Source organism: Aethalodelphis obliquidens, unplaced genomic scaffold (assembly GCF_003676395.1).
Source record: "Aethalodelphis obliquidens isolate GAN/ISIS:26980383/991018 unplaced genomic scaffold, ASM367639v1 scaffold131, whole genome shotgun sequence".
Lineage (NCBI taxonomy): Eukaryota > Metazoa > Chordata > Mammalia > Artiodactyla > Delphinidae > Aethalodelphis > Aethalodelphis obliquidens.
Genome location: NW_020838075.1, coordinates 418,480 through 652,828, shown reverse-complemented (window position 1 = coordinate 652,828; position 234,349 = coordinate 418,480). Strand labels below are relative to the sequence as shown.

The following is a 234,349-nucleotide window of genomic DNA, read 5'->3' as shown; positions in this document are numbered from 1 at the left end:
CTTGGTTTCCTCATCTAATAAAGAGGAATTGGACCAAATGAGCCCTAAATTTCCTTCCAGCTCAGACATAAAAGTGCTGCCCCTCTCCCATACACCCTCCTCTCTATCCTCGCCATTTAGTTGTCATGGGACTAGCAATCTCTCTCTGCACGCCTGTGAAGAGAAATTGGGGTTGGAGGGGTGGGAGAGGAGGGACTCAGTGAGATGCTGGCACAGGCTTTCCCGCCCCGCACCCCCATCTCCCAGCAGCCTTCCTGGGAAATCTAGCAGAGTTTCCCCTCGAGTTTGATCAAGATTTGTTTGATGAGTTTGGGAGGCCAGTTTTGATTTGGTTTTGGTGTTTGGGAACTTATAAGAACATACTTCAGGAAGTAAAATTTTGTGTGTGTGTGTGTGTGTTTGTGTGTGTGTGTGTGTGTGTGTGTGTGTGTGTGTGTGTGTGTGTGTACAAAGGCTAGAGAGGAAACGGAAATCCTAACCTACTCCTTCTTTTCATATTTTTCATATTCCCTCCTCAGTTGCTTTTCTCTAAATCACTGCTCTTGGACCTCAGCCTCCCAGAGAGAGGGAAACCAGATGATCCTTAAGGTCGCTTCCAGCTCTAAAATTCTAAAAAAAAAAGAAAGCAAAACCTGTCGGGACTTCCCTGGTTGTCCAATGGGTAAGACTCTGCGCTCCCAATGCAGGGGGCCTGGGTTCAAGCCCTGGTCGGGGAACTAGATCCCACATGCATGCCGCAACTAAAAAAAGAAAAAGAAACACAGTTCTAAAATTCTGAGCATACCTGCTGCCCTGCCCTTCTGCCACTTCTTCCAGAGGAAGGTGCCTACAGCTCCCACAGTGACCACTCCAGAGGCCAGGAGCCCAAAGAAGATCCAGACAGGGGTGGGTGTGTGTTGCTTAGAACCAGGAGGCTCTGAAAGGTGTGGGCATGTGAGGCACTGACAGACGAGCCTGGCTCCCCCATCCTTTCCCTGGGCTACCCTTTCTGCTCATCTGAGGTCCTGCAGAGACCCAGCATTGGACTGGGATGCCACCAGACAGGAAACCTCTGCTGTGTCAAAGGGCATCTCAGTGGACTGCTGGCTCTAAGCAGTCCCATCCCATTGGGATCAGATGGCTTGAGGTCCCAAAGACCCAGGCTTCAGGGACAGCTGGACACCAGAGGACAGAAGCCACGGGCCCTGCATGTTGGGATGGGCTCTCTTCTAGGGGGCTTTGTAGAGAGGCACACGCACTGAGAGGGCCAGTGGGACAGGGAGGAGTGGTGGCAAAGGAGACCTAGAGACTCCTAGACCAGGGGGGACTTGCCACCTCTGGTCTTGCCACACTGCCATGCATCCTCCATAACAGGGCCTGGGCAGCCACCCAGGCACCATTCACACTACATTCCATGGTGACTGTCGGTCCCGCCCCGCCCTGAGTACCCTGGGGTGCTAAGCCCTGGGCCAGAACTTGAACACCAAGTGGAGAATGGATTGACCAAATATGTGTGAGAGAAGGCAAGGCCAGTGGCTAGGCTGGTTAGCAACAGAACTGTGCTCATGTAGGACAAAGATAATGCATGGACTTCCCCGCTGGTACAGCGGTTAAGACTCCGCACTTCAAATGCAGGGGGCACGGGTTCGATCCCTGGTCTGGGAAGATCTTACATGCCACGTGGTGTGGCCAAACAAACAAACAAAAAACTGTGCTCACGAAGGACACATTTAATGCAATAGAGGTCTGCTCCCTCATCCCTCCCCGCCATGCCCTCAGCCCCTTCACCTTCCACACTGCTCAGTCCCCACCTATCATTCCTATCATAGGCTGCAGGCTGGGGCCCCACCCCAGCTTCCAGGTATTTCCTGAAATGGTGGAGGCAGCTCTTGGTCAAGAAGGATTTCTCTTTTCACTTCTCTCCATCTGTAGTTCTGTTTTTTCCTAGCTTGCTTTTGCTGGAATTGAAAGACTCAAGTGTACTGAGAAGGGAGTCCTGGCCATCAGAGTTGTATTTCCAGTGTCCCCAGGTGCTCTGATTCCCAAGCAAGTCGTGTGACTCTGAAATGCCGAAGTCCCAGAACTCCAAAGGAGAAGAAAACATTAGTTTTCTCTACCTCCACTCCCACCACTTCCCAAAATGCCTGGAATTCCCTTCCTCGGCTGATAAACCTTCACTCATTCTCCAAGACATATCTTCCCGGTCATGCACGTCCCCACCAAAGTCATGCTGCACCCCACCCTTCATGCCCTGCGGCAAGCGGCTCCCTCCTTTGCTCCCATCATGCCCTGCTCATGCCACAGTCATGGTACTGAGCACGCTGAGCCCTCCTGAATGCAGGGACCCATGCCCTGTGCCCAGCATCATGGGGTTTTGTTTGTTTGTTTTGGCCGCACCTTGCCCATGCAGGACTTCCCTGACCAGGGATAGAACCCGCGCAGTGGAAGCGCAGAGTCTTAACCGCTGGACCACCAGGGAAGCCTCACCAAGCTTTTTTAATTGAAGTTTAGTTCACATACAGTATTATATTAGTTTCAAGTGTACTACATGGTGATTTGACATTTGCGTACATTATGAAATGATCATCACGGAAAGTAGTATCCACATGTCTCCAAAAGTGTTACTACTGGGGATTTCCCTGCTGGTCCAATGAGTAAGATTCCGCGCTCCCAGTGCAGGGGGCCCAGGTTCGATCCCTGGTCGGGGAACTAGATCTCACATGCATGACACAACTAAGAGTTCACATGCCACAACTAAGAAGTCCACGTGCCACAGCTATGAATGAGCCCGCATGCCGCAACGAAGATTCCCCATGCCGTAACTAAGACCCAGCACAGCCTAAATAAATAAATAAATATTTTTTTTTAAATGTTACTACCGGGGCTTCCCTGGTGGCACAGTGGTTGAGAGTCCGCCTGCCGATGCAGGGGACACAGGTTCGTGACCTGGCCCAGGAAGATCCCACATGCCGCGGAACGGCTGGGCCCGTGAGCCATGGTCGCTGGGCCTGCACGTGCGGAGCCTGTGCTCTGCAACGGGAGAGGCCACAACAGTGAGAGGCCCGCGTACCACACACAAAAAAAAAAAACTATGCAAAAAAAATGTTACTACCATATTATTAACCATATTAACCGTATGCCTTACAGAGCAACATGTTTAAATCCCAGATCTAAATGCCACTATTAGATATATTGTCCATAGCAAATGTAACTGGACCTCTCTAAGCCTCAACTTCCTCATCTGGGAGTTGGAGATAACAATAGTGATCAAATGATATAATGCATGCCAGTGTTAATGTCATACCTGCCAATAAGAATTCAAGAAATTCAAGAACTAGTAGCTGCTATTTATTTTTTTAATATTTATTTACTTATTTGGCCACGCTGGGTCTTAGTTGTGGCACTCAGGATATTCTATCTTCATTGTGGCCTGCAGATCTTTTTTAGTTGTGGCATGCAGGGTCTTTTACTTGTGGCATGTGGGATCTAGCTCCCTGATGAGGGATCGAACCTGGGCCCCCTGCATTGGGAGCTCCGAAGCTTAGCCATTGGACCACCAGGGAAGTCCCAGTAGCTGCTATTGTAATGTTTATTATTGGTAAAGCACCATGAACAGCATTTACTAGACCCTCAGATATTGCTAGATGAAAAAAAAAAAATGTAGGTTAGAAATATACTTCTCTTGGGACCCTGACCTGGTTTCCAGGGTTCCTATAAATACTGGTGGAGATGGGGAGGTGGCTATGTCAGAAAGGCCATTTATTTCCCAGACCCTGGATTTGAAAAACTTGGATACAATTTTTTTTTTTTCACCTGAAGGGAAGTCCTGGGGTTCTTGAGACAACGGAGAACTCTCTAGCCCTGTTCCCTGACTGGAGAAATGTAGGAGTCTTATACTTAAGTCCTACCCTTTCCAATACCCAATACTCAATATCCAATCTTTTGGGCACCATCAGGTACACACTAGGGTCTGGAGTCAGGGATGAAACCCCCCAGGAGGAGGCAGCATCAGTGAAGGGTGCTGTATCCAGAGTGCTCAGCAGGGTGCCTGGCTTCGAGTTTAATAAATATTAGTTTAACGATAATGAATGAACAACTCCATATCTTTAGGACTGCTGTGAGCTCTTCCCTTCACTCCCCATCACCTTGGCTCTGATTCTTCTGCTCCACGATGCTTCTTAGTTGATAACAAGGTACTGGGCTTTGGCCTTCATTTTGAGAATCAGCTTTTCCCAAACCCCTAGGTCCCTGGCTTCAGACCAGGATGCCTGGAACTCTGCCCACCTGCCCTCCTTGCAGTACCATTAGAAAGATTGGTCATCCGAGAGCTTGAGAATTCGTAATGGGCTTGCTCAGGGCTAGGCTGGGAAGCAGTGATGAAGCTGTAGTGCAGAGAATAGGTTGCTGAGGGGAAAAGAAATGGTGGGAATGGGTTATCTCTAGTGGGCACTTTTTTGGGGAGATGATTCCACCTGTAAGAAGGTGAGGAGGTAGGACTATCATTAGGACAGCAAAAGAGTGAGTAAGGGGCATGGGGAGTGAACAATGGGAAGGGAAACTCTTGCTGCTCTGCAGGATCTCATCCAGGCTCATAGTTTTAGATAGTAATGACTCCACTGTCCAAATCCTTGCACTTCACATCAGTGTACCCAACCACCTATTGGCCGTCTTGACAGAATGTCCTACATCACCTTAAATTCAACATATCTAAACTAAGGATATCCTCTTAGCCCCCACCAGGGAATAATCTGGCCCTCATCCTACATTCCTGGTAGGTGGCATCACCATCCGACCTATCTGCTTGTTTAAGTCAGAACTGGGTTGTAGTGTGGGAAATTAACTTATGTCACAGTGGCCTCCTGGTACAGTACCGTGAAGCTATCCAGCGGTCGTGGAACAAAAAGGCTCACAGACCAAACTAAGATGCTTGAACCACGTGGTTTATTAAATAAAGGTAAAACACACCATGAGGAGCAAGGGAAAGTGATGAGGGGAGGTTAACACATTTAAGATCAGGTTCATATTGGGTGGAAGGCTCTTGCAGCCTGAATTCTGGGTTATGCATACTGATAGCCTCAGATGCCTCATATGTTTTAGGGCTCATGAGTATTTAGTGCCTACTTTGGTCCCTCCCTCCCTCCCTCCCTCCCTCCCTCCCTCCCTCCCACAGGCTCACTAGTGTGGTGCATGGGCTTAGTTGCTCTGTGGCATGTGGGATCTTCCTGGACCAGGACTTGAACCTGTGTCCCCTGCATTGGCAGGCGGATTCTTAACCACCGCACCACCAGGGAAGCCCTCTTTTTCTTTCTTTTTTTGGCCCCATGGCATGTGGGATCTTAGTTCCCCAGCGACTGAACCCACGGCCCCTGCACTGGAAGCACAGTCTTCACCACTAGGCCTCCAGGGAAGTCCCCCTCCCTCTCTTTCTACCTCAGTTCACACAAATACGTGTTCTATTGATACATACTTATGGACGTCTAACGTGTCTCACAGATTTCCAATGTGCTTACCTTTATAAATTCCATCTGTCCCATTTGTCTTCTTGTCTTCTATAGCAGAACTGGCTATTCCCAAACAATAGGCAGGTGTGCTTTACATGGGCACTTATACTGGACTGCTGCCTACCTCAACACCTTCCAGTTTCAAACCATTACCAAGCTCTGCCCATTTTTAACTTCCCATTCCTCAAATCTGGGCATTCCTCTCTATCCTCATCAAACCAACCCATAGCATTGCTTGTTTGGTTTATAGCCAGAGTCTTTCCAATTGGCCTCCTTCCCTCCCGTCTTAACCATTTAAAATCCATCTTCCTTGATATAATCAGGGTAATCAATCTGGAAATATGTGTCTGACTGCATAGCTCTCTGCTGCTCCTTCAAGGATTCCCTTTCATTCTCAGGATGACTTCCAAGCTCCTTAGCAGACTAAACAAGGCCCCTCAAAGGCTTACTTCACCCTCATCTCCCACCACTCCCTGCCTTCACTCTTGGACCAGGAATGTTCGAGCATCTCTCCTCCTGCTGCTGTTCCACGTCCCAGTGTCTTCCTGAGACTGTTCACTCTCAAGGGAAGACTCGCGACCCCTTCTGCTCCATACACCAGTGGCATTAAAGCCTTGCCCTGGCCTCAAACCGTCTGCACTCTACTGCACCCCTTTATTTCAGAGATGACCTCTGACTCTTACTCAGAGGTTGGTGGGCCAATCCACAATGCACACACACACCCTGCACACTCATCTATGGGCTGTGCTGCCCTAACGGGGCCATCCCTTTTCTTCTTCAAAGCTTCTTCCTTGGCCTCCCTTTGACCCCCTGGTTATTCCCTTCTATCTAGCAGGGGAACAGAGAGATAGGAGGTTTGAGGACAGTGCTCCTCAACTTGCCAGAGCCTAAGAATCACCTGGGCTGTTTGTTTCCTAGGCCTTTCCTCTCTAGAGCCTGACTCAGGAGGTTTGGGTGGGACCCAATAATCTATTTTTAACAAGCACCTCATTGATGATTCTTATGAGATATAATGCCTTGGTTTTAAGTCTCTGAGCTTTACTTTTCTCATGTATAAAATGAGGAAATAGTGCCTATCTTAGAGGACTAAAGGTAATACCTCTCCCCCTAAAAAAAAGAAAAGAAAAGAAAAGAAAACTGTAGATATTTTAAAACACATTGTTAGTTAGACATAACTCCTGTTATCATTGGCTCCTTTTCCAGAAATTTCTCCCTTTAGGCTCACTTCTTCTCTTCCCAAAATAGGCTCCGAGAATAAATTGTCCTTCTTTACTCCTTAGCCCCTCACTGTTTTCCTCTAATTTTTTTTATTGAAGTATATTTGACTTATAATATTATATTAGTTTCAGGTGTAAAACATAGTGATTCAATATTTTATAGAATATATTCCATTTAAAGTTGTTATAAAATATTGGCTATCTTCCCTGTGCTGTACAGTACATCCTTATATCCTCCTTTTTTTTAGCCCTTGCCGCATGGTACCTGGGATCTTAGTTCCCCCACCAGGGATCGAACTTCTGCCCCCTGCATAGGGAGCACGGAGTCTTAACCACTGGACCACCAGGGAAGTCCCTATATTATTTATTTTATACCTAGTCGTTTGTACCTCTTAATCCCGTGCCCCTATCTTGCCCCTCCCTCTACTCCTCTCCCCACTGGTAACCACTAGTTTGTTCTCTGTATCTATGAGTCTCTTTCTGTTTTCTGTTGTTATAGTCATTTGTTTGTTTTATTTTTCAGATTCCACATATAAGTAAAAACATACAGTATTTGTCTTTCTTTGTCTGGTTTATTTATTTATTTATTTAGTGGTTTGCGGGCCTCTCACTGTTGTGGCCTCTCCCGTTGCAGCGCACAGGCTCCGGACGCGCAGGCTCAATGGCCATGGCTCACAGGCCCAGCCACTCCGCGGCATGTGGGCTCTTCCCAGACCAGGGCACGAACCCGTGTCCCCTGCATCGGCAGGCGGACTCTCAACCACTGCGCCACCAGGGAAGCCCTGTCTGGTTTATTTCATTAAGGATAGTACCCTCCAGGTCCATCCATGTTGTTGCAAATGGCAAACTTCCATTCTTTTTATGGCTGAATAATATTCCATTGTATATATACATCACATCTTCTTTATCCGTTCATCTGTTGATGGATACCTAGATTACTTCCATATCTTGGTTATTATAAATAATGCTGCTATGAACATTGGGGCACATATATCTTTTCAAATTAGTGTTTTTGTTTTCTTCAGATATATACCCAGGAGTGGAATTGCTGGATCATATAGTTGTTCTATTTTTAGTTTCTTTAGGAACCTCTACACTGTTTTCCACAGTAGCTGTACCAATTTACATTCCTACCAACGGTGCACGAGGGTTGCCTTTTCTCCACATCCGCACCAATAAAATTTATTGTTTGTTGTCTTATTGATGATAGCCATTCTGACAGTGTGAGGTGATGTCTCATTGTGGTTTTGTTTGCATTTCCCTGATGATTAATGACATTGAGCATGTTCTCATGTGCCTGTTAGACATCTGTATGTCTTCTTTGGAAAAATGACTATTCGTGTCTTCTGTCCATTTTAAAAATCAGGATGTTTGATTTTTTGGATATTGAGTTACATGAGCTGTTTATATCTTTTGGATATCAACCCCTTATGAGACATATCATTTGCAAATATCTTCTCCCATCCAGGATGTTGTCTTTTTGTTTTGTTGATAATTTTCTTCGCCGTGCAAAAGCTTTTAAGTTTGATTACTTCTCATTTGTTTAGTTCTGCTTTTGTTTCCCTTGGCTAAGGAGACAGATCCAAAAGAATATTGCTAAGACTTATGTCAAAGTGTGTACTGCTTATATTTTCTCCTAGAATATTTATCGTTTCCAGTCTTACATTTAGGTCTTTAATCCATTTTAAGTTTATTTTTTTATAAGGTGTGAGAAAATGTTCTAATTTCATTCCTTTACATGTAGCTGTCCAGTTGTCCCAACGTCACTTACTGGAGAGACTGTCTTTTCCCCATTGTATATTTTTGCCTCCTTTGTCATAGATTAATTAACCGTATGTGCATGGGTTTATTTCAGGACTCTCTGTTCTGTTCCATTGATCTATATGTCTGTTTCTGTGCCAGTACCACACTGTTTTGATTACTGTAGCTTTGTAGTATAGTCTGAAGTTAGGGCCCATGGTACCTCTGGCTTTGTTCTTTTTTCTCAATATTGTTTTGGCTATTTGGGGTCATACAAATTTTAGGATTATTTGTTCCAGTTCTGTGAAAAATATCATGGATATTTTCATAGAGATTGCATTAAATCTGTAGATTGCTTCGGGTCATTTGGACATTTTAACAATATTAATTCTTCCAATCTATGAGTACAGGATATCTTTCCATTTACTTGTATTGTCTTCAATTTCGTTCATTAATGTCTTAGAGTTTTCAGAGTATAAGTCTTTCACCTCCTTGGTTAAGTTTATTCCTAATTATTTTATTCTTTTTTTTTTTTTTTTTTTTGCGGTATGTGGGCCTCTCATCGCTGCAGCCTCTCCTGTTGTGGAGCACAGGCTCCGGACGCGCAGGCTCAGCAGCCATGGCTCACGGGCCCAGCCACTCCGCAGCACATGGGATCCTCCCAGACCGGGGCACGAACCCGTGTCCCCTGCATCGGCAGGTGGACTCTCAACCACTGCGCCACCAGGGAAGCCCTATTTTATTCTTTTTGATGCAATTGTAAACGGGATTGTTTTCTTGCTTTCTCTTTCTGAGAGTTCATTCCCACTCACGTCTAATTAACAAAATATTTTACTTGATTGCTTTTTTCTGATAATAAAGTAATATCAACTATCTCAGAATAACACCACAAAGAAAGCAAAAGGCCCTCCAACACCTTTCCTCCCAACATAACCAGTGTCATCAGCTTGGTGAATGCTCTAAAAGGTTACTTTTCATGAACCTGCGTTTTTAAACAAAAAATTAGATTCTACTCTTATGTAACTTCTTTATTTTCTTTTTTTTCCCCAGCCAGTTTCTTTATTTTTCTTTTTTCTTTTTTTGATTTTAACATGTTCTTGCAACTTTACTGAAATCATGAATATCCCAGAGTCATTTAAAAAAATCAATTTAATGCTATCAAAAGGTGATATTCACATTAATCCTGTTTGCCTTCACACCACTGTCATGAGCCTTCATTCCAAGCGCCATAAACAAAGAGGGCCAGCACCACATGGGCGGCGACCACTGCAACAATAACAGCATAAAAATAGCTGTCCCTATTGGACATCCCAAAGGCACCTTCAAAAACATAATATTTATCATGAAATATAACCCAGCAGGTACAGTGATCTTTAAAGCTGTGAAGAACAGGAGCATCTCCAGAGTGAATGCTAATGAACTCTCCTTTCTGAAGCCGGGTGGCTGCAGTGTGTTCAGTGACGCTTTATCAAGGCGCTCCGTGCCCACAGCAGGTGCTCAGAAGCGGGCTGGCCTCAGTGGCTGTGCTCAGTCGGCTTGGGCGACAGGTCAGTCCAGGCGGGCTGCACTGGAAGTGCCTGTGAGCTCAGACTGACCAGCCTACTATCCACTTCCTAATTGCAAAATCCACCAACACTTTTCAGCCCTTATCTGATGTGCTCTCTCAGCCTCATGTCACTTCCTCCTGTCACTTTCCTGTTTGGGAGCTGACTCCTCTCCCCTGCCTCCCAGACTGGCTCCAGTACCCTAGCCATGACTATTGGGTTTTCCGAGTCACTTCTTCAAGCCCTACCCTGTGCTCATTCTCCAGGTGTTGCCTGGAAACACCCACTCACCTCTGGACTTCTCTCATTACCCTCCTAGCTCCCATCATACGTCCTCCACACAGCTGCTTTTTCAACACAAGTCTGATCATTTTACTGCCCTGCGTGAGATTCCTTCAATGAGACCTTCCCCAATGCCTTCAAAAATAGTCCATTTCTCCACCTGGCTCCTGTGAGAAACGAACCTGACCAGGATTTGGAATCAGAAAAATCTGGATTGGCATTTCTCACTCAACAACATATCAGCAGTGTAAATTTAGGGAAGCTGTGTAACTTCTAAGTCTCTCTCTCTCTCATCGGTAACACAGGAAAACAAGACTAAGGAATACGGCTGAGAGTCAAGAGTTTAATGTTAGTAAATACCCAGAATGCAAGGGCAGAGAGGAGCGCTTTAAAAATCGATATGCTCTGATTCAGCCTATGCTTTCCTACACTCAGTCAGATTTTCACATCTCCCTGTGATTCCCAGAAGCCCACTCTAGCTGCCCAGTTGCCTGGAGTGCCCTTTTCCCCCTCTGGTTTGTCTGCCCAAGACCTGCCTATCTTCCAACATTATTGAATTTCAGCCACTTCCTCTCAAGCCTTTCTGAACCTCTGAATGTAGAATTCACATCCTCCTTTGGGAAGTCCCTGACCCTACACATTCTGCTGTGATAGCATCTTTAATATTTTATTGCACTAATCTGCTCACTCAATCGTTTGTGTTTTTTTTTCTTTTTTCTTAAACCAAACTGATACCCTTTAGGATGAGATTTTATTCATCTTTTCAACCCTCGCACCAAGCACAAAATAGTTCATCAGTAGTGGGGGGGTTGCCAACACCAATTCGATATAAAACTCATTTCCCCCTCTGCTCAGTTCCTGCCATGATGTAGGACTAAGTGTAGGGATTAAGTTTCAGACTGAAGTGTGGTGGGAGAGGATTTGCGGTAATGTTACTTATGGCCTTATCTTCTCTCAGCTTTGGCAACCTTGTCTCCCCAGACCTCTGTTGCTGGGCTGCAGGAAGCGCTCACAAAGGGCTCACAGAAGCCACGGTTTGGGGGAGGGTGTGCTTGGGGTGAAGGGGAGAGGGTGGACACAATTGAGTGGCCCCAGAACTCAGCGCCCCCGTGATTGGGGCGGTGGGGGCGGGGCACCTGGCCTCGGTTTCCCCGGGGGGCAAGCCTCTAGCTGCAGGGTTGGGGATCGGGCATGGAGGGGGTATGTGCAGCAGCACAGCAGCAGCACAAGCAGGAACCCGCCAGGGCCCGGCATCTAGCCCCGAGGCAGGGCGAGCCCCACTGCCCGACCTGGCTCCCCGTGGCGAATCCCAGAGAGGCTCCCACTGGGCCATAGCTGCTTGAGAGACTGGACTTTTCCTTTTCCTTGAATCCCTTTGGATTAAATCTAGTCAGAGCCAGGCTTCTGCCCTACCCTGATGGACAGAGGTGCTTTGGTTCATCCTGACTGGATTAATGAATTTAAATTGTTCTTCCGGGGCTTCCCTGGTGGCGCAGTGGTTAAGCATCCGCCTGCTAATGCAGGGGACACGGGTTCCAGCCCTGGTCCGGGAAGATCCCACATGCCACGGAGCAACTAAGCCCGTGCACCACAGCTACTGAGCCCGTGTGACACAACTACTGAAGCCTGCATCCCTGGAGCCTGTGCTCCGCAACCCACCGCAATTAGAAGCCCCCCGCAACTAGAGAAAGCCCGCGCACAGCCACGGAAGACACAACGCAGCCAATAAATAAGTAAATAAAATCTATTTTTGGAAAAAAATTTTAAAAAAGAGATTGTTCTTCCTCGGTCACCATGGGATTATGACTGTTTTTATGCTCAGACTTCTCTTCACCAGTTAAATATTATGCTTTTAAAAATCTACTTTCGGGACTTCCCTGGTACTGCAGTGGTTAAGAATCCGCCTGCCAATGCAGGGGCCACAGTTTCGATCCCTGGTCTGGGAAGATCCCACCTGCCTCGGAGCAACTAAGCCCGTGCACCGCAACTACTGAGCCTGTGCTCTAGAGCCCGGGAGCAACGACTACTGAGCCCACACACCACAGCTACTGAAGCCCGGGCGCTCTAGGGCCCGTGCTCCACAACAAGAGAAGCCACCACAGTGAGAAGCCCGGCACTGCAACGAAGAGTAGCTCGCACTCGCCACAGCTAGAGAAAGTCCACAGGCAGCAACGAAGACCCAATGCAGCCAAAAAATAAACAAAAAATTTTTAAAAATTTTTTAAATCTACTTTCATGTCTGATTTCCTAAACTCTGACTAGCCCCAGCTTCCATTCTCAGTTACTGGAGCATTTGAAGATGCATCGGTGTTCTTCTGGTTTTGTTTCAAATTGTGGTAAAATACACACAACATAAAATATACCATTTTAACCATTTATAAGTGTACCATTCAGTGGCGTTAAGTACATCCACATTGCTGTGCAACCGTCGCAAAGAAACTTTTGTATGTGTTCAATATAAAATTTAAAGTATAAAAGTAATATGTGCTTCTTGTTATAGGTAAACGCTCCAAAAATTTATAAACGAAAAGTTAACAAATGTATTCTGTTTCCACCACCAAGAGGTATAACCACATTAACAGTCTGCCGTGTAACCCGTCCAGATGTTTCATTAATGACCATACAAGCAGATGTCCACATATTTGAGGGTTTTATTTTTTACTTTTACAGGGATGGGATAATGCTGTTCATAATAGTCTGCAACTCACAGACATCCCTCTGTACATATAGATTAAACGCCTTCTTTTTTTTTTTTTTTTTGAGGTACGCGGGCCACTCACTGTTGTGGCCTCTCCTGTTGCAGAGCATAGGCTCCGCATGTGCAGGCACAGCGGCCATGGCTCACGGGCCCAGCCGCTCCGCGGCATGTGGGATCTTCCCGGACCGGGGCACGAACCCGTGTCCCCTGCATCGGCAGGCGGACTCCCAACCACCGCGCCACCAGGGAAGCCCTAAACTCCTTCTTTTTAATAACTGCATAATAGTCCATGATATGGATGCATCACAATTTATCTAGTCTTTCACTGGATGGACATTTGAGTTGTTTCCAGTTCAGCACAACAAATAAAGCTACAATAAACATCCTTACATGTTCTTAAGCTGCTACCTCCATAGGAGATATTCCCCACCTTGGACTGCTGGGTCAGGGGGTGGCAGGTATTTTTCTTTACATTGTCAGATTATGTTCACAAACAATGGAAGCAGTTTCCAGTCCCCACAGTTTCCATTCTCAAGAATGCCCCTGTCCCTGTATCTTCATCAGCTGTAGATGTTATGGCTAATCAGTTGAGTGACCTTTCATGGCTTTGCAGACCATTTGGAATTGTAATTAAAGATTTTAATGAGGCTGAACTGCCAAGTTTATCTCTGCCTCAAAGAGACTTCAGCTTCCCTATTAATTCAGCCGGGATCAGTGCTGCTTGGTTTCTCAATAGTCAGGTTCTGAGGCTGGCTATGGCCGTGGTACCCATGCGGAACACCATGGAATGTAGTCAAGGGCTGTGAGAGGTTTGGAAGAAGGCTGGACCTAGGAGAAGTGTGGGTGGGCAGTGGTGACCAGTGGTACCCAAAGATCTTGGGCCTGTGTCCTTGGGGAGTGGTCTCTTCACCCCACCCGTCTGCCTTGTTCTGGAATGAGCTTGCTCATCTTTCAGGAAGACTGAAAGGAATTCAGTCAGAAAGACATTATTTACCTGTGTGCAGATATGAATTCCAGTAAAGAGAGTTCTGGAACCTGTCATACCCTATGTGTCAGCTGCATCCAGGTCACCTTCCCTGAAGTACCCCTGTCCTCCCTCCAAGGATGGGGATGACACCTAATTGTAACACAGAAGGAGATTATTACAATCTTCTCTAGTGCCTGCGTTCCCCCCAGACAGTAAACTCTTTGAGAGCAGGAGCTGTCTTACTCATTTTCTCATCCTCAGAGACAAGGACAGCTCTTGGCACTCAATAGGCACTCAGTTGTGAAGCGAATGGGCTGCTGTGGGAAAAGGGAAAAGGTGGAAAGGCAGAGACCCCAGGAGAAGAAGGGTCCATGAAGGGCAAAAGCAATTTCTTCTTCCTTCCTCCCCAACTCTAGCCGTTGTGGAGACAGGGAGAGGAAGGGGTGCTGGGTAAATCAGAGGGGATGATTTCAATTGTTTGAGGAAGGCATGGGGGAGGGGAGGGAGGGATGCTTCTCCACTGTTTTAGTGCAGATCCAGCTGATGCATTATCCCCAGTCTCACCACCCATTCAAATTCTTCCTCCTGCTTTGGGGTCCTGAGATGAGATAATGGAAACAGGGCAGGCTTGGAGGCTGGAGTCCTGGGTATCCATCCAGCTTTGCTCCCAGGTGATGTTGTAGACTGATTAGTTAAGCTCTGGACTCTCAGGTATAGATGTCTGAAATGGAAGGTTCCTCTTCACAGGAACATTGTGAAGATTAAAGGAGATTCTATCTAAAGTTCCTGGCAAAGAGTACCTATGCTACAAAGAAGCAAGCTATTCCCCCCTCCATCCAAGCCTCTGCCCCCCAAACCCTTAATGCTTCCTGTGGCCACACTGATCTCTCTTTCCTGAAATCATACGAGTCACAAAATGTTGGCTTGCAGGTATGTAGGATCTTATCTCATTATCCTGTGGTTGTGGTGTGTTTGTTTTACTCTCTTCTCTTTGACAAAGTGTGGAGGTGCCAGACCGCAGGGGTTTTGAGCTCTTTCTGTCCCTCTTCTCTCTGGCCTAGTTTGGGTGCTTGTCAGGTGTCTCATGTCATCAGTCATGAATCTGTCCTGAAAAGGCTGTTTGTGCAGCCTCCTCACTCTCTCTGGGGCTTCAGCCCCACGAGATGGTATTTGGTAGATTGAAACAGGGTGTGGGAGGGGTCCGAAGAGCAGGAGCTCTTAATGAGCTCAGGAGAGAATCGTTTGATTAGATTATTCATATCTTTATAGGGATAACAGGGCAGAATATTTGACGTTCAGACTGTTAAAACTTGAAGTGGTCCCTACCTTCAAAGAGTCTACAGTTGAAGGAAGGTAGACAAATGTTTTAAAAGATACACAATAATACCAAGTCACCTTCTGAAGAAGCTAAAGAAGACACAAAAATGGAGCATTCCATTGTATTTGTATTGAATTAACCAGCCCCCTACTGATGGATTTTTTGTGGTTTCCAGTTTTTACCTTTACAGTGCTGTGGTAGATGTCTTCATACATCTTGCCTTCAATTATCTTATTTTTATTATTAATATTAACAATTTTGGGGAATTCCCTGATGGTCCAGTGGTTAGGACTCCTCGTGTCCACTGCCAGGGGCCGGGTTTGATCCCTGGTGAGGGAAGTAAGATCCCGCATACCATGCAAAGGAAACAAAACAAAAACATTAACATTTTTTTTGTTAGAAACATTTTTAAATTGAGGTATGATGTACATATAGTGAAATGAACAGAACTTTAGTGAATCAATCGATGAAATTTAACAAAGATATGCAGCCATGTCACCCACACCCCTATCAAAATATAGAATGTTCCCTTCACCCTAGAACGTTCCCTTTACTCCCTTTCGTTTAGTCCCCCTTCCCCAACCAAAAGCATCCACTGATCTGGTGACTATCACCACAGAGTAGTTTTGCCTGTTTTAAAACTTGATACAGGGCTTCCCTGGTGGCGCAGTGGTTGAGAGTCCGCCTGCCGATGCAGGGGACATGGGTTCATGCCCCGGTCTGGGAAGATCCCACATGCTGCGGAGCGGCTGGGCCCGTGAGCCATGGCCGCTGAGCCTGCGCGTCCAGAGCCTGTGCCCCGCAACGGGAGAGGCCACAACAGTGAGAAGCCTGCGTACCGCAAAAAAAAAAAAAAAAAAAAAAAAACTTGATACAAATGCACTCACAGAGTATGGTCTTCTCTGTGTCTGGCTTTTTGCCTTTGGCATAATATCAATGTGATCCATCCATGTTGTTGTATGTATCAGTAGTTCTTCATTTTAATTGCTGAGCAGTATTCCATTGAAGATTGGGCCACAGTTTTTGGCTATTTGAGGGTATTCTCAGTTTTTGGCTACTACAAGTAAAGCAACTACTAACATTCTTGTACATGGTTTCTATAGACATATATCTTGATTTCTCTTTTTTTTAAAAAAAAATATATTTATTTATTTAATTTATTTATTTTTGGCTGCATTAGGTCTTCGTTGCTGTGCTCAGGCTTTCTCTAGTTGCGGCGAGCGGGGGCTACTCTTTGTTGAGGTGCACAGGCTTCTCATTGCGGTGGCTTCTCTTGTTGCGGAGCACAGGCTCTAGGTGCACAGGCTTCAGTAGCTGTGGCACGTGGGCTCTAGAGCACAGGCTCAGTAGTTGTGGCGCACGGGCTTAGTTGCTCCATGGCATACGGGATCTTCCTGGACCAGGGCTTGAACCCGTGTCCCCTGCATTGGCAGGCAGATTCTTAACCACTGCACCACCAGGGAAGCCCTATCTTGATTTCTCTTGAGTAAATACCAAGGAATGTACATGCTGGTCATAGATTTCTTGTTGTTTTACTTTATTTGAAGATCCAAAACTAATTTCCAAAGTAATTATTTTATATTCCTATAGGCAATGGATAAGAGTTTGGGTTGTTCCACATCCTTGCCAACATTTATGGTTATTAATCTTTTTACTGTTAGCTTTTCTGATGGGTGTAGTGATTTCTAGCTGTGGTTTCAAAGTTTTGACTTTGTATTTTCCCGACTGATGCTGAGAACTTTTTCATATATGTGTTGTCCATTCATGTATCTTCCCTTTGTAAAGTGCCTATTTAAGTCTTTTACTCAGTTTTGTTGTTGTTGTTGTTTGTCTTTTTATTATCAAGTCATAGCAGTTGTTTATATACTCTGGATACAAATCCTTTGTCGGATACATGTATTGCAAACATTCTAACAAAGGAGTTTCTTTTTAAAAGAAAAAAAAATTCTTCTGGAAAGCAAAATCTACTGATTTTTCACACATTATTGAGAATAATGGCCCAGATTGTGAGGTTCTAGCCCACAGGAACTTCATATTATTGTCTTTGTATTCAGAAAGTAGGCCAAAGTACTTAATTTCTCTGAGGGACCCAGGAGCTATTGGAGAATTCATTCTTCAGGTTGTGAAAGCTATTTCAGAAGATCCCTCTGAAGATTGTGGAAAGAGCTTCATAAATGTTAATTCGCTTTCCCTAAGCTTTGGATTCAAAGAATGCTCAGAATCCAACCCTGCCTCCCAGTCCACCTGTCACCCCCACCCCCCCCACCCCCCACCCCCACCCCCCCGCCAAGAGTTTGACACCCAAGACTTATTTGTGCCTGTGGTCCTTCCTTCATCCTTCTTTCTTGGTTCTATTCACTTCATTCTGGCTTCTGCTCACATTCTCAAGGAAGTCTCTTCTGGTCAAGGTCACTAACATAGTACTGTTAATCCTAATGGAGATGTCTATGTCCTCATCTTTCTTTACCTCTCAGCAGCTTTCCCCATACTTGACAACTCTTTCTTTTTATTTATTTTGCTCAGTTCTGGATTTACTTCACAAAGCTTTTACAAAGTAGTTCTAGTTGGAAGAAAAGAATAGAGAATTATAAGAAAGCCTTATGGAGGCACCGTGCAGGTTTGTCGATTTGTAACTTTTTAATATCATTTGCTATATGTGGTATACATAGTAAACAGTAGAAACATATGCAGACAGTCTTCATTTTGCGTGGTTTTGATAGGCATGTGTTTCAATTAACATTTTCCTGGCATGGCTTGGGGTGTGTGTGTGTGTGTGTGTGTGTGTGTGTCTTGAATTTGGTGCATGCTTTTCTTACTAAGGATTTTTAAAATCCTCTTGTTAGGTATGTTTTAAGACTGTATAAATTGTTTCTTGCTAAATGTATCATTCTGTAGCATACTTTTTCATTTAACATTGTATATGAGATGAATCCACGTTTATACAAATAGTTCATTTGTTTTCATTCCTGGATAGTAGCCATGGTACGAATATGCTACAATTTCTCTCTCTTTTTCCTCTTCATTGACTTTTAGTTTGTTTTTATCACAGACATGGCTGCCTGCAGTGAACATTTTTGGGTATCTCTCCTTGGTCCCTTGTGTGTCCCGCTAGGATATGTTTGTAGGAGTGGAATTATTGCACTTCTTTACTACGAGATGCCAAATTGTTCTCCGAAGTGATTGTATTAATATATATATATATGCTCTGCCCACCCACCCCCCATGCGCCCTGCGACACTCAGTTCTAGTTTTCTTCTTACCACCCCGGCTGCTCCTTCTCAATCTCCTTTGCCGCCTCCTTTTGCTGTAAATTTTGACATGTTTAAGAGCTTTAACTGGACTGCTTATTCTGTTCTTACCGCTTTCCCAATCGCTCTAGTTTCACCCAGTCACAGGATTTTAAATATCATCTATACACAGATGGCTCCCAAATATGTATCTCTACATATTTTCATAGTTTAAAAAATAATCGTGCCAAAATTGGTACTCAAATATATTGCAGATTGGATTGTAAATTGGTAATGTTTTTATGAAGGACAATATGGCAATCTCTGTGCAAATTTTTATTTTTTAATTAATTATTTTTTGATTAATTTATTTATTTGGCTGCGTTGGGTCTTCGATGCTGTGCAGGGGACATAGATACACTATTATGTATAAAATAACTAATAATAACATGCTGTATAAAAAAATAAATAAAATAAAATTCAAACATTCAAAAAAAAGAAAAGCATTGCATATCTATACAATAAAGTACCATAAGAATTAAAAAAAAAAAAAGGGACTTCCCTGGGGGTCCAGTGGTTAAGACTCTGAGCTCCCACTGTAGGGGGCAGGAATTTGATCCCTGGTCAGGGAACTAAGATCCCACATCCTCATGGTGAGGTTAAAAAAAAAAAAAAAAAAAAAAGAGACATAGAAAGTTTTTTTTTTTTTAATGAATTAATACTTGGTTGCGGTGGCTTCTCTTGTTGTGGAACACAGGCTCTAGGCACGCGGGCTTCAGTAGTTGTGGCGTGAGGGCTCAGTAGTTGTGGCTCGCAGCCTCTAGAGAGCAGGCTCAGTAGTTGTGGCCCACGGCCTTAGTTGCTCCGCGGCATGTGGGATCTTCCCGGACCAGGGATCAAACTCATCTCCCCTGCAGCTGCAGGCAGATTTGTAACCACTGCACCACCAGGGAAGTCCCTGCATTTACTTTCTTTACATATCTTTCAATCGTCAAAAGGTAAAATAAAGGCATGATTAGTTAACAAATGCAAGTTGTTTGGTCAAGAAACCGACTTTTTTATTATTGTTTTTTTGGCCACGTCGCATGGCTTGCAGGATCTTAGTTCCCTGACCAGGGATCGAAACTGGGCCCACAGCAGTGAAAGCGCCAAGTCTTAACCACTGGACCACCAGGGAATTCCCATTTTAAAATTTTATTTTATTATCATTATTATTACTGACCAGATCTTGATTTAAGCAGGAAAGCCCAATCTACAGGGCATTTTTTTGGTGGTTGGACACACTTGTAGTTTCGGCAATCTCAGGGCGCCCTCTAGTGTCCGTGTGGGCGCAAGGTCTCAATAATTAGAAGATCAATCACTTTGGAGTTTCACCTAGGACATCTGATTGAAGCCATTTACCAACACTTCAGGGCTCTCATTATTGGCCCATTCTGTTATCCTTCAAGTTTGCCCATGCCTGTCAGACTATGTCACCCTATCTTTGGATCAGAAAGTGTGATCAGAGCCCCTCTGTCATATCATAGGCCCAAACAGCCAAGGTATGGTGGAGGAAGGCCTGGAGGTCAACGTGCTGAGGGGTGAGGAAGGCCCTGAGGGTGTAGGAGCCAGTCTGGGGGGCTGCAGCAGCCCCAGGTGCTGACCATAGAGCACTGCCTCTGGATCACCCTCTCTGACCTCCACGTCTGGTCCCTACCTGTCTGTCTGCCATTCCTGTGACCCCAAGGCAATCAAACACTGGATCACCGCGGTGAGAGTGGGGTTCCAGGGTCAGTCAGGTGTGGTCTGGTTTATCCGATATGGTCTCTCATAGACATAGGGAATTGAAACAGGAAACTACAAGCCAAGAATGGCTGGGAGATTTTCCAAACCCTTTAGTTGGAACACAGAGCTCACTGAGGTTTGCTTTTGGAATCTTCTCATCTGTCTTCTCCTCTCACCAGGCATTTCCTTCCCCTCTCCAAAGCCCATCTAGTAGAACATTACCTTTCAGGACTGCTTTCCGGATCAGCCAAGCCCAAATCTCCAGATAACTTGTGTCTTGGATCCACACGCTCAATGGCAACCCTGAGGGTAAGTTCAGTGAAATTTAGATTATCCAGTTGGGATCAGTCACTTGGGGTTGTGGGGGGGAGAGCACTTGTTGGTCGTAACATTAGGGAAGTTATCTTTACATCTGTAAATAGAAGCCTGCTTGATGTGGGAAGAGGGGAGGGAAAACATCGTTTTAGCATGTGTAGGAGTCTTCAGGAGAAAAACTACAGACAGCTCCAGAAATGCTAGGACCCACACTCAGTGACAGAGTGACCCACTCATCTGTCACCCAGGTGGTGCCCAGGTGGGCTTCCCAGGAGGTCCAGTGTCATTTAAGTTTCAAGGCCAACATTTTTTGGAGAATCCAGGCCACACATTCAGTACATCAGGGACTCAGATTCTCAAGCTGTGAAGATGAAAGAATCCATGCTACTTTCTCAGGTGTGGTGAGATTAAAATTACATAACAATCAGTAACCTATAATTGATGGTATTCTTAGTGTTGCCTTTATTGCTCAGCCAACTCCCAAACCCAAGAATGGATCAAGGATTGTGGAGGAAGAGTTCATTTCTTCCCTCTGGAGGACCATCAGTAGGGATTTCTGCCCTGTGGAGTCCAAAGGAGAGATGTTGCTTCAAGCTGAGTTGGGAAAGGAGACTTGGACTTTTTCATTAAAATTTCATTTTGCACGTTTTAATACTTCATAATAAGTACTTTATCCTATTAAAAAAGTAAAGCTTGCTCAGTCACAGACAACATATAAAAATGTATAGGGCTTCCCTGGTGGCGCAGTGGTTGAGGGTCCGCCTGCCGATGCAGGGGACGCGGTTCATACCCCAGTCCGGGAAGATCCCACATGCCACGGAGCGGCTGGGCCCGTGAGCCATGGCCGCTGAGCCTGCGCGTCCGGAGCCTGTGCTCCGCAACAGGAGAGACTGCAGCGATGAGGGGCCTGCGTACCGCAAAAAAAAAAAAAAATGTATAGAAGCAGAAAGATGGGAAACCATCTGGTGTCTCCACTGGGAGGATCATGGTGAGCCCTTTGACAGGCCGTTAGTTCCCACCAGCTGTTTCCCATGTATTCATGTGTCTGTCCATACAGGACTGCATAGCTGTAGTTAGCTGTAGTCATACATTATGAATTATTTTGAATCTTGTTTTTGAAAACATTATTATTATCAGTAAGCAACTTTATATGTGATATTACAAACTCTCCTTAAACACTGCTTTTACCAGCTGTATACTATCTCCAAAAAAAAAAAAGATATACCTGCTCTTCTGTATCATTTTTTACCATTACAAATAAAATCTGATTAATATTCTTTTTATTTTAGGCCACGCTGTGAGGCTTGTAAGGTCTTAGTTCCCTGACTAGGGATCGTACTCAGGCCACAGCAGTGAAAGCACCTAGTCTTTATTTATTTATTTATTTATTTATGGCTGCGTTGGGTCTTTGTTGCTGAGCGCGGGCTTTCTCTAGTTGTGGCAAGCAGGGGCTACTCTTTGTTGCAGTGCGCAGGCTTCTTGTGGTGGCTTCTCTTGTTGCGGAGCACGGGCTCTGGTGCAAGGGCTTCAATAGTTGTGGCTCGTGGGCTCTAGAGCTCAGGCTCAGTAGTTGTGGTGCACAGGCTTAGCTGCTCCATGGCATGTGGGATCTTCCCGGACCAGGGATAGAACCCATGTCCCTTGCATTGGCAGGCAGATTCTTAACCACTGCGCCACCAAAGAAGTCCCTGATTCATATTCTTATGCTTAGGGAGTTCCCTAGTGGTCTGGTGGTTAGGATTTGGAGCTCTCACTGCAGAGGCCCAGGTTCAATCCCTGGTCAGGGAACCGTGATCCTGCAAGCCACCTGGCATGGCCAAAAATTTAAAAAAATAAAATTCTTACACCTAAATATCCTTCTATATTTTATTTTAAAATCATAGATTTGTTGAATAGAAATTACTGGGTCAAATGGTATGAAGTTTTTTGGTTTTTTTTTTTTTTTTGCGGTACACGGGCCTCTCACTATTGTGGCCTCCTGCTGCAGAGCACAGGCTCAGTGGCCATGGCCCACGGGCCCAGCCGCTCCGCGGGATGTGGGATCTTCCCGGACCGGGGCACGAACCCGTGTCCCCTGCATCGGCAGGCGGACTCTCAACCACTGCACCACTAGGGAAGCCCAGTATGAACATTTTTAAGGCTTGTCATACATGTTTTCAAATTGCTTTTCAAAACCACTATGCCAGCTTATATTCAACCCATATTTACTGAGTCCCTACTATGTACTGGGACTGTTCTATGTGCTAGAGATACAAGTGGTGACAAGTAGACAAGGTTCCTGTTTTAAAGAACATATATTTCAGTGATACAGATGACAAAAGCAATTATTCTGCTATCAGTGATAATTGCTCTGGAGAAAAATATGGCTGGGCTAGAAGATTGGTGGTGGCAATGGCAAGGCAAATATCTCAGAGAGTTTGTTGGACATGATGTTTCTGAGGACTTGACCTTGGGACACTGGACCTGAATGGAGGAGGGAGCACCCATGTGAGTCTCTGGGGAGGAGGTGCACTTGGGGAGTCACAGCAGGGACAGGAGCCCTGGGACAGGACTGGGCAGTGTCAGAGGCCCATATGAGTAGATGAGTGAGCCGGGCTGCCAGTGGTGGGCTGAGGCCAGGGTGGCCAGAGGGTCCCTGTCATAAGGGGCTTGTAGGCAGTGGTGAGGGACTGGGATTTCATTCTGCCTACGAAAGGAAGACGCTGCAGTGTTCTGTGGGATGTGGTGGTGAGGATGTGGTCTAACTCAGTTTAAAAATTCATGTCATCTGTTACGTGGGTAACAGACAGCAGGGCATGAGAGCCAGCAGGGAGCCCACCTGGAAGGCTAGCCTGTTTACTATTGTGGGGAGGACAGTTCTAGGATGGAAGCAGTAGAGCTGTGAGAAGTGACTGGATTTAATGTTGATACATTTTAAAGATGGCGTGAGCAGTAAGTCAATGAAGAACCACACATTTATTTACTTATCTTAATTCCACACTTGATTCCACGTGGCTTACTGCAACAAACTCAGTGTAATATACATGAATTATTTAAAAAGCAATATAAAAATATAAATTTTAAATGTTGAGACTGGGTTCAAGTTAGAACATTACTAGGCAAGCTGGAATATCTGAAACATTTGTTGAAATGGAGAGTTTACTGTTTACCTAGTCATGGATTTCACTGGCTCAAAATCTCTTATGATTATTGCCTAAAAGAGCCACGGGGTGGGGCCATAGCTCAGGGTCAGTCCCTTGTTTCCTGCTTCCGGTTCTATACTTAGAGTAAAGCAGATTAATTCCAAGATGTTCAAAGTTTAAATCAACATCTACAAAGTCATTGAGTAAATGTAAGAACCTCAGGAATTCAAGGAGATTTTACAGTTTTTCTCAGAAATGACCCCACTGTGTGCTGCTGAAGAGATAGTGTCCTTTCTGGGGGCCCCAAGATGTAGGGGCTGTTGAGCTATAGCCCTAAATAGAGTTGTTCTTTCTACCTAACGGGTCCCACAAAGCCTTAGAGCCAACTTCAGTGGTGTCATCTGAACTAGGATTTTGGTTTTCTGATGTTGGTTCTATTTGAGCATTTGTGTGGGCTTAAAAGTGTGACAAAGGTTTCCTTGCAATGGTATTTCTTTGAGGGAATTTGACATCCACCCTCAGTGGCTCTGACTTCCCTGACCAGTCCCTGGAGGGAATGGACTGTCCTGCACCGCTTTTCAGTATCCCTTTGTGTAGGAGTGACCTGTAGACTTGGAGTCACAGGGTCACCGCATCTCACCCTCCTCCCGAATGCAGAGTGCTTTAAGCCTTTTTTTGGGGGGGGGGTGTTTGCAGTCTGCTGATCTGATGAGTGCCATTGTCCCATATCCAGAAATAAAGGCACATGTGACCATAACACCAAAGTCTTGAATGTAGTGCCAAGGTGGGAAGGTTTCCTAAATTTTGACTCTCCATTTACACCAGTGGTTCCCAACTTGGGTACCCGAGATTTACACAGAGAGAGAGCTGGAGGGGGTGGTATGGGATGTCTAGAGGCGGAGCCACAGGTGCCCTTCAGGGTTTCTCTCAGTGGTCTTTGCCTCTCTTTTTTCCTGCGGTTCAGAGGAGCTTGTACTCCAGGAGAAGTCTTTTGAAAAGGGTGAGAGATATTCAGGGATGGTTCTGGGGAGGGAAAAGGATGAGGAGAGTAGAGACAAAGCCGAGTGCAGCTGGACGAGAGGCAGAGTCTGGCAGGAGAGGGGGCTGGCCTGAGGGCAGCAGGTCTGGAGCCCAGCAGTTCACTGTGTGGAGTCCTAAGGCAAGTGAGGAATGGGGAGAGCGCAGACCTTCTGTTGGCCAGAAAGATCAGCATTTGACTTTGTTTTGTTCTTGTGTTCCGTCAGGATGAATTGGTAAACCCATCAGAGTGGGAGATTAGGTGCCTACTTTTCTTTTATTGAATTTTTTTTCATTTATTTTTTATACTGCAGGTTCTTATTAGTTATCTATTTTATACATATTAGTGTATATATGTCAATCCCAATCTCCCAATTCATCCCACCACCACCCACCCCACTTTCCCCCCTTGGTGTCCATACGTTTGTTCTCTACATCTGTGTCTCTATTTCTGCCCTGCAAACCACTTTGTCAGTACCATTTTAGGAGCCTGCTTTTCAAAGGAAAAAAGTTACAGTCTCCTCCCAGTTTAAGCTCATCAGAAATTGCTAGGAGCAACCCAAGTGTCTGCTCCAGCTGTGCCTCCCAGGACTGCGTTGTCCCCTCCAACACCAACAGGAAGGGGAGCAGGGACGGGTGTGGAGGCTTTGGGTCCTCCCTACCACGCTTTCTTCCTCTCCAGTTATTGTCTGAGTTTCCTTGCCTCCCCGCCACCATCCTAACCCTCCCTCCCTCCCTCCCTCCCTCCCTCCCTTCCTTCCTTCCTTCCTTCCTTTCCTTCCTCCCTCCCTCCCTCCCTCCCTCCCTTCCTTCCTTCCTTCCATTTTTGGCCGCACCGCGCTTCTTGCAGGATCTTACTTCCCCCACCGGGATTGAACCCAGGCCCTCGGCAGTGAGAGGTTGTAGTCCTAACCACTGGACCGCCAGGGAATTCTCAGTTTCTCTGCGTCCTCTCCTTGAGCCACTGCAAACCCGAGAGCCAGAGCGAGCATCGCCCACATGGGTTGGATGCTCTGACGGAGACACTGCCATTGCCCAGCATTTTTGAAACTTTACATCAGAAAGTCAGTGTCAAAAAAAAAAAAAAAAGGAAGTCAGTGTCTTGTTCCTCAGACTCGCTCTGAAAGCCTTTATCTTTTCTCAAGGACAAATCGAGGCTCGAGGAATAAGGTTTGCCCCGACCTTTTCTCGGCTGGAGGACGCTATGGCACCGCGGGTTTGGAACGTGGGTTGAGGATAAATGTGACGGGATCCCTTGTGTCCCCACTGATTTGCGCTTCTTTTTATTAGAGTCCGAGCCTCTCATAAATGTTTGTTTATATTCCGTGTACTCCACTAAAAACATCCCTTTGCAAAGCACTTTGAAAGATTCAGGGCTATGAAAGTGTGCAGGATTATCCCAAAATACAGTTTCTGGTGTTGGATTTAAGTTAACATTTTGGTGTTTAAAAATCTGCAACTTATTGACTTTGGGGCTTAGTGTCATGATATTTTTAAGTGGAAATATTCACTCCCTGACCCCCTACACAATATAAATCCAAATTTACACTAAAAGAAGATTCCAACATTTCAGATAAATTTTAAGCCACGAATTATCTCACTCCCTGGAGATACCACTGTCAGAACTTCGGTGAGCAATCTTCCAGGGTTTCATCTATTTAAAATATATATTTTGGGGACTTCCCTGGTGGTCCAGTGGGTAAGACTCCGAACTCCCAATGCAGGAGGCCCGAGTTCCATCCCTGGTCAGGGAACCAGATTCAACATGTCACAACTAAGAGTTCGCATGCTGCAACTAAGATCGGGTGCAACCAAGTAAATAAAAATAAATTTTAAAATAAATAAGATATATATTTTGTAAGTGGTGTTAGTGGCATTATAATTCAGTACGTTCTCTAGCTTTTAGAGAAGCTTAAAAGTGTGTTGGGCACATCTTTTCATAGCAATACAGTAAAATCTATCTTACTCCTTATATTGGCTGCATGGAATTATGTCGCAAGGCTTTTCTTTGGGGACAGTGGAAATGTTCTACATCTTTACTGTGGTAATGGTGACATGGGGGCGTAAATTGCCAAAGCTCAAACCAGCTGTGCATTTCAAATAGATGCATTAAATTGTATATAAAGTATGTCCCTTCAAAGTTGATTTTCAAAATATTATCCTCTTTGGAACCTGTACTTTGGCTAGGTAAGCAAAACAAACAAAACACCTTGTTCTTGTTGCTAAGAGCTACACGCTGCACATCTGGAGGTGAGGAGTCCTGCTGTGCGCAACTTACTCTCCAGTGGTTCGGCAATAACAGTAATAGCCGTCTATTTATGCATTCAGAGAGAGATCAAACAGCTATAGCAAACCTTGAATAAATGACAGAACTAGATAAAGAATAAAAATAAACGTTAGAAATCATAAAATTACATCGCTAAAAGTTTATTTCCCCGTAGCTTTTTTCTCCCTTTTTCTTCTCTTTTCCTTTCTTCAACCCTTTCCCCCTTCCCTTCCTCCCTGCTTTTTCCACTCTCTCCTTTAGGGCTTATCCCCTGCATATTCAAACACACGAACACACCTGACTCACCTCCACCGGTCTGGTACCGACGCCCAAGTCGATGCTCACCCGGGCGTTTTGTAAATGATGAAGCGTTGCCCAGCTCCACTGTTATCGTATCATTTCAGGCAGTCACCCCAGTCTTTGAAGGAAGTCACACTGGGTCTAAAGTAGTTTCCTCCCTGAACGTGGCAGAACCTCGGTGGTTTTTTGTTTTTGTTTTCTGGATCTCTGCTTTTCATTCGGGCAGGAAGGACCGGATTTAAAGGCCAGTTCCGCAGCGGGCGCTTTCCTTCCTGGGGGCGACGCGAGGCTGTAGAAGTGTACTTAGATCCTAGAATCTAACGGTGGGCCCCGCAGCGGGGTGGGCTGGAAGCAGCAGCTCCGAACTCAGGATCAATCCAGGGGCGGTTTAAAATAAATCGAATTCCACATCTCTCGTCAGACCTACCGACTCGGAATTTCCGCGGACCCAAGCAGGTCTGCATTTTCGCAGCCTGCAGATGTAATTGCCGAGCAGTGTGAGGACCAGAAGCCTGAATGCAGCTCACTCCTGTCCCAACCTGCCCATAAGAGCCTTTATTCTGCTTTTATATCCACGAACAACTTCTATTTCCTTTAAACCAGAGTTAGGGGTTGGTTGATCTTCTGAGGGTGCAGCGGGGCCGCGCCTCGGGTTAGGCAAGCATCCGCGCAGGCTGCTTTCGGTTTCCTTTCGGGACCCAGCAGCAGTGCGAGAGGTCTGCGCAGAGAAAGATGCCAGTGTGCCGGTGAGTCCAGGGGTACAAAAGGGAGAGTGGAGGGAGAACAGGTAGTTTATAGGGCAGAGCAGGGGAGGCTGGAGGCAGCGTGGCGTGCAGGGAAAATACTTTGTACAAGAGACTAGCTGCGACGCTTGATGGGGGAGGGACAGCCACGCCCAAATCCGGGAGAGCACCCCAAATCTGGAGTCGTACCTCTCACGAAGAGTAGTTGGCTTTATCTCTCATTGCAGTCATCTCTAAATGCTGTGAGACAAACCTAACATATTAGTATTAGTATTAAAAGTCTTTTTGGGGGGAGAGGGGTTGCGACTCGAATGAGACCGTTTGCTGGAGCTGCCACACCTATCAAGTCTTCGAAGGACGATGGTCTTGGAGGAAAGGGCTTGTCAGGAGAGCTGGGTTCCATCTGCCTCTATACTTTCACTACCCTTGTGACCTTTCGCAATGAAAAGAAGCTCTCTGAGATGGGACAGGACCCAATCCCTGACCTGCTAAATAAATTATGATGGTCAAAGTAATTAATTAATAAAAATGATGTGAAATCTAAGAAATTGTTAAAACTTCCCGAGGCATGACATTTCCATCCACAGGAAAAGTATTGGAAAAGGATCTTAGTGGAATGGTTACTAATGAGAGGCAGAGTACAACTTTAAAAAAAGCATTTGCAGGGAGACAAAGATGAAATGAACACAGTTCCTGATCCTAAAGTGGCTCATTTTCTAATGTGGGGAGTATAAAATGGTCAGATGTGGCTCAAGGCAGGGCACACTTGGTTCCATCCGGGAGGTTTCAAGCAGGGCTAGACCAGTGACTCTAAAGCTTGCCTACACATTTGGAATCGCTGAGGGGGCTTCAAAAGATATGAAGCCCTAGGTTCAACCCAAGGGATACTGATTCAGTTGGTTTTGGCCATGGCCTAGACATATGGATAGTAAAAACTCCCCAGGTGGTTCTATAAGCAATCAGGTTTAAGGACCATGGCGTAGGTATTCCAAAGACCAAGAGATGTGTGTTGGGGATAAGGCACAGCTTTCAGAAGGAGGCTTTCAGGATGGCATTAAATTGCAGGACACCACGCCAGCAGAGCATATATGTACCCAGAGGACAGGGAGGGTCTCCGTGTGCAGAGTCACGGCGGGGAGGCTCTAGGGGTCTGGGGGAGAGGAAGGGCCCTGGCCCAGGAGCAGTACCTGTTATCTCCCTGAAGCCTGTCCAGGATTCCAAATAGCCCCGCAGTCTTCCACAAAGCTCTCCCTGCATGTGGGCCTGGTAACACTTGCTTTGAAAGCCATCTGTGTCCCAGGACTTCTCCATTTCCATGGCCAAGTTCCGAGCCAAGGACTGGGGCGCTGTACATCCGTGGGTCTCTGGGTGACAGGAGAGGAGGAGCTCCCCATCATAGTAGCGAAACCTGAAGCCCCAGGCGTGGTTGTCTTCTCGGATTTCACAGCCCAGATCTCCTGGAGGGAATTCACACCTGCATCCCACCCCACCAGCAGTGACTCCTCCAGTCCCCGTGTCCCTCTGTCCTCACACCCAAGTGAGAAACTCCAGCCAGAGGGCCCCCTCCCTGCTCCCCTCATGTCTTCCCAGGGCTGCTGAGTCATGGCCACCCCCCTGCTGAACTCACAGACCCCTATCCTCTGGCCCCTGCCCCCAAATCCAGTGAAAGGCCTCCCAGCACTCTCGGACCCTCCCCACTCTCACCTCCTTTCTCCTCCTGCAGGGCAAGGATTTCTGCTAGAAGCTCTCTGAGGTCCTTCCACGTCTCTGTCAAGTCCTTGGACTCTGTGTCCCACGTCTCAGCTCCCAGCTCTTCTGCCCACAGCCCCCAGGGTTCTACCTGCCTGTCTCACGGTCATAGTGCAGGAAGGCCTGGCCATCCAAGTGTCCCCCAGCGAAAAAGCTGGACTGCACAGATCCATCCCGGGACAGCGCCGTGAGGTTGTAATGAAGACTGTGTGATCCTGGGGAAGGGGGAACCGCAGATGAAAGAGCTTTCCGGAAACAAGTGCACATCAAATATTTACCAGACAAGTTCTGCTGTCCTGACCTGCTCCAGGACTGAGGATGCAGAACATGCACATGTACAAGGGACCACAATGAGAATTTTTCCAACACAGGGGAAAGAAGAAAAAGAGAAGGGAAGGAGAGGGGAATTGAGGAGTGGAGGGAGGGGTGGAGATGGGCAAACAAGCAGGACAAGTGCCAGGACAGGGAGGCACCGGCTCCCTAAGGGTCCAGGCAGGAGGCCAAGGGGAGAGGCTGGCCTGCAGGGGGCAAGGGAGAGGCAGGAAGACCAGGGTGAGGGGAGGTGGAGTCAGAGGGGAGGGAGGGGCAGTGTCAGGCCCAGGATCAGAGGCATCCCTGGTCAGAGGCGGGTCAGGTGAGATGGAGAGCGAGGGCTGCTGCCCGTGGGGCAGGCTCATCATGGACAAGGTGGGCTCAAGGGAGGGTGAGGCACGAGGCAGAGGGGCCTGAGGGGCTGGGCTGTGGCCCTAAGAGAGTGGAAGGTGGGCCAGTACCCCTGGTGGAGGTAAAGCAGTGGGTCTGGGCCCAGAGTGCAAGAGGCATGGTGAGGCCCCAGGTGGGGAGGTGGCTGGACCTGCCAGTGTCCCCTGGGAGAGGTGGGTGTTGGGGGCCTGAGTCAGTGCCATGTGCCCAAGGGTCATGGAGAATTAGGAGGGTTGGCAAGAGAAAATAGAACTGAAAAGCCAAGGTGCACGTTGGGAGGGACCTGCATGGTGGGAGTGGTTGGGGGCAGGTCACACCTCCACAGAGGGTGTGGGTCAGGCAGGCAGCACAGGAGGGCGGGCCTGGGGGAAGACCCCCTGTAGGGAAAGGCCAACTGACCAAGTGGCATCAACAAGGATTTTGGATACATGGTTGAGGTAGTGAGAGCCCACTGGGGTCAGTGAACCCAAGAGAGGGTGATGAAGGCCAAGGAGGTGGGCAGTTGGACCAAGGGTAGTATTCCTATTGGGGAGGGAGGAAGGGCAAGGGGCTGCAGAGGAGACAGTGGTGAGGGTGGATTGGGGGGCAGGGGATGAGCATGCCTCAGGGGTCACTCTGGGGGACCTTGGGTTAGGGTGAAGACAGGAGAGGAGGGGTGCTCTGGTTGAGGGTGAGGATGGGGTAGTGATTCCTGGGAGGAGGCTTGTGATTGATGAGAACGTGGCGATGGCCCCAGGCACTCAGGCAAGGAGTGGAAGCTGGGCAACGTGCCATGAGGGTAGGTGCAGAGGGACCAGGGCAAGTGGAGTCCAGCACCTGAGGCCTAGAGAGTGGAGGTCTCAAGAGGGTGAGGTTTAGGATGCAGGAGTGGGGAAGGGGCAGTGCTGGGGGAAAGGCCCACTCTGAACGAGGGCCAAGAGCAGGTGCCTGCACTGGGGTGGAGGTAGGAGGATGGGTGCCAAGACCAGGGGACAGGTCATCCCACAGGGGCTGTGCACTGTGCTCAAGGCCCAGTTATCATTAGCAGCAGAGCTCCCCCTGGTGATGAAAATAGGGTAGTGATGAGGGAGGGAAGTCCCCCTGGGCAAAAGTCATCCCCAGAAATGTAAGGTTAGTGAAAGCTGGGGGGTGGTAGGAGCCATGCGGGTGTCTGGTCCTTGCAGGTCAAGACCCATGAGGGGAAGAGAGGGACCTGTGGTGGGAATGGGGATGAGGGTGAGGACGCCCTAGGAAGGGATCAGAGAACTGTAGAGAGGAGGGGACAGCAGGAAGGGGCAGGACAAATCCTGAGGGGGCGCAAGAGATGGCAGGGGAGGAGGCAAGGAGAGAATCAGGGGTGGGTACGTGGGCACAGCAGAAAATTAGAGTGAACATGAGTGGGGGAGGGGGGAAGTAAGGGAGGAGGGAGGGAGTAGAGACCATAGAAACCACAGGAAGAATCTAGGCCCCAAAGCCATCAGATTCACTCTGTCAATGAAATTAATCAATAAACAATCTATAATAAGAATAGAAAAGAGTTTTATTTGAGCCAAACTAAGGACTAGCCCTGAACCAGCAGGGTTTTCAGCACAGCACAGGCTTTTATATCTTGTCAGAACAAAGAACATTAAACAAGTCAGGGCTGCAGCACATACACGTGCAGCACATACAGTGTGGCCTTGGCGCCTGGGAAAGGAGTCTTATCATCAAAGGTGAACTAGCGTTGGAGTCCCAAGAAGAGGGGCATTGAATCTTTATTTTTAACATGGAGATTCTTTACTTCTGGTCAATGTGCCGTTTCCTTTAATAATTAAAGCAGATGTACAATGTATGTCTGACAGGCCACAAAGAGGCAAGTTACTTAGTGCAAAATTCAACTTAGTTCATGTATAAGACAGGATAACTTACCTGTATCTGAATATGGGAAAACATTTTTTGTCGCTTCCCTCAGTGAAAGCCAGGATCGGCCACGGTGCCCACAGCAGTAGGAAGTGTGGTTCAGGGCCCTTGGGCCCTTCCTAGAGCTCCAGTCACTAGAAAGAGACCCTCAACTCCAAGGCCTGAGGCCCTTGAGCGCTGCCTGCCTGGAAGCCCCCTGATTCCCGAGGCCAGAAACGGGAAGAGGGCAGAGCTGAGAACAGGAGGAGAGGACAGCGCTCAGGGGCCTAAGAGGGCGTCCCGCACACCGGTGGGAAGTGGCCGCCTGAGCGTCGGACCTCCAAGAGCCCTTGATCGCCTCTGACGGGAGCAACCCGGGCTTGGGGGCAGCCTTCCCACCCAGGGCAGTCAGAGGACGCGGATGTGTGAGGAAGAGGAAAGCAGGGAGGGCGGGTGCAGCAGGGGCAGCAGAGGGTGGGAGTCGGAAAGAGACTGAAAAGCCGGAACGTTATTTGGTGGCCACAGGCCGCGAGCCGCTCCCGGCCCCTCCCCGGCCTCACCCCGCCCCCGACTCCCCCCACTCCCCCGCCCCCACTCCCCACCCCGCTGCACCGCAAGTGAGACAGTCCCCGCGACGCTCACCGAATCCCACCCGGACCCTGAAACCGCCCCAGGCTCCCGGCTGAGGACCTCAATGAACGCCACTCACCAGCGGCGGTAGCCGGGAGCACAGAAAGGGCAGCACTGGCTAGAAACGGCAGGACAAGGAGTAGCGCCATGGCCCAGACCTTGTCAACCTCCCAGAGGCCCCGGGACAGCAGGCGAGCGGGCGGCACTGAGCTGGGCAGCGGCGGCGCACTGGCAGCGGAGACGGCCCGCACGGAGCTTTAAAAACTTGGCCCCGCCCCCGCCCCGTCCCCGTCCCAGTCCTCCCTCCTCCGAGCGGGGACCGCCATCCGGCCGCTTCCGCTGCCTAGAAAAGCCTGGAGGCCAGAAAAGCCTTAGGATCCCCAGGAAGGTGAGACGGAGGGTAAGTGCAGACAAATGCCGAAGGGACAGGCTCTGAGCAGCAGAGAGTTAGGGCGCCCCCCCCACCAGAAGCGCCCAGATCACCGCCTCCCTCCTCTGCAAAAAGACTCCCCGCCCGCGACAGGGAAGGTCTCACAAGGCTGCTTCAGAGACACCCCACGTTTCCGGCCTTTCAGGGCTTCTTCCTTCAGGCACAACTTCTCTACCATAACCCCCTCCCTCCACCTTGCACAGCAGAGGTACTGGCAACAGTCCGCTGAGACCAGATTTGCAGATTTCAGCAGCTCTGCCTCTCAGAAGCCACTTGCCCAGATGAAGGACTCTTCCCCAGAGTTCAAACTCTTCTAGATGTTTCCACCATTATAATCTTCTCCTCCCACTGACTCCAAGACGGAGCCATGTGTCTTTTCCTGTGGCCTCTGCCTATAGGTGTCCACACTCTCCCAAGGCAGCCTCTTGATTCAGGCCCAATGAGGTGGCTCCCCACGATCGACCCCAACACCAACCTCTCCCAACTCCCTTTCCAACCTGCCTCAGGACAACTGTGCCTCTGGGCCCATCTGCCCCTCAAACCCAACAGATGTACAGGCAAACTCTAGCCCTCTCCCTGCACACCAGCCTCTCTCCCCCAAGTTCTCTTTAAGCATCACCAGCTTGGTCCCTTCTGATCCCCTTTCCCCTGCCTCTCATGGGCTCACAGTCAGCTCCTCCAACCCCTTTTCAGTCCCACTGCAGCTACCTTAGTCCAGGCTTTCATCTACCTCAGCCTAGAGAACTGCAAAGGCTTCCTAAACACCTGCCTGTCGCCAGTTATAACCATAAGGCCCCAGCCATCCACAGCTGCCCCATCTGCAGAATTAACACATAAGGTCTCTACTCCACCATCAAAGCCTGCAGTTGCCACAACCAGCTGTCTGGCATCATCTTCCACTTCTCTGGTGACATCTCCCCTGGGTTGCAGTAAAAGTGGGCTCCCCCCATTTCCTTACCCTGTCCTATCAGGATGCCACTGCTTACACATTCCCCTCTTATGGATTACTCTCCTCTGCCTTCCAGCCCATCAGAACTGCACATCCTAAAAGATCTCTTTTACATAGTGGGATTGGTGGCACAACCTCTGGATTATACTAAACACCACTTAACTGTAACTTTAAAAGGGTGAATTATGTGATATATGAATTATACTTCAATAATACTGTAATAACAATAATGCCGTCCTGAAGGCCTCCTTCTACTGAAAGCTGTGACTTATCCCCAGCACTCCTCTCTTAGTCTCTGGAATACCTACACCATGGTCCTCAAACTCAGCTGCTTATTAAAACCAGCTGGAGAGTTTTCACTGTCTGTATGTTCAGGCAGTGGCCCAAACCAATTGAATTAGTATCCCTGGGGTTGGACTTAGACCTTCATATCTTTTAAAGCTCCCTTGGTGATTCCAATGTATTGGCAAATTTTAGAACCACTGGTCTAGGCCATGGTTTGAACCTCCCTGATGGTACCAGGTGTGCCCTCCCTTGAACCCTATCTTACCATCTTACACTCCTCCCGTTAGACAATGAGCCACTCCAGTAGCAGGAACTGTGTTCATTTCATCTTTGTCTCCCCTGCAAATGCTTTCTCACATTGAACTCCGCCTGTCACTACTAGCCATTCCACTAAGACCCCTACCCTACACTTTTTCTGTGGCTGGAAATCTCATGCATCACAAAGTTTTAACCATTTCTTAGATTTCACATCCATTTTTATTAATTACTTTGAGCATCATAATTTATTTAGCCATTCAGGGATTGGGTCCTGCTCATTCTCAGAGAGAATCTTTTCACTTCTAAAGATAGCAAGAATAGTGAGATGCAGAGAGGCAGGCGGAACCCAGCTCTCCTGACAGCTGGGCCCAAGCCCTTTCCTCCATGATGTCAACTCCTTAGAGGACTTCTTAGGTGTGCAAATCCAGCAAACCGTCTCATTCAGCTCACCCCCACCCTCCCAAAAGACTTTTAATACTTTAACGCTAATATGCTAGGTTTGTTGCACAGCATTTGGAGATGATTGTAACTAGAGATAAAGCCAATCCTACTCATTCTGGGGGTGGAAGAGGCCCTGATGGTATAGGGCTCAGGGTCAGGGTTGCTCCCTGGATCTAGATTTGGCTGCCTCGCCCCCCAACACACCGGCCCCCCGCCCAAGCTTCCCAGGTTGTCTTTTGTACAAAGTGTGTTCCCTCCACCCCACCCTGCTTCCAGCCCCCTCTGCTCTGCCCCATGAAAGACGTTTTCTCCCTCTACTCTCACCTTTGTACCCCTGGACTCACCCGCACAGCGGCATCTTTCTCTCTGCAGACCTCTGGCGCCACTGCTGGGTCCGGAAAAGGAACCTAAACCACCCAGCGCGGATGCTCGCAGAACCCAAGGCGGGGCTCGCAGGAGGGCCCTAAAGTTTTCTCTGCTGGGCCAGAGTTTACAGTGAGGACTGGAAATCACCCGTCCCCCAAACCCTGGGCTGAAGGAAATAAAAGTCGTCCACGGATTTAAAAGCAGAATAAAGGAACTTATGTGCAGGCTGGGAGGGGAGAGAGCTGCATTTAGGTTTCTGGTTCTCAAACTGCCGCTTGAGAAAATGAAGACCTATGTGGTCCTCGGAAATTCCGAGTTGGTAGATCCGGAGGGGGATCTGGAATCCGACTTATTTTAAACAAGGTCTTGGTTGATTCTGAGGCGTGTGAATAGGGAAATGCTTCTTCCAGCCCCGCCCCGCCCCGCCCTGGGCCCCCCGCTGTTAGATTCTAAGAACCAAAAACCAGGAAGCAGACGGCCCCCTAAGGATCTAGGAAATACCCACCGAGAATGTTCCTTCTTCTGTGGGGAACATAATTTAGAGCCGGTGTGACTTCCTTCAAAGACTGGAGTGACTTCACTAAAGGACACAGTAACAGCGGGTCCAGGCACAGCTTACAAACTGCTCAGGCGAGCACCCACTCCCCTGTCCGCCCGCATCTGGCCTGAGGTGGACAGAGTCACCTGTGTTCACCGTGGGGCTCGAATGTGCAGGGGACAAGATGCAAAGAAGAGACCGGGAAAAGGAGGGCAGGAAGGGAGAAAGGGTTGAAGAAAGGAAGAGAGAAGATGAAAAAGGGTGGGAAAATCTACAGGGGAAATAAATTTTAAAATATATTTTTATTATTTCTAACTTATATTTAGTTCTGTCATTTATTAAAATTTTACCATAACTGTTTGATCTCTCTCTGAATACATAAAAGATGGCTATCATCGTTATTGCTGCACTACCTGAGAGCAAGTTGCAAACCTTAGGATTCCTCACCTCCAGATGTGCAGCGTGTAGCTCTTAGCAACAAGAACAAGGTGTTTTGTTTGTTTTGTTTACCTAACCAAAGTGCAGGTTCCAAAGAGGATAATAGTTTTAAAACCAACTTGGTTGGGGCATACTTTACATACAACCTATATTTCTTTTTCCTCTTGAATATTTTATATAGATCATTAGGTTTCCTTGAAGGTTTGGTAGGACTTAATCTCTAAAACATTCTGGATAAGGTTGAAGGGAAACAATTTTTATAACTGCTTTAACTTATTGACTTGTACTAAGTCTTTTCCATTGACATAAATTTCTTCAGTTTTAAGATTGTTTAAATCTCTCCTTTGTCTGCAGTGACATATCTCAGACAACTATGTTTTGTTCTTAATTTTGCCTATTTTCTCTTTTTAAAATAACTATTTCAATTCAGTATTTTACTTGGTTTTCTTCTTATAAATCCTCAACTGATACTATTTATTTATTTACTTATTTTTGGCTGCGTTGGGTCTTTGTTGCTGCACGCGAGCTTTCTCTAGTTGCTGAGAGCGGGGGCTACTCTTCCTTGAGGTGCGCGGGCTTCTCGTGGTGGCTTCTCTTGTTGTGGAGCATGGGCTCTAGGGGCGCGGGCTCAGTAGTTGTGGCGCACGGGTTTAGTTGCTCCGCGGCATGTGGGATCCCCCCAGACCGGGACACGAACCCGTGTCCGCCGCATCGGCAGGTGGACTCCCAACCACTGCGCCACCAGGGAAGCCCCAAAGTGATGCTTTTAAAGGTGAAGTCCAATGGAATATACTCAGCCATAAAAAAGAGTAAAGTAATGTCATTTTCAGCAGCATGGATGGCCCTAGAGATTATCATACTAAGTGAAGTAAGTGAGACAGAGAAAGACAAATATCATATGATATCACTAATATGTGGAATCTAATTTTAAAAAAAGATACAAATGAACTTATTTACAAAAGAGAAACAGACTTACAGATATCAAAACAAACTTACAGGGCTTCCCTGGTGGTGCAGTGGTTGAGAATCTGCCTGCTAATGCAGGGGACACAGGTTTGAGCCCTGATCTGGGAGGATCCCACATGCTGCGGAGCAACTAGGCCCGTGAGCCACAACTACTAAGCCTGCATGTGTGGAGCCTGTGCTCCGCAACAAGAGAGGCTGCGATAGTGATAGGCCCGCGCACCGCGATGAAGAGTGGCCCCCACTTGCCACAACTAGAGAAAGCCCTCGCACAGAAACGAAGACCCAACACAGCAAAAATTAATTAATTAATTAATAAACTCCTACCCCCAACATCTTCTTTAAAAAAAAAAAACAAAAAACAAACTTACAGTTACCAAAAGGGAAACGTGGGGGAGAGGGATAAATCAGGAGCTTGGGATGAACACACACACACTACTATGTATGAGATAGATAACCAACAAGGACCTACTGTATAGCACAGGGAACTCTGTTCAATATTCTGTGATAACCTATAAGAGAAAAGAATCTAAAAAAGAAAGAATATATGTACATGTATAACTGAATCACTTTGCTGTACACTTGAAACTAACACAATACTGTAAATCAACTATACTCCAATAAAATAAAAATATTAAAAAAAAAATCAAGAAGTCATACCATCTCCCTCTTCTGCTCAAAACTATCTTCTAACTCCCATCTCCCTCAGAGCAAACGTCAAAACCCTTCCAGCATCCTCCAGGCCTTACATGGTCTGGCTGTACCTCTGATCTCATCTCAATTAATCTCTGCTCCTGCCATACTGGCCTCCTCACTTTAACTGGGACACACAGACATGCTCCTCCCCTGGTGCATTTGCCTGGAGGTTCCCTCTGCCTGGAAAGAACCTCCTCCAGACATCCTCAGGGATAATTCCTCATGTCCTTCAAATCTTTCCTCCAAGGTCACCTTCCCAGTGAGGACCTCCCTGACCACCCTAGTAAAACACCCATTTTCCCTGTCCCCGTACTCACACTCTGGATCACCTTCTCCACTGCATCTTTTCCACTGTACGTATCCCCTTGTAACAGAACACTTTCCTTATTTACTATGCTGATGGCACATAGTCTGTCTCTTCCCACTAGAATACATGCTCCACAAGGCCAGCAATTTTTCTGTTTTTACTTCAATGTTTCCCAGATGCAAAATACTGTGTCATATATCTGGCACACAACTGTATCAGTTGAGTGAATGTTCAATGTAAAGCACCTCCCTATTCTAGAGACAGTATCTTTACTAATGTGACCTCAGGCCAAATGCTGTTTTGTGGCAGCTACAGAACAACATCTACTCACATTGACGTCAGTGCTGCCGGTGTTTTTCTCACAAGTGCTGTTCTCCCCTTCCCACCAACCAACCCTCCTCCGCACTGCCTCACACAAGTATATTTTTCTTTTCAGAAAACAATGACCCTTGACTTATGGGTCCTATTTTCCAACCAAATATAAACCTAAATTAGACTCTGCTTTACTTTTTTTTTTTTTCTTCTTTTTTTTGGCCACACAGGGTGTGGAACTTCCCTGACCAGGGATCAAACCCAAGCCCCCTGCAGTGGAAGAGCAGCATCTTAACTAACGGACCACCAGGGAAGTCCTAGACTCTGCTTTATAAATCCATGAGTTTGTACTGGAGCCAGCACTGGGATTACTAGAGCTAAGGGCAGGGAGAGTGGGTAGGCGAGCAGAGCAGAATTCCGACAGGAACTTACCTAAGACGAGACATTATGGTTTCCCGCCTTTCTGCTAATTCCAGAATCTGGATCCTTTGAGAAGGTTGGGGGAAATATGGAAAGAACAATCAAACCCTAGACAAAGGGCAAGAGCTGGATGAATCTGAAAATCCACCTCTGGACACCACAGACTCTCCTGTGTGCAGGGGCAGCCTTGGGCCTTGTGGGGACCACGACAGGCCAAACGACTCCTCCAGCTGTCAGAGGTGGGGGACACCCAGAGGAGAATAAAACACAAACTCAGGCAAGAACCTCTAAAGAAACAAAGAAACAACAAATAACACCCAAAAGATAGGGGCTGAGGACTGGACACAGGCCTGAGCCGAGGCTCACCTGGTGACTTCTTCTGAGATCACAGCTGCTGGTGGGACAAAGTTCTGAAGAGACAAGGACAAAAGAGCTGAGAAGATGTGACCAGGAGTGACCACCTCAAAGCCCAAGATGCAGTGAGCACGGAATGGGCACAGGCCGCGTCCACGCTCAGCTCCTCACAGCCTCCTCCTGTCCCACCTGCAGCAGACAGAGCACAGCAAGCACACGGATTCTGGAAGGGTCTCAGTGCTTCCATTTATTTCCTCTCTCAAACTTCAGGAATCCTCTCCTTATTATCCCATCAACCCCTCATGGCAGGAATTAGAAAAAACAAAATTCATATACAGATTTTATTCCCAACAGGCAAGTTAAGACATTGTTATTCAGTGCACCACGAAGTTAAGACAGGGATGGAGGTGGCCCAGCCCTGCCTCTGCTGGAACAGGAACACAGGTCAGGGTGGGGAGGAGTCGTGGTGGGCAGGGGTGGGCCAGTCTCCCCACTTCCTCACATTATGCTACCAGGAACACAGACACATTCAGATGCAGCTGCAGAAAGAGGAGTCACAGGATCTGAAGCCACATAGTGGAACCGTGCATCACTCAGTCCCCACGAGGCTGCTGCCTCACACTGTGAAAGAAAATAATCATGAACAAATTCAGGTCAGTCATGTAAGTGCTGACCTTCCCAACAGCCCCTCACATGCTCAAATGTCCCATTCAAAGCTCCCCACCACCCGGGGCATTTCCTCCGCCCCAACACCTCTCCCAGTCAGGCCCTCCAGAGTCTCACCTTTAGGATCCGTGAAAGACACATCAGAGCCCTGGGCACTGTCGCTGCCTGGGGGAGAACAAAACCAGGACGTGGTCAGAACCCACAGAAGAGAAACTAGAGAAGGAACTTTAGGAGGGTGAGCCCCCCACCATGGCCTCTTGTCTGCACCCTCACAAGGGTCTCAGGAATCACAGCCCCTCCACACTTACTTGCAGCCTGAGCGTAGCTCCCTCCTTTTTCACCTGTAAGAAGAAAACCTCACGTGAGAGGCCAGGGAGAAGACTGAGCTGAGATCCTAGAGGAACCCCCTTGTCCTGGACTGCAGAGAATTTTCCGGAACTGTAACCAAAAATCCAGGACAGGATCAGGAACATGAAGAAAGGAGATATGGGGGGAGTGGACCAGCTGCCCTCCTGGGAGTCTGCCCTTAGCGGGACCTTCCCCCTCTGACCTTCAAGTGCTGAGAAACAGGCCCTCAACTGGAATTATGAAGGTGAAAAATCTGTCTTTCATTTTCATATGTACTTTACGAAAGGGTAAGTGTTAGCACTCAGCTCCATATTCCACATGTGTGTGTAGGGTACTTTCCAGTAATGAAGCAGGCAAACATCTACCTGGGCTTGAACCCCCCAGTGAGACAAGAAACCTCAGATCCCTCCCTCCCTTCCCTACCTGAGTGCTTCTTCCTCCAGATCACAGCTCCAGCCACCACGGCTCCAGTGACCACCAAGAGAACCAGGCCAACAATGAGGGCCATGATGGGGACGGTGGACTGAGGAGGTTCTGTGGAGGAAAGGGAAGGGGCCCTGACCTCAGGCCTGAATCCCGACCTTGCCGAACGTGTCCAGAAAGGCTCCTGCTTTATCTGAGAGGAAGCTCCACCCCACGTGTCCCTCCTTACCCCATCTCAGGGTGAGGGGCTCCTGGAGCCCCTCGTGCTGCACATGGCACGTGTATCTCTGCTCCTCTCCAGAAGGCACCACCAGGGCCACCCACTTCTGGAAGGTTCCGTCCCCTGAAGGCCTGGTCTCCACAAGCTCCATGTCCTGGGTCTGATCCTCCCCATCACGCTGCCAGGTCAGTGAGATCTCCTTAGGGTAGAAGCCCAGGGCCCAGCACCTCAGGGTGACCTCACGGTCAGAGATGGGGTGGTGGGTCACGTGTGTCTTTGGAGGGTCTGAGGAGGAAGAATCAGAAAACTCACACTTAGTGTTACCTTCATGGGCCACTGAAGCAGCATCATGTGACCATCCTGAGAATGAACAGCACAACAGGTTTGAAAAGAAGCAGCAAAAACACCAGACACCAGCCTGGACTCCGGGGTATGGGAAAATCTCCCAGTCTTTGTCAAGTTCTATGATAAGGATGAAAGCCAAGGTAGGAGGCTCCATGTAAAGGGGAGAATACAGAGCAATGGTCCTGACTTTGGTGGAGGCTGAATGACTCAGAAAAGCTAGAGTCAGGCCTCCTAAGATGTTCTCAGGCTGAGAACAGGCCTTGAGAGAGAAAGTCATGGTTCACAAGATGGGGGTCAGGGTCAAAGGGCGCCGCTGGTCAGTTATTTCAGGGCTGGTTTCCTGTTTCTTCCCCAAAGAGACTGGATTCCTTCACTGTCTTTCAGAGAAGTGAGGCCACCGGCGAGTCACTGTCTTGTACAGAATACGAAAACCTGGGCGGATTCCTCCCTCTCCCGACAAGAAGTTGGGGCAGTGTTCCCACAGGGACCCCATTTCCTCCCCTTGTGGGAAGCCAGCTCCAGCCCGAGGGGAGACCAGGGAGGCTCCATGGCCCCTCGTACCTGCGCGCTGCAGCGTGTCCTTCCCGGTCTCCAGGTATCTGAGGAGCGCCTCTACGCATGCCCCATCCAGGTAGGCTCTGTGGCGCTCCGCAGCACCGGCTTTCTCAAACTTGCGCTTGGAGATCTGAGCCGCCGCGTCGGCCGCGGTCCAGGAGCTCAGGTCCTCGTTCAGGGCGATGTAATCGGCGCCGTCGTAGGCTAACTGTCTGTACCCGCGGAGAAAGCGACCGTCCGGCCCCACGTCGCAGCCGTACACCTCCTGGAGGGTGTGAGACCCTGACCCCGCCCCGACCAGCCGCAGCGATTAAACCCAAACTGAAAATGAAACCGTGTAAAGTCCCGCCGTTTCCTCCCGAGTCGCGGGGCCGGGCGGGTCCCGCAATGTTGGGGTGACCCTCGGACCCGGAGACTCGGGGCGACGCCGGCCCGTCCCTGGGGATGAGGGTCGTGACCTGGACCCGGGCCCGCGTCGCTCACCGGCATCGCTCTGGTTGTAGTAGCGGCGCAGGTTGTTCAGGTTCCCTCGGTAAATCTGTGCGGCCTCCTTGGAGATCCGCGTCTCCTCTTCCCAGTACTCCGGCCCCTCCTGCTCCACCCACGGCGCCCGCGGCTCCTTTCTCGGATTCGGGGCGTCGCTGTCGAACCACACGAACTGCGTGTCGTCCACGTAGCCGACGGCGATGAAGCGGGGCTCCCCGCGGCCGGGCCGGGACACCCCGGTGTGGAAATACCTCAGGGAGTGGGAGCCTGGGGGCGGGGAGGGGCGAGATCCTGTCCGACCCTCCTCCCGGTGCGGGTCCCTGGGTCCGGGAGGCGGGAGGCGGAGAGGGGCTCGTGAAACGGAAAAGGTGTGGAGGTCGGAGAAGGGCCGGCACCGGGGGTGGGGAGAGAAAAGGGGGCGGGAAGCAAGGGAGGGACAGGCGGGGACCGGGGTGAGGGGGCGGGTCTGGACCGGGGGTGGGGGGGCGGAGGCGTAGCTCCTTCCCTGGGAGTCCTGACCCCCGACCCCCGGGGTCTCCTCGCTCCTCCCCGCAGAGGCCGTTCCCTCCCGACCCCGCACTCACCCGCCCAGGTCTCGGTCAGAGCCAGGGCCCCCGTGAGGAGCAGGAGGAGGGTTCGCGGTGCCATGACCCACCACCTCGGCGTCTGAGGCGAAACTGCGTGCGGCGGGTCGGTGGAGACTTCATAACCGGGAACCGGGGGGACGCTGATTGGGTTCTAGAAACCGGACACGCAATGGGAGTGAGGACTGGGGCGTCGTCATGAGTATCCAGGCAGGAGGGTTCGACACAGGCTGTGAGTGAGAAAGTGAAACTCAGGGGAGTTGAAGAATCCCCAACACTGAGCGTCCCCGCCCCAGACACCGCCCTGAGAGAGACCCAGTGAGCCACACTCGAGTTCTGGCCCTGAGTTCTTGTCCTGAGTTCTTGCCCTGATCCCGCTCCTCCTGCAGCGAATGCTCTTCGTCACATTGTCTCTCTGAGTCCTGGCCCAGGGGCTGTCTGAGGAAACCAAGAAGCCATGCCCAGATTGGGCTCAGCCAGTTTTTCCTCCAGTGTTCTTTCGAAACCATCGTGGCTGAACAGGACCATCTGCCTCTCACCCCTTATCTCTCACCCCTTGGACTCTTCTAGAAGAAAACTCAGCCGCCAGGGACCTTGATGCCAGAGAGTGAGGTCTCTCTGGGAATGGAGGTGGAGGAACAGGGGTTTTGTGCTTTAAACCTGGAGCAGTTGTCCCTGAAAACACCAGATAGAGATTCCCATATGGATCGGATAGTTTCCTTTGTGTTTGTTAACTATAGCGGGGAGCACAATCTTTATGATCCGCAAACATCAGGAATCTAATCTGTAAAACTGATTTTGGCCCTTACCAATACAGAAATGTGCCTAAATAGCACTGCCAATCATACTCACAAAGCTCCTAAATTTTACTTTCCCAAACCATGTGTCAGTGTCTCCTGTGTTGCTGTGTTTTAAAATTGTCTTCATTCCATATCCCTGAGTTTGTGTGAGTTGAAGAGGAGCAGAAAAATACCACCCCAAAATATACCATTCTGGCATACTGATTATTTTGAACTGAAGTTATGATGAAATAAAATTTATATTTTGGGGGCTTCCCTGGTGGCACAGTGGTTGAGAGTCCTCCTGCTGATGCAGGGGACATGGGTTCGTGCCCCGGTCCGGGAAGATCTCACATGCTGCGGAGCGGCTGTGCCCGTGAGCCATGGCCGCTGAGCCTGCGCGTCCGGAGCCTGTGCTCCGCGATGGGAGGGGCCACAGCAGTGAGAGGCCCGTGTACCGCAAAAAAAAAAAAAAAAAAAAATTTAAATATTCTTTCAGGATTTTAAAAATCAAATACTGGAGTATGGTATATACACTTTAGCCATACTAGATAATGCTATTTTGAGTTCCAAAGTGCTAGTACCCAACAAAACATTGTAAATCAACTATACTTCAGTAAAACCATAAATTTTTTAAAAAGTGCTAGTACCAACTTAAGCTTTTACCAGAAATGTGTAAGAGTTCATGGAGCTGATCTGTTTACTCTGAAAATGAAACTCAGCTTGGGACTTCCCTGGTGGTCCAGTGGTTAAGCATCCACCTTCCAATGCAGGGGACGCCCGTTCAATCCCTGGCTGAGAACTAGGATCCCACGTGCCACAGGGCAACTGAGCGTGCTACAACTACTGAGCCTGCGCCACAACTAGAGAGCCCACACACTGCAACTACTGAGCCCTCACGCTCTGGAGCCCACGTGCCACAACTAGTGAGAAGGTTGCGTGCCACAACAAAGAGCCCGCATGCCACAACTAAGACACGACGCAGCCAGATAAATAAATAAATATTTTTTTAAAAGAAACAAACAAACTCAGCTTAAGGAAAGGAAATAGCAGTTGAAAGTCACTTACTTGTTTGCAGAATCACCCAGGCATTTTCTTTTCTTCCTTTATTTTACTTTTATTCCATATACCTTGGCATTATAATTTTAGCATATACAGATAATGCTTCCTTTCAGTTTTCAGTATAACCACATAGTATTATTTTATATGTTTGAAACATCCGATAATAAGAATAAAGGAAGGAGAGGAGAGAAGGAAGAAAGCAAGGGGGAAGGAGAAAAGACAAAAGAAAACAAAAGTAAAGGAATGAAGAGGGAAAAAAAGAGGAAGAGAGGAATTGGAAGTGAGGATAAATAACATTTTCAAGGTGAAAGGAGATAAAACAGATTTAGGCAATAACTATAGAGTAATAGAGACTTAAGAGAGCTTTGTTAGTTATCTACTGTTGTGTATCAAACTACTTCTAAACCTTAGCAGCTTAAAACAACAAACATCTATAGTTAGTCAGACAGAGAAAGACAAATATCATATGATATCACTTATATGTGGAATCTTAAGAAAATGATACAAATGAGCTTATTTACAAAACAGAAATAGACTCATGACATAGAAAACAAACTTCCGGTTATCAAAGGCAAAAGTGGGTGGGGGGAGATATAAATTAGGAGTTTGGGATTAACATATACACACTACTATATATAAAATAGGTAAACAATGATCTAATAGCACAAGGAATTATATTCAATATCTTGTAATAACCTGTAATAGAAAAGAATCTGAAAATATATATCAATATATATGTATTTACTGAATCACTTTGCTGTACACTTGAAACTAACACAGCATTATAACTTAACTACACTTCAATTTTTAGAAAACCAAACATCTATCACCTCAAAGAGATAATACGAAACAAGCGAAATGGAACAGATGCTGGTAGAAGTTGGATAAAGAGAAGGATTTTACAAGATGGAATAAGTAAATAGGTTGTTGGTATACAGATGGAAATTATTTTGTTAGTCCCAGTCCTCCAAGAAACAAATGCCAAAATAGGATTAAACTCAGCAGAATTTTATTAAACATCTGTCAGAGAATATGGAGAGGGAACCAGAAAAGATGAGAGAGCCAGCAGACCGAGATGCAACTCTGATCGCAAGTGATGAACAGAAGGAGAGCTTTCCTGGACTCTCCAAGACCATCAAAAACAATCTAAGCGAAGTTAAGCAAGGCCAGAGGGAGTCCTCAAGTCACAGTTGGTCATCAGAGGAGTCCCATGTCTCCCAGGAATGAGCCTCCCATAGTGTCCCTGCTGTGACCAGTTACTGTCTGGGAACAGCCCACGGGAAGCAGGGCCTCTGCACAAACGCTGTCATAGATTTCAGAGCACAGGAGCGTGGGTCCTGTGCCTTACCTGGGAGTGTGACCCAAACCTTCACACCTGATGGGTCTGGGCCTCTGGAAATCAAACACTTCTGTTACTGGACTTAATTACATCCCTCCCAACCAAATTCTTATGTTGAAGACCTAAAGACCAATGAGACTCTATTTGAAGATGGAGCCTTTAAGGAGGTAATTAAGACTAAACAAGATCATAAGGATGGAGCCCTAATATGATAGAACTGGTGTCTTTATAAGAAGATCAAGAGGGCTTCCCTGGTGGCGCGATGGTTGAGAATCCGCCTGCCAGTGCAGGGCACATGGGTTCGAGCCCTGGTCCAGGAGGATCCCACGTGCCGCGGAGCAGCTGGGCCCGTGCGCCACAACTGCTGAGCCTGCGCTCTGGAGCCCATGAGCCACAACTACTGAGCCCACACGCTACAATTACTGAGGCCCACTTGCCTAGAGCCCGTGCTCTGCAGCAAGAGAGGCCACTGCGATGAGAAGCCCGCACACTGCAATGAGGAGTAGCCCCTGCATGCTGCAACTAGAGAAAGCCCGCGTGCAGCAACAAAGACCCAACGCAGCCAAAAATAAATAAATTAATTTAAAGAAAAAAAAGAAGAGCAAGAGACACCAGAGATAGCCTTTTTGTTTTTTCTTTTCTTCTTTTTTTTTTTTTGGTGGGGGTGGTGGTTTGGCCATGCCGAGTGGCTTGTGGGATCTTAGTTCCCCGACCAGGGATCAAACCCGGGCCCTCGGCAGTGAAAGTATGGAGTCCTAATCACTGGACCACCAGGGAATTCCGTCTCTCCCTTTTTCAATTCCCCTGTGCTCACAGAGGAAAGGCTGTGAGGTCACTGTCTGCAAGCCAGGAAGAAAGGCCCCACCAGACACTAACCCTGCTGGCATCTTGATCTTGGACTTCCAGTCTCCAGAACTGTGAGCAAATTAATTTCTGTTTTTAAGTATCCCAGCCGATGGTATTCTGTCATGGCAGCTTGAGCAGCCTTTCTCAGGCTGGGTTGCTGCATTTGTCTGTTCAAATTACAGGGAACGTGAGAGAACCAGGAAGCGCCCAGTCTACCACCACTTCTGAATGGATTCCTCCTGCCCTCATTGTGTGGTAGTAGCTCCACCCCTTTCTGCAGATTAGGGTAAATTACTCCTTCCTCGAGAAGAGGGAACTCCTCTTCTTACCTGCTGGTCTCTGGGCACATGGAGTCCAAACTTCTCTGGAGGCAACAGTAATGTGTAGAGGTATAGTTCCATGGTATCCTTGTGGTACACCTTATAAAAGTGCCCCTTTGGAGAACCAGGACCCCCAACCCTGTGGAGACGTGAAGGCAGGAAGTGTAAAATCCCCCCCGTGGGTGATTGAAAGTAATGGTAAATGGGGTGACACCTGTTTCCAAACCTTGGTCCTGGACCCACCTTATTTTCCTATTGAGAACATGGCACTATATAAAAGTCTCTGATTTAATAATACACTGTGTCCAGAAAGATGTATCCTCATCCCTTCTAGATGTTTCCTCAAAGATGGAGCTTTAGTTGCATCTTCAGAAGGCCTGTCCAGCATTCTGTGTGGCTGGCAGCCCCTGGGTGGTGCAAACTGTGATATGACCAGTGGATCTCATGGTCATGGCCCAGCCTGCACCTCCTTCACCGTGAAGTTGGCCCCTGGTCAGATACTCTGCTAAGAGCAATTCCAAGTCTGTGCATCAGGAATTTCAATGGCCACCACGTAGCGGTGCTGGCTAAAGTTCTGAGGACCGGAAAAGAAGATCCGTACACGGAATAGGTGTCTGTCCCAGTGAAGATGAACCTCTGGCCCTCCAAGGATGGAGGGGACAGAAAGCAAGTCAATTTGTCAATTAGCAGCTAGTTGGTCACTCAAGAGACAGTGCTATATCAGGGCCCGGTATTGGTCTCTAATGCTGACAAGTTGAACATTCAGGGGCAGGTGTCTGAATTCGAAAGTCAATGTTCACCCGCTCGATGTCCATGCCTCGGCCACAAGAATTCACTGTTGAAAATCTTTAAACTGTTGATACTAAGAAAGCCTTTGTGAGAAAGGAAAGCAGAAAAATGCTGAAAGTCCCTTCTTTTAATGGCCTCTTTTCCTCGCAAGGACACAAAACATCTTCCTCATCTCTGACTCACCTCTCCTCCTGGAGCATCCCACAGAGGATGGCAATGGCTGGGAAGTTTTGCTCCACTAGGAGGCGGGCCAGGGCAATGCAACGCTGCACAGACCTCAAAAGGATCGTTACGTGTTGGGGGAGGGGTGTGGCGGTGAGAATGAGGGGATGTGGGCTCCCAGGCAGGCTGCCTTAAACTCCTTGAGCTCAAAGCCACCCTCAGACATGGCCCTGTCCACCAAAGGGCCCAGGAGCCAGCCCCACACACAAGTGCACAGGCACTAGACTTAAGATTCCCAGGGCCCTGGACCCAGCTTCCCGAAACCCCTGGACCCAGCTCCACCCATCACTGGGCAGGCATCAGCCCCAGGACACTCTGGGCCCCAGCACTATCCACCAGCAAGTCGATACCAGCCTCAGAACCAGCCTCACATACCAATCAGCAGGCTCCAACACCAGAACCCACTAAACCTCAACTCCCCCCACCAGTGAACGGATACCACCCCCAGGACCACCACAGCCCCGAGGCTGACAGGGCAGGACCCAGCCCACCTACCAGCAGGGCGATGCCAGCCCCAGGTCCTGCTGGGCCTCAGTGTCGTCCACCAGCAATACAACACCAGTTCTGGGATACCTGGGCCCAGCAGCCAGAGAACCCAGGTCCTGGCTCTGCCTGCCAGTGGGCCAGCACTAGCCCCAGGGCCCAGTTTCACCCACTGGTGAGTGGGCACCAGCCCTGGGATCATCTGGACCCCAACCCCACCCACCAACAGGTGGACACTGGCCCAGGGACCAACATAGCCCCGCAGCCTGCATTGTCAGGACCCAACCAACACACCAGCAGGCTGGCACCAGTCCCGGGACTTCCTAAGCCCCAGCACTGCCCACCAGCAGGTCAACTCCTGCTCTGGGACATCTTGGGCCCATCAGCCTGCTGCCCTGAGATCCAGCCTCATCCACCAGCAAGCTGACACCAGCTTTGGGACCCCCAGGGTCCCACAATCAGAGACCCCAGGACCCAGCTCCACCTCCAGTGAGTGGGCACAAGTCCTGGGATCCCCCATGCCCCGGCACGACCCACCAGCAGGCCAACACCAGCTTTGGGATACCTTAGACTCCTCAGCCAGCCACCCCAAGATTCAGCCCCACTCACCAGCAGACCAACACTAGATCCGGGAACCCGAACCCACAACCATACCCCCCCGAACCTGGATCTGCCCACCAGTGAGCCAGCTTTAGCCCCAGGACCCCCTGGGATCCCACACAAGCTACCTCATGACCCAGCCCTGCCAAACAGCAGCCATCAGCTTCTGCACAAGGCAAGGCCTGGCAATCAACCAGACCAGGGGCCAGCCATGCCTACTAGATGGTCCACAGTAGTAAGCCCACCACAACAGAAGGACTCACACAGCCCACATAGGGGGCACCCCTAGAGCATATAGCTCTGGTGACCAGAGAGGAGTGTACAGCTGGGATGCATAATGTCTCCTACAAAAGGCCACTTTTCCAAGATCAGGAAATGTAACCAATCTATCAGATACACAGAAACAAAAACAGCAAGTTAGCCAAAATGAGGCAACAAAGGAGACTAGAAATCAACTACAAGAAAAAATCTACAAGAAACACAAACACATGGAAGCTAAACAACATGCTAATGGATCACTGAAGAAATCAAAGGAGAAATTTAAAAATACCTAGAGACTACTGAAACAAAAACACAATGATCCAAAATCTATGGGACACACAGAACTGGAACAAATAATCCTAAAATTTATATGGACCACAAAAGACCCAAAACTGCCAAAGCAATCTTGAGAAAAAAGATCAAAGCTGGAAGTATCATGCTCCCTCATTTCAGATTATTCTGCAAAGCTACAGTAATCAAAACAGCATAGTACTGGCACAAAAACAGACACATAATAAACTCACACATCTAGTCAGTTAATCTACAACTAAGGAGGCAAGACTATACAATGGAAAAAAGACAGTCTCTTCAACAAGTGGTGATGGGAAAACTGACAGCTACATGTAAAAGAATGAGATTAGAAAATTTCCTCATACCATATATAAAAATAAACTCAAAATGGATTTAAGACCTAAATGTAAGACCTGAAACTATAAAAATCCTAGAAGAGAAGACAGGCAGAACACCCTCTGACATAAATAGCAGCAATATTTTTTCAGATCTGTCTCCTAAGGCAAAGGAAACAAAACAAAAGCAAAAGTAACCATGTGGGACCTAACTAAACTCTCATAAGCTCTTTTGTTTTTTTTTTTTTGGTCACGCTGATTGGTGGCAGTGAAAGCAACGAGTCCTAACCACTGGACTGCCAGGGAATTCCCAAAACTCATAAGCTTTTTTTTTTTTTTTTTAATATTTATTTATCTATTTAGCTGCGCCATGTCTTAGTTGCGGCACGCCAGATCTTCAGTCTTCATTGTGGCATGCGGGATCTTTAGTTGAAGCATGCGGGATCTTTAGCTGCAGCATGCGAACACTTAGTTGCAGCATGTGGGATCTAGTTCCCCGACCAGGGATCGAACTCAGGCCCCCTGCATTGGGAACACAGAGTCTTAGCCACTGGACCACCAGAGAAGTCCCAAAACTCATAAGCTTTTATTAAAAATATTTACTTATTTATTTTTGGCTGCATTGGGTCTTCATTGCTATGTGAGGGCATTCTCTAGTTGTGGCGAGGGGGGGCTACTCTTCGTTGTGGTGCACGGGCTTCTCTTTGAGGTGGCTTCTCTTGTTGTGGAGCACGGACTCTAGGTGTGTGGGCTTCAGTAGTTGTGGTACATAGGCTCAGTAGTTGTAGTTCACGGGCTCTAGAGCCCAGGCTCAGTAGTAGTGGCACATGGGCTTAATTCCTCTGCAGCATGTGGGATCTTCCCAGACCAGGGCTCGAACCCATGTCCCCTGCATTGGCAGGCAGATTCTTAACCACTGCGGCACCAGGGAAGTCCAAAATTCATACGCTTTTGCAGAGGAAATGAAACCATCAACAAAATAAAAAGACAAACTAACGAATGGGAGAAAATATTGATATGACCGATAAGGGGTTAATATATAAAACATAAACAGCTCATACAACTCAACATCAAAAAAACAAACAACCTAATTAAAAAATGGTCAGAAGACCTGAATAGACATTTTTCTAAAGAAGACATACAGATGGCCAACAGGCACATGAAAAGATGTTCAACACTGCTAATCATAAGAGAAATGCAAATCAAAACCATCATGAGCTATCACCTCATACCTGTCAAAATAACTATTATCAAAAAGTCAAGGGGGGCCTTCCCTGGTGGCGCAGTGGTTGAGAGTCCGCCTCAACATGGGTTCGTGCCCCGGTCCGGGAAGATCCCACATGCCGCAGAGGGGCTGTGCCTGTGAGCCATGGCCGCTGAGCCTCCGCGTCCGGAGCCTGTGCTCCGCAACGGGAGAGGCCACAACGGTGAGAGGCCCGCGTACCGCAAAAAAAAAAAAAAAAAAAAAAAGTCAAGGTCTTCCCTGGTGGCGCAGTGGTTAAGAATCTGTCTGCCAATGTAGGGGATATGTGTTCGAGCCCTGGTCTGGGAAAATCCCACATGCCGCGGAGCAACTAGGCCCGTGAGCCACAACTACTGAGCCTGCGCGTTTGGAGCCTGTGCTCCGCAACAAGAGAGGCCACGATAATGAGAGGCCCGCGCACTACGATGAAGAGTGACCCCGCTTGCCACAACTGGAGAAAGCCCTTGCACAGAAACGAAGACCCAACATAGCCAAAAATAAATAATTAAATAAATAAATAATTTTTAAAAAAAGTCAACAGGGCTTCCCTGGTGGCGCAGGGGCTAAGAATCTGCCTGCCAATGCAGGAGACACAGGTTCGTGCCCTGGTCAGGGAAGATTCCACATGCCGTGGAGCAACAAAGCCCATGCGCCACAACTACTGAGCCTGTGCTCTATAGCCTGTGCTCCGCAACAAGAGAAGCCACTGCAATGAGAAGCCCGCGCGCTGCAATGAAGAGTAGCCCCCCGCTCACCACAACCAGAGAAAGCCCGCACGCAGCAACGAAGACCCAACGCAACCAAAAGTAAATAAACAAATAAATAAATGTTTTTTAAAAAGTCAATACCTAATGTTAGTGAGGATGTGGAGAGAAGGGAACACTTGTATGCTGTTGATCGGAATGTAACTTGGTACAGCCACTGTGGAAAAGAGTATGGAGTTTCCTGAAAAAGCTAAAAATAGAACTACCATGTGGGGACTTTCCTGGTGGCACAGTGGATAAGACTCCGAGCTCCCAATGCAGGGGGTCCGGGTTTGATCCCTGGTCAGGGAACTAGATCCCACATGCATGCCACAACTAAGAGTTTGCATGCCACAACTGGGGAGCCCGTGTGCCACAACTAAGGAGCCCGTGAGCCAAAACTAAGGAGCCTGCCTGCCGCAACTAAGACCCAGCGCAACCAAATTAATTATGTTTTTTAAAAAAGAAGATGAAAACACTCAATGCCCTGTGGTGACCTAAATGGGAAGGAAATCCAAGGAATAGGGGATATATATATACATGTGGCTGATTCACTTTGCTGTACAGCAGAAACTAACACAACATTGTAAAGCAACTATACTCCAATTTAAAAAAAAAAGAAAATGAAAACACTAATTCAAAAGGATACATGCACCCCAATGTTCATAGCATCACTATTTACAATTGCCAAGATATGGAAGCAAGCTAAGTGTTCATCAACAGATTAATGGAATACTATTCAGCCATTAAAAAGAATGAAAATTCGCCATTTACAACAATATGGATGACCCTGGAGGGTATTATGTTTAGTGAAATAAGTTAGAGAAAGACAAATACTGTATGTTATCACTTATATGTAGAATTAAAAAAATTAAACGAATGAATATAGCAAAACAGAAACAGCAGGTATAGAAACAAACTAGTGGGTACCAATGCAGAGAGGGAAACGGGGAGGGGCAAGATAGGGGTAAGGGAATAAGAGGTACAAACTACTATATATAAAATAAATAAGCTACGAGGATGTATTATACAGCAAAGGAAAAATAGCCGCTACTTTGTAAAAACTTTAAATTGAGTATAATCTATAAAAATTATGGATCACTATGTTGTACACCTGAAACTAACATAATATTGTAAATCAACTATACCTCAATAAAATTTTTTTTATTTAAAATAAATGCAGGGCTTCCCTGGTGGTGCAGATGTTAAGAATCCTCCTGCCAATGCAGGCGACACAGTTTCAAGCCCTGGTCCGGGAAGATCCCATATGCCACAGAGCAACTAAGCCCATGCACTGCAACTACTGAGCCTGCGCTCTAGAGCCCAAGAGCCACAACTACTGAGCCCACGTGCCGCAACTACTGAAGCCCACGCGCCTAGAGCCCATGCTCCGCAAAAGAGAAACCATTGCAATGAGAAGCCCACACACAGCAACAAAGAGTAGCCCCTGCTCGCTGCAACTAGAAAAAAGCCCACGCACAGCAACGAAGACTCAATGCAGCCAAAAATAAATAAATAAAAATAATTTTAAAAGTACTACTAGACATAAATCTTATTATATAAAGAAAGACTATTAGATACAGGAATAACAAAAATAAATACACACAGTAACAATCCAGGTTTACATTTATCTATCTTCATCCCTTCATTTCCATGACTATGAGATCCACAGCTCATCCAATAGATTTGAACTGATCCAAATACCAGCTTTTTCTTTAGTTCTCACAGACGAACAAAGCCAAATCCACACTCTATTATAATTCACGACTTAGGACTGCACACTGCAAGTTATTGGATGTTAGTCCATTTTGGAGTTCATAACCTGAAACAGAAACTCAGATGGTTGGGACCTCCCTGGTGGTCCAGTGGTTAAGACTCCATGCTCCCAATGCAAGGGGCCCAGGTTCAATCCCTGGTTGGGGAACTAGATCCTGCATGCCGCAACTAAGATCCCACATGCCTCAAGTAAGACCCAGCACAGCCAAATGAATAAATTAAAAAATAAATAAAAAATTAAAAAAACACCTCAGATGGTTGAAATGTCTAATTTTCAGGAAGGATACTTCATTATTTTTGCATCATTTAGATTGTCTTACACAAGTTTTCTTAACAGCTGCTAATCTTGCTTTTAATTTATAAATGTGGTTAGTTTCACTTCAATGTTGAATGTTGTGGGCTGTTTAATCGTATACTAGTTTCCCTTAACTGTAACAACAGTAGTTTGGGCCTCTTATATCCCAATAAGTAGGACTTTAGCCTGTGCATACATTGCAGTTCAAAAATGAACCATGTATAACCCTATCACCAAGAGACAAGAAGGAAAGCTGCTCTCCTCCAAAATTTTAGAGGGATTCTCTTTTTCTACTGAAAAATGGGAACCTGCCAGCTAATGGGGAACGTGAGGTCTCTGACCTCATCTAAAGGTGCTTCAGCCCTTCAAGTTCAAAAACGATTGACCTGCAGGAAGGTCTTCCTCTCTGGTTCCTGGACCCCCACACCATGGAAGAGGCCATCTTCCCTCCGAATTCAGTGTGATGTCCTCCATGGTTTGATGGGAGGGCTCACCAGTTCAACAAAGCTTGAAACCGGTACCAGTGTATAGCGCCCAGACTTACCAGAGAAGGCAAACACTGAAGATGTGCAATGTACAGCAGGGACAAGGAAAAAGGTCCCTCTGGGCCAGCAAGAAGAGGAAAGAGAAACAGAGGGAGAAGCAATACTTGAGCAATACTTGAGGTCAATGGGTATGAGCTTTCAAGTCAGGTAGACCTGGGGGTGAATCTTCCTGGCTTTTCCACCAACCAGCTGTGGAGCCTTGAGCACATCCGGCCCAGAGCAGGCCCCAGCCCATACTTACTGAATTGAGTGCTGAACGAAATTCTCTGACCATTTCCTCATCTGCCAACCAGTAATGCAATTCCTACCTTGCAGATTTGAGAGGAGTGAGAAAACACACAGTGCTAAGAAAAACAGACACAAGACATGCAGTAGGCTGGGGACCAGGGTTCTAAAGCAAGTTCTGCCTAACCCGGCAGGAGCATTCTCACACCAGGGAACATGAGTTCCTGGGCTCTGTCTGGGGCCAGGTTAGGAGGCGGGCAGGTGCAGCAGAGCAGGGCAGGGGCAGGGCCAGGCAATGAAGCGAGGCCACAGCGCGGAGGGAGCCAGTTCCTGGTGGCTGTTGGGTGGCTCAGACAGCTCCTTGCCTCCCCAGCCATGGTTCTCCCTTTGCCCTGGCTCTCCCGAAGTTGCTGCCGTCGCCTCCTCCTGCCACCCTGGCCCCCAGCACTCCAGGGCTCCTGGAGGTGCTGCTCCCAGGGTCCCAAGGCAAGCACAGAAAAGACTAGCTCCACAGGCGCTGGGCAGATGTCACCTTCCAGGGTAAGTGGCACCAAGAGTGAGGGTGGAGGGCAAATGTGTACTGGGGGCAGGGAATCCCCTCCCACCTCACCCTGTACCACAGGCCAGCTGAGTGCAGACACTACCCCCACCCCTAGAGCATGCTGCCTAGTTCCTCAATTCCCCGGCACCCTCCCTGCCCCCACCCCCTCCAGACCTCAGGGCACCCTCTACCTACACCCCTCCCTCCCTGCACAGTCCACGAAGTCCTTGAACAGGAATTTCCCCTCATCCAACAGTTAATTATTTCTCAGGGCGGGTTGGGACAGCCAGTTCTCCCCTTCCCATACGTCACACAGAAGTCCAGTTATAGCCCCTGGGCTGTGATCTCTAACTTTCCCCCTCCCCCCAGGCCTATGCCTAAGACAGGAAGCAATACAGATGTACTGCTGTTAAGATCACGTGTACTGCAGGCATCGCAATACACATGACCTTAAACTAATGGTGCTGAAAAACAGGAAGGAGGCAGTGAACCTCAGCCCCCTGCCCTGGCTGATGCTCTTTCCTAACACCCCCCTCTCCCAGGACCCCTGGCCCCGCCCCACAGCTGAGCTGGCCCAAGCTGAGGAGCTGCTGGAGCAGCAGTTGGAGCTGTACCAGGCCCTGCTCGAAGGGCAAGAGGGGGCCTGGGAAGCCCAGGCCCTGGTGCTCAAGATCCAGAAGCTGAAGGAACAGATGAGGAGACACAGAGAGAGCCTGGGAGAAGACACCTAAGCTTCCCACCAGTTGCCACTTCACCCTCCTACACTGGAAATACTGCACACTACCCTCCCTCCCCAGCCCTTTGATCAGAAACATCTCAGCCTCTCCCAGGCCAGTAAGGAAACGGAAGAAACCACCACAAAGGGCCAGAAATTGCAAAGTAGTGAGAAGCCACTACCTCTGCAGTCTTTTCAGTAACATCCCCCAGTCTGACACCTCCTACTGACCTCCGCCCCACAGCAGTGTACACAGTCCCCACGGGAATTTACTCCGGATTATGCCCTAAAATAGCCTCACCCCAAAACCAATAAAGGGACGGAGCGCTTACAGACACCACAGACTCATGTGTTTTTTAGTTTTGTTAAAAAAAAATTCTGACAAATCAGGGAAATGGGGGTTTAGGAGTGGTGGCGATGCAAAAGAAGGAAGCCATGGGGTGGGGTACGGGGTCGTCAAGGGTAGGCGGCAGCAGTGTCTCCTTCACCCCCACGCCTGGCATCATCTCCTGAAGAGGAGCAGACTGTCACACTCCAGAATGGGTGGGGAGTTCTCTACCGCGTCTGTTCAACTGAAGAAAAACATGGCAGTTAGAATAAGGTATGGAAAAGAAAAAGCTAGGTTGGTAGAAAAGGCCCCCCACCCCCGAAACACATGCAGATGTTTGTGCAGTGTGTAGGTCAGAGGATACATTTGGGGGTAAAGAAAGAAATACTTCGATGAGAAGAGACCCCATAAAGAGGTCAACTAAACATCCCAACAGGGCATCAAGACGGGGGTGCAGGGGAAAAAACAGATGACAAATTTGTCAAGTGCCCACTATGCACCAGGGGCTTTAAGAAAAAACCCTCTAAGGAACAAGGAGAACCTAAAGGACTGGAGAAGCCAGTTTCATGAGATCATTACTCACTGTAGGAGGAGATGTCTATCTCATCAGGCAGCTCACTAATATTGACTTCAAAGCGATCCTGCACATCATTGAGAATCTTGGCATCATTCTCATCTGACACAAACGTGATGGCCAAGCCCTTGGTGCCAAACCGGCCTGCTCTGGCCACCTGGAAGGAGACAGATGATAGAATTGGTAGACCCCAAAGAAGGAAGACACCCAAGAGGAGGGGTGAAGATGTATGGTATGAAAAGATAAAGAAACTAAGGGGGTGGGAGAGGACACTAGGATACCTTCCGGGTGTGGGGCTTACCCGATGCAGGTATGTGTCAGAATCCTCAGGCATGTCGTAGTTAAAGGCGATGTTCACCCGCTCGATGTCCATGCCTCGGCCAAACAGGTTGGTAGCCACAAGAATTCGTCGTTGAAAATCTTTAAACTGCTGATACCGAGAAAGCCTTTGTGAGAAAGGAAAGCAGAAAAATGTTGAGATTCCTTGCTCTCAAGGGTCTCTTCCTCGCAAGGACACAAAGCACCTTCCCCATCTCTGACTCACCTCTCCTCCTGAGGCATCCCACGGTGGATGGCAATAGCTGGGAAGTTCTGCTCCACCAGGAGCTGGGCCAGGGCAATGCAACGCTGCACAGACTTCACAAATATCACCACCTGTGTGTGTGTGTGTGTACATATAAGATTGGAGGGGATGTGCGTCCATGTGGGTGTGTGTGAGAGAGATTACGTGCAAGAGTTTTCAGTAATTACACTCTTCTAAAAGAACTCCTCTTAGTCCCCATCACGTATTTCCTCTTCTGCTCTAAATATTACTTAGCCTTTCCCTCTTGGCTCTGATTTTTCCTGAGCAGACAGACATGCTGCAGAGAAGGTATGGAAAACAGTAACTAAAATTACCAGACATATTAGGAGACAAGGATGAAGCCACCTCACGAGTGGTAAAAATCTGAACTAAAGTCTGGAAAGACCACGACCGATATTCCGACTCACCAAAACGTCAAATCTAAGAACTTACCCTAATTCTAGAAAGTAGTTTTTAGTGCAAGCAAATCACACCACAGGTAAAGTGATGGAACACTTCTCCCTCAGTTAAGTAGTACAAGAAACAAAACTTAAGAATCGAACAGGCCTAATGTATTTCTGGACTTTCACCACCTTATTAAAACTCTTCAAGGATTTTATAATTTGAGCTTTATTTTGTTGAATATCTATGCCAGCCATGGAACAGAAAACCAGTTCCCACCTTGCTCACGCTCAGTGCCACCAAAAGACATTTTTCTCTCATTTAATAGAATTTTCATTTAAGAGAATTTCTCCACCATTCTCTTTCACATGACACACATGGTTTCCTCAATAAAAGGATATATTATAGAGGTTCCTGCAACAGTTGGAGACGTGCTCATTCTCTCTACTGGACCTTGAACAACTGACCTGGTTGAATTCAAGGACATCCAGAAGGTCAAAGAGCTTCCGGTTCTTCTCGTTGTCCTTCAGTTTCACGTAGTACTGCTGCAACCCATGCAGCGTCAGCTTCGTCTCATCATCCACGAAGATCTCCATTGGCTGGGGGGGAGGGGGGAGGGAAGGGGTGGGGAACGGGAGGAGGGCAGAGTGGGGGGGTTAAACCTGGGGGGGTGGAGGAAGTTGATCTCCAATACACCCCATGGCGGGATGGGGAGAAGAGAGGAGATTGGAAACCCAACCCCACCCCCAAAAATACCCACATATTAATGTGGTCTTTTCCACAGTTGATCTAATGTCCTTCCTATCAGTTGAGTTTTAAGATTTTCCAACTGAAAATTTTCACGGGAAAGAAACTTTGCAGGGAGGAAAAGACACAGTACAACCACCCAATGGCAAGATGCCATTACCTCAAATGGAGGTGGTGGAGGAAAGAAAACAATGGGAGGTGATTCTCCAAGAGAGAACATGATCCAAACACCTGGGAAATGATGGGAAACAGTGACTCGAGGTCAGAATAACTCCATCAGAGCTGGTTTAATATCGGGGAGAGGAGAAGGACTACTCCATTTTATGCTCTCAACTACGAGAATCATATCCCCATTATGAAGGTGGATGTCTTCCATATCCCCATTAGGACGGTGGAAGATCAGAATGCTTCAGTGGACATAAGTCAAAATGCCATGAAAAGGGAAGCAAAAATTACTCAAAATGAGCAACAACTTGCCCTCGGACCACAAGGAAACAGTTTTAAATAAGTCTGGTCTCAACTAAAAATCAAACCACCTAAACTGTTACGTGGAAAGTATCAATAAGTAGTGCTAAGAAGCAGATTCAGAGCAGCAGTTATTCACTCATCTTTAAAAACAAAACAAATCATATACACACACAACCCTTGAAGGGAAGGAAGGCAGCATTAAAAAAAAAAAAAGGCAGAAATTGACACAAGACTCAACTCCAAAGCCCAACTTTCCTAGCACTCTTCACTAACTTGAAGACATAGTTAACATAAAACCCCAGGGTCCAAGATTTCGGGAAAGGATGTGTGTGTCATGGGAGAAAACCAGAAGCCCAATCTCAGAAGTCAGACTAGCAAAGGTAGGCTTTCCAAAGAGAAGTTCCATGGCTTCTTTCAGATCTAATCTGAGCCCCAAGTACAGCTGAAGAGTTTTGGTCCCATGGGAAGGAGCAGAGCAGGGAGGGGAAGAACACACTCCACTGCTTATACAATAGCCCCGCCTAGCCCCAGACCCTAGCACCCACCTGGTTACATCCAAGTGGAGCTCCTCACTTTACCTTTCCCATATCCCTCTAAGTATTAAAAAAAAAAAAGTGTTTAAAAAATGAAAAAAAATCTACCACCCCATTCAGAACACCCCTCCCCACCAACACAAATGGAGGGAAACAGGGAACACGGCACGCCTTGGGTTCAGGAAAAAAACCGGGAACGGAAAAAGAGGCTGGTTTGGTCCTCGGCTTCCTGGTCAGGTTCCCCGCGGCCTCCGCTGCCGCCATCCACCGCCGGGTGCCGTCCGCATTCCCCCGCCGCGCCACGGTGCTTCTCTGCTGCCGGCTCACATCAACCGAGGTTCCGGATGGGTGCGAGGAGGTACGGGTGGGAAGGAGTATGGACTCGGGGATTGAGGTGCCAAAGGCCCCCACCCCTGGAGGTGGGGAGGAAGCGGATTCATCTGTGCTGTTTGCTCTTCTTTTGGACATGCCCTGCCATCTGTCTGTCCCTCTCTTGCTCTCCTGCCACCGGGACATTATGAGTTTGGGGAGCAGAAGGCTCCGGTTGTATGCTCGATGCCACCTTGAGGGTGCGTGGCTGTAGGGAGTATGTAGGAGACGATGGGTGGGTGGTAGGGCAGAAAATCCTGCCCTCCCCCAAAAGGGAGAAGAGGTTCAAAAATGCTGTGATTAAAAAAAAAAAGTCGAACACTTCCCGCTCTCACGTTAACCCGACCAAGTCTTCCGGAGTTTCCCTGGCGCCCGCGCAGACCCTAACACTAACTGTCTCTGCCTCTGTGTGTCTCTTCAAGGAGTCATCACTCCCAAATGGGCATGTGCCCCCTTCTTGGCGCTTGAAGGACAAGGGAGTCTGGAGGAAGAGGGCGCGGAGGGGGAGGAGGCAGCGGGCGGGGAGTGGAGGGAGAGAAGGTAGAAGGGTATTTACGTCTTGCATGAACTTGCGGCAGACTGGGCGAATCTCTTTGCTCAAGGTAGCACTGAACATCATGACCTGCTTCTCATGGGGGGTCATGCGAAAAATTTCCTGGACATCCCGACGCATGTCTACAAGAAAAAGGAACTGTAGTAGAAGAGAAGCATATATCGTAAACAAAGGCCAGAAACAGGCGTACCAATGAGGTAAAGACTGTTGGTAAGCGAGAGTCTCGGTTCAGGGGAAGATTTGCCTCAGGCCTCTCTCTACTCTATTTTCTCCAACCACCACATAATCATATCCATAGTAATGACACAGTGGAAAGAACAATGGATTTGGGACCAGGTTCCAGCTGTGTATTTTAACCACACAAGAAATTAGATGAAACCCCAAAGCCCACAACTAAAACATGGGGATAAAGCCCACTGCAGAGGCTCACAAAGATTAAGTCCTCTGAAAAATGCTTTACAAGGAAGGCCCTTCTCCCTAATCCTCTCTCCCCAAGCTCCAACTGTCTACAAATATCGCGCACCTATTACATTCCAGCTGTCAGAGTCCATTCCATGCTTCCTCTGGATCACACTGTCCTATCCAGTCAGGCAAATATGACATCTCTACTTGGAGCCCACCTTATAGCTCGCCATCTAGAATAGCCAAAGATCATTTGGAATGACTTATCCCTGGGGCTATGTCGATCCCTACTCTCTCATTCACCAAATTTGAGTTCTTACAAAACATTTTCCTTACTTAACCCCACTTAGCACACCAGAATACCACACCACACAAACTCCCACAAACACCCTCCACATTAATTCCAGAACTTAAGTCTAGAGATCTATTCAGCTATAAATTCTGACAATATATGCTGAGCTGAGGATGCCAAAAGAGTAGACTGTCTCCTCGTCCAGCTCAAGTTTCTCCCCTATGACACCCACTATAGGGTTTTACAAAGGAGAATGGTGGTGTGACTAATATCCAACATCAGCAAAGTCCCTTCTCTCAAAGATAAACATCACCAAAAGAAAGAACGTAACACCCTCCTCCTTGATCACTAAGGATGCTTAAAAAGCCTAACGAAGACTGACCAGGGAAGCCAGAGCCATCAGTCATGGGTGATAGATTAAGAGTCGTCCTGGCACTAAAGTGCTCCAGTATCAAATAAACATCATTTGGCTCCAAAAGGCAACTCCCAGATCACTAGCCCAGTCCCAGCACTGCTACTCACCGAGCTGTTCAAGCATCTTATCGCATTCATCCAAGATAAAGTGTTTAATGTGTTTGAGATTGAGGCTCTTATTTCGAGCCAGGGCTAGGATGCGGCCAGGGGTCCCCACGACGATATGCGGGCAGTTCTTCTTCAGCACCTCTTCATCTTTCTTGATAGACAGACCACCAAAAAACACTGCGACCTGCCAATCCAGGAGAAAAGAGTATCTCACGAGGAAGGAAAGAATTCAACCTCCCCAAGGTTCCCATCCTTTCAGTTTACTCTAAACCAAGTCTTAAAACACTTCAGAGCTAAAAGGAACATAGGAGATCACCTAATCTAAAATTATTATATACCCCAAACATTAAAGCTAAGAAACAAAAGTGACCTGCCCTAAATTACATGGCTGATCGAGGCACTGAGGACCAGCATTTAGTTCTTCTGACTTAATCTAACCATCTTCCTTCCCCAAGGCCAGGCTTCACTGTAAAAATGAGGACAGCAAGAAATCACCAGTGTCAAGTACCAAAAAAAGCTCATGGACATCAAGTTTTCCTAAATGACCCCAGATTTTTAAACTCCTTTGCATAAACCCTATGAAATTACTGACTCAGGCTAAATATACTACTCCATGTTAAAACCATTAGGGGAATGGTTGTTGAGGATCTGGGCCTTAATACCCTCTCAAATAGCACCAAAACTGCTTTTTAGTTTCAGGGGGGAAAGATCAGACTGACAGGACCCTAATTCTAGGGTAAATCTAAAACCATTAACTGTGGGACAGGCAGGTTTGCAACAAAACAGGAGATACATAGCATCATCTATGAAGAATTCTTGCCAAAAATGTTCAACTTGAACCAGTTAAGCTTTCAAATATAAATTTCAGTTTAGGGACTTCCCTGGCAGTCCAGTGGTCAAGAAGCCACGCTTCCTATGCAGGGGGCGCAGGTTCGATCCCTATCAGGGAACTCAGCTCCCACATGCCGGAGTGGCACGGCAAAGGGAGGAAGGAAGGGGGAGAGGGAGAGAGAGAAAGAGAGAAAGCAAGCAAGAAAGCTCAGTTTATAGGAAACACTGGGAGGGAAAAACAAGTTAAAACAACACAAGGGAGTAACCAGACAAACTGAGAGATAAAACATTCTGTAGAACTAGCCCAACGTCTTGAACAAATCACTGAAGCATAATTTTGAGCAAAAGAAAGAAAAGTAAGACTATATCAGGACAATTTATATTTGATCTTGACACCAAGACCATCCTCTTTTGAGTCCACAAGGTGATGAGTCAGACCTATAGAGGAAGAAGTGCAATCCTAGCTCTCTACTGAGCTCAATGACAAATGTTTCTACAGTCATTAACAATGGAAACGGTTTCCTGGTTTTCAACTTATAGAATCAACCTACCAACAAGACTGCTTGCTAAAAGGACAGAAAGTACACCGCAATGAAACTGACAATATAAGAATACAAACATACATAACACACACACCAGCTTTCAGACTATGTTTAGATAATTTAAATTAATACAGTTTTCAAATTCTAGGAGAAAAAGTGTAAACAAGCTAAATAATCTTTCACGAAAAAGTCAAAAAGGCCTTTAAGTTGACAAACTGAGAAAATAGCACCGAATACTTGGTTTCACAGAACATCAGAACTTAAAAAAAAAGTTAACTAGTGGTATTCTGTGAAGTACGATTAGCAGGCTCCCAAATGACACTGAAACCACAGGTCTGGGAACCACACCCTGAATATCAATGCACAAGCATATTTATAAAACATGTTAAAAACCAAGGCAAACTATAAAGCTTCTCCAAAATCAAAATACAGCAGACATCTCTGAAAGTATAATGCATACCAAAATGAGCCCTAGAATATAAACCTCTTATACACCTAAGTTGCAGAAACTTACTACGTACTACATGCAACTGAGATTTGTGTATAGGTATTTAACACCTGTGGGATGTGAAGACTGCTGATCTAACAAGTCTCCAATGCCTCCAACTCCCCACACCCTCACTCCCCCAGATCTCCTTACCCTAGCTTACCTTGACGTTGGGCATGTATTTAGAGAAGCGTTCATATTCCTTGCTGATCTGAAAAGCCAACTCCCGAGTGTGACACATCACCAGTACAGACACCTGGGGGGAAGTAGACGGAGACACACATACAGTATATCCCTTCACCAGGCATGTCACAAAAGCACACCCAGCAGATCACAGGTGACTACAATTCTGGATCTAAATCATTAACCCCGTGATTACTACAGAATATTCTCATGCCTATCTGTCAAGGATGATAAAGGTCATCTTAACAACAAGCACTCCTGGCTCTGAATGCATCATGTAGCAGAGACGAAAATACCCTTCCTGAACATTACCAGCCAAAATGCCTTCCCCAGCACGCTCCCCAAGTGTACCTGCCCAGTAACTGGCTCCAGCTGTTGCAGTGTAGCCAGCACAAACACCGCCGTCTTTCCCATGCCTGACTTGGCCTGGCATAGGACATCCATTCCCAGGATGGCCTGAGGGATGCATTCATGCTGGACTAGAAGTAGGGAAAAAAAAAGATAAATTAGTTTCCAAAGAACTCCACCACCTTTTTCACCAGGCCAAACCCATTTCTCACCACTCAATTCTTAAGTTGTTCTTGTCAATTTCCAGACCCTTTCTACCTCTCTGCCCCCTCAATCAAAGTGATTCCCAAATCAGACCTTCCCAGTTCCTTCTAACATAGCCTTCCAGCTATGGGCCCAAAGTCCTGCTAACAACCCTCTTGCATCTACCAATTGGACGCCTTAGGTGCTTCTGATTCTGTCTGAATGTTCCTTCATCTGTAGCAATCCATGAATTTTGAGTGCCTGCCACAAGCCATTTCTCATACTTAGATTATCATGCTTTGGGGCACTTAACCCTGCAACAACCTTGAACAAAATGAAGAACTTGGTACATGACCCAAAAGCCAGCCATAAAGGTTTCCAGAGACCAGAGTTGGCCTGGCCCAAGGGTCCAACCAGCTCCTCTCTGGAAATTTTAAACTAAAAGTCAGAGAGACAAAATTTAAAACAGGCAAGAAAAAAAGCCCCTCTAAGTTGCTTTTAGATCACTAGCACTTACATGCTATCATGCATGAAAAACCCACTTATGTAAACCTCTTCTATTGCTAAAATGGTTTTTAGTACTTATTTCCTGGTCTATCCTGAATATAAATCTGTATCACCTGAGGGACCATGACCATACTGTTTCCTGTATCCTTAAAGAGCCTAATGAATACTCCATGCCCAACAGAAAATTTACCTTCTGATGGATGCTCAAAGCCACAGTCAACAATGGCCCGGAGCAACTCTGGCTTGAGCAGGAAGTCACGAAAGCCAGAGCTGTGAATGGAGACGTAGGAGCCCTTGACATCCTTCTTGGCAGGGGCCTCAGCCCCATCTCCCCCAGCTGCTGTCTCCACCTCATCATCTTCATAATCCAAGAGCTCATTGTCCACATCGTTCTCTGCCATAACTGGGCCGGCAGGGGGAGAAGGGGAGGGGTCTCTGGATGAGTTCACGCAGAATAAGGGAAGACAGAGGAGGAAAGTGGGGGCTTGAGGAACAGTAGAGGAAAAGAAACACAATAGTTTCTGACAGAAGAGCTGGGGGAAAAAAGAGAAAACTCATCAGTCATGAGCAGAGCCTTCACCATCTTTTCCATCCCCACACTCTTTCCACTTTCCCTAAGCTAGGAAACATTTACCTGGAAAAAAAATAATAATAAAGAAGCACAAGACATAAAAGCGAAAGGCAAACATAATACTGGGAATGGGAAAAGTGGGCCCAGGGGAAGTGGTTAGGACGTTAAGTCCCCAAAAAGATAGGATCGGAGAAGGAGAAACCGGAAAGTTGGAAGGGCAAAACCGACTTATAAACTCCTGGTCTGTGACAATAACAAGGAAAAAAAAATACACGTCTGAAAAACAGAATACTATTAATAACTTAAAATGGAAAATGAAGATGGAAGTGACAAAACGAAAAGTCCTCAACGGAAGACCTTGTGCTTTCCCTATAATCTCAAGGTGTCGACAGCAGCCATCAGTCAAGGGTGATAGATTACGGTCGTCATTACGCAAAGCGCTCACTTTTCAAAATGAAAACATCATGTGGCTGCCAACCACCTCTCGCAGCATTCCAGCCTCCCACTCCTCAATAACCTTCTGGAGCTTAAGAAATCCTTGTGTAATTAATGACGGAGAAAGAGGCCTAGAGAAATGGCTCGGCCGGGAAAAAACACACTCCTCCATCATACGATGAATAAAATAGAACACAATAATTAAGAAAGATGTATCCTCGTTCCGGCTAACAGAAGCTTTACCAAGTGACCTTCCATCACCATTATGTTACTCCTAGATGTAGCTCATTTCCGAAAACACACAACGACACCACTGGTAAACATTTGGAAAACACTCCAGATAATAATGGGCAGTCCGTGGTGAGAAAAGTCCAACTAGGCCCACAAGTCGGGACTCCTTCCATTCCCACCGCGGACCGAGATAAGCGGGAAAGTGAGAAGAGCCCCGCCCTCTGCAAATGCCCAGGACCAGAAGACGCCTAGCGCCGCCTCTCACTGTCGCTGGGTTCTGAGGTAACTGAGGGTCCCACCGAAAGAGCGAGGAGCAAAGGAAGCACAATGGCGCCGGGGCCACCATCTTGGATTGGGCCCCTCTGGCTTCCCTACCTTCCCCCGAAGTTTCTTGATCTCGAGGGATGCAAGTGATGGAAGTAACAACCCAATCAGACGCCAGCGACCAGACCATAGCCTGTACAAGGGTTATCAGGAGGCTGTGCGACACGATGGCCACAGAGAAACGCAGATGGAGGCGGATGGTGCCGAAGGCCAAAGCTTACCTGAGCAAGGCGAAGGCGTATGGCGGCGGTAACAGCGACGAAGGAAGCAATCTGCCTTCACTTCCGGTTCCCGGCTTCCCTCTACCCCGGCCTCCCGCCTTACGACCGCGCAGACGTAAAGAACCGGAAGAAGGACCTTCCATGGTTCTATAGTTCCGCGCGCTCCAGGGTTGCCTTTAGAAAATGCCTGTGTGGAAAACAAAAATTTTTTTAAGCCACTTCTAACTCCTCCGCTACTACCAGTAACAAAAGGCATAAAGGAAACTAGCATCCTCCCCATTGTTATCTTTTTTCTCTTGTCCTGCTCTTTTCCACGCCTCTCTCTTCATTTACGTTCTTGCCGCACAGGCCTTCTCTCTGGGCACCCCTCCGTGGGTGCAGGAGGACCCAAGGTGGCGGGATTTCGAGTTCCCACGGGGTCCTTGGTCCTTGGTCCAAGGTGACCTGGGGACGTTGGCGCTGGAGCTAGGGAACGACCGGCCCCAGGTGTGGGAAGTGAGTCGTGCTCATGAGTCCTAGCCCTACCCTTTCACCAGCCCTGGAGCCGGTGGACGGCATTTGCCTAATGTTGGCCGAGGTAGCTGATGCCTTAAGAGCCCTGAGGTTCGTGGGCGTGGGCTGGAATCAGGAGGGGGTTCTGAATCCACTGAGTGGGGTACAGGGTCTAGATTCTGCCCCAAATGTTAACGATAAACGCTAGGGCTTGAGAGTTAAATAACTTTTTATAAGTGTTGTTAATTCTACCGGAATGTGCTTAGCCCTGCCCCCAACAGACCCTTGGTTCAGCCTGGATTTTTTTTCCTGAATGAAACATTTGATATATCTCGCCCCGCTTTTGTATGCTACAGAAGTCAGATGTGACTTAACAAAACTGACAACAGACGTTTGGCCCTTTACCTGTTATCACAACCATTTAACACCAAGGTGTACCATTATTCCCATGCTATATCAAGCAAACAGATTCAGAGAAATAAAGCAACATGTCCAAACTAATACAGCTAGTAAAGTGACAGAGCCAGGATGTAAACACCTCTCTATTCTCTAGTGTATCCTGACTCCCTGCTTAAAGAGTCTGGTTAATAAATACACACTACAGATTACCTCACTGGTTCAAGTGCTTGGTGAAGTAGGCTCGTTTTCTGTGGCCAAAAGAAACAACAGTGATCCAAGGATGATGTTACAGAAGCGCAGTTTTTCAAACCCACAATATCAATCTTTTTCAACAGTATTTATCAACTGCCTGTCCTGTGCCAAATGCTATCCTGAGATCTGGGGACACAGCAGTGAACAGCCCTGTCCTCACAGAGTTCACATAACAGGGGAGACAACACATAAACATGTCAAGTATCGATAGGTGCTATGAAGGAAAATAAAGCAAGGTAAGGGGCAGAGTGCTTGTTCCTACACCCCAGCTGTTCTCTACAGTTACCATCTATAGTCCTCAGGTTCACAAAGGAGGAGCCACGTGTTTCTCACTTTAGAGAAAAAATAATGTACCATTTGCTTTTGTTTCTCAAAGCTCCAACACCTTTTGGGTGTTTGGGGAATACATAAACAAGGAACAAGAGTGACTTAAAATGAGAAATGATGAAGCAAAAGGAGGCTGATTCCACCCAGCAATTGATTTGCCCATAATTATTTTATTGACACTTTTATTGTTACAAAGGGAAAGTAAGGTGTTGAGGATGTAGAAAGGAAGGCCATGCACATGAGGGGACACAGCATCACTTTAGATCTCAGGAAGCAGTAATAAGCATCTGATGGGTCTTTGAGGAAACAGGAAAAGGGGGAAATCCAATAAAGAGAAAGACCAACTTAAGAGAGACAAAAAGAGAGGCTAAGAAATGCAAACATCTTCCTGGAACCACAGAAGAGAGGCTAAATGAGGCCATCATTTAATCTATCTTTTCAGGGATAATAAGGTCTCTGGGGAAAGAGAGGTGGGAAGAACCAATTTTTTAGAGAATTTCTAGGGTCACAGAATGAATGAGTAGAATTACAAAGCCACAGACAGGAGTGAGAAAACAGCTATGTTTAAGTTTTGGTAGGTGGGCAGAGAGTAGTAATAATATCACAGGTTTGCCATTTATTGAATCACAGCTACTACATGCTGGAAACCATGCTAAGCTCTTTATAGAATGAATCCTAACCAATGCAACACCCCTGCAAGGTAGGCATTATTATTATTATTCCAACTTTGCAAAGGACACTGGGGTTACAGTTTAAGTAGCTTGTTCTTGTTGCCCAGCCAGCAAGTAGCAGGGTCAGAAGAGGGACCCGAGCCTGCCAGGCTCTGAAGTCAGAGTGTTTTCACATCCCTACTTCTCCATGCTACAAATTTCACAGAGGGGCTGGATGAGGGTGACTTGGCAGTTTCCAAGCTCCCAGTGAAAGAACAATAAGAAGATTCAGGTCTGAGCAGGATATTTATAAATTTCACAGGAGAATTATTGGATCCTGCTTTCTAGAATTTCTAGGGAATGCAAGGGAGAGAAAGGATTATGGTGGGAGTTGATTTTGACTTGGCGATTTCTTTGCAGGAGGGAACTGGCAGGAGGAGTCAGGCCCCTAGGGTGGGTCCTAGGCAGCAATCCGGTAGTTGGGGTGGACCTGGGGCCTGACGTCACAGACCATGCCAAGAAGCTGGGCCAGGACACGTTCGCGGCTTCTCTGCTGGGAGCTCTGCATGCCCTGCACCTGGCGCCTTGTAGCCTGCTCCACCTCAGCTGACAGATTCCCTTGGGAGCCCATGGCCTGGGGGGTGGGAGAAAGGGTGGAAAAGAGAAACGAGAAAGCAGAAACAGAGAAAGAAGCATCCACGCATGTGGAGGGAAGGGTCCTGGAGCAAGACCAGAAAGAAAGGCCCTCTCCAAAACCACTCCCATCCGTGGAAATATCTAGACACTGAAGAGACCAACATAATGCCCTCTCCCCTAAGACCTGACATACAGCATCACCCTACAACAGACCGTACCATCCCCACCACCTCACCACCCATGCCCATAAAACTCGGCCCTCCACCCCAAATATCATCATACTCTACAGAGACTGTGGCAATCCCCCCCACTTCCACAAGCCGTACAAGTCCTTCAAAACTCCTAGACGCTCTTACATATCACAAAGCTTGACCAATATCATGGTCTTCATCAGGTCCCCTTCAGCCCTTTACTACCTTATTTTCTTGTGGAATCACCCTGTACACACCTCACCAGATATACCCACCAACTTGCACCCTGGGGTCCCATCCCAGCCTCCCCCACGACTCACTGCCTGCTGCTTGCTCTGGAATTCCTGCTCTCTCTCTCTGCGGTATTGCTCCACTTCCATCTGTGCCTCCTCCTTTGCCTGCTTCAGACGCCGGGCCTTCCCTGGAGGCAGGAGAAAGGACTGAAAGTGGGGGTAGACCCCACACACACAAAACGTGAGAGCAGGGGTCAGTCCCTCCCAAAAAGTTAGTGCCTTCTCTCAGCCAGCCAAGAACTAGATTCTGACACCCACCCATTTCTTCCCTCCTAATAAGCGCCCCCAGCCTCCCTCCCCCCGCCCCACCAGCCTTGGGTTATCCTAAGGACTCAAATGTTTGCTGTCCTTCCACCCCCAATTTTCTCTCCAGATTCCTAAGGGAGAAATGAGGAGACTCACTCTTTCTGGCATCTGCCACCTTCTCAGCCGCCCGCTTCTCGGCTTGCAGGAGCTGCTGGATACCCTGGGACTGACTGGCCATTTCTGTCGTTACGACCGATGCCGTTTCGGAAGCTACCAAGGTACCAGATGGCTCCCCCTTTTCCCCTCCCCCCACACCGCCTCCTCCTCCTCCTCCTCCAGCTGTTTGCTGCAGCCTTCCACTACCCCTGGGTCTTAGTGCTCCCCTTTTCGCTCAGCCTTCTGCACCGGGTGTCTCCCCCAAACTGATCCTCCCATTGATGGCTGGTCCTCCTCTCCCACCTCTCACTCTGGCAGTACCCAGAAGAACCGCCTGGGGGCAGCAAAGACCAGGTCCAAAGCTGCCTGCTAACTTCACGGCAGGTGCAGGGCTTTCCCAGTCGGAAGGTCTAGGAATGGGGGCAGGGGCCGAGAAGAGAGGAGTATTTGAGAGAGAAGGAGGCATAGAGGGATTGAGAATGGGGTGAGGAGGTAAGGAAATTATCATGCGTGGTGTGTTGGGAATAGAGTGTGCTGGGCTTCTCTGAATTCTTCCAACTTCTTTTCCTTTTTCTCCCTCCCATTTCCATCTCCTTTTTCTACACCTTTCCCAATTCCAAATTTCTCCATTCACTTCACGTGCGTTGTCCTGCGGTTGTTTTCCTTGTCTTTTGCTTCCTGTGTTTTTCTCTTTTATGATCTGTCCCTTTCTTGATCTCACTGTGGTTTTGATTTTTCATTTTCATTGTGATTTTTTTTTTTTTTTTTTTTGCGGTACGCGGGCCTCTCACCGCTGTGGCCTCTCCCGCTGCAGAGCAACAGGCTCCGGACGCGCAGCCTCAGCGGCCATGGCTCACGGGCATAGCCGCTCCGCGGCATGTGGGATCCTCCCGGACCGGGGCACGAACCCATGTCCCCTGCATCGGCAGGCGGACTCTCAACCACTGCGCCACCAGGGAAGCCCTTCATTGTGATTTTTATCCTGTCTTTATCTCCCCTGTTTTCTCTCTCTTCTCATTTTTTCGCCTATCACTGAACCATCTCCTCTCTCCTCCCAGTAGGGGGAAGCGGGGTTAAACCTCCAAAGAGCCCTTGCTCTTCCTTTTCCTCGCCTGTCGTCCAGTCTTCCGGTTTCAGACGGACCCTTTATCTTAAGTTCCCTAGTTTCCCCCCGGAGGCTAAGGCCAAGGAAACACCTCCCGTCCCCTCGGGGAGGAACGGCATCCGGTAACGCGCCTCGGTTCATTTCCGTCCTTTACCTGCGTCTCGGCTTGCGCCATTTCCGTCAGTCTAGAGTGTCTCCGCCCTTCCCGCCTCCCTTCCTCGGAGCGTCTTAAACACAGGCTTCGGGCCTACTGCTCCGGGGGTACTTAGGGGGCGGGGGGCAGGTCTGATGAGTAACCCCTCCCCCCAAGTCCCAGAGGGAGAAGCCTCTACATCTGTCTGTCGGGTACATTATATTCAATTTCTAGATCATTATTTGAAATTGTGACTTTTTAAAATTCAGGTTTCTATTGATAAAAATTTCCCCATCACTCTCTATTTGTCTTTATTATATAACAAAGTCCTTTATTAAAAATTTACCTGGACTAATGAGCCTTTAAGTAATCATTTATCCTTTTCTCAAATTTCACATTAAAAAAAAAATGTGACCCCAGCTCCCCTCAAAATTGTTTTCAAACCTATCACCTGGAAAAGGGATGAGGGTTAGGACTGGCCTCATCTCTTGCTGAAAATGTAAGAAGAAATGGGGAACCAAAGGGAGAAACAGAGGGAATATCAGAGATGGAGGGGGAGGGACCATCCAAGGCTGGGGTCTTGACTGCTGCCTGTTTATCCTTCTTCCTCAGCCCAAGAGTTCCATGGCCTCCACTTCCCGACGCCAACGCCGAGAGCGTCGCTTCCGTCGTTATTTGTCTGCAGGACGGCTGGTCCGGGCCCAAGCCCTCCTCCAGCGACACCCAGGCCTTGATGTAGATGCTGGGCAGCCTCCACCACTGCACCGGGCCTGCGCCCGCCACGATGCCCCTGCCCTGTGCCTGCTTCTTCGGCTTGGGGCTGACCCTGCCCACCAGGACCGCCACGGGGACACAGCGCTGCACGCTGCTGCCCGGCAGGGCCCTGATGGTGAGTCTGCTTCATGGGGAACAAGGTCATGAGCAACTGGTGGGGTGTGAGATGAAGGCCAATGGTTGAAAAATAAGCTAGTTATTTGGTCATGGGACTTAGGGAAATAGTTGACCAAGTTGGCTTGTGGCTGTCATTTGTGCCTTTACATTACTGAGCTACCATTGTCTGAAGAGCCCAGCATTCCCCAAACAGCAACTAGTATTTAAATTACACATCTCTCTAGATTAGTAGCTACTTTGTCTCTTGACTGGTTGTTTGCGTGTAGTGTGAAAAGCAGGATAGAGGGTACTCTCTGCAGTTACATTGCCTGGGTTCAAATCCCAGCTCCACACTTAATAGCTGTGTATTCTTGGCAAGTTTCTAAACTGGCCTGATGCTTCATTTGCCCATCTGCAAAATTATATTTCATTTCATTTTATTTTATTTCTTTTTGTGGTACGCGGGCCTCTCACCGTTGTGGCCTCTCCCGTTGCGGAGCACAGGCTCCGGACGCGCAGGCTCAGTGGCCATGGCTCACGGGCCCAGCCGCTCCGCGGCATGTGGGATCTTCCCAGACCAGGGCACGAACCCATGTCCCCTGCATCGGCAGGCAGACTCTCAACCACTGCGCCACCAGGGAAGCCCCCATCTGCAAAATTAAATAACAGCAACCATTGCTGTGCGCCAGACACTTCTCACAAAGCAACTCATTTAATCCTCACAACTACCCTATGAAGGTATAAGTACTAACATCATCCCCCATTTCTCAGATGAGGAAACAGCACAGAGAAGTTTAAGTACTTTGCCAAAGTCACACAGCTATTAAGAGCAAGGGTTGTATCCTAGGCAGCCTAACTAGACTGCCTATGCTCTAACCTGTGTGATCCTTTGTAGAATCATACAGTAATAATGCCTGTGTTCAAAGCACCCATGCTGTGACATATGTTTTGAGAATCAGCTGACACAGTACATAATTAGAGCACTTGGCACATGATAAACACTCTAGATACTGGCCATTGTTCCTGTGGTTATCAACAGACCCATACTCTTTCACCCACAGTTCTGAAACTCAGAAACACTCTGAGAACCAAACATTTTTCATCAGTCTGCCACCAAACTCATTTGGTAACAAAACCTAACATAAACTAAAGCTAGGCTATTTATGATGTTTTTATCCTACTGATGTCAGTATTCATATGTTTCACTGCAGAAACATTCACGTGTTTGGTTACTGGGGCTACCCAGTCTCTCCCGGGCTACATAATATACAGTGTACAGTTGTCCCTTGGTATCCGAGAGGGATTGGTTCAAGGATCCCCCTCCCAAGAGACCAAAATCCACAGATGCTCAAGTCCGTTTTATAAGATGACGTGGTATTTGCGTATAGCCTACAAACCATCTTCCTGTATACTCTAAGTCATCTCTAGATTACTTAAAATACCTAATACAATGTAAATGCTATGTAAATAGTTGCAGGCAAGCAGCAAATTTAAGTTTTGCTTTTTGGAACTTTCTGGAACTTTTTTTTCCTGAATGTTTTAGGTCTATGGTTGGTTGATTCTGCGGATGCGGAACCTGAGGATATGGAGGGCCAACTATATGTATACTTTCAGATCAACTCTATCAAATCCCCAAAATATCTGCATTCTGGAAAGCCTTTGATATTGAGGGTTTCAGATGGGGACTTGTTGATACATTAGTGGCAGCAGAGGCAGCTCTGCAGAGGTACAGCCCTCCTAGGAAAATAACAGGTGAAACCCCTTTCCCCTTTTAGAGATTTTCCTTCTATAGTAAGAACATTAGATGAAAACCTTTAGGTTGGGATGAACAACCTGAACTCAGTTTGATTGCTCTTATCATCCCCCAGCTCCCCACGAATATACAGGAACCTCACCCACATCCCCGAAACCTCCCCCATATAGTCAAAAATCCCCTTTTCTTTAATTCCCCTAACATAAGTGAGATAGGCTGCCCTGTTCAGATTTTTTTTTTTTTAAACTGAGAACAAAGAGAGGAGGTTTACAAAGCGCAGGCACCTAACTCGACAGTGGACATTGTACATGGCAACAGAGCAGAGTGCCCTGAGGCCAACTTCAGACCCCGTCCAAGCTCCAGCTCTGCCACTTACAGGCTGTGTGACAGGGACATGCAGCTTAGCCTCTATGAACCTAATTTGCTTCTCTAAAATGGAGGTTGTGGCGAGTAAGTGAGGCAAGCATTTGGCAGTTTTGGTCCTCACTGGATGATAAGTATTGTTATTTTTATTCTTGTATTATTCAATTAAGGCTTTTTAAGTAACAAATGTCTCTTACAGTATGGTAAGTGCTTCCTTCATTGTACTGAATTCTAAGAAGTATGTGAGAATGACATTATGGTTCCATTTACAGATGAGGAAAGCAGGGCCTAGAAGGTTCAGGACCTTGCTGAAATCTCACCTACACTGAGGTCACTCCCAAGCCCTCTCAGGCCTTCCTTCCTCCTGGTCCCCTGCCAGCCCTACCACCAGGTGGCCTTCTAACTCCTTGGTAGAAAGGCCTGTCTCTAGAGACCACTCTGCCTTAAAATGCAGATATTTCCTTTGAACAGATGAAATGACCCAGAGTCTCCTGGGGGAGGGTAGGTTCCCTTCAGTTTCCATGTTCAAGGGATGTGCCAGTTCACGCTGAATTGGCTGGGCTGGGTTGTCACACTTAGTGAGATGCCAGTGAATGGCCACTACCTTTGAGGCTTTTGGTAACACCTCATGGGGAGGTGGTCTTAGCTGTCAGAGACCCCTGTATAAACACACCTTAGTCCAACAATAGCCATTCTCTATATACAGCAAGAATGAGTGAACATTGAGAAACGGGGTCGTTTTCTCACAGTCTTTGCAAAAAGAATAAGTCCAAAGCCAGCTTGTGTGTTTGTTTTCTTTTTTTTTTTAATGTAACATTCACTGCACCTGTGCCGGCACAGTATTAGACATTTCCTATCCTTTACCCACTTTGATCTGCTCAGTAGAAGTAGGCTGTGGCCCTGCTTTGCAGATGACTGAGCTGTCCGGTTTATGTTCTCTTTGCTTTCCAACCTTACATCCCACAGCGAGCCCACAAACCCGAGACTCCTGCTTCGTGACTCTGTCTTCAGTGACCCCAAGCATGTTTTCAACAAACATGCTTGTTCTTTTATCTGCCTCTTGCCTGTCGCCTTCCTGTCCGCCCTACTAAGTTTTCCACCTTGCTAGATTATTCTCCCTTCACAGCCCAGTGTAAGTCCCCACCTCCTCCTGGAAGCCCTTTCCAACCACCCCGCCCACTGTTACCTTTTCTTCCTGTGTCTCAGTCGTCACTTAATATAAACTTCTGCTCTGGCATTTTAAAAAAGTGTTTTGTACCAATTAGTATGAACATCTCATTAATGTAGAAATCATGTCTCATTATGGGGAGGAGAAGAACAGTGCTTCCATCACTAAGAAGAAGTGCATTTTTACTCCACAAAGCTTTTTTTTTCACATTTATTTTTCCCAATATAAAAGTGCAACATGTTAATTAAAGAACATAAGGGAAAAGTTGATCTATACTGCTAAATTGGTGGTAAAGTTGGTGTTTCAAATCACTGGAGGGGGTGGTGGTGAACTATTTAATAAACGATACTGGACCATTTGTCTTCTCTGGAGAAAAATAGTCTTACCTTACACCTGACTTAAAAGTAAATTACAGCAGATTAAACACCTATATGTGACAGGAAATGCATGGGAGGGTTTTCCCTGGGGGGAATAAAACTTGGAAGACAGTATCAAAGAAAACTTTAGCTTTATCTATGATTTTTTTTTAAAGGATGTTGCAAAATGAAAATATATTAACATACCTTGTGGTAGGAATAGGGTTGCTTATCATACTATACTTTGTACTTTTTTCTTTTTTTTATATTTCTAGAAATATAGTAGGAAAACACACAAGGGCATAATCTTGGAGTGGAGAAAAACCTTCCTAAGAATGAAATAAAGTCAAAAACTGTAAAATGAAAATATTGATACAGATTTAACTACAGTACAATTTTGAAAAGACAGATGGGAAAAAATATCTACAATATATGTGACACAGACACAAAGGGTTGGTATCTATACTATATAAAGAGCTCTCATATCTACACATATAATTTCCAGGGGAAAGTAGACAAAGAATATGAATATGAAATTTTTCATTAATAAAGTCATTTTTTTAATCCATCAGATGGGCAAAATTTAAAGGGTTAGGGATATTCAGCTTTGGTAAAGGACAGCACAGGCACTCATATATTCTTTTTTTTTTTAACTTTGATAATTACCTAGTTCATTTCAAGAGTAATTGAATAATATTCTTTGTCGCATATAGAAAAGGATTCCTGAAAGTGATAAAGCTGTAACCTCATCAGGCGCTCGTATATTCTTGATGACACAAACTTTTTGAAAGCAGTTTGGCAAAATTGCACATGTCGTTTGACTCAGAAATTCCACTTCTGAGAATCTACCCCACAGAAGTACTGTAAGGAGTCCACAAAGACACATCCATAAGACTGATCATTTTTGGAAGCAAAGTCTTTCTGTTGGGGGTGTGAAGATTTGTTTCATGCACACAGTGGAACACTACACAGTCATAAAAAAGAATGAGGTAGACTGTGTATACTCCTGTGGAAAATATATAAATGAGGTGTTAAAATGAAAAAAGCAAGTTGCCAAACAATATATAGTAGGATGGTCGCATAACTGAAAAGAAATTGTGCGTTATGTGTTTATATAAACAAAGAGAAGACTAGAAGGGGCCACAGCAAACCGTTAGCAGTGATTAACTTTATTCTTTAGTCTTTAAAAAGAAAAGAAAATTTCACATTAATTATGTCCCTTTCACATTAAAATATCAGCTAAGGCTGAAGGAAAGCCACCCATAGTCTACCACCCAGAGACTAGAATGTTTACGTATTTCCATCCAGTCTACCTTTTTCAAGCATGGGGTTTGGTCTCTTTTTCACAGAGCTGTGATTGGATCCTATGTACAGTTTTGCAGCCAGCTTTTTCCACACACAAACATAATTTTTAGTGGCTATTTAATATTCTGTACCAGATTTTACTCATGATGTTTTATAGTTGGAGGCCTTACCCCTTAAAACCTGTGAATTTAAAAACCTTCCACCCTCACACCTGCTGTGAGCCCTGGTGGGATATAAGCCGTTGAAAGACAAGACCAGGTACTTGCTGGGAGGGACAAGTTGGGAGGGCTTGTGACAGGTCACGTCAGTACTAAAGAGAAGCACCCCCACCCCTCCTTTTGATGTGGTTTGGGTTGGGTGACGCTGAGGTGTGCCAGGAGATGGGTGGGGGCAGTGGACCTTGGCCAGCCAAGGCTGGACCCTTCTATCTTCTGCTTTCCTGGCAGTGACAGGACAACCCTTCCTCTCTCTCATCCTTTTGCCAGGTAGCCAGTATGTTCTAGCACCACTGAATAAAGATCTAAAGACTGCCGGCCCACTTCTTCCTGCCGTAGGGAGAGAAACTAGGTCCACAGGAAGGGAGGGTGCCTCACTCATCTTCCTCTGTCCTGAGAGTGCAGAGGTGGTTGGCGACCATGGCAGGTGGCAGGCTGGCCAGGCGTAGGGTGCCGGGTGGGCAGTGAGGAGAGCAGCATGGCACTCAGCTGATGCGTTGAGGTCAGGGCTCAGGAAGAGGGGAGCTCAGGAATGTCAGTCCCTCTCCTATTTTCCCCCAGCCTCCTGTCAGCCAGGCCCTGAGTGGAACCCTCTATCTCAGCCCCGTTCCCCTGCCCTAGGTCAGCAGTCATTTGGAAAGAGTTTGCTCTGCTGCTGGGAACATTTCTATGGCTCAAATTCATTACTGGGCTGGACTCTCTACCTCTCCGTCCCCCTCCCAGCATCCCCTGGCTAAGGCTGGCTGAGAGAAATGCCCCTGAAAATATTTATCTTATGCAGCTTATTGAAAAGTGATATAAAGAAAAGTATTAAGTATTTGTATATTTAGAATGGTACAAATCAGGGTGTGCAGGTATTTTCCCAGTCTGAGAACATAGTTTTGGGTGAGAAACACAATGAGAGGCATAAAGTGACAATATTTTCAAGCCAAAAATGGAATATATAGTCAAAGTGTTTTGACATTACCCTAGGTGGCTGGAGGCAGACCAGAAAATGTCATTGACATAGTAGAGCTCCCAGGACACTAAATTAGTTTGTGAAGACGCAGGTCGGTATATTTTAAACTACCACACTTACCACGCATGTGGTTAAGTATCAGTAAATATTTGTCAGTGATGGTGATTTCCTAGCACCCAGAAAGCATCTATGTGGGCAACCCTTCCATTGCTCTAAGACCAAGAGAGTGGGCTTCCCTGGTGGCGCAGTGGTTGAGAATCTGCCTGCCAATGCAGGGGACACGGGTTCGAGCCCTGGTCTGGGAAGATCCCACATGCCGTGGAGCAACTGGGCCTGTGAGCCACAGCTACTGAGCCTGCGCGTCTGGAGCCTGTGCTCTGCAACAAGAGAGGCCGCGATAGTGAGAGGCCTGTGCACCGCAATGAAGAGTGGCCCCCGCTTGCCACAACTAGAGAAAGCCCTCGCACAGAAATGAAGACCCAACCCAGCCAAAATTAAATAAATAAATAAATAAATAAATAAATAAATAAATAAATAAATAAGCCAAGCATTTGAAGCCCTTTAAAAAAAAATAAAAATAAAAAAATAAGACCAAGAGAGTAAGTAACCTGTAGGATTCAAGATGGCGGCCCTACCAAGGAGTGAGAGTTCCAGCTAACTTTTGCTCACTGCTCTCCCACAAACAGCCTACACGGATTTCTTCCTGCCACTGCTGAGTCGCTGTCCCTCTGCCATGGGAATAAAGAATAAGGATGGGGAGACCCCAGGGCAAATTCTGGGCTGGGGACCCCCCTGGGATTCTGCCGAGGAGGAGGAAGAAGATGAGGCCTCTAAGGAGCGGGAATGGAGCCAGAAGCTGCAGGGAGAGCTGGAGGACGAGTGGCAGGAGGTCATCGGGAGGTTTGAAGGTAAGAATCCATTTCCATCCACAGCCGCCCTTCTTCCTCACTGGCTGCTTTTCCTACACCCACTCCACGAATGCTCCCACTGGCTTCCTATGGTCCCTTCTTCTGTGCTGCCCCACCTCTCTTGCCTGTCACCTTCTCATGGCCTCCCTGCGACCACCACCTCCCACCCTCCCAAACAGATGATGCTTCCCATGAGACCCAGGAACCCGAGTCCTTCTCAGCCTGGTCAGATCGCATGGCCCGGGAACATGCCCAGAAGCGCCAGCAGCAGCGCGAGGCAGAGGGAGCCTGCCGACCCCCACGGGCTGAGGGCTCGGGTCAGAGCTGGCGGCAGCAGCAGGAGGAGCAGCGGCTCTTCCAAGAGCGAGCCCGGGCCAAGGAGGAAGAACTGCGTGAGAGCCGAGCCAGGAGGGCACCGGAGGCTCCCGGGGATCGAGTGCTGGAGCCAGCCAGGGCCGGGCCCAGGGCAGAGCACCCCAGAGGAGCGGGGAGGGGCAGACTCTGGCGCTTCGGTGATGTGCCCTGGCCCTGCCCTGGCGGAGGAGACCCAGAAGCCATGGCTGCAGCCCTGGTGGCCAGGGGCCCTCCCTTGGAGGAGCAGGGGGCCCTGAGGAGGTACTTGAGGGTCCAGCAGGTCCGCTGGCACCCTGACCGCTTCCTGCAACGATTCCGAAGCCAGATTGAGACCTGGGAGCTGGGCCGAGTGATGGGAGCTGTGACAGCCCTTTCTCAGGCCCTGAATCGCCATGCGGAGGCCCTCAAGTGACCCCAGGGAAAGAGCAAGAAACTGCAGGAAGTGCAGGGAAGTAAGAAGGGTAAGGTCAGGAGACCGGTGCTGAACGGCAGAGGATGTGGGGCGGGAGCAGAACTTGTAATGAGCAGGGGTGGGGGGATGCGGGCCACCACCACTGCTCCTTGACTCTGCCATTTCCTAATAAGACCTGGTTCCACATCTCACTCCCGGTGTCTCCTCTGCCTTTGTCCATCACTGTGGTTTTCATCACCCATAACATCTCCTTTCTCACTCCACCTGCCCAAACCCACAGCTCCTGCACACCTGCACCATGCACGCACACCCTAACTCGTGCCCTCAGCTGGAGACTAGGAGCCCCCTGCTTGCCTGCCCACCCGCCCACCAGGGCGGCCCTAAGAAGGCCCAGCTTGCCCTCCAGTCTCTCCACTCCCTACACTGGGCTCCTCTCCACTCTTCAGTCAGCGGTTGGAGAAATAGATGTGAACAGAGGCGAAAAGGGGAACAAAACCAGTTTCCCTCCCCTCCCCAGCCAGAACCACATCCTCCTCCCCACTTAACACCCCCTTCCCCCAACACAGGGCTTTCCCTCTGCTGAGTCACTGAATGATGTGAATTGGGGGCAGCTGGAGCTGGGGGACCATAAGGAGGCTGTGGGAGGTTGGGGGATAGAAGCAGAAAGGATGGAGGAAGAGCCTATGGGGCAGTGGAATTTCGGTTGCTAAAATTAGGAGCAGGGGAAGGAGGCGGAAAGGGCCAAATTATGTAACCTGGGTTGTCTGTTCTTGGGCAACCAGGGATCCACCCCTGAGGCCATCCCTCGCCTCTAGCTTCTCAGTCCCGTCTCTCGTCCTCTAGGGCCCCGATTCTCTGCTCCCTCCATCGAGCTTCTGCCCCCATCCCAAACCTGGGCTTCATCTCTGGGCAGCCCAGTCTTGGCCTTCCAGATAAACATCCCCTTTTCCTGAGGTTGAGGAAAGGGCCTGGAGGGTAGAGGGAGAGGGTCCAGGATTCGCAGGGCGTGGGGTGGAGGACACCCTCCCTTCCACTGTTCATACTCAGTCCCCACTTCAGCTCCCGGGAACTGGGGTAGGGAGTTTGCAGACAGCACCAGACCCCACGTCACCAGCAGGACACAGCAGGAACTCAGCAAAGAGAAAGGGCAGGACTAAGGAGAGTACAGGCATGCGCTGGCACGTGCACAGTCTGCATGTTGTCTGCATCAGAGAATCATGAATCAGAACTTATTTTTCAGGTTTGGAATGGAATGCCGGTCTACACAGGAGAATCCCAGGAGTGGAAGTGGAGGGCAAGAGGTGACAGGGAGGGGAAGCTTCTGGAAGCATGGAAACATGGGGCGGGTGTGAGACCCTTGAAGAAGACAGAGAGCCAAAAGGCCCCAGGTCTCCGAGGGACCAGGCGGATGTTCAGGGGGCAGGAGGAGGAAGGGCTGGTGAGAAAGATCCTGTGAGAGGAAGCTGCTGTGATTCAGAGAAGAGACTGCGAGCTGTGAGCAGCCCAGGCGTCCGGTTCCTCTCACAGGCCAGAGATTTCGGAAGTGGCATGCAAAGAGCTCAGGTTGGGAGTGGAGGCGGGGTTGGGGTTAGGACCCCTAAGCTGGGGGTTGAGAGGTAAGCAACAGAAAACTTTGGTGTCCAAATTTGTTCCTTCATCCAGCAGACTTTTGTCTGGTTTTTGAGCACATCATTTGCCCTTCTGCCAAGAGTCACATAAAACTAAAGCAAAACAAGCCCTGATACCTGGCCCCCCAGACCTCCCTCTTCTCAACGTCTCTCCCTGGTGTCTGGCCCCCAGCCCTGTTGGGGGTTCCCCTGAGATGAGGGCTGTTCACTTTCTCTGACCACACGGTTTCCGCTTCTGTGTCTCTAATTTCCTAGGCTGATAAAAATACTGAACCCTAGAGGCCCTGGCTTCCTCTGACCCCCTGGGGCCAGGCGGCAGGCATCCTGTCCTCCATGGTGGGGGTGGGGAGGAGGAACCAGGGATCCCCAAGGGGTGACTCAGTGCCTACCATGAAACACTGGGGAGGTAGGAGTGTGCATATCTCGCTCTCTAGACCTGGAAAGAGGAATCACTTCTCAGAGGAGGATGCGTTGGGGTTCAGTTAGAGAAATGGGATTGGGAATGAGACCGGTGAGATTGAAGAGGGTTAGTTGGGGGATCGGGTTGGGGCAGGTTTGGATTAAGTTAGGAGAAGGATCTGGGAGGGACTCTCTTCAGTGCAGTTCAGCTGAGCATCAAATAGCCCAAAGATAAATGCAAACTCTGTTTCAAGTTTGCCATCCGATAGGGGAGGCAGGCCCATACCTAATCAACTGATTCAAGGCATGCTGAGTAAAAACGAGTAAGGTACAGTGGATGTGCAAAAAGGGGAAGGGGAGGTGGATTCCGGCTGAAAGCACCCGGGGGTCTCTGAGGGAGGAGAAGGCATTTGACGAACGGGTAGGATTTCTGTGGGAGGGGGAGTGGAAGGGCCCCAGAGAGGAGTGAAACAGCTTGAGCAGAGGCCAGGAGTCAGAAAACAGGAAAGACAAGTGTCCTGAGGTAGAGGAAGCACAGGTGTGAGGGAGCATGTGCTGAAGAAAGGACACAGAATGTCCAGGTGAGGGATTTGGACCTTATCTGTGGGCAGTGGCACTGCGACAGCTGTGAAGAAGAGGGAGTACAGGGGAGTGCTGCAGGTGTACAGACAAGGAATAAAAGTAACTGCCATTCGGGGGGCCGCGTACTATGTGTTAACCGTGTCAAGCCCTTTTCCTAATGTCAGAATCCTGCCAGCAACTGTCCAAAGGGGAGGTGGTGGATCTCCATTATACAGATGAGGAAACTGAGGCTCACAAGTGTACCATAGCTTGCTTAAGGTCACACAGCTCAAAAGTAGTGGAATTAGCATCAAACGCATTTTACTCCAAAACTTGTGTACTTTCTACTTAGGTCCCAATAACTCCAAGTGGCGTTAAAGGAAGGAACAGATTTTATAAACTGACAGGGATAAGTCGTTAGGTCATGCCAACTGATTGGATGGTGGGAGTGAGGGAAGAGGAGTCTTAGATGACTCCCAGTTTTGAGCCAAGGGCATAGGAAAGGCGATGATACCCTAAACCAAGGAGGTGTGTGGCTAAGGGGAAAATGAGTTAATTTCAGACATACAATCAAATTTTTATTAAGCACCTGAAAGAAGCAGGGTGCTCTGCTAGGCAATGGATATAAATGATATAAAGTCACTGCCCTCATAGGGCTTGCAGTCTAACGAAACAACATACAGACAAGGACCAACTACACGTGATGACAGGAGGTGCACCTGCTTAGAGTAATAAAGTACTCAAGAAAGTCCTGCAGAGTTTGAGGTGTTAGCATGACACTCAGGTGGAGATTTCCAGTGAGCAGGTCTGGAGCCCGACAGAAAAGTTGGGGCTGCTGGAGGCATAGGTTTGGGCATCATTCCTTTTCCAGTAGAGGTGGAGCCTCTGAGTGGACAGGATCCCCAAAAGAGGGTGACCAGAAGAGGCTTGAGGATGATCAAAGGAAGAGGAACCAATAAAGGAGAGAGGTTGGGGGAGCAGTCAGAGAAGTAGGGCAAGGGAGAGGTATGCCAAGCAGAGACTGGGCGGCCACATCTGGTGCTTCAAAGAAGTCTAGTAGGTGAGAGTTCAAAAGATCCTTTGGGTTCAGGAGCTAGATGATTACAGATTTTGAGAAAACAGTTTCCACTTACCAGAGGCACAGAAATCGCTTTACGTAGGTTAAGGAATGAGTGGGAGGTGAGGAAAAGGAGGTGGTGAGTACAAAGGCATAGAATGGTGAATACTGAAGGTAACAGTATCATCTCTAGCTCAACCCACGAATTTTACAGTGAGGAAAATTTTACCAGTTCCCGAAAAAGTGGTTAGTTAGGGGGCTAGTCTCTTTTGAGACATCACACAGAAAAGGAGGGTGAGAGGTGGATGGACATTTAAGGGAGAAAGTCCAGGGAAGGCTTTTTATTTTCAAGAAATAAAGTTGAGTATGTAAAATGAAGGCGCATGAAAAGAGAAAGATACTGAAGACAAAAGAAAGGCGGGAGAGTATGGTAAACATGGGCAAGTGGGAAAGAGTACAAAGAATCAGCCTTGGACGGGAGAAAGAGTCCTCTGAATCAAGAAGAAAGGAAAAAGGAAACAAAGTGAAGGGAAAAGAAAGCAGTAAAGAGATCCACCTTGGATGGCCTTAAGTTCAATAAAAAGATGATAGCATCACCAACTGGGAGTAAAGAGGGGAGGAGGCGTGGAGATTTAGAACATCACCTGCAGGAGAAGAACAAGGGAATCAACAAAGATTAGGGATCACTGAGGGCTTTCTGAGGTTAGATGGTCAGGATTAGTCGTAGGCCTCTTATGAGGGCATGACTCTCCTGCAATGCTTGGCAGCCTAGGAGAAAGACCCAAGAATGAGACCATTGAGTTTACCCAAATCAAGTTTTTCAAGATTTTCTTGATAGAATATCAGGAAGGGAATGAGAGATGAAGAAAAACTTATCTAGATATACAAGTTGTTAAGCACATGGTAGAGATGTTGGTGGAGAAGATTGTGCTGTGAAGACCAGAAGAACGTGGAAAATGCAAAAGGCATGGACTTCGAGAGAGGAGGAGGTTATCAATGATGCAGAGGGGAGAGAGGAAAACAGTGGCCTCTCTTCTGCCCTCCCTGCTCCTAGTGATGGGTGTGGAAGAAACAGCAGCCTTCACCAAAGACAGAAGGAACTTTATTAGGGAAAAGCCAGGTTTCAAAGTACCAGAGGAACTTGCTTTCAAAAGTGAAATAGAGGATTTGAGGAGTTCCATAGAATACTGTGAAATGGATTGGTAGAAACATCCTTTGTTGGGTAGGGAATCGGATCCAGGGAGGTTAAATCCCAGTGAGAGTTCAGAAGGAAACTAAGTCTGGAGGATTTTGCTTCCGGAAGCAAGAGGCTGCTGCTTCTGGAATTTAGGATGGGAGCTACACTGCATTTATCCTGAGGGAAAACAAACACTTTGAAGGCATCTTAGGGGGATGCGTAAGGTAAGGTATCTCTTCCAATTCCATGGCTTTCTTCGTGCCAACAGTTCCCATTGTTGACTCTCTAGTTCTCACATTGCCTCTGAAATCTAGACTCATATATACGACTGCCAAGTGACATTTCTGGGCAAGGCTTGAATATTATCCAAGACTTGGATGTCTGTCCAATAGGTTTAAACTTAAATCCAAAATTGAACTTCTGGTTCTCCCATCCCATCAGAATCCTGCTTCTCTCCCAGTCTCCCCGTCTTCTACCCCACCACCATCCATCCAATCCATCATCTGGTCCTGTCAATTCTACCCATGAAATATATCCCAATATATCCCAAATTTGTCTACTTCTCTCCATCTTCATGGTGGCCACCATCTTCTCCCCAGGATTACTGCAGTTGCCTCCTAACTGGCGTCTCTGCTTGCAATGTTACCCACTACAGTCTAGCCTAAACACAGGAGCCACAATGATCTTTTAAAAATGTAAATCCGGGCTTCCCTGGTGGCGCAGTGGTTGAGAGTCCGCCTGCCGATGCAGGGGACACGGGTTCGTGCCCCGGTCCGGGAAGATCCCACATGCCGCGGAGCGGCTGCGCCTGTGAGCCATGGCCGCTGAGCCTGCGCGTCTGGAGCCTGTTGTTCCGCAATGGGAGAGGCCACAACAGTGAGAGGCCCACGTACGCAAAAAAAAAAAAAAGAAAAAATGTAAATCCAATCACCTCTACCTCAGACCTCCCTCCCTCCTCCCCCCACACCCACGCAACATGTGCACACCCTGACACCCTCCAGAGCTTCCCATGGTTGAGTAAAATTCAGGTGCTTTACTCGTCCTTGCAGGTCCCTGCATGATTGGGCCCCTGCCCCTGCTCCCTGACCTCATCTCCCACCTCTCTCCCACCCTCTCTGCTCCAGCCACACTGGCCTCCTTTCTGTTCCTCAACACCCCCAGCTCATTTCCACCTTCCGGCCTTCGCAGTAGCTGTTCCCTTTACGTGGAATGATTCTCCCCCAGACCTTCACTTGGCCACTCTTGTCATTTGGGTCTCAGCTTAAAATGCCATTTACTCAGAAAGGACTTTCCTGACCACTGTGTCTAAAGTAGTTCCCTGCCACTCTTACCACATGGCCCTGTCTTGTTTCCTCATAGCCCTACTAACTGCCGCCTTCTTCAGTGTGTTTCTTTTCTGCCTTGCCTCACTAGAGTGGAAGCTCCACAAGTGCAGGTACCTTGTCTGTCTATCCCTACTGCCTGGAACAGTGCCCAGCACATAGTAAGCTCCCAATAAAGACTTGTTACATGGAGGCATGGATGAATAATGGGGAAAAGCAGGATAAAGCTCAACTTTAGGTTTGTGGTTCAAGTTGAACTTACATTTAGAGTCAGGTTTAACTATAGGGTTAAGAATGGGGATGAGTTAGTTCCAAGATTAGCTCTAGAAACAGGGCTGGGTTAGTTTAGAGGATAAGTTTATTTGGGGGTTCATTTATTGAGATGTTTAGATTTGAGGTTAGGGTTGAGTTTGAGTTGTGATTTGGGTTGAGGTTAAATATGGGTTAGGATCAAAGTTGATATGTAATCCCACTTCAGGTTTTGAGGCTAGGTGCAAGTTTGAGACTATTGTCATTTCAGCCTTATCTGGAGGGCTCAGAGATTTCACTAGTTTCTCCACAGACACCACTGTAGAAACTGTATATCCCTCGGTTTGGAGCACAAGACTCCAGTCATCACCCCTCCCACTCAGGGAAAGCCCCAAACCAACTGCTGGCCTCCTCAAGAAAGAAACTGAATTTCACACAACCTCCAAAACTGAGACTGAAACCAAGATTGGCCCATCTCAAGGAGCATCCTTCAGCACATCGCAAATGCCTGTGACACAGAGCTTCGACCCAATTCTCACCCTTCATTCCTCTCTGTCTGTCATGTCCCCCCATCACTTGTCCTCACCTTCCCCTTTTTTTTCTTCAATACCCCAGTCTCTCTCTCTGACCGAAGTTTCTCCGTTTCTCTCTATTTCTCACCGTTAATTGCAGCACCATTTTACATTTTAATATAGCCGAGTTCTCCTAGTCCATGGGCTTCTACCATTGGAGAGGCAGAAAGAGACAGCAGGAAGAAAAAGGGACTCCAGAGAATGAGGGACACAGAGGAAAGGAAAGGAGCAGGGACCAAGAGGTAGGCCAACAGTGACACAAGACACAGTGAGGTTAAAAGAAACAAGATGAAGCCAAGATAGAGACCAAGGTATTTAAAAGAGGCATCTGTGGCTACCCTTCTTCCGCCATCACGTCTGGTCAGCCACCAAGACCTGTAGATTTTGCCTAGAAACTCTCTCCTCCTCTTCGTTCTCCTGCTACTGCCTCGATTTAAATGCAGGCTCTTGGGCTTCCCTGGTGGCGCAGTGGTTAAGAGTCCGCCTGCCGATGCAGGGGACACGTGTTCGTGCCCCGGTCCAGCGCGGAGCGGCTGGGCCCGTGAGCCATGGCCGCTGAGCCTGCGCGTCTGGAGCCTGTGCTCCGCAACGCGAGAGGCCACAACAGTGAGAGGCCCGCGTACAGCAAAAAAAAAAAAAAAAAAAAAGTTAAATGCGGGCTTTTTTCCCCCCCTTGCTGAGTTTTTGCAAACCCCCCCCCCCAACTGTTCTCCACACTTCTGGTTTCCCCTGCAGACCCCAGCTCCCATTTCTCAATTCATTCTTCATGTAGCATCCAGACTCATGTTTTAAATATACCAATCTGGGTGGGTCCCTCTCTCACTCAAAACTTTTGGTAGCTCCCCATCACAATTACAATGAAATCCAAACCTCTTTTCTTGGTTTTAAACCCCTCAGGATGTGGTCTCAGCTTACCTCCCAAGCCTCATCTCTGTTCCTTTTATGTGTACGCACTTGCACAGGTTAGTGCACTTCATACCCTCTTTTACCTCCAGTCTTTGCACCTTCTATTCCCTCTATCAGGAATGCCCTTCACCATCTTTGCCTTGATACTAATGCCTGAATCACCTCTCCCCAGGCCAAGTCTGATGGCTTTACTGTGGGCTGCCATAAGCCCACTGTCACGGAACCCACACTAGTCTTTGAGCTCCCAGAGGTCAGGACGCTCAGTAAATGTTTGTGAAATAGGAAGCTAAAGAGATGGAATGAAGGAATTCCCTGGTGGTCCAGTGGTTAGGACACCGCACTTTCATTGCCGTGGCCCGGGTTCAATCCCTGGTCAGGAAACTAAGATCCTGCAAGCCACGAGGCACAGCCAAAAAAACCCAAAGAGATGGAATGAAAAGAAGTAATAGGTTAGACTAGGAAGGCATGAAAGGCAAAGTTGCAGGGCCTCAAGTAGCGGGGAGGAAAACAGAACTAGCTGATGCACACCCTGAATATCACTTATGTGCCACAGGACACCAAGACACCTCAGGAACTTTCTGCCCAGTGCAACAGAGGGAGGGCTTTAGCTTCCATCACCACCATCCTCAGCCCCAGCCCCTCCGAAAACCTCCAAATGAAAGCATAACAAGCTAGTAAGAGGAATAATAATATTTGAGGGGCCAATTGTTATTTTCTCAATCTCATGAAATGTGACTAAAATCATCTTTAGAAACCTTGCTTTTTTTTTTTTTAACCTGCAACCTGCAAGCTAAGTGAAAACTCCCTCATGTTCAAGAACATTCATATCAACATTTTTCATACTAGCCAAAAACTAGAAACGAACCAAATGCCCATTAACAGAAAAATAGATAAGTAAATTAGAGTATATTCACACAACATCACATCACAATGAAATAAAAATCACTGATACACACAACAATATACATGAATCTCACAAACATAACGTCAAGAGAAAGAAGCCAAACACAGATGAGTAGAGTCTGTGTGATTTCATGTGTATGAGGCTCAAAAGCTGGAAGAACTAATCTATAGTTGTAGAGGTCAGAAAGTGGTTGGTTATCTTTGGAAGGTATGAACTGGGAGGGGGCACAAGAGAACCCTCTGGGGACCTAAAACTATGTTGAACTGGATGGTGGCTACATGGCTATAAACAGATGGAAGAGTTCATCAGGCTATCCACTTAGGAGAAGTGCGCCTCACTGTACCTGAGTTCTGCATCAATAGAAGGGGGAAATCCTTAATGATTTTACAACAGTGTATTGGCTTTACAAGTGCAGCTGCAAGACAAGTCCCTTTGCTGTCCCCACTCCGCCCTAGGTCACCACCCTTAAGCTCCACCTGTGTGGAATTCTGAAGCATCCCCTGTAGAGAACTTTAGCAATTGCCACATTCCTTGATCCTGGAATGTGTTTGTTTGGGGTTATATAAATCTGATCTGTGGAGCCCACCTGAGGTTGGGATGAGGTGGAGGGCATCCTTCAGCAGTGAGACAAGACCTCATCATACGTGAGTTCATGGCTCATCGTGAGCTGAATCTTCCAAACCAGAACACTTTTGAGAGTAAAAGGGGGTCCATGAATATTTCTACCAGGACAACAGGCATAACCCAGGATGTACCAGGCAGGAGGGAATATAATGGAACTTTTGATATGAAACCTTCCAGGCAAACTGGAAAATACACACACTGGGACAAGTGTGACTTGAGTCTCTGGGACAAGGACAGGGGCACAAGAGGAGGAAATGTGCACAGAGAGAAGCCTGTAACCAGCCAAGGGTGCAGAGGTGTTATACATAATCGCTCTTCAGGGAACCGGGCCTCCAGCCCACGCCCCAGCTGCTCCCCTTCTCCTCGTCCTCTGAATTTACTGTCCCTTCTCTGGAACTCCTAAGCCTGACCCCCGCTCCCTGGCCCTCCCAGCCCACGGTTCCCCTGACCCCACTCCCTTTCCCAGAACTCAGTCGTCTGAGCCCCCAGCCTGCGGTTCTCTCCTAGGCCTCAGCCTTTCCTGCCTTCGACTGAAACAGCAGCATCTTCTAAGCCCTGGGGGCTTCCCCGGGCCCCAGCCCCGGCCTAGAACCCGCCCGCCGCCTGCCACGCTGCCACTGCCGCTTCCTCTATAAAGGGACCCAGGCGTCCCGGCCAAGGGGCCCCGCACAGCAGGTGAGACTCTCCCACCCCATCTCCTTGGGCTTCCCCGGCGGTGGACTCCTTCCCCCGGGGCGTTCAGTCCCTGCGACTGGGCTTCAGCCCCTCCTGCGCCTCCTGCCTGGGCCTGGGCCTGGGCCTTGGTGGGTTTGGTTTTGGTGTGTTCCCCTCTCTCTGACTCTTTATCTGTCAATCTCTTTCTCTCTGTCTGTGTCACACAGTCTGATCCCTCTCTGTTCCCTTCTCATCTCTGTTTGTCTCTCTCTCTCTCCCCCTGCTCACCTGGGGTTTCCCTGACTGCATCTTGTCCCCTTCTCTGTCTGTCGCCCCGTCTCTCAGGGTGGCTGTCTCCACGGGCAGGAGGCCCGTCTTCCGCATCGTGCCCCGCCCCGCTCACTGTCTCTCTCCCTGCAGGTTCTCCCCATGACACCACCTGGACGTCTCTACCTCCTGAGGGTGTGCAGCACCCCCCTACTCCTCCTCCTTCTGGGACTGCTGCTGGCCCTGCCGCCCGAGGCCCAGGTGAGGCAGCAGGGCAATGGGGACTGTGTGGGCAGCCCAGCCTGACCTTGGCCCTGAGGACCTCTCTGACTCTGTCCTCCCCTAGGGGCTCTCTGGTGTTGGCCTCCCACCCTCAACTGCACAGCCTGCCCATCAGCACCCTCCGAATCACTTCACCCGAGGCACCTTCAAACCTGCTGCTCACCTTGTTGGTAAACATTCACCTGCCCTCCTAGACATGTAGCCCCCAGCCCTCCTCCCATCCCCCTTCAGGGACCCAAGCATCCCCTCCAGCTCACCCCCACTCCCACTCCCTTCTGTTCTCCCAACCATCCCCCAGGAACTCAGTCCAGCACCTGCTTCCTCAGGGATCGAGACCTCTGACCCCCAGGTCCTTGATCACCATCCCTCCTGGCTTTCCCTAGGAGACCCCAGCACCCAGGACTCACTGCGCTGGAGAGCGAACACGGATCGCGCCTTCCTCCGCCACGGCTTCTCTCTGAGCAACAATTCCCTCCTGGTCCCCACCAGTGGCCTCTACTTCGTCTACTCCCAGGTGGTCTTCTCTGGGGAAGGCTGCTTCCCCAAGGCCACCCCCACCCCTCTCTACCTGGCCCACGAGGTCCAGCTCTTCTCCTCCCAGTACCCATTCCACGTGCCTCTCCTCAGCGCTCAGAAGTCCGTGTGCCCAGGGCCACAGGGACCTTGGGTGCGCTCGGTGTACCAGGGGGCTGTGTTCCTGCTCACCCGGGGAGACCAGCTATCCACTCACACAGATGGCATCTCCCACCTGCTCCTCAGCCCCAGTAGCGTCTTCTTCGGAGCCTTCGCTCTATAGAAAAATCCAGAAAGAAAAAATTTGGTTTCAAGGCCTTCTCCCCATTTTGCCTCCATTCTGACCACTTCAGGGGTCACCACACCTCTCTTTCGACCATTCCATCAGTCTCAAGTCTTCCCCCGTTCTCGGCACCTGGAGCTTCCAAAGAAGGAACTCTAGGCACCCCAGGGGACCACACCTTCCTGAACCACCCCGGATGCTCGGCTGAGGACTTCAAGCCTGCCTGGAAATGCCCACCCAGAGCCCTTCGTCTGCCCTGCCCGTCTAGGGGGCCTTGCCCTGGACATGGAAGGGGAGCTGACACATGAGGGAGCTTGAGTGGATGACTGGGGGCAGGGAGGGGGGTTATTTATGAAGGGAAAAAATTTTAAATTATTTATTTATGGAGGATGGAGAGAAGGGGGACGGCAGAAGAAAGAGATAATACACCCAAGAGACGGAGAGTGAGAGGGCGTGGGCACAAGGATGACCTAGCAAGAGAGAAAAAGAGTGGGTCTGAGGGACCAAGGGGCTCTGGAAGGAAGTGAAAGGCTCCTAAGAGCCAGCCATTGCCTGACTGGACACCCCACGAGGAGACGTCTGACCCTTGATGGAGCCCAATAAACCTCTTTTCTCTGAAATGCTGTCTGCCTGTATCTGTCTGTCTGGGAGGGGAGAATTCCCCAGATGTCTCTAAGGAATGGAGGGAGGACAGGAATCAGAGGGACAGGAGCTGTGGGCGTACAGAGAGGCCTAAGGGGCTCTGGTGAAATGTGGTGGCCTCGCAGGGGTGGGAGGAGACCAGAGGATAAGCTGAGAAGACAAAGGAAAGATGCAGGTCCAAAGTCTGGAGGAGTGGAGGTCAGGGAACCCCTGAGGAATGGGGGTGACAGGAGGCTTCTGAGGAGCAGTGACCACACTGAAGGGTGTTTGTTTGGGACTGTGGAGGAGCAGCATGAGGCCCCCGGAAGGCGTGGCCATGCCAGGGCCCCGAGGAGTGGGAGAGCCTCCAAGGCTGGGGGACTGGAGAACACAGGGGACGTTTCGGGAGACGCGGTCACGTGCAGGGGCTCTGAGGGCCAGGGCTGTCTCCAGGAAACTGGAGGGAGCAGGGAGTTCTTTGCAGATACATGGCCACACACAGGGACTCTGAAGGGTGGGGTCTTCGTGCAAAAATTGGGGCATCACATGCCCTTGGAAGTCAAGACTGAAACCAGCACCAGGGTTTTGCTGAGTCCCGGGTCAGAGTGAAAGGAGAAGGCCTGGCGTGGTGGGGTTCGTGAATTCCCAGCGTCGCTTTCACTCCTCTGGGGCTGTCCCAGGCTTGTCCCTGCCATCCTGCCCCAGCCCTTGCAGAGCCTCAAGCTTCCCTTCCTCCAGCTCCTCTTGCCCTCAGGGACCGAAACACACATCTCGGGACCCAGCACAGCTTCCCCCAAGTTTTCTCTCCATTAAGGACTCAGCTTTCTGAAGCCCCTCCCATTTCTAGTTCTACCACTACCTGAGTCCGGTCTGGAAATCAGAAGGAAATAGGCCACAGAACTCATCCCCCAAAGAAATGGAAACAACGGGAACTGGGGGGCACGGGGAAATGGGGTCCAGCCTCCAGGGTCCTACATCTACAGCAGTAACTGGCCCAGGGAGCCCCCCTCAGAATCCGGGTGGGTAGGGTAGGAAGTATCCTTGATGCCTGGGTGTCCCCAACTTTCCAAACCCCCGCCCCCGTGATGGAGAAGAAACCGAGACAGAAGGTGTAGGACCCGCTACCGCTTCCTCCAGATGAGCTCATGGGTTTCTCCACCAAGGAAGTTTTCCGCTGGTTGAATGAGAGCCTTTCCCCGCCCTCCTCTCACCCCAGAGCGTATAAATGCAGCTGTTTGCACACCCAGCCAGCAGAAGCTCCCAGAGCGAGGACACCAGGGGACCAGCCAGGAGAGAGACAAGCAACTCCAGAGCCCCCTGGAAATAACCTCCCAGACCACACACCCCCACCCCGACAGGCAGCCAGACGACTTGCTCCCTCTAACACATCCTGCCACAGGGCTCTACCGTCTCCCAGCTGGACTTGAGCCCTTCAGAAGAAGACGCCATGAGCACTGAAAGCATGATCCGGGATGTGGAGCTGGCAGAGGAGGCGCTCTCCAAGACGGCAGGGGGCTCCCAGGGTTCCGGAAGGTGCTTGTGTCTCAGCCTCTTCTCCTTCTTCCTGGTCGCAGGAGGCACCACGCTCTTCTGCCTGCTGCACTTCGGGGTAATCGGCCCCCAGAGGGAAGAGGTGAGTCCCTGGCCAGCCTCGGCTCGTTCTCTCACCCAGAGAGAAATGGGGCGAGATGTGGGGTGGGGGAAAGAGGTGTGCTGATGGGGAGGCTTGGGGAGGAAAACAGTGGAGAAAGATGGGGAGGCAGAAGGAGACGTGGAGAGAGATGTGGGAAGAGAAGGAAGGATGGAGAAATAGGGTGCCTGGCACATGGGCGACGCTCTCTAAATATTTGTCGAATGAATGAATGAGTAAGCAGGGATTCAGATATAAAGAGAGATGTGTAGACAGATAAGGGGTATGGGTAGAAAGATGGGGAAGAAAACAAGTCATCTGGATAAAGATGAAGCAGATACAGCAGGTATGAAAGAGAGATAGGAAAGATGAAGCTAAGGGTGTCTGGCACACGGCAGGAACTCAATGAATGAGCTGTTAAATGGATTATGGATGAATGGGGAGAGAAAACGAGACGCATCAGTGCAGAGAGTACAAGCTAGAGAAGCAGCCGGCTGTTTCTCCTTCAGGGGTGACTTGCTTTGATACTAATCCTCCTTCTTCTCCCAACAGTTCCCAACTGGCTACTCCATCATCAGCCCTCTGGCTCAGACACTCAGTAAGTGTCTCCAAAACCTCTCTCCTAATTCTGGGCTTGGGTGGGCGTAGGGGTTGGTCCTGGGATGGAAGCAGTAGGGGAAATTTAGAGTTTGGGTTTGGGGGGAGGAGGAAAGGAGGTCAAAGTAGTGAGATATTTTCTGGGAAGCTTAAGGGTCTCTCACCTTCTTCTTTTCTCTTTCCTCTTCAGGATCATCTTCTAAAACCTCAAGTAACAAGCCCGTAGCCCATGTTGTAGGTAAGTGTTCTGAGGATGTGTCTGGGGGACGAAGAAGCAGATGGGATGGGGAGGGGTAGGATTTGGCTGCTGAAGCCAGGCTGAGGGTAGACAGACCTTGGAGACAGGGTGAGAAGGACTCACTGAGCTCAAGGGGAGGGTGGAGGATACTTAGAACTTGAAGGGGATACTCAGAGCCTCATGGCCAGATGGGATGTAGGAAGACAGACAGAGGGGACAGGAACCGGATGTGGGGGGTGGGGTGGGCAGAACTTGAGGGCCAGGATGTGGAGAGTGGAACTGACAGGGTCACAATGACTCACCCCTCCCTCTTTTTCTCCCTCCCTCCAGCCAACCTCAGTACTCAGGGGCAGCTCCGGTGGCTGAACACATATGCCAACACCCTCCTGGCCAACAGCGTGAAGCTGGAAGACAACCAGCTGGTGGTGCCGACGGACGGCCTGTACCTCATCTACTCCCAGGTCCTCTTCAGGGGCCAAGGCTGCCCTTCCACCCACTTGTTCCTCACCCACACCATCAGCCGCATCGCTGTCTCCTACCCGACCAAGGTCAACCTCCTCTCTGCCATCAAGAGCCCTTGCCAGAGGGAGACGCCAGAGGGGGCTGAGGCCAAGCCCTGGTATGAGCCCATCTACCAGGGAGGGGTCTTCCAGCTGGAGAAGGGTGATCGACTCAGTGCTGAGATCAACCTGCCCGACTATCTGGACTTTGCTGAGTCTGGGCAGGTCTACTTTGGGATCATTGCCCTGTGAGGGAGCAGGACATCCATCCTATCCCACCTCAATTACTTTATTATTTACTCCTTCAGACCCGCTCATCCCCTTCTGGTTTAGAAAGAGAATTAGGGACTCAGGGCTGGGCTCCAAGCTTAAAACTTTAAACAACAACAACACTTAGAAATCAGGGATGCAGGGAAGTATGGCCTGGACAATGGGGCACTGACCACCACCAAGAATTGGAACTGGGTCTTCTGGAACTCACTGGGGTCCTTGCGTTTGGATTCCTGGATGCAACCTGGGACACCCAGAATGTGGGGGCCAGGGGACCTTGGGTTCTGACTGGAACACTTCAGAACATTCCTTGAGAAGATCTCACCCAGAACTTGACATGAGTGGACTTCAGGCCTCCCTTTCTTCCAATGTTTCTAGACTTCCCTGAGATGGGGAGCCCAGCCACACCCCAACAGGGCCAGCTCCCTCTATTTATGTTTGCACTTGTGATTATTTATTATTTATTTATTATTTATTTATTTACTAATGAATGTATTTATTCAGGAGGTCAAGGTGTCCTGGGAGATCCAATGTAGGGGCTGCCTTGGCTCAGATGTGTTTTCTGTGAAAACGGAGCTGAACTGTAGGTCGTTCCCACCCTGCCTCCTGGTCTCTGTGCCTCCTTTTGCTTATGTTTTTAAAATATATTTATCTGATCAGGTTGCCTAAATAATGCTGATTTGGTGACTGACTTGTCGCTACATCACTGAACCTCTGCTCCCCAGGGGAGTCGTGTCTGTAACCGCCCTACTGGTCAGTGGCGAGAAATAAAGTGTGCTTAGAAAAGAAATATGGCCTCTTTCTGGGAATTAATTCTTCATTGGCCTCTCCTTGGGGGTGAGACGTGGCTCCCTGAAGTTCTTTCTCCACAGGGCTTATGATCCCTGCCCCTCACCCCTTGGACTGCTGGGGCTCAGGAGACCCTACATAAAACAAAGCCCCACTGAAAATGCCCCTCCCCCAAGAAAGGAACCTGAACTTAATTAGCTCTCCCTCAGGGCCCTGGAATTTCCAACTCTGGGAATTCCTATCCAAGTGGGGGAAATCCCGCAGCTCAGATGAGATTTCCGGCTGTTGCGGCCTGAGCGAAAGACCCCGGGGAGCGGCCAAATTCTCAGGTACCTGAATCACAGCCAAGGGACTTCCAGGCAGTCGGGCACCTGGGCTCCAAACCGCCTGATCCCGCCCCACGCTCCTCCCCCTGCCAGCCCAGTCCTAACTGTGCAAACTGAACCAGTCGCTGAACCTCGTCTATCAAAGAGAAGTAGGAACGCCCACCGCACACGGGGCCCCCTGAGAACAGAAGACCTAAACTCTTCACAGCAGAGCAGCCAGCGGAGCACTCGGTGAATTCTGGCTTTCTCCCTTTTCCCAGCCCCCGGTCTTCTACCCGCTTCCATCTCTCAGTGGATGGAATTGAAGAGGAAGAAGAAAATAAAAAACAAGGAATAAGATGTAGGTGAAGGACCCACCCCCCATGCCAGCTTGGTCTCCCTGATTTTCCTGGCGAATGATGAGGAGAGGGATGGGAGGTGGGTGAAGTGGAAAGAGAAATGCATTCCTCCCCTCCGGGAAGGCTCTTCTGGACACAGAGTCAAAGACAAATATGGAGTCAGAAATGAAGACTCAGAGAGTGGCAGCCCTCACTGGGCTCTGAAGTTGGGCTTTCCTTCCTGCTAGGGCTGCCAGGCAGGGGGAAAACTGTGCCGTGTGCCGCAGAGGTGGGGTGACCTGCTGGGGTAACCTAGATAGAGCCTTGGATCCTCCTCCAGCTCGGGGCTGAAAGTCGGTCACGGGGTGAAGAGGCTGCTGTTACTCACTCTGGGGCCGCGACACTTGCCCACTCATGGAAAGGGGACCTGAAGTGTGACTGCGGGGTGAGGACCTTCCATCCCACCCTGGACAGGGCCAGGTGACATCAGTTTTTCCTCCTCCCCCGGTTCTCCCTGGTGTCCTCGGGCACTATCCCCACCCCATCTCTCTTTCTCAACCACCCTCCCAACTCCTTCAGCCTCCTCCCTTCACGCCCGGTCCCCACCCCCACTGCCCCGCTCCCCAAGCTGTGGGTCTTCCCCTGGAGAAGAGTCGACTGAGGCTAACAGGGCCTTCAGGCAGCTAGCAGGGCAGAAACGCTGTCCCCTCAGTGCTTCATCATCAGCCCTCTTCGGGTTTACTCTGCTGGCTGGGCCTTTCTGAGTGGTACTTGCCTTCCCCGGTAATGACCCCTGTCACTACCGGGAGGGACCCAAGAGAGAAGAGTGCAGTGTTGAGTCTGCGGGGACCATGTGGCCTTGAGAATCAGGATGCTTGGAGATGCTTGGGGCTTTGTGGAGAGCCCTTTCCTTCTACCCTCTAAATGGGCTAGTGCTGGGCAAGGCCATTCAGAGGCAGGGGTGGGTGGGACCCACAGATCCCCATCCCAGGGAACAGAGGCCATGCCAGGTGTTATGAATAGTTTCAAGCCACCAGGAAAATACAGAGACTATTTAACCGACATTTGTGTACCCGACCTGAATGAAGACACGTCAGCATCTCAGCATCTGTACCGGCAGCACTAAAGCTTTACCTTCTTTATTTTCACCAGGCTCAAAATCAGCTTCCAAACAGTCTTCTCCATTTTCGCCACGGCCATGGGGTCCCTGGTGTCTGGGTCCCCAATATCTAGGCTGATTCGTTCACATACTCCCACCATGCAGTAGTCGTTTTAGGGACGCGGGTAGCCCTCACCCCACCATCACCGCCCCAAAGAAGGTCTTTCCTCTCCTGTAGTCCACCATATCGGGGTGACTGATATTGACGTACACCCTCTCGCCCCTCCGGAGCTGCACCAGGCCGCCGAACCCCACGCTCGTGTACCAGAGAGGCCCGTACTCGTGCCTCTGGGCGGGGTCCAAGACCGGGCTCACGGTCTCCGCGCCCTCGAGCAGTAGCTCGGGACTCCCCGATCCATAGGCGCCCCCCGCCCGGTACAGGCGACTGAGCAGCGTGACGGAGCGGTCCAGGGGGTCCCCGCCGGGAGGGGGCGCCCGGCCCCGGTAGCCGACGTGACAGTAGAGGTAATAGAGGCCATCCTGCGGGAGGGCCAGCCCCTCGGCGCCCGAGAACTGCGTCCCGCTCCTCAGAAACGCCTCTTCTTTCTTCGCCTCCCAGCCTAGCCCCTGCCCCGTGGTCCAAGCGCCTGCGGAGAAACGGGCCAGTTGGCTCTCGGAAATCCGATCCTGAAAGGAGCGATCCAGGCCTGGGACTTCTGGGAGGGTGGGCCTGAGGGACAGTTGGGGCTTTTAACCCACTGCAGGAGTCCAGCCGGGCTGGGGGAGCGGGGTCATGGCGCTCTCTCTGCAATGAGTACGAGTTGGGACTGAGGGCACCTGGGTGTGCGGTACAGAGCGCTGTGGTGGGGAGATCCAGGCCGGGTTTTGACTCCTCCGGCGGAGGGGGAAAGCGAGAAGCTAGAATGCTGGGCGAGCAGAAGAGTGCGTACTGTAGCAGCGGTGAAGCAGGTGGGCTACCCAGCAGGGCAGTAACAGAGCAAAGGGACTCTAACTGTGGGCGAGCAGAACTGGCACCCTTGGACTCTTCAGGTCTATGAGATCCTTACCAATGAGGTGGGCAGCCGGGAGCCTGGGGCTGAGATCTGTTTCTGCCTCCTCCTCCACCGGCAACTCCCGGGACTCTGGAAGGGGCGAAGAGTCCACGGTTGGGGGCAGGGCAGCCACCCACGTGTAGTCACCTTGAGAGGACAAGGCGCCAGGGCCCAGGGATGGGGCACCTGGATTCCTGGAGGAAGAGAGTATCTGGGGATGCTGATGGATGGGAGCTGGGAGTCCCTGAGGGGCAGAAGCAGGGGAGGGGGAGGTGGTCGGCTCTTACCAAATCGCTGATGGGCCTGTGCTTGGGCGCCTGGGTCAGCGGTCCCTGTTACCTGAGTGGGTGGGGTCACAGGGCCCAGAGTTCAGTCTTAGCTGATGCCAACCCCCCCCCATTCCCAACATAGATGCAAGCTCGACTTCGGGTTTCTCCCACCAGCCCCAGCCTCGAAACACACCTCCCTGGAATGGAGAACAAGTAAGGCATCTGTACTTGGGCAGAGAGGCAGAGGCCCAAGTACGTCTTGGGAAGAGGAGAAGAGCCATACAGACAACCAGAAAGGGGCTTGGTGACATCAGGGCACAGCAGCATCACAGGAACGTGGAAAGAGGACCAGCAAAGAGACAGAGGAGACATCCCCACTGGGGGACAGCCAAGCCAGCTGAGCAGGAAGAGGCAAGAGGCACAGCCAGAGGTGAGGCCCTTGGAGGATTTGTGGCAGCCACTCACCAGTCCGCCCTGCTCCTGGGGCACCAAGGCCAGCACAGCCAGAACAGTGATAGGCACAGCCAGCAGGAGGGTCACCAGGGAAGCGGCTCCTGCGACAGCCAGCAGGAGGCATCCCTTCCCCTGGGGCCGCCTACCCCGGCACTCCAGCCCCAGCGCCCCCATTGAGACTGAGCCAGGGCCAGGGCAGGGGGGCTTTCATACCTCAGGGGTGGGGCCACCCCCCCCCCCCCCCCCCCGTAGACCCACACACCTGGCTGGGACTTTCCGAACACCCCTGCTCCCCTCACCCTGCTTCCTGTTTACCCAGAGCTAGGGTGGGGCAGCTGGATGCCTGGGTTCTCTGAACTGGGGAGGGAGCTGGGGTGAAGAGACAGGCATTCACGGTAGAGCTGGAGGGGGCCTTAGAGATCTTCTGACTCAGTGGGAAGGGAAACTGAGGCCCAGAGAGGGAAGCTAGCTTGCAGAAAGTCAGGCAGCTGCAATGAGAACACAGAATTCCAGATTGCTAGTGTGGTCTGCATTCTTCTTTTTTTTTAAATTAATTAATTGATTGATTGATTGATTTTGGCTGTGCTGGGTCTTCTTTGCTGCGCAGGCTTTCTCTAGTTGCGGTGAGCAGGGGCTACTCTTCATTGTGGTGCGCGGGCTTCTCATTGCAGTGGCTTCTCTTGTTGCGGAGAGGATCTGGGCACGCGGGCTTCAGTAGTTGTGGCACACAGGCTCGCAGGTTCTAGAGCGCAGGCTCAGTAGTTGTGGCACACAGGCTTAGTTGCTCTGCAGCATGTGGGATCTTCCCGGACCAGGCATTGAACCCGTGTCCCCTGCATTGGCAGGTGGATTCTTAACCACTGTGCCACCAGGGAAGTCCCTGGTCTGCATTCTTCTGCACCCCAGAGGTGGGTGCTGGAGGGAGGGCTGCATCCATATCCCTGAGGTCAAGGGCTGGAATAGGAGGACCAGAACTGGAATCTCCTGGGATGGATGTCTAGGTTCCAAAGAAGAACCTGTCCCCACACTGGACTGACCTCCTCCTCCCATTCCCTTGCGCCCTCCAAGCCCCCAGAGCTAGGTGAGAAAGGCAGAGTTAAGCCAGTCCACGGTGATGGCAGCTGAAGGGGACCTCAGCCTCACCGCTGACTATTAACTCACTGAGGAGGGATGGAAATAGAGCATTACCTCCCTTGCTACACAGAGTGTAGACAGGAGAGCAATGAGGCATCCACCGCCAAAGAGCTTCACAGTCTAGAATGGCTCCATCCATTTAGTAGATGCTGACTAAGTGTTAAGTGAAGAAAGGAAAAAAGGATGAATGAGTAAGCAAAATAAAGCAGTAAGGACCAAATGAATGGTGTAGTCGGCAGAGCAGTAGGAGTTGAAGGGAGGAAAAACCAGGTCAAGAAAGTTGGAGGTGGTCCCAGATCATTTCCCCTTCTTGATATCTCTGTGTGTTCAGGTAATAATAATAACAACATAGCTAATATCCAGATAGCATTTGGTATGTGCCTACCACTAACCTACACACTTTATATATAATAATGCTCTTTCTTTCTTCCTTCCTTTTTCTTTCTTTCCTTCCTTCCTTCCTTCTTTCTTTCTTTCTTTCTTTCTTTTTCTTTCTTTCTTTTTCTTTCTTTCTCTCTTTCTTCTTTCTTTCTTCCTTCCTTCCTTCCTTCCTTTCTTTTTGGCCACACGGCGTGGCATGCGGGATCTTAGTTCCCCAACCAGGGATCAAACCCGTGCCCCCTGCAGTGGAAGCGTGGATTCTTAACCACTGGACCTCCAGGGAAGTCCTATAATAATGCTTTTAATCCTGATAAAAACTCTTAAGAGGGGAGCTTCCCTGATGACGCAGTGGTTAAGAATCACGGGCTCTGAGACAAGAGAAGCCACCGCATTGAGAAGCCGGTGCACCGCAATGAAGAGTAGCCCCCACTCGCCGCAACCAGAGAAAGCCTGTGCACAGCAAAGGAGACCCAACGCAGCCAAAAATAAATAAATAAAATAAATAAATTTATTTCAAAAAACCCAAAAAAACTCTAAGAGGAAACTGAGGCACAGAGAAGTTAAAGAACTTGTGGAAGGTCACACAGTAGTAGCAGAGACAGGATTTGAACCCAGGCAGTCTGGCTCCATACCGTTAACCACAAGACAGTTTAAAAACTGAGTACTGACTTCAGATTTGTCCATTTCAGGGTATGTAAATCTTACCTTCCTCACTCCCCCCAAAAAAGAATAGGGAAACAAATACTGAACTTGAGTCAATGATAAGCATGGTAAAGGGTTTAGAGGTAAAATGTACTGATGTTTGCAACTTTGAAAGGTATCAAAAAATGAGATGGATTGATAGATATGTGATAAAGCAAATATATAGAAGAATATTAATTGTAGAATCTAGGTGGTAGGGATAGGTTCACTGTACAATCCTTTCAATTTTTTTCTATGTTTGAATGTTTTAATAATAAAACATTTTGAAACAATATTTTCCTACTGTCCTGCATGGGAACACTGTGGATGGGAGAAGGGAAGGAAGTAGCAGAAAATTTCTGAATCTGGAGAAGGAAATGCAAATGCTTATGGGCCCAGGCACCAGATCTCCTCTTCAGTCCTTGCTTCCACATGAGCTCCCAAGTCTTCACCCTCCTCAAGGACTAGGTGTGCCATCCTCCAGCATTTATCTCCCTCTCCATCACAGTGCCACTATGAGGCCTTCATCTAGGTCCTTGGACTACCACCCTTACTTTTGTGCTCAATATCAGAATGTTGCTCGCTGCAGGAAGGCCACCTGGATTGCCCACACCTCTTTTCCCAGCACCAACTTGTCATCAACTTTCTGTCCTAGATCTATCAGCAGTGCTCATGTCGATCTAGTCTGGCTGTCTCTGACTCTCCTGTTTGTTAATCAGTCAGCCAAGTGCCCTGTTAGATACAGCCCCAGAATACCAGGAGAGTTACCCAAATCCACTGGAACTCCCAGTCTGCCTTGGGAGCTGGAGTGTGTGTCCACACATACCAGGATCATGAGCTCTCAGCGACACAGTGTAATTGGGAAAAGTGAATCAGGGAAGGCACCTAGAAGGGATATGATCACTGACGACTTGCGGGATCAATAGGATGGCTGGAGGGCTTTCCTGGTGGCGCAGTGGTTGAGAGTCCGCCTGCCGATGCAGGGGACACGGGTTCGTGCCCCGGTCCGGGAAGATCCCACATGCCGCGGAGCGGCTGGGCCTGTGAGCCATGGCCACTGACCCGCGCATCCGGAGCCTGTGCTCCGCAACGGGCGAGGCCACAACAGTGAGAGGCCCGCGTACCGCAAAAATAAATAAATAAATTTGAAAAAATAGGATGGCTGGAGCTGACAGGGATCACAGGCTGAATTATAGTCCTAGGAGCCTGAAAGGAAAAGATGTTGTAACCCTAACCCTCAAAGCCTAACCTCCTCTCCTAACAATGCTAGGGAGGCACCCAGGCTGGGGGAGAAGTTAAACCAGAGGAGGTGCAGGAATGTCTGAGGTGGCAACACTTTACCCAGGCAGCTCCGGTCAGTCAGGAGTCTGTCCAACCGCAGGCCACAGACTCTAGGTAAGCTGGGCGAGAGCAGGGAACCCTCATGAAGGAAACCCAGGGAGGGGACAGTCACCCCCAGAGTGAGGTGAGTCTAAGGTGAAGGAAGGGAGAATATGGCTTTGAGGTTCCCTGGGCCCTGGGGGGATCCTGTCTGGCCTCTGTCTCCGCTTCCCAAAGATCTGCAAACAATCCACTTCTGCCGCCACCCCCCCCTCACCGTGGCCACCGCAGGCCCTCCTCCACCTGTGCTTCTGCTCCCCACCTGCCACCCCCCCCATGTCCCAGCCTTCCTCCTGAACCCAGGATGGTCTCAGTTTCCACACCCTGGTCACTGCCTCTGGCTCTGGATGAAGTCAGCGGCCCCCTCTTCACCCTCAAACAGGAACCAGTGGTTGTAGGGCAGGAAGTGCCTGAGGGGAAGTTATGGGCCCCAGACGCTCCTCCATGCCCCCCTTCAGCCCCAGCAGTATCTGCCCAAGGGAAGCGGCTCTCCACACCAGCCAAGCGGGGGGCCCCCCTTTCCCAAGTTGCTCTGGGGCTGAGGGAGCGGCCGTAGGTGCCAGGTGGCGCTGGACACCACCTTCCCTATTTTCCCACCAGTCGCCACGCACCCTCCAGACCCCAGCTCCTGCCTCAGCCCCCTTACCAGAAACTAGAACTATCCAGTGCTGGAGAGGCCCCTATGAACCAGCTGGTCAGCCTAGGGTCGGAGAAACAGAGTGGGCTCTGGAGCTGGACAGAGCTGGCCTTGAACCCCAGCTCTGCCACTTCTGGGCTGGACGTCCTTGTCGGAGTCCAGCCTCGAGTCTCAGGTCCTTCACCAAGGAAATGGGCACAATACCCTACATTGTTATGGGGATTAGCAGTGAGGAATAGAAAGAGCCCAGTTCAGGGTTGGCACATAGCTAAGGCTCCTCAGCCTGGGAAACGATTGTAACAGGGGCCTCAGACTTTACAGATGAGGAACTTGGGGCACGTGACTCACCCCAGGCCATTTAGCCTGGAAGAGCAGCGCTAGGTTTCCCAACCTGCAGGCTAGTCTTCAGTCCCCAACCTAATGGAAGCTTGTGGGATAAAAGGTAAGGTAACCCTCCGCTCAGGGAACAGTGGATAAAAAGCGGTGTGTGCGCGGGTCGTGGGTAGGTGGCCAGGGTCTCTTGGGGCCAGCCAGTGCAGCAGACAAGGGGCTTCATGGGGAGGCCCAGAGGGGGCAGCAATGTGGTGGGAGGTTTCTGAGGGGCGAGTGGTCTCGGGGACGAGCGAGTTAACTGATGAGTCATGGCCACCTCTGGGAGGAGGTGAGGGAACACAGTCTGGGGTGAAGAACCTCTGAAAGGATGGTTTTCTGTCTCTAAAACTGTTGGAGAAAGAAGCTGAGATCCCCGACCAACAAGGAGGACGGGGTAAGCTGCAGAGAGAAATGGGCTCTCTGACACTCACCCCTTTTCCCTGCAGACATATGCCCTTACCTATATGGGGGCCTAGGGCTGGGGGTGCTTCTGTTCCTCGTCATGGTCATTCTGTCCGTCTGCCTGTGTCGGCTCCGTGGGAGAGGTGAACCCCACCCTCACCTCCCTCTTACCCCCTCACCCCTCACCCCCGGGCAACACCCTGGGCCGTCCCCCACACACCCTTTCCTCCTGTGCTCCCAGACGCCCCCATCAACCCTCACTGGCCCCTCCTGCCTGAGGAAGGGGGTAGAAGTTGGGGGGTGGAGAGGGGAGGGGAGAGTGTCCACAGAGAGGGACCTTGGCTTTTGGCTGTGGGAACCACAGGGAGGTTGGCAAGTGAGGAAACACCTGCTGGGGGTGGGGAGAGTGGGCGAGGAGGGCTGGAGGTGGCACAAGGGAGGCAAGGGCCAAGCCGAGCTTCTTCTTTTCTTCCAGTGAGGAGGCTGGAGAGGAGCTGGGTGAGTCTGGGGCAGGGAAGTGCGTGATGGGGCAACAAGTGGGGGCTGAGGTCGGGGGGCAGGAGAAGAGGGAGAAACGAGCCGGAGAGACAGAGAGACAGAGGAAGTAAGAGAGAAGCAGAAAGAGGGAAGTAAGGGCTGAGAAGAAGAGAGGAAAGGAAAGGGGTAGAGATGGAAAGAAGAAATAAGACAGAAAGGAGAGAGAGGAAGAAATGAGGGAGAGAGAGACAAAAGTGAGAGGCAAAAATCAGAGAGAGAATGAGAGAGACACAGGGAAAATGAGAGGAATCAAGAGAAAAAGTAAGAGAAGGAGATTAAGAGTGATAGAGGGGGAGAGTGAGAGAGTAAGAGAGACACAAAGGGAAAAGGACAAGAGAGGGAGACAGAAAGAGAGAGAGAGGGAGAGAGCGCGCAAATAGAGGCAATGAGGTAAGAAAGCGGGGCAGGGGAGCAGTGAGAACTCAGAGGGCAGCGTCAGGGGAGGGAGGCTCCTGGGGACCTCCTGTCAGCACCCTCTGTCCCGGCCCCAGGCCCAGCTCTCGCAACAGGAGCTCCACTATGCGTCCCTGCTGAGGCTGCCTGAACGGGAGGGACCTGACCTCGGCAACCAAGAAAGCGAAGGCAGCAAGGAGGACCCCAGCACGGACTACGCCTGCATTGCCAAGAACAAACCGGTCTGAGCACCCCCAGACGCCTCGTCCAACCCAGGCGGTTGGTCAGGGCCATGCTGTAAAGACCAGTAAACACCCAGTAAAGACCATGGTCTCGCCACCCTCTGTGTCTCAGGCTTCTCCATCTACCTCAAGCCCCAGCTCAACAGGGCCACCATCAAGACCTAAGCAACTTACCCTCCCACCCATTCTTACCCACCAGGGATCCACTGGGTGAAGAAGGGTGTTTAGGGACCCAGGCTCCCCTGAAGGCCAGAAAAGAGCATTTGTCTGTGGGCCACTGAGAAGTAGAGCTAATCATGTCTAATAGTCCACTTTTCTCAGGACAAAGGCCTTAGCCTCCTGGGGGGGAGAAGGAGGTGTGTTGAGTCTCAGGATGATGGTGGGAGGGGACTCTAGGCACAGTCCTGGGAAGCTCCCTCCTTGGACCTTTCCAGACCAGACTTGGTAGAAGGCAGAGTAAGAGTTGGGAGAACCTAGAACAGGGCACATTGGGTCATCTAGAGCAAGAAATACACAAAAGGAGTTAATGGTGGGGCAGAGAGGGATTTATTGGGGGGTATCTTGAAGAACTTGGAGTCACTGGGGTCTGAAATCACTCATCAGAGGCCATCCAAGGAGTGGCAGTGTGTTCCCATGTGACAGTGGCCTGGTGGAGAGGCCACAGGGGTAGCTCAGTAGCTGCCTGCTTCTCTCCGTGGTCTCTGTCTCCACCTGCTCCAGCCCTCTCAGTGCCCCTCCCACCTCTGCGCCCATTGTCCCGGCTCCACTACTCACATTTGCCCTGGTAATAGATGGTGCTGCCCATGGCCACTGAGAGAAAGCTGAAGGCATAGAACCCAGCCCGAAGGAGGAAGACTGTGCCGGCAGCTAGCTGAGGAGGTCCTGCATGTGGGTGGGGATGGCGAGGGGGAGAGGGGCTTAGGAAAGGAGGCCCTGGGAAGAAGCGTGCACAGGCTTAGGGAGGACAGTGGGCCTCAGGGAAGGACTCTTGACTCGACTACCAGGGAGAGTGGGGCCTCCGGCCAAGGAGGCACAGCTTCCCAGCACCTCACCTTTCTCCACCACCAGCAGAGTCCCGTTCCCTGTTCCGACACCCAGGCCCAGCACCTCCACCCTGCACACGTAGACTCCGGTGTCACGGGCTCGGGTGTCCCAGATGTGCAGCTCAGCCTGGTGGTCACAGAGGAAACGGGAAGACGGAAGAGGGGCCAGGCGGCCCCTGAACTCTGCGGTCTCATTCCTCACCTCCTTCCCTGGGGCCACTTTGTCCTGGTACCACGTGACAGAACCAATGGCCAATTTCCCTTGGCTGGCATTGAAGGAACAGGGCAGGAAGGCAGGGCTGCCCTCCTGGGTATGGATCTCAGGGGGCTGGGACACCCAGAGAGCACAGGATCCTGGGGGCAGAGAGAAGACCCAGAGAAACACCTCCCCAATTACTCCAAAGAAAAAAGACAAGAGAGCTTGCAGTAGACCATCCCTGCTGTACCCCACCCACAGAGGGCCCAGAGGGACGAGCACTTCAGATGTCTCATTAAGCCTTTCCTCTTTACCAATCTAATTTCTTAACATTGCTTATTAAATTGTTTTTCAAATTCTTTCCCATACCAACTCTCACCCTCACCCTCTCCCATCATTCTCCAGTTCCATTCACTAGTAACATTTTGCTGAAATTTAACTTGTCACAGTGAAAGTGAAGCTCATTCATGAATGTGGCTGCCTAGTTAACTAATACCATTAATTATATTATTCCAGGTATTATCTTAGTACTAATAGCATTCTGTTGCATACCATCCTTGCTACTTTGGTTTTTTTTGTTGTTGTTGTTAAAGAGCATTAACTAGGGCTTCCCTGGTGGCACAGTGGTTGAGAGTCCGCCTGCCGCTGCAGGGGACACGGGTTCGTGCCCCGGTCCGGGAAGATCCCACATGCCGCGGAGAGGCTGGGCCCGTGAGCCATGGCCGCTGAGCCTGCGCGTCCGGAGCCTGTGCTCCGCAGCGGGAGAGGCCACAACAGTGAGAGGCCCACGTACGGCAAAAAAAAAAGAGCATTAACTAATTAAATCTCCAGGTGAAGATATGGCTATAATTGCTTGGGATCCCTATTTAACTTATCTAAAATGATGAATTAAACCAATTATTAAAATTCTTGATTAAATTCTCTAGTTAATGAAATTTACCAATCAGTCTTCTATTTCAGTGATTCTCAAACTTGAGAGCACATTGGAATCACCTGGAGTGCTTGTTAAAACAGATTCCCAGGCCCCACTCCCAGAATTTTTTATTCAGTGGGTCTGGAGTGGGTCCTGAGAATTTGCCCTAGGTCCCCGCTGACGCTGATGCTGGTCTGGAATCCACACTGAATTTAGTCAATGAATATGTCTGACAATTAAAATCAGTTTCATTAAGAAACTTAACTTAGATTTAATTAGATCTCCTAAACTCCTAATTATATCTAGACCCTAGATAATAAGCCTTGTTTAATAAGTTTATTAAACTCATCAAATTAAAACTGACCCCTTAAAAAGATTTGACCCCTTCCTTCAAGCCCTTCCTTCCTTCAAGCCCTTTTTTACTGGTTCTTTAAACTTTATCTTGTTAGGAACGTGGCTGGAAAGGAAGAGTTTTAGGATGGAAGCTGGGGAATGACCTTCCCAGCGGGTGACATGGAGGGAACTGCGAAGTGGGGAAGCCCACTGGGTATCAGCTTTATTGAGGGATGCCCTGCTTTCAGCCCCCACCCAACCTGCTCCCCCGGGACATCTATGTCCAGCCTCCCCCATCCTCCATCCTCCCAGCCCCACACCCCTCAGGGTCCTGGGAGAAACCCCTGTCACCTGGATGGACCGTGATGAAGATGAGGAACAGCATCCGGGCCATGTCGAAGGGTGTTCCTGTTGACGAGGGGGACATGAGCAGTGAGGTCTGGGTGGAGGAAAACGACCCACTAGTTCTGACCAGGACTTTGGTCACTGGATGGGGGTGGGGAGCTTCCTGTGACACACAGGACTGACACATCACTTACAAAGGACCTCAACGCCCCAGGGCCTGGGGCATCAGACGCATGCCTCCCTGAGGAAAGAGGATGCTGCTGACGGGGGTATCTGGGTCACTAGGAGGTGGGGGCAGCATGTGCGCGTGTTGCCTAAGTGTTTGAGGGGGAGGGGGGGCTTAGATGGCCGGTCATGCTAGGGTGGGTGGGTGGATAGGTGAGACCAGGATGTGGTTCCCCTATCTTGTGAGGTTCAAGAAGACCAACACTTTACCAAGAATCAGCCTCCAAGAGCCTTATCTGGGCTCAGAGCTAACCTACTTCCCCTCCCCTTGGCTCAATAGCGCCCAGGTCCACCCTATCCATTCCCTTCCTTCGAGTCCGGCCCTCCCCCAGGGCTGCTCTAGAAATTCTATAAATGAGAGGATTAGCAGAAGTCAGCTGATTGGTCGTGGCGACAGGGAGTTGCCAGGGACTTTGTCTCGCTTAGGATGTGCTGACTTGGGTGGATTGGCAGAGTGAGTGCCGCTGATGGGGAAGTTTGGATGCATTCACACTCAGATCCCCATTAAAGGAATACGCCTCTTGCAGAGGTCTGCTTTACCAGGTGTGTTCTGCACAGATTTATCACCCACTGGTCAATTCACTCATTTTTTATTTTATTCATTATTTAGCTAACAGTTATTGAGAAATCACAAAGTGCCCCCATTACGTGAAATGCATTTTGACAAACCCAAATGAAATACACATTATGTGACACATAACTCCAAGGTTATGCAGGGATTAGTACAAGAGTATGCAACACACTCTTGTACATGCATTACACACCTACATGAGATAACACAGCACAGAGAAAAGAGGATGATGTGTAATATGCCGGGTGAAGCCTGCCCAGCCCTCGCCACACATTTTCCCTCTGGCTCCTTTTATATCAGTACATATTCTTTCTTTCTGGCTGAGTTTCTCGCTGTTTCACAATACATCCATAGATTGTGCAGTCCTAATCTCCACTGCAGTGATTTGGAGCATTTTTGGAGAAGTAGTAATTTTATGGTTAAGAATGCTGGCTCGGGGCTTCCCTGGTGGCGCAGTGGTTGAGAGTCTGCCGATGTAGGGGACACAGGTTCGTGCCCCGGTCCGGGAAGATCCCACATGCCCGCGGAGCGGCTGGGCCCATGAGCCATGGCCGCCGAGCCTGCGCGTCCGGAGCCTGTGCTCCGCAATGGGAGAGGCCTGCGTACCGCAAAAAAAAAAAAAAAAAAAAGAATGCTGGCTTGAAGTCAGGCTGTGATCAGCTCCCCTACAAACTAGTTACATAATCTTGAACAAATTATTGAACCTCTCTGAACCACCTAGACAAGCACGGTACCTCACAATCTGGGAAGGAGTGACTCAGCCACTCTCTTTTAGTGGAGTGGCTGCCTCCTCAGGGCCATCTAACCAGAGGCTGTGGAAATGAGGTGCCATGGCAAGGCAAGGGCTGCCCCCTGGTGGTCACAGAGAAGGGGGAGGCCTGAGGCACCAATATGTGGCTTTTCTCAACTGGGCCTTAATTCCAGCTTCTGCCCTGTCCCTTACCTTGCCTTGTCCTATCAATGCCCCATCCCCATCCCCAAAGGGTCAATGTGGAGCAAATTGTCTCTTGTACTCAACTGTGGGAACCCCATGGTTTGGGGAGGGAGGGAAGATCACCACCAGTGGAGTGGGGTGAGGGGCTGGAATGGGCAACTGGCCTGAGGATAAAACTCTGTATTTCACAGGGCATATAATTAATCACATGGCACTACTCCATGTCCCAGGGCAATGCAGCTTAGAAGCCAAGTCAACATAAATAGGAATCATGGTTCCCCTACTTACTGTAAAATGGGAGTAGCATCTGTCAGTTTTCAGACTCCACTGTAGTGGAGGGTCAGTGTATGTTAGCCTTTATCTCCTCCCCAGTCCTGAGCTAGAATGACCAAGATTATAGCTGGGCCTGAACTCAAAGGTGCTTTGCTCTTTCAACCTCTTTTGTCCACCTAAGGTTTCCAGTATCCAAAACTGTTGTGGATTATGAAGACAGTACTTGGCTTTTCTTAAAGTCCATCTAGAATAAACCCTGGTGTATGTGTGGATTCAAGGACCCTTTCAATAAATCTGAGACCCTCTAGGGCACTTTAACCTGTGGGATGGGAACTGCTGTGCTAATAAGCTCAGCAAACTCAAGGATGTAACTTTTCAAAAGAAACTTTTACCAGGCACTCAAGAAGAAAGGCCACAAGTAGGAAAGTTGTGAAATGGATGTACACACGTCTCTGGTCTGATTGCTTTAACATCCAGCTGTGGGCTGCCTTGAGGGTGGTCAGGGCCAACAAACTCCCAACTTAGAGCTTAGAGCAGGAAAAGAAGTGAAAAAAACAGAGGGATTCTGGAATCCCAGCACAAGTGATCCCATCTCACCTGGTGTTTCCTCCTCTACGTGTTGGCAAGGGTGACTTCTCCTCCAGCTGAGTCCTTATAAATATTTTTCAACTAATTAATGGTTCTCAGGATATACTTTCAACCTCTGACCATGACTTCTCTGAGGTTCACCCCACCTCCTTTGGCCTCTCCTTCTTGCTGTCACTGTCCAACTCCCTCACATTCACCAAGAGCAGACGCCCGACTCTCCAGCTTCCTCTCTATTTCAATCTCTGCCATCTCTCTGGAAGATTTAATGTCCATGTATATGACATTATATACAGATGTAAATATATATTTATATAGTAAAGTACATAGATCTTAAGTGTACAATTTGATGACCTCTGGCAAATATATACACCCATGTAAACAGCACTGCAATTGAGATACAAATCATTTCCACCACCCCAGGAAACTCTCCTATGCCCCTCTTTGGTCAATCCCCTTCCCCTCCCAGGAGCAACTACTGATTTATACCCCTGTAGATTAGTTTAATCTGTTCTTGAACTTCATACAAATGGAATCCTAGAGTATACACTACTGTATCTGGCTTCCTTCATTCTGCATAATGTCTGTGAAATTCATCTATGTTGTTCCAGGTATCAGAGGCTTGTTCCTTTTTGTTGCTGAGTGGTATTTCATTATATGGATGTCCCACAGTTTGTTTATCCATTCACCTGATGATGTACAATTGGATTATTTCTATTGGTTTGATATTATGAGTACCTCTCCTATGAACATTCTTGCACACAATTTTCAAATTACTTTTCTATGCACTGATTTCACAGCTCCTTCACCTTGTCCACTCCATCCATCATCTTGACTCTACATGACCTATACCTTGGATCTTTTCTCCATTTTACCTCTTCTTTCACAGGGACATAAAAGCAATCAGACCTGAGTCCCTCCCAACTCCTGTACCCTCCACATGTGCTTTCACACCATTCTCCTGTTGGAAGACTTTTGGGATGTTTCTCTTACCTTCATTCAACTGAGCATCTACTATGGGCTTACCTAGGCAATTCTGTCATAGCCACATTTTTTTTTAATAAATACATTTATGTATGTATGTATGTATTTATTTTTGGCCGCGTTGGGTCTTCGTTGCTGTGCGGGCTTTCACTAGTTGGCGGTGAGCGGGGGCTACTCTTCATTGAGGTGGCCTCTCTTGTTGCGGAGCACCAGCTCTATGCGCGCAGGTTTCAGTAGCTGTGGCACGCGGGCTCAGTAGTTGTGACTCGCAGGCTCTAGAGCGCAGGCTCAGTAGTTGTGGCACACGGGCTTATTTGCTCCACAGCATGTGGGATCTTCCCGGACCAGGGCTTGAACCCGTGTCCCCTGCATTGGCAGATGGATTCTTAACCACTGCACCACCAGGGAAATCCAGAGCCACAGTTTTAACTACTGCTAGTCTCTGTCGAGTCCCCAGTCTATATCTCCATCTCAATTTGTACCTTTACCTCAGGCCTCTTTCTGAGATCTGAGTCCAGATTATCTAACTTCCCTCTAGACATCTTCCCCAGAATGTACCACAGGCATTTCAAAATCATCAGTGTCTACCCAAACCGGGTCAGCCTTCTATATTCCCCACCCCAGTGAATGGAAACAATCTACCCAGTCACTCAAAGCAAAATCCTGGGACTTATCCTATTCTGCCTTCTCCCTCCATTCCCCCATCCAAAAAAACCCCAAGTGCTATCCATTCTGCCTCTGAGATATATAAGTATCTTTCTCTGCCTTTTGATTCTCACTGCTAGTTAAGGCCCTCATCATCTCAGGATGAAACTAGGACAATTGCTTCTCCGATGGACAGTGGGTTTCCTCTCAATATTCATTCCACGTCTCCCTATCTGAGCATCAGGGCTCATCCATCTATTCAACTATGCCTTTACTGAGTGCCTTCCATGTGCTAGACATCCTATCTTCATCTTCCCTGATCTCTCTTTCCCTTACCTCTCTCCTTATCTCTCATATATGTCTGTCCACAGCTCTATTTATTGTCTCACCATCTTTATTTTTTATTTTATTTTATTATTATTTTTTTGGGGGGGGTACGTGGGCCTCTCACTGTTGTGGCCTCTCCCGTTGTGGAGCACAGGCTCCGGACGCGCAGGCTCAGTGGCCATGGCTCACGGGCCCAGCCGCTCCGCGGCATGTGGGATCTTCCCGGACCAGGGCTAGAACCTGTGACCCCTGCATTGGCAGGTGGATTCTTAACCACTGCGCCACCAGGGAATTCCTGGTCATTTCTTTTTGTTACTCATTTTTTTTTTAAAGCTTATCAGTTTGGGTTTTTTTTTTAGTATTTATTTATTTATTTGGTTGCACCAGGTCTTAGTTGAGGCACGTGAGCTCCTTAGGTACGGCAGGCGGGCTCAGTTGCAGCTCGTGGGCTCCTTAGTTGTGGCATGCAAACTCTTAGTTGCGGTATGCATGTGGGATCTAGTTCCCTGACCAGGGATCGAATCCGGCCCCCTGCATTGGGAGCGCAGAGTCCTATCCACTGCGCCGCTGGGGAAGTCCCACTCATATTTAAATGAGATAGATTTTTCTAAACTATTAACAGGAGGAAGTTTGGTGGGGGGTCAGAATGGCTTTCCAGACTTACAAGTACAAGGACTCCTCCTCTTTTGCCATCACAATGGATTATTTCCTTAAATTTGGCACCTCTGTGTAGCCAGTACCTCCTTGGCCTCTGAGAACCTCTCCCAGTTAAGTAAGCATTTACCCCCAACCTTAGGCTTCTTTATTTCACAGGAGACCTCACAGGCTGCCACCTCCCGAGTGCACCTAAGGTGGTGCACTTAATATTAGGAGAATTTTGCTGCCACATCTGGGTCCCTTTGGCTGCTTTAAAACATTCTCTCTCCACCTTTACGGGTATTTGAATCTGTTCAGTCAGCACTGCTCTCAGCTTTTCCCTCCAGGGGTGAGGCCTTTCCTCCTAGGAAGGAATATTTGCTTTTCTTTTTTTTTTTTTTTTTTTTAGCAGTTACCGGGACCCTCGCTAGTCCCCTGCTCTTCTCAGAGGCACTCTTGGGGAATGCCTGCTCAGCGGGGAATTTGGTCACACGGACACATAAATCGGAGTTTGTAGGTACTCTGTATCTCCTAGCTTCACTGAAAATGTAGCGCGCGCGTGCGTGCGTGTGTCTATGTGTGTGTGTTTCCAACCTCTTTACAGGAGTCAAGAGGGGAAATTTAGAAATAAACTGCTGCCACATTCCCCTCAAAGCCCTACAAGGAGGCATTTTAGAAAAGAAAAGCCTTTGGCAAAAGCGATGTTGGTGACTCGGTTATGGTTCTCCAGAGCTGTACCTCGTAGACTCAGAATCCTAACTTGTTTTCCTGCCTCCCGGAAAGCCTCTTGTTAACCAAGCCCCTGAGTCTGGTGCATACACCAGGATGCCCTTTTGTTCATTTGCAATAAGAAATAGAGCTACAGCAGAGATCCGTTTCTTCCCAGTCCCCCACACTCCCTCCATACACACATGTACACTGTATCATTCAGGTTCTCAAATTTGGTTCATTTGAGGAAATAGTTTTGTTTTGTTGTTTTAATTTGGCTGGGCTGGGTCTTAGTTGAAGCATGCGGGATCTTTAGTTGCAGCACACAGGATCTTTTTTTAGCTGCGGCATGCGGGATCTTTAGTTGTGGCATGCGAACTCTTAGTTGCTGCATGTGGGATCTAGTTCCCTGACCAGGGATGGAACCCAGGCCCCCTGCATTGGGAGCGCAGAGTCTTAGCCACTGGACCACCAGAGAAGTGCCCAGAGATAGTTTATTTACCAAGGTGCAGGTCAGGTATAGGGGAATCACAAGGCTTATTGCAACCCCGGTCCAAAGGGATGAGGGGAGGAGAAATTACAGCAGTGGTTTTTACTCATTTTGTGCCACAGATCTCTTCAGCATTCTGGTAAAGTGTAAAATAAAAAATATATAACAAAGTAAAACAATTACATTGAGTTCCAGTTATCAAAATATTAATAAAATATTGGGATAGAAAAAACCATGTACTTATTACCGCATTAAAAGACAAGAGATTTAAAAGAGAGGCAAGTTGGGACTTCCCTGGTCGTCCAGTGGGTAAGACTCCACGCTCCCAGTGCAGGGGGCCCGGGTTCCATCCCTGGTCAGGGAACTAGACCCCACATGCAGCAACGAAAGATCCCGCACGCCACAACTAAGACCCGGCATAGCCAAATAAGTAAATAAATATTAAAAAAAGAAATACAGGCAAGTTGAAGTTAGACTTTAAAAAAGATGTATCAGTGCAAAAGATGTTGTTGGCTTGAGTAAGAACTTTAAACTGTGAAGTGGTCTTTGACAAGGCAACACGTGTAATGTCGGATGTGAGAAGAGGATGTACTTTTTCTTTTCCAAATTCACAGACCACCTGAAAGTTATTCCCTGGGCTTCTGAAACCTGGAAAAGGACAGCATCATGTAGAGCAGGTTGCCTGGAGAGGAGCATTGCCCATAGATGGAGGTGTCAGCCAGCCTGAGGTGACCTTGTGGGAAGGGAGTCAGAGGAATGAATACCTTTAACTTAATGTGCTCCCTCCTGTTGTTCTCCTGCCACACTCCCCATCAGCCAAGACAGCTAGAAGCCAGAGGTGCCCTTGATATAGTCTGTACAGTTAGTCTCCTGGGGCAGAGGACAGAGTGGGAGAGGGAATGGAGGGGCAAACAGAAGACCTCCAGGCCCCCCCCCCCAACACAGACAAGCTTTCTGGCCAGTGTATTTTCTTCATGTAGGTACACAGGGGACCTAATTCTAACCAGGAGCTCCCCTGGAGAGTGGACAGACATCCAGACACATCCTCACCTTAGGACTTTGCGTTTGCTGTTCCCTCTGCTTGAAATGCTCCCCTCCAATATATCCACGTGGCTTGTTTCCTCACCTTGAAATCTTTGCTCAAATATCACTTTCGCAGAGAAGCCTCCCTAAGCACCCTATTTAAATCTGCAGTCTGCGCAGCCCTTCCTATCTCCTTCCCTATTTTGTTCTCCATAAGCACCTACCACCTTTAATATACTTGTTTATTTTTATTGTCTGTCTCCCCCAATTAGATTGTCCACGAGGACAAGATTTTACACTTATTTGGTTCATTGGCCCTAGAAAGGTGCCTGGCATATAGTAAGCACTCAATAAATATTTGTTGAATGAATGTATGAATAAAAAAATAGATTCCCTCCACTAGGCACCAAGACCATTGGGAGGGCAGGGTTGCAGCTTTCTCCTCAGGGGGAGAGGAAGCTGTGATAAAGGGAACTCAAGAGGCCAGAGTCCCCATCAGCATCTCCCCCAGTCATGTGGGTCAGGGAGAGGGCAGTGAGAAATGAAAACTCCCAGCTGCAGAAGGGGAAATAGGTTGGGGGGGCGGGGGAGAGAAGGAAAGGTGTGCTCATCAGTGCTGGGGCAGAGTGGATGGAACTTGGGGCAGGGAGCTTAGACAAAAGTGTCTCAGTGAGGGGGACGCACTGTCCTGGCCTCCCCTAGAAGCCACTAGCCAAAAAGAACAGCAAAGGGGATAAAGAGTGTGCCTAGGGAAGACATTTATCAGAGGCTACTCCCCACTCTGTTGAGCCCACAATGACCAGCAGCGTCCCACCCCTAATGTTGGCCTCACCCCCTGGCTCTTGTATCCACCACTGCTATCTCTCTCAGCACCACTGGCCTGCAAAGAATCTCCTTTTTTTTTTTTTTGGCCGTGTCATGCAGCTTGTGGGATTTTAGTTCCCCCACCAGGGACTGAACCCGGGCCCTGGGCAGCGATAGCGCCACAGTCCTAACCACTGGACCACCAGGGAATTCCCCCAGAGAATCTACTGAAATTCTCAAATGCCGGAGCTCTGTAGATTTTACTGAAAATTCCAAAGGAGATAAGAGGAGGGGATTACATTGCACATCCTAAAGCAAACAAAGACTGCTTTGTCAGACACTTTCATATTTCCAAGTGCCTCTCTGGAGCTGACAGGTGGGAAGTGAAGTACCTCTCCCTTTCCAGACCCTGCACCCATCTTGCCACCCTCCCAGATCTGCCAGCAACTTCAGGTTCTTCTCCCATCCACAGTGCAGAAAAATTCAGTCAGCCTTTCCTCAGCTCCCTATCCAAACCTGCATGTCCAGACTTGTGAAACCTGGGCCTCAGTCACCTGAACCTCCAGACCTGTTCAGAGATTCTTTGTTCCTGAGAATAAATGCCCCCTGGGGTCTTACTGACCTTCCCCCACTCCTTTGGTGGCTTATCGAAATATTTCTTTCACACCCACACTGGGCTCCCCTTAAGAGGAATTAAGGAGAACGCTGTTTTCTCATCTCTTTTCTACACCCAGCTCCCCCTTCTTCCTGGGTGCTAGTGTCAGCAGAAGCTGATGGGGAAGTGAGGCCTGGAACTCAGAGGAGGAGGAAATGAGGGGAAAGGGGAAGTTTGGGAGGGAGGCCTCCAGGAAGCTGGTGGGAGAGGACAGCTGGCAGACAGAGAGGCGCCCAGCCTGGTCTGTCTCCTCCAGCATCTGCTGAGCTATGAGCCAAACCAGGGATTTACAGGGTAGGGAAGGTGGGATAGGCAGGACCCTAAAACGGGAGAAAGAACGTGCACAGTCCTGGGCTGTGGGCTGGGAATCTGGCCCATGAAGGCACAGTTGTGATGGCTTCAGGCTGGGCTTGGGGGTGAGGAGAGGAAGGGGGCAGTGAGGCTACATTAACCTTTGCGCCCCTTCAGGAGGAAAAGCCTTTGGGCTGCTGAAGGCCCAGCAAGAAGAGAGACTCAGTGAAATCAACAAGGTAAAAGGAAGAACTAAGGGGCGGGGCGGGGCGCGTGGGGGGCGTCCAGGAGGGCTTACCCAGGTTCTTGCTTTCCCCCACAGCAATTCCTGGATGATCCCAAATATAGCAGTGACGAGGACCTGCCCTCCAAACTGGAAGCCTTCAAGAGTGAGGGGAAAACTATAGGGGTGGAGAAGTGGGTGAGGAGGGTAGGATTTCCCCAGGAAGAGAGCAGACGGCAGAAACGAAGTTGACTTTTGGGGTGGGAAGAAGGAAGGCTGCCTCTATCGCCATCCTGGTTATAGTCCCTTTCCCTGGCCTGCCCCTCTCAGGAGCTCCTCCAGTTCCCTACACCGTACCAGGGCCCTCAGCCTCCCAACCTTCACACTTCCTCTACCTGCCCCACCTCTTCTTCATCTTCCCCCCCTACCTAGCGCTCGGTCAGTCCCTACCCTGCCCCTGCCTGGGACCCTCCAGCCAGTGCTTACCCTCTCTGCTTTCTCCCCTCACCCAGAAAAATACATGGAGTTTGACCTGAATGGAAACGGAGATATCGGTGAGAAAAGGGTGATCTTCGGGGAGTGTGCAGATCTAGGAAGAGGGAGGTCTTTCCCACAGTGCTCCATTCCCAATGGTTCGGGAGAGGGCCCATCGACCAGGGTAGGAAGGGGAATGGGAATGAGGAGGTAGAGGCAACAGAGTGAGAGAGGCTCCCCCTCTCCTTACCTCCATCCTCTGCCTCTAGATATCATGTCCCTGAAGCGAATGCTGGAGAAACTTGAGGTCCCCAAGACCCACCTGGAGCTAAAGAAATTAATCAGGGAGGTATCCAGCGGCCCTGGGGAGACTTTCAGCTACTCTGACTTTCTCAGGATGATGTTGGGCAAGAGATCTGCCATCCTAAAAATGTGAGGGTCCAGTTCCAACCTCCCCTATACTTACCTGTTTTCTCTCCCCCCACCTCCATCCCCAGGTTCACCTTCTACACATTACTCAGCATGCATTTCTCTTCCGTCTTTTGAGAGACCCTTCTAAGGTGCTATCCTCATCCGTGGTCTGGTCCCCAATAGCCCCCAGTACTCCCACTCCTGCCCTTTTTCCTTCTCCTCCCACCCTAACAAACCTCATCCTTTTTCTGGACTTTCACAGCAGCCTAAAATTCATTCTCTTGAGAGGACTGTCCCCTGATCCCTGTGTCTCTTCCATCTCAATCAGGATCCTGATGTATGAAGAGAAAGCAAGAGAACAGGAGAAGCCAACGGGTCCCCCAGCCAAGAAAGCTATCTCTGAGTTGCCCTGATTTGTGGTGAAGGAGATGTGGTGGGATTGAAGGGGCTTCTATGACTCCAACATGGAAAAAGAACACAAAATTGTGAGCCAGAGCTAAACTAATTTAAATAAACTACCCTCCTTCAGATCAACAGATCAGCTTGGTCACTGTTTGGGGGATTTTTTTTTCCTGGGTTTGGGAAGGAGTGAAGCATCTTTGAGGGAAGGGTAGCAAGGATTTGCCAATATGAGCAATCCATCAACAATTCTGTAGTATGTCTACTACAGCAGGTGGTTTTGTACACCAAGGGGGATTCCAGATGTATCAGATAGCCTTGATCTCCCTCAAGGAATTTAAGTGAGATGAAAAGACATGTACAGACAAAAAATATATCATCCAAGCTCATGATGAAGAGCAAGGATTATCTTGAACTAACATTCTCTATGACTATAAGCTTTGTAACCTCAATGATTATTCATCCTCTCTGAGTCTTTCATTTGAAAATGAGAGTAATATGATCTACCCTGCAGTGCCTGACATATCATAAGCCCTCAATAATGTTTAAAACTTGAATGAATGGATGGATGGAGAGATGAAAGAACTGGTGTTACTGAATTAAGCAAAGGATTCACGACACTATAAAGCCTGATAATTTAAGTGAAAATGAGTCTTGAGGTCCTGTTGGGGACAAGCTACAACAACCGAGTCTACCTAATAAAAGGAAAAGGGGCTTGTATTAGGAGAGTACTGAGGGCAGATTCTGAGCATACAGGATCCCTGGATGGCAGAAAGGGTTAAAAAGCCAGTTCCAGGGAAGGCAGGAGCCTGAGAGTTCCCAGGCCTTTGGTGAGGCTATTCCTGGACTTTTCCTCCAAGGGATCCAGATGCATTAACTCCAGCAACTCCCAGTCATTGGCCACTATTTCAGATTTCCTTACTCCCTGGAAAGCAAGAATCGAATTGGCCCAGCTTGTTTCATGTACCAAGGACAGATCAGGCCCCTAGGGCCACTCATTTTGGCCGTTTCCAATGGTAAAGCCAGGTTGGCATCCTAAAGAGTGCTACAGTAAAGGTACAGGACTTCAGATGAGGACGAGATCAATGTGGGTTCAATAAAATATCTGAATATAACAAAATTAATAGCTAAGCTTTACTGAGCACCTACTATACACTGGGTAGATGCCTTCTGTGTATTAATTCATTTAATCTTCTCGACAACTCTGGCGACAACAAGGCGGATAGGAAGGATCTGGAGCTTAAACAATTTGTTCATTCAGGATAAGTAAATTGGGTTATATTTACACAATGGACTACTATTATATAGCAGTAAGAATGAACAGACTACAATAACATGCAACCATGTGGATCAATTTCATTAATACAATGTTGAGCAAAAGAAGACAGACATAAAAGAACCCTTACTGTACAATTCCATTTATATAAAGTACAAAAACAAGTAAAACTAATATATATTGTTAGAAGTCAGGATAATAGTTAGCCTTGGGGGAGGGCAGTGACTACAAGGGGCCCTCGGGCAGCTTTTGTGCTAGTTAAGGTTCCGTTTTTGGTTACATGTTTTGCTCAGTTCATGAAAAGTTATCAAAATTTCATATATTATATATATAATACACATATACATTACACACTTTGAGAAGAAGAATTTTTTTTTCTTCTTTGGCTGGGTTGGGTCTTCATTGCTGCATGCAGGCTTTCTCCAGTTGCAGCGAGCAGGGGCTACTCTAAAGAAGATGTAAAAAATCACTTATTGGACATTAACTATGTTCCATTCCCTATTCCAGGTGCTTGGGATAGAAGAGTGAACAAAACAAAGATCCCTGCCTTTGTGAAGTTTACATTCTGTTGTGGGAACTGGTGTGGGAGGAGGACAGACAATAAAAAGTAAACATAATTTAAAATTTATATGATCTATTAGAAAATGACAAGTATTATGAAAAAAAGAGAACATAGAGCAGGTTAAAGGGAATGAGGGGTGCCAGGATGGTCAGGGAAGATTAAAATTTTGAAAGTGTAATCAGGAGAGGCCTCATTGAGGAGGTGACCAACACTGGGCAAAAACTTCAAGGAAATAAAGGAGTGAGCCATGCAGGTTTCTGCGGGAAGAGTCAGTTGGGCAGAGGGAAAAGGAGCAGAAGGGCCCTAGGGTAAGACAGGTCTGTGCAGATAGGCAGAGCAATATAATCAGAAACATAATAGAGGGCCAAGACATCTAGGGTCTTGTGGGCCACAGTAAGGACTTTGGCTTTTATTCTGAGAGAAATGGAGAGGCAATGCAGGACTTTGAGCAAAGGAATGCTTTGAAAACTCCTCTGAGAAAAGGCCCCACTCTGACTGCAGTATAGAAAATAGACTGTAGGAGCAGGGGTAGACTTAGGAAGACCAGTTAGGAGGCTGTTACTGTAACCCAGGTAAGAGATGAGGACGGCTCAGATCAAAGTGGAAGCAGTGGAAGTGAAGAGGTTGGATTCTGGATAATTCCTCAATATAGGATTTCTTGTCTGATTGAAAGTGGAGTGAGATAAAGAAAGGAGTCAATGAAGTTTCCAGGATTTTTGACTTAACTGGAATTTTTTAAAATTAATTTTTATTGGAGTATAGTTGCTTTACAATGTTGTGTTAGTTTAACTGTAATTTTTAAATTGTCATCAGCTGAGATGGTGAAGGCTGTGGATAGAACAGGTATTGGAGGACCGGAGATCAAAATGTTCAGTTTTGGACGTACTGAATTTGAAATGATCTGTTAGATACCCAAGAGGTGATGTCAAGTACATAGCTGTGTATACAAGTCTGGAGTTTTGGAGTGAGGTCTCTGATGAATAGACACATTTGGGAGTCATCAGCATATAAACTTTATTTCAAGCCATGAGACTGATGCTCTTGGCAGTTTGGGTAGAAGGTGGGGATGAAGGCTTGACTGGAGTGGGTTTAAGAAAGAATGAGAGGAGAGACATTGGAGACAGTGTGTATGGATAGGTCTTCCAAGAAATTCTGCTGTGGTAACTGACCTGGGAAAGGGGACACGAGTATCATTTTGAAAGTCTGAGAGGGACTTCCCTGGTGGTGCAGTGGTTAAGAATCCCCCTGCCAATGCAGGGGGCACGGGTTCGAGCCCTGGTCTGGGAAGATCCCACATGCCGCAGAGCAACTAAGCCCGTGTGCCACAACTACTGAGCCTGTGCTCTAGAGCCTGCAAGCCACAACTACTGAGGCTGCAAGCCACAACTACTGAAGCCTGCGCGCCTAGAGCCCATGCTCCGCAACAAGAGAAGCCACCACAATGAGAAGCCTGCACACTGCAACGACTAGACCCCGCTCACCATAACTAGAGAAAGCCTGCGGGCAGCAACAAAGACCCAACATAGCCAAAAATAAATAAATTAAAAAAAAAAAAAAAAAGAATCTGCCTTCCAATGCAGGGGATAAGGGTTCGATCCCTGGTCCGGGAACTAAGATACCACATGCCATGGGATAACTAAGCCAGCGCACCACAACTATTGAGCCTGCACACCACAACTAGAGAAGCCTGTGTGCTGTAACTAGAGAAGCCCATGCGCCTCAACAAAGAGCCCACATGCCGCAACAAAGACCCAGCGCAGCCAAAATTAAAAAATATATAAATAAAAATAATTTAAAAATAAAAAGAAAGTTTGAGAACTGAAGTCATCTCAACCATCTTTAATGAGCCTCAGGATAAAATTCTTACCAGAGTCTTGCTAAATTTTCTGCTCCCATTTTCCATTATGGACAGTCAGTCCTTTAATTTAGCCACACCAGTCTAGGCATAGGTTCCAAACCCATGCCTCTGCTTATCAGTTCACTGGGCCCAAGATGTGCACTCTCTCCTCAAATTTGCTAAACCTTTTTTTTTTTAATTTACTTATTTTATTTATTTGGCTGCATCGGGTCTTAGTTGCAGCACACAGGATCTTTGTTGTGACATGCGGGATCTTTCGTTGTGGTGTGCGGGCTCCTTGTTGCGGCACACGGGCTTTTCTCTAGTTGTGGTGCATGGGCTACAGAGCACATGGGCTCAGTAGTTGCAGCGTTCAGGCTCTCTAGTTGTGGCGTGCGAGCTCAGTAGTCGTGGCATGCAGGCTTAGTTACCCTGAGGCATGTGGGATCTTAGTTCCCTGACCAGGGATCAAACATGTGTCCCCTGCATTGGAAGGTGAATTCTTAATCACTGGACTACCAGGGAAGTCCCCTGGCTAAATTTTAACTAGTTCTTCATATCACTTAATAAGAGTCACATTTTTCTAGAAGCATTTCTGAACCTGCTCAGGCACAGTCTGATTTTTATTCCTCTACTTCTATAATATTCTGCGCATATCTCTGGTGCCTTCAGAACATCGTTGTTGACAATGGGTCACTTAAAAAATCAAAGAGGAAATTTTTAAAAGCTGGAGACAAATGAAAACGAAAACACAATGATCCACAATCTATGGGATGCAGCAGAAACATTTCTAGGAGGGAAGTTTATAGCGATACAAGCCTACCCCTGGAAACAGGAAAAACCTCAAATAAACAATCTAACTTTGCACCTAAAGGAACTAGATAAAGAAGAACAAACAAACCCCAAAATTAGTAGAAGGAAAGAAATAATAAAGATGAGAACAGAAATAAATGAAATAGAGACAAAAAACAGAAAATATTAATGAAAGAGCTGTTCTTTGAAAAGATAAACAAAATTGATAAACCTTTAGCCAGACTCATCAAGAAAAAGGGAGAGGGCCCAAATCAATAAAATCAGAAATGAAAAAGGAGAAGTTACAACTGACACCACAGAAATACAAAGGATCATAAGAGATTTTTACAAATAATTATACGCCAATAAAATGGACAACCTAGAAGAAATGGACAAATTCCTAGAAATGTACAATCTCCCAAGACTGAATCAGGAATAGAAAATATGAACAGATCAGTTACCAGTAATGAAATTGAATCAGTAATTAAAAAAAAAAAAAAAAGCCTCTCAACAGACAAAACTCCAGAACCACAATGCTTCTACCAAACATTTAGAGAAGAGTTACCAGGGCTTCCCTGGTGGCGCAGTGGCTGAGAGTCCGCCTGCCGATGCAAGGGACAAGGGTTCGTGCCCCAGTCCGGGAAGATCCCACATGCCGCGGAGCGGCTGGGCCCGTGAGCCATGGCCGCTGAGCCTGCGCGTCCGGAGCCTGTGCTCCGCAACGGGAGAGGCCACAGCAGTGAGAGGCCCGCGTACCGCAAAAAAAAAAAAAAGAAGAGTTACCATCCATCCTTCTCAAACTATTTCAGAAAACTGCAAAGGAAGAAACACTTCTGAACCCATTTTATAAGGCCAGTATCACCCTGATACCAAATCCAGATAAAGATATCACAAAAAAATAAAAATTATAGGCCAATATCACAGATGAACCGAGATGCAGAAATCCTCAAAAACTATTAGCAAATGGAATTCAACAATACATTAAAAGGATTGTACACCATGATCAAGTGGGATTTATCCCAGGGATGCAAGGATGGATCAATGTCCATAAATCAGTCAATGTGATACACCACATTAATAAACTGAGGAATAAAAATCATATGGTCATCTCAACAGATGTAGGAAAAGCTTGTGATAAATTCAACATTCATTTATGATTAAAACTCTCCAGAAAGTGGGCACAGAGGGAGCATACCTCAACATAATAAAGGCCATATATAACAAGCCCACAGCTAACATCATACTCAATGGTGAAAAACTGAAACATTTCCTCTAAGATCAGGAAGAATACAAGGATGCCCACTTTCATTCAACATAGTATCGGAAGTCCTAGCCACAATAATCAGACAAAAAAAAAGAAATAAGAGGAATTCAGATTGGAAAGGAAGAAGTAAAACTGTCAGTTTGAAGATGACATGATACTATACATAGAAAATTCTAAAGATGCCACAAAGAAACTACTAGAACTCACCAATGAATCTAGTAAAGTTGGAGTATACAAAATTAACATATAGAAATCTGTTGCATTTTTACACATTATCAATGAATTATCAAGAAACAAATTAAGAAAACAATCCCATTTACAATCACATCAAAAAGAATGAAATACCTAGGAATAAATCTAACTAAGAAATGTAAGATCTGAAACCATAAAATTTCTAAAAGAAAACATATGGAGTATGCTCTGTGACACCAATCTTAGCAATATTTTTTTTAATATGTCTCCTCAGACAAGGGAAACAAAAGCAAAAATCAACAAATGGGACTATATCAAACTAAAAAGCTTTTGCATAGCAAAGGAAACTATCAGCAAAATGAAAAGGCTGCCTACAGAATAGGATAAGATACTTGCAAATAATATATCTGATAAGGGGTTAATATTCAAAATACACAAAGAACTCATACAATAAAAATAAAAAGATTAAAAAATGGGCAGAGAAGAAAAAAAAATGGGGACTTCCCTGGTGACGCAGTGGTTAAGAATCTGCCTGCCAATGCAGGGGACATGGGTTCGAGCCCTGGTCTGGGAAGATCCCACATGCCGCAAAGCAACTAAGCCCATGCACCACAACTACTGAGCCTGCACTCTAGAGCCCGTGAGCCACAACTACTGAGCCCACATGCCACAAATACTGAAGCCCCCACGCCTAGAGCCCATGCTCCGCAACAAGAGAAGCCACCCAACGAGAAGCCTGCGCACCGCAGCGAAGAGTAGCCCCCGCTCACTGCAACTAGAGAAAGCCCACGCACAGCAACGAAGACCCAATGCAGGCAAAATAATAATAATAAAAAAAAATACTATAAAAATATGGGCAAAGGACCTGAATAGACATTTTCCAAAGAAGACATAAAGATGGCCAATAGGCACATGAAAAGATGCTCAACATCACTAATCATCAGGGAAATACAACTCAAACCATAATGAAATATCCCCTCACACCTGTCAGAATGGCTATTATCAAAAAGACCACAAATAACAAGTGTTGGCAAGGATGTGGAGAAAAGGGAACCCTCTTTCAATATTGGTAGGAATGTAAATTGGTGCAGCCACTATGGAAAACAATATGGAGATTCCTCAGAAAATTAAAAATAGAACTACTATACGATCCACTAATTCCACTCCTAGGTATTTATCTGAAGAAAATGAAAACATTAATTCAAAAAGATATATGCACCACTATGTTCATTGAAGCATTATTTATAACAGCCAAGATATGGAAGCAACCTAAGTACCCATCAACAGGTGAGTAGGTAAAGAAGGTATAGTATATATGTACTATGGAATATTACTGAGCCATGAAAAAGAATGAAATCTTGCCATGCTGCGGAGCAACTAAGCCCATACGCCACAACTACTGAGCCTGCGCTTTTGAGCCCGTGAGCCACAACTACTGAGCCTGTTTGCCACAACTACTGAAGCCCCCAAGCCTAGAATCCGTGCTCTGCAACAAGAGAAGCCACCGCAATGAGAAGCCTGTGCACCTCAATGAAGAGTAGCTCCCCACTCGCCGAAACTAGAGAAAGCCCGCGTGCAGCAACAAAGACCCAGCACAGCCAAAAAATAAAGAAATTTATAAAAAAAACAAAACTTACAGAGAAAGAGATCAGATTTGTGGTGGGGGGTAAGGGATGGATAAAGGCAGTCAAAAAGTACCAACTTCCTTGGGCTTCCCTGGTGGTGCAGTGGTTGAGAGTCCGCCTGCCGATGTAGGGGACATGGGTTCGTGCCCCGGTGCGCGATTCCGCGGAGCGGCTGGGTCCGTGAGCCATGGCCGCTGAGCTTGCGCGTCCGGAGCCTGTGCTCCGCAGCGGGAGAGGCCACGACAGTGAGAGGCCCGCGTACCGCAAAAAAAAAAAGTACCAACTTCCAGTTATAAGATAAATAAACACTAGGGATGTAGCGTATAGCATGATAAATATAATTAAAACTGATGAAAGTTGTTAAGAGTAAATTCTCAGAGTTCTCTTCACAAGGAAAAAAATACATTTTTTCTATTTCTTTAAGTCTGTAAACTATGAGATGATGGATGTCCACTAAACATTGTGGTAATCATTTCATGATGTTGGTAAGTCAAATCATTATGCTGTACCCCTTAAGTTTATATAGCGCTGTGTGTCAATCATATCTCAATAAAACTGGAACAAAAAACCAACGTATCACTATTGGCTCATCAATTGTAACAAATGCGCCACGCCAGTGCACGAAGTTAATAATAGGGAAAACTGAGGCAGGGGAAGGAATATACGAGCATTCTCTGTACTTTCTGCTCAATTATCCCGTAAACTTAAAACCGCTCTAATAAAAATCTATTTTATACATTTTTAATGGTTAAAAAAACATAGCTGTTGAATGATTTGCTGAACGGGTAGTAGGAGCAGAGTAATAGAGTAATAGGAGACAAAGGAGGGAAATGGTACTGCATTTCGTAGAATTAAACTCGTTGTGAAGCGAATGCAAACTGCTAATAATATCAGATATACAAATATATTCATGAAAATTGTAGATTATAAAATTAAATGCCCGTCTTAGTCATTAGTTACCACTATTTTGATGAACCGGTTATTCGTAGCCTATCTTTGTTCAAATGATTTGCATATATTATGCAAATAAGTAGAACTACCCACAGAAGGCATATGCTGTGTGATGCTCGCCCCTGGCCCCTTGGATTGGCCCGTCAATCCACCTTATTTGCATGACGTGATTTAATAAATGAAGGCCCGCCCCCCTGGTGCTTTCACCTCTCGCGAAGAGAAGCGTGAGTTGGGACTCTTCCCTGGTTACGTAAGCTCCGCCCTCCGGCAAAAAAAAAAAAACCCTTCCGCCCCGTCTTCCAGCTCCGTCTCTTTCGCCGAAAGCGCCACGAGCCTAGGATCGTTTCCTTCCACTTTCGGCGTCCCTACGTCTCTCCGTTCCCATCTCTCCACAAACGCACGACGCACGCTCCGCCTCTTTCTCCCCCTATTTGTCGTGCAAATTCTGCGCCCAGGCCGACCGGCGCCGCATTCCCGCCCCCTCTACACGTCTCAACGGCCGACGCCGGGGGCCTGCCACTTCAGCCAACCGGCGTCCTAGCGCCTGTAAGTCCCTCCTCTTTATGCAAATAGCCTATATCAGCTTCGCACGCTCTGCTTTTTTTAATAAGGATAGCCCTGGAAGTAAAGAGGGATAGGGTAGAAAGCTCCCCGCCCTTTATGCAAATTAAGGGGCGTGTTTATGCGCGGTGGGAGGCGGCGGGGGGGCGCTCCCGGGGGTGGCGGTTGCCCGGATGGGCCGTTAGTCGGGGCCCAGCCGCGGAGTGAGCGAGGGAGACGGGAGGAGCCGAACCCGGCGCCATCCGCCGCCATCCGCCCCCGCCCCACCGCCATCCCACCCCGGGGAGCCCCTAGGCCCCGGTCCCGGACCCCCGCGCACCCGGCCAGGTGAGTCTGGGCGAGCCGAATGCTAACGCCCTTTTCCGGCGCGGGAGCAGCGGTGGCAGCGGCAGCAGCGGCGGTGGCGGGCCGGGGGGAGGAGAAGCTGCCATTAGCCGCCGCCATTTTGTCCTCCTGCTGCCGGGCCCTGCCTGCCCCTCCCCCTCCGATACTCCCACCCTGGGACCCGCACTTCCAGCCCTTCTCTGAGTCTATGGCCTGCCCTTACCCACTCACCTTATGGCTTCATGGGGCGACCCCCCACTCCTGGGCCGTAACCCCCCCCGCCCCTCGTTGCGCTCCTGGCCTTTCACCCGTATTTGTGGTCCCCTTCCCTGCCGCCGCTCTAGGGTGGGCCTCGCCTGACTGTCCTCTTCTCCGAGTCTCCCTTCCTTCAGTGGACCCCTCCCATCATCCAGCGCTAAGGTTCCCCCTTCTTGACGCCCCACTTCGCGTCGAGTCACTCCCACTCTGGAGCCCTGCTTTTATCCCGCATCTGTGCTTTCTACGTTCCTCAATTTCTTTTCTGCTTTTTTCATGTTTCCTTTCTTATCTCCTTTCTATCCCAACCCCGCCCTTTCTCCTGGGTCTCTTGACGTTGCTCCCTTACTTTGGTCTGCATCCTTTTCCTACCATTCCCGCTTACGTGTATTATTTCCCACCTGCTTTCGTATTAATTCTCTTTTATTTTAGTTTCTTCACTATTTTTCTGTTCCTTTTTCCTTCATAAATTTATTTTCAAAGACTGGCCTCCTTAAACACCTTAAAAGCAATCCTTATCTAACCTTTCTTAAAGTTCTTGATTTGGGTTATCATCCTGGTCCCGTCTGGATGTCTCACCAACTCCCATCTCTTTCTTTTACACCATTCTCTATAAACGAATGCCTTGTCACCCAGGAACTGACCGATGTTGGAGAGTTTGGCCGGCTTGGGGAGCAAGGGGTATTAGGGAAAGAAATGACTGCCGATGTGTGTTTTTACTGGGGGTAGGAAAATGAAGTTGGTTCCGGCCTCGGCCCCATGGTTACATGGTATGCTTGAGGTGGGTCCATAATGCTTTGTTTCTCTCACATCTACATAGGGTAAACCAGAGCCCACCAGTATTTCATCTGCAGACAAAAATTTTTCCAGGAGCTGGGATGGGGGCAAGTGTAGGAAAAGACAGGCTATCCCAAATACTTGGTTCTATAGCTTGGGAGTATGTAGAGCCCCATTTGTTCCCTCAGGAGTTCTCTTGCACCAGCCCCCAGTCTGGCTGAGCAAGCTCATAAAATCCTTAAACTCTGGCATACCTTCCTGCAAACCTCCCCGGATGGGAGTGAGGCGGCTGGGAATAGAACCTGGCACACAGGAAGCTGGTATCTAATAAGTAGGGGATCTAAAGCTCTGTTCCTTACATGATGGAGCTGTATGCGTCTTTCTGGTTTTCTCTGGAGCTTGGACTTGCCCTTTTTTATTGTAGGTCTGTGAAATGATTTTGGTGGAGAGAGATTATCACTTGTGGGCATAACGAAGAGGCTGCTACACTTTATATAGACTGGTATAAAGGGAAGAGTGTTTGTATTAGGAAGATACTGGATTTTTATTTGGGTTTCCTTAGTAAGAGATGTCTAGGGAAAAGAGGGAACATGGCATTTGGGCTCTGTGGGGAGCTAAGTAGATAATGGTTGCTTAAAGCGACTGGGGTGTTTGAATAGGCTGGAGGAAGAGACACTAGAGGGCCACATATCTGGGCCCCTGATGAGAATAAAAGGGAGCCTACGAGTCTAAGCTTCTGTTGGAGTCTCTAAATGGAGCAGAGACTGAAACACTTGGTATCTGGCCCACAGGCTCCGGCACGTTTTGGGGGAGGTGCCTGCAGGACCCAACGTACTCAATGAGCTTCCAGCGCAATGTCCGATCGCTCGGGGCCAACTGCCAAGGGGAAGGATGGAAAAAAGTATTCTTCGCTCAACCTGTTTGATACATATAAGGGCAAGTCCTTAGAGATCCAGAAACCCGCTGGTGAGGGTCCTGCAATGATGTTCCTAATTATAGGAGGCTGGGCATGAATGGGGCACATATTTCAGAGCTCTTCGGAGGGAAACAACTATGGTACATACATCCAAAGGTTAGAGAAACACTAGAGACTTTCTAATTTTATCTTGGGTCCCATGGGGATGTTGCGCTTTGGGTGAACACCAGTACCCTCCTACAAAGGCGTGTCTGTGGTTTCCCGTCTTTGGACACGTAAGAATTGGAGGCAAAGAAATGTGGACTTGGAGAAGTCTGGGGCCAGCTTGCTCCCTGCAGGCTCAAGATCAACCATCCCACATAGAAGTATTGAATGTAAAGCATCTCAGCCTTCTTTCCTGATAGAATTTCAGAGGTTGCCTAGGGCAAAGGGAGGGAAGGTTTCTAGGAGAAGTTTGGTTTCTAAGAGAAAATATTGAGGATGTCTAAATGGGACCTAGGGTAGGATGCTGTCAGATCTCTTATATAAAGCATTTTTCATTCTCTTTCCACCTTTTCTCCAGTTGCCCCTCGCCATGGCCTGCAGAGTCTCGGGAAAGTTGCCATTGCTCGGCGTATGCCACCCCCAGCCAACCTTCCAAGCCTGAAAGCCGAGAACAAAGGCAATGACCCCAACGTCTCACTAGTGCCGAAAGACGGAACAGGATGGGCAAGCAAACAGGAGCAGTCCGACCCCAAGAGGTAGACAGAGACCTGGGGGACTTAGAGTTATGAATATTTTAACTTTGAACTTCAGGATGAATGGGGGCTTGGTCTAGCCCGGCCACATGAGAGTCAGAGACAAACAGGGAAGACCCTGTCCTGCCTGTTGTAGGACTCCTGTTAGATGACTGATGAATGGTACCTTTAGCTTTCTGTCAGATGTAAAGAAAGCTTGAAGAATAAAGGACAGCCTGTGCAGGGTGACGAGCTTATGGTATTTTGCCCTAATACTTTTTAAAAGTAGGGAGTAGACCTGGGTTCAGTTCCTGTCCTCCACCAGTTGGAGAAGCAGTGGAGCTGGAGCCATCTCAGACTCTAACCTTCTCATCCTACCATCCCTTCAGTTCCGATGCCTCAACCGCTCAGCCGCCGGAATCGCAGCCACTGCCGGCTTCACAGACGCCTGCCTCCAACCAACCGAAACGACCCCCAGCAGCCCCCGAGGTATCTGAAGAACTGGATGTTATTTAAGGGGCAGGGGCAAGAATGGCTTGAAGCTTCTCATCCACGTCACCATTTATTATCTCTGCTTCCCCAGAACGCTCCTTCGGTTCCAAGCGGGGTAAAGTCCTGGGCACAAGCCAGTGTCACCCATGGAGCACATGGAGATGGTGAGTGCAGGGCTGTTTGGGGAGGTCTCTTTGGGCACCATAGTAGGCAGGAGTCCTGCACTGTACCTCCACTGTACCTCCTCATTCCTCTTTGGCTAAATTTTGGATCCCATATTCAAGTTTCATGGGACACACATGAGCAAGTTTGTCTCAGAATTAACTGAAGGTGAGGAGGATGTCCCAAAACTGACCTTTTTTCTTGGGGAATGAACATGTAGTACGTAGGGGGTGAGTTTGGAGGCAGAACTGGATCTGCTACCTATCAGACCCTTCCACTCTCATGGTGCGTCCTCAGTAAATGTACTTGTGTCTCCTACTTTTGCACCTCAACATCAACAGGTGGAAGGGCATCAAGCCTACTGTCACGATTCTCTCGAGAGGAATTTCCGACCCTGCAGGCGGCTGGCGACCAGGACAAGGCTGCCAAGGAAAGGGAGTCTGCCGAACAGTCGTCTGGGCCCGGACCAAGCCTCCGCCCCCAAAGTGAGTGGCCGCCATTAGTGAGTGAATGAGTGGTTACCTTTTGGCCAGGACATTACCTTATTCCATCTCAGAGTTAGGTGCTAGCTTATTCATCTTTCTCCCCATCATCTTCAGCTATGTTCTCTCTGCCTTTTCCAAAATACAGATTCTACAACTTGGAGGGACGGAGGTGGGCGTGGCCCTGATGAGCTGGAGGGCCCGGACTCCAAACTTCATCACGGCCATGATCCCCGGGGTGGGCTGCAGCCTGCAGGCCCACCCCAGTTCCCTCCCTACCGCGGAATGATGCCGCCTTTCGTGAGTTTGGGTATCTTGTTTTGGATTGGTTGTGCTGGAAGTTAGAGAGTTAGGAATTAGGGCTTAGTCTTTGGAGGGGACACATGGAAAGCAGGGGCCTGTGACATATAGTGAGGGTGGGAGGATAATAGGTTTAGGGAGCTGGTAGGCTATTTGACTGTCCCTCTGAGCAGCTACTATTGGGCCCTTTTGCAGATGTATCCCCCATATCTCCCGTTCCCTCCGCCCTATGGACCCCAGGGGCCTTACCGATACCCCACTCCTGATGGGCCCGGGTGAGTAATCTAGGTCTGGGTTTGTGGTTGGGGACAGGGGAAGCCTATTGGGGAGGAGATGGTTTTCTAGCCAGGAGGCTCAGTCTCGTATGTGATTATACAACATGCTGTCTTTTAATCTCTTCTCCCCTTTGCTTTTTCATACATAGCCGTTTCCCCCGTGTGGCAGGCCCCCGAGGTTCAGGGCCACCAATGCGCCTCGTAGAACCTGTGGGTCGGCCTTCCATTCTTAAAGAAGATAATCTCAAAGAGTTTGATCAGTTGGACCAGGAGAATGATGATGGTTGGGCAGGTGAGTGGATACTAAGGACCAAGTATTTTTGTTTTGGTTTGGTTTTGGTTTGGGGTTTTTTTGTTTGTTTTGGTTTTTGGTTTCGTTTGGTTTTTGGCTGCACTACACAAGTTATGAGATCTTAATTCCCCTACCAGGGATTGAACCCAGGCCCTCGGCAGTGAAAGTGTGGAGTCCTAACCACTGGACCGCCAGGGAATTCCCAAGTATTTTAGTTTTAAAAAGCAAAATCTGATGAGGAAAAAACGGGTTATACAGGACTTCTCTGGTAGTCCAGTGGTTAAGACTTCACTTTCCAGTGCAGGGGGTGCAGGTTCGATCCCTGGTCGGGGAGCTAAGATCCCACATGCCTCGCGGCCAAAAACCAAAACATAAAACAGAAGCAATACTGTAACAAATTCAATAAAGACTTTAAAAATGGTCCACATCAAAAAAAAAAATCTTAAAAAAAAAAAAAAAATCTTAAAAAACGGGTTGTGTGGGAGAAAAGCAGACACTGAAAGGTAGGGGAGATACGTGGAAGAAAGCCAAGTCCTGGTAGAGAACTAAGAGGAGTGAGAATGAGAGTCATGGTGGGGATCTGGATGTCAGTGGGAGGAGGGCAGTTGGCATTAGTAGTACATCCTATCACAGTTCCTGTGTTCCAGAAAATATGAGATTGGAGAGCAGAATGCTTGGGTTACCACTCTTCACTGTTCTCCTCAGGGGCCCACGAGGAGGTCGACTACACTGAGAAGCTCAAGTTCAGCGATGAGGAAGACGGGCGAGACTCCGATGAGGAGGGAGCTGAGGGCCAGTGAGTTCGGGCCCTCTGGGGAGAGGAGGGGGCTCCGTTTCTCTCATGGTAATATACTCTTAAAGGAGTTGGGTTGCAGCTGATTTTAATTCCACTGTTGGTCTGCTCACAGCAAGGAGTCCCAGTCAGCTGCTGGTGAGGAACGGCCCCCTGAAGCAGATGGCAAAAAGGGCAACTCCCCCGGCAGCGAACCACCCCCTCCCAAGACGGCCTGGGCAGAGACCTCTCGGCCTCCAGAGACAGAGCCGGGGCCTCCTGCCCCAAAGCCTCCCCCACCCCCACCTCACCGGGGCCCCACCGGGAACTGGGGCCCCCCTGGGGACTACCCAGTGAGTGTCTACAATGAGGGGTTGAGAGGGTCAGTTGTGGGAGATTAGTTTCAGCTGAGTAATTGAAGCAGTAGTAATAAGAGGAAGCTGGAGGGAGGACCGAAAATGGGCTGCAGGAAATGTAGAGCTGTGGAGCATCTCTGGAAAGGTTTGGAAAATTGTCGGTGTTAGGCGAGTCTGGGTGAAAAGAGAAACTGGGATGCCAGTTAGGAAAAACAAGGAGACCTGGATGTTTGGGTCTCTGAAAGAGAGGAAACAAGACTAGGATCATGAGTTTGTCCCTACCCTGAGAGGCCATCAGCCCCTAGGCCTGGTCTTTGCACCTGCAGCTAGAGACAGTTGATCAGTCTGTGAAAGCGATCATAAGAAACATAATGACTGATACCTCTGGCCCTGCTGGGTCTGCCCACTGACAGGATCGCGGGGGCCCTCCCTGCAAGCCCCCAGCACCCGAAGATGAGGATGAGGCTTGGCGGCAGCGGCGAAAGCAGTCTTCATCTGAAATCTCCCTGGCTGTGGAGCGAGCCCGGCGACGGCGAGAGGAGGAGGAACGGCGCATGCAGGAGGAACGCAGGGCAGCCTGTGCCGAGAAACTCAAGCGACTCGATGAGAAGTTTGGGGCACCTGACAAGCGGCTCAAATCGGAACCTGCTGTACCACCTGCTGCCCCTCCTGCCCCCGCTCCACCACCTGCGGCCCCCAAAGAACTCCCCGCACCTCCAGCTCCTCCACCGGCACCAGTCCCGACACCTGAAAAAGAACCAGAAGAGCCGGCACAGGCCCCTCCTGCCCAGTCCACCCCCACTCCAGGTGTGGCTCCAGCTTCCACCGTGGTGAGTGGTGGTGGCAGCACCAGTAGCACCAGCAGTGGCAGCTTCGAAGCCAGCCCAGGTATGGAGATGGTGATGGGTACTACCAGGTGCCAGATCTCTTATCTGCTTGGGGTTGAGGGTGCAGGTGGTAAGGATGTGAGTAAAGGAAATAGAAGGCAGTTGTTTTGGTTTATTGGACCATCGGTGGTAGGAGTGAGAAGGGTCTTTTCACTTGTATGGACATCCTAGGGGGAAAGGTTTTGTTACTTGAATTCCTGAATAAGTAGTGACCTGAAACCACTTCCCGTAAGCCTAGAGTGGAGCAAGGCTGAAGAAAGTGTCTGTTACTTTTTTTTTTTTTTTTTTTTTGTGTCTGTTACTTTTGATGGTCTCATGGGAAGTTAATGCCACCACCGTTGGCTTTTGAGAGACCATGAAGTGTTTTCATGGGTTTTAAATGGGATGGTCTTAACCTTTAGTGGGGGAGCTAGAGGTGAGAGCTGAAATTATGAGGGTGTTCATGGAACCTTTAGTGGGGGAGCTAGAGGTGAGAGCTGAAATTATGGGGGTGTTCATGTAATATCTGTCAGGGGACTAGACCACTTTGATGAGTATCTTTTCTTTCATGCAGTGGAACCCCAACTACCCTCAAAAGAGGGTCCTGAACCACCAGAAGAGGTTCCTTCTCCTGCCACGCCCCCAGCCCCAAAGGTGGAGCCCAAGGGTGATGGTGTTGGTCCTACCCGGCAGCCCCCCAGCCAAGGCTTGGGCTACCCCAAGTATCAGAAATCATTGCCTCCTCGTTTCCAGCGGCAGCAGCAGGTGAAACTAAGTTACTTCCCCTCTTAAAGGCTGCTTTTCTTGGATTTATCCTATCCATGAGTTACTTTCTGGGACTCTCTACCATTTCTCTTTCCTTTGTGTCCCCCTAGTTTCCATCTAGTCGAGGTGTTTGTCGCACTTGCCGGTTTTTGGTTTTTGTTTTGTTCATTTTTTTTGTTTGGGGCCTTTGATGCCTCTCTCATCCCCTTTTGTCTTTCCCCAGGAGCAGCTTTTGAAGCAGCAACAGCAGCAGTGGCAGCAGCATCAACAGGGCTCCGCCCCACCTGCCCCAGTGCCCCCATCACCACCACAGCCTGTGACCATGGGGGCTGTGCCAGCTCCACAGGCTCCGCCACCACCCCCCAAGGCCCTGTACCCAGGTGCTCTGGGCCGGCCCCCACCCATGCCCCCTATGAACTTTGATCCCCGCTGGATGATGATTCCTCCTTATGTGGACCCCCGGCTCCTTCAGGGCCGGCCCCCTCTGGATTTCTATCCTCCTGGTGTGCATCCCTCTGGTAAGGGGCCATAGAAGAGGGAGGGGATGGTGGACCCCTTAGTCCTGGGAAGTGGGTATCAGCATCTTGCTACGGGGATGAAGGGCCACCAAATAAGAGGGGAGCCTAGCACTGCTGAGATACCTCTTTGTTGCAGAAATGAAACAGTGGTCCTTCTTTAACTGGGATATACCTGGGTGGGGGGATTAGTTGGATTCATCTCTAGGGAAGCTTAGTGGGTAACTGTGTTTCAGGAGCGTGGGCAAGGCCCAGGAGATGGAGGTGCCGACACTGACTGGGCTGACATGGAGGATTAACTGGGGAGATGCTTTTTGGGCTGGAGGGTTTGTAACATAAAAAAGGGGGGTCTTTCTCATACTATTTTGTTTCCTCAGGCCTGGTTCCCCGGGAGCGCTCAGACAGTGGAGGCTCAAGCTCAGAGCCATTTGAGCGCCATGCACCCCCACTCTTGCGGGATCGCGGCACCCCACCAGTGGATCCAAAGTTGGCCTGGGTAGGAGATGTCTTCACCACCACACCTGCTGACCCCCGCCCACTTACCTCACCACTGCGCCAGGCTGCTGACGAGGATGAGAAGGGGATGAGGTGAGTCTGAGTAGAGAAATGGGTGGGTTTCCAGTGAAAATATCTAGGCTAGGAGAAAAGGTACTTTGGGTTATCAGTGAAGTGATAGGGTTAACGTGAAAGGAGTGTCTGGGTTATAATAAAGTGTTCTCTTTCCCCATCTAGTTGGTTTTCCTCGTCTTAAGATACTTAATTTCTATTCTTTTCTGTCTCCCTCTTCAGGAGCGAGACCCCTCCAGTACCTCCCCCACCACCCTATCTGGCCAGTTATCCGGGCTTTCCTGAGAATGGAGCCCCTGGGCCCCCAATCCCTCGCTTCCCTCTGGAGGAGCCAGCTCCCCCAGGGCCCCGTCCACTCCCCTGGCCCCCAGGCAATGATGAGGCAGCCAAGATACAAGCTCCACCACCCAAAAAGGAAACCTCCAAGGAGGAGACTCCACAGCTGACCGGGCCAGAAGCAGGTCGAAAGCCTGCCCGTGGAATTGGAGGCCAAGGTCCCCCGCCACCTCGCAGAGAGAGCCGCACTGAGACCCGCTGGGGCCCTCGTCCAGGCAGCAGTCGTCGTGGAATCCCTCCAGAGGAGCCAGGGGCCCCTCCCCGCCGCGCTGGGCCTATCAAGAAACCCCCCCTGCCTGCAAAAGTCGAAGATCTGCCCCCCAAGCCCCTCGAACAGGGGGATGAAACCCCCAAGCTTCCAAAGCCAGACCCGTTGAAGACGGCAAAGGGGAAGATAGGTGGCCCCAAGGAGACCCCACCCAGTGGGACTCTTTCCCCTGCCCCAAGGCTTCGGAGGGACTATTCCTATGAGAGAGTGGGTCCTACCTCTTGCCGGGGTCGGGGCCGAGGGGAGTATTTTGCCAGAGGGAGGGGTTTTCGGGGCACCTATGGGGGACGGGGGCGGGGAGCCCGAAGCCGAGAGTTCCGTAGTTACCGGGAATTCCGAGGAGATGATGGGCGTGGAGGTGGGGCAGGGGGACCAAACCATCCTCCTGCTCCCCGAGGCCGCACTGCCAGCGAGACACGGAGTGAGGGTTCAGAGTATGAAGAAATCCCCAAGCGGCGCCGGCAGCGGGGTTCAGAGACAGGCAGCGAGACCCATGAGAGTGATCTGGCCCCCTCAGACAAGGAGGCCCCGACACCCAAGGAAGGAGTACTTACGCAGGTCCCTCTTGCTCCCCCACCATCAGGAGCACCCCCTTCACCAGCCCCAGCCCGCTTTTCCACTGCCCGAGGTGGACGAGTCTTCACTCCCAGAGGGGTGCCATCACGCCGGGGTCGAGGGGGAGGGCGGCCCCCTCCCCCCATTTGCCCAGGCTGGAGCCCCCCAACCAAGTCTCTGGCTCCAAAGAAGCCTCCAACAGGTCCTTTGCCTCCAAGTAAGGAACCTTTGAAAGAGAAGCTGATCCCAGGGCCCCTGTCCCCCATGGCCCGAGGAGGCAGCAGTGGAGGCAGCAACATAGGCATGGGTGTAGAAGACGGAGAGCGGCCCAGAAGGAGGCGACATGGGAGGGCTCAGCAGCAGGACAAACCGCCTCGTTTCCGGAGACTGAAACAGGAACGGGAGAACGCTGCCAGGGGGGCTGAGGGCAAGTCCTCTTCCCTTGCCCTTCCAGTCTCCACTCCTGGACCGGAGGAGGCCCTCACAACGGTAGCAGTGCCCCCACCACCTCGCCGGGCAGCTGCTAAGTCTCCCGATCTGTCAAACCAGAACTCAGACCAAGCCAATGAGGAATGGGAGACTGCCTCAGAGAGCAGTGACTTTGCCAGTGAGCGCCGGGGGGACAAGGAGGCTCCGCCAGCAGCACTGCTAACCCCCAAAGCTGTGGGGACTCCCGGAGGCAGTGGAGGTGGAGCTGGACCAGGCATTTCAGCCATGTCCCGTGGAGAGCTGAGCCAGAGAGCCAAAGATTTGAGCAAGCGGAGCTTCTCGAGTCAGCGGCCAGGCATGGAAAGGCAGAACCGGCGCCCAGGCCCAAGCAGCAAGTCTGGCAGTGGTGGCGGCAGCAGTGGAGGTGGCGGGGGTCCTGGAGGGAGGACCGGCCCAGGGCGAGGGGACAAGAGGAGCTGGCCCTCTCCCAAGAACCGAAGGTGGGTACAGACGGGTGACTAAGTTTATTCTTAGGGTTAAAAAGTTGGGGGAGGGGAGAAAACCTGGAGGAAAGGTGTGGTTGGGTGCTGTGGACTGGAGTGTGAGATCTGAGGGCGCAGGGTAAGCTTTTAGGCACACTAGGTTATCCACGTCTAGGTAAAGTAGCTGGAAAGCAGTTGACAGCATTGGGAACACCCATATTCCTTGCTTTCTCCTTGATCTTTACAAGTAGAATTCCTTGGAAGTGCTCAGAAATGGGGAATTCCCTGGCTGTCCAGTGGTTAGGACTCGGTGCTTTCACTGCTGGAGCCTGGGTTCGATCCCTGGCTGGGGAGCTGAGAATCCCATAAGCTGCACGGTGTGGGGGGGTGGGGGAAAGTGCTCAGAAACACCTGGATTTTAGTGCAGAGGACTGGTTGGTTGAAGGTGGAGAGGTAGAAGAGATTGGACTTGTAGGGAAGATATAACAATTCTGTGCATACTGGAACAGATGCTCTGTTTTCTTCAGCCGTCCTCCAGAGGAGCGTTCCCCAGGGCTCCCTCTGCCTCCCCCACCCCCCAGCAGTTCTGCTGTCTTCCGCCTGGACCAGGTTATCCACAGCAACCCTGCTGGCATCCAACAGGCTCTGGCCCAGCTCAGCAGCCGCCAAGGAAGTGCAGCTGCACCAGGGGGCCACCCAAGGCCCAAGCCTGGGCCTCCCCAAACCCCCCAAGGCCCTTCCCCTCGGCCCCCAACCCGGTATGACCCTCAGAGGGCCAACAACAATGACGTCAATTCGGGTAAGCTGGAGGGGCTGAGGGTGCAAGTGTCTCCATCCCCAGAGAAGGCCAGGTGCTGAAGGGGGAGGAATCTGGCCTGGGAGCCCTGATGCTGGGTGTCTGCACTGAGGGTGGAAGGGTTGGGAGGTGGAGTACAGAGGGAAAAACTCGGTTCAGTGATAGAGCAAGACATGCTGACGGATTTCCCCTTTTCCCCAGACCCCCACTTGGAGGAGCCAGGGCCGATGGTCAGGGGGGTGGGCGGGACTCCCCGGGACTCTGCCGGGGTTAATCCCTTCCCCCCCAAACGGCGAGAGCGGCCTCCCAGAAAACCGGAGCTGCTGCAGGAGGTGAGGGATGGGGCTTGAGGTGATGTTTCACTGCTCTCACTTTCAAAGGTTTTCACTTACGTTTTCTTCACTCTTTTTCCTATTTCTGTCATTGTGTTTTCACCCCAAATTCTCAGCGTTAGTCGCTGTTTATCTCCCACGTCTCCCTTCTTCCCCACAACTGGGGCACTCTGTCTCAGGTGCTTACATTCCCCAGTTCCCACCTCATTCATGTTTTGCTTCTGGTCTCTCACCTTTAGGAATCTTTGCCACCTTCTCATAGCTCTGGATTCTTGGGCCCCAAACCTGAGGGCCCAGGCCCTCAGGGAGAGTCCAGAGATGCAGGAACAGAGGCCCTGACCCCTCACCTCTGGAATCGTATACATACTGGTGAGTTAAGCTGAGCAGAAGGAAAGGACTGTGTTAGAGGGCTTAGAGAGCGAGGCGCGCCGCAGAGCCATCTTCTCTCACTCCTGTTGTGTTGGTGCTCCTCCCAGCCACTAGCCGGAAGAGTTACCAGCCTGGCTCCATGGAGCCTTGGATGGAACCCCTGAGTCCTTTTGAGGATGTGGCTGGCACAGAGGTAAGTGAGGGTGGGAAGGAGTGTCTGAGCTGGGACTTTATTGAACACTGGTCATACTTCCCCACCTATGCTGGGATGAGTATGGGGCTGTTGCATCATGTAGCTGCCTACTTTGTGTAGTTTGTCTATGTGTGTACCACAGTCAGGTATTGGGGTGGTTTCTACTCTGACCTAACTCCTTCTCCACTCCTCTCAGATGAGTCAGTCTGACAGTGGGGTGGACCTGAGTGGGGATTCTCAGGTGTCATCAGGTCCCTGCAGCCAGCGAAGTTCCCCTGATGGAGGACTCAAGGGGGCAGCAGAGGGGCCCCCCAAGCGGTCTGGAGGCCCCTCCCCCCTGAATGCTGTTCCTGGTGAGGGTCCACCTGGCTCTGAACCCTCTGAACCTCCTAGGAGACGGCCACCTGCCCCCCACGATGGGGACAGAAAGGTAAACAACCAAGAAAGGATCAGAAGAATGTTTCTGGGACTTCGACTTCGGCCTTTCCTCTGCCTGTGTGTGCTGATTGGGGCTTCCTTTTCCTTTCCCCAATCCTACTTCACTGTGTTGCCCTACTCAGGAGCTGCCCCGGGAGCAGCCTCTGCCCCCTGGGCCCATTGGCACAGAACGATTGCAGCGTACAGACCGAGGCCCAGAGCCTGGCTCCCTCCGGCCATCCCATCGACCTGGTCCTCCAGTCCAGTTTGGTACCAGTGACAAGGTCTGTGTAGGCTAGATCTGGGTGTCTTGGGTTGGGTGGACTAGAAGTGGGATGTGGAGGACACATGTCTGAATCATGGGACAATCTCTCCTGCCTCATGATCACAGGACTCGGACTTGTGCCTAGTGGTGGGAGACAGTTTAAAAGCAGAGAAGGAGCTAACGGTATCAGTCACTGAGGTAAGTGGGAGAGTGAGGTTTTGGGGAAAGACCTTAGACTTCTGGAGAAGGCGTCTGGGAGTGACTTGGGCATCCAGGTTGCCCAGATAGCCCCCTTGACAAGGCTTGTCCTTCCCAGGCCATTCCCATAGCCCGAGACTGGGAGCTGCTCCCCAGTGCTTCTGCCTCAGGTGAGCCACAATCCAAGAACCTGGGTTCTGGGCACTGTGGCCCAGAGACCAGCTCCTCAGGCCAACGCTTGTACCCTGAGGTCTTCTATGGCAGCCCTGGGCCTCCCAGTTCTCAGGTAGGTCCTACTTCCTATCCCAAGACCCCTTTCTGCCCCTTTCTGTAGTCTCCTAATATCAAACCTTTTCAATTTGTAGTTTTTAACACTTTTTTTTTTTGTCATTTCATTTTTCTCCCTGCTTTTGCTGTAGTGGGTGGGGTGAGTGAGCTTTTCTTGACCAGGAAAACTGGAGCTATTCCATACTTGCTCTCCTGCAGGTTTCAGGGGGAGCCATAGACTCTCAGCTACATCCCAACAATGGAGGTTTCCGCCCTGGGACACCCTCATTGCACCCTTACAGGTAAGACTAGATCTCTGTGGATCTCAGAAGGAAATGGAACTGTGTTTCAGGGGAAGAAGGAAGGGGAATACATTTCTAGGGTACCTGGCGGCTAGTGAACTTAACAGTACTGCTCAGACTAAAGGAGTAAATGACTTTGGCTTCCTGATGCCTTTCCTCCCCCTTGCCCCAATTTCTTTTCAGATCACAGCCCCTGTACCTCCCCCCAGGCCCAGCCCCACCCTCGGCACTGCTCTCTGGGGTAGCTGTCAAGGGCCAGTTTCTGGATTTCTCCCCACTGCAAGCAGCAGAGCTGGGGAAGTTGCCAGCTGGAGGAGTTCTCTACCCTCCACCTTCCTTCCTCTACTCTCCAGCTTTCTGCCCTAGCCCTTTGCCAGACCCACCCTTGCTTCAGGTAAGAAGAGGTGGGGGTGTGCTGGGCTTAGGGAGTTAGGGGTGGGGTGAAGAATGCTTTTGGGGGAGTTGACTTATTCCTCCCTGTTCCCCAACAGGTGCGACAGGATCTGCCATCCCCTTCAGATTTTTATTCTCCTCCTCTGCAACCTGGTGGCCAAAGTGGCTTCCTCCCCTCAGGGGCCCCTGCCCAGCAGGTACCTTTTATCTTCCCAGTTCCCTTTTGTTCTGTTCTCCTCCAACTTCTAGCTTTTTTTGTTACCTGTTTGGACTCTCTCCATGGTTTTCTGACATTCCTCCCTGCCCCAACACACACTCCCATGTTTCTCGTTACAGGTGCTTCTACCCATGGTGGACTCTCAGCTGCCTGTGGTGAACTTCGGCTCCCTGCCACCAGCGCCGCCTCCTGCCCCACCCCCCCTTTCTCTGTTACCTGTGGGCCCTGCTCTGCAGCCCCCCAGCCTGGCTGTGCGGCCCCCACCTGCTCCTGCTACTCGGGTGCTGCCTTCACCTGCCAGGCCCTTCGGCCCTAGCTTGGGGCGAGCAGAGGTAAGGTACAGGAACTGAAGTGCTAGGGAACCCCAAGAGTTAGGGGTAAGGATTTAGCATCTCGAGATAAAAGCGTTGAGAGGCAGGATGCTCATGAATTTTTTGTCTTTCAGCTGCACCCAGTAGAACTAAAGCCGTTCCATGATTATCGAAAACTGAACAGCAACCTTGGGGGACCTGGGTCATCACGTACTCCTCCAGCTGGAAGGCAAGAGAAGGGAATGGGGATGCAGACTGCCTATCCATCCCCAAGGACTTACTTTCTTTGGGGACCAGGGGCAGGTCTTAAGGTTGCCTCAAATGCCATTCCTCCTTCAGGTCTTTCTCTGGCCTCAACTCCCGTCTCAAGGCCCCACCTTCCACCTACAGTGGAGTCTTCCGCACCCAGCGCATCGACCTCTACCAACAGGTGAAGGAGAAAACCCTGTGGTCTCAAGTCTTAATTTAAGTCACCACCTGAGTTCCTGTCCTTTCATCCCTGACCTCCCTGTTTGACTTAACTCTTCCACATGTACCGGTCCCCCAGGCCTCCCCACCAGATGCCCTGTGCTGGACGCCGAAGCCTTGGGAGCGGACAGGGGCACCTTCTCGAGAAGGGCCATCCCGAAGGGCAGAGGAGCCTGGGCCCCGAGGGGACAAGGAGCCTGGATTGCCCCCACCCCGCTGAGGGAGTGCCCTTTGCCCCCCCACCCCCACCCCAGGGCTTGTATATAGATTATAAATATATAAGGGGGAAAGGGGTGGGTGGGGAGGGGTTGTGGGGCTGGGGCCTCGCTTCCCCTCCTCCCCCCTCCCCTGGTCCCCTATCCCTGGGGCCGTTTGTTAAAAAAGAATAATAAAAGGATTAAAAAAATATTTCCAAAATGATTTTGGGGATGGGTCAGTTGTTTGCAATCTCCTGTGTCATAGTTCAGTGCCACGTGATCTGTAGAGTGGTTTCAGTCAGGGAACCATTTCCCATTTACCTCAGTGATGTAACAGAACTACCTCAGAACAAACTTTTGTTGTATCTTTAAAGTTCTGTGGGGCAGGAATTAGAGCTGGGCTCCCTTGGGCAAATCTTGTGCCAGTGAGTGAGGTTGGTTGGTAACCAGTCAGTCAGCACCTGAGAGCTCCTTGGTCCTATAGGGCTTTTGCTCACATGTCTGGGGCCATGGTGGGACATCTGGAAGGCAGAACTCCATTGGGTTGTCAACCACTGTCTCTGCATGGCTTCTCTGGCAAGATATCCTGAGTCATAAGGCCTTTTAATGTCCCTCCCTGAGTCAGTGTTCCAAGAGGTCTGGGCAGAAGCTGCAAAGCTTACAACCTGGCCTTAGGTTTCTGCCACGTTCTATTTGCCCAGCACAAACTAGCTAAAAAGGGGAAGGGACAGCAGAGAATTTGCAGCCACATGTCCCTTTGGTCGTGTCTACAAAGAAAGGAAGTGCCTTTATAGCTGTCACATGTGTTCAAGCACAGAGCTTGAACTTGGCTGGGCTCCTTGAACTGGGTAGAACAGTTCTACCATAGTCAAACTTGGTTGAGTTACACTGGTACCACCGCATGCTAGTCAAGACTACAGGTCTGCAGCTGCTTGGCAATTAAATGGTTTGAGAGCCCTATCCTAGCATGTACTAGGATATAGGTTTCTTTAAACCATGTAGGTTTCTTTCATCTCATTTACAGTTTTCCTTGAAAATGGCTGACCTCAAAACAAGCAGGCTTGTACACTTGTTGTGCTGCACGAACAGTAAAACATCGTACTGCACATCTGCTCGTGGTGAAATGTTAAAAGCTGTCTAGTATAGGTGGGTTCCTGGGAATTAATTTATAAAACCAACTTCATAGATTAAGGGGCTTAGACTACTTAACGAAGACAATTTAGAGACCAAAAGAAAGAGCCAGGAAAATCTGACTTTATTTCTTAAATACTGTGAAGGAAGAGGGGAGAAATGGTCCCCTGATGATGGAGGGCCATGGAGCAAAGAGCTAGGGATCCTCAGCAAAAGCCCTGTGGGCATTAGGGAAGCGCTGGGGGCTGTAGTTAGGGTCTTCCTGCAGTCGCTTTTGTATATCAGCCCGGAGCTAGAGAGAGAGAGCAAAGCAGGTTGGAGTGGTACTGACCCAGCCCCTAGGATCCCAGCAAGCACACAGAAGTCATCCCTCAGGAGCTAACATTTCCCCACCAGCCATGTACTGTTCAGTAGCCCAATATGGCATCACTGAGCCTTCCCAGATGCCCCTAGGGGAAAACATTTTAAAACCAAGTAGTAGCCCCAGACTGACCAGTTCATCTCTGAAGGGATCCAGGGAAGAGGGACCCTAGCCCAATCCCTCCCACTAGACCATCCCTATGCTGCTTCAAGGTGGGGGCACCTGCTGCCTGTAGCTCTCCTGAACCTCTGGTGCCTCCAGGTCCCGGCTCAGGCTCTCGGGGCTTGTCAGGGGCCGAGCTCCGGCTGCCTTAGCTGCCCGGCTCACGGCCTCTGAGAGAAGCAGCTGGGGGCCCTCACCCTGCATGGTCTGGGGGATGGGGTTGAAAGGGAAAAGAGGATCAACATCAGATCCAATGTCACCACCCAGCTCACCCTTTCCATGAGTCAACCACTGAGTCTCCATGCTAGCGGAGAGAAGGGAAACAGTCCATGTGTCATTTTGACAACAGAAATGCCTTCCTAATTGTGTTTGGCTCTGGCCAAAAACACCATTGAATGTGCTGGACTTGGTCTTCAAAACAAGAGGGGCAGGACGGGTCAAGCCACCCAGTATTCACAGCTAGCTAGTCCACAAGAGGAAGCCCACCTTAACGACGACGGGCCCTGGTCACATGGGGATTGGGCAGCTGAGGGATGACAAGGACTGCTGACAAACAGACTAATATAAAAGTGTGTGTGGGGCAACAACCATGAGCAAGTCTGAGCCAGAAAAGTTTCCTCATCAAATCAGGGGACCAAACTAGGAAGAATTCTTTCCAGCTCTAATTAGTTTGACTCTAAGCATAGTCTGACTCTAAGCACAATAGGGGAATTCAGATAAAGAGCGATCCTCAGGGAAGAGGCAAACCAACCTTGCGTCTCTTGGCAGGCATACCACTGAGGTAGGCATCGCTCAGTGGGGGCTGCGGTTTCACCTTCCGCTGGCTGTGAATGTCCTGCTGGATAATAGGAACCCATTCCTGGGGAGGAAAAGATAAAAAAATAGTCATTCCCACAACTTTCAGCTGCCTTAGCCCACTGGACCACCTCCTGACACTCACTGGGGGGACTGCAGCTGCCCAAGGTTCTGTCTCGGCTGAAGCTCCATCCTGCTCGTCTCGGGAGCCTCCCTCAGGAGCAGGAGGCGGACCTCGGGACATGGCCTCTTCTGCTGTTGTCCCAGGGGCTGGAGAAGCATTCTCCCGCTGGCAGTCAGACAGTGGGAAGACCCAGGCTTCAGAATTCTCAGCCTCCAGCCCTTCCGGCCCCAGCCCTCCACTCCACATTATCTGGCTCCTCGACCTCTCCCTGGTACCTGAGGCTCAGGGGGAGTTCTCTCTGATCCCTGAATTTCCATTGGCTCCTCAGGAAGCGTCTGTGCAAAAGGACAGAGAAGGAGACCACCACAAAAGGCCCTCTCAGATCTCTGCAGTTCCTTCGAGTCCCCTGACCCCATAGCCCATCAGGTCCCTTACCTGAGGGGGATCACCAACCCTGCGAACATATCTGAGAATGGCATCAGGGCCTACAGGCATGTGCTCCAGCACCACCTGAAGCCTCAGTCCCATCATAGTGGTGAGCCAGCTCACCAAGGACGGATTCACTCCACGAGACATGCGACGCTGGGGGGCAGAAAGCAGACTTGGAACACAAAACCCTCAAACAGCTTTCGAAAGGTACCAAACAGTAAAGGAGGGCAGTTTTGAGAAAAAGGAAAAAGAAAAAAAAACTGCAAGATACCAAAGAAAACAGAAACCTGAGGAAACAAAAGGCTGGGAATCTGGGGCTGGGTGATGCTTACAATTCGGCCATTGATGACAGCAGCAAGCTCCATCTGCTGCCCCCCCAAGCAGTGCAGGTTCAGGGCCAGGCATTCAAACAGGCCCTGGTTACACAGCTCTAGCAAACGGGCCCCAAATCCACTGTCTGTGGGTGAGAAATAAGGACGGAATGCTGGCACCCAGCAGCCCTGCACATCCAACACGCCCCATTCACCTGGGCCCAGCGAGCCCCTGACCTGTGCAGTGCATCACGTGAGCAGCAATGCTATTAAACTGCTCTTGGAGAAATTCCAGGTTTGTCCGGATGATGTCCACACCTGGCTGAACTTGCACCAACGACTGAGAGACAAAACACACACAAGACCCCCAAATCAGAAGCCCTGAGAGACTGGGAGCCGTGGGCTATCCTGACCAGAGCCAGGAGAGGAGGGGATGGGGAAGGGTTACTCACAAAACTCTCCCGCACGTATTCTTCTAGCCCCGTGATCAATGTGTGGGTTGCCGTCTGGAGGGCGGTGTGGGGGGAAGAGAACAGCACAAGTTTAGAACCAAGTCCCACACCCCTCAAGACACTTCCCCCTCCTCCCCAACCAAGCCCAGGGCTTGAGCTGGGGCAGTCACAGCTTTAGGCAACGAACAAAGTTAGGAATAAGGAACTGAAGGTGAGAAGAGTTCTGGGCCCAAGGTCTTCATTTACCCGGATGTTACCAGGTGTGGGTTCCTGGCCACCCAGATAGTGCTGGTGGAAGAAAGATCGCAGCTGGGGCTGGAGCCGCTGCAGTGGCTGGAAATGCCCGTGGAGAAGCATCACCACATCCACCATGGAGAAGTTCTGGCACAGAAGAGAGAGCAGTGCCCCAAAAAATCCTAGGGACAGGGGCAGAAGGGAGCAGTGGTCTTTACCACCTGGCCTGCCCACCAGCCCATCAGCCTCACCCCACCTTGACAATACCCCTAACAAAGGCCATCTACCGTCCCCTGGTTGCCCCTCCCTAGAGAAGGCCAAGGTACCCCCATTTGCTCACCGAGAGCCCCATCAGCCCCAGGCTCAAAGATGTTGCTGGATCCACTGAGGCGTTGTATGAAAGCAGCGATACTTTCACTGCTGCCAGCCCGAGCCCCCAGGGAGCCCAGCAGGGAACTCAGCACACCCTGCACCACCGAGGTGAAAAACTCCAGCGGCAGGCTCTCAGGACCCAGGCCTCCAGGACTCCCTGCGCCACCAGAGGGGGACCCTGGTGGAGGCGCCGTCTGCTGTTCTGGGGCCGGAGGTGGGGGTGGGGGCGGAGGTGGCGGAGGTGGCGGAGCAGCTGTTTGTGTCGCCTGCCCCACAGAGAAAGAAGGAAGAACAGAAGACAAAGTGAGAATGGGGACAAGGGCATAAAAGGGCATCAGGAAGGCACAAATCAACAGGGGTCTGGAAGACGTGGAGCTCTATTCCAGTCTTTGCACCTTAAAGCAGAATACACACTGTAGCTTCTCCAGAGTCGAGTCAGGTTGAGCAGCTGCCTCTCTCCCTCTGATTGGGTTAGGTCAGAAGGCAGTGACCCAAATTACTATGCTTCGCTCTCCAAGCCCTGTTTTCCTCATCTCCAAAATGGAGGGTTCAGAGTCAATAAATTCCCAAGTTTCCTTCCAAGTGGCAATATAATGGCAACAAGACTCCAGTGCCTGGCTGGGCCCAGGAATAGGAAGGGTGAAGTGAGGAGCAAGCCAGCCACTCACCTGCAAGAAGTCAGTCATGCCCTGGAGAAAGGCAGGGACACCAGGCATCGCCACAGTAATGGTGGGGGAAGCCATGCCAGGCCCTCCAGCCCCTGGCCCTGCAGGCCCCAGCAGGTTCCCCAGGAGCTGAGAGAACTGAAGATCAGAGGCGGAGGGTTGAGGAGGTGGAGGCTGGGCAGGCCCCCCGGGGGCAGGGCCAGCTGTGGTAGCTGTGTTGGTGGTGCCGGCACTGGCTGACGCAGTGGCAGGGGCTGGAGGTGGAGCCATTCCTGGGGTCCCCTGAGCTATAGGGGCCAAAAGAGGAAAGTTGAAATCTCAAGAAAATCAAGACCTCACAGCATCTCCACTCTGGTCTTCCCAGTAGGAAAGCAAGAACAAAGGAACATGGAGAGAACTGGGAAGTGCCAGTGAGGAGACCGGGAAGGGAGCATCAGCCTTCAGAGCCAGGGACACCTCTTCAGTTTGAAGTGGGGAAGAACAAGTACTCACCCACAAGAACAGGCTGCATAAGAAGCTGCCCCACGAGGCCACTCACCATCTGGGCTAAAGAGGCGTTGGTACCCAGACCAGCGCCCGGCTGAGGGGAGAGGAGAAAGGCAGGCTTTCAGTCTTGGCCTCTCCATGCCCCACCATAGAACTTTCTCCCCACACTCATCCCCAGTGGAACTCCCCCACCCCTACTCACCAGAGCCCCCGAGACTGGGGGCCCCCCAGGATGGGAAGGCCGAGCCTGTGGAGGGGTGGGCCGGGCAATCACCACCCGGGTGGGAGCTGTCGGGAAGCCTGGCACCTGCTGTCCTGTGGGTGGCAGAGGGGAGAGACCGAAGAGGGCTGAGGGCCGGGCCCCGGCCTGCCAGTGGATGATGCCCACCACCGTGGTCCAGGCCCCACCTCCCAGGCTTCCCCTTTCAGGTCATTACCTGTGGCCGCGGAGGCAACAGCTGCCACCATGGCCTGATGTGTGATCTGGTGGGCGACGGCGTGCATGAACTCAGGGGGCAGGGAGGGCAGCTGGATGTGGGTGGAGCCTGGGGGGTGGGTCTGATGTAACCTTGAACCTGGACCCCCTTCAACCCACCCACTTGGTCCTACCCCTTCTCTACCCAGAGCTCAGCCTGCTCTGATGCCCTCACTCTTACCCAGGGTCTGGCCATGACCAGGGGGTCCTAGGGGGCCAGTGGGAGCACTCGGAACTCCACCGGGCTGTGTGCCAGAATCTGGGCAAGGAGACAGAGAGAGTGGCCCTGAGACAGGCGGGGCCAAGGCCTGACTGTATCCTCCTGAGATCGGCGCGCTTCAGGCTTCCACTCCCCCGACCACAAAGCCTGCCTTTCACTCCATCTAGCCAAGGAGGAGACACTCCCTTCACCATGCAAACAGCTCTCTGAGGACAAGTAGTTCTTCCTGCCCCTCCCCCCCCCACACCAACCAGAAGAGCTTCTGCGCGATCCCCCTGCCACCGCCATCAGCCCTGGCCTCCCCTTCCCCACCCTGGCGCCCTCACACCTCAGCGCCAACCCCACCTCCCACATCGCGCTGCTCTTCTCTGCCAGCGACTGTTCCTAACTCACCTTGAATGTTCATGTGCATCATAACCACGGGTTCCACACTCTGGTGGGAAATCCGGATGACCCTTGGGTGGCTGGCGGTCGGTGGGGGAGCCGGTCCTGGCGGGGGAGCCCCCTCAGCCAAAGACTCGACGGTGGTAGAAGAGGGGGCCAAGGACGAGGCCTGCCCAGGACCAGGGGGAGGTGCCTCTGCACTGGGAGTCGGGGGGGGCCGGGTCCCATTCCCCGTCATGGTCACAGTGGTCCCCACGTTGATCTGGACGATAGAGATGGATGGGGCAGAAGTGAGAAAAACACCAGAGCCTAACCCAGAGCACCCCACGACACACTGTACTTCTAAAGGCTCCTTCATCGTGCGTCACCACGTTTCCAAAGTATGCTCCCCTTCTAACCTCTTTTGAGCCCAATAGCTATGCTGGATCGTTCCACTGACAGCCCTCCATTCTCCCTCAGGCCAGACTCCCCTGACCCACCTGGATGGGGATGGCCGCCTGCTGGAGCACCATGGGGGTGGTGTAGTGAGACATGGGCCGGACCACATGCAGGTGACGTGGCGGCGCACACGCCAGATTGCAACGCAGGTCAGACAACGCCACAAAGGTGTTGCCCAGCAGCCGCAGGCTCTCCCCCACCAAGTTGATCAAGCGCTGGTCCTCTTCACGGCCCTCTTGCTGTACTCCCCGGGGCCAAACACAGAAAGGCGGAAAACATTAGGCTAGAATCCACCTCGCTAACAAAAACAGCACCTTCTTGAAATTATCACGTTCTGACGTCCTCTACGTCTTCAAGTACGTGCTTAAAAGCTTCTGTGTAGACCACATCTTTGCAAGTGAATTCTGTTTTATACACATTAACAGCTTCCTGATAAAATAAGCCCTACGATGAATCAGTTGCCACCTGCTCATCTCCCTTACTTTATAAACTTCCTAAATAACTCACTGAGGGGATCCAGAGGGTGCGAGGACAGTGACAGTGGCCATCATAAAGATGTCAGGGAGAAAAAGATCCTCCTTCTCTGTCACGGAGGAAAAGATCACTTCCTTCCAAATCTAAAGGGCAGCTATTCTGTCGAAGGCAGTGCCTTCTGCGGGGGGAAGGGGTGATCTGCATTTCTCCCTGCCCCACTGGGGAGTACTGGGCAAGGGGGTGGGCGGGCTCACATTGTTATTGTAGTCTGTAGTGGCGGCGGCGCCCAGAACCTCATAGTAGCGCTGCAGGAAAGGCTGGAGGCGGCTCTCAAGCCGCTGTAGCTCCTGAAGCACCTCGACATACTCCGCAGGGGAAGGATGGCTGTGGGCAACCCCAAGGGGCAGTGAGCCAAGGCTTCCCTCAGATTCCCAACCTCACCATATCTGCCCTACCTCTTCCTGGCCTCCCAGACCCCTGGCCCAATCCCTTCCTGAACTAGCGGAGCTTCCGTTCTTTAACCTCACCCACGGGAAGATGAGAAGAGGAAAATAAACTGCTTCCACCCTCCCCACCATACAATCCTGTACCTACAATGGCAAAACACTAACCCTAAAAAACAGACGGGGCCTGTGTGGACTCAGGAAGCACCACTTGGATTTCCTTGCCCCAGGGAGACCAGTGCTTCTGGCTCAGCGCCCAGGCCTAACCCCATTTACCTACACTGGAGCCCCTCCCTGCCCCTCAACACTAACTCTACAGGTATAACCCCTAAGCAATCCTTCCTCTCCCATCAGACCTTCCCTGGTCCTCATACTTCACTTAGAATCCCCAACCCACTCCTACCCCAAAAGGTTCCCTCCATCTCTCACTTGGGTGCGTTTGTGTCTGGGGCAGGTGCTGGGCCTGCTGGGGCTGGGCCGGAAGGGGAGAGCTCTGGGCTCTGGGCAGGGGCGCGCTCCTCCACCTCTTCTGCCTCCATGGGCTCCCGAGGAGGCACTTCACTTTCGACCGGTTCTGATGTTGGAGAGCTCAAGGCTACTGGCTCCGAGGCCACAGCTGGCGTCTGTGGGGGTGCCTGACTCTGCTGGGCTTGGGGTCCCCCTCGGCACTGAAGGTGGGGAAGAGTCAAGACACCAAAGGCAAGATGAGACAGCAGCAGAAAATTACTCAGGTCAAAGCAGACTGAGTGGAGAATGCGCTAACTCGGCTCCCTGAAGGCAGGGCTCTGCATCTACACCTGACTCCCTAGCAACTCCCTAAGACTTACACAAGTTAGATGTGTGATGAATACCTATGATGCTTGCAAACAAATTACTAAAAAAAAGTATGGCCTGGGGTTTCCTAACCTCCAAGAGAAAAGAAGGAAAGGCCACCGGTTGCAAAAGCAAACTAATAAAATTAGGCCATCCCAGTATAAAATATGATAAGCGAGGAATAGAAAAGCATGGAATCCGTATTTAACTGAAAAAACATGCCATGAGAATCATCTGACAAGTCTGCAACAAACTGCCCAGATACCCGGGACTTAGAGAATTGGCAGGGATGAAACAGCCTCACAAAGATACTTTTTCTTCCCGAAAGAATGAAGACTGCAAAGAGATTAGATTAGGAGGGGAGAATCCAGTGGATGTGGCCAGTCATGCCCCCACCCCTAGGCTGAGAGAAAAGGGGTAGGGAGGATGCAGTGAGACAGACAGACCCTAGCCAGCCCTGCCCACTCACCTCCATCCGGGATAGTAAGGTTTGTATATCCCTGATCATGTGCTGAGCCATCACCAGCCGTACTCGGGGCTCACTCTACAACAGGAGAGAGAAGATCGGGACAGGTCTGAGATAAGCCACAAGCTCCACCACCTATTAAACCAGGTCCCAGCCATCTCCTCAGCCAGATCCGCCCCCACTTCATGGCCTCCTTCTCCCAGATCCCCTTCCCTGACCCTCCCAGGCCTCGTGATACCTGAATCGGGGCCTGTTCCATGTTGATGTGAACATCCACAGCAGAGCCGTCACTCTGGGGAAAGGGTAAGGGAAGTTGTTCTGGGAGAAGTCAAATACTAAGGCCCCCGCACTTCCAACTGATTCTCTGGAGCCCCACCCCCTATCTCTTCAAAGACTGAGGCCATCATCAGACCACAGGGCCCTCCAAACCCAATCTAAAGACTGAGACGCCTGTCTTATAAGCTCTTGACTGCTACCACAACCAAAACTACCCCCAGAAAAACCATCCCATGTGAAACACAAGCTTACAGGAAGATTGAAGGTTCCAACCATGACATAGCTGTTGGCATTCCGGTCATGAACAGAGGCCCCAGGCCCCCGAGTACCAGGTGGGGGTCCCCCACCATGGGTGGCTGAGGCAGACCCTGTTCCAGAAGACGCTCCAGAAGGGAGCTGAGTCTGAGGAGGAGCCCGTTCCACAAGGTGGATAACCTTTCCCCCAACATCTGCAGAAAAAAAGATTTACACCGAAACATTGTATGATCAGGTAAACCCACGGCCTCAGCTCATCCCTCTGAACAGCAGCGGCAGCTCTGAACTGCCTCCCCCACCCCCTTACTGTATTCCTGGAGCTTCTTATCATCCTGCAGAACTCGCCCCTGATAGATAAGCCGCTGTTTCTCAGAGGGGATGCTGACAGAAGCAGCAATGTGCTCCTTAAACTCCTTTACATTCATCTGTAAGGAAGACGAGACATAAATAGGAATCTGGGAATGGGAGGAAAAGGAAGGACAGCAGAGGGACAACCGACTTGTGAGGGGTAAAAACCATCCCATCATAAAATCACTACCTGCCTGTCTTAACTGTGAGGTTAATTATTGTGCAAAGCCCTGAACTAAGGCAGCACCTGTCAATATACATACAATAAACATGAGGAACTTCAGGTTATAAACCTAGGACAAAACTACAGGGTTGAAAAACAGAAAAGTCAACTGACATTCTCTTCTCTCCTTCTCTGCCTGGCTCCCAAAGTAATGTGTGTGTCTACAGATACCGGTGACCCCTCCCCAAACACAGAACGATACCAACACTGTAATCTCAAAGCTAAAAGCAGTGACAAAGAAGATGGAGTAGAAAATCAGATTAAGGAAGGCAGACTCAAGCAAGAAGAAAGAAAAAAGGGCAAGCCAGAAAAACATTTTTCCTAACTAGACAACTGACTCTTAAAGAGTACCAAGCTGTTTACGTACATCTAACCACACAAGCCTACATGGTCTCCTTAAATACATGTAACACCGTGTTTAAAGCTATAAATTAACCACCTCAAAATTTTGTCTATTAGAGTTCTACCTGCATTATGAGCATTACAGCATCTGATTTCTATCCTTTAAATACACAGTACAGACGTCACCAGTTTTTGTTTTGAAGACACATTTGTATTTTAGGTCTGTGTGTTCTCTTTCCTTTCCCAAAGGCAGGAGCCGTGTCTCTCCCTTTGGGCTGGGATTCATCTATGATGTTGGAATACAGATTCCTCCTTCCTTCTTTCTCTCTGCACTGAGTTTTATCCAGGTGGAGTAAGGCAAAAGAAAATCTGCCTTCCCCAACAAAAACCAAAGAGGAAACATCAGAAAATGTTCTGGCTACAATATGAACAAAGGAATTAATGAAAGAAAATGTGAAAACCAGAAAATTAGGCTCTTCTCTCAGAATAAGGAACCTATAAGAGGAAGAGTTAATGGGTGTCTCCCAGAAGTACTGGGGTCTCACCTGGGCCCCCACAATAAAGGTCCGGGTCTGAGAGTCCAGGGTCTTCACCAGCACCTCCAGGCTGTCAGGTTCCTCCATAGTGGTACTGGTACTATCATTGGGCTCCATGGCCGACAGCTCTCTAAGGAAGAATGTTATGAGGGAGGTCCGCTGTCGCCCAGAGCAGATTTTTATATACCCGGAAGCCTCCCCGGCCCGAGACTCCGCCCCAATACCTAAAGAGTTTCTCTCACACAGGCACACACACTCACACCCTCCCCCATGCCCCTTCAGATTCCGGGGCACAGGGAGAGAAACACAAAGGGCAAGAGATCGACGGCACAGGGATCTGGAGGACGGCAGGTGGGAGGGCCTCCACGATGCCAATCACAATAAGGGAGGGCCAGTCGGGCTAGGAAGCAGAGAAGGAAGGAAACACAAGACCAGTGTCATCACTGGTCGCGATAAGACAAGGGCCCGAGAAGTAGGCAAACCCTGGGACAACGAGAAACCGAGGGTCGCGCCAGACTATGCGGAGAAAGTGGTTTCGCGCACGCGCGCCACGCCACGCCACGCCCATCGAACCCGCCTAAGTCGCCACAGACCCGAAATGACGGACACTCACGGTGGGCCAGCTCTGCTAGCTGACTGCCTCCCTCTTCCACCTACCCTCGGTGCTCTAGCAGAGCGACGCAACCAACACAGACCAAACACACCCCCACACACACCAAACACACACACACCCCACAACCCCGCAGCTCCGCCCCCGACTTTCCCACTGTACCGTCACTTCCGGCCTCCCCCCAACCTGCCTCCGATGGCCACTTCCGTTTCCGACAGTATTTGGGGATCGCGAGGCGGTACTTCCGGCTCCCCCCAGGTCCCCAAGCTTTACTTTTGTGGGGCACGACGAGAAAGTCCGCGGCCCCAAATAGTGAGTTCCTGGGGGCTAAACGGGCCGGGGCCGGCCTAGATGGGAGGGAGCCGAGCACCCCGAAGAGCCGCCGCCGCCGCCGCCGTCGCCCGGGGGACCGTACTGCGCTTGCGTGCCTCGCACTACGCATGCGTACACACTTAGGCATCTCCCCACCCCCGCCGGCGCTGTCCATTTGTTACGTGCGCGCGCTTAAGCAGTAGGGGGTTGTGGTGGCCCCTATAAATGCCTGAAAAAAAATTATCAGGTGGGACTCTTCGACTCCCTCGAGAGCGGCTTTAAACAGTTATATGGATCTTGGAGTTTGGAGACTGGAGATTGTGCCTCGCTAATCTATGTTAAAATCTTGGCCGGCAGAGAATTTGAGGCGGCACTGTCCTGGCCACCTAGAATACTGTCTTCCTCTTACCATCGTCCCCGTTGCGCCACTCCTTCGGCGCTTCCGGAAGTCACCCTTTCCATAGGCGGTTGGAGGTGGCTCTCGAGCTGATTTGCGTGCGGTGGCGTCGTTGGGTTTGACCTCCGTTTTGCCCGGTGGGCGTTTTGTGGCGCCATGTTCTTCCCCGGCGGTGTGCGGCCGAGGGGACACGCCATGTTTTGGAGAAGCTAAGGATTTACTGCCTTTCAGGACTTTTGTCTAAAAAAGGACGCCTCCGAGTTTGGGATTGGGAGCAAATAGAGTTACACTGGACCGAAACACAAGACTGTGACCCTGGGGAATTGAAAGGGCCGCCTAAGGGCTTCTGCGGGCCGGAGGTCCGGGGAGATTATCGTCCCTCTGTCCTCTTCTCCCCCAGCCCCTCGGGCAGGGGCCTGGGCCCCGCGGTGCTGCCAGTGTGCCTGCCTGTGGTGCCCACCCTTTCTGAGATTCGTAGTTTATACCTAAGTCCCAGTACTGTTTCAATTAAGAGTTCTAGTAAGCACCTGTACATGAGCCCCTAGTTTGTGCCAGCCAGTTTGCTGAGGGTTTCACGTACTGTCATATTTAAAAGGCTTTCAACATCTGAGATAAGTATTACATCCACTTTACAGGTGAGTACACCTAGGCGAATGTCAGTGGCAGAACTGACAAATTCAGGCCTACCACACTCCCTTGGGTCAATCACTTCTACTTTACTGCCACAATAACTTGTATCTTAGTTTTTTTTATTAAAAGTGTCAAATATTAGCCCAAAACAGTAATAATGAACCCTCATATACACATCATCCAAAGTTTATTCTTTTATTAATTAATTTATTTTTGCTGTGTTGGGTCTTTGTTTCTGTGCGAGGGCTTTCTCTAGTTGTGGCAAGCGGGGCCACTCTTCATCGCGGTGCGCGGGCCTCTCACTATCACGGCCTCTCCAAAGTTTATTCTTTTAACTAAATTGCAAGCCCATAGCAAGCCTCACCTCTCAGAACAAACCTTTATGGCAGTCTGTGGGTTATAAACAATTATAAAAGAAGCTCCACACCTTCCATTACATTAACTGCTCCACCCACTTGGCACTCACTACGCAATGACTGCCTCTTGACAATTCTTTCCCTACCTTCTGCTACTTGAGAACTTAATGCCCACCAGAGACTAATAAGTACTTTACAAACACTACTATTAATTATAGCGAATATTTATTTTGGACTTCTGTGCAGGCCTTTGCTATGGGCTTTATGTGCATTAGCTCTTTTAGTCCTATGAGATGGATGATTTGCTCATTTTACAGATGAAAAAACAGGCATAAAGGTTAATAAAGTTATCCAAGATCGATAAGTAGAGTTAAGGGTTTGGACCCACTCTGCCTGACACCACTGTCTGTTCTCTTTAACCACTAGATTATGTAGTCTCTTACTTATAAACATTGAGTGAATGAACTCATGTGTCAGCAAACTTTTCTGGGGGGTGTACATATAGTTTCCCCAATTAACAACTTCAGAGAGAAAGCCTCCCATCCACCATGCTCCAGCACCTGGTTCATACCTGTTCTAAAGCACTTACCAGGTTGTACTGCAATGATTTGTTTATACAGCTAGTTTTCTGTAGACTGACTTCTTCAAGGCCAGGGACTGTGTCTTATTCATTGTTATGTTCCAGGGCTTAGCCAGTTCCTGACCAACAGCTGGAACTCAAAAACTGTTTGCTAAGTGAGCGAATGAAAGAATCAATCCACTTCTCTTCAGTGCTGCACAGCACAGCAGATATCCCAGCTCAGATATGGGTTGAAAGACCACAGGCCTACCTGGAGGGCTCAGCTCTCTTAATTCCTGGGAGACCCTGGACATGCCAGGATGTATTGTGGAGTAGTTGCATTTAGAAGATGGGGAGGAAGTCCCAAACACTGTAAGTAATCCAGGCTTGGGTTGGAAAACAAGGTTGAAGTTACTCATTAGCAGGTGAAAGGGTCAAGGGTCGAGGCAAGGGGGCTGGAAGCAGAGTGGACTGAGCAGCCAGTCCACGAGGCAAGGGGGAGAGCAGTTAAGGCACCAGCCACTCCACGCAGACCCCCAGCTCCCTCCTGCCTGAAGATGTTCCACCAAATTTGGGCAGTTCTACTCTACCTCTATGGCATTCTCCTTAACTCCATCTACCAGTGCCCTGAGCACAGTCAGCTGACAACTGAAGGACTAGATGGGAAAGAGGTATGGACTGAGAATGTGGGAAGCTTTGCCGGGTTGGGGGTTGGGGGGCCCTTGAGAAGTGGCCTAGGATGACCAAAAAGCCACACTGGGAAAGGAAGGGAGGAAGAGGGTGTGGGTGTTGTGATGATGAAAGCAAGAAGTAAAAAAAATATTAGTACTGTGGCCATCAATGTGAAGACATGGAGAATTGGGAGGTGGGGTTTACTGAGGAGGGGCAAAGAGGAAAAGTCATTTAATGACTCCTTGTCATGGATCCAACCCTCAGTTGGAAAAAGGCAGCCAACACCTTCACCCCTAAGCATTGTCATTCTGACTGATGAAGAGGTTGGATGGATTCTGTAGTGAGACCCACCTTCTTCTGCTCCCCTCGTTGTCTCTCCAGTTCCCAGAGCCCCATCTGGGCCGGTGGTACTTTATCGCAGGGGCAGCTCCCACCAAGGAGGAGTTGGCGACTTTTGACCCCGTGGACAACATTGTCTTCAACATGGCCATGGGCTCTGCCCCCATGCAGCTCCAGCTTCGAGCTACCATCCGCACGTGAGTGGTGAGGAGGCAGAGGCAGCAGTAGGTACAGTCTCTGCCTAAAGTGTGAGCACCCACCCACAAAGAGCTGGGCTCTTTGGCATATCCATTATTCTTGGTCCACTTGAGTTCAACAGCTCTATTAGTTTCCCTCCGGAGAGATAGGGACCTAACCATCCCTTGGTAGCTTGAAACCCAAGGGGAGCCAGGCTTCAAGAGGGAATAAGATGAAGTAAACAGAGGCTGGTACTGAGCGGTTGAGATGTCACTCAGTCTTTCTTCCTTGTCACCACCACCTCTGCAGGAAAAATGGGCTCTGTGCGCCCCGGAAATGGATCTACCACCTGTCTGAGGGGAGCACAGATCTCAGAACCGAAGGTTGGTTCTCTCCAGCCCTCAGTCTCCTCAAGCCCCCTGGGCTTGCTTGCTTCTGTACCTCAGTCCTCACACTTGCCCCACCCACCCTGACAGGCCGCCCTGACATGAAGACCAAGCTCTTCTCCAGCGCATGCCCAGGCGGAATCATGCTGAAAGAGACAGGCCAGGGTTACCAGCGCTTCCTCCTCTACAGTGAGTGAGGGTGCCAGGCAGGAAGCGCTGGGGGGAAGCGGGAGCCGGGGGGCAAGAGAGCCCCTTTCTCTGGGCTCCGTGACATCATCTCAGGAAGGGCTGCGTGCTTCCGTGAGGGCCTCAGCAGGGGCGGTGCTGAGAAGCACGGGCTTTCACGGGCCTTGCCTTGCTCTTCCAGATCGCTCACCACACCCTCCCGAGAAGTGTGTGGAGGAATTCCAGTCCCTGACCTCCTGCCTCGACTTTAAGGCCTTCTTACTGACTCCCAGGAATCAAGGTGAGGGGGTAGGGTCCCACAGAAAACAACTAGGACTCACCAAGTCTTCTGTGAGTGCTGGATGAAAGGGACTCAAGTGATGTCACCAGGGGGCATGGCCAAAGGCCGACATCATCACATTGGCTGTGTTGACACTTCCATTTGTGTCACAGACTGCAATGGCACCACAGGGAGCCAGGATGGGCTCTGGGATACTCAAGAGAGGTTTCTGAGTTTGCAGTGGATAAAAGGGGCAGAGGGTCAGACAGGGGGCAGAGGTCTATAGGGAAAAAAGCCCTCAGAGACCCCTTCTCTGACATGGGGGAATGAGGGAGTACATTCTTCCTCATCCCATTACCATCAACCTTGCCTCTCTCCCTGGGTCTCCTTCCTTTTCATCCTCTTTTTTTCTCCCTCCTCCCACCAGAGACCTGTGAGCTGTCCAGTAACTGACCTGTGGCTTCATCTGTGCCCCCCAGATGGATACAGTAGGAACTGAGATTGTGGTGGGGGGAGAAGCTGGAGACTCTTAACTCCCTTTCAAGAATAAAGATGATTTTTCAATCCTCATCTCATTTGGGGGTTTGTCTCCCAACATCAGTCCCACTCCCCCCATTTCAGTACTCCCTCTGGACCTTCTACCACCTAAGCCCCCAGCTGGACGGCGTCAGGAAGGACACTGAGTGACAGTAACTCTCACTTTTAGTGGTGTATTTAGGATTTGGTGTGACACATTTATTGCTGAGTGAGCAAAGCCAACCCCCCAGTGGGGTCTGCAAACTCCAGTGCTCCCCATACTGCCTATGAGCTGCCAGCCCTTCTGAGCTGGCCCTCCTGCCAACACTGCCAGCACCATCCCCACTCCCTCTGGCTCCTAGGAACACCCAGATCCCCCCTGCAGGCTCCCCATCACCTGTGGGAACCCCATCCAGACCCCCTAATCCACCCACCTAGCAGTGCCACTCTTTCCCAGATAGCACAGATCCCAGGATCCACAGGATCCCTTGAGTCTCTGAACCACCCTCTTACCCCACCCAGAGGTCTGTCTGTCTTGCCTCTAGTCTCCTCCACCCCTGGAGAGTTTTGAAAGGTAGAGAAGACCCTTTAGTCTTTATTCTCCACCACCACACTTTTTTTTTTTTTTTTTTTTTTTTTTTGGTTTTTAAAAAGCGGAGGTGGGAAAAAAAAAACTGGAAGTGGGAGAAATGTAAAAGCAAAAATTAACAACAGCTGGTGAATTCAAGGCCAATGCCCCCACTGTCCATAAACACACAGACACCCTAAACAGCTCTCCTGTGTGTGAAGGGGGGCAGGGCCTCTTTGCCCTCATACTCTGGGGTTTCTGCCCCATCCCTGAGGTCCCTGTGCTTACAATGTGGATCGTGCCCCCACACTATCTTCACCCTTGCTCCCAACCCACTGAGGGTGGGACGCTGGGCCACACCCCACCCTGTGGTCACAGCCTCTTTCCTGGGTCTCCCCTCTGCTCCTCACCCTCCCTCCCCAACTTCTCGCCCTCCAAGTCAGTGGCCTCCCCATCCCCACTGGGCTCCCGGAGGCTGACAGCCAGCACCAGGGCCTGTAGAAGACCAAAGAGGCAGGCAAAGTGCAGGGGGTGAGCGGTAAGTAGGCTCAGCACGGCATGGAGCCCATGCAGGGCAGCCAGGAAGGACAGTAGCCCATGCAGCCAGAGGCCCAGCGGTCCACGCAGGCCCAACGCGTCCAAGGCTGCCCGCAAGGGCCTTGAGCACAGCCCTAGCAGGGCTGAGGCCAGGAGCTCCAGCAGGTGCAGGGTCAGGTTGGTGGAGATCTGCAGACACTCCTCTGGGTCCCCCAGGTACTGGTAGGGAGCCCCTGCTCCCCCACCTGTTTCCCCCCACAGCCAGCCCAGCAGCTTCTGACGCTGGCCAGGCTTCTCCGCTGGGGCTTCAAGCCCAGGGGGGCTCAGTCCCTCTTCAGGGGACACACCAGGCTTCTTGGTGCCACCTGAGTCCACAGGACCCCATCCTGGTTTGAGAATGGTCTCTCCAGCCTCCAATCTCCCAGACTCTTGAGTGCTAGAGACAGTCTCATCCCACTTGAGAGAATCCATTTTTTTGCACCCCAGTTGCTCAACTTGGGACTCCCTGCTTGGTTCTGGAGCAGCCCCAGAGCTCCTCTGTGCACCTGAGTCCTTGGTCTTGGGAGGCCCCAGATCTCCCATGGTTTCTGGGGCACTGTCCCAGTCACTCCCTGAATTCTCAGAGGAGCTGTCCATCCGTCTGGGTTCTGGGGCGGGCAGGTCAGGCCTCGTTGATTTCCAGCGGCCCCAGGGGCGAGGTAGCCAGCCACCAAGCTGTCGCAGGAACATGGTTGGGGTGTGTAATGAGCCCCCAAATTCTGGGGCTGCTTCCTGGCACTGCTTAGACTCTCAGGTTTGGGGGCTGAGGGTTTCCTCAGAAGCCACAGTCTGTTCAGGCTCAGAAGAACAGGTATCTGCTGGTGAGTCCTACTCTGAATTCAGAAGTGGCTCCCCACTTCCCTGGATGGTCATGCAGCCTCAAGTGTGTCAAGCGGCTTGTTTCCTTTACAGTTTTGAGGTAAAGGAAGGCACATCCAAGTTCATTCACCACCACCACCCAGCACACAAGATTCCAAAAGTCTCAGGATCTGACGAAGCCTGGGTCACCCCCACAGTGTCCTCCCTGTTTTCCAGGTTTCTTTCCCAGCAGGCAGCACCCCAAGTTTCACTCACCAAGCCTACGTCCCAAGGTGCCCCAGCAACTGGGGAGGAGGTTCTCCCAAGAAGGAAGGAAGGAAGGAAGGTGGCCCTGGGTCCTAGGTGCTCCGGAGCGGGAGAGTCCTGAACTGCTGCCCTAAGGCAGCTCAGGAAGAAGTCTCTTGTTAGGTGAGTGAGGGAAGAGGTATCCGGCAAACTCCAGCCAGCAACGTTCGTCCCTTGATTCAGAGGGCTATGAACCCTATAAAGTGGCCCCACCGGCCCCTGAGCACGCAGCTGAGACTCGGTCTCCGCGAGGTCAGGCCGGAGATGTCCTCGGAGATCCCGGTTGCCAGGCAAAGCGCGGGCCTGCCTGGGGAGCCAGGCGTCCAGGCGCTGCAGCCCCTCCCGGGCCCAGCGTCCGGGCCGCGGCCTCGCGGATCCGCCCGGAGCCGCAGAGCCCGGAAGCAGCTGCACCGGGACTAGAGGGACAGGCGGAGGCGGGGCCCGCAGCTCGTGGGGCGGACCCTGCCGATCCACCACCGCCCCGCGCCCGCGCTGATTGTGCGCGCCATCAGTGCGCACCTGGCCGTACCGCGGGGCGCAGAGTCAAGATCACGGGGACCCAACGCCCGAATGTAAACCCAGCTTTCCCTTTTCGTCGTCTAGAGCCCCCGTGACGCCAGTGTTCCCTTAAACTCGCCCGCCCCCTTTAGTCCCCTTTTCTTGTTTATGATTTCATGAAAGGATTTTCCGGAAAAGAAAGCTGAGAGGAGGCTTGGGACTTGAGTAGCCCTTCCTTGCTCCTCCATGCACGTATTTTACCTCTTGGATTTGACGACAGTGAGCGCTTCATGTGCCTGGCACCCAGTATGAGCAGCACAAGGGAGGCGCGGGAGACGAAGTGTGGGAAGGGCAAGTGTAGACAAATAGGATGTGCTTCCTGCCCTCAGGAGTTTTCAGGTATCAAAATGAACAACCTTGGCTTAAAGTGTATATTTGGGAGGCCAGAGTTCTGGTCCCAGTTTCAGCTAATAGCCTACAGGCTGCATAATCTTAGGCCCTCCTATCACACTGGCCTCTTCCTGCAAGACCCTACCCACTCTCATCACCTCTGAGCCTTCCCTGACCTCCTCTATCACCATGCATTGTATTTGATCACATCCTGTCTCCTCCAGCTGTGAGCAACCTGAAGACTGGGAAAGTCTCTTACTCCCTATTCTTAGCACATAGTATATGAACTTTGTTTGTGAAATCAATGATTGAATTGAGTGGGCAAGGGATGGAGTGGGCAGGGGATGCCTTCTGAGGGAAGTTAGACTTGCATAGAGATGGGCAATTCCTGGTTCAGGGATTGAAAAAATAGGTGGGGCACTCTGGGCAGCGGCTGGGACTAGGAGCGAACCAGACTGGCAGGGAGGTGACCCTATCATACCACCTAGCAGAGCTGCTGCCTCTTCTGGCTCAGGTAGAATTTCATGTGGCCCCCAGCCTGTTTGGCTTCCCTGCAACAGCTTCCAGAAAAGTGAATAAAACACCAAAGAGGGGGAAAAGCTTGATTTATTTCTCAACTCTCAGCCTCTTTTCTCCCACAGGCAGAGTCCACTGATCAAAACCTGAAGGTCTGGAACCTGGGCAGGCCCCAGGAAGTAGAAGCCCAAGTGCCTAGGTCAGGGGCCCAAGTTCAGACTTCAGCAGCAGACCAGGGTCAGAACTTGCCAAGTCAGAACTCAAGGTTCATGTATGTCCTCAGATCCCGCTCCCAGGCCCTGTCCTTCTCCTCCTGCCTTCTCTCCTCCTTCCAGTTCAGTGTGGTCACCCTAGGGGCTCTCTCCCTCCCAGCCACTGCCCGTGTATCCCGAGCTGGGAAATGTGTAACTCGGGGTTGGGGTGCTGATCTGTAGCCTAATCCTTCCTGGTCCCTCTTGAGGACAGTGGGGATGGGACTGGCACGGCCCTCGCCCCGGGGTCCCAGCCCCATTCCAGGCTCCCAGCCCCCCCTCAGCAGCAGCCTGAAGCCTGGGCTGGAGGTAGGCACCCCAAGGCGCAGGTTGCGGGGCTGGAGATCCTGGGACAATGACAGCAGGTGAGCAGTGGAGGTACGGTGGTTAGAGTCTTGGAAGTGGGCATCACAAGCCTCACAGTACTGGGGGGAGGGGGATCGGGACCTGCAGAGAAAAAAAAGAAAGGGTTAAGGGCAGCGCAAGGGTTTAGGCCTCAGAGGTGGGTGGCAGGGTGGGACAGGGTCCTTCCAGTATTTCTGCTGAGGAACAAATTGCCTTCCTCCCCACTTAGCAACGAGGGACCCAAAGGGGAATAGCTGGGAGAAGAGAAGGTTAAAAGGCCTCACAAGGCTCTTGGGTGAGGGAGGATTAATAATAATTACTATAGTTAATGTTTGTATAGTGCTCATTATGGTACAAGCATTGTTCTAGCACTTTACATATATTAACCCATTTACTACTAACAACGCTTTGAGAAAGGTGCTCTTATTGCCCCATTTCTTAGATGAGGAAACTGATGCACATGGACATTAGGTTGCTCGCCCAAGTAAGTAGTCAGGATTTAAACCCAGGGAGTGGGTAAACACGGGAATATAGCAAACATTTTATAATGACTTTAAATGGACTGTAACCTTTAAAAATTGTGAATCACTAATATTGTATAGCTGTAATTTATATAGTATTATACATGAACTATGCTTCAATAAAAAAATAAAATACAAAATTAAAAACTAAATAAATACATAAATTTTTTAAATACAAAAAAATAAACCCAGGGAGCTCATGTCCGTAACCAGACTGCCTTACTAGCCTACACTAGAGGACAGGGGAGAGAACCAACCCTCCAGCTCTGTTCTGGGGCCTCTAGTGTGGAGTAGCTAGGAAGGAAAGAACACAACGGAAGATAAGGCTTCCCCTCACCGGTTCTCTGGACTCCTCGTCTCTCTGGGGCCCTCTCTGACCATGCGGGCCACCTCAGGGAAGCCCGCTTCTTCTGCCAGCTGAGCAGCATCCCTGCCACCCAGCTCGCAGACCCCCACCCAGGCAGCCCCACGGCCCAGGAGATAGCGCACAGCTGCCCCCTGGCCTGCTCGGGCCGCACACATCAGGGGGGTCCACCAGAAAGCATCTCGAGCGTTGATATTCCCCCCAGCTCCCCCTGCCTCATGGGGATCCAACAGTCTTTTTAGTTTTGCCACATCCCCCTCCTGGGCTGCCCTCAGTATCCGGTGGGTCATCTTGTCCTCTGCCCCAAGGGATCTCCTTTGTCCATGTCCTCCTGATACTCCTGCTGCAGCTTCCTTCATCATTCTTTTTCTCTTCCTCTTTCTCTTACTGGCAGACTCAGGCTGAGCCCTCTGGGGTTCACGAGTGCTGCTCTGATCCCCAGTCAAGGCTTCGTAGAAAGCCCGGGCTGCAGCCCCATCCAGGGTGGGCTTCAGCTCTTCAGGCTGTGACTGCAATTGCCCATCTTTCCAGAGATCACTGGGGTCAGTGGCTCGGGTAAAGTTAATGAGGGTGGCCCTGGACATGGCTTTTGGGAGATCTGGGAAAATGAGACTAGGCAGGGGGAGGATGAGACGAGGAAGCCAAGCCCCTGGTGGTCCTGCAGTGACCAGAGCCACCTCCAGACACCTGCTGGGAGAAGGAAAAGTATCCTTAGCGTCAAAAATCCCCTCCTAACCCAAAAGTGACCCCACAACCTAGGACCCTGCAGGGCCTGAGGACCATAGATCATGTGGAAAAACAGGAAATCCTACAGTAACAGACCATGCCCCTTAGTAAAGGTTAACAAAGAAGTCTCCATAAGACAGCTGCCCAGAGGTCCTGCGCTCCGCCCCCACTCCCATCCTCATCAACAATAAATAATAGCCTCTCTGAGGCTACTTTACCACCGCGTAAGACATACCGTTAAGAAAAACAATCAGCCTGGCTCTTTAAATCGTCCTCGATCCTATTTCGGGTAACTAACGTCTTCTCAAACAAAAACAGACTTGACACTTCTCCGGAAGCAGGAAGCAGATTTAAGGGAGAGGTTCCAGTCTGTGTTGTTTCGTAGCTTCTGTACTGCAAAATGACACTACTCTAAGCAAAGGAATCGACAGAGTCACACGATACAAAGACGCATGCGTGGCTTGAGGGGGACAATTACTCGAGGGCGCAGGCGCGCGCAAGCGCCGGGGCTGTTTCCCGCCTTGGAATCGTTCCAGTAGCATACCGCAACGCAGCACGTGCCCAAGTAGCGCGAGGACCGAGAAGGATCCGTCGGTTGGTGTGCTGCTTTTACATAACGCCCCCACAATACCCTTCGCCTCCCTCAAGGTGGCCCCCGCTCCGAGCTCATTTTCTGTCCCTGGGAAACCATTCTCGGGCTTAAGAAAGGCCCTGAGGTGGAGAATGCCCAGAAACCGTGAAAAGAAATAACGTCTCACAGCCCCTCACCATTACTCTGACCTGGGTTCGAAGGTCACACTTAGCGCCTGCAGCAGCGCCGTTCAAGCCCTAAGAGGAAATGCAGAAGTACAAGGGAACAAGCAGCAGAATGGCTGTCGCCACCTCAGGTTAGCGCACGGGGCAGTCCTGGTTCTGTCGCCGTTCAGTTCAGCCCAGTACACCCTACCCAGGTCCGTCAGCACGGAACCCGGCCTCACCTCCCGCCTCCGGAGCCCAAACCCCGGGGTGAAGTATGGGCCCCTTCGGGGGTCTCCTTGGCGGACTGACTCGGGCAAGGAGCCCGACAGGCGATAAGGACCAGACTGGCTGGAACGGATGAGGTCAATGCCCTGGGAAGCGTAGCCGCGCCGGGGCCTGAGGCTCGCTGTGCGAGGGGAGCGGCAGGAAACGACACCGGCAACCGTGTTCCTCTCCCCGCCCTTCTCGACCCCACGGTTCCGGGAATCACACGACTATATTCCCCAGGCTCCCTGGCCCAGACGCGATACTGACTTTCCGCTTCCGGTTGAGCCTAGCCGCCCCTTGCTGCGCCCCGCCCCCGAGCGTCTCCCTCAGGAGCCTCGCGACACCAGGGTCGTGCGCGGGTCATCCTGGGATTCGTAGTTCGGCTTTCCCTAGTTTCGCCAGTTTCTCCCTACCGGGGACTCCATTTCCCGGCGTCCATCGCGGCTCCCAACGCTAAGCACTTGCGCGTTGCCCTCTTCCCCACCCTCCCCAATTTCCACTCCCCCCCACCCCACTTCGCCTACCGCGGTCTTGTCCGCGCCCTACGTTGCAGCGGTCCCCGCGGTTCCTTGGAAGCAGAAACTCCCCTTTCCCCCCCCGTCCCCCGGTCCCAGTCCCCGTCCAGTCGGTGAGTCTGGGGTCGTCCCCGCGCCGTGTCCCCTGTCCCTGGGCGCGGCACATGGGGTCTCCCCGCCTTGATATGGGGGTGGGGAAGGAAGTGACCTGGTCCGGCACCGAGGGAGGGAGAGGTGGCCAAAAGGGTGGAGGCGGGATGTGGGGACTCCCATGAAAGGAACCTGAGGGCCACCCCCAGGCCATGAGAAAAGGAGGGGCTCGGCTCTTGCTTGGAAAGGATAAACTTCGGAACGCTTGGGAATGGGGCCGGGAACACGCGGAGACCTGCGCGGGTAGGGAGCCTGAGCCGCGGGCCCTGCCGGAGTTGACGCGGAGGAGAGAGGGGCCTGGCCTTTGGGAGCGTCAGGGATGTGGGTAGGACTAGTGGGTCAAGACCTTTCGGTTTCTCACAAGTGGTGGGACCCCAAAGAATTTATCTAGTCTCAGAGAAAAGGGGCCGAGATGTGAATAAGAGGAGCTAGAGAGACGTGCTCCAGGTTCGGATCCTTTAAGAAAGGGTTGCCCCAAATTCTTCCATGGTTGGAGGGCAAAGTGTGGAAGGAGGGAGGATATCAGAGGCAGGGAGGGAGAGCTTACCCTTACACTCCTCTTTCTTTAGCTTACGTGAAGATGAGCAGCTCAGAGGAGGTGTCCTGGATTTCCTGGTTCTGTGGACTTCGTGGCAATGAATTCTTCTGTGAAGTGAGTTCTTCTCAAACCCCCTATCCATCTCCACATATAATCTGGCTAAATAAAAAATTCTCCCACATATTCAGCTTCCACACACTTCTTTCACAGGCTTACCTAAAAACTCTTTCTCGTCAAGGAAGAGTCCCCTTAGTAACTCCCTCACTAACTTGTGGTGAAGGGGCAAGACTGGGGCCCCAAGTCAGCCCTGACATTCTCCAGCAGTATAACGTTGGACACGTCAACCTGTGTATTTTCTTTTTTATTACCACAGTGGTACTGGTAGTGGTAGTACCTATCTTTTGTGGCTGTTAGGACTAAAATAGTTCCTACTAAAACGTTCTGTAACGTGCAAAGCTGTGTGTTAACATAAGGGATTGTAACTGCCTTCAGAATCCAAGCTGTTGAGCCTCCACCTTCCTCAGAGAGCCAGCTGGCCCTAAGGAGAGGCCAAAACTGAGATGGGAAGCAGGAATAGGAACAAGGATCATGAAAGGAATGTCTCTCTAAGACGGAGTTTGCTGTACCTGTTTATCCTTGGAAAAGAAAATCCGAAGCTTCTATGGGTGGGCGGTACATGTGAGCTGGGGAGAGAGACTCAAGTACTTCTGCTGAGTTGGGAGTGTGGAACAAAGGGAACAGAAGCAGTTGTGTTGAGGATAAGGCACCAGTTGGAGCAACTTGCCCAAGTCAAAGCTGAGGATTCTGTTGTGGGTTTCCTTTTGACTTCATGTCCCGACAGGTGGATGAAGATTATATCCAGGACAAATTCAATCTCACTGGACTCAATGAGCAGGTGCCTCACTATCGACAAGCTTTAGACATGATCTTGGACCTGGAGCCTGGTGAGACACCCTCAGGGTTGTTTTGTGTGTGTATGCTTTTTTTCCTTTTCAAATCCTGTTTATCTGCTTCTTGAATTTCTGAATTTCCTTTTGGTTCTCTGATCCCCTTAACCCAAAGTCTTCTACTTCATTTTGATTCCCTACCTCACTCTTGCTTAGTTTTGTGATTTAACACCACTCATTCCCATACTCTGATCCTGTTAACTTAGCGCTATTCCATAATGCCCATTTTTCCATGAGTCTTATTTTCTGCTGCTTTTCCCTGCCTTGCACCTTCCAGGCTAGAGTTTTGTCTTCTGTGGAGACATCTTTGCGTTTATGTATCGAGGGAGAGAAGGGAGCAGAGGCTGAGAGGGATGGAAAGAAGGCAGAGCTGCCTTGGGTTGGTGGAAGGGTCAGAGGCCCAGGTTTCTGGGTCAAATGCCCAGGCCATGGGTGTGGTGAGGCTCAGAGTTGGGTGCTGGGCTAACTGAGTAACCAGCAGCCCCTGGGGGTGGGCAGGGCACCCAAAATAGCTGTAAGACAAGTGGTTGCATTTGGTTGGGCCATGTTTCAGATGAGGAGCTGGAAGACAACCCCAACCAGAGTGACCTGATTGAGCAGGCAGCTGAAATGCTCTATGGATTGATCCACGCCCGCTATATCCTCACCAACCGTGGCATCGCCCAGATGGTGAGGCCTCTCTACTCCCACTTGGCTCCTTCGCAGGCAACAAGGGAAACAGTTTCCTGCAGCAAGAAGTCACTTGTTTCAACCTTGTCAAGGAATCTAGCTTAGAAGAGGGAAATAAACCCCAGAACCTAGGCTTAGGGATTAAAACCTGATTGAGGGTGTGCTAAAGGGGGTGTTTTCAGGGAGGGAGATGTGACCTTGGGCAGGAAGTTGTAGACCGCCTCTTCCTCAGAGAATAAGCAGCGAATGGCTCTGATGGTCTGCAGCCTGCCTAACTGGAGGAAGGGAAGCAGAGGAGTCTTGAGGGCCCATCTGAGCCAGAAAAGGGGCCTCTGGACAGTGAGAGACAGGAGGAGTTGGGGACAGAGTGACGTGGGTTGGGCTGAGGAGGGGGTTGTCTCTTCTCTTCATACCTATCCAGCAACCCCTTCCATTTTATTCACTGCAGTTGGAAAAGTACCAGCAGGGAGACTTTGGCTACTGTCCCCGTGTGTACTGTGAGAACCAGCCAATGCTTCCCATCGGTGAGTGTTGGAAAAGGGAAAGAAGGGCCACATAAAATGGCAGGTCCACTGGGAAGGAGTTGGGGCTCAGCAAGTTGGGGCCTGAGTCCAGGAGGGAGGTTGGGCAGGCTTGGGTTACCTGGCCTGCTGAGTCTGGCTGTCTCCCAGGCCTTTCGGACATCCCAGGTGAGGCCATGGTGAAGCTCTACTGCCCCAAGTGCATGGACGTGTACACACCCAAGTCATCGAGGCACCACCACACGGATGGCGCCTACTTCGGCACCGGTTTCCCTCACATGCTCTTCATGGTGCACCCCGAGTACCGGCCCAAGAGGCCCGCCAACCAGTTTGTGCCCAGGTGGGGAGCAGGGACAGAGTCACCAAGGGTCAAAGGAAAGGGCCGGGGTCCCCCAGAAAGAAGGGAGGACAAGGACAGGGCATGGTCTGTTCTTGACACCTACTTCTCCCAAAGCCAGGGCTTTTCCCTGCTGAGTGACCTTGGGAAAGTTGTGTGATCATCTATGCCTCAGTTCCGTTATCCATGAAGTGGGGATGGTGACATGCCTGACAGTGTGTTTTTAAATGTATGAATCGCTTAAAGTAATGTTTGTCACTTGAAGCAACATTTAAACAGTAGCTAACCTTGTTGTCTTCTTGGGTGTTCAACCTTCTGCCAGGAAATCCTCAGAGCCACGGTTCAAGTGTGGTTTATCTTCCTGGAGTATCATTTTTACTCTTGTGTAGAGAAGGAAAGTTCAGCTTTATATTGAAACAAGTACTGACGTGTGTGCTTGTGCGTGTGTACACACGTGTACGTCCTAGAATTTGAGTTTTAATGGATATTTAAAATAAATTTCCAAATATTCTTGAGAGAAGAAGTTTGGGAACCTCTGCCCTTCAGTACTGAGCAGGCCCATGAAGGAGCTGGGGTGGGGAGGCAGGAATGCTGGCCACAGGCAGGGCCAGGATGGGGCTCACTCTGCTGCCTCTCTGACCTCTGCCCTGACCCAGGCTCTACGGTTTCAAGATCCATCCGATGGCCTACCAGCTGCAGCTCCAAGCGGCCAGCAACTTCAAGAGTCCAGTCAAGACGATTCGCTGATTCCCCACCCCACCTGTCCCCAGTCTTTGACACTTTCATTCCTTTGCTGCCACCCTTTCATGAACCCTCTATGGTTTTTAGTTTAAATTAAAGGAGTCATTATTGTGGTGGGAATATGAAATAAAGTGGAAGAAAAGGCCGTGGGCTGATTTGCTGGTGCTTGGGGTTGGGGAAGGGAGGGTAATGGTGTGCTGAACCCCAGGAGCTCTCCTGGCCCCGCCCCCCCTCCTCAGCTTGAAATCCAGCACAGATTTGTGCCCAGTGGATTTGGGTGATGTTTTTAGTAGGAAAGTGGAGTTGTAGAATTGGGTGTGGGGATGTGCAAAGATCACAAAAGACTCAAAAATCAAATTTCAAAGATTAGAGAAATATTCTTTTTGGGCCACCTGTGGTCGTCTGTTTATACTCTAGGGAGTGCAGTCAACAACACTTTGAGTTTGGGTTTTACAGGGAAAGTGGTCCCAAAATAAACAACTGTAAGGGGTGGGGAAAGGAGGGGCAGGGTCCAGAACTGCTGTTGTGTGGTGTCTGCCTGCCCCCTGCTGGGGAGCTGAGACATGCGCATCTCAGAAGGATGGGGGGCACTGGCTTCCTGGCTAAGGTTTCTCCCAGAACAATAGGGACTGACCCTATTGTGTGGGAAGGATAGCAGATGGTACCAGAGAAGGAAACATCCATGCACCCTTGAAAGGCACGCAGGACAAAGGTAGACTGCTGGATTGGGGCCCAGGTATTGCCCCTGTCTGGGCTACTGCTCCCACATTCAGGAACCAGACCTGGTGGGTGAGGACATGTCCCTCCTGCCAAGTTAATAGCTTCCTCCTCCAGTCAGGAATATAGCTCTGTACCTGCGGTAGCTCCTGCTCAGACTGCCTGTCAAAACTAGCCTGCAGTTCAGGCTTAAGGAGCATGGTCACAGGAAGGTGGGGTTTCAGAGCACCCCTGAGGGGCTTCCCCTCTCCCCAGAATTCCATGATGAAGGCCTATATGTTTGTAGGTGTGCTGGTCATGATGGGCTTCACAGTGGGAAAGAGTAAGTGGGACACGGGGGCAGGGAAGGAGGGGTGACTGAGTCCAGGGAGGGGATGGCTCTGGATGAGCGGGCTCCCTGCAGGGCAGGGAACTTGGAGTGAGCCAACACGGCCATTTCTCCTGTCTTCCACTTCCCCAGCTCTTGTTGCTGAAGTCCGGACCTGCCACCTCTGCCTCTTAGAAGATCCTACTATAGGATGCGTTTTAGGCTCAGAGAAGTGCACGATCAGCAGCTCATCCCCATGTATGGGGATCAGCATCTTTCATAGTGAGTCAAGTCCTAGGAAGGGGCTACTGGTAGGGCAGCCCATGGCTTGGTCTCCTCTTGTAGATGAAGGCTGCTTGGGGCCTGAGGTCTAAGGAGATGGAGGATCCTGGAGGGGGAGGGGTCTGGGCTTCTGTGGAGCCAGTTAAGCTAATTTTTCTGGCGCCTTCTGATGGAGTCTGGGATAGGAATTGGGTCTGGGTGAGGGATCGCGGAGTCTGTGAAAGGGGTGCCAGGTTTGGGGACTATGGGAGGCAGCAGTGGTTGTTAGCTGTCCCCTCTCTTCCAGATACCAAGGTTCGCTTCTTAATCCGGGGCTGTGGACAGCACAAGTCTTACCGGTGCCAAGAAAAACACCCCACCTACCTCCCAGAGTACTGGTACTACGCCCAGTGCTGCCAGTATGATTACTGCAACTCCTGGTACAGCCCCCAGCTCCAGAGCTCCCTCCCTGAGGCCCCTGAGGGGTCCCTGGCCCTGCCCCTGTCTGAGTCCCAGATCCAGTGGTTCTGCCAAGCCCTGAACCTCTCACTGCCCCTACCCAGCTTCCATGCTGAGAAGGAGCCTTCTGAAGGCCTGGACCCCCTGGCTGTCCTGCCCCTGAATCTGAGTTTGTCCATTGCTGACCTGCGCCGCATATACTGGTTCCTCAACAATTCAGGACTTTTGGTTCTTCCCTGGGCTAGGCTGTGACGTCTTACCCTTCCCAGATTTCACTCTGGTCCAGCGTCTCTCCCCTGACACCCCAGCATCATGTACTGCCCTCTCAGAACACTCACACTTTCTGGTCTGTGAGTTCTCAGTCTTCCTTTCCTTTGTACTTCCATCGTCTATATGGTTTTGGTTTAGTTTCCTCCCCAAAAAGCAGTTGGCACTGCACCCAGTGCCCTTCGTCCACCTAGAAAATAATCTCAAATGTGAATTCTGCCTAGGCTGACCTGGGAAAGGCACAGTGGTTTCCTCATCCCTTTCCTATCATCTGAGTGGGATCATCCCCCCCCCCCCCCCATCTTCCTGATCCCCTCTCAATGGCTATTTCCACCCCTACACTTGTCTCTAAAACCTTGTGCCAGACTGACCTTGCATCAAGACGGGTGAGAGGCGGACTTTGTGCAGATTTCCTGACTGGGCACTCTGGTGTTCCTACCTCACTGTCTCCACCACCCTCACTCCCGCCTGGTCTCCTGCTTCCTTTTCTCATCTCTTGTCCCCATCTTTGACTTCCACAGCCCCACTTCACGTCCCTGAGTCCTGACACCCACTTGCACAGAATCCCAGGGAGAGGAGAAGATCTGTCCTCTGCTCCAGATTCTCCAGTTTCCCTCCACAATAAACAAACTGGGCTAAGTCTGTGTCACATTGTTTATGGGGTCAGGCTCAGGTGTGGGCAGGTGTAAACAGGTTAAAGAAAGTTAACTGGGTGTGGGGTTCAAACAGGGTTGCAGAGCCCTGCCCACTCCACTTGGCCTTTGTGGTTCCTCATGGCCTGCCGCAAAGAGCCCACATCCATCCCACCCTCTGCTCAGCTAGAGATCAAAGTATGAGGATTGTGACTCCTGCCAGCCTTAAACATACCCTACAAAACCTAGAAAGTTAAACCCGGGTGATGTCAGGTTTTTCCACATAAGAAAGGAGGAAATACTCAACCATGAAAACTCAAGAGCAAACCAGAGGGCCCAGGTCTGCATCTCAGAGTTAACCTGGAGCTGAGGCACCTGCGTTCCTGCCTATTCTCAGTTCTTTTCAGGATCCTGGGAGCCAGGACCCCCTCTGTGAGGGCCTAGGTGGAGGGGGTGGGAGAGTACAGAGAGCACACAGGTGGGGCTGCAGTGGTAGGGTCTTTCATTTTGAAAAACCGCAAGCATGCAGAAAGCAACCTTCCCCATACATTCAATAAACACTGGACACACTGCTCTGAGCCAGGCCCAGTATTAAGCAGCAAGACTTGCAGATGAGTACAGCCAGGTGTCCACCCTTCTGAATCTCACAACCCAGTGCTGGGATTATGAAACTTTTTTCTGAAAAGTAGTGCAGCTCTGTGGCTGGGAGGCCCAATCCCAGCTCCTCTGCCACTTAAGTAAGTTGGTCTCTGTGCCGAATTTTGGTCACCTGTCAAGTAGGGATAGTGCCTCAGGATTGAGAGAATGTGTGTCAACGTGTGCACAGAGATAGAAGTTAATGGACTCAAAAATAGACACGCCTTAGAGGCAAACATGCACACAGATTTTGGTCTATTTAGTTTTAAACCTTTTTGGCCATACAGATGTTTGCGCACCATAAGGTGGGTTTTTGTAAACTACACACCTGTGTTACCACTCCCTGAGTTAGCATAAAGGCTTTTATCAGCACCCAAAGCTGCCTTCATGCACCCTCCTAGACCCTCCTAAAATTCAGGGGTAGCCACTGTCCTGAATTTTGTCTGTGTGCTTGATAGAAACGACATCACAGCATACACGCTTCCTACACAACATTTTGCATGTATGTTAATAGATTTTTGTGGCCCCTTTAATGGCTTGTGCTCTGGTGGGAGAAACCATTTGTTTCTAGGTCAGGAAGCAGTTGGAGGTACAAAGAGAGGTACAAGCCACTGTGTCCCTCTCTTGCCGCCCCACTTTACCCCATGACCTCTGACTTCAGCATAAGTCAAGGGCCCAGGTTTACACAGCTCCAGCAAGTCAAACTGGAAGACAGCCTCAGAGGATGAGAAACCCAAGGCCCGAAACTGAGGAGTAACTTAACCATGGTCCTTGAAAAGGGAAGTTGAGCCTGGGGTCAGAGAGGCCACTAGGCCTTGCATCTCTTCACAGAGCTCCTTCCCCACCCTCTCCTCCCTGGGACTGGTTCTCTTACAGCTCCACTCCTACCAACACACCCCCATGAACCTCCCTACCAGTCCCCATCCAGCTCTGGGTCTGACAGCACTTCTAAGGATGTCCACCACCCTTCTGGTCTTCAACATAGGAGGGCTTGCAGTTCCTCTTCACCTCTTTGTGCTGAGAGCTGAATCAGAGACAGTGGGGCAGGGCAGGAGCAGAGCTCCGCAGAGCTGGGAGCCACTTACCTGCCCCTGACGGGGCACTCAGGCAGTACCACCTCCCTCAGCCTCCACGTCCACCAGAAGAGAGAGACAAATCAAAGAGTTCGCACACCTGTTTATTTTGGAGGAACAGCTGGGGACTTTGGACAAGAGAGGACCATGGTGGGAAAAGAGGCAAAGCAGGGCAAAGGGGCATCCTTGAGGTGGGAACAGACAGGAGGAAAGATGTCAGACTGAGGCCTTGAAGGAAAACTCCAGAGAATTCTGGAGAGGGAGCCTAGGGAAGGGGCAGAGTGGGAATAGGGCTGTTGAGGGGCGTCAACCAAGAGACAGATAGGACCGGGGTCCAGTAGCTGCTGCTGAGGGCGGCAGGGAGGGCTGGTGGGTGGGGATGGACATTGTTCTGGCTGCCCCCAGGTAGAAATCAGGAGGATGGCTGGAAATTGGCCGGTTTTTACTCCAGAGGTCTCTATGGAAGTTCTAAGGACCATATTTTATTCTGTTCTGAGGGTTATTGCAGAAATTCCGGAAGCAGCATCGAGAGAATATCTAGAAGCCCAGCACTGGAGGAGTGTGGGTGTACGAGCGATCACTCATCTGCTCCTTGCTGCGGCAGTCACTCACAACGATCTCCGAACCACTGTCTGGGGAGGGACGGCAGCAATCAGCGACACAGAGTTCCCAGGTAAAGCCCCGAACCCTCCCATCCCCTCACCCCACATGGACTTACCATCACTGCCCCCACACCCTGCCCTGGATCGCCAAAATGCAACAATTCCTGGAACTGGACAGGCCAGCAAGTGCCAGGGAGTCACCAGCCATGAACTCTGTGGAAGTTTCCCAGGGAAGGTTGGTGGGAAAGAGCCATTCGAGATACAGTGACAGCTGGAATGGGGTGAATTGGGACTTGTGGAGCAAAGCGAGGAGAACCAGCACTTCAGGCGGGACCATGTAAGAAAAAGTTGGGAGATGTATTGGAGGTCAGATTGCAGACAGGAGGTGTTTGTCGTTTATTTTATGGATCAAAAGTAAGAGAAGAGAAAAAAAAAAAGTAAGAGAAGATGAGGGACTTCCCTGGTGGCACAGTGGTTAAGAATCTGCCTGCCAATGCAGGGAACATGGGTTCGATCCCTGGTCCAGGAAGATTCCACATGCCGTGGAGCAACTAAGCCCGTGCGCTGCACCACAACTGCTGAGCCTGCGCTCTGGAGCCCACGGGCCACAACTATTGAAGCCGGAGCACCCTAGAGCCCGTGCTCCGCAACAAGAGAAGTCACTGCAACGAGAAGCCCGTGCACCGCAACGAAGAATAGCCCCCGCTCGCAGCAACTGGAGAAAGCCCTCGCGCAGCAACAAAGACCCAACGCAGCCGAAAATAAATAAATAAAATATAAATAAATTTATATTTAAAAAAGTAGAAGAGGATATCTCTGTTGCTATTGTATATATGAGAGAGGGGAAATCTTTGTGCCCATGTACGGGGATGTTCACTGCTGCCCTGCTTGAGAGAGTGAAAACTTAGAAGCAACCTAAAGGTCCATCAGTAGGGGGATGGATAAATCAACTCTGACATGCCCATGCCGTGGAATACCATGCAGCAGGACAGGAAGCTGGTTACAAACTGATACGGAAACATCCCCCATAACTGTTAAGTTTGAAAAACAAGTGCAGAACAGTGCTTACAGTAGTATGGTACTGTTTGTGGAGGAAAAAAAGAGGTGAAAAGGAGTAAACAGCATATTTGTATAGGGTGGGATGTGCACAAAAGGTCACAGAAAGGATAATAAAGGCAATTTAAAAAATGGTTTTCTCTTATTCATGCCTGAGAGCTGGGTGAATTGGGCCAGGAGTGGGAGGGAGACTTTTCTTGAATACTCTGATATGGAACCACATCTATGCATCAGCTGTTTCAAAAAGTATAATGAAAGGATTTGAATGAAGGCAGCTTTGTACAGCAGTTGTCAAGAGCACCATCTCTGGAACCACCACAAACTGTGGCTCAGCCTCTAGGAGACTTATGCAAGGTACTGACCTCTCTGCACCTCTGTTTCCACGTCTGTAAAATGGGGATAACAATGCCTACCTTGGAGGGTTGTAAGTGCTTAGAACAGTGCCGGGTACAGAGTCTGTGTTATGTGTTTATTATTTATTATTGAAAAAGGTGAGGGATCAGGTGGAAGAGCAGGCTTGAGGAACTGGGAATGTAGTCAATTTCCAGCAAGTTGAAAATGAGGTGGAGATATCCAGAGGGCAATTTGACATTACAGTTTGGCCTAACGTTCAGTTTTAGGAGGATGCAGTATGTGCCTGCTGGGTGAAGCCAAGCAAGCAGATAAAATCCTCTGGGAGAGTAAAGAGGAAGAGAGCTAAGGACCAAACTTTGGGGAACGTGAACTGTTAAGGGTCAAGACTTAGCGAAGACCCAGTTAAAGGCAAGACTCAGTGAAGGAGACTGGAAAGAAGCAGTGGAAGATGTAGAAGAGTGGTGCTGGCAGGAACTACTGCTGACAGATGGGGAGAAGGCAGCTTGAAGAAAGGCCAGTAGATTTGGTGATCCCCAGGGTCCCCTACAAGGCTGGGTGCTATGAGGAGGGTTAGCCGAGAAGGGGAGGGGAGTAGAAGTGGAGATGGGGAGTGGCTCTAAAGGAAAGGAAAGAGAGAGAGTGGTGGAACAGTGTCTTAGAGTTGTGGGAACCAGTATTAGGGTGCAGCTTAGAAGGCTGGTAGAGACTCAGTTCGGGAATGGGCTGGGCCCACGACGAAAGGGAGAAGGCAGCTTACTGTTCTCTATGAGCAGAGTCATGCAGCTGCTGCCCTTTGGGGCGAGGCAGATGTCAGATCCCAGAAGGCATCCCAACTCCTTGGTCTCCAAGAGGCATCGATAGCAGCTTAGGTATTTATTTAAATGAATCTGATGAAGGGGTTCTTGATCATAACGCTCAAACTCACCTAGAATACAGAGAAGCACTGACCCCAAACCCACCTAATTCCCAGACTGGCCAATCCCACTGTTCCCTCCTACCTCCCCATCTCAGAAAACCATGAAATCACCAATTCTTTAATGAACCATCTGGCTTAATCTAACATCAGAAGCTTTCGTTCTCATTAAAAATCTCCATTCTCTGCTCTTTTACCTCCTGAAATGAGGAACTCATTCATTCACTCATTTATTCATATATTTGAGGGGCTAACGTGCCCAGCACTCTACAAGCCTCTAACTTTTAAAGGTTAGGCCAAGGCAGTCCATTACAACTTTTGGCAGCCCTGTTAGGACAGTTCTTCCTTTGTGACTTGGTTTCACTGTCCCCACCCAACCCCCAGACTCTTTTGAATACGCTTTCTTAATCTATAATGTTCAGAAGTGAAAACATCAGGGTGCATCATCACAGGACAGGAAGAATCTCAGCTTTGTGTAGACAGGAGACATCAAGCAGCCCAAGGCCACATTCTTTGTTTGGTGGTTCTCTCACTGAACAGACTCATATTAAACTTTGTCCACCAAAGCCCTCCCCAACTGCATTCCTATTCACCTCCCTCCTCCTCTGATCCCAGGCCCAGACCACATGTTGATGAGTCCCCAGACCCAGCAGAGCACTTGGTGTAAGGCAGATGCTTAGCAAACACTTTGGATCTTGTTTCTGTGTCAATGGTGCTTTGCAGCCAAGTGAGGTTATCAGGCTGGATTCAGCCTTGTTCTACACTGTGGATCCTGAGGCTGTCATCTGGCATGTTCTCCCAACCCTCCCTATTCTGTATTGTCCTCAGATTCTAAGAGGTTCCCTTTAGTATCTCCATTCAGGTCACTGCTGTTGAATGAGATAGCCCTGGGGTAATCACCAGAAATCTCCCTCAGAGTGAACATCAGTACATTATCAGTCCCCAGGCATTATCCCACCAAGCCCACCCATCCCATCTTTCTTCCTGCCTGGGTTTACCTGAATCTCCTTGGCAGATGTACCCAGACATCTATCCAGGGTTTCCCTATCCAGCAGGATAGGAGACCCGTCTGACCCCGTAGAGCCACTTACCAAACGCCAAGCTCATCAGGACCAGCATTATTAAGAGGACCATGTACAGGGCTTGGGGGGGGGCCCAGACTCCGGCTACCTGCAGGGCCCGCCATAACATGCATGACTGCCCACCAGCCTCCAGTTTGGCCTTATATTGGTGGAAGAGAAGGTGGCGCAGACGAAGGGGAGAGGCAACATCCTTTGGGGGTGGAAATCAGTGCCTGAACAGCCAGAGGGACAGAGCGTCCTCACCCACGGCCATTCTGGGGTCTAACATACTGGCATGGGGACAAGGACCCAGCAACAGGGGAATGAGAGGGGAAACTTCTTTCATATTAATTCAACAGACATTCATTCAATCACTGCATCAGGTGTTGGGGATACAATATTGCACAAAGTCACTACCCCCACAGAGTACACCATCTAGTACGGGAGACAAGTCAACGGACAATGAAGGGGGAGGGGCGGGGAGCGCGGGCAGAGTGCTTCCAGGGAGAACTTGGGCAATGGAAAGTACTGACCCAAGGAGTTTCATTAGAGCAGTAACAAGATCAATTTATGTTTGTAAAAGATTTCTGAGGCCAAAAACCACTTAGGAAGCTATTCCTGAGCCCAGTCACAAGATGGCGGCCTGGTCTAGCAGAAGAGAGGGAAGCCGCGAAGTGAACGAATCTGAGCTGCATTTAGAAGAAAGACTGGACAGATTTGGACTTAGACTGAATGTGAGGTGAGGGAAGGGGGATAGGCTTGCAAAAGGGGGTAATTGTGACACCATTTTCCAAGATGAGAAACACGTGTCAGAAATCCCAAAGCGAGGACACCTGAGTCGCTAATGACCGTACTCGGCCCAGTGCCCCCTGTGGGTTCCGGTAAGTCAGAGCCTTTCCCTACGCCCGACTTTTCCGGCCCCGCCTCAGCTCAGCTGCAGGTCGGTGGATCTGATCTCCGGCGCCCACAGGCTCCGGCGCTGTGCGCTCGCTCTCCGCGCCTGGCTGCACCTCAGAGATTTTGGGAAGACGCGAAGGCGGCCCCCAGCCCAAGCTCAGCTCTTGGCCGGGCGGCTGGGGAGGGCGCGCCCGGCGTCGGGACCCAGGCATCCGGCCCTGTCAGACACCCAGAGCACTACGCGGCTTCCCCGGAACGTCGCACTGTGGCGCTAACATCCCTCCCCACACCCGGATTCTGGAGACCACACAGCAAGCAATGAGCGGCCGCGAACTGGCTCCAGGCGCCCCATCCACTTCCCCCGCCGGGGGCCTGCTGGGCCCACCATGCCTGCTCCGTCGGCATCTCGCCAGGTCCGTCTCTCTGTGAGAGACACAGGGTTTTTGCTTTAAGGGTCGGTGGGCTAGGGGAAGTCCTCGGCTTCCAGGAACGGACCACCTGCTCCAACTTCCAGTCTGAAGATTTGGGGCCGGGCCCTGCCCGAGGGTTCCCTGCTGTGTTCCCAACACTATCCAAGAATCATCCGGTCTCGGGGTGCTGATGCGGAAGATGGGAAGAAACTGACGGAGACACGCCAAGAAAGGCGGACGCGAAAGAAGAAATACGAGAGGAAAACACACGCCACTGCGCGCACCCCAAGAGCCTTGGGATAATAAAAATAAGAGAATTATTTTAGAGAAAAGTCAAGAGTAATGGAGAACTGGGGAGGAGCACCTGGGACCGATATAAATGTTGGTTGAATGAGGGACAAAGTGATAGACGAAAACAATTAGACAGCGGGGGCTGCTTTTGAAGCAAAGTGGGCAAAGGAGAAGCAGAAGGGAATTTCACAGCGCCCTTTGACTCCCTCTCTCGAATATAAGCTCCTTGGAGGCTTATGGTGACGGGCTCCTTGGAGGCCTTCCTGGGGTGAAGAGGCGGGGCTTTGCAACTGTCGTCCTGGTGAAAACAGCGGCTGGAGAAATCCACGCTGAGGGCCCCTCCCCCCGGACAAGGGATACCTGAGGGTAAGCAGCCAAATTACCAAACAAAGCAGGTCGGGCCTTAGGACAGAACGCTGCAGTTAGAGGAAGAATCGGGGTGAACGAGGGGCGGAGCTATGGATGATTGGGCTGGGCGAAAGCCAGGTTCTGTTAGGGGAGTGGCCGCGACAGAGCAGTCTGGAGAGGAACTACAGAGGGGATCTTTAATCAGAATAGAAATGAATGAAAAAATGAATGACTGGGCTCCTGAGGGAGCTGGGAAGGGTTGGTGATTGGATGGATGGATGGATAGGGACCTGGCTATCCCCGACGCCTGGGCCCCCCACTCTCTGGAGCCTTTCACCCTCGGGGCCCTCATTCACTTGTGACAGTGCGAGAAACACATGCCCCTCCCGGGGACATGGAGCAAACCCTCAACCCAGACACTCAGTTCAGAGCCGAGTCCAGCACCTCACACTGGGAGCAGCGCAGGGTGGCGCCTGGGCCAGTGAGACATGGTAAGATAAGGGGTGGCCCAGCCCGGGGCCCACTTCTTCTTCCCAGGTTTCCTGTCCAGTTGCTAGCTCTCCTTTTTCCCAGCCTCCATCCCCTCTCCCAGTTTGCCTAGCAACTCTGGGATGCCTGGGTGTCCAGGCCTCACCTGGTGCCCACTACAGCAAGAGTCAGAGCCTCAGCAGATGTGGTGTCTGCATCTCAGCTGGTCTTCTCCCGAGGCTGCTAGAACCCTGATAAATAGAGTGAGGAGTGGATATGGGGGAGCTGGTCCCACCCCGGGGGCGGGGGTGTGAGCCTTATCAGATAGGGAGTAATCTGAGGGGGTAGACTGAGACTCCTTGGTGGCGAGGTGCAGAATTCAAATTTTGAGCCTCACTTCTCCCCACCCACTTCAGGTATCCATGCGCCCCTCACGGCATCCACTGTTCTCTATAGTATGTGCAGGAAGAAGGGGGAGGGAGACGTGGTTGTAGAGGCAGGTCAACAGAGTCCCTGATGGCCATGGCCAGGAAGAGGGAGTCCTTTGTGTCTAGGGTGTGAGATGTGGGGCACCCCGTGTTTGCATTTAAGGAGGTTCCCTTAGCTGAACAAAGACTTGGGTTTCCAGGGGGCTAACTGTCCTGATGGCTCTGGAAGGCAAGGTTCAGAATCATGCAGCTGGTTCCCACAGCTTCACGCTCCATACTTCCCACCCTGTTTGCTCCCTAGGGCAGAACAGAGGACAGGGGTGCCAGTATCAGCTCTCCGGTATTTGCTAAAGGTGGAACACTCTGGAGCTGTGGCCACCTCTTCTCTTCTAACCCCAAATAGGAAGCATCATGTCAACTGACAAGTCTCAGATCACTCCTTTCAGTGGAGACTCAGTGTATCTCCCTTTAAGGAGCTGCTGAGCTGGTTAGGGCAGACAGCCTCTGCCCCAGGCATTGCAGGGGAGCTCTGTGCTTTGAGGTTGGAGAAGACACTGAAATTAACCAGAGGCTGTATCCAGGACCTCAGAATATGGTCCACCTTAAGTATCTTGTTCAAAATGGTGGACCCAGGGTGGTAAACCTAGGGGTATTTCATCTGGAAAAGAGGTTTCCAAGGGAAGAAGGTGGCCAGGGTACAAACTGATGGGTGGGAAAGGGACTCATTCTGTTCTGTGAGGTCCAAGGATTGGAAATAGAATGGAAGTTATAGGGAACCAATTTCCTCAAGTTCAAACTAAGAATATTCTAACAGCTGTCCAGAAAGGCAAAGTATGGCTCTGGGAAGACCCGAGTCCTTGGCACCTGCTCCTTGGTCCCCGGCAGGCCCTGTGTTTGTTGAATTGCAAAGAGGGTGTGAAGAGAGAGACTTGACATGGTGAGGAGGGTGTGCAGGGTTTGCTGCATCAGACGTGGGAGCAGGCCGTTCCTCACTCCCCACGGAAAGAGCAAGAGCTAAGCAAGGAAAACTGGAAGGACTGGTGGTGAGACCATGCAGGCTGGACCTGGAGATCTGTAGAATCGCTGAGTAGGTGAAAATCAGGAGCTAGAAAGTATTTTGTAACCAACAAAGCCCATGAGTTGTGAGCAAGAGGAGGCAACCTTGGTCTGCTGGGCTGGTCGTATGCAGGAAGGCCTAGGCAGGCACCAGGGAGGCCGCACAGTGGTGATAGTACTAGGCATGCCAGGGAAGGGTGAGGACTGGGGACCCATTGCACAAGGATAGCTCGTGCTATTGCCTGAGGCGACAGCAGAGATGGGGAGGGTTACACTGGCTGTCTGGAGTTGGGGTTTCTCAAAGCCCAGCCCTTTGGAGCTTCGACTCTCCCCACTCCCAACCCTGGCTTCCTGGACACCTGGGAAGTCACAAAATTAGCCAGCCAGTAGAAAAAATATTTTTATTAATTATTAGGAATAATCCATTCATTTAATGCAGGGAGTGTGTTGGGGAAGGTTAGGTACTGCCGGATGGATGAGGGGAAACGTGCAAGAGGAACAGTGAGAAGGGGGATGGTCTCCCCGCTCGCCACAAACTATAAACAGCAAAATAAACACAGAGGATAACAAGTAATAGGGTCCTTCCTCGTGTCTCCTCCCATCCGTTCTTCCAGAATGAGTCCCAGTGTGGTCCCTAGAGGTGCCAGGGCATCTGGAAGTTCTGGGCCGGGAGTGGGGTACAGTGTGTGGCTTCGAAGTTGTGCAGATGCTTCTGAGCCTGAGGGGAGAGGGTGGGACAGGTGGGGTACAGAACACAGACACCCTCCGAACCCACTACCCACTCTACAAAAGCTGCTACTTCCAATGCTTACAGGGTACCCCTGTCCCCAAGCCCCACACGTGCCCCCTGGCCATTCAGGCACCCTCTTCCTGCTTCCCACCCCTTAGCTCACCAGAAACAAAGCCAGCTGCCGCCTTCCTTCTGGACTCATGTCCTCCCCTGCAGAGAGGAGGTGCTCAAACACGGGCCACGCATCTGGATATTCACCCCCTTCCTGGGCTCTTCCCAACCCCTCCTCCTGCCCCAGGACTCCTTACCCACGCTCCAGGGGAATTCAGGCCCGTGTTCTGCCTGGTAGGACTGGAGGACGGACAGGCACCAGTCCTCCTCCACCTCCCATCGGCTGTAAATTGAGGCTGGTCATGGAGAGAGAGGAGTGTCCATCAGCAACCTGGTTTTGCCAGGCCCCCAACCAAAGCCCTCACCAGATCCCCTTTCACCTTCCTCCAGCTGTGAGGAGGCCTCCAGCCACTGCCTCACCGCTTGAAGACCCTCCTCCGCCATCACACGGGGATACCTATGGAGGCAGTGCCGGGACAAGAGGTCAAGACCCAGTTCTCTTCACTCGTCATCCCCAAACCTTCTCCCCTGTCTCCCCGTGCTGGTGTCAGTACACACACATATGTGCGTATGTGCGTACACACACCCTGGCTCTCACCGATGCTGCAGGAGCTTCAGCAGGAGGTCATTGCCTCGGTTAGACATGATGTCCTCAGGAACCCTGGGGGTGAGAAGAATGTACACTGGAGGGGCTGGAGGTTGGGGAGGAAGGTTCTGGATACCTGGTTTTCTGGTGGGCAGAGGGAGGAGGGGCAACTCCCTGGCTGTCTCTGGGATCCAGGAGGGCAGAAGTTCCCAGGCACTCACGTGGTAGTGATGATCTCATCCTTGGTTCTGCGGATCAGCAGCACAGGGCCCTGGTACCTTCAGAGGACAGCATAGTGGAGAGGGAGAGCTCAGAGGGGGAGACAGGTGACAACTGGCCACCCCACCCCTGCACTGGCTGCATTCTTACCCCTGCTACAGCAGGGCCCCCTGGGCTAGCCCTTCACCCAGGGGTGAGAGTCAGAATACTTAAGAATGGGCATGGCTCAAAGTCAGGCCTTGCTGGGAGGTCCCTGCTGGGCCAGGCATGAACCGACTGGTTGCCAGATCGTGAGAAGGTCCAGGGTCCCAGGGAAGCTGGGAGGGGTCGGGCCTGCCGTGGTGGTGGCGAGGCCACTAGGAAATGTGGGGCAGTGGCTTGTACTTGTACTTTGGTACTAATTTCAGCATTTGAACACCCAGTAGCATCTCTACAGGGGGTGAGGTGGGGGAAGGGTGTTATACGCTAGACACTGGCCCGCCCTCACCTGCACAGCTGCTCTGCGTTGTTTAGATTGAGATGCTGCCTCACAGTCCTGGTCACCAGGCCCCCTAAAGTGAGAGGAATGTGAAAGGACAGCAGAGACAAAGCCGCTGCTCAACACCGAGGTCCCCACTGTTCATGGAGATAGAAAACTGAGGTCCCCAGACAGGGGAGTCCTCCTGCTTCTCAACAATGGGGTGACCTACTCCCCACCCACAGAAAGGGGAACCATCTCCAGTTAGAACATCTCCCAGTTCCAGCCCACCTCTTTCCTGAAGGGCAAGCCTGGGAGCTGCACTCACTCCAGCTGTCTGGCATGACCTTCAAGGCCAAGGGCACCAGGTCATCAAAGGAGGCATCCAGGATCACGGCACTAATGTCTGGGTAGGACATGGCTGCCCACGTAGCTGGTACCAGGACAGGGAAGAAGGGTGAGGACCAAGGGCAGGCCCACCACCCCTACCCTTGTCCCACAGATCCTATAGGCTGACCCCATCCTGCCTACTAAGTGAGCCCCAGGTCTCTCCTTAACCCCTCACTTCACTCAGCCAGGGCTCTGCCGGAGACGACGGAGAGAGAACAATGAAATGCACTGAAGACAATACCAGAGGAGACATTTACTCCCTGATGTCACCACCCCAGGACCCCAGTCCACTTCTTTTAATAATCGGGCACAAGGGTGGAAGGAAACGTGAAGTGTACGCGAAAAAGGAGAGCTTCTTCCAGACGCACTCAGAGATCCCACCCCCATCCCACCTCTCCTCCTTGAAGCCTCCACCCCGCTCCTGGGCCACCAGTGCATTTCCCCACCTCTCCTGGGGGGACACAGAGATGGTTTGAATGTGCCTACAGTAGGGGGGGGAGGAGGGAGGCTGGTACCAGTGAAACCGCCGATGGACCAGGCATAGATGATGATGTCCTGGGGCTGGAAGCCCAGGCGGTGGATGGCAAACTGGACCACCACATCCATGGCGTTGGCCTCGTTCTGTGGGAACGGCACCCCCTGCAGGAAGAAGGGCAAAGGCAGGAATGGGTCAGCACAAAAGGCCGCTTGCCCATCGCCCCCCAACCTCCCAGCAGGGACCCTTCCTGCAGCTACGCTGCAACAGACAGCGAAGATGGAGCTGCAGCTCTGAACAGACAATTCAGAGCGCTTCTCTAATGGAAGAATAAACGCCTGTCAGTGGCATTAAAAAAAAAGAAAAAGAATAGGGCAGTGGGAGGGGCTGTTCTCTCTAGAAACCAGTCGTTTACAGCAAGATCCACCGCCTCCCCTCCTGCCAAGCCCCCAGGGTGAGAGGAGGAGGCTTGCAGCTCCCTGCCCTTGGCGCCCAGGTCACAGCTGAGTGGGAGGCCCTACAGAAACATATAACCCCTTTCCCTAACACCAGTGGCTGACCAGAGGGAGACAGACCATAACTCAGAAAAAGAAGGGATTTCAGAGAAGGTCTCACCGTGCTTCCAGCAAAGCCGGGATGATTCCAGCCCAGGACTGAATATCCAGCTGTAACACAGGGGGAAGAAGGGCTGGGACCTCATGGTCCACGCCCCCCACCACTCTCTGCCTCCAGCTCTGGGGGAAGGAGCAGAAGGACACTGGAGTTCTAAACACCCAACTCAGAGGCCAAGAACTCCAAGCCTTCCCAGAATGGGAAGATGACAAAAAGGTTCTGAGGCAGCAGAAGGGAGAGAGATGTGATTGTTGGGTCCGGGGAACAGAACAAAGAGCATAATAAGGTTAGGGACACAGCCCTAGGGGAAGGATGCAAGGTTAGCAAAGCAAGTGGGGAGCAGACTTTTCCCCAAAGGCAGGGGTCTCAAACCTCACCCAGAGAAAGTGGTTAGGCCCTGGGAGGTCATATCCATGTGGGAAGGTGGGGACATTCCATTCCAAGGGGCAGAGATAAGAGGGCTGAGCCATGGGCCTACCTTCCAGAGGTGTGGAGACGCAGCCCACTTCATAGAAGCCCGCGTTCCCCTCACAGCAGATCACCTATAGGGGAAGCAGGAAGGAGCCAAGTTGGGACCAAAAATCCCACTAGCGGCAGGGAGGGCAGCCTGTGGGAGCTTTGTAGGAAAGAGGAAAGGGCACGTTTCCTGTTCTCTCCAAGGAGAACAGAAACTTCTCATTTCACAAGTCCGTAAAGTGAGAGGCAAAGTGGATGCAAATGCTTAGCAAACTGGGCCCTCAGAGGAAGAGGAATGATCCAACTTGAAATGCTCAACCCCCCAGCACAGTGTCCACTCTTCCTTGGAAGACTACCAGGTGGCCATCTCTCAGGAATGGGATTATGGATTTTTTTTTCCTTTCTAGTTTTGGGGTCCTTTTTTTCTGTGACTGTTTCTTTCGTGTGGTATGCCAATCGCTTTCCCTCTCCCTCTCGGGCTCCAGAATTATGGTCAGATAAACTCTACTGGTGCCCCAAGCCAAAGCTCAGGGATGGCTTGGGTAGACCCTCAGGGCATCTGGGCAGCGATGGGACTAGAACGCAGCACCCAGCGCTGCTGGCTTAGTGCTCTTTCCAGGGCTGCTTCATGGGCGCAGGAGACTTTAGAGCCAGGCTGCCTGGGCTCAAATCCCAGCTCTCCCACTGACTAACTGTGTGACCTGGAAAAGCTATTCTGTGCCTCTGTTTCATCATCTGTAAAATGGGCTAATATAAATGGCACCTATCTTACAGGGCTGTTGTGAGGCTCAAACATATGCCCTGCATGTGGTAAGTGCTAAGTGGTGACTATTACGATGATGACGTTTTGGTCCTTGCGTGTCAACTCCTCCATCTATTTCCCTATCACAGGGATTTCCTACATCAAGAGGTCTTTAGGGCGGAGCTGGGAGATGGGATTATCCCCACTGTGCTTCCTTAGGGCTGCTGTAGAACTGAGATCTCTAGAGCCTCCACTGCCCTCCCCACACTCGACCTTTGGGCTCCCTGTGCCCTCTCACCAGCTTCTGTCCCTGGGGCTCAGCTCTCCCTCGCCGGTCCACAAACATGGTGTCAATCTCATTGCCGTCGCAGGCCTGCAGCTTTGCCCGGCGCCCGTTACACTGAGTGGGGGAGATGCAATGGCCAAGTTGGAGGGGCAGGAGCCCACATTCCTGGGTGGGGGAAGAAGGGCTGTGGCGGGGGGGGTCACGGGCAAGGGAGCCTTACCTCTTCCACCAGCCGGGCCTGCCCCTGCAGCAGCACAGGCATGAGGGCCTTCTGGAGCAGGTACACAGAGCCCGGATACAGCATCCGGCGCCCCAGGGTGTGTGCCACCAGATAGCTGTGGGGAACACGGGGTTAATGAACCTCCAACACAGTGGAGCCCAGGGACCATCCCAACCCAAGCACTCAGAGACTCTGGGGCCGGCTTCACCTTTGACCTTCACAGCTTTGTTTGCCTCTTTCAGGACTTAATGAAACAATATATGCACCAATTTTTCAAACTTTTGTTTGTTTGATTTTTGGCTGTGCCACGTGGCTTGCGGGATCTTAGTTCCCCGACCAGGGATTGAACCCGTGCCCTCGGCAGTGAAAGTGTGGAGTCCTAACCACGGGACCGCCAGGGAAGTCTCTCCCTTTTCAAACTTTTTTTACTGCAACCTTTTTTTTTTTTTTTTTTTTTGTGCTGTACGCGGGCCTCTCACTGTTGTGGCCTCTCCCGTTGCGGAGCACAGGCTCCGGACACGCAGACTCAGCGGCCATGGCTCACGGGCCCAGCTGCTCCGTGGCATGTGGGATCTTCCCGGACCAGGGCACGAACTCGTGTCCCCTGCATTGGCAGGCGGACTCTCAACCACTGTGCCACCAGGGAAGCCCTACTGCAACCTTTTTAAAATACTTTATATTGTGGCCTAGTACACATATATGCACATATTAACATTGAAAGTTTTATGAGATAATACTTTCTGTATACTGATATAAGTAAAAGCAAACTAATTAACAATTATGATTCTGTTAATGTATTTATTTAGGTCCCCAAATAAATAATACTGTTCATTGCGATATGCCCGGTATCTGCCATGTAGTAGGTGCCAAGAGCCTCGCAAAGAGTACTCCGGGGCTTAATAAATATTTCTTGCACAAATACACTAATCTAGACACAAAAGATGCAGTAGGGGGCTTCCCTGGTGGCGCAGTGCTCAAGAATCCACCTGCCAATGCAGGGGACACGGGTTCGAGCCCTGGTCTGGGAAGATCCCACATGCTGTGGAGCAACTAAGCCCATGCGCCATAACTACTGAGCCTGCGCTCTAGAGCCCGTGTGCCACAACTACTGAAGCCCATGTGCCTAGAGCCCGTGCTCTGCAACAAGAGAAGCCACCGCAATGAGCAGCCCGCGCACCACAACGAAGAGTAGCCCCCGTTCTCCGCAACTAGAGAAAGCCCGCGCGCAGCAACGAAGACCCAACACAGCCAAAAATAAATAAATAAATCGAAAAAAGAGATGTGATAAGTGCTGTTCCTGAAAAAGATGGTTAACCACTTCCAGTTAATCCCAAAGTAGGATTTGTCCCCAGAACAACATTGTACAACCCCGTCCAGCATCCCCCCTCAAAACCTCAAACTTGCCTCGCCCCTCTGATCAATCAGCACACAGTCAACAACTGACCACTAAGTCCATCCACTTCCTTGGTATCCTCCAACCTGCCTCCTAGCCCCCAGCAACAGAAAACTCCCACACTGGCCGCGCCGCTGTGGTCACTGTTGTCGTTTCAGACATCACCAGCACCCACAACCACGATTTCCTTAGGTTCCACCTCATGCTCTCAGGCACCCAGGCAAGGTGGAAGCCCTTCAGAATATGTTAAATCTCACCAACTCTATGAGGCAGGTTGTTCATGGATGCAGAAGTTGGAGCTGCCTCAAAGTGGAAAAACCAAGGAGCAGCGGGACCAGGATATGGCCGCAGCTGCCACCAGACCGTGCTGCAGCTAAGGCTGTGTGTCCCCGCCCCACCCATAACCTCACCCTTCCCTCTCAGCCTCACTGAAAGAGCTGCTGTGTCAGACAGAACTGTGTTAATATCCCAGCTCTTCATGCACCACCTGTGAGACTATGGATCTCTCTGAACCTCTTTTTTTCACACACAGATGTGGATAAAAACTAAATACTTTGCTACAAATAATACAATGTACATGGCACTAAGCCCAATAAATGACAGTCAGCTAACAGCGGAGCGCCCTGTCCTGGGGCCTCTGCACCCTATGTTCCCTCCACCCCAGCTGGCCTCTCTTCCCTGATGCTTCGCACCTGGTGATCTGACAAGGCAGCTTCTTGACTCGGTTGAGGAAGGTGTCTGCAGTCCCCCGGTGCAGGGGCTCTGGGCAGAGCAGGGCCACACCCCAGCGGGAAGGCCCCCCCCGGGACTCCTTCCTGAGGAATGGAAAGATGCAGGGGAGGATGGGGTCAGGAGAGCAAGCTGCGCGTCTGAGGTCCGTAGGATGGTGGGTGCAGGAATGAGGAGATGGCGCTGGATGGCGGGCCCTAGACCCAAGAAGGGGTGGAGGTGGGGGACAGAGCAGGCATGGAGCGAAAGAGCCGGGGCCTCACCGGCTGCTGGGCTCTTCCCAGTGGAAGTCGACTGGCCAGCTCCCGAAGTCAAAGTTGTACCTGGCGAGCTGCCTCTGTGGTGGGCGGAGAGAGATGGGGGAGGGGATGAAAAGGGGAGTCGTGGGGATGCCCGCCTACCCACCCTCAACACTCCCACCATCCAGGGGACCGGCCCCCACCCATCATGGGGAGACAAGCAGAGGTCAACACCCTCCGGTCCGCAGATGGAAAGTTCTGCCGGGGCCAGAAAAGTCAGGCTAGAGAGGATGTCCTATCAGGTATCAACTCTGGCCTGTTTGCCCGCATCCAGAAGAGGAACCTAACACTCTTCGCTTTTCTAAAATCTAAGACTGACTCACCCCCAGGAGGGGGCGCTGGAGGTGCTGGAGCTTCTGAGGGAGGAGGTGGGGAGCCTGTTGGCTGGTCACGCTCCCTTCCCCACCTAGGTTCTTTACACGATTCTATCTTGAAGGATCAAAATGTCTAGTGAGAGGGAAGGAGAGAAGTCACACCCACGGTAGCCCCTTTGCACCTGGGCCACCACTTGAATCAAGGCCTCTCTGACTGTTCCATCCTCACGGGCACCTCCCTTCCCTCGACTCCCGCAGCCACGGGCTGCTGATGCCACCCAGACCATCTGTGCCTTCGGTTACCCCACTGAGTCAGTCCACGTGCTTTTTTTTTTTTTTTTTTTTGCTGTACACGAGCCCCTCACTGTTGTGGCCTCTCCCATTGCGGAGCACAGGCTCCGGACGCACAGGCCCAGCGGCCATGGCTCACGGGCCCAGCCGCTCCGCGGCATGTGGGATCTTCCCGGACCGGGGCACGAACCCGCATCCCCTGCATCGGCAGGCGGACGCTCAACCACTGCGCCACCACGGAAGCCCAGTCCACATGCTTTTTGAGGGCAGTGAGAGCTGTATCTTCCACTCTGCTGTATTTCTTCCCCCGCCCCCAGAGCTCCCAGCACTTTGAGAATAGTTTATTTTCTGTCACAGACATTTTTTTTTGACATTTACAAAAATAACTGGACTAAGAAAGAGCAATAGAAAAATTCTACAAAAATGTAAATGGAAAAACAAAACAAAATGAAGAGAAGCAAATTTTAGGCAAGCTCTGTTCGGACCTGGACCCAAACACAGGCTTAGTCACTTCCTTGCTCTGTGACTCTGCTTGGGTCTTGTAACCTCTTTTTGCCTCTGTTTCCTCAGACATAAAAATAAGGGTAATAGGGCTTCCCTGGTGGCGCAGCGGTTGAGAGTCCGCCTGTCGATGCAGGGGACACGGGTTCAGGCCTTGGTCCAGGAAGATCCCACATGCCGTGGAGTGGCTGGGCCCGTGAGCCATGGCTGCTGAGCCTGTGCTCCACAACGGGAGAGGCCCATGTACGCAAAAAAAAAAAAAAAAATAAGGGTAATAATGCCACCTCATGCCATTGCTGTGAGGATTAGAAAGGGTGTACGCAAAATGCGTCAGACAGCGGCATGGTGGAACATCTTCACACAGCTCCGTAAGTGGTGGTGTGGAGCAAACAGCAATACGATGATGGTGGTCAGAGCTGTTTGATCCCAGAAACCCCTGTGTAACAGGAGAGTGCTTTATAGGGCCCCAAAGCCCCTTCTCAAAGATAACCACACTCCAGCACTGGCTGGGCTGGCACAACTCCAAGGACACTCTGCCCTAGCTTTTCTCCCTCCTGGCACCACACTGTGCTCTTGGGCACAAGGGTGGACATACCTGCCTGTCTTGTCCCATCCCTGAACAAAACTAGCACACTGTTCAATGCACACGGCAAAAATAAACAAACATTTACAGAATGAGCTGTTGTGATAGAGAGGAGACCTCCTTCTAAGAAACACTGTGAATGTTTCCACATCTAGGCAATTCTTGCAGATGGAGGGTGGAGGATTATTCTAGTGGGATATTCCACCAGAAGTGGTAGGGAGGAAAAATTCCTCAGGGGGACAGTTCCCTTGTGGAGGGGAGAAGGGATCCAGCCATGTGCAAGCCAACGCCCGGCGTGGCGGGTGGCAAAACACATCTCCCTGCTCAGGCAGAAGCTGGGCCGGTGCTCTGCGGAGGCAGTTGAGGGTCTCACCTTGTTTTCTGCAGACCGGTTCCTGTGTGTTGCCTCCAAGATGGTGATGAACTGCCGGTACTGGGGGTTGGTCCAGCGGCCGATGCCTGGTGGAGAGAGGATAGGAAACTGTGTTAGGAAAACTGGGAAGCAAGACAAGTAAGTTTCAGGAAGGGAATCCGAGATGGGCAAGAAGTGAGAGGAAAAGGAACAGAGGGCCCCGGATCTGGGGAAATAGGAGACCTGAGCCGACGCCCCTCCTCCATATCCAGTGGCCGGCAAGGGCATTCTTCCCCTCCCTAACTTCTCCAGTTTGTTTCTTCCTAGACTATAGACCTTCCACCCTCCAGAATGTTCATTCTTCCCAGTCTTAAAACACTGTCACGTGCCCTCAGGCTTCACTCTTGCTAACACTGGGTTTCTCTCCTTTTCCCTCCTCCCTTCTCCAATGCTACCTTTCCAACTCTTTTCTGCATATTCTAACTCCCTGCATCTGGCTTCACAGCTCTTGCTCTTGCCCCATATTACTTCCTCACTCACTGCATCCGAGTCCCCTTCCTGTCCTCATTCTTTCTCTCTCTCTCTTTTTTTTTTTTTTAGTAAATTTATTTGTTTATTTTTTGCTGAGTTGGGTCTTCCTTGCTGTGCGCAGGCTTTCTCTAGCTGCGGCGAGCGGGGGCTACTCTTTGTTGCGGTGCGCGGGCTTCTCATTGTGGTGGCTTCTCTTGCTGCGGAGCACGGGCTCCGCAGCGGGCAGGCTTCAGCAGTTGTGGCACGCGGGCTCAGTAGCTGTGGCGCACGGGCTTAGTTGCTCTGCGGCATGTGGGATCTTCCCGGACCAGGGTTCAAACCCATGTCCCCTGCCTTGGCAGGCAGATTCTTAACCACTGCACCACCAGGGAAGTCCCCCCATTCTCTTTTAACTGTGCCACTCAGCACTCTTCCCGTCCGTCAAGATTCCTTTCTCCTGTTTCCTGGGTCCATCTTTGCCTCCTTCCAATTCCTGGGCTGCTCCTCCCCTGCTTCCCTTCTCCTTCTCTCTCTGAATCGAAAGTCATTCTCAACACTGAGCTCTTTTCTCTCTTTGCTTGGCCCCTCAGCGATCGCATCTGCTCTCCCTTCACTGCTGAGGAATCTCAAGCCCTGACTTCTCTGCTCCCACTGACCCGACAGGTGTCATGCGCCAGGCACTGTTCCGACATGGGAGTGACAGCAGGAAATGAGACACACAGGTCCCAGCCCTCAAAGAGCTGGCATTTTGGTTGGGGATGGGGTGGGGTTGGAGAAAGACAATAAATGAGTAAACAAGAAAATTTCAGAGGGATAAGGGCTATAAAGAAAATAAAACCAGAATGAACTAGAACGCTAGGTATCATCAAGGGTAGAGCCCCCAAACAATACTGAGAATGAAACAAGCTGCACAGTGATTTGGATAGAGTGATGTCATTTGTGCTAAAAATGTAAAATGCGTCCCCCAAAATGCTCTATTTTGTCTATACTTATCATATTGCACAGATTCTAAGATTCATATATTTTTTTTCACATTTGAAAACTGAAATCGGTATGCATTTACAACTCATAGCAGCTTTGATGTGATGGAATGAGGTCTATATTTTGTAAAAATATAAAAATATGGACTAGGGAAAAATAAACACACCAGATGACAATGGTTATTTCTGGGGAAAGAGAAACATGGGGCTGAGGAAGATTCCAATGGAAACGCCAACCCTGTAATGCTTTAGTATTTGATTGACAAAAGGTATTTGAAGCAGTAGCACAAAACATAAGCATTTTAGTTCTTTCTGATATTTTGTTTTATGGACTTTTCTGTACTTAATTTCTCCCCCAAATTAAAAATAAATAAAATGTAAAATTAAGACAAAACTGAGGAGTGGGAGTGACTTTCAGATAGGGTGGTCAGGGAGGGCCTCTCGGAGCAGGGAGCCCAGCACCATGGGCAGAAGGTCCTCACCCCGGACTGGACCCAACGGCAGCCGTCCAGCTCCTGACCCCACCATTCCCTTCTTAGGCATCCCCCTCACCTGGTTTTCATCAAGTGCACCCACCAGAGGGCACTGATTTGGTTTGTCTCTTCAGTTTTTAAATTGTGAGATAATAACATATGTCCATAAAACATACATTCAGTTTAAAGAATACAAACATTCATGTGCCGATCACCCAGGTCAAGAAAGAGCACAAAGCCACCTCCCACCAGGAGTCCTCCCCAGCCTGTTCCCGCCCCCTCCCAGGTTATCACTCTCCTGACTTTCAAGATAACCAAGACTGTGTTTTTCTTTAGTGTTTTGCCACTAATATATGCATCCCTTTTGAACTTTATGTAAATGGAAACATACTGCATAAATTATTTGGTGTTCAGCTTCTTTCATTCAACATTATATCTGTGGGGGACTTCCCTGGTGGCGCAGTAGTTAAGAATCCACCTGCCAATGCAGGGGACACAGGTTCAAGCCCTGGTCCAGGAAGATCCCACATGCCGCGGAGCAACTAAGCCCATGCGCCACAACTACTGAGCCTGCATGCCGCTGCAACTACTGAAGCCCGCACGCCTAGAGCCCATGCTCTGCAACAAGAGAAGCCAGCGCAATGAGAAGCCTGCGCACCGCAACGAAGAGTAGCCCCGGCTCTCTGCAACTAGAGAAAGCCCGCGTGCAGCAACGAAGACCCAATGCAGCCAAAGAAAACCCAAAAACATTATATCTGTGAGATTCATCTGTGTAGCTGGGTGTAACTCTGGCTTGTTCATCTGCCTTGCTCTCTGGTGTTCTCTTGTAGGATTATAACCTCTAATGTATTTATCCATCCTGCTATTAGGGGCCATGGAGTCCACTTAAGGATTAACACAAACATACACATGGATATATGTGGAACTGTTGTAGGGTATATGCATCTTTTCTAGATAATAGCAAACCTTTCTGCTAATTATCTGTTCATATTTACAACTCAACCCCTTTAAGGAAAAGATCATGTCTCGGCCATTAATTACTTCCCTTCAGGGCCCAGCACCGAACTATATTTGCAAAGGTACTTAATGAATATTTACTCAGTGATGGATAGATCCAAGCCGGTCTCCGTCTCCACCTACCTCGGAGGCAGGCCACTCCTGCCAGCAGGAGAAGCAGTGTCCCAGCATAGTGAGAAAGCGGCACCACTTTGGACAAACTCAAGTAACCTGGTGGGGGAGAGGGATTCTATGAGAAGCTTTCCCCACTGCCCCTCAGCTCCTCTTCGCAGTTCAGCCCCAGCCTTCCCCCCACACCCTCTTTTGGGGACAGCCACACCCTCAGAGGAAGAAGACACCTGATGGAAGAGGGAAGCCAAGCCATCCTCATCACAGGTCCCCTTTCCTCATTAGGGGATTGGCTCAGCTGCCAATGACCTGCCCGTTTCCTGTCCCACCACCTTTGAAACCACACTGACCTTTCCTGTATAAGTAGAAGAAGGCGAAGGGAGAGGAGTAGTAAGAGATGGACCAGAAGACTGAAGCCTGTAGCAGAAAGACAGGGACAAGCAATCAATACACACACACACACACACACACACACACACACACACACGCACACCCCGGTCTGCCATTTCCAGGCCTTGGCTCTGAGCAAAGTGGATAACGTGAGGGATATCATATCAAGTACCTATTCTGTGCATGACACCATGCACACAGTAGGTGCTCAATTATTTGTTGAAGGCACTGTGTCAGAGCATAACAGAGGCTTGGAAAACTAGGTACAGCTTTTAGTTTCTTCCCCTAATCATCTCCGGACATAATTTCATCACATTTAAAGGCCAGTCTCTCTTTCTACTCAAGTTAATCAAGCCTTTTCAATCAGCCCTGCTCAGGACAGCCCCTGGCCTGGTCCCCAAGAGATGCACAAATGTCACCATCGGAACCTTGCCAGAGAGAACAGCTGTCTCTGCAGCCAAAGAGGCTAGATGCCAGGGAGGACAGGTCACTGGGGACTGCAGGACTCCGCACCTGCGGATGGTCCCAAGAGTAAACGCAGCTTCCTCATGGCTCAGGCTGCCCCAGAGACAGCAGTGCACATGCCAAAGGAGAGTACCAAGTATGTGCGCTTGAGAGCTATCTCTGTGTGTGTGCGTGTGCGTGTGCATGTGCGTGTGTGTGTGTTGGAGATGTCTGCTGCAGAGCCCAGAGCATCCCCCACCCCCAGGGGCACTGCCCTGTCCTAGTCTGGGGAGAAGAAAGTTCAGGAGGGCAGCTGGGTCTGAAAAGATGCAACAGTCCCAGATGCCAGGGCAGACATACCAGTGCCAGGATGCTGTCGGCATGTTTCTCGAGGGCACGGGGCTGATAGTACGTATCCTGCCAAAACAGATGGCCGAATTAAGGATGCTGCTCATTGACAAGTCCCCCACCTTCCCTTTTAGAGGCCTTGATGTGTGTCCTCTGGCTCTAGCCCCCAGAGTCATCTCTCCTAGGACATCTCTGGCTCTGTAGGAAGCCCCTTTTCCCCACCCTGATTCAGAAGCTGATTTCCTACTCCAGACCCTGAGAACAAACACAGGGCACTGGACTTGGAAGCAAAGTGAAAGCAGCATTGGACGACTTTTGCTCTTTTTCACAACCCAGTTTCAAATGGGTTGTGTGCCTATGGGGACAGAGGTAGAGAAGGAAAGACATCATGACAACTTTAAGAGGGAAAGAAGAGCATTGGAAATGAGAGTCGTCTGATTAAGGAAGAGAATGTGGCTGGCGGTGGGCAGTTTGTAGAGGGCAATGAACATAATCTGAGACCACCGATAAAAAGAGAACATTTAGGAACACAGCCTACCACCACCCAGGTTTTCATAAACGCAGTGATCCTGGGGTCTCCAAGGTAGGCTGCGGGTGGGGTGGGGGAGAGCGGACGTATGATATGTTGAAGAAGTCATTTTGAAATTCAAGGCCAGGGAAGATAAACGGAACCGGGTGAGGCACTGAGTAAGGGGAAATCGAGAGTTTGATGGCAAAATCATCCAGCTCCTGAATCCGCGCACGGTCTCTTCCAGGACTTAAGAGTCAATTGGGACCGGCATGAAGCAAGACGGGCAGGGTTGAGGGGTCGCGAGAGGAAAAAAGCAAGGAGTGGCAGTCGGAATGAGAAAGCACTGGACAACAGCGATACAGCAGGCGGCCAGTCCACAGGCGTGACTGTAACCCAGGAAGCACAAAGAGAGCAGACTTTGCGGACAACTAGCTTGACAAGCAGGCTCCCCCGATTTCCAATAATGGGCGCTTCTGGAGAGCAAAGGCCGCAAAGGGGTTTGGGCCATACTATGTTTTTAACCAGGGGAGAGCTCGACTCACCCAGGAGCTGGAAGGGGGGTTAGTGACTGAAGTTGGAGTCCCAGGGACGCTGGACGGGGCCCTTTCAGAGTCCCTTTCCCGGTAGATCTTGTAGAGCCGGGGGCCTAGGACGCAGCTCAGCAGCTTCGCCATGGCCCCGGCCCGGGGCGCTGCTCTTTCAGCAGCAGGTCCCCCTGCTGGCCCCGCCCTCCCCCGGACCCTAAGGTGTTGCGTGCCCTTGACGTCAGCACGTACCGGCTCCGCCTTGCGCGGAGTTGAGATACTTTCAGCGCCCTTTCAGCGTGGATTCTTGTAGTTGGAGCTACGGGAACTGCAATAGTCAGAAATTAGTTGGAGGCGTTTGGACCGCGGAGAGTTAGAATATTATCAGACATAGTTAAGTCACTTCTTTCTACCCCTTAATACTGGCAGACTCTCGAGCGACAGTGTGAAAGAGGGGTTAAGGAGCGTTTGACAAGAGCAACAAAAAAGGTATCTAGGAACACGTCTAATGAAAGAAATGCAAGATTTTACGAAGGAAATTACAAAAATTACTGAAAGAGGTAAACAAAGGCTTGAGTAAATGGAGAGCTACGCCATGGTCATGGATAGGAAGACTCAGTATTGTTAAGATGTGTGAAATACTGGTTTAAAAAAAAAAAAAAAAAAAAAAAAGAAGGATGGGGCTTCCCTGGTGGCGCAGTGGTTGAGAGTCCGCCTGCTCATGCAGGGGACACGGGTTCGTGCCCCGGTCTGGGAAGATCCCACATGCCGCGGAGCGGCTGGACCCGTGAGCCATGGCCGCTGAGCCTGCGCGTCCGGAGCCTGTGCTGCGCAACGGGAGAAGCCACAACAGTGAGAGGCCCGCGTACCGCAAAAAAAAAAAAAAAAGATGAATTATTGCACTTAGGCGTGAACAATTTTCAAAACCATAATGTTGAGTGGAGAAAAGAAAGCCACAGAAGATTACATACAACATGACACCATAGTGCAAAATTCAAAAACACTTAAAATTTAATGATCAAGTATGTGAAAGATAAAGAGCAAATTTATAATACTGTTACACAGCATAGAGGATCTTTGGCTGAAAGGGTAATATTCTGTTTCTCGATAGATATAGAGGTTTGTTTTATTTTTTTTAGTACCTTACACCTACATAATATATAAACTCTTTAGCTTTTCATTGCAGTAAACACATATAGAGAAAAATGCACCAATTGAATATGTCCATGTAGTCATCACCCAGATCAGGAATCTGATAACATCATTACATCATTACTGCATCTAGAAGACCCTCTCCAGATCACTACCAGTTGCTACCACCCCACCAAGAGTAACCATTACTTTTTCTTTCTGTTTAAATCTGAATTTATTTTTAAAATTTATTTTATTCAAATATAGTTGATTTACAATGTTGTGTTAATTTCTGCTTTAAGCAAAGTGATACATTCTTTTTCATATTCTTTTCCATTATGGTTTATCACAGGATATTGAATGTAGTTCCCTGTGCTACACAGTAGGACCTTGTTGTTTATCCATCCTATATATAATAGTTTGCATCTGCTAATCCCAAACTCCCAATCCATCCCTCTCCCACCACCCCACCCCACCCCACCCCACCCCACCCCCCAACCACAAATCTGTTCTCTATGTCTGTCAGTAGGTTTCGCAGGTAAATTCATTTGTGTCCTATAAGTGATATCATATGGTATTTGTCTTTTTCTTTATTTTTGGCTGCATTGGGTCTTCATTGCTGTGTGCGGGCTTTCTCTAGTTGCAGTGAGCGGGGGCTACTCTCGTTGTGGTGCTTGGGCTTCTCGTTGCGGTGGCTTCTCTTGTTGTGTAGCACGGGATCTAGGTGCATGGGCTTCAGTAGTTGTGGCTCACAGGCTCTAGAGCACAGGCTCAGTAGTTGTGGCACATGGGCTTAGTTGCTCCAAGGCATGTGGGATCATCCCCGACCAGGGCTCGAACCCATGTCCCCTGCACTGGCAGGCAGATTCTTGACCACTGTGCCACCAGGGAAGACCTCTTTTTTGTTTGTTTGTTTGTTTATTTATTTATTTTGGCCGCGCTGGGTCTTCATTGCAGCATGCGGGATCTTTAGTTGCAGCATGAGGACTCTTAGTTGCGGCATGCAGACTCTTAGTTGAAGCATGCAAACTCTTAGTTGTGGCATGCATGTGGGATCTAGTTTCCCGACCAGGGATCAAACCCAGGCCCCCTGCACCAGGAGTGCAGAGTTTTAACCACTGGACCACCAGGGAAGTCCCTGTTTTTCTCTTTCTGACTTACTTCCCTTAATATGATAACCTCTAGATCCATCCATGGGTAACCACTCTTTTAATCTCTAACCTCATAGATTACTTTTGTGTGTTTTTGCACTTTATGTAAATGAAGCATACAGTATGTGCCCTTTGTTTCTGGCTTCTTTACTCTCATCATGTTTGTGGGATTCAACCTTGTTGCATGTCATTGTGGTTTGTTCATTCTAATTGCTATCGAGTGTTCCGTTATGTGAATATACCACAGTTTATTTAGCCAATATACAGTTGTACATTAGATATAGTCTTTGGTATGCATGAAATAGTTCATCAAAAACAATTTTTAAAAAATAGCCTTTAAAGATAAATAACACATTGGGACTTCCCTGGTGGCACAGTGGTTAAGAATCCACCTGCCAACGCAGGGGACACAGGTTTGATCCCTTGTCTGGGAAGATCCCACATGCCGCGGAGCAACTAAGCCCGTGCGCCACAACTACTGAAGCCCGCGCACCTAGATCCCGTGCTCCGCAAGAAGAGAAGCCACTGCAATGAGAAGCCTGCGCACTGCAACGAAGAGTAGCCCCCGCTTGCCGCAACTAGAGAAAGCCCGCACTTAGCAACGAAGACCCAGAGCAGCCAAAAATAAAAATTAATTAATTAATTAATTAAAAAAATAAAGAAATGCTTTACCAGGAGTCTTTTTTTTAAAAATAAATAAATAACACATTCAAAACTATTAGAGCAATATGAAGAGCTGCCTTAAGAGAGTCCTTCCTGAGGCAAAGGGATGAATCAGTGAATTCTCCAGGCCCCTGCTATCCTTCTCCTTGAGTAATAACTTAATATACTCATCAGGGGCTCAGAAGAAGTCTGTGATGTGCCAGGCAGCCACAGAGAAAGTCATTCTAAGTCCTTTAGGGAGTACTGACTGGATGTGCAGTCTTGCGCTGGGTTCCCTGGAAACCAATATGAAGACTCAGCTTCTTCCCTCATGGCTGGTGTCTCTTGGGCTGGAGGAGAGAACACGGAATGTACTTCCAGACTGATGGGAGGTGGACAGCTGTGACCCCTTCTGCACAGGCTTCTTCTTAGCGCATAGAGTCTTTGTTCTGAGTCCTTCAGCTGGTGTGGAGTCTGAAGGGTGAAGAGGTCATCTTTGGAGTGGCCTGAACTTGGTCTTCTCCCTCTTGGCACAGAAAGGTGGTTGTCACTTTTTCCCCCATTAGACATGCAGCTGGGCTTTATCTCCCCAGCATTCCCATCCCCTTCAAAGGCCCATGTCACTCCAGACTAGGGAGTATGGGCCTTTATCTGGGCTCTGTTTCCTCCCTGGGGATAGCAGGTCCCAGGCAAGAGAACTTGGTAAGCTCTCCCCATGGCTGACTTATTCCTCCTCCTTCTGTGCCTACATGGGCTCCCCCAGGCCGCTGCAGGTAAGGAGCAGGAGTTGAGGGGTCCTTCACCTATTCACAGGGTTGGGAGGGACTGCTGCTGTTTCTCCTTAGCGGCCTGGGGAAGGCATCTGTCTCAAGAAGATAGATTTACCCCAGTTGACCTCCCCCTGCCTCTAATACTGGGAAAGATCCAGAGTCAGCGAGGGTCCAGGTCAGGTACAGTTTCCTTTAGAAAATAAGAACGGACAAGTAAATGCTCATCCAGAAGAGGAGAAACAAAAGGGAGGGGGATGGGCATTTGTCAACGATTCCAGCCTTTTCCCTCTTGCCCTCAGATTCCCTCACTTGCCAGGAGAGGTGGGGAAAGCACCGCCCTCTTCTCTCCACCTTACTTTTTTGTTGCTGTCACTCGAGAAAAGTGCTCACAGTCAGGCCCAGTGCTGGGGGACCCCAGAAGGAGAAGAAGCCAGGGGTAGGAGGTTGACGGGTGGGGTTGTTGACCTGATGGAGGTCTCTGGTCTCACACAGCCCCCTCCCCACAGACAACATCCAGGCCATCTATGTGGCATTGGGGGAGACAATGGAGCTGCCATGTCCTTCACCACCCACCCTGCATGGAGACGAATTCCTGTCCTGGTTCCGCAGTCCTGCAACAGGCTCCTCCACTGCTTTAGTGGCCCACGTCCAAGTAGCCAGGCCAGCCCCAGACCCTGGGAAGACTGGAAGGGAATCCAGGCTCAAACTCCTGGGAAACAACTCTCTGTGGCTGGAAGGGTCCAAGGAGGGAGACGCTGGGCGGTACTGGTGCGCCGTGCTGGGTCACCGCCACAAGTACCAGAACTGGAGGGTGTATGATGTCTCCGTGCTCAGAGGTGAGTGGGGAGCATGCAGACCAGGGGCCACTGGGAAGCAGGGAAGCCCAGACAAAGAACTGAGGAGTCCCTCTCTCCCTCCAGGATCCCAGTTCTCTGCGAGGGCTGCAGATGGATCCCCCTGCTCTATCCTCCTGTGCTCTGTGGTCCCCACCAGACGCCTGGACTCTGTGACCTGGCTGGAGGGGAAGGGTCCTGTGAGGGGGCGTGTGCAGTCCTTCTGGGGTGATGGAGCTGCCCTGCTCTTGGTGTGTCCCGGGGAGGGGCTTCCTGAGCCCAGGGGACGTAGACCAAGAAACATCCGCTGCCTCATGCCTCAGAACAAAGGGGTCAGCTTTAGCCTGGCAGGTAAACTGATGGACACTAAGGGAAGGGATGTTGCCTCCGACACATCCCGCACTGCTAGCTAGGGGAGGGGGCGAATCTGTTATTGGCTGTTTTTATCCTCCGCTGCCTGGAGGAGGAGGGCTTTTTTCTCACTGACTGAATCTGTAACAGAGAAGGGGGCTGGTTAAGCCAGCTTTCTGATGGAATAGACCATCAGTCAAGAGGGAGAAGAGGAATTCTGGTGGAATATACCTTTGTTTAGAAATAGGATAATCTATGACCTTTGTGGAATATCCCTTAGCAGTGAGGAAGAAGGTAAGAATTATTGCTGGGGCGGTTGTCTTTTGAAGAAAGGATATATGCACTGATGTTATAATGGCCCATTGATGGTGGAGGCAGAAGGAGAAAAAATATATAATTGTTTTACAATAAAAAGTCCATTATACAGAGAAGGAATGCTATTGGATGTAGAACAACCCATTTACAAGGCAGGAGGGAGGAGCAAATGACCATTATTTTCGTAAGCAGAGGCCAACTAACAGGCAGTGACTGGGTTCTATTTCCCTCTACATCCTCACACCTAGTCTGGGGTCTGGCATGTGGTGGGCACTCAGCAAATACCTGTGGAGTGGATGAATGGAAGAATGAATAAACACAAGGCATTTTCTTTTTTTCTTAAAAGGGTGGATTACTGTGAAGGGCTTGAGGAAAAAATCCCAGTTATGGCTGGTGGTCCACCCTGGAGTTAGCCATCCATGTGTAGCCAGGGGGGCATCACCACTCTCTATCAATGTTGGTTTATGGGATCAGGGTGAGAGGCCTGGAAACAGGCAAAATGGGGCGGTGGATATTGGGGGCAAGGAAGCCTTCTTTTGGAAGAGCCCAGCAGACTATGGGGGAAAGCCTTTCTTTAGGGCACGAGGGACAGACCCCCCTCCCTGCCTCCCTCCTCATCCCTCTCGTCTTGCCCTTACCGCAGCCTCCATGGATGCCTCCCCGGCCCTCTGTGCCCCTTCCACAGAGTGGGGTGCACCCTGGATCCTGATGCTGCTGCTCACAGTGGGCCAGGGGTTCACCATCGTGGTCCTCAGCGTCATGCTCTGGAGGCGGAGGGTCCAGGGGACTAAGCACAGAAGTGAGTCCCTCCTTCCCAGAGGGGTGGCTCATATCTTGCCTCTATACCCTGTCTTCTCTAGGGGAGGAGGGGGGTAAGGAATATAGCTCTGAGTTATCTGTGACTTCTCTGCCACACCTCATATGGCTCTTTCTCCCCAGATGCCTCGTTTCCTCAGTTCAAACCCGAGATCCAGGTCTATGAGAACATCCATTTGGCCCATCTCAGGTGAGGAACAACTAGGGGGCAGAGGCTTAAATCCCAGAGGAGACTGAGGTTGGGGTGGGGATGGGATGCTGGTTCCTGAGGACGTGGAGAATAGAAGTATCCTTAATGTCTTTCCACTTTGCAAAACCCACAGGCCACCTGCCCCTAAGACCAGGTGATCTCAACGACAACTGCTGGGAAGTGTGACCTGCTGTCTCCCTGGCCATCTGGCACCTGAAAGATTCCCGAAAACCTTGGCAAGGGGGCAGGGGCTGGGAGTGCTACTTCACAGTCCAGCTGGTCTCCAGCAGCCAAGCTTTCTGTGTGTGTGTGTGTGTGTGTGTGTGTGTGAAGGGGCTGGGGGCTGAAGGAAAGGAGAAGCATTATTCTGTGATGTCACCTATGAAAAGTGTGGTTTCCTGTCTCACAGAAGCCAGTGGAGGGGTGGCCCTGAGCCTGCAGTACCATGGGGTTGAGGGGAGCTTGGGGTAGCTGGAAGGGGTTGAGGAGGAGTGGGGATGAAGAAAAGAGACAGAGGAATCCAGAGACTTGAGCAGTGGTGGAGAATCAGTTATGGGGGAACCAAAGGACAAATGGGGGAAACTGAAGAAGAGAGAAGGGAAGAGGCCCAAGTCAGGGTAAAGGGAAAGAGATGGAGAGAGAGAGAGAACAAATAGAAGTACAAAGTGGGAGGACTGAGGGACAGAGAGAATGGAAAGAAGACTCAACTTGCCTCTAAATTAAGCCAGATCCCCACCCCTGTCTCATCCTCGCAAAGAAAAGAAATTGAGAGAGAAGCACCTCTAATCAGACCCCAGACTTCCTCAGATGGAAGTGGAGGGAACTGAGTCAGGATGGGGGTACCTGTGCCCCCCCTTATCCTAGGCGCTCCACTGTGGCATCCGGAGCAGGGAGCAGCTTACCACCCTGACATCCTGGGGGCCCCTGGGCAGGAGTGTCCACCGTGCTGGGTGGGCGAATTCCCTGGTGGGGTGAGTAATTGGGCCCTGCGTGCTTGGCTGTCAGTGAACCAGGACAAGTCTGGGCTGGTGAAGCGGGGGAGGGCACTGGTGCTCCCAGCTCCTAGCCTCACACAGAAATGAGCTGGTCTCCCGGCCACACCCTCACCACTCCACGAGGGGCCCCTCTGTGTGTCTACTCAAGCTTAGGCTTCACTGGAGAAAAGCTTTCTCAGAAGTTTTACCTAAAGCCTTCATGCTGCAGTGGCTTAAGCTAAGTTAACGGCAAGAAGGAGGATATCAATGACAGATGGAGGGTGATGTGAAAGTTGTGGTTCACGTGCCAGCACCCCAGCCCAACCCACCAAGCAGCTATAGTTTGCTGTTAGAGCACATGTGTGTGCGCATGCACACACACACACACACACACACACACACAGACATGGAGCAGTGTTACTGAACTCCCAGATAGTACTTTTTTTTTTTTTTTCGGTACGCGGGCCTCTCACTGTTGTGGCCTCTCCTGTTGCGGAGCACAGGCTCGGGACGCGCAGGCTCAGCGGCCATGGCTCACGGGCCCAGCCGCTCCGCGGCACGTGGGATCTTCCCAGACCGGGGCACGAACCCGTGTCCCCTGCATCGGCAGGCGGACTCTCAACCACTGCCTCACCAGGGAACCAGAGTCCAGCAGGCGGACTCTCAACCACTGCGCCACCAGGGAACCAGAGTCCAGCAGGCGGACTCTCAACCACTGCTCCCCAGATAGCACTTTTATTATATTTACTCTTCATAGTTCCCCAAGCTCTCCTTCCTGACCTACGAAATTAATCTCTCCTAGCAGGACCCTCATCCTCATCACACCTGGTGCCCCTTCGATCCCCTTGCCTGGGACCCACAGCTCTGTCAAACGCCTGCCTTGCCAGAGAGCTGGGGCTGAGAGAATGCATCAGCCACAGACATTTAGAAAAGACCAGAGATTTAGAACAGGTGTTCCTTATGAGGCTGGGCTCCGGGTAGGTGCCTCTGGGCAGGAAGAGGCTAGAGCAGTGCCTGTAGGAATCGGGTTTGGGGAGGGGTCCGTGAAGGTGCTGGGCCCAAGGGGTGTGAGGTCTCTGTACAAGATCAGGTTCTTGGGCAGATCTCAGAAGTGTCTGTGAATGTGTTTCCAGGGCCATGGCGATAGTGGAAGAGCCTTGGGCTGCAGGCTGGTGGAGGAGGTGGGCTCCCCAGGTGAGGCTGGCCACGAGGATGAGCGGGGTGATAAGGAGGAGCCTGGGGAGCCGATGCGGCATGGTGGCTGCATCGCACAGGTCCTGCTCGCAGCAGTGGTGCCGAGGAGTGTAGGAGAGTGACCGGTAGGTGGCATGGCCCTGCAGAGAGCGCTGGGTCCTTGGGAGGCAGGCTTTCCGCTCGATGACCTCACTGTTCTATGGGACAAAGAGGGGATGCTGAGGCAGGGCAGGAAGGAGGCAAGGGCCAGGAGGCCACAGGAAAGGCAGGACGGATGGCGGTGGGGAAGGCCTAGGGAGTCCTCCCTGAGGTACCAATACTGATGCCACAAACTTCATCATCCTGACGCTCGGTAGGAACAGGGTAGCAGGGTTTGGCGAAGTTGCAGGTGTAACAGTGGAGCCGTCTCCGGGCAGGGGAAGTGGCGAGACCTGTGGGGTCGGTGGAGATCAGGCAGGGAGGAAAGGCAAACAGGACAGGTGAGAGGCTGAGCCCAGATTTGAGAATGGGATGCACAGACAGAGGTGATACACAAAGTGGGGAGAGAGGAGCAGTGAAGTGGAGGGAAAAATAGACAGAAATAGAAAAAGAGACACAGAGAAGGGAGGGGGGATAATACAGGAAAAGGAAACGACGCAGAGGCACGAGGGATACAGGGAGTGTGAGAGACACACAGACATGAACAGAAGCCAAGAGAATCAGAGATGAGCACAGAGAATGACACAAAAAACCAGGCCGGGACGGGGAGGGGTTGCCAGTGAAGAAGTTAAGCAGATGGTGCTAAGTCAGATGAGAAAATAGGAATTAACATTGACCAAGGGGCCCAGCAAAGAAACAGGAGGTGAGATAAGGGTCAGGGGAGACAGAGGCTTGTCAAAGATGCCACAGGAAAGAGACAGTTATTCTCAAATGCCTTTGAAAGGAAATTTTTCTTGTTCCACCTCATCAGGCTGTCCTGAGACCATTCCCAGTAGCTTTTCTTTCCAAAACCCCTACAACTACCTCCTTGGCATTTCTCAACACCCTCTCCGCCACCCCCCCCCCCCAGACCTCAGGCTCCTCCACAAGCCCCTGCCAGCACCACCGCCCCACCCTGCACCCAGCCCCCAAGGATTCCCCAGCCCACCCTTATCCAGTGCCCCACCGAGAAACAGAATGCAGAGGAAGATGCTGGAGGTGCCCATGGCTGGACCCGGGGCTCAGGAGTCTGGGAGAATCTGATCTGCACCCAGAGATCCTAGAGTTGGAGAGATGGAGCATCTGAGTGAGACAGGGAGGGAGCAGTAAACAAACACACCTAGGGAGTGAATCTGAGGGTGGGGGACCAGATTTGGCAGACTGACATAGCAGGGACCCTGTTCTCACAATTCTCACATCCTCCCTGTCTCCTACTAGAGCCTGCTCTTGCCTTAAGGGTGTTCTCCATTCCTGCAGCGTTGGTCTGTTACTCTTAGCTGCGTCTGTCGCTCCTGAACCGATGTCTGTCAGCGTCTGTCACTTCCCCTCCTACTCCTTTCCCTCCCTCCCCTTGTCTCAAGCTGTTCTTTGCTCTCTCATCTCCTTGTTTTTGTTTCTCTGTCTTTTGTCCTTCTGTGCATTTAAGTCTGTCAAGGTCACTCTCCTTGACCTTGAGCCCCGGCCCAGAGTTGGCGAGCGGTGTTTGAGTGTGGGCTCAACAATCCCCCACCCACCGGCCCACACACAGAGCCCAGCTGCAGCTGCATAAGGGAGGACGCCGCCCAGCTTCCCATTCCTTTGATCCCCCCAAGCCTCAACATTCTTACCCCGTAATTATCTCTCCCAGCCTTACTGCATTAGAGGAAAGAATCATGGGTGCGGCCAGAGGGACTGATGTGTTTCCACTGGTGCAGGGATGAGGGTCAGAAAGACCAGGAAGGAAGGCAACGATAAGATTTGGGCAATACGGGTGGTAGAGTCTAGAAGACGGGGGCTTAAGAGATTGGGGAGAAGAGCTGCACCTGGGGAATCAGGGCAGAATGTACTGGGAGTAAGAGGCAGACAGGGTGGGGGAGATGTGAGGTGGAGGTGAGGCAGAGGAGAGACAGGTATCCACTGAGCAGCAGTTTTCAAAATATTTATCTCAGGACCTCTTTACACGCAAGAATTACTGAACACCCCAAAGAGCTTTTCTTATGTAAGTTATATCAATATTTGCTATATGAGAAATAGAAACAGAATATTTTAATAGGTTCATTTAAAAATAAAAAAACAATAAACCCATTACGTGTTAACAAAGCATAGTTTTGCGAAAAATAATCCCTTTCCCAACAGTACAGTGGGAAGAGTGGCACGGCTTTACCCTTTGGGGAATCCATTTAAGGTTGGGCTTAATAGAAGAACTAGAAGATGGCTGGGTTTTCACATCTGCTTCTGCATTCAGCCTGTTGGGATTTGTTGTTTTGATTGAAGTATCTGAAGAAAATCTGACAGATATGTAGTTGGAAGAGGAAGACGGTGGAGGACCCTCTAAAAGGGCCTTAGGGACCCGCAGGAGGTCTGGGGCCACCGTTTTAGAATTGTTCCTGAGATGGAAGAGTTTGGGGATGCCAGAGGATGCTGAGAGCTCTTTCTCCTGTGGGGGCCCCTCCCTGTCCCCACTGGGGCCCCGGTGGCTGCTGGAGGAGTCTCTTTCCTCCCTTTTTATTGCCCTATAAAGCCAAGGCAAGCACAACTGGAGAAAGCCCACGCGCAGCAACGAAGACCCAATGCAGCCAAATATAAATAAATAAATTTTTTTTTTAAAAAGCCCAAGGCAAGGGGGATAAAAGGCTGGCAGAGCGGGGCCAGGGAGGCGGGTGGGCGGGAGGGAGAGGCGCTACAGACACAGGCAGACACAATGAACCCCCTGTTTGCTGGGATCCCGCGCAGCGCCCTGCTGTGGGCTGCCTTGGGTAAGGAGGCAGCCAAGGCGCCTGTCACAAAGGCCCATCGCCCTGTGCCAGCCGCCCCCCACCCCCGCCCAGTTCCAGCACCTCTTCTCTCCTGCCAGGAAACCGCAAGCGGTGCTATGACTGCGGTGGAGGCCCCAGCGGCTCCTGCAAAGAGACCGTGACCACTTGCGGCCAGGGCAAAGGCTGCGGCTTCCTGGAGGGCAAACCCCAACCAGACCTGAGACAGACCAAGCCATCTGGAAACCGTGAGTCCTCCGTTTGTCCCCCTGCCTCCAGCCCCTACTACTTCAGTCCTTCTGGCTTCCAGAACCTTCCAGGCTCAGTCTGGCTCTGGGCAGATGGTGCCGCTGTCAGAGTGGAGCGGTCTGTAGCCCCTTCTGGCTCCTGGCACTGAGCCCCTGGAAGCCCGCTGTCTGTGTGGCCCCACCCCCTCCTCTTTACCCTCCAGAAAGACTCTCAGAGGCCCATTCACTCACAAATGGGTGAAAAGCTCCCTTGAAGGCAGGGACCAAAACATTCAGCCAAACTTCAACTTGCAGGCATCAGCTAAGGACCAGGGAGGTATGTGTGTGTGTGTATTCTAATTTTTTTTGTTTCTAAATAATTTTAGGTTGACAGAAAAGTTAATTTTATTAGAAAAATAGTACAGATCAGTACTGTATAGCCTCACCCAGTTTCCTCTAATGTTAATGTCTTATATAACCATAGTACAATTAGCAAAATCAGAAAATAACACCGGTACAGTACAACTAACTAACCTACAGACCTTACTCAATTTAGCCAGTCGTCCCACCGATGTCCTTTCTCTGATCCAGGACCCACACCAGGATCCTACATTGCCTTTAGCTCTCCTGTCTTCTTAGTTGTCCCCACTCTGGGACAGTTCTGAGTCTTCCTTTGATTCCATGATCTTGACATTTTTGAAGAGTCCTGATGAGTTATTTTATAGAACGTCCCGCAATTTGGATTACCTGATATTTTCTCATGATTAGACTGAGGTCGTGAGCTTTTGGCAAGAAGTGATGTTGGTCCCTTTCAGTGCATCCCATCAGGGATTCACTTGGTTTCAGGGAGGTGTTTTTTTTTTTTTTTTTTTGCGGTACATGGGCCTCTCACTGCCGTGGTCTTTCCTGTTGCGGAGCACAGGCTCCGGACGTGCAGGCTCAGCGGCCGTGGCTCACGGGCCCAGCTGCTCTGCGGCATGTGGGATCTTCCCGGACCGGGGCACGAACCCGTGTCCCCTGCATCGGCAGGCAGACTCTCAACCACTGCGCCACCAGGGAAGCCCGACAGGGAGGTGTTTTTTGAGGGGGCAGAGGATCCCTTTGGGCTCCTTGGAATCACATCTGCTCTGCCCCAGAAGGCAAGTCCTCAAGCCAGGAGTCCAACAGCCCAATCTCCTTCTCTCTCTCAGCCTCAGTGACCTTGATTCATCACCATGCAGCCTGCGTGGCGGCCCATCATTGCAGTCGAGTGGAAACAGAGGTGGTGGGAGACGTGACTTATATGACCCACAGCGACTGCTGCGTCTGCGACCTGTGCAACAGTGCTGTGGCGAGCACTGCAGCCCCCGCGTGCATCGTGGCTGCAGGGGTCACCGCCCTAGCCTGGCTCTTGCCAGGACTGTGGAGAGGGTAGTGGGAGTAGGGGAAGACAAGGGAGCAAGGGAGCAAGGGAACAAAGGGGATCTGAGGTGAGAAGATAAACACTCCTCTGTGAGCCATTAAAATCTACCGACCACTCTAGAGCTGACTGGAAAATTCCATCTTTTGTTGATGGGAGGGCTGATGGAGTAATGTGGGGCAACCAGGCTCTAGTGTAGGGGTTATCAAGGATCAGTGGACTTAGTTGCAATGGTGCACTGCTTAACCAACTAAACCCCAAAGGACAATGGAGAATCTGCCCTATGTGACTCCTGCACCCTGTTGCTAGGGAGAATCTTCCTTAGCAACGAGGATCACTGAGGGGAGCAGGCTCTGGGCTGAGTGGGGGCCACCAGGAATCAATGAGCCTTGTTGTCTGGGCTTGTTCCCCTTCCCCGCATTTGCAACTTGGCTCCCAATATGACTACTTGGAATTGAGAAAGGAAATGTAAGCACTGTGATAGGAGGGTGGCTTGGTGCCCCACATACTGGGCCAGGTGAGGCCTCTGGATCTAACCTGAGGGACTGAGGCCTGGAAGAGGGTCCCAGGTCCCATCCCCATGCAACTCTCCTACCCTTTCTGAGGAGCCCTCAAGCCACACTGCACCTCTTTCTTGGCAGTGCGTCAGAGGTGTGGCCTAAATTTAAGGTAAATATTGCTTCTCCAAACACTGGGCCCTGTACGCCACCCCCCAGACACTGGAAGAGAGGATGGAAGCCTGCAAAACCTGTTTTTCCGTCTGCCCCAGCCCAGCGTCTGAGAGAAACTCCCTGAAGGGTTCTTGGGTGAGTGGTGAGTGTGAGGGCTGAGAGTGTTATTTCCTGGGAGGGCGCCTCTGACAATAGATCTTCTGATACACAATTGATCATATACAGACATTTATTACTCAAAATGGAAAGGGGTGAGCAAGGGGATGAGGTACGTATGGGAGCCAGGGTTTGGAGAATCAGCTCATACAGTGAGGTCATCAGGTCCTTCCTGGGAGCCTTCACTGGGGACAGGACAGAAACCCCATTTCAGGCCCAGATTCCAATCCCTCCTCACATAGGGCACAGGGGAGTTCAGGAGGCAAAGTGCGGAGCCCTTCTAGGAGACGATGGAGGATCTGGAGTGGTGTCAAGGGAAATGGAAAGAGACTCCAGAGAAGCAGAGTGGAGGGTGTGGGATGGAAGGATGGATCGGGGGACCACCGTCTAATTAAAGAAATGTGAAGGGTCTGGAGAAATGCTTTTCTGAGCAAAAGGAAGCAGAGGATACGAAGACACAAGAAGAGAGGCTAAGGCAGGTGGGAGGAGGGGCAGCCATGGAGCGAGTCTCAGTGCAACAGCCAGAGGCTAAGGCCAGCCAAGGAGGTAAGGAGGACAAGGGCCAGGGCCGGGGTGGGCCGAGGGGCTGGGTTATTGCAGTTGTCCTTGTTGCAGCAGGTGGTGTTATAGGTCAGGCCTAGCTTGTGGTTGGTTTGGTTGAAGGCCTCCCGACAGGGCTCTTCTGGTGTGCCACAGCGTAGGTTGGAGAAAACCCACATCTTCCCTGGGGTTAGGAGGGGGCAGTGGGGACAGTTAAGATGGGCACCTGGCATGCCTGTGTCCACCTCCCCACCCGTGCACCCCACCCAGGCTTCCTTCCTTCCCAACTCTGCCCTTGGCCTTCCCCTTCTGGATCTCTTCTCAGTCTAACTTCCTTACCCTGCCCCTCACCCCAATCCTGGTCCTATCACTTGCTGCCCATGAGGCTTTGGACCTGTTACTGTCTCTTTTTGAGGCTGTTTTCTCAGTATAATAATAGCACCCACACTTCATAGGGCTGTCATGAGCATTAATTGAAACAATCCTTGTAAAGACGTAGGATGGTGCCTGGCACGTAATAATCCTTGGCCAAATATTATCATTGCTGTAATTCTCTGTTCCACCTCAGCCCCAGCCATAGAGTCTCCCACTGGGCCCCTCTCCCCACTGAAGAAAGGAATGTTACCGAGGTACACATTTGTTGTCAGGCATTGCTGTCCTGGTTCCAGGTGGCAGGACTGCCGGTCCACACAGCCCAGCAAAGGGACCTTGTAGCAGGAGTGACAGCGAATGTCAGCTGGGAAGACACAAGTCGGGCTGAAGTGACGGAATGTCTGACTCACCTGGGGATGAGCCCAGCTGGTGGGCACGGTGGAGAAGAGCCAATCAAGTAGGTATTCTGACCTGTTTGTTCTGGTAGGGACAGAGAGGGTGAGTGATGCAGAAAAAATGCAAGTTGGGTGAGGGTGGAGTTGCTCTGTGAATGGCCCACACCCTAAATATCTTCCTTCACTCCACCCCATCTGGAGATGAGTCTAGAGATGCAGAGTTACCAACAATGGGGCTGGGGACAGATGAAATGTGAGAATACCACAGGGAAGGAATGGAGGTGGCGAGGGAGGAGATGAAGGAATTCAGAAGAGGTCACAGATGGAGTCTTGAAATAGGAAGAAACCTTAAAAGTAAAAATCATGGTGGTTACAACACTTGCAGAAATGGCTTGGAACTTGAGGCTGGCAAGAAAGCCACCTGGGGCCAGATTAGCAATGTATTCTTCACCTCCTGGGGCCGCCAAGAGCATGGGAAGAGGAACCAGACTTGAACTGAATCCTCCCACCCCAGTAGCTCTCTGACAGAAAGGAGAAGTATCTGGGAGACAGATCATCAGAATCCATCCGAGCACTTTGCCAAAATGGAGAGGATGGGTGCAGAAAGGCAGAAGCTGGCACCCCGAACGTTTCTGCCGCATCCGATTCAAGGTTTGAGGGACAGAAGGGTTCAGTCAGTGGGTGGAGGAGCCTGGTGACTGCACCTCAGTGAAACCCACCTCACCCTGGGGGTGAGCAACCTTGGCATTCCCTCCCTAGAAGGCCGGGAAATCTCCCTGGTTCCCTGGGAGGTTCTGAGAGGTCACTGGAGCCCTCCAGAAAGCTTGTGTTCCTGGAGGTATGCACCTCAGGGAGGAGCAGGGGGGCGATCTAGGAAAGGCCACTGCTCGAGGGACTGAGCACAAAGTCCCTGATGGAGTAGATGGGAGGAGGGGTCGCAAAAGAAGCCCCAGACTGGTTGCCTAGATTTCTGGGAGGACGCCCTGGCTGAGTGCAGGTGGTGAGAGGAGAAAGCAGGTAAGCTGGATCCTGGAGAGTTCTGTATCAGAGTGGGGCTGGCAGGGGAACTGGATATCAGGGTTTCCAAGGAGTGGGGAACAGGGGACCTGGAACCCTGGGCAGGTTAGAAGAGTGCGTCTTGGAGGTGGGGAAGAGTCGGAAGATGGAGACACGGGTCCTTGAGAAACAGAGCAAGGACCCTGTCACAGCGGGGCACAGGAGAGCTGAGCCAGTTGGGTGTGGGGGCGCTTGGGATCTTGAGTAGCGGGTAGTGTAGGGCAGTGCCTGGGGCAGGGTGTAAAAGTCCTAACCAGGTGAACCAGGTCCTCGGGGCCCCCAGGTGCTCACCTGAGACCCAGCAGAGCAGAGAAGACAAGGTGATCAGCAGAAGGCCTTTCATGGTGAGGGTCCTGAGAACGGTAGCAACAGCAGCAGCTGACAGAGTAGAATTCCAGGGATCCTGCTCTGGGAGTTGAGTGGCCCTTTTGGAATTTATAGCCACAACAGTCCCGCCCTACCTGGCCTCTGGGGGCCCCTCCTTCCCCATTTAGGGACGGGCTAAGCAGGACCCAGTGGGGCAGTAGGGATGGGGATGGCAGAGAGAGGTGGGGAGGGTAGGTAGGTGCACTAGTGGCCAACTCCATTTCGGTTCTTGGTTTCAGTCCAAGACACACCCTCCTGGCCCCCAGGAGTAACATCCCTGTCTGCCCAGTCCTCTGAAGAAGTATCACCAAAGGCCCCTGTGATGTTACAGTGGCTGTGGTGGTGGCAGTGTCTGCTGGTTCCTGGGAAAAGGACAATGGGGTGTGGCCCAAGCTGACTGCAAAATTTTGCTCCCTGGGGGGCATTGGTAGGGGTATGTGGGCAGAAATTGAGCACCAAATTAATCTCAGTCCACTTAGTTTTCCCAACCCCTCCTCAGCCACAGGATGGAGGAGTACGATTTGTGATGTGACCAAGAGCTTCTGTGATGTCAAAGCAGCAGAGGCATGGGCTGGAGCTGCCTGTTAGGGAGGGGCTGCCTCAGGCCCCCTGAAGGTTCTCAGGACCTCATCCTGGCTCCACCTGGGCTTGGCCTGGCCTTGGGTGCTCCAGTGCAGTGAGGGCTGATGAAGTCCTGGGTGTGGGGCTGTGCACCTGCTCCAAAGCACCTCCCCAATCAAAACCTGCCAATTTGGGCGGGCCACCTTGGGCCGGGAGGGACGAAGTGGGCACAGAGGGGTGAGGTAGCAGCTAAAATAAGAATAGAAATAGTAATAATGGCAAGCATATAGTACTCCTATGTCTTTGCCATTGTTCTAGGCATTTACTGGGTATGACTTTATTTAGTTCTCACAATACTCTGCGAGGTAGGTGCTTTTATTCCCATTTTACAGATGAGCAAGCAGGCCCAGAAAGGTTAAGCGACTTGCGCACATCACGCAGCTAGAAGATGAAGTCGAGATTTGAATTCAGACAGCCAAGATCCAGAAACTGTGGTGTTCCCGGCAACTGCTATGCTTCAAGAGTTAAAGTCAAGGGCTTCCCGGGCGGCGCAGTGGTTGAGAGTCCGCCTGCCGATGCAAGGGACACGGGTTCGTGCCTCGGTCCAGGAAGATCCCACATGCCGCGGAGCAGCTGGGCCCATGAGCCATGGCCGCTGAGCCTGTGCGTCCGGAGCCTGTGCTCCGCAACGGGAGAGGTCACAACAGTGAGAGGCCCGCGTACCGCAAAAAAAAAAACCCAAACCAACCCTTGGGGACTTCTCGTAGGACTTCCCTGGTGGCACAGTGGTTGAGAATCTGCCTGCTAATGCAGGGGACACGGGTTCGAGCTCTGGTCTGGGAAGGTCCCACATGTGGCTCAGGCCCGTGAGCCACAACTGCTGAGCCTGCGCATCTGGAGCCTGTGCTCCGCAACAAGAGAGGCCGCGATAGTGAGAGGCCCGCGCACCGCGATGAAGAGTGGCCCCCGCTCGGTGCAACTAGAGAAAGCCCTCGCACAGAAACAAAGACCCAACACAGCCAAAAAAAAAAAAAAAAAAAAGAGTTAAAGTCTGCTAAAGTGCTTGTGTAAAGGGCCCCAGCATGAATTCTAAGTGAGCATTGGTTGAGGGCTGTGAACCTGCCTGCAAGGATTCCCAGAGGGATGTGGGCAGCTGGTGGCCCCTCCCCCACCCCTTATCGGCGCCCCCAGACCTGCGGTCTCCCCCTTCACCCCCCTCTGATTTCCCTCCGGTCTCCTTCGCTGATTCACTGGCCTCCTCTTCCCACCACATCGCAGCCATGGCCTTGGTTCTGCAGCTGCTGCCGCTGCTGCTGTCGAGGGCCCAGGGGAACCCCGGGGGTAAGCCATCCCAGGAAAGTCGGAATGGGCGAGGAAAGACTGAGGCAGGAGGAGGAGGAGACCCAGTGCGGGTAGTGGGGGGGATGAGATGTGTATGGGAAGATCCAGGCTGGCGGGAGGGTAGAGGAGAGGGAAAAGGCGTAAGGGGGAGGGGCGTCTTGCTCTGTGGACTTGCCTTGACCACCGTCCCCCCCCACCCCCCCCCCCCGCCTCCCCTAGCTTCACTGGACGGTCACCCCGGGGACCGGGTGAATCTCTCCTGCGTAGGGGTCTCGCAACCCACCCGCTGGGTCTGGGCACCTAGATTCCCGGCTTGCAAAGGCCTGTCCAAAGGACGCCGCGCGATCTTGTTGGCCTCACCGAACGGGACCCCCACCGTGTCTCCCGTCCAGCCCTTTGCTGGCCGCCTACGTGCCCTGGACCTTGATATCCGGCGGCTGGAGCTACTCCTGAGCGCGGGGGACTCGGGCACCTTTATCTGCAAGGGCCGCCAAGAGAACGAGAGCCGTACGGAGCTTCACGTGCTGGGGGACCGGGCCTATTGCAGAGCTCCGGGGCCTACCCACGGTAGGTCCAGGCCTTCACACAAAGGGGACCTAACTCAGACACACGCCCCCGTCAGGGAGGAAGCCTGGTCTGGGGGTTCCTGAGTGGGGGAGCTAGCTCTCTGTCCCCGCACCCTGACCTCGGCATCCACCGCTACCCCGCTTCCAACGTTCCCGCAGGGTCCGTGTATCCCCAGACTCTAATCCCGCTGCTGGGCGCTGGGCTGGTGCTGGGACTCGGAGTACTGGGCTGGGCCTGTTGGCTGCGCAGGTGAGCTCTAGGGGCGGGGCCTGGTTGAAAGGCTCTCGACCAGAGGCGGGAGGGGCAGCCCCAGAACTTTCGCGGGCCAAAACTACATCGGGAGCCCTCGGGTGTGGTTCGGAGACGAATGGGGGAGGTCGGAACTTGCGGGCGAGGCCATGCGCTGGTGGGTGGAGCCCTAGCTAAGGAAGCCAAGCTAGAGGCCGAGCTGGCTCCAAGCGTGGGCGGAACTATCTGTGCGGGTGGGAACCTAGGTTGTTTTGCTGGTCAGAGCCGGCCTGTTGCTGGGTTGTTGTTGGCGCGTCCTGGGGCCCAGAACAAGCGAGACAAGATTAATGGTTCTTAGAGACTCTTATCCATCCCTTACAGGCGCTCGCCCCCTCACCCGCCTCGACCACCCCCCAGATTTGGTGAGACTAACTCCACCCCATTTGCCTTCCCCGCACATTCCCCACCCAATTCCTGAGTCTGAGCCCTTGCTGGGAGCAGACAAGTTGGTCACCTTCTCTCAATCCTTCAGCTCTGTCCCCCCCCACATAGTTCCATTCGTGAAAGCGGAGCCCCAGAGGTCAGTAGAGGAGGAAGAGCCCAAGATTGCAGGGGACCTGGACCAGGAGCCGGTAAAGGTTTGGGGGTGGGATGGGGGCTGGCCAGAATCCGTGAGTAAAGTGGACCAAGAAAGACAGAGGCTTGGATCCCCAAGGGCGTCAGACATCTGAGACCCTCCTACCTTCCTCCCCACCTTTCAGAGCCTGCTCTACGCAGACCTGGATCATACGGCCCTCAGAAGATCCTGCCGACTGTCCCCAGTGGTCCCTGCTGATGCCTCCACCACCTATGCGGTTGTAGTTCGAAAGGAAGCCCTTACTACCTCACAAGCTGAGGGCTCCCAGCTCTCCATAACACCCCTCCCCTTCTTGGCCCTTCACCTGGAAAAGGAAGGCACCATGGGATAGAAATGAGCACTAGACTGGGAGTCAGGAGACGGAGGATCCAGGCTATCTCTGCTGCTGATTTTGGTCCCCATCTCTCACACAGCTTTCAGGTCTCCTTCACCACTGATGTCCTTAAACCTGATCAAGCCCTGTCTCCCTATCTTAAGACATCAACAGCTCCTAGATTTTTGCCCTCTCTTCCCTTCTCTCCACAGTCAAGCTCTTTGAACCAAGGGCCTACACCTGTCTCTTCCATTTTTCTCTTCACTCCACTCCCACTGCTCACGTGCTCGCCATGAGATTGCCAGTGATGTCCTAATAACCACACCCACTAGACATTTATTAGCATTCATCTGGCTTGGCCTTTGATCGCTCTTATTTAAGCTGTTTTTCTTTAATGCTGTTGTCTTCCTTCTGGACTCCTCATCCTTGCTCCCTACCCCTGCAGTATTCTCCACCATTCCAGGTTTGTCTTTTTCTTTATCTGCCTTCTCCCTCTCCTGGGATGCTGTCATCCACAGCCAGTCCTCAGCCTTTTTCTGTGCAAGCAACATCCATAACTCTCTCCAGTTCAGATCTCTGATACGAGATTTCCAAACTGTCCCTCAGACATCCCCGCCTGGCTGGCCCTAGGCATTCTGCACACAGCAGGTCCAAAAGCCAACTCACTGTCATCTCCCAAGCCACTTACCTAATCCTTCCTCCTCTGCATTCTCTCTTGATCAACCCCATTGCCCAAGCCAGAAATGGAGAGTCATGTAGACCTCCTTCCTCTCACTCCCACAAGATAAACCAAGTCCTGTCTTTCTATTTTAATGTCACTGTCAAATCCACACCCTTTTCACACCCAGCACTGCCACCTGAATGTACTCTTTATTTCCTCCCTGGATTACCCATAGCCCCACCTCATCCTCCTGCCCTTGTTCTCCTCCCTGAAACTAGAGGTATTCTCCCCAAATGCTAACCTGCTCCTGACAGCCTATATTTCAGCAGTATTTCAGCTCTGGACCCATGGGCCTCAGCTTTGGGTTCAAGGTGCTACAGTACTCTACTTACTCTCCAGGCTTATCTCTGTCACTCAGTGCCTAGAACAGGACAGCCTTAGAGAAATTCTCCCCAGCCCCCAAATGCGCCTTTGCCCAGTGCAATTCCTTCTTCCTGGATTAGCCTTTGCCTCCTCCCCACTATCTGCCTGGCTAATTCTTATTTATCCTCAGGACTCAGTTCAAGTGTAGCCTTTGCTGGGAAGCTATTTCTGACCCACTTTGCCCACCCCTGCATACACTCTGATGCCCTACAGAGCCCCCTTATTTCTCTCATAGCAACAGCCTCCTGTGAATTGTTCCATTACAACCTGTATTTCAATTTATAAGAAATTTTCATGTGAGTCCCCTGATATCAGGAGACTGACCCTTTTTATATCACCGCTAAGCCTCAGTAAATGAGTGAAAATGAATATCCCTGGAAATGTCATTTCCTCCTATCAACTAGGGATGGGCTGTTGATCTCCCAGTCTCTGAATCATCTGACATTTAGATAAATTCAGTGAGTGATTCACCCATATTTTTTCTCTGCCCTGTACATGCTCCCAATCATAGAAATTCTGTCCTGTCCGTCTTGTGCCCAAGCAGCTATGACAGGGCTGGACAATGAGTCAGTGAGCACTGAATGATGAATGAAGGAGGCCTGATGAATGAAGGAGGTTTGATGAATGAAGGAGGCCTCCTTCCCAGCACTGACCCCAACCTCAGGTTTCAGCCCTGCCCTTGACCCCCTGCCCCAGTAAGACACCAGTCGCAGCCCAGTCGCAGCCCGGTCTAAAGGGTCAGTTCTGTTTTATTAGTTCTTGAGGAGAGGATTCACCCAGTGACCTCCATCCTTTTTCTCACTCTATGCCCTCCCCCTACCTTGGGGCCATCTCCCCACTACTACCTATTCACTGTCCTCTATCTAACCTTCCTTCCCCTTCTACTCCTATGCCACCCTGCCCCTGGTCAGCCAGGACCCCAAGGCCAGGCTCTCAGCTGTGGGGGCGTGTGCTGAGCACCAGGCAGAGGGAGCTGAGCCCAGCGCCTGCCTTCTCCAGTTCCGAGCAGGACACAGGTACCAGGGTGACGTCAGAGAGCTTCTGCAGTGCCTGCAGGGAGGACAGTGTGTGGGGAGAAGGGAGTAAGACCCCAAGGCCCACAGCCAGGGCCCCATTTCAGCCAGCTAGAGTGGCCCCACCCTGGCTTCTAGAAAAGGTACCCCTTCTTCCTCCCACTAGGGAGACCTGAGCCCCATTTCTCTGGTTGTTGTTGGTGGTGGAGCTCCTGCCTTCTCTCACCTCCTGGCTGTTGGGCAGGTCCCCGCCTCCACGGTGCAGGAGGAAAGGGGGCATACCAGGCAGCCCAGGACGCAGAAAGAGACAGTCAGCCGCTGCATCATCTGGGAGGGTCAGGGAGGCATAGGGGTGATCCGTCAACACTGCCATTGCCTGGGGGAGAGGAGAGAGGAAGCATGCAAGGCTCAGAGCCTCTCCACAACTGAGTCCGGCTGCCCTACCACCGCTAAGGGCTGGGGACAGAGTTACATTATTGTGGAATAATGATGACAGCAATCACATAGCACTTACTATGTGTCAGGCACTAAGTGCTTTAATTAACTTGTCTAATTTCCACCTCGGACTCACACGCAGTTCTTTCCACCTGCTACCCACTTCTCCCCTACTTCAGATCCCACGGGTCGGTCCTGTCCATCCTTCAAGACACAGCTTGGGTGCCCTTTAGGGAGTTTCTTGAAACTCGGGAAAACGGTGTTAATTGCCCCTGTTCCTCCGTGTTGCAGCTGTCTGTCCCATTTATAATAACTTCTTGTTTTCACACGTGTTTTCACATAGATGGACAGCTCCGTGAGGGTAGGGGTTGGAGTTAATTCTCAGAGCCTCCCAACTCCCCGCCTCCCAGGCCCGGAGCCACGCCCACTTTTGTTGGCCGCGCCCCAACCTGCCCCACCCCAGCCCCAACCCCTTCTCACCCTGACAGCTTTTTGGGCAGCCTCGCTGCTACCTGCCACCACAGTGCGGGGTCCCCCCATGCCGCAGAGGCCACGCAGGTGGGAGGGGCTCGAGACCGGCACCGTGGAGACGGCAAAGTCCTAAGGGGAACAAGGGAAAGTATTCAGGGACGCGGGAAGGGTGAGAGGATACCCTCAAACACAGGCTGCTCTCAGCCTCTTCCTCCTCAGCGCGGCCCGCCCCGCGCCCCCGCCCAGGTCCCTCAGACCCCCATCCGCTCCCTGCTCCCCCCATCCAAGGCTGGTCCCGCTCCTCACCCGGAACGTGTCCGCCACGATCTCAGCTCCTCGGTGATTAGTCCACCTGGAGAGGCCTACGAAAAACTCCCGGCCTGAGCCCAGGGAGGCCGTCGAGGTATGAGGCGGGAGTGGGTTGGAAACAAGGCCCGAGATGGCCCAGTCTCCCAAAGTCTGCTTCCCTGTGCCAAGCCCCAGGGTGCAGGCATCCCAGCCTCACCGGTGAAGAGAACATCAGTGCCATCCAGCGTCGCGTTCTCGTCCCCCATCTCCACAATTCGGAGCCCCAGGTCCTGGAGGGCTTTGCGGACGCCATCGACCTTAGGGCAGGAAAAGAGGGCGCGAAGCGGAGACCTTCCCACCCCCATTCTTCCCTTAAGCCCCAGACGTCCAGATCCTCCCGTCCCCCTACCCCACCCGTGCCCAGGCGCTCACCTCCGGCCTGCGGGCGGGGCTCCAGGGCCGCGTGATTAGGGCCGTATCCCCTTGGATCACAGCGGTGTCACCAAGCAGCGGTCCCAGCGGCAGCGACTCTTCAGGAGGCAGTTCTAATAGCTGCAGCCCCAATCGCTGCCTCAGTTTACCCCCCAGCACCCCATGCTCCCTCTGAGCTTTGGCTAGGTCCAGAGCCGGAAGGCCAGCCCCCGCACCCTCCCCCGACGCCAGGCTCTCCGGGACCCCCCGGATCAGGGCATGGGAACAGCGGCCCAGCCCCTCCCCTGGCGTCCCCATCCCATCCACACAGACGCCCCCTCCGGCTGCGCTGATTTCTCAGTTGTCTCTTTTTAACTTCACGTGTCTGGGAGAAGAAACAGAACGGGGGTAGGCAGAGAGAGACATGCAAAGAAGGGCATAGGGGGATGGTTAAAAGCGCCCGGGTCTTCCTCCTGCCATCTCCGGGCGCCCCTCCCACTCCGCCCCACCCCCTCCAGACCTTCCTCTCCTGCCGACCCCACTCCACCCCGCATCCTCGCGGGTCTGCTGCTTTAGGGGAAGTCCGAGGAACGAGATCGGGATCGCTAGTCTCCAAAACACCTGTTGCCCCTGCTCGGGGTCTTCGAGAGGTCCCTGCCGGGCGCCCCTCTTGGCAGCCGCTAGGATGCGCTCACTCCCAAAAAATGCAGCGGCCCCGCCCCCTTAACCCTCTGCTGCTCGCTGCCTTAGGGACCCGAAGTGCGGCGAGGAGCCCACAAGGGTTATGGGACAGGAGGAGACAGCTGGGGAGAGAGTCAGGACCTGGGGGATGAAAGTCCTGGGTGTCCGAACGAGAACGGGAGAGAGGGACAAGGAGGGAGGAATTAGAGCCTAAGGAGTTAAACATCCTCTCTACCCTGGCCGGTCACTCCGTTCCTAGCGCGACCCAGTGTAAACCAGACTGAGTCCCGGAGGACTGGGAGAGGTCTAAAACGAAATCCAAGGGGCGGGGAAACGGGGGGGCGTGGTTCTGGGGAGCAGGCACCGCTCCGGGCGCCAGGACCGGGTGCCCCAGTCTCCCGATCCATCTTCCCCAAAGTCCACCCCGACTCAGCTCCGCACCCAAATGTCGACCCTCTGCACTGTCCGGCGCAGGCACGGGCCCAGCACCCCCAAACTCCCCCCACACACACGGTCCGAGGAGCACCTCCCACCAGACTCACCTCCTGCGGCCACCCCCACTCTTGCAGCTCTGTGCTCTTGGCTGGGGCCCCACCCCCTGAGGACAGAGTTGGTGAAGAAGAGAGTCGTAGTCTTCAAGCCTAGGGGATTGGAGCTTTGGCTTTGAGGGGTCCCCGGGTAGGCGCGCTCAAGTACTACAGTGGGTCGGGGGCGCGACGGTCTGGCGGCTCCGGGGCATTGTCTAAGCGGGACGGGGCGGGGCTCCTCGATGTCACGCCCATTCCGCCCTGCTTTGCCGCGCCCACTCCACCCCGACTGCGCCCCCCCTTCTCGGAATTCGGCCCCGCCCCACGAGCTCTGCCCAGACCCACCCAGATCTGGTCGGCTCTGGCGGCTGGGCTGCGAGTGCTACATGGAGCACAAAACAGCGCTACGGTGGACCCGCACTAAAAATGGCAGCCCCGTCACAAGCACCCCTCTTCTAAATTCCCGGTTTCTGCCAGGAGTTCGAGGTCATTGACCCACTCTTCATTCCGTGTTGCTCACACTTCAAGTCCCCTTTGTGTAAAAACACTAGATTTTCTTTTTTCCTTTAAAATTATTTATTTATGTTTGGCTGCGTTGGGTCTTCATCGATATGCGCGGGCTTTCTCTAGTCGCGGAGCAGGGGCTGCTATTCTTTGTTGCGGTGCGCGGGCTTCTCATTGCGGTGGCTTCTCTTGTTGCGGGAGCACCGGCTCTAGGCGCGCGGGCTTCAGTAGTTTTTGCACCCGGGCTCACAGGCTCTGGAGCACAGGATCGGTAGTTGTGGCGCACAGGCTTAGCTGCTCCGTGGCATGTGGGATTTTCCCGGACCAAGGCTCGAACCCATGTTCCCTGCATTGCCAGGTGGATTCTTAACCACTGTACCACCAGGGAAGTCCCAAAGCACTAGATTTTCATTCTGTACTTTATTACTGAAATACGTTGTCCTACCCACCCCATAGTAAAAATCTCACCCAGATCCCCCCTCCTTTCTCCTCATCCCCCCCAGCAAGCCCTGCACAGGTGCTCCAGGATTCTATGCCCACTGGCCATTTTGGAGTGTGTCCATTGGGTAACCATGTGGAAACCACCCAGGGCCTTTGTGGAGAAAATGGAGGGGGGCGAGGGAGCTCCAGGAGGGGCTTATTTGAGGGCCTTGGCCACTTGCTCATAGGCCAGCTCGATCTCCTCATCATCTGGACAGGTGGAGGCAAACTCTTCCCGAGCATAGGCATTGCGCAGGTACCTATGCACTCCCCGAAACACATCCGGAATGGAGAATCCTCGGTACTTCTTACATACCACCTAGGGGTGGGGAGAGGAGAACCAGTAGGTTTAGCTTCAGGAAAGTGACATTGGCTGCCATGCTCTTGGTCTTTCCCTTATCCCAAGGCTTCATGATAAAATCCAGGCATTCAAGTAGGTCCACTATCTGGTTTCTCTTCCGATGATTCTTATCTCCCATATAAATCATCTTCAATCATCTTTCTTAACTCCTCACTGTCTTGTAAGGCCTTCACCCATCCTCTCCGCTTACTGAAATCCTGGCCATTTATAACCAGCCCCTTTTCAGGCCACCCCAGTCCATGGTGCTAGTTTTCCCCTCTTGATTTTGAAATATAATTCACAAACCATGAAACTCTCCTCTTGAATTTCCACAGCAACTTTTTTCTACTTTTCATTTGGCTTTTAATCATGTATTATTAATCATGTGAATGTTTTATCTTCTTAGCTAGATTTCAGATCCTTTGAGGGCAAGGACCAATCACCACATATCTTGTCTCTCCGTGCCTAGTAGAGAGATTGTCAGTACACAGTTCTGCAGCAGACTGACACTGGGCCCACATTTCAGAAACTAAACCGTAGCTTTGAACTATGACAAAAACACGGGAACCAGCAGTTTTCATCTTCCACAAGAGGAAGTGGAGACTGAAGCTATAGACTTAAAACTTTGATTTTAGGAAAAGCCTGCTCTCTGATCTGGGGATTTGGCAATGACAGAGACAGGAAGAGCATTCTTGAAAGTAACACTGGGATGTGTTACCCTAGGCCAGTCTGTTTGCACCCACACCTTGCATCGTGGAATGTAATTCTCTCAAGTAGTGGTCTTGCCAGCAAAGACAGCAGAGAAGGAATGGGGTGGTGTCTGCTATTGAAAACCACCCTAAGAAAGAAAGCACCTTTGGAGTGATTGTCATGGGAAGCCTGCGTGGGAGACCCTTAAAGAGCCATCCCAGCGACCACCCTCTCCTCCCACAGTGACCACTCACCTGTACTATGTGGAGCTTTGGCAACAGGTTGCAGTCAGCCAGAGTGAGCTCATTGCCGTCCAGAAACTTCCTCTGAGAGATGCCCTCATCCTCAGCGCTGGTCTCATCTACTTCATCTGGGAGAGGGGATGTCAAGTAATTGTCTAAAACTTTCAGGGCTTTCAGGAGTCCCTTCTCCAGGTCTGTGCAAGAGAAGGGAGTTGGTAAGAACATCAGAGGACTGACATAGTCCAAGAAGGCCCATGAGGGGGTGAACGCTAATGGTGAGGCCAGTCCAAAATAATAATAGCCAACACTAATGTAGTTCATTTTCTCTGTGTTATTCTAAGCAATTTACACACAAAAACTCATTTAATTCTCACATCAACCCATGAAGTAGATACTGTTATCCTCATTTTATAGATCTGGAAATGGATGTACAGAGAAGTTCAATGAATTCCCCAAAGTCACACAGCTACTAGAATTTGTACTCAGGTCATCTGGATCTAGAGTCTCTCTCTCTCTCTCTCTCTCTCTCACTGACTCTCTTTTTTTTTTTTTTTAATTGAAGTAAGATTTGCCAACATTCAGGGTATCTGAATGTCCAGGTGCCCCTAATCACTAGATCTTTCCTATTCCTCCTAGGACCCAGGCCTCCAACCCACAAGACTCACTATCATTGAGAGCTGGGTTTGAATTCTTGATGTAGGCAGAGAATTTGGCAAATATGTCCAGCCCAGCTGTGTTGGATTCAGGGTTCAGAGCTGCCAGCTTGGGGTACCTGGAAGCCAATGGGACAAACAGGATAAGATATCTTCTGAGGAGGAACCTCAGCTCCCCTGCCACAGCCCCACCACCATCTCTGTTTTTCATTTCTTCAACCTCTCTCTCCCAGAGTCTCCCAGCTCCCCTACTCCCCTTTCCAAGTTCCTCTATACCTGGGAGGGCACAGCACCGCCTCCAGAAATTCCTCAATCTTGTTGGTGTCTGTGTGCACTTCAGTGCCATACAGCAGGAATGGGAGCTGCCCTCCTGGGCACAGCTTCTGCACCGTCTCAGTCCGCCTGGAGGAGAGACCAGGCATTAAGACAGGAAAAGGGAGTTAGGGAGACCCAGAAAGGAGAGATGGAGACACGTGGCAAAGAGACTCCGGATAGAGGGGAAAACAGTTCAGGATGGAAGGACTCAGGTGGGTGAGTGTGTAAGTGTGCATGTGTGTGTGCACAAGGGAGTTTAGAGGAACAGAAGTGCACCTACCTTTTGGTGTCAACAGTGGTGACATTGAAGGTGACTCCCTTGAGCCAGAGCACCATGAACAGTCTCTGGGAGAAGGGGCAGTTCCCGATCTTGGCCCCATCACTGCCAGCCTGGAAAGCAACCCCCAGCCCAAGGTTAGGCCTGGTGCACCCCACTCATCCCCAGGCCATTCTCTGCATCTCCTACTCCCAGACCTAGCTGGTTTCTGCCTAGTCATGACACATACTCAGTCTCACCGCTAAAAGCACCCCTCCAGAACTGGGCTCTCTACCCTGGGGTCTGGGTCAAACCTAAGATGGGTCAGTGAGAATATCTTCTGCAAAGGTAGGCTTCTGGTTCCCCAGAGAGTTGAGGACAGATGGAGGTAGGCAGAGGGAATGGGCTTTGGAGAACTTGGAGGATTTGGACCCTAGAGAGGGAACACTAATGGTGGTGTAGTTAGTTTTCTCTGTACTATCCTAAGCACTTCACATACAAAAACTCATTTAATTCTCACATCCACCCATGAAATAACGCCTAGAGAGGGACTTTGGTGAGGCTAGAGTTGTGGGCTAGAGGCCTGGATTCCTGAATGGAGTAGAGCCTGAGAACAGGAGAGGTGGGGCAGGGTTTGGCAGGAGTTCTGGTTCCCTATACCTCTACCCAAGCAGCTGGGTGGGGAGTCAAGGGGCTCAGAGCCTCGTCCTAGAGATGTGGAGGGCCTTGCAGAGGGGGGCTGCCCTCTAATCTGCAAGTAGTGACCTCATCCCCCAAAGGACACCTCCCCGTTAGCTGAGGGTGATTCATCTCACTGTGTCTCCGGTCTCAGCAGCTTCCTTCCTGGCAAGCAGTGGGGGCAGGGACCTGTGAGACTGAGGCCTGGTGAGTGAAGGCCACCTCCCTCTTCCCTGGGCACAGCTGGGGTTTCCCAGGACAAGTCCCCTGGCTCCGGATAATCTTCCTCACACAGGACCCAGGGCTGGAATCTCTAGAGCGCAGACTCACCCAGGAGTAAAAATAAAAATAGCCCCCAAGGCAAGTGTGAGAGTGAGGTGGGGACCACACCTAAGGGGGTCGACCCAGGCATGGCTGAGGGAGAGGGAATGGCTACCGGAGAAGCCCCAGCATAAAGGAGAGGGAGAAACGGGCTGGAACACACAAAGGCTAGATGAACAAAAGCGGGGAAGTGGAGAGAAAGGAGGCAGGAAAGCGAAGGGTGGGGAGAATGTGTGAACCGGGAGTTACCGACGGAGGGGGAGGTCGCTAAAGGGAGGGAGGGGCACAAAGAAGAGATCCAGAGAGGGGAGAGAATGCAGTGCTAGTGGGGAAGGGAGCGGGGAGGAAACGGCAGCCTGCGGTTTCGATATGCAAATGCCTTGGGACCACCTCTCCTCATCCACACCCGCAGAGAGCACAGAGCTGGGGCGACTCTTTTTCATCTGTTTTTGTAACCCCCAAACCCTAAACGCCCTAACTCAGCTCTCCTCCTTCTGCTCTCTCCCCATCTACCCTCGCGGTAGCCACAACTCAACTCTCATCTCCTCACCACCACCCTTTCTCTCGCTTCTCCAAGTCCTCAGAACACTCATTCTCGACCCCATCACCTCTCTGAGCCAGCTTCTGGAACTCTACTCCCCCTCTCCCGTCTCTTTGCACCCCACCAATTCTTCCCAGTTCACCTGGTCCCACTCCCAGGCCTCCGGACCACACCCTCTTCCTTGAAACCTCCCCCGCCCCGACACCCCCCCCATCCAAGTCTCCCCCACTATGCTCCTCACCCTCTGATCTTCTTGTAGGGCCCTCGTCCGGATGTTTCCCTCTGTCCCACCCAAAGCCTGTAGGTCTGCTGCCCCCTTCTCTCTCGGTCCTCCTATCAGCTGTCCCCCCACACCCACTCCCGTCAATCTTCTCAGCTCCTGGGAACCCTCCCTTTTCTCTACTTTCCTGTCCTTTAGGCTGCTGGAAACTTGCAGTTCTACAAACTTTTCAGGGTTGAGCCTAGATTTCTCATTACCCACGCACACATCAATTGTCTTCCCCTCCCAAACCCCGGCCACCACCACCCCAGGCCCCTGCCACACACGCCCTAAAGACTGCACGTGGGCTTGGGGGTGGGGATCAAAGAGAAAAGGGATTAGGGAGTTAAGGCTAGAGCTGGGGAAAAGTGCAAGTTGCCTTCCAGTAACTCGGAGGGGGGCCTAGGAGGGAGAAGGTGTTCTTACCTTCACGAACAATTCGACCTGCGGTTGTTCTTCGGCCATGGTTGCGACGGGGACCAGGAAGCGGCCGTCTCTGGGGGAACTGGGAGGGGGCGGGGCCAGGGAGAAGGCGGTCTCACAGAAAAGATTCTCTCCCCCAGACCTGGGACTACTCGCCCTGCAGCGCCGCAAGAGCCCGATCAGACCCGCTCACTCCAGACGCGGCCTTTCGACCAGTCCAGCGTACTCCACACCCAGCGGATCTAGCTCTACCCCCTCCTGGGCTGGATCTGGGAGCTGACTCACGGACCGCCCCGCCCTGAACCTGCGGAGGGGACAGGCGCGGGGGCGGAACACGATGACCTAGGGAGTGGGCCCGGAGGGGTGAGCCTCAGGTCTCCCAGATGATGGGGAAGGGGGTGTTGAGGAGAGGGAATCCTGGGAAACTTCTTGTGTCCCTGCCAGTCTCCTTGAACAAGGGACTTTTTTCTGCCTCAGTTTCCCTGCTTCATTAATCAGATTACACTCCCACTCAACCCTCGCACAAGAAATCTGACACCGACTGCTTGAGCACGTTCCTGAGGGCCCAGAAAGGGAATGAATTATAGAAGGGAAAGGTGGTCCTTTATTACTTTCTCCAAGTTCCCTCGGAACTCCAGTCCAAATTCTGGGTTGCTAGGACTGTGGCCCAGGAGAGGGACTTGCAAGTGGAAGCCTGGGTTGGAGGAAGAGAGCGGTGAGATGTAGGGCAGGGGTGGGGAAAGGAGATAACCAGGCCTTGTGCTGGGGAAACCGGAAGCTGAGCCAAGGGGCTTCATCACTGGCGGAGGTACTCTCCCGCTCCGTAGCCTGGTCAGCTTTAATGCTTCTACTTCTGCCCCCCGCCACCCCGGTCTGGGGCCCTTTCCTGTGCCCCTTGCCCTTTTATCACTGACGGGTTGCCTTGGAGTTAGGGTGGAAGCATGGGGTTATTATGGCCCCAGAGTAGAGCTGCACCGATGCTAGGGGCTGGTGGTAGTTGGTCCTATCATGGGGGAAAAAAGTGAAGATCAGACAGAATAGTGTGAGTGGAGTTCTCAGAAGGACTAAGGACTCCACAACAAGAGAAGCCACCGCAATGAGAAGACCGCACGCACAAATGAAGACCCAATGCAGCCAAAAATAAATAAATACATAAAGAAAGAAAGAAAGAAGTAGGGAGGACAGAGGAAGAAGAGCTCTCTCCCTCCCTCCCCAATAACCTTGATTTTGGAGGTTCTATCAAACCCTTTATGATCTGCTGAAAAATAGCCCAAAAATATGTCCTCCAGACTGGACATATGCCAGCCTCCACATTTGAATCTCTCTCCTATCCAGCCATCCCTTTCTTCCTCACCACCCTCTGTCTAACAGGACACCTACAGTTTCAGAAAATCATGGTGGAATGCAAGGACCTAGGAGCAAAACAGGGCTTGAAACTTAAAGAAAGGGAGAGAGTTGGGGGGAGGAGGGGGTGGAGTGAAGAGAGGTGCTGGAACCAGCAGTTAGCGGTTTCCTCTCATGCTTCCTCTTCTGTGGGTTTTCTCCTCCATGGAGGAAGGCCTTTCTCTGTCCTCCTCAGAGAGGGGATATATTTGGTGTTTGCTCCCTTGAATTGTAACATCCGATAAGGATGTAGAATGATTCAACGAGTATGTGTTTGTTGGTGGGGAATCTCCTCCAGGGTGACCCTCAAAATCTGCACACATGACCCCTTCCATCTGAGGAAGGGAGGTCAAAGCAGCGCTACTTCTCAGGGTCCTTTTCTGCTCCAGCTGGTCCATGTCCACCAGAGAATCTGCCCCACAAAAGTCTCCCTTCTGGGAGAAGCCTCAGGCAAATGGGGCCAGCCCTGAGCTCAGACAGGTTTGACAGCTTCTCCCCTGCCTCTCTTTCCCTACAGCTTTTATAGCTAGAGCTGCCTTGATCAATATTGACTTTGGCTAGCTGGCATGGCTACCCACAAAGTATTTTTCCTTAACTTCTCAGGTAACAACAGGTAATGCTGCCCTCTCCTGGTACCATCCATCAGTGCCGCATGGGTTTGAAGCCAGGGGCTATACCCCCAAATCCTGCATCAAAGAAGTTTCCCTCCCATCTCAATCTCCTTGCCCCTGCTTTTCTCCTATCTCAGTATCTCCCCTTTTCTTCCCCAGCCTTTCTTTCCACTCCCTCCCCTTCCTCAGGTTGGTAAACCAGTCCCTAATCTCTTCCCACCCCAGATTGGAACGTGTGTCCCTCCCCAACACTCCTTAGAGCTGTCACCTGGCCTCCTCCAGGTTTCCATAGCCCCATTGCTAAACAATTTGCCAGGGGTAACCATTAACCTAGCCGTTAACTCACTCCCCCACCTTTCTCACTAGAAGGGATTTTCCAATCATTGGTTAGCAGAGCCAGGTTACCATCTTTCCTAAGCTCTTGGGTGGGATCTCCGCATCTCAGAGTACCCAGAACAAAGCTGGGGGTGAAGATGTATTTTAAGAGGTGTTTTTAAAAGTATATGATTGTTTATTTCTTTCTCCTTCACTATCTCCTTGCTTCTCCTCCCCTCAGACACACACACTTAAAAATTAGGCTCATGGAGTAGGGATTTAATTACGTTCCCTGTTTTGAGTCCACTACCTGGCCCAGAATGAATGAATGACACCCTTCTGTCCTTAGGGTTTTGTGTGTGTGTGCGTGTGTGTGTGTGTGTGTGTGTGTGTGTGGAATGCTTCCACCTTCTCTTGGGGCGCTGAAATTATTAATTAGGCCCTGTGGTGTCCCTATGGGAGTGATCATACTCTGCACCCAGGAAACAGGCAAAGGTGGGCTGAGATAGGAGTCTCGCTTCTTATTTCCGCTTATTTATTTAAAACACTCACGTAGTTCTTACTATGTTTGCCAGGCACTGTTCTAAGCTCATTATAAATATTAAGTTAGAATTGTTGGCATAGGTTGAATTAATGTGGCTTATCTCCACTCTCCAGAAAAAACAAAAACAAAAACAAAAACCGCCCCAAAACGTGTCTCTGTTCCTTTAAGGTCGCCCTCCTCTCCAGATTACCCAACGCCCCTAGACCCGTTCCGGGGGCTCTGACTCCAGCTCTGCTAAGGACCTTCTCACAGGCTCCACCCCGTGTCAATCAAGGGCCAGAGGCCCGGTTGCTAGGCAACAGCAGAGGGCGGGAAGTTTGAACGTTCTGGCACCGCCCCATATGCGAATAGGCCAGTCATCGTCCAGCCTTCTCTGCGGTCCCCTCCTCCCTCTCGCTCTGTTGGATCTCTAGGCAGGATCCGGGTCTCTTCGACCAATAGCGGCTAAGAAGGCGGGGCGTGTGCGCGCGCACCCCGCCCTCGCGTCGGCGCACCCTCCCGCAGGCCCGCGGCGTTTAGTGACGCGGTCTCGCGCACGTCGCGACCCAGGTGACTGAAAAGGCGGGAAAACGCCGCGAGCTGTCCGCAACTGGGTGGGGAAGTCAAGAGCGTGAGGCTGTGATCTTGGGGGCTTGGTTGGCAGGGGCGGAGTGAGGAGGCGTGCAAAACTTGTCCCACAGGACCCTCAGACTGTCTCCAAACACAACCTCCGCGTGACAGGAATAAGGGTGGGGCGAGTGGTGTTTTCCACAGTCTGTACTTTAGTTAAATACCCGAGAAGTCGCCCCTCCAGATGCCCTGCACCTGTGACCAC

At 50.7% G+C, this 234,349-nt stretch overlaps 27 protein-coding genes, 1 long non-coding RNA gene, 3 other non-coding genes and 1 pseudogene across 94 annotated transcripts in view; 13 read left to right on the top strand and 19 right to left on the bottom strand.

Annotated features, from left to right (window-relative positions):
* Positions 1-9,522: 9,522 nt before the first annotated feature.
* Positions 9,523-11,517, bottom strand: LOC113616129 (vacuolar ATPase assembly integral membrane protein VMA21-like; annotated as a pseudogene).
* A 15,589-nt stretch (positions 11,518-27,106) lies between these two features.
* Positions 27,107-29,181, bottom strand: LOC113616181 (uncharacterized). The gene is made up of 2 exons (XR_003431241.1): positions 28,190-29,181; positions 27,107-27,975 (listed from the first exon to the last, which is right to left on the bottom strand). It is a non-coding gene; the product is annotated as an uncharacterized LOC113616181 (long non-coding RNA).
* Positions 29,182-29,200: 19 nt separating this feature from the next.
* LOC113616128 (MHC class I polypeptide-related sequence B-like) lies at positions 29,201-37,115 on the bottom strand (the record flags this gene model as incomplete). Its single annotated transcript, XM_027099396.1, is given in 4 exon segments — positions 29,201-29,454; positions 29,699-29,839; positions 29,842-29,964; positions 33,018-37,115. Coding segments are annotated over 4 exon segments (588 nt in total), but the record flags the coding sequence as incomplete, so codon positions are not given.
* A 2,804-nt stretch (positions 37,116-39,919) lies between these two features.
* On the bottom strand, positions 39,920-43,461 carry LOC113616168 (BOLA class I histocompatibility antigen, alpha chain BL3-7-like). Its single transcript, XM_027099502.1, has 8 exons — positions 43,323-43,461; positions 42,736-43,005; positions 42,259-42,534; positions 41,362-41,637; positions 41,133-41,243; positions 40,670-40,702; positions 40,479-40,526; positions 39,920-40,316 (listed from the first exon to the last, which is right to left on the bottom strand). The coding sequence occupies exons 1-8, from the start codon at positions 43,384-43,386 to the stop codon at positions 40,312-40,314; spliced, it is 1,083 nt and encodes a 360-aa protein (XP_026955303.1). The 5' UTR covers positions 43,387-43,461; the 3' UTR covers positions 39,920-40,311.
* Positions 43,462-55,497: 12,036 nt separating this feature from the next.
* MCCD1 (mitochondrial coiled-coil domain 1) lies at positions 55,498-57,069 on the top strand. Its single transcript, XM_027099514.1, has 2 exons — positions 55,498-56,016; positions 56,560-57,069. The coding sequence occupies exons 1-2, from the start codon at positions 55,693-55,695 to the stop codon at positions 56,746-56,748; spliced, it is 513 nt and encodes a 170-aa protein (XP_026955315.1). The 5' UTR covers positions 55,498-55,692; the 3' UTR covers positions 56,749-57,069.
* On the bottom strand, positions 57,068-67,847 carry DDX39B (DExD-box helicase 39B). Of its 2 annotated transcripts, none has more exons than XM_027099487.1 (11): positions 67,348-67,847; positions 65,756-66,098; positions 64,879-65,006; positions 64,508-64,600; positions 62,485-62,668; positions 61,272-61,390; positions 59,066-59,197; positions 58,179-58,288; positions 57,936-58,080; positions 57,644-57,791; positions 57,068-57,304 (listed from the first exon to the last, which is right to left on the bottom strand). In XM_027099487.1, the coding sequence occupies exons 2-11, from the start codon at positions 65,964-65,966 to the stop codon at positions 57,288-57,290; spliced, it is 1,287 nt and encodes a 428-aa protein (XP_026955288.1). In that variant the 5' UTR covers positions 65,967-66,098; positions 67,348-67,847; the 3' UTR covers positions 57,068-57,287. The 2 variants fall into 2 exon arrangements, with proteins under 2 accessions (XP_026955288.1, XP_026955289.1); XM_027099488.1 differs by lacking the exon at positions 67,348-67,847 and adding an exon at positions 67,178-67,314 and having other exon boundaries at positions 57,069-57,304.
* LOC113616188 (small nucleolar RNA SNORD83) lies at positions 62,357-62,433 on the bottom strand. Its single transcript, XR_003431247.1, has one exon. It is a non-coding gene; the product is annotated as a small nucleolar RNA SNORD83 (small nucleolar RNA).
* On the bottom strand, positions 66,530-66,607 carry LOC113616186 (small nucleolar RNA SNORD83). Its single transcript, XR_003431245.1, has one exon. It is a non-coding gene; the product is annotated as a small nucleolar RNA SNORD83 (small nucleolar RNA).
* ATP6V1G2 (ATPase H+ transporting V1 subunit G2) lies at positions 67,422-71,363 on the bottom strand. 3 transcript variants are annotated; one of them, XM_027099517.1, is made up of 4 exons: positions 70,990-71,173; positions 70,615-70,715; positions 68,449-68,486; positions 67,422-67,534 (listed from the first exon to the last, which is right to left on the bottom strand). In XM_027099517.1, the coding sequence occupies exons 1-4, from the start codon at positions 71,069-71,071 to the stop codon at positions 67,495-67,497; spliced, it is 261 nt and encodes an 86-aa protein (XP_026955318.1). In that variant the 5' UTR covers positions 71,072-71,173; the 3' UTR covers positions 67,422-67,494. The 3 variants fall into 3 exon arrangements, with proteins under 3 accessions (XP_026955318.1, XP_026955316.1, XP_026955317.1); XM_027099515.1 differs by lacking the exons at positions 67,422-67,534; positions 68,449-68,486 and adding an exon at positions 68,674-70,101 and having other exon boundaries at positions 70,990-71,363; XM_027099516.1 differs by lacking the exons at positions 67,422-67,534; positions 68,449-68,486 and adding an exon at positions 68,674-70,101 and having other exon boundaries at positions 70,615-70,734; positions 70,990-71,102.
* On the top strand, positions 70,997-81,080 carry NFKBIL1 (NFKB inhibitor like 1). 4 transcript variants are annotated; one of them, XM_027099501.1, is made up of 5 exons: positions 72,342-72,439; positions 72,648-72,726; positions 72,840-73,116; positions 79,902-80,123; positions 80,303-81,080. In XM_027099501.1, exons 3-5 carry the CDS (start codon positions 72,852-72,854, stop codon positions 80,887-80,889), a joined length of 1,074 nt encoding a protein of 357 aa, XP_026955302.1. In that variant the 5' UTR covers positions 72,342-72,439; positions 72,648-72,726; positions 72,840-72,851; the 3' UTR covers positions 80,890-81,080. The 4 variants fall into 4 exon arrangements, with proteins under 4 accessions (XP_026955299.1, XP_026955300.1, XP_026955298.1 ...); XM_027099498.1 differs by lacking the exons at positions 72,342-72,439; positions 72,648-72,726 and adding an exon at positions 70,997-71,111; XM_027099499.1 differs by lacking the exons at positions 72,342-72,439; positions 72,648-72,726 and adding an exon at positions 71,388-71,481.
* A 113-nt stretch (positions 81,081-81,193) lies between these two features.
* LTA (lymphotoxin alpha) lies at positions 81,194-92,908 on the top strand. 2 transcript variants are annotated; one of them, XM_027099510.1, is made up of 5 exons: positions 81,194-82,505; positions 90,796-90,963; positions 91,363-91,470; positions 91,556-91,661; positions 91,875-92,908. In XM_027099510.1, exons 3-5 carry the CDS (start codon positions 91,372-91,374, stop codon positions 92,285-92,287), a joined length of 618 nt encoding a protein of 205 aa, XP_026955311.1. In that variant the 5' UTR covers positions 81,194-82,505; positions 90,796-90,963; positions 91,363-91,371; the 3' UTR covers positions 92,288-92,908. The 2 variants fall into 2 exon arrangements, with proteins under 2 accessions (XP_026955311.1, XP_026955312.1); XM_027099511.1 differs by lacking the exon at positions 81,194-82,505 and having other exon boundaries at positions 88,463-90,963.
* Positions 92,909-94,158: 1,250 nt separating this feature from the next.
* On the top strand, positions 94,159-96,925 carry TNF (tumor necrosis factor). The gene is made up of 4 exons (XM_027099307.1): positions 94,159-94,541; positions 95,091-95,136; positions 95,326-95,373; positions 95,704-96,925. The coding sequence occupies exons 1-4, from the start codon at positions 94,356-94,358 to the stop codon at positions 96,123-96,125; spliced, it is 702 nt and encodes a 233-aa protein (XP_026955108.1). The 5' UTR covers positions 94,159-94,355; the 3' UTR covers positions 96,126-96,925.
* A 1,751-nt stretch (positions 96,926-98,676) lies between these two features.
* Positions 98,677-100,663, bottom strand: LTB (lymphotoxin beta). 5 transcript variants are annotated; one of them, XM_027099367.1, is made up of 4 exons: positions 100,461-100,642; positions 100,014-100,065; positions 99,742-99,920; positions 98,677-99,479 (listed from the first exon to the last, which is right to left on the bottom strand). In XM_027099367.1, the coding sequence occupies exons 1-4, from the start codon at positions 100,620-100,622 to the stop codon at positions 98,805-98,807; spliced, it is 1,068 nt and encodes a 355-aa protein (XP_026955168.1). In that variant the 5' UTR covers positions 100,623-100,642; the 3' UTR covers positions 98,677-98,804. The 5 variants fall into 5 exon arrangements, with proteins under 5 accessions (XP_026955168.1, XP_026955172.1, XP_026955169.1 ...); XM_027099370.1 differs by having other exon boundaries at positions 98,682-99,321; positions 99,742-99,816; positions 100,461-100,637; XM_027099371.1 differs by lacking the exon at positions 100,014-100,065 and having other exon boundaries at positions 98,677-99,321; positions 99,742-99,816; positions 100,461-100,663.
* A 4,329-nt stretch (positions 100,664-104,992) lies between these two features.
* On the top strand, positions 104,993-106,704 carry LST1 (leukocyte specific transcript 1). The gene is made up of 4 exons (XM_027099333.1): positions 104,993-105,103; positions 105,480-105,578; positions 105,911-105,933; positions 106,464-106,704. Exons 1-4 carry the CDS (start codon positions 105,082-105,084, stop codon positions 106,611-106,613), a joined length of 294 nt encoding a protein of 97 aa, XP_026955134.1. The 5' UTR covers positions 104,993-105,081; the 3' UTR covers positions 106,614-106,704.
* Positions 106,705-107,137: 433 nt separating this feature from the next.
* NCR3 (natural cytotoxicity triggering receptor 3) lies at positions 107,138-118,252 on the bottom strand. 2 transcript variants are annotated; one of them, XM_027099331.1, is made up of 5 exons: positions 116,866-118,252; positions 109,444-109,500; positions 107,660-108,004; positions 107,382-107,489; positions 107,138-107,253 (listed from the first exon to the last, which is right to left on the bottom strand). In XM_027099331.1, the coding sequence occupies exons 2-5, from the start codon at positions 109,484-109,486 to the stop codon at positions 107,207-107,209; spliced, it is 543 nt and encodes a 180-aa protein (XP_026955132.1). In that variant the 5' UTR covers positions 109,487-109,500; positions 116,866-118,252; the 3' UTR covers positions 107,138-107,206. The 2 variants fall into 2 exon arrangements, with proteins under 2 accessions (XP_026955132.1, XP_026955131.1); XM_027099330.1 differs by lacking the exon at positions 116,866-118,252 and having other exon boundaries at positions 109,444-109,726.
* A 108-nt stretch (positions 118,253-118,360) lies between these two features.
* AIF1 (allograft inflammatory factor 1) lies at positions 118,361-120,232 on the top strand. The gene is made up of 6 exons (XM_027099332.1): positions 118,361-118,591; positions 118,766-118,827; positions 118,911-118,977; positions 119,324-119,365; positions 119,555-119,717; positions 120,025-120,232. Exons 1-6 carry the CDS (start codon positions 118,567-118,569, stop codon positions 120,107-120,109), a joined length of 444 nt encoding a protein of 147 aa, XP_026955133.1. The 5' UTR covers positions 118,361-118,566; the 3' UTR covers positions 120,110-120,232.
* Positions 120,233-128,983: 8,751 nt separating this feature from the next.
* Positions 128,984-145,005, top strand: PRRC2A (proline rich coiled-coil 2A). 5 transcript variants are annotated; one of them, XM_027099439.1, is made up of 31 exons: positions 128,984-129,140; positions 131,303-131,477; positions 131,990-132,167; positions 132,533-132,632; positions 132,727-132,799; positions 133,139-133,282; positions 133,428-133,579; positions 133,775-133,854; positions 134,004-134,146; positions 134,852-134,942; positions 135,055-135,271; positions 135,688-136,162; positions 136,715-136,905; positions 137,129-137,423; positions 137,798-138,008; positions 138,210-140,075; positions 140,585-140,856; positions 141,055-141,185; positions 141,425-141,554; positions 141,662-141,747; positions 141,944-142,177; positions 142,308-142,448; positions 142,556-142,627; positions 142,746-142,913; positions 143,114-143,196; positions 143,380-143,590; positions 143,688-143,786; positions 143,926-144,138; positions 144,252-144,346; positions 144,457-144,547; positions 144,665-145,005. In XM_027099439.1, the coding sequence occupies exons 2-31, from the start codon at positions 131,366-131,368 to the stop codon at positions 144,803-144,805; spliced, it is 6,495 nt and encodes a 2,164-aa protein (XP_026955240.1). In that variant the 5' UTR covers positions 128,984-129,140; positions 131,303-131,365; the 3' UTR covers positions 144,806-145,005. The 5 variants fall into 5 exon arrangements, with proteins under 5 accessions (XP_026955240.1, XP_026955239.1, XP_026955245.1 ...); XM_027099438.1 differs by lacking the exon at positions 128,984-129,140 and adding an exon at positions 129,303-129,482; XM_027099440.1 differs by lacking the exon at positions 128,984-129,140 and having other exon boundaries at positions 131,469-131,583.
* On the top strand, positions 131,660-131,790 carry LOC113616187 (small nucleolar RNA SNORA38). The gene has a single exon (XR_003431246.1). It is a non-coding gene; the product is annotated as a small nucleolar RNA SNORA38 (small nucleolar RNA).
* A 1,009-nt stretch (positions 145,006-146,014) lies between the features above and the next one.
* BAG6 (BAG cochaperone 6) lies at positions 146,015-157,069 on the bottom strand. 14 transcript variants are annotated; one of them, XM_027099447.1, is made up of 26 exons: positions 156,798-156,921; positions 156,007-156,127; positions 154,856-154,973; positions 154,546-154,742; positions 154,256-154,309; positions 154,021-154,095; positions 153,168-153,406; positions 152,550-152,679; positions 151,863-152,060; positions 151,393-151,645; positions 150,961-151,038; positions 150,742-150,849; positions 150,507-150,619; positions 150,311-150,398; positions 149,822-150,105; positions 149,122-149,419; positions 148,794-148,963; positions 148,548-148,601; positions 148,333-148,435; positions 148,117-148,241; positions 147,791-147,937; positions 147,631-147,690; positions 147,377-147,520; positions 147,188-147,295; positions 146,497-146,643; positions 146,015-146,205 (listed from the first exon to the last, which is right to left on the bottom strand). In XM_027099447.1, the coding sequence occupies exons 2-26, from the start codon at positions 156,112-156,114 to the stop codon at positions 146,110-146,112; spliced, it is 3,495 nt and encodes a 1,164-aa protein (XP_026955248.1). In that variant the 5' UTR covers positions 156,115-156,127; positions 156,798-156,921; the 3' UTR covers positions 146,015-146,109. The 14 variants fall into 14 exon arrangements, with proteins under 14 accessions (XP_026955248.1, XP_026955247.1, XP_026955246.1 ...); XM_027099446.1 differs by having other exon boundaries at positions 156,770-156,903; XM_027099445.1 differs by lacking the exon at positions 156,798-156,921 and adding an exon at positions 156,611-156,723.
* On the top strand, positions 156,503-161,450 carry APOM (apolipoprotein M). Its single transcript, XM_027099472.1, has 7 exons — positions 156,503-156,611; positions 158,988-159,532; positions 159,915-160,069; positions 160,359-160,432; positions 160,526-160,624; positions 160,803-160,901; positions 161,308-161,450. Exons 2-7 carry the CDS (start codon positions 159,419-159,421, stop codon positions 161,331-161,333), a joined length of 567 nt encoding a protein of 188 aa, XP_026955273.1. The 5' UTR covers positions 156,503-156,611; positions 158,988-159,418; the 3' UTR covers positions 161,334-161,450.
* Positions 161,451-161,570: 120 nt separating this feature from the next.
* On the bottom strand, positions 161,571-164,042 carry CUNH6orf47 (chromosome unknown C6orf47 homolog). Its single transcript, XM_027099468.1, has one exon. The coding sequence runs from the start codon at positions 163,228-163,230 to the stop codon at positions 162,337-162,339; it is 894 nt and encodes a 297-aa protein (XP_026955269.1). The 5' UTR covers positions 163,231-164,042; the 3' UTR covers positions 161,571-162,336.
* Positions 164,043-165,120: 1,078 nt separating this feature from the next.
* Positions 165,121-168,466, bottom strand: GPANK1 (G-patch domain and ankyrin repeats 1). Of its 7 annotated transcripts, none has more exons than XM_027099463.1 (4): positions 168,024-168,466; positions 167,491-167,648; positions 166,503-167,216; positions 165,121-165,746 (listed from the first exon to the last, which is right to left on the bottom strand). In XM_027099463.1, exons 3-4 carry the CDS (start codon positions 167,111-167,113, stop codon positions 165,302-165,304), a joined length of 1,056 nt encoding a protein of 351 aa, XP_026955264.1. In that variant the 5' UTR covers positions 167,114-167,216; positions 167,491-167,648; positions 168,024-168,466; the 3' UTR covers positions 165,121-165,301. The 7 variants fall into 7 exon arrangements, with proteins under 7 accessions (XP_026955264.1, XP_026955265.1, XP_026955262.1 ...); XM_027099464.1 differs by having other exon boundaries at positions 167,491-167,643; XM_027099461.1 differs by having other exon boundaries at positions 168,036-168,466.
* A 95-nt stretch (positions 168,467-168,561) lies between these two features.
* CSNK2B (casein kinase 2 beta) lies at positions 168,562-178,177 on the top strand. Of its 4 annotated transcripts, none has more exons than XM_027099471.1 (7): positions 168,562-168,888; positions 169,495-169,577; positions 170,305-170,407; positions 170,964-171,079; positions 171,528-171,603; positions 171,751-171,940; positions 172,594-172,823. In XM_027099471.1, the coding sequence occupies exons 2-7, from the start codon at positions 169,506-169,508 to the stop codon at positions 172,682-172,684; spliced, it is 648 nt and encodes a 215-aa protein (XP_026955272.1). In that variant the 5' UTR covers positions 168,562-168,888; positions 169,495-169,505; the 3' UTR covers positions 172,685-172,823. The 4 variants fall into 4 exon arrangements, 3 of the variants coding, with proteins under 3 accessions (XP_026955272.1, XP_026955271.1, XP_026955270.1); XM_027099469.1 differs by lacking the exon at positions 168,562-168,888 and adding an exon at positions 169,050-169,168; XM_027099470.1 differs by lacking the exons at positions 168,562-168,888; positions 171,751-171,940 and adding an exon at positions 169,043-169,168.
* LY6G5C (lymphocyte antigen 6 family member G5C) lies at positions 177,499-181,778 on the bottom strand. Its single transcript, XM_027099473.1, is given in 4 exon segments — positions 177,499-177,662; positions 179,800-179,967; positions 181,047-181,105; positions 181,107-181,778. Coding segments are annotated over 4 exon segments (435 nt in total). The 5' UTR covers positions 181,151-181,778.
* Positions 181,779-185,300: 3,522 nt separating this feature from the next.
* Positions 185,301-200,190, bottom strand: ABHD16A (abhydrolase domain containing 16A, phospholipase). Its single transcript, XM_027099459.1, has 20 exons — positions 199,984-200,190; positions 198,943-198,999; positions 198,099-198,165; positions 197,764-197,850; positions 194,682-194,767; positions 192,584-192,657; positions 192,284-192,406; positions 190,199-190,313; positions 189,991-190,092; positions 188,973-189,036; positions 188,498-188,547; positions 187,923-188,046; positions 187,346-187,450; positions 187,048-187,111; positions 186,563-186,619; positions 186,354-186,416; positions 186,136-186,212; positions 185,953-186,051; positions 185,808-185,854; positions 185,301-185,632 (listed from the first exon to the last, which is right to left on the bottom strand). Exons 1-20 carry the CDS (start codon positions 200,113-200,115, stop codon positions 185,549-185,551), a joined length of 1,677 nt encoding a protein of 558 aa, XP_026955260.1. The 5' UTR covers positions 200,116-200,190; the 3' UTR covers positions 185,301-185,548.
* Positions 200,191-202,939: 2,749 nt separating this feature from the next.
* Positions 202,940-213,207, top strand: LY6G6F (lymphocyte antigen 6 family member G6F). Of its 3 annotated transcripts, none has more exons than XM_027099270.1 (6): positions 202,940-203,662; positions 204,166-204,495; positions 204,580-204,843; positions 205,802-205,957; positions 206,098-206,164; positions 206,298-206,540. In XM_027099270.1, the coding sequence occupies exons 1-6, from the start codon at positions 203,605-203,607 to the stop codon at positions 206,320-206,322; spliced, it is 900 nt and encodes a 299-aa protein (XP_026955071.1). In that variant the 5' UTR covers positions 202,940-203,604; the 3' UTR covers positions 206,323-206,540. The 3 variants fall into 3 exon arrangements, with proteins under 3 accessions (XP_026955071.1, XP_026955069.1, XP_026955068.1); XM_027099268.1 differs by lacking the exons at positions 206,098-206,164; positions 206,298-206,540 and adding exons at positions 211,343-211,489; positions 212,659-213,207 and having other exon boundaries at positions 202,949-203,662; XM_027099267.1 differs by lacking the exons at positions 202,940-203,662; positions 204,166-204,495; positions 204,580-204,843; ... (1 more) ...; positions 206,098-206,164; positions 206,298-206,540 and adding exons at positions 209,735-211,244; positions 211,343-211,489; positions 212,659-213,207.
* LOC113616078 (lymphocyte antigen 6G6e-like) lies at positions 207,957-209,735 on the bottom strand. Its single transcript, XM_027099273.1, is given in 4 exon segments — positions 207,957-208,253; positions 208,256-208,531; positions 208,638-208,763; positions 209,459-209,735. Coding segments are annotated over 4 exon segments (489 nt in total). The 5' UTR covers positions 209,517-209,735; the 3' UTR covers positions 207,957-208,224.
* Positions 213,208-213,749: 542 nt separating the features above from the next.
* Positions 213,750-216,478, bottom strand: LY6G6C (lymphocyte antigen 6 family member G6C). Of its 2 annotated transcripts, XM_027099271.1 has the most exons (4): positions 216,349-216,475; positions 215,078-215,086; positions 214,860-214,970; positions 213,750-214,418 (listed from the first exon to the last, which is right to left on the bottom strand). In XM_027099271.1, the coding sequence occupies exons 1-4, from the start codon at positions 216,398-216,400 to the stop codon at positions 214,204-214,206; spliced, it is 387 nt and encodes a 128-aa protein (XP_026955072.1). In that variant the 5' UTR covers positions 216,401-216,475; the 3' UTR covers positions 213,750-214,203. The 2 variants fall into 2 exon arrangements, with proteins under 2 accessions (XP_026955072.1, XP_026955073.1); XM_027099272.1 differs by lacking the exon at positions 215,078-215,086 and having other exon boundaries at positions 216,349-216,478.
* A 1,453-nt stretch (positions 216,479-217,931) lies between these two features.
* Positions 217,932-221,523, top strand: MPIG6B (megakaryocyte and platelet inhibitory receptor G6b). 10 transcript variants are annotated; one of them, XM_027099278.1, is made up of 6 exons: positions 217,932-218,325; positions 218,545-218,892; positions 219,051-219,141; positions 219,502-219,542; positions 219,673-219,752; positions 219,882-221,523. In XM_027099278.1, the coding sequence occupies exons 1-6, from the start codon at positions 218,265-218,267 to the stop codon at positions 220,086-220,088; spliced, it is 828 nt and encodes a 275-aa protein (XP_026955079.1). In that variant the 5' UTR covers positions 217,932-218,264; the 3' UTR covers positions 220,089-221,523. The 10 variants fall into 10 exon arrangements, 9 of the variants coding, with proteins under 9 accessions (XP_026955079.1, XP_026955082.1, XP_026955083.1 ...); XM_027099281.1 differs by having other exon boundaries at positions 219,606-219,752; positions 219,882-219,955; XR_003431217.1 differs by having other exon boundaries at positions 217,932-218,892; positions 219,653-219,752; positions 219,882-219,925.
* A 356-nt stretch (positions 221,524-221,879) lies between these two features.
* DDAH2 (DDAH family member 2, ADMA-independent) lies at positions 221,880-225,614 on the bottom strand. Of its 2 annotated transcripts, none has more exons than XM_027099283.1 (7): positions 224,996-225,614; positions 223,794-224,157; positions 223,579-223,678; positions 223,380-223,453; positions 223,083-223,202; positions 222,394-222,543; positions 221,880-222,204 (listed from the first exon to the last, which is right to left on the bottom strand). In XM_027099283.1, the coding sequence occupies exons 2-7, from the start codon at positions 224,088-224,090 to the stop codon at positions 222,088-222,090; spliced, it is 858 nt and encodes a 285-aa protein (XP_026955084.1). In that variant the 5' UTR covers positions 224,091-224,157; positions 224,996-225,614; the 3' UTR covers positions 221,880-222,087. The 2 variants fall into 2 exon arrangements, with proteins under 2 accessions (XP_026955084.1, XP_026955085.1); XM_027099284.1 differs by lacking the exon at positions 224,996-225,614 and adding an exon at positions 224,293-224,979.
* A 271-nt stretch (positions 225,615-225,885) lies between these two features.
* Positions 225,886-230,981, bottom strand: CLIC1 (CLIC family member 1). Its single transcript, XM_027099326.1, has 6 exons — positions 230,686-230,981; positions 228,485-228,594; positions 228,166-228,291; positions 227,902-228,008; positions 227,249-227,430; positions 225,886-226,283 (listed from the first exon to the last, which is right to left on the bottom strand). Exons 1-6 carry the CDS (start codon positions 230,722-230,724, stop codon positions 226,122-226,124), a joined length of 726 nt encoding a protein of 241 aa, XP_026955127.1. The 5' UTR covers positions 230,725-230,981; the 3' UTR covers positions 225,886-226,121.
* Positions 230,982-234,022: 3,041 nt separating this feature from the next.
* Positions 234,023-234,349, top strand: part of MSH5 (mutS homolog 5) — a 17,537-nt gene continuing 17,210 nt past the window's right edge. For 10 of the 13 annotated variants that reach the window (XM_027099318.1, XM_027099323.1, XM_027099315.1 and 7 more), the window contains exon 1: positions 234,116-234,263. The gene's annotated coding sequence lies outside the window, so the exon portion shown is untranslated. Of the gene's footprint in view, positions 234,085-234,114; positions 234,264-234,349 lie in introns of those variants that run through there. The other 3 variants (XM_027099313.1, XM_027099324.1, XM_027099314.1) reach the window with 3 other exon arrangements.

Bases quoted from the DNA above. Each gene is read 5' to 3' on its own strand.
- GPANK1 (XM_027099462.1), bottom strand. From the start codon at position 167,113: ATGTCCAGGGCCACCCTCATTAACTTTACCCGAGCCACTGACCCCAGT. The intron at 165,747-166,502 runs GTGAGGGGAAGC...TTTTCTCTGCAG, and splicing joins ACGAGGAGTCCAGAGAACCG to GTCCCGATCCCCCTCCCCCC.
- BAG6 (XM_027099447.1), bottom strand. From the start codon at position 156,114: ATGGAGCCCAATGATAGTACCAGTACCACTATGGAGGAACCTGACAGC. The intron at 150,106-150,310 runs GTGAGTACTTGT...TGGCCCCTATAG, and splicing joins TATGCAGCCTGTTCTTGTGG to CTCAGGGGACCCCAGGAATG. The intron at 147,691-147,790 runs GTAAGGGACCTG...CCTTTTGCACAG, and splicing joins GGGTTGGTGATCCCCCTCAG to ACGCTTCCTGAGGAGCCAAT.
- PRRC2A (XM_027099439.1), top strand. From the start codon at position 131,366: ATGTCCGATCGCTCGGGGCCAACTGCCAAGGGGAAGGATGGAAAAAAG. The intron at 132,800-133,138 runs GTGAGTGCAGGG...CAACATCAACAG, and splicing joins CCATGGAGCACATGGAGATG to GTGGAAGGGCATCAAGCCTA. The intron at 136,906-137,128 runs GTGAAACTAAGT...GTCTTTCCCCAG, and splicing joins GTTTCCAGCGGCAGCAGCAG to GAGCAGCTTTTGAAGCAGCA.
- APOM (XM_027099472.1), top strand. From the start codon at position 159,419: ATGTTCCACCAAATTTGGGCAGTTCTACTCTACCTCTATGGCATTCTC. The intron at 160,070-160,358 runs GTGAGTGGTGAG...CCACCTCTGCAG, and splicing joins CTTCGAGCTACCATCCGCAC to GAAAAATGGGCTCTGTGCGC. The intron at 160,625-160,802 runs GTGAGTGAGGGT...TTGCTCTTCCAG, and splicing joins CCAGCGCTTCCTCCTCTACA to ATCGCTCACCACACCCTCCC.
- ABHD16A (XM_027099459.1), bottom strand. From the start codon at position 200,115: ATGGCGAAGCTGCTGAGCTGCGTCCTAGGCCCCCGGCTCTACAAGATC. The intron at 192,407-192,583 runs GTGAGGCCCCGG...TCCATTCCTCAG, and splicing joins TGGGAAGAGCCCAGCAGCCG to GAAGGAGTCCCGGGGGGGGC. The intron at 186,620-187,047 runs GTGAGGGCGGGC...TGTCCTCTGAAG, and splicing joins AACGCAGAGCAGCTGTGCAG to GTACCAGGGCCCTGTGCTGC.
- CSNK2B (XM_027099469.1), top strand. From the start codon at position 169,078: ATGAGAAAAGGAGGGGCTCGGCTCTTGCTTGGAAAGGATAAACTTCGG. The intron at 170,408-170,963 runs GTGAGACACCCT...GCCATGTTTCAG, and splicing joins GATCTTGGACCTGGAGCCTG to ATGAGGAGCTGGAAGACAAC. The intron at 171,604-171,750 runs GTGAGTGTTGGA...GCTGTCTCCCAG, and splicing joins CCAGCCAATGCTTCCCATCG to GCCTTTCGGACATCCCAGGT.
- AIF1 (XM_027099332.1), top strand. From the start codon at position 118,567: ATGAGCCAAACCAGGGATTTACAGG. The intron at 118,592-118,765 runs GTAGGGAAGGTG...GCGCCCCTTCAG, and splicing joins CCAAACCAGGGATTTACAGG to GAGGAAAAGCCTTTGGGCTG. The intron at 118,978-119,323 runs GTGAGGGGAAAA...CCCCTCACCCAG, and splicing joins CAAACTGGAAGCCTTCAAGA to AAAAATACATGGAGTTTGAC.
- LOC113616168 (XM_027099502.1), bottom strand. From the start codon at position 43,386: ATGGCACCGCGAACCCTCCTCCTGCTCCTCACGGGGGCCCTGGCTCTG. The intron at 43,006-43,322 runs GTGAGTGCGGGG...CCCCGCCCCCAG, and splicing joins TCTGACCGAGACCTGGGCGG to GCTCCCACTCCCTGAGGTAT. The intron at 40,527-40,669 runs GTAAGTGTGGAG...GTTCTCCCCCAG, and splicing joins GAGCTACGCTCAGGCTGCAA to GCAGCGACAGTGCCCAGGGC.
- CUNH6orf47 (XM_027099468.1), bottom strand. From the start codon at position 163,230: ATGTTCCTGCGACAGCTTGGTGGCTGGCTACCTCGCCCCTGGGGCCGC.
- NFKBIL1 (XM_027099497.1), top strand. From the start codon at position 72,383: ATGAGTAACCCCTCCCCCCAAGTCCCAGAGGGAGAAGCCTCTACATCT. The intron at 72,440-72,839 runs GTACATTATATT...CTTCTTCCTCAG, and splicing joins CCTCTACATCTGTCTGTCGG to CCCAAGAGTTCCATGGCCTC. The intron at 73,117-79,901 runs GTGAGTCTGCTT...TCCCACAAACAG, and splicing joins TGCCCGGCAGGGCCCTGATG to CCTACACGGATTTCTTCCTG.
- ATP6V1G2 (XM_027099515.1), bottom strand. From the start codon at position 71,071: ATGGCCAGTCAGTCCCAGGGTATCCAGCAGCTCCTGCAAGCCGAGAAG. The intron at 70,716-70,989 runs GTGAGTCTCCTC...TCCTGCCTCCAG, and splicing joins GGTGGCAGATGCCAGAAAGA to GGAAGGCCCGGCGTCTGAAG. The intron at 70,102-70,614 runs GTGAGTCGTGGG...CCCACCCCCCAG, and splicing joins TCCAGAGCAAGCAGCAGGCA to GCCATGGGCTCCCAAGGGAA.
- DDX39B (XM_027099487.1), bottom strand. From the start codon at position 65,966: ATGGCAGAGAACGATGTGGACAATGAGCTCTTGGATTATGAAGATGAT. The intron at 64,601-64,878 runs GTACACTTGGGG...ACTTCCCCCCAG, and splicing joins TGGAGCCAGTTACTGGGCAG to GTGTCTGTACTGGTGATGTG. The intron at 57,792-57,935 runs GTAAGCCCCACA...GTCTCCTTCCAG, and splicing joins CTGACACATACCTGCATCGG to GTGGCCAGAGCAGGCCGGTT.
- NCR3 (XM_027099330.1), bottom strand. From the start codon at position 109,624: ATGTGTCAGTCCTGTGTGTCACAGGAAGCTCCCCACCCCCATCCAGTG. The intron at 108,005-109,443 runs GTGACAGGGGTT...CTCTGCCCCCAG, and splicing joins CTTCATCACGGTCCATCCAG to GATCCTGTGCTCTCTGGGTG. The intron at 107,490-107,659 runs GTGAGGTGCTGG...ACCCACATGCAG, and splicing joins TCTGCTGGTGGTGGAGAAAG to GACCTCCTCAGCTAGCTGCC.
- MPIG6B (XM_027099274.1), top strand. From the start codon at position 218,265: ATGGCCTTGGTTCTGCAGCTGCTGCCGCTGCTGCTGTCGAGGGCCCAG. The intron at 218,893-219,050 runs GTAGGTCCAGGC...ACGTTCCCGCAG, and splicing joins AGCTCCGGGGCCTACCCACG to GGTCCGTGTATCCCCAGACT. The intron at 219,543-219,672 runs GTGAGACTAACT...CCCCCCACATAG, and splicing joins TCGACCACCCCCCAGATTTG to TTCCATTCGTGAAAGCGGAG.
- DDAH2 (XM_027099283.1), bottom strand. From the start codon at position 224,090: ATGGGGACGCCAGGGGAGGGGCTGGGCCGCTGTTCCCATGCCCTGATC. The intron at 223,454-223,578 runs GTGAGGCTGGGA...CCCTGGGCTCAG, and splicing joins CACTGATGTTCTCTTCACCG to GCCGGGAGTTTTTCGTAGGC. The intron at 223,203-223,379 runs GTGAGGAGCGGG...TGTTCCCCTTAG, and splicing joins TCGTGGCGGACACGTTCCGG to GACTTTGCCGTCTCCACGGT.
- MCCD1 (XM_027099514.1), top strand. From the start codon at position 55,693: ATGAGTTCCTGGGCTCTGTCTGGGGCCAGGTTAGGAGGCGGGCAGGTG. The intron at 56,017-56,559 runs GTAAGTGGCACC...CCCCTCTCCCAG, and splicing joins GGCAGATGTCACCTTCCAGG to GACCCCTGGCCCCGCCCCAC.
- LTB (XM_027099367.1), bottom strand. From the start codon at position 100,622: ATGGGGGCGCTGGGGCTGGAGTGCCGGGGTAGGCGGCCCCAGGGGAAG. The intron at 100,066-100,460 runs GTGAGTGGCTGC...CCACCCACTCAG, and splicing joins CCCAGGAGCAGGGCGGACTG to GTAACAGGGACCGCTGACCC. The intron at 99,921-100,013 runs GTAAGAGCCGAC...CTCTTCCTCCAG, and splicing joins ACAGGCCCATCAGCGATTTG to GAATCCAGGTGCCCCATCCC.
- LY6G6C (XM_027099271.1), bottom strand. From the start codon at position 216,400: ATGAAAGGCCTTCTGCTGATCACCTTGTCTTCTCTGCTCTGCTGGGTC. The intron at 214,419-214,859 runs GTAACATTCCTT...TCCTAACCCCAG, and splicing joins GACAACAAATGTGTACCTCG to GGAAGATGTGGGTTTTCTCC.
- LTA (XM_027099510.1), top strand. From the start codon at position 91,372: ATGACACCACCTGGACGTCTCTACCTCCTGAGGGTGTGCAGCACCCCC. The intron at 91,471-91,555 runs GTGAGGCAGCAG...GTCCTCCCCTAG, and splicing joins CCCTGCCGCCCGAGGCCCAG to GGGCTCTCTGGTGTTGGCCT. The intron at 91,662-91,874 runs GTAAACATTCAC...GGCTTTCCCTAG, and splicing joins ACCTGCTGCTCACCTTGTTG to GAGACCCCAGCACCCAGGAC.
- LST1 (XM_027099333.1), top strand. From the start codon at position 105,082: ATGGAAGCTTGTGGGATAAAAG. The intron at 105,104-105,479 runs GTAAGGTAACCC...TTTTCCCTGCAG, and splicing joins GGAAGCTTGTGGGATAAAAG to ACATATGCCCTTACCTATAT. The intron at 105,579-105,910 runs GTGAACCCCACC...CTTTTCTTCCAG, and splicing joins GTGTCGGCTCCGTGGGAGAG to TGAGGAGGCTGGAGAGGAGC.
- LY6G6F (XM_027099268.1), top strand. From the start codon at position 203,605: ATGGCTGACTTATTCCTCCTCCTTCTGTGCCTACATGGGCTCCCCCAG. The intron at 203,663-204,165 runs GTAAGGAGCAGG...CCCTCCCCACAG, and splicing joins GCTCCCCCAGGCCGCTGCAG to ACAACATCCAGGCCATCTAT. The intron at 211,490-212,658 runs GTGAGTCCTCCG...TCTCTCTCTCAG, and splicing joins GACCAAGCCATCTGGAAACC to CCTCAGTGACCTTGATTCAT.
- TNF (XM_027099307.1), top strand. From the start codon at position 94,356: ATGAGCACTGAAAGCATGATCCGGGATGTGGAGCTGGCAGAGGAGGCG. The intron at 95,137-95,325 runs GTAAGTGTCTCC...TTTCCTCTTCAG, and splicing joins CCCTCTGGCTCAGACACTCA to GATCATCTTCTAAAACCTCA. The intron at 95,374-95,703 runs GTAAGTGTTCTG...CCCTCCCTCCAG, and splicing joins GCCCGTAGCCCATGTTGTAG to CCAACCTCAGTACTCAGGGG.
- CLIC1 (XM_027099326.1), bottom strand. From the start codon at position 230,724: ATGGCCGAAGAACAACCGCAGGTCGAATTGTTCGTGAAG. The intron at 227,431-227,901 runs GTGAGTCTTGTG...TCTCTTGCACAG, and splicing joins AAACCCAGCTCTCAATGATA to ACCTGGAGAAGGGACTCCTG. The intron at 226,284-227,248 runs GTGAGTGGTCAC...CCCCACCCCTAG, and splicing joins CAAAGCTCCACATAGTACAG to GTGGTATGTAAGAAGTACCG.